Source organism: Salmo trutta, chromosome 30 (assembly GCF_901001165.1).
Source record: "Salmo trutta chromosome 30, fSalTru1.1, whole genome shotgun sequence".
Taxonomy (NCBI): domain Eukaryota; kingdom Metazoa; phylum Chordata; class Actinopteri; order Salmoniformes; family Salmonidae; genus Salmo; species Salmo trutta.
This window is the reverse complement of record NC_042986.1, coordinates 22,583,660-22,872,017: the sequence shown is the minus strand read 5'-3', so window position 1 is coordinate 22,872,017 and position 288,358 is coordinate 22,583,660. Positions and strand designations below refer to the sequence as shown.

Sequence of the window (288,358 nt, the reverse complement as noted above, 5' to 3'; positions counted from 1 at the left end):
CAGCAGCGTGTGTGTATGTGCAAGGACCAGGTGCCAGTGGCAAGGAAACCCACTGTTCAGGAAACCCACTGTTCAGGAAACCCACTGTTCAGAGACATGCTGAAGATGTGGGGTTGAGGGGGGGGGACGCAATTTTAGCCTTAGCGGTTAGGTTTAGGGTTACAATTAGGTTTAGGGTTAGGTTTAGGGTTACAATTAGGTTTAGGGGTTAGGTTTAGGGTTACAATTAGGTTTAGGGTTAGGTTTAGGGTTACAATTAGGTTTAGGGGTTAGGTTTAGGGTTACAATTAGGTTTAGGGGTTAGGTTTAGGGTTACAATTAGGTTTAGGGGTTAGGTTTAGGGTTACAATTAGGTTTAGGGGTTAGGTTTAGGGTTACAATTAGGTTTAGGGGTTAGGTTTAGGGTTACAATTAGGTTTAGGGGTTACAATTAGGTTTAGGGGTTAGATTTAGGGTTACAATTAGGCTTAGGGGTTATGTTTAGGGTTACAATTAGGTTTAGGGGTTAGGTTTAGGGTTTTGAATGGGAATAAATTGTTTGGTGACCATAAGGATAGTAAAACACAACAATACAACGTGTGTGTGTGTGTGTGTGTGTGTGTTCCAGCACCACCGTTATAAAGCTTCTCTCCTCTGTGAACCACCACAGGGACTTAGAATCAAAAGGCATGTGAAAAAGCAGGTGCTCTATGGGAAGAACAACAGGCTTGGGTTTTCTACTGGCATTATGCCTCAATGGAAAACACATTCGAGTCAAGGACATAAATGATGGTAGTATTCTAAGACTGGCTGGCTCACACAACACTGTGAGTACATAACAACAACGTTCAGTTAAGCATATACTGTAGATGCAAAAGAGATGTTACATAATTGCTGCAGTGAGGGTCACTCTTTATGTCACCGGCACCACTGCCTGGTGAATGCTGTACCTTCTCACAGTGCAGTGTGGGTAATGCCCCTGGCCCTTCCTGCTGTGAGCCCAGGAAACTTCCCACTAGACCCACTAGGTTAAGCTCCATTAGCCAGGACAATGAGGGGTGATCTTAACACCCCCAAATCCCCTCCACCCCACATCCAGCTCCCTCATCACCCCTGGGGCTTGGACATCCCTGACCCCCCATGGTCACATATCACCTGGGGTCACACACACACACACTAGTACAGTACATATGCACACAAACACACACTAGTACGCATACACACAAACACACACTAGTATGTATACACACAAACACACACAAAGCTCAGCCTGTCCTACACATGAATAACTCTAGGAGGAGGGTAGGACCTACCACTAATAGGACCTAGTGCTGGGAAAGGAGGCTGTACAGTACATACAGCTTGAGTGTGACATGATAAATTGTTACGGGAATTAAGTTATCAATGTTCTTAAACCGAACTTCAATTAAACTACTCAGTCTGCCCCCCCAGAGTATGTAAGATTCTGGTTGAATGAAGTAGACGGATAGCCAGCCTACAATGGTCAAAACGTTTATTTATGAGAGCTCTGAAATCCTTACAATGTACAAAGCCTTTTATATTAACACACACACACACACACACACACACACACATAAACTTACATCAGTAGAGAACTCCACCCCGCTTTAGGCAGCTGTATTTTTCCACAGTACACATACATTCCTTATCAAACCTTGCCACCTGTCTTCTAATCTCCTGCCAACTAAGCAGTTCCCAGGCCGTTGTTTCTCTCCCTAACTTAGGGAGGCATCTTCTCCTGTTCCTTTCCCAAGGTCGTCTTATCAACTCTGCCCTGCTCATTTTGAAGTGGTAACAGTGTCTTAGTTTTAAACAGTCTACTCACCCACAGCCATAGCCTTTATCATTTCTAATACATTTCAACAGGTTATATGGTTTCTGAGTGAAATCATTTAGTCAAACCTTTAATCATATAATTTCCATTACATAAATACATATCTCTCTCTCTCTCTCTCTCACTCGGCTACTGAGGTACAGTACTGTAAAATCCACTCCACTGGGGAGCTCCAATCACTCTGTCTCATATGCATATCTAAGTGAGGGAGATTGAACCTTGGGCAAACAGGGAATTTCTCAGACAGACAGACAGAGACAGAGAGAGAGAGACAAACAGAGACAGACAGAGAAAAAGAGAGAGAGAGAGAGAGAGACAGAGAGAGAGAGACAGAGGGAGAGAAAGAGAGAGAGAGAGCGAGAGAGAGAGAGAGAGAGAGAGAGAGATGTATTTAGCATGTCACACTCAAGCGAGTTGTTTTTATGCTCTTCAATGAACACAAACACCTCAGATTTACAGTATATAGTAGGTTTGAAAAAGGCTCTTGAACATTAAAGTGACAAAACGTTTGTCTCTCTGGAGCTCAACGTGACCTGAGACAATGACACATCAAGGTCACTGTAGATTGTATCTGGGAAACTCACTCAGGATTACACAATGACATTTGCATGACACTAATTAATGAACCAAGGTGAATTTACAATTTCTTGGACAAGGATATACAGAAAACATCTAGGCAACAATATAAGCAGTGATCCCTTTCTGTATAGAAGAATCCTAACATTGCGATCTACATTGATCATATTATTACACATACACACTCACATAATTCACTCACACACTCACATGAACATTCTACAGATTCAGAATTAGTGTATGGTCCCTTCTGGTTGAGAAACAAGAGCGAAGCTACAGTCATCCATCATGGTAATGATACAGACAGTTCCGCATGTCTCTCTCAAGACTTATGTGGGAGGGAAATTCCAGAGGACTTTACAGGGGAATTATTTGTCTATATATAGATGTGAAGATGTGAGGCTTGTGTGTACATGCCTTCCTTGTTCCCTGTCTCAGCATACTGTACATCCTAGATGCCTAGAAGAGCTGTGTGTGTGCGTGTGTGTGTGTGTGTGTGTGCAAGTGTATGTGTAATGCGGTGCGTACTGGCAGCAGAGAAGTCAGGCGCAGGAGAGCGGAAACTGATTTACAACGGTGTCGTTTAATAAACATAAACCACCGTCAACAGAACAATACATGAAATGGGTGAAACAAAACCCGCTAATAGCCAGCATACCGTCCACAAGCACTACAAGAAACAATTATGGACAAGGACATGGGGGGAACAGAGGGTTAAATACACAACATGTAATTGATGGAATTGGAACCAGGTGTGATGGAGACAAGACAAAACCAATGGAAAATGAAAAGTGGATCGGCGATGGCTAGAAGGTCGGTGACGTCGACCGCCGAACGCCGCCCGAACAAGGAGAGGGACCGACTTCGGCGGAAGTCGTGACAGTATGTGTGTGTTTGTGTTTGTGTGAGAGCTTTGTTTATGTGTAGGGTTTTAGGACAGAGCCCACAGCTTGGCAGGGTAGAGCTGCTGCTGCATCTGTGGCATGGCTTTTACATGAATCTGCAGTCTCTCCCTCTCCCTCTCCCTCTCCCTCTCTCTCTCTCCCTCTCTCTCCCTCTCTCCCTCCGTCTCTCTCTCTCTCTCTCTCTCTCAATTCAATTTAAGGGGCTTTATTGGTGTGGGAAACATGTTAACATTGCCAAAGCAAGTGAAATAAACAATAAAAAATTAAAATGTCATATTATGTATATACAGTGTTGTAACAATGTGAAAATAGTTAAAGTACAAAAGGGAAAATAAATCAACATAAATATGGGTTGTATTTACAATGGTATTTGTTCTTCACTGGCTGCTCTTGTCTTGTGGCAACAGGTCACAAATCTTCCTGCTGTGATGGCACACTGTGGTATTTTACCCAATAGATATGGGAGTTTATCAAAATTGTATTTGTTTTCGAACTCTTTGTGGGTCTGTGTAATCTGAAGGAAATATGTGTCTCTAATATGGTCATACATTTGGCAGGAGGTTAGGAAGTGAAGCTCAGTTTCTACCTAATTTTGTGGGCAGTGTACACATAGCCTGTCTTCTCTTGAGAGCCAGGTCTGCCTACGTTGGCCTTTCTCAATAGCAAGGCTATGCTCACTGAGTCTGTACATAGTAAAGCTTTCCTTAATTTTGGGTCAGTCACAGTGGTCAGGTATTCTGCCATTGTGTACTCTCAGTTTAGGGACAAATAGCATTCTAGTTTGCTCTGTTTTTTTGTTAATTCTTTCCAATGTGTCAAGTAATTATGTTTTTATTTTCTCATGATTTGGTTGGGTCTAATTGTGTTTCTGTCCTGGGGCTCTGTGCGGTATGTTTGTATTTGTGAACAGAGGTTCATCTCTCTGTAGGTGATGGCTTTGTTAAGGAAGATTTGGGAATCACTTCATTTTAGGTGGTTGTAGAATTGAACGTCTCTTTTCTGGATTTTGATAATTAGAAGGTATCAGCCTAATTCTGCTCTGCATGCATTATGTGTTGTTTTACGTTGTACACTGAGGATTGTTTTGCAAAATTCTGCATGCAGAGTCTCAATTTGGTGATTGTCCCATTTTGTGAGTTCTTGGTTGGTGAGTGGACCCCAGACCTCACAAACATAGAGGGCAATGGGTTCTATAACTGATTCAAATATTTTTAGACAGATCCTAATTGGTATGTCGAATTTGATGTTCCTTCTGATGACTTAGAAGGCCCTTCTTTCCTTGTCTCTCCGATCATTCACAGCTTTGTGGAAGTTACCTGTGGCACTGATATTTAGGCCTAGGTATGTATAGGTTTTGTGTGCTCTACGGCAACGGTGTCTAGATGGAATTTGTATTTGTGGTCCTGGCAACTGGACCTTTTTTGGAATACCATAATTTTTGGCTTACTGAGATTGACTGTCAGGGCCCAGGTCTGACATAATCTGTGCAGAAGATCTAGGTGCTGCTGTAGGCCCTCCTTGTTTTGGGGCAGAAGCACCAGATCATCAGCTAACAGTAGACGTTTGACTTCAGATTCTAGTAGGGTGAGGCCGGGTGCTGCAGACTGTTCTAGTGCCCTCGCCAATTCATTGATATATATGTGGGTGGGGCTTAAGCTGCATTCCTGTCTCACCCCACGGCCCCGTGGAAAGAAATATGTGTGTTTTTTGCTCATTTTAAACGCACACTTGTTGTTTGTGTACATGGATTTTATAATGTAGTATGTTTTTCCCCCAACACCACTTTCCATCAATTTGTATGCCAAATTGAGTCAAAAACTTTTTTGAAATCAACAAAGCAGGAGAAGACTTTGCCTTTGTTTTGTTTTGGTTGTTTGTCAATTAGGGTGTGCAGAGTGAATACGTGGTCTGTTGTACGGTAATTTGGTAAAAAGCCAATTTGACATTTGCTCAGTACATAGTTTTCATTGAGGAAATGTACAGGTAAGCTGTTAATGATAATGCAGAGGATTCTCCCATGGTAGTTATTGGGGTCAAATTTTTCTCCACTTTTGTTGTTTGGGGTGATCAGTCCTTGGTTCCAAATATTGGGGAAGATGCCAGAGCTGAGGATTATGTTAAAAAGTATAGCCAATTGGAATTTTTGGTCTGTATACTTTATCATTTAATTTAGGATACCATCAACATCACAGGCGTTTTTGGGTTAGAGGGTTTGTATTTTGTCCTGTAGTTCATTCAGTGTGATTGGAGAATCCAGTGGGTTCTGGTAGTCTTTAACAGTTGATTCTAAGATTTGTATTTAATCATGTATATGTTTTTGTTGTTTGTTCTTTGTTATAGGGCCAAAAAGATTGGAGAAGTGGTTTATCCATACATCTCCGTTTTGAGTAGATAGCTCTTCGTGTTGTTGTTTGTTCTCTCTCTCCCTCTCAACTTATCCTGCTCTCTCTCTCTCTGCATCTCTCTCCCTCTCTCTGCTTTCTCTCTCTGCATCTCTCTCCCTCTCCGCATCTCTCTCCCTCTCCGCATCTCTCTCCCTCTCTCTGCATCTCTCTCCCTCTCTCTGCATCTCTCTCCCTCTCTCTGCTTTCTCTCTCTGCATCTCTCTCCCTCTCCCTGCATCTCTCTCTCTCTCTCTGCTGTCTCATTCTTTTTTCTCTCTATACTATAATCTCTCTCACCCCTCCCTCTCGTTCTCCTTGCATATCTTGAGAACTGTCTATACCTCAGGTGCATGCAGGGAACAGGTTAACGAGGTGCTGATATGCCAAGTTGTGCACTTCTGCCACAAAGAGGTGTCATCCTCTCTCACACATAGCCTTTCTCCCTGTCAGCCTCCTGATCAAGGTTGTTAGAAATGCCACCCCCATGCCGGCAAGATCAACACAAAATCACAACGTCTTCAAAAACACACCACTGATATCGACTCAAATTATAATGCCCCCACCGATAGAGACATTGGCAGATATGAGGAAAGGGTAAGTTAAGGAAAGAAGAGGGAGGTTTTGGGGAAGCGTGTGAATGTGTGTGTGTGTGTGTGTGTGTGTGTGTGTGTGTGTGTGTGCGCGCGTTTGCGTGCGTGCGTGCATGTCTGTCTGTGTCTGTGGGCATGTGTGTATTTGTGTCTGTGTCTGTGGTAGAGCAGATGTCCTGTCTGCCGTTGTCTAGCGGGGGAGAAGGAAAACATATCGCTCGTTGACAACCCATTAGCGGGAGGCCATCTCCAAACAGAGAGTTAGGGGAAGACACACCGCTCCGCTGTATAATCTTATTCACACTGGGTTAATTAGAATGTGGGAAAATCCTAAATTAATGTGCAAATAAGGATCTAAATATAGATGGTAGAGTACATTTACACACTTGCAGTCAAATTCATTTGCACACACACACAAATGCACCCGCACTCATACACTTTCGCATGCGCACACACACACACTCACACTAATACATTGTGTTTAATGAGAGATGAGATAAAGTTCCTCATCATTGGCACTACTCCTCTGAGGAGATATTAAAGGAATAAATAGCAAAATCCTTAAGGTTAGTTTCACCTCTCCCACTTCTACAAACATCACAAAGAGCATTAAAACCAAAACCTTTCCACACCAGACTCTGTGAATCCTGTTCATGTCAGGAATCGTTTTCTCTTCCAGCCAGGACCATAAATACCTAAAATCTCATTCAAACAGGGCATCTCTCAGTTCCATCTCTTGGTGGTAACGACAAAAGCCAAATAGTCTACATATCTCTGCTGTACCGTAACCTCACATAGTATCCGTAACCATGGTAACAGCCACCAAACAGCTCCCAGAGGTAGGCCTGATCATTTGATGTTTTCCCAGCATGCAAAGCTAATGATGCCATTTGGCATCAGACAATGTGTCTAAATTCTTGGCTGTGATAGCTGGAATAATTGGGAGGACATTTCGGGTACCGTGAATACAAAATCAAAATGATGTAGGATAGGTTTGAGGAAGAAAATGTCTGATATCCCATTAGTGTCTTAGAGAGAGATAGAGTGAGTGAGCAAAAGAGAGAAAGATAGAGAGAGAGACGTGAATTATTCATGGTCCTGTAGTTCTCACACAATCCTGTCAGTCAAAGACTGATCTGAGATCAAATCAAATCAGTGAAATGCTTACTCACGAGCCCATTCCCAACAAAGCAGAGTTAAAATGTAAGACAAATATTTGCTAAATAAAAAAGGACATAGTAACACAATAAAAACAATAACGAGGCAATACACAAGGAGCACCAGTACCGACTTAATGTGCAGGGGTACGAGGTAATTGAGGTAATACAGTATGTATATGTAGGTAGAGGTAAAAGTGACTAGGCAATCAGGATATATAATAAATAGAGTAGCAGCTGTGTATGTGAAGAGCGAAAGTGTGTCGTGTGTGTGTGTGTGTGTGTGTGTGTGTGTGTGTGTGTGTGTGTGTGTGTGTGTGTGTGTGTGTGTGTGTGTGTGTGTGTGTGTGTGTGTGTGTTTGTGTGTGTGTTTGTGTTGTGTTGTGTGTTGGAGTGTCAGTGTAGTATGTGTGAGTGTGTGGGTAGAGTCTAGTTCAGGGATCATCAACTAGATTCCGTCATGGGCAGATTTTTTCTGGAGCGGATGGTCAGGGGGCCGGAACATAATTACAAATAGTTGGTAGTTTGCAAATTGACCGCAAAAATCCCAAACAGATAGAAGATTTGACTAAAAACATAATCATTTAAAATCTTGCTTACTTTTACATTTGTATTCGATCGCATAAAGTATATCTCTCTTTTATGCGTGGGAATACTTTGAAACAGATTTCCAAAATTAAAATCAGATGTTTTTACAGTCTTTATGTCCAACAATAAAAATACAAAACATTTAAATATATATATTTAAATATATATATATATATATATATATATATATATATATATATATATATATATATATACATACATATAATAAAATTACCCAATTTGGCCCGTGGGCTGCCAGTTGAGGAACCCTGGTCTAGTGAGTGTGCAGAGAGCCAGTGCAAATGAGTCAGCGCAAAACAATTAAGATAAATAAATAAATAATAAAGGGGGTCAAAGTAAGTTGTCCGGGTTGCCCTCAGTTCCCAGCATCGATCGTTATCTAAATATTGTGTAACGTTGCGTCCTCCTGACCAGCACCCCCAAATACCTGGGTGTCTGGTTAGACTGTAAACTACAAATACCTGGGTGTCTGGTTAGACTGTAAACTACAAATACCTGGGTGTCTGGTTAGACTGTAAACTACAAATACCTGGGTGTCTGTTTAGACTGTAAACTACAAATACCTGGGTGTCTGGTTAGACTGTAAACTACAAATACCTGGGTGTCTGGTTAGACTGTAAACTACAAATACCTGGGTGTCTGGTTAGACTGTAAACTACAAATACCTGGGTGTCTGGTTAGACTGTAAACTACAAATACCTGGGTGTCGGGTTAGACTGTAAACTACAAATACCTGGGTGTCTGGTTAGACTGTAAACTACAAATACCTGGGTGTCTGGTTAGACTGTAAACTACAAATACCTGGGTGTCTGGTTAGACTGTAAACTACAAATAACTGGGTGTCTGGTTAGACTGTAAACTACAAATACCTGGGTGTCTGGTTAGACTGTAAACTACAAATACCTAGGTGTCTGGTTAGACTGTAAACTACAAATACCTGGGTGTCTGGTTAGACTGTAAACTACAAATACCTGGGTGTCTGGTTAGACTGTAAACTACAAATACCTGGGTGTCTGGTTAGACTGTAAACTACAAATACCTAGGTGTCTGGTTAGACTGTAAACTACAAATACCTAGGTGTCTGGTTAGACTGTAAACTACAAATACCTAGGTGTCTGGTTAGACTGTAAACTACAAATACCTGGGTGTCTGGTTAGACTGTAAACTACAAATACCTGGGTGTCTGGTTAGACTGTAAACTCTCCTTCCAGACTCACATTAAGCATCTCCAATCCAAAATTAAATCTAGAATCGGCTTCCTATATCGCAACAAAGCATCCTTCACTCATGCTGCCAAACATACCCTCGTAAAACTGACCATTCTACCGATCCTCAACTTCGGTGATGTCATCTATAAAATAGCCTCCAACACTCTACTCAACAAACTGGATGCAGTCTATCACAGTGCCATCCGTTTTGTCACCAAAGCCCCATACACTACCCACCATTGCGACCTGTACGCTCTCGTTGGCTGGCCCTCGCTTCATACTCGTCGCCAAACCCACTGGCTCCAGGTCATCTACAAGACCCTGCTAGGTAAAGCCCCGCCTTATCTCAGCTCACTGGTCACCATAGCAGCACCCACTCGTAGCATGTGCTCCAGCAGGTATATCTCACTGGTCACCCCCAAAGCCAATTCCTCGTTTGGCAGCCTTTCCTTCCAGTTCTCTGCTGCCAATGACTGGAACGAACTGAAAAAATCTCTGAAGCTGGAGACTCATATCTCCCTCACTAGCTTTAAGCACCAGCTGTCAGAGCAGCTCACAGATCACTGCACCTGTACATAGCCCATCTGTAAACAGCCCATCTATCTACCTCATCCCCATGCTGTATTTATTTATTTATCTTGCTCCTTTGCACCCCAGTATCTCTACTTGCACATTCATCTTCTGCACATCTACCATTCCAGTGTTTAATTGCTATATTGTAATTACTTTGCCACCATGGCCTATTTATTGCCTTAACTTACCTCATTTGCGCTCACTGTATATAGACTTTTTGTTTTCTTTTGTTCTACTGTATTATTGACTGTATGTTTTGTTTATTCCATGTGTAATTCTGTGTTGTTGTATGTGTGGAATTGCTTTGCTTTATCTTGGCCAGGTCGCAGTTGCAAATGAGAACTTGTTCTCAACTAGCCTACCTGGTTAAATAAAGGTGAAATAAAATAAATAAAAAACTCTGTCATATTTGTTGTTTTGCAGCAAAAAGTGTAATGAAATGTGTGAGCAGCAAAGTGGAAAACCAATACAAAGAAAGATAGTAGAGACATATTGTGTTGAAGCCCTCACAGGGGTCATCTATAGTGGATGTGATTGACATGATGAGATGGGTATGTGTCACAATTATATTGTTGGGAAAACAGAGCATCTTCGCTCTTCAGACAACTTTAAAAGCAGCATTAATCAAGATAAAGACTGCGTAGGTAATGTTATTAAGTTTCACAAGTTACATCAGGTTGTCTAGACTGTGGACACTAAAACCACAGAGAAGACTTCTAGTACGGTGTCCATTTTAGGACATGCCTAAACCAGCCAAGCTGGAGTGATTATCAAGGACATCATACAACAGACTCTGTATTGAACTCTCTGTAATATCAAAGTCTATATCACATTTTACTTTCCACCCCTCTCTAACACGATACACTCTTCTCAGGGTTAACCAGTAGTTTTTGTTCTTTTTCACTTTTCATTCTCAAAGAGCTCCCTAGTCCCTACAGATAGCATATGCCTTTAAGAAGTGCAGGTCCTATTTTAGTGCTGTTCCTCTGTGCTGTCCTTGCCACCCCGTCCTCCCCCGTCACCCCACCCACCCCACCTCCCCCCCACGCTTACCCTTCTCACCCTCCATCAGACCCAGAATATTGCAAAGAGCACAGGACACCTCATCCCCCTTCCCTTCCACTGGATGACTGCAAAGCACACAACTCAGAGTATATCAGGCAGCCAGGTCTGTGAATCCAGCACGCACATCACCCACCCCAGATGACCCCGTCCTTGGACAGGGGCTGTCGTTGTCACCATCCCTCTCCACCGCTCCATCCTGTATCAAAATGTATCAAATCAATAGCTGTGGTCATTATGTTGCGAAAGAGAATTGAATCCAGTGGCGCACTGATTTCCCAGAGGACACAGTCTGACACAGCAGCAGCGATACAACGACAACACTTAGTTCAACTACTAACTGACTAGGTATCCCCCATTCCCCTTAATGAACAGGACCAATAATGCCATAGTGGGAAATAGGGAGGCCCATTCGGGACCAGTTTGTTTCTCTATGGAACACCAGTGATCCACTTTCCGCTGGCTAAACCTCTAGCGGGAATTGTTGTTCTGACATGACAGATGGTGTGGCGTTTCATTTTTTGGTCCACACTACTTTGTTTTGGTGTCGTCAAATAGATGACTGTAATTTGGGGAAGCACTTCTCCCTCTACCCACACCATGATTGTGTGCCTGCAAACACATTGAGAGCAAATACTTAAATTAATATCACAAATATGGGAATGAGGAATATGATCCAGGTTATTCTGAAAAACTAGTTGGGGACATCTCCTTGTTGGTCTCTGTTTGGGTCCCCCGAAAGCCTAAAATACAGTTTATATTTTGAACGTTGAGAGATTAAGGGTCCACATTGACTCAGTCAAAAAAAGAACCTGAGCATAGCTAAGCATCTTGTTCCGTTCGATGGAGAGAGACATACGTTTCAATGGAGCCTTAGTTGGCAATATATTTTACGGTATGTGTGTTCCTGTTCCCTAACGTGAGATTAACACTGTGCGGACAAAGCGATCATCAGCAGCTCTGACCAATAGCAAATGAACCTTGAGCAGTGAGGATACGCGCTGGATAGCTGGACAATTCCCCTCGCACATATATCTATTCAACCTCTCACCCATAAATCTAGCAGTAGTTGTAATTATACAGGGCGCTCGATACGGGTCGTAACTCACGGATAAAGCAGCGATAACTTGGGCCAGACAGTTACGATCAGACGAAGCTGTAGGACACCGCTGGCGTAGCCCCTACCAGACCTGGGTTCGAATACTGTTTGAAATCATTCAATCATTTCAAATACTTTATCTGGGCTTGATTGAGCTTGTTTGGTACAATGTAACCAATACAATAGTCGCAAATGTTGCAAGCCCCGCCCATCGGGTACTCAAGGCACGCTGAAGAGAAGGCTAAAAGTATTTGAAAGATTTAAAATAGTAGTTGAACCCAGGTCTGGTCTGCAATAAGGCGCCTGCTGTTAATTTAGTGGAAATCTTTCCCTCGGGGTCGGCAAGCAGACTCATAACATCGTTGTTTAACACCAGTGGAACAATGACACTGCTGTAACCAGATGCTGTAACCAGAGGGGAGACTACGAGATAATGGGAATCTAAATTACACCATCTTTTGTCATTGAGCGGTGGTGTGACAGTCACATTGGACACATTGGACTTTTATAGTGGTTTCCAAGGAAACATGCTATCTAGGGAAACACTGTTGAGGAATATTTACAGATAATGCATATGTAATGTTTGTTGGTGTTGATCTCAATCTATCTATTTATCTATCTACCTATCAATGCTCTGTTTCAATGGTTGCGTTACATCTATCTCACAGGCCGGTGGTACCTTAATTAGGGAGGACGGCTCTTATTAATGGCTGGAACGGAATCAATATAAAGGTATCAAGCACATGGTTTTCATGGTTTCCAGGTGTTTGATGCCATTCCATTCACTCCATTCCAACCATTATTATGAGCCTTCCTCCCCTCAGCAGCCTCCTGAGATCTATCTATGTAAAGAATCTACCAATCTCGTTGTTCTTTTTCTTTTTAGTCAGAGTATTAGCAAGTCTAACAACCACACTGAAAAACAACTCCCAGAGGCTATTATCAACAAGGTGATTTATATTCAGACAATATGTTCTAAATAATGGGGGTCCAGTTAAACCTCTGCTGTGTGTATTTTGCAGTGTTGAGAGTAACAAGGGACATGGTGGGACTGGGTGGGTTTTTCAAAGGCATCACTTCCATTGTGATGTAAAATAATGGAGATGTAGCAGCACAAGGCAGGTTGTACTCTCAGCCCGTTCAATATTCATGTTCTCACTGAGAAAACATATTAGGATGATTTGTTTGGGGATGTTATAAAGTAACACCTCAAGTTGTACTTCACACACACATACAGATACAAACTAACACATTACAAACTATAGCCATTAAAACAACCTATGAATAAACTTTGAGATCGACAAGCAGTGTTTCGGCTAGCTCAATTTCTCAGACCATTAAGTCTGGTGGTCCATTGAGCTGGTCTGGTACAGTATATTAAGTCTTGAACATACTGTTTTCCTACTATTGCCAAAGAGATCTGGTCAACTTTTGATGTGCACACAGAACAAACACAGCTTTGGACACTGTGTTAACTAACCTCCAGATGAGCTTCAACACCATACAACTCTCCTTCCGTGGCCTCCAACTGCTCTTAAATACAAGTAAAACTAAATGCATGCTCTTCAACCGATCGCTGCCCACACCTGCCCGCCCGTCCAACATCACTACTCTGACTTTTTCTACTCTGAATATGTGGACAACTACAAATGCCTAGGTGTCTGGTTAGACTGACAACTCTCCTTCCAGACTCACATTAAGCATCTCCAATCCAGAATTAAATCTAGAATCAGCCTATTTCGCAACAAAGCATCTTTCACTCATGCTGCCAAACATACCCTCGTAAAACTGACTATCCTACCGATCCTTGACTTCGGCAATGTAATTTACAAAATAGCCTCCAACACTCTACTCAGCAAATTGGATGCAGTCTATCACAGTGCCATCTGTTTTGTCACCTAAGCCCCTTACACTACCCACCACTGTGGGTAGTGGCTGGTCCTCGCTTCTTGGCTGGTCCTCGCTTCATATTCGTCGCCAAACCCACTGGCTACAGGTCATCTATAAGTCTTTGCTAGGTAAAGCTCCACTTTATCTCAGCTCACTGGTCACCATAGCAGCACCCACCCGTAGCACGCCCTCCAGCAGGTATATTTCACTGGTCACCCCCAAAGCCAATTCCTCGATTGGCCGCCTTTCCTTCCAGTTCTCTGCTGCCAATGACTGGAACAAACTGCAAAAATCACTGAAGCTGGAGACTCATATCTCCCTCACTAAGCACCAGCTGTCAGAGCAGCTCACAGATCACTGCACCTGTACATAGCCCATCTGTAAACAGCCCATCCAACTACCTCATCCCCATACTGTTATTTATTTATTTTGCTCCTTTGCACTCCAGTATCTCTACTTGCAGGTTCATCTTCTGCACATCTACCACTCCCGTGTTTAATTGCTATATTGTAATTATTTCGCCTCTGTGGCATATTTATTGCCTTACGTCCCTTATCCTACCTCATTTGCACACACTGTATATATACTTTTTCTATTGTATTATTGACTGTGTGTTTGTTTATTCCATGTGTAAGTCTTCTGTTTGTGTCGCACTGCTTTGCTCTGTCTTGACCAGGTCGCAGTTGTAAATGAGAACTTGTTTTCAACTAGCCTACCTGGTTAAATAAAGGTGAAATAAATACATCAAATAAAAAAACTAGAATGAGAGTCTATTTCTATGGGTTTGCAGCTGTAGTTTGATGTAGCTTATTGTGCATTACACTGTGGTGTCCAGTCTGCAAACTATGTTAATAAAGATGTGACTTGATGATGTGATAGGGCGGTGAGCACTGAGGATCAACCCTAGAGCAGCAGAGGGAGACTCTCTGACTGGTCCACTGGCAAAAGACTGTGGATGTGTCTAACGTGCCTTATTTCTGACTGTAAAACCAGTGGACCAAGCATGAATGAATGAATTAGCTTGAAAGACCATGGCATATTGACAGCACACACACGCGCTTTCGCACGCGCACACACACACATACGCATGCACACACACACACAGGTCAGACCATAATAAGTGGTGTAAAGATTACATTAAGAGAACTCAACAATCAGCCTTTCTCTGGACAGCTAACGAAGCCACAGCACATCTGTGATGGAACACAGGCTCTCTGTAATGTGTTGCACTAGGAACCGCACGATACGTTACACAGAGAGGTAGTGTCTACACACAACACAATGTTAAACTGTTATGATGCAGTGACTAGACAATGCTACCCTTTTCCTCTGAGGTCATTATGTGGGTGAATGTTGTCCAGAGACAGTCTTGTTCTGTACTAAATTACAGTGGGGAGAACAGTACAGGGGGGATGTCCTTAAAAAGAACATTTGCAGACCATCACACTTCACTTAAAAACTGCATTTAAACGTCAATAAGGTTTTTTTTTTTTTTTTTTTTATCAGGCACATAATGTGGTCAGTCCTACTGACAGAGCTCCTGGGCACCCTTGGTGAGTCTGGGGTCCTCCCTGGAAGATGGATTCCTGTGACGTTGGTCTGAGACAGCCTGGTGAACACTTCCCTCCAGCAGCAGCAGGCCAGGCTTGGGGCTGGCCTTATAAGGCAGTGGGGGGGTGATGTTCTTCTTGTTGCTGTTTCATCATTACTCAGACACACAGAACAAACTGGCAGCTAGAGCAGCTAGTGATTCAGCTACACAGGCCCACTGACTAACAGAAAAGAAGTGACCAATACAGTAAACAAGCGAAAAAGAACGCTGAACCAGCATGTGCGTAAACACACTGCTATGTGTTTGCTCGGGAAATTACATTCCTGGATACGGAGAGACATTTGCAATTGAATATAGTGGAGTAGTTCTGGGAGGTAGTGTGTTCCTTGCTTGTTTGAGTTTCAGTAAATAGCTACTCAAGTTGATACAAATACTTTGTTGACAAAAACAAAGGGGAATAGTCATCGTTACCTCAGGTAAGGTTGTGAGCCTTATCTACAGCTCTCTCCATAGAGCCCCATAGTGCAGACCCTGGCACTAAGTCACACTGTCTGCCACTCTAATACCTTTCATCTTCACAATGGCTTCACGTGGGCAGCTTGATGGGGACATGATGGTACCTACTAGACAGGTTGGAGGGAGGTCAGTGAGTTGAGGGGGAGACAAAGAACGCCACCACCACCATTACCCTGAGAATCCTGAAGGTGGGGAGTGGAGAGTGGAGAGTGGAGAGCAGACTGCGGAGGACTGATTAAAGACAGTCAAAAGAAAGGGGGAGAGGGAGGAAGGGAAGAGGGAGGGTTGGTAGTGGCGAAAGAGTGCAGCTATTTTCCCCTGCCCTTGTACTGCAGCAGGTCTCCCAGGAGAGGTGTGTTGACAACAAAGGGTAGAGCAGAAGGAAGGAGAGAGGAAAGACGGAACGCTGTGGATAGAAGGAGTACACTGTACTGTACATATTGCTAGCCCACACAGCAGGTGCTGTACTCATAAAGCATCTCAGAGTAGGAGAGGGGGGAGGGTACAGAAACCAAATCATTTGATAGTGGTATGTTTATACCACGCACCGCAGGATAGCATGGGCTTGTGAAAACCCCATAATAAACCCCTGATGAATAGGTGGCCAGTCTGATGAGCAGACACACACACGCTCAGTGTCTGTCTGTCTGCACAGATTTCACAGTTTCAGCCCTCCTCCTCTTCAGAACACCATGTCTGTCTGGAGGAAAGATGCGCTTTTGTGGCTCCTCTCTCTCTCCCTCTCTCTCACTCTCTCTCTCTTTCTCTCTCTCTCTCTATGTCAGTGAGCTGTGTTCTTTCTGTCTCTCTGTACTGCTGGGCTCAGCAGGGGTGGAGGAACTCACCTGGCAACTCGCTGCAGTAGTCCACGTTGCCATGGCAACCTCATGGCCTGGCATTCACCGAGTTGGCAGTGAAGAGGGGAGGAAGAGAGAGAGAAACATAACATCAACAAAGCACTTACATGATTTTCATTTCAGTTTCTTACCCGGGTTTACAGGATACATGGTTTATGTGGGCTCACACAATGAAATAAAATCCATTGTTGAGTCAACAGACACCTGAAAGAACAATAATTCTTCTGCCAGTTGTCCTTTTACAGTAATTGTGTTATGGACATCATCTCTTGCTGTCATTGCCAAGTGCCAACTAATCCACTATGGCAGGTAGCCTAGTGGTTAAGAGTGTTGGGCCAGTAACTGAAAGTTCGCTGGTTTAAATCCCTGAGCTGACTAGGTGAACAATCTGTTGATTTGACCTTGAGCAAGACACTCAACCCTAATTGCTCTGTTAAATTACGTAAAAGTACCTCTTTATTAGAGTATTTGTCCATTTGAGTTCCCCCTATGCATTACAAAACAAGTTGTTCTGTAGATAAAACATTGGCTTTGTATCCTTAATTTTGTTTCAATTTATTACCAAAGGATTACAGCATTATAACAATGATTAAATCTTGAGCCTTGAAAGTATTTTGTAAGTCTGGTCTACTCTTCCACATACGATAAACAATGTTTTTATCCTTTCAATTTCACTCAATCACCAGTCCTGCCCTGTCCTCTATCTCTACCAATATATTCAAGTACCAGGGTTGTTTTCATTGTATTTGGTATGTGGTATTTTATTAGGATCCCATTAGCTGTTGCAAAAGCAGCAGCTACTCTTCCTGAGGTCCACACAAAACATGAAACATGACATAATACAGAACATTAATAGACAAGAACAGCTCAAGGACAGAACTACATACATGTTTTAAAGGCCACACGTAGCCTACATATCAATACATACACTCAAACTATCTTGGTCAAATAGGGGAGAGGCGTTGTGCCGTGAGGTGTTGCTTTATCTGTTTTTTTAAACCAGGTTTGCTGTTCATTTGAGTAATATGAGATGGAACGGAGTTCCATGCAATAATGGCTCTTTATATTACTGTATGCTTTCTTCAATTTGTTCTGGATTGGTGACATGTCTGGTGGGGTAGGTGTGTGTCAGAGCTGTGTGCAAGTTGACTCTGCAAACAATTTGGGAAATTCAGCACATTGTTTCTCATAAAAAGAAGAAGTGATGCAGTCAGTCTCTCCTCTACTTTTAGCAAAGAGAGACTGGCACGCATAGTATTTATATCAGCCCTCTGATTACAATGAAGAGCAAAACGTGCCGCTCTGTTCTGGGCCAGCTGCAGCTTAACTAGGTCTTTCCTGTCAGTACTCGACCACACGACTGGACAATAATCAAGATAAGACAAAACTAGAGCCTGCAGGACTCGCTTTTTGGAGTGTGGTGTCAAAAAATCAGAGCATCTCTTTATTACGGAGAGACCTCTCCCATTTCATCTATATGTTCATGGCCGGTCGTGTAGGCTAAAACATGTCTTTCTAAAGCACTTACCAGTCTCTTTTTCAGCCGACGATTCTTCTTGTTCTTCACAAACACAAAGGCAGAGTCAGCAGAGGATAACTTCAACTACGAAAAGCTACAATGCCCCCTCTCTTCATCAAGGTACTACATCCCGACAGCAGTGCGCTGCAGTAGGCATTGTGGAGTGAAGTCAGTACAGGCAAAGATTATTTATAATTTTGACAAGATAGTCGAGTGACCGCTCTAACAATGGAAATGCACATCCTCAAAGATGGAAGGCAGGTGGAGCAAATTAGCAGTGACATTTTCTGTTGACCGAATTTGACACTGTCATTGACCTCCATACAAAAATTCCTCATTTAGTGGTCTTATTTTCATGGACGGAATTTGGGCGGCTTAAACCGTCTCGCTTCGCCTCTTCCTCTCTGCTACAGGGTCAAAGTCGTTCATCTCCTGATGGTGTACAGATGTGTTTCTGTTTCTCCCTCCCCAGGTAAAACTTTTAACCACCACAGGCCCAAATCATTTACATTTGACATTTTACTCATTTAGCAGACACTCTTATCCAGAGAAACGTACAATTAGTAAAGATCAGAAACCCATCCAGCTGTGCCATCGGAAGACAAAAGACAGCAAAATCACAAGCACTCTAAATTGCCCTAGATTATAGGGTCTGTACAGAGAACTGGATAGATGGAATGGATTCATTTGGACCATGCCAGTGAAGAGTAAAATACACACACGCATTTACGCACACACAGGCCAACACACACACACACACACACACACACACACACACACACACACACATACATACAGCTAAATTACTCCCTAAACAACTCAAAGCTAAAGGGACAATCTGCAGTTTGAACTATAATAAAGTGGACAGCCCAGCCACTGATTAACCCTTGTGTAGTCTTAACATTCTGTATACTGCCCTTGTCCTAAGGGTCAAAAATGACCTGCCTTCACTAAACCCCTAAAATAAAGCAGCTTAATTGTATTTTAAACCCCAAATCTATTTTGCATAAAGAAACAACCTGTCATTCATCACAAACTTTGTGAATATCTGGGTTTTCCCTCTTCACAATGCAGAAAGACTGCATTTAATCAGTGGACACCATCCGTTTTTATTACAACACACCTGTCATAATTGTTTTCTTTACTAAAGTAGAGGTTTATTATTATTATTATCATTGCTAAAGGTACTGTATAGCTGTAAACATACATTTTTTAGCAGGAGATAGCACTTGTATAGCCTAAGAAAGTAGCAGAAATGTGCAGAAAGTAGTTTTGAATCCATTGTATTGAAGGGAAACAATAACAGTCTTGAACTTTTTTGGCAACATAGTGATATATTCTTATATACTGTACAATGAGGAATTCCAACTACAAAATATTAGTCTTCTCCCATTTTTTTAACCATTGCCCCACCTACAAGGTGTATAAACAACAATAATGAATAAGAATAAAATAAGATAATAGATACAAAACAAAAATGTGAAGAACATAAATCAATAAACTCTAATTAGCACATGTAGGACAGTATGCAAATGTGTGTGCATGGACTTTGCAGATGCATTTCTCACATGTGCAGTACATAGTATTTGTTTTACAGTCCTTCTTTGGGGGGCAGAATTGGCATCTCCTCCTCTTGCCTGCCCCAGCTGCAGCCTCAGGTGGATCAGGACAAGATTCAGACCCCTGAACAGCTTTCACAAGCGCTGCAGAGGCAGCTGTGCGAGGGAGGCGCTCCCTTCTTTGAATGTGGGGGGTTACAAGTGCCTTTCCCAGCTGCTCCAGGAACACCCTCTTGTTCTGCTTATCAGGCATCCAGGTAGGGTTGATCTTGTTCCATATCACAAAGGCATTGTATGAGGACACATCAATGATGTTATGGAAGATGACTAGGGGCCAGTGGAAAGTCATCCTCCTGCAGCTGTAAGTTCCAATCATCTTGTCCAGGTTGTCCACGCCTCCTTTATTGTGGTTGTAGTCCAGGATGATGGCTGGCTTCATGTCCTCATGATCACTGATCTCAGAGGTTTTGTGCAGTGTGCTCAGAAAGGACCACATTTTTGTTCCTCTTTGGGAGGTAAGAAACTAGAGTGGTGCTGGGGGTTAAGGAAAACTTTGATGGGAAGGCCTCTCTCAAACACACACACACACACACACACACACACACACACACACACACACACACACACACACACACCCTGTTACTCGCCCCGGGCTAGATCAGGTGGTAATTCTGTACAATGGAAAACAAAACCCCACTGAACTGAACTGAACTGCCTCTGTATCTGTGGTGATCAAACAATATGTGCTGTTTTCTGCAAAGCATGGAGAAGATACTGTGATATTGTTGTGTCGAACAATTTATCAGAAGGTGGATGGAGAGAAAAATCAGAAGCATCTCAACACAACACAGCACAGCACAAGCAACCTGGAGCAGATAGGAGTAGAGCGGTACATCAACACTTGTATGAGTCAGAGGGGCTGGACGACAGTGAACAAATAAAACAATGGAAGAAGAGGAGACATGCTGAGAAAGAGCAGGAGCTTGAGCAGAGTACACTACACTCCTTCAGGTGGCTCATCTTCAGCCTAACTGAGGACCAGGACTGAACGTTAGCTGAAGGTCTGCTAACCTCCAACCTCCAGCTAGAGCTGCCCTGGTCAACTGTAAGCGCTGTTATTGTAAAGTGGAAACGTCTAGGGGCAACAACGGCTCAGCCGAGAAATGGTAGGCCACACAAGCTCACAGAACGGGACCACTGAGCGCTGAAGCACGTAGCGCGTAAAAATCATCTGTCCTCGGTTGCAACACTCACTGCCGAATTCCAAACTGCCTCTAGAAGCAACGTCAGCACAAGAACTGTTCGTCGGGAGCTTCATGAAATGGGTTTCCATGGCCGAGTAGCCGCACACCAGACTAAGATCACCATGTGCAATACCAAGCGTTGGCTGTAGTGGTGTAAAGCTCACCTCCATTGGACTCTGGAGCAGTGGAAACGCGTTCTTTGCAGTGATGAATCACGCTTCACCATCTGGCAGTCTGATGGATGAATCTGGGTTTGGCGAATGCCAGGAGAACACTACCTGCCCGAATCATAGTGCCAACTGTAAAGTTTGGTGGAGGAGGAATAATGGTCTGGGGCTGTTTTTCATGGTTCGGGCTAGGACCCTTAGTTCCACTGAAGGGAAATCTTAACGCTACAGCATACAATGACACTCTAGACGATTCTGTGCTTCCAACTTTGTGGCAACAGTTTGGGAAAGGTTCTTTCCTTTTTCAGCATGGCAATGCCCCTGTGCACAAAGCGAGGTTCATACAGAAATAGTTTGTTGAGATTGGTGTGGAAGAACTTGACTGGCCTGCACAAAGCCCTGACCTCAACCCCATCAAACACCTTTGCAATGAATTGGACCCCGACTGCGAGCCAGCCCTAATCGCCCAACATCAGTGCCTGATCTCACAAATGCTTTTGGGGCTGAATGGAAGCAAGTCCCCACAGCAATGTTCCAACATCTAGTGGAAAGCCTACCCAGAAGAGTGGAGGCTGTTATAGCAGCAAAGGGGCGACCAACTCCATATTAATGCCCATGATTTTGGAAGGAGATGTTCAACAAGTAGGTGTCCACATACTTTTGGAAATGTAGTTTATGTAGATAGAGGCCACTAAAAATCTAATTTTATTGGTCACGTACACATAAACTCAGCAAGAAATGAAACGTCCCTTTTTCAGGACCCTGTCTTTCAAAGATAATTCGTAAAAATCCAAATAACTTCACAGATCTTCAGTGTAAAGGGTTAAAACACTGTTTCCCATGCTTGTTCAATGAACCATAAACAATTAATAAACATGCACCTGTGGAACAGTCGTTAAGACAATAACAGCTTACAGACGGTAGGCAATTAAGGTCACAGTTGTGAAAATGTAGGACTCTAAAGAGGGCTTTCTACTGACTCTGAAAAACATCAAAAGAAAGATGCCCAGGGTCCCTGCTCATCAACGTGAACGTGCCTTAGGCATGCTGCAAGGAGGCATGAGGACTGCAGATGTGGCCACGGCAATAAATTGCAATGTCCGTACTGTGAGACACCTAAGACAGTGCTACACGGAGACAGGACAGCCAGCTGATCGTCCTCGCAGTGGCAGACCACGTGTAACATCTGCACGGGATCGGTACATCCGAACATCACACATGCGGGACAGGTACAGGATGGCAACAACAACTGAGTTACACCAGGAACGCACAATCCCTCCATCTGTGCTCAGATTGTCCGCAATAGGCTGAGAGAGGCTGGACTGAGGGCTTGTAGGCCTGTTGTAAGACAGGTCCTCACCAGGCATCACCGGCAACAACGTCGCCTACGGGCACAAACCCACCATTGCTGGGTCAGACAGGACTGGCAAAAAGTGCTCTTCACTGACGAGTCGCGGTTTTGTCTCACCAGGAGTGATGGTCGGATTTGCGTTTATCGTCGAAGGAATGAGTGTTACACCGAGGCCTGTACTCTGGAGCGGGATCGATTTGGAGGTGGATGGTCCGTCATGGTCTGGGGCAATGTGTCACAGCATCATCGGACTGAGCATGTTGTCATTGCAGGCAATCTCAATGCTGTGCGTTACAGGGAAGACATCCTCCTCTCTCATGTGGCACCCTTCCTGCAGGATCTCAATCCCATTGAGCACGTCTGGGAGCTGTTGGATCGGAGGGTGAAGGCTAGGGCCATTCCCCCCAGAAATGTCCAGGAATTTGCAGGTGCCTTGGTGGAAGAGTGGGGTGACATCTCACAGCAAGAACTGGCAAATCTGATGCAGTCCATAAGGAGGAGATGCACTGCAGTACTTAATGCAGCTGGTGGCCACACGAGATACTGACTGTTACTTTTGATTTTGACCCCCCTCTTTGTTCAGGGACACATTATTCAATTTCTGTTAGTCACACGTTTGTGGAACTTGTTCAGTTTATGTCTCAGTTGTTGAATCTTGTTATGTTTATACAAATATTTATACAAGTTAAGTTTGCTGAAAATAAACGCAGTTGACAGTGAGAGGACGTTTCTTTTTTTGCTGAGTGTTTTAGCAGATATTATTGCGGTGTAGTGAAATGGCCCAAGGTCATGACTTTAGGGAGAGTGGGCTATACAGAGTATATCCATGGATTATTTGGAAGAGGAGAGGAGGTGGACTGGGCAGGCCTCTGAGTGAAAGGCCCCTATGGTGACTCTGGCTTTGTAGATCAGAGGACTAAGACAGTATAGATATATACATATAGATCAAAACAGTCACAATCAATGAGTGTCTGTTGCAGAGACTGACTGACTAACTGACTGACCCAGAGGGCTGACAGCAGATGGTGCTACTGCTGCTTCTAATTACACAGGATAACTAGTGTGTGTGTCACCACGGACAATGAGGACAACTTCCTGGGCTTCAGGAGGAAGGCCAATGAAACCTGGAAACTCGTGCTATGGGCTTTGGACTCTGGTCTGACTGGCCAGACCTCAATGACCTGTGCAACCGGACTGGAGTGGAGCTCAGACGGACAGGGACAGATACAAATCAAATCAAACTTTATTTGCCACATGCGCCGAATACAACAAGTGTAGACTTTACCCTGAAATGCTTTCTTACAAGCCCTTAACCAACAGTGCAGTTCAAGAAGAAGAAAATATTTACCAAGTAGGCTGAAATAAAAAGTACTAATAAAAAGTAACACAGTGAGAATAACAATAACGAGGCTATATACAGGGGGCACCGGTACCGAGTCAGTGTGCAGGGGTACAGGCTAGTTGAGGTAATCTGTACATGTAGGTGGGGGCGAAGTGACTATACATAGGTAACAAACAAACAGTGAGTAGCAGCAGTGTACAAAGGGGGGGGGGGGGGGGGGGTGAATGTACATTGTCCGGTGCCGATTTTTCGGACTTGTTCAGCAGTCTGTCTTGGGGGTAGAAGCTGTTGAGGAGCCTTTTGGTGCCGCTTGCAGTGCGGTAGCAGAGAAAACAGTCTATAACTTGGGTGACTGGAGTCTCTGACAATGTTATGGGCTTTTATCTGACACCATCTATTATGTATGTCCTGGATGGCAGGAAGCTTGGCCCCAGTGATGTACTGGGCCGTTCGTACTACCCTCTGATGCGCCTTACGGTCAGATGCTGAGCAGTTGCCATACCAGGCGGTGATGCAACTGGTCAGGATGTTCTCGATGGTGCAGCTGTAGAACCCTTTGAGGATCTGGGGGCCCATGCCAAATCTTTTCAGTCTCCTGAGGGGTGAAAAGGGTTTGTCGTGCCCTCTTCACAACTGTCTTGGTGTGTTTGGACCATGATAGTTCGAACTGAACCAGTGAGTGCCTCTGATGTAGTTGTGGCAGACCCCTGTGTTGTCGTGGAGGCTACATCGAGGACCACACTCCTCGGTATCAGACAGATGCAGCCACTCTGGCTTCTGCGTTTTCCTTTCTTATATAATCTAGCACTCGTGATTGTATTTTCCTTCCTTTTTAGACCACATAGGCCTAATAAAATACTTCAAATGTTAGGCTAACCGTGTCTCTCTCTCTTTCTCTCTCTGTGTGTGGTGACTTAAAGAAGAGTAAAATGAAGGCCTCAACATCTTAATGAATTTATCTGAACTAACATCTATCTGAATTTCTGTTGGTGTCCATTTTGAAAGTGCTGAACGAAGGCCTACATCGTCGCAGCTCGTTTGCTTGCACTTAAATGTAATGTTTGTGTTAAAAACTCAAAACTCATGTCGGCATTTGTTCTTATCCAGTTACACAAATCCACAAGGAGTCAGTAGAAACCATATTTATTTAAGTAAGTCAGCCACCTCATCTATGGTTTTTAAAAAGGCAAAAATGAGGCTGTGTCACAACATCCACAGGTGGTGCCTCTCCCCGTTCGGGCGGCGCTCGGTGGTCGTCGTCGCCGGCCTACTAGCTGCCACCGATTTCCTTTTCTGTTTCGTTTGGTAATGTCTGGTTAGGGTAGCACCTGTTTTGTGTTTAGTAATTAGTGGGGTATTTAGTCTGTCTGTATTGTGTGGGATTGTTTCGTGTCTGTTGTTGTAGGTTGAGGGTTTATTATTCTTGTCCTTAGAATACGTTACGTGGTTTTTGGCATTAGGGTTGCTGGGCTGCGTCCCGCTACATTTCCTAGACTGTGTTTGTCTTGTTTGGAATTATTTTTTACCCTGCCTTGTCAGTTCGGTTCTTTGGACTTTCATTCTTAATTAAACGTGTTTCACGTACCTGAGTCTCCTGCGCCTGACTTCACCCCTCCTGCAGAACTATTTATGACAGGCTGATTGATTTTTTTCGCTGCCAGATGAGGCTCCGCTTAAAGCCAGGTGTAGTGGTGGTAAGGATTCACTCCGGGGTTCTGAAAAGAAAGCTCTGCTGTTGGGACAGCTTTATGTAGGCTCTAACTATTTGCGGGCACTGTTTATCATCGTTAAAGTGTAATTAATGTATTATTTAGTGTTGTGTTGTGTAATGACTTTGCTGGCCAGCATCTAAAAAAAAAAAAAAAAAATGGATGAGTTTGCCCCACCAAGATTTACATGCTAAAATCACCACTGGAGAAGGTACTGCTCTGTTTCAGCTGTTATGGGCAGCCTAGCTGTGTGGAGAAGGTACTGCTCTGTTTCAGCTGTTATGGGCAGCCTAGCTGTGTGGAGGAGAAGGTACTGCTCTGTTTCAGCTGTTATGGGCAGCCTAGCTGTGTGGAGGAGAAGGTACTGCTCTGTTTCAGCTGTTATGGGCAGCCTAGCTGTGTGGAGAAGGTACTGCTCTGTTTCAGCTGTTATGGGCAGCCTAGCTGTGTGGAGGAGAAGGTACTGCTCTGTTTCAGCTGTTATGGGCAGCCTAGCTGTGTGGAGGAGAAAGTACTGCTCTGTTTCAGCTGTTATGGGCAGCCTAGCTGTGTGGAGGAGAAGGTACTGCTCTGTTTCAGCTGTTATGGGCAGCCTAGCTGTGTGGAGGAGAAGATACTGCTCTGTTTCAGCTGTTATGGGCAGCCTAGCTGTGTGGAGGAGAAAGTACTGCTCTGTTTCAGCTGTTATGGGCAGCCTAGCTGTGTGGAGGAGAAGGTTTCAGCTGTTATGGGCAGCCTAGCTGTGTGGAGGAAAAGGCTTTTTTGTTTCCTTTAGTGTCCTTGCATCAACAGCCTTTGAAATGTTTGGATCCTTATGATGAAATGGGATTTCTGGATTCAAATGAAGTATTTAAAATGCGTGTGTATGCGTGTGTGAGTGTTTGTACATACGTACCTACGTGTGTGTGTGTGTGTCAAAGGGAAACTAATTAAGCGAGGTCGTTCACTCAATATTGAGCAAGTAAGATTATTGGAACAATATTTCTATGAAAAAAGGTATTGTGTACACAGTATTCTCTTACTAGGGACAATAAATAAATAGAACTTGGTGTGGCTCTTCTCTGGTGGTTATAATTCCAGCAGCATCAGCATTTGTTCCTCCACCAGCATCCATTATTCATGCAGTATATCTACAACTACTCTAACACCTGACTCCCACCGCTTATCTTCACACCACTGTTTCCCTAGAAACATATATAATAAATATAGCTGAGGGCTGCGTCCAAAATGCCACCATGTTCCCTATGTAATGCACTCATTTTGACTAGAGCCCTATGTGTCTTGGTCAAGACTACTGCACTAAATGGAATAGGGTGCCATTTGGGACGCAGCCGAGAAGTGAGTGAACCTCTTCAGATGATTAAAAGGGATGTAAGGTCCTGGGGCAGACAAAGGGGATACTGAGGTGGCCCAGTAATGACTTTTTAATTGCATTTGTCCCCTGAGGAACACCCATCCACACCACAGGGGAATAGTTTAACTTTAACCCCATACACACATATCCACCCTTCATGCATCAGGGCACAGGGGGAAGGGCGAGCTCAACTTGAGCAACGCCTGGTTTTTCCTGATTTCATTCCAGTGTAGATACAATCTGGGTTTTACTTCTGAGTAAATACTAGCATGAACTAGCGCAATTCCCAACATACGCACGCATTCACACACACACTCTCTCAAACACGCACTCTCACACTCTCTCAAACACGCACTCTCACACGCTCTCAAACACACACTCTCACACTCAAACACGCACGCACTCTCACACTCTCAAACACGCACGCACTCTCACACTCTCAAACACGCACGCACTCTCACACTCTCAAACACGCACGCACTCTCACACTCAAACACGCACGCACTCTCACACTCAAACACGCACGCACTCTCACACTCAAACACGCACGCACTCTCACACTCAAACACGCACGCACTCTCACACTCAAACACGCACGCACTCTCACACTCTCAAACACGCACGCACTCTCACACTCTCAAACACGCACGCACTCTCACACTCAAACACGCACGCACTCTCACACTCTCTCAAACACGCACGCATTCACACACACTCTCTCTAACATGCACTCTCACACACTCTCAAACACGCACGCACTCTCACACTCTCTCAAACACGCAGACACTCTCTCAAACACGCAGGCACTCACACTCTCAAACACGCAGGCACTCACACTCTCAAACACGCAGGCACTCACACTCTCAAACACGCACTCACACACTCTCAAACACGCACTCACACACTCTCAAACACGCAGGCACTCACACACTCTCAAACACGCACTCTCACGCACTCACACACTCTCACGCACACACACACACACTCTCACACACACACACACACACACACACACTCTCAAACACGTTCTCTCACACACACACACACACACTCTCAAACACGTACTCTCTCACACACACACGTACTCTCACACACTCACACTCTCTCTCAAACACTCTCTCTCAAACACTCTCTCTCAAACACTCTCACACGCAGGCACTAATTAGGTGGTTGGTTGATGTTGCTGTGTCACCAGCTTAGCGAATGAGCTCTCCTACTTTTTATCTCTAGGAGCCTTGTACTACTGAACTACACATGACCTTTATGCCTTGCTACCATTTTTTTGCAGAGGTAATGCTATGATATGAACTTATTATCCATGTGCTGTGCCTGATGCAGTACATTTGCATCTAAAAACACTCGGTCTATTCTAGAAAAACACAGTTTTTTTCCCCACTGGCAATGACACAATGACACATACAGTGAGTCCTGGCTAACATCTCAAACTTCTTAGTCTAAGCAGGTCTGGGTGCAGGTCAGCTTTAAATGGGGGTCTACACTGGCTGAAATGGCAGGTCACTCCAGCCAGCCAGTCACCTCAGTCCACTGGACAATCTGTCCACACAAAGCAAGGCCCAGACTCTGTCACAACAGGCTCCTTCCAAAGTGCTGATTTGTTCTGGTTATTTCTGAAGTAGGTTAGAAAGATGGCCAGGGACAGAGAGAGGTGGAGAGAGAGAGAAAACAACAAGAGCGCATCATTGTGATGACAGAGACAGAGGGGTTATTGTGTGGAGACGAGGCTTTAAATTCCTCCATTTGTCCCTCTATCCGATCTGTAATGACATGGATTTACTCACTTGGGCTTGCACAGGTCTCTAATAACACTGATAACACGGATTTACTCAGTATGAACTCACACTCAGACTGTAGATGGAAATATAATACCTCAGCTAGACAGAGGGAGAGACAGACTGACAGCATAGCTAGGTAGATGGAGTGAGTGGGGAAAGGTAGAAGAGGTAGAAACAGAAGTAGAAACAGAGACTCAAATCCCCCTGGACCAGAGCACACAGCCCAGGGAGGAGTGATGGAGGAGAAGAGGGACTTAGGGAGTGGGGACAGTTACTGGCTAGTTCTCCCTTTCACTTTCTCTGTCTCCCCTCCTTCCTCAAGCCTCAGGGGCTGGAATCCCCAACCTGAATGGACTGTGTCACATGGAAGGGGACTTAGAGGGGAAAATCCAATAAGGTGCTAGAGTATATTGACCAGGCCAGGATAAAGGCAGAGACAAGCATGTCTCTTTCTCCGTCTGTTATTTATTGCCTACCCTTTGTTTCTCTTTCTTCCTCTTTCTAGTCACTCCTCCCTTCCACTGCCTGTCTTCATCCCCCGTACATCCTCATATCCTCCTGTCTTACACTCCTCTGTCACCTTCTCTCCCTTCTGTCACCTTCTCTCCCTTCTGTCACCTTCTCTTTCCCCTCCTCTGTCACCTTCTCTCCCTTCTGTCACCTTCTCTTTCCCCTCCTCTGTCACCTCTCTCCCCTCTGTCACCTTCTCTCTCCCTCCTCTGTCACCTTCTCTCCCTTCCTCTGTCACCTTCTCTCCCTTCCTCTGTCACCTTCTCTCTCCCCTCCTCTGTCACCTTCTCTCCCTTCCTCTGTCACCTTCTCTCCCTTCCTCTGTCACCTTCTCTCCCCTCCTCTGTCACCTTCTCTCCCTTCCTCTGTCACCTTCTCTCCCTTCCTCTGTCACCTTCTCTCCCTTCCTCTGTCACCTTCTCTCCCTTCCTCTGTCACCTTCTCTCCCTTCCTCTGTCACCTTCTCTCCCTTCCTCTGTCCCCTTCTCTCCCTTCTGTCACCTTCTCTCTCCCCTCCTGTCACCTTCTCTCTCCCCTCCTGTCACCTTCTCTCTCCCCTCCTCTGTCACCTTCTCTCCCTTCCTCTGTCACCTTCTCTCCCTTCCTCTGTCACCTTCTCTTTCCCCTCCTCTGTCACCTTCTCTCCCCTCCTCTGTCACCTTCTCTCTCCTCCTCTGTCACCTTCTCTCTCCCCTCCTCTGTCACCTTCTCTCCCCTCTGTCACCTTCTCTCTCCCCTCCTCTGTCACCTTCTCTCTCCCCTCCTCTGTCACCTTCTCTCTCCCCTCCTCTGTCACCTTCTTTCTCCCCTCCTCTGTCACCTTCTCTCTCCCTTCTTCTGTCACCTTCTCTCTCCCTTCGTCTGTCACCTTCTTTCTCCCCTCTGTCACCTTCTCTCTCCCTTCTTCTGTCACCTTCTCTCTCCCTTCCGCTGTCACCTTCTCTCCCTTCCTCTGTCACCTTCTCTCCCTTCCTCTGTCACCTTCTCTCCCTTCCTCTGTCCCCTTCTCTCCCTTCTGTCACCTTCTCTCTCCCCTCCTGTCACCTTCTCTCTCCCCTCCTGTCACCTTCTCTCTCCCCTCCTCTGTCACCTTCTCTCCCTTCCTCTGTCACCTTCTCTCCCTTCCTCTGTCACCTTCTCTTTCCCCTCCTCTGTCACCTCTCTCCCCTCCTCTGTCACCTTCTCTCTCCTCCTCTGTCACCTTCTCTCCCCTCCTCTGTCACCTTCTCTCCCTTCCTCTGTCACCTTCTCTCCCTTCCTCTGTCACCTTCTCTCCCTTCCTCTGTCCCCTTCTCTCCCTTCTGTCACCTTCTCTCTCCCCTCCTGTCACCTTCTCTCTCCCCTCCTGTCACCTTCTCTCTCCCCTCCTGTCACCTTCTCTCTCCCCTCCTCTGTCACCTTCTCTCTCCCCTCCTCTGTCACCTTCTCTCCCTTCCTCTGTCACCTTCTCTCCCTTCCTCTGTCACCTTCTCTTTCCCCTCCTCTGTCACCTCTCTCCCCTCCTCTGTCACCTCTCTCCTCCTCTGTCACCTCTCTCCTCCTCTGTCACCTTCTCTCCCTTCCTCTGTCCCCTTCTCTCCCTTCTGTCACCTTCTCTCTCCCCTCCTGTCACCTTCTCTCTCCCCTCCTGTCACCTTCTCTCTCCCCTCCTGTCACCTTCTCTCTCCCCTCCTCTGTCACCTTCTCTCTCCCCTCCTCTGTCACCTTCTCTCCCTTCCTCTGTCACCTTCTCTCCCTTCCTCTGTCACCTTCTCTTTCCCCTCCTCTGTCACCTCTCTCCCCTCCTCTGTCACCTCTCTCCTCCTCTGTCACCTCTCTCCTCCTCTGTCACCTTCTCTCTCCCCTCCTCTGTCACCTTCTCTCCCCTCCTCTGTCACCTTCTCTCTCCCCTCCTCTGTCACCTTCTCTCTCCCCTCCTCTGTCACCTTCTCTCTCCCCTCCTCTGTCACCTTCTTTCTCCCCTCCTCTGTCACCTTCTCTCTCCCTTCTTCTGTCACCTTCTCTCTCCCTTCGTCTGTCACCTTCTTTCTCCCCTCTGTCACCTTCTCTCTCCCTTCTTCTGTCACCTTCTCTCTCCCTTCCGCTGTCACCTTCTCTCTCCCTTCCGCTGTCACCTTCTCTCCCTTCCTCTGTCACCTTCTCTCCCTTCCTCTGTCACCTTCTCTCCCTTCTGTCACCTTCTCTCTCCCCTCCTGTCACCTTCTCTCTCCCCTCCTGTCACCTTCTCTCTCCCCTCCTCTGTCACCTTCTCTCCCTTCCTCTGTCACCTTCTCTCCCTTCCTCTGTCACCTTCTCTTTCCCCTCCTCTGTCACCTCTCTCCCCTCCTCTGTCACCTTCTCTCCCCTCTTCTGTCACCTTCTCTCCCCTCCTCTGTCACCTTCTCTCCCCTCCTCTGTCACCTTCTCTCCCCTCTTCTGTCACCTTCTCTCCCCTCCTCTGTCACCTTCTCTCCCCTCCTCTGTCACCTTCTCTCCCCTCCTCTGTCACCTTCTCTCTCCCTTCGTCTGTCACCTTCTTTCTCCCCTCCTCTGTCACCTTCTCTCTCCCTTCTTCTGTCACCTTCTCTCTCCCTTCGTCTGTCACCTTCTTTCTCCCCTCTGTCACCTTCTCTCTCCCTTCTTCTGTCACCTTCTCTCTCCCTTCCGCTGTCACCTTCTCTCCCTTCCTCTGTCCCTTTCTCTCTCCCTTTCTCTCTCCCTTCCTCTGTCACCTTCTTTCTCCCCTCTGTCACCTTCTCTCTCCCTTCCTCTGTCACCTTCTCTCTCCCTTCCTCTGTCACCTTCTCTCTCCCTTCCCCCTCCCTGCCTCTAAAACCCTCTCTTCCTCCTGTCCAGTCTCCTGTTGTCACGGTCAGCCCACTGCATGCATAAACAACAACGGCCTGCCTCTCCACTGCACATTATGCTCACAAGAGTCAAGTGGCTGGACAGCTGGGCCAACACGCCCAACCAGTGCACCCAGGGGACTCCCAGGGCTGTCCCTTCATCCTGCCTGCCTGCCACCCCCAGACGGACCCCATCAACAGGCCATGGTGGGGGACTGACACACCCTGCTCCAGTCTTAAAATTACACATGTATGGGCAATACACACATGCAAGTACACAAACACGTACAGGAACGCACACACACACACACACACACACACAGACACGAATGCCCGCACACACACACGCACACATACTGTGAGACTGAGTGTCCTATGATTTAAATCCTGTCTCAGTGGAGCTGCCCTTCCTACCCAGACTACAGCACAGACAAGACCAGCCCCCTCCCATTAAAGAAACTGCAAGTAGGCCGTTTGACTGGCTGGCCAGGGTCTACCATTACTGACCTGAATAGACTGAATCTATCACCAGAGGAGGGTTGAGAAGATGAACCTACGGATGAATGGATCAATCTGAGTCTATGTCCAAAATTGCACCCTATTCCCTATATAGTGCACTACTTTTGACTAGAGCCACATCGGCCCTGGTCAAAAATAGTGCACTATATAGGGAATAGTGTGCCATTTCAGATGCAGCGTGGGGGTGCTCAGGTTTTATGTGTGGAGGAAATGCTAAAAAGAGGACAAAGCATAGAGGCACATACCGTAGGTCCCATACTGTGAACTAGCTATGTATGGATTTTGGTGACCTGGACGTACAATAACCTGACACATCATGTGGTCTCCCAGCCACTCTCTCTCACACACACACACACACACACACACACACACACCTCACCAAAACATGAGGACAAACCCCTTTGCTTTACCTGTCTCATTGATGAACGACCACAGCGTCGTTAGGGCTGTTCATGTCCCTGAGCAAAACTGAGCTGGAAGAAGGGATCCAGATATATATAATGAGCACATGCTGCTGGACATGAATACATACAGGCCAGCATCACCAGCCTCTACCCCAAAACCAATAACAACTTCAATTATTCAGTCCCAGCCATCCCCATGGGCAGAAAATGGTTCATGTTACCGATCAACATCATACAAGTGCGCATCAATTTCCTATACTAGATAAGCATGTACTTCATTATAAAGACTCAATAGAATTTGAAAAATCTATATATTCATAGCTAGAGTTCAGTGGAGGCTGCTGAGAGAAAGGCTCATAATAACAGCTGGAATGGAGCAAATGGAATGGTATCAAACACATGGAAACCACCATTCTGATTGCACTCCAGACAATACCACAAGCCTGTCCTCACTAATGATGTTGCCACCAACCTCCTGTGGAGTATACCCTCTCTCCTGTCTACACACAATGACAAAGGATACTACTATAGTTACTAAGTCTTATCTGTGCTCCATCACTGCCATCTCGAGGGTGGTGCTGGTTCCACTTAAACAGAAGCCAGGTTCCATTCTAGGAGAAACCTGAGAAGAAATCAATCAGTGGTGAGTACAACACAATGAAGAGGGAGTGGATCATTAATATATTTATTCATCTTCGACTCTACAGGATACTGGCTGGTGGCTTCCAGTTAAATAGGCAGTTGATGAAACAGAGCATGAACAAACAATACAAAATAATAATGGGTCAGCTACAACTCAATTATATAAGCAAGCCAGACAGTACACACATAATTACTTAATTTACAGCAGTAGCATATTCTTTAATACATTCACACCTTCCAATATTAGACTATTTTATGATTCAGTCAAATGACCAGAAAAATGGATGCGACACAAAAAAACAGGGATAGATTAAGGACTTGTTTACTCATCTTATAATGTATCCAAGTGACCTTGAAAAAAAATAAAAAATGGCAATTATTGCAGACAAATGTCAATTATCGACAAGATGAAGAAGCCCCTAGTTGTTTTAACAGTCAGCGTAGCATAAAGCAGTAAGGCTGATTTAGGGAAGTATGGTGTCAGGAGTATTCCCGTCTCCTACCTAGAGTATTCTGATTCAGGAACTAAATATACCATCATTACATCGACTCATGTCATGTTCAGTCAGATACTATATAGAGGACTCGTCTTTGTATCTGTGCCATTATAGCGTTTGTGACAGCACGGGCAGTGCCATAGAGGCTATCTCCATTTCGAAGTAGTCAACTTGCTTCTTCACGTTTGGCTGATCCCTCCTGATGACACGGTTGGCCATGACCCAACATGGTCACCAGGAGGGATCAGCCAATGAAGTTGGAAGTCCCACCCAATGACTATTCTAAAATGGTGGAAAGCATTCAACGGCACTGCCCATGCTAATAGGGCCTTTTGGCCACTACAGGACTCTATCATCCTTTATGTCGGATACCAAAAGATCCTGTTCTTTAAAACTAGAGTCCTTAATTGAAACAATAACAAAGCAGTCCATAGCCTTTGTTTCTGTAAAAGTTGAGGGATGGGCCTGGAGAAATGGAACCACACAAATTCATAGATAGAGCTATGGCTGCAATGTCTGACCATCCTTGATATTACAATTACAGTTTAACCGTGTTTGGAGTAAAACAAGCTTATAGGGTTCTGATGGTGTACGCCAGTTAAACTAAGCCCATGAGGCATTTAAGATACCTTTTTCAAGAAACAATGGATATATACATCATTCATTTATGAGTAAAAACAGATGTAGCAACTAAGGAGTCTAGCTAATAACTGAACACAGTATACTGTAGGTCTTGTATAATAATAGCACCATCTACTGGAAACATAGGAAAGGTCAAGAAGCACTGCAAAGGTGTGAGATGAGAGAGACGCAGTTGAATAGAACGATTACAGCGCTCCAACATGCCCAGCACAGAGTTGTACTCATTAGGACATGCAATGGAAAACATTGTTTTACAACAGAAAATGAAAAGAAATGTAAAGTCCAAGTATTCTCTCCCTGTTGGTTTGTTTTCTACCATTTGGTGCCTAGAACCCAGGTTTATATCCCAAAATAATAAAAACAGATCGCAGGAAGCAGTCAGTCCATTTACTGTTATTGCATGTCGCTTTGATACAAAGGGGCAACAAAAAGATAAAACTGCAAAACATAAAAACGTAACATAATACAGAAAAATGCTTTCCAAACAAATAGCTTGGTCTTTTTTTTTTTTTTTTTTACACAATGTTGGCACATGAACACAATGATAGCTTATGAAATATTATTTTAAAATACTAGAATAAATTTAAAACAGGTCTTGCATTGTATGTTTGGTCCCACTTTAAACAACTTGTAAAGGATTTCAAGACTTCATAAGGACTAAATAAGTTCTTCACAAATCATATACACCGAGTTACAAAACATTAGAAACACCTGCTCTTCCATGACAGACTGAACAGGTGAAAGCTGTGGAACGCTTGCGACACCTTGTAGAGTTTATGCCCAGACGAATTGAGGCTGTTCTGAGGGCAAGGGGGGTGCAACTCAATATTAAGGTGTTCTTAACGTTTAGTACACTGTGTATAAGCAAAGCCATATATAAAGGGTAATAGAACAGGTCCTTGAATCTGCCATGTGTGGTATAACCCCTCAGACCCTCTTAAATAGCATGATAGTTGCTGGTGAATGACATAGGCCATATAAAAGGCTTTATGAAGGCTTCAGTTATCCTTCATTTATTTCTTCAAAGGGGGACCTTGGATTTATTTCTAATACAATCAACCCAGTCTAAACAGAGGAAAGGGGAGTGTTCAGTGCAGTTCTGCTAGTACACACTAACAAGCCCCCTCCACCTCCAGAAGACAAAGATGGAGTGGAAAATGCATCTCAACAACTTAAAACATTTAAAGCGTGCAGACAAACATGCATAGCGATCTTTGTCAAACAGCAATGAAATAAAAAGGACAAAATGACAAGTCTACATAGTTCAAATGGAGAGAAAAAAATGAATTTTTGAATCTAATAGTACATCAAGTGTACTTCATAAGAGGGGAGAACTGAACTTCTGACAAACTAGAGGGATTTTGTTGTGTTTCTTTAACCCCAGTGTTGGCTTGAGTCCCACAGTGAAGGCTCTACAGTTACATTTATACATCTCCTTCTGCTCCTCATCCTTCCCGTTTAGCCTCGGTAAGTCAGGGCTCTCTGGCCTCCTCTGTGGTTGTGAGCTCACACTGCGCCACAGCAGCGGTTCTGGAAGAGCAGTTCGATGACCGAGGAGTCGGCTAGCGTGGACACGTCGCCCAGGTCTCGCTCGTTACGGGCAATCTTACGTAGCACACGCCGCATGATCTTACCTGTGTACACAGAGGGGGAAGTAAAGGTATGTCAGTCACTAATGATCTTACCTGTGTACAGAGAGGGGGAAGTAAAGGCATGTCAGTCACTAATGAAGTTACCAGCTCTCATTCAAAACACCTTTCAAATCAAGCCATAGTGGAAAATGTTACATGTTCACATACAAAACCATGTTCGTACAGAATAGAATCATAACCAAGGTACACTCTCACCTGATCTGGTCTTGGGAAGGCCTGGAGCATTCTGTATAAAGTCTGGAGTGGCAATGGCACCAATCTTCTCTCTCACTGTCAAAGCAGAACAACAGCATTAGTCATCAGCTCCAATACAGAAACCCATTGTCGGTGTGGGATGCATGCAGACAGTGTAGGACAATCCCCTTTATCATGTTCAGTGACAGTACTGTAGTTGGCTTTACACACACATAAAACCAAAACGAACCTTGTTTCTTTAACTGGGCCTCCAGGGTGCGGCTGAAGCTGACTCCGTCGGTAAGCGTGACGAAGCAGTAGAGACTCTCCCCTTTGACAGGGTGCGGCCTGCTAACTACCGCTGCCTCGACCACCGCCTCGTGCTCAACCAGGGCTGACTCCACCTCTGCCGTGCTCAGCAGGTGACCTGATGTACACACAAGCCACAGGATTATCATATAGTACAACAGTCCACTGATCTCTACTGTAAATCACAAGTTAGACAACGTTATCTTACATGCACCATGACTAGAAGACAACCTTTAATATTTCACAACAGCAGACAACGCCCTAGTAGTGGTAGTCCTATACCTTCCCCAGCTCAAGATAAATGAACACCTGTTAGAGCACTATACAAGCAGTAGTGCAGATGACAGGACAAGAGACCTGACAGTACAGACGACTCCAACACACTGTACATCACATTTCACAGAGCTCCAGCCAATAGAAGTGCTCACCTGAGACATTCAACATGTCATCTATCCTCCCTGTGATCCAGTAATACCCGTCCTTATCTCTACGGCAACCTGGGGGGGAAACAGCAATACATTAATGCCGTTTCCATGCCAACAGAGGGTCTTTATTTAGTATACACAAAAACAAAAACACACCGTCCATGACACAATGAGACTCAAAGAATACATATGGTAAATGTGTGAGTTATACCACAAAACGTCAGTCATTAATGGTGCTCAGGACTGTATTAGCCATGTTAGACTCATCTTACCGTCACCAGTGACGTAGTATCCTGGGAATTGCTCAAAGTAGGTGGTCTCAAACCTCTGGTGGTTCCCATACACAGTCCTCATGACTCCTGGCCAGGGCTGTTTGAACACCTGAGGAGGGGGAGAAGCAAGGATGTCCAAAGTCAAACAAGCAGTGAAGATCCAATTCATCAAATGTAGACAGCCGACAGCATACTGCAGTGAGAATATTGCGTATTGGAGTGAGAATTAATCTAATGTTTAGTACTGGGTATATCTCTACATAAACTTCTGGATAACTAATTGCTCCCGTTTTCTTACCAGGTAACCCTCGCTTGGTCCCTCAAGCTCCTCCCCAGACTCATTCAAAATGGCAGGGACAACTCCAAAGAAAGGAAACGTCTGGTGGAGAAATGGGAAAAGACCGGAAGGCAATTTAGACCAACTTATCCCACATGATGACAGGGAGGGAGCATCGATACGGTCAATAGAACAATACCTACAGCAGAGCCAGGCTTCATGGGCGTGGCAGCAGGTAGAGGAGTCAACACGTGGCCACCCTGAGACAGAATCCAATGGGAAGAGATTCAGTCAGAACAGAGATTACAGTTACAGAAAGATGTCCATTTAATAAACTCATCCATGTCTTTAACGTATTGAATCAAGACAGACTGCGTAACCGAAGGTAAACGCCCCATTCCGCCCCCACCAGAAGCATCTTACCCAGAGCTAAAGAACCAAATCACATTGAGATTTTTTTGATCGACATGATAAATGTAACCTACGTCTGTCTTATTTATGAACAGCTGAAATAAAAAGCCCACAGTGATTTGAACCAACACTCCAAAAATATATTAGGATGTAGGCTATTTGTCTGTTGTAACTAAGAACATTGCAGTAGCACACAGACTGCCTATGTTTGTAACAGCCTACTGTTACAACAGACAATGACGTTTGTTGTACAATCGATCATGTCTTCGGTACACGTCGAAGTTTGGAGGCTACGCCAGACAAAGACCGATCATCGCCACAGGGGACAAAAAAAATGTGCGTGAAGTAGAGAGTCAAGAGAATTCGGCAATGCAGCCACTCCGTTCAATAAAATCTATTCAGTAACATTACATTTTGATGTGTGTTAATCTAAAATTCCTTAAAAAGAATAAACTGCTGACGGTCTCAGTCTGCCAGAAGGTGTCGACCACGGGGCACCTCTTCTCCCCCACCACGCTGTAGTACCACTGCCACGCCTCCGGGTTGATGGGCTCCCCCACCGTCCCCAGCACCTTCAGAGAATCCCGCTTGTACCTGACACACACACAGGGAGGGAAAGGGTTAACAGACACCCCCATAGCCTCAGACAAAGGACGAAACCAAAACATGCAGACATTTGCCTACACACACACACAACAGTTTATAAACTGGGTGGTTTGAGCCTTGAAAACATGTGTTTTTACCACTCTAATTACACTGGTAACCAGTTTATAATAACAATAAGTCACCTCGGAGGTTTTCGGGTATATTGCCAATATACCACGGCTAAGGGCTGTATCCAGGTATTTCGCGTTACGTCATGCTAACATGGCTCTGTGGAAATCTATTGAGCATACTACAAAAATCCCCATCAAAATCTGTCAGTTTAAGCTAAAGATGTGTTTTAACATGGGCTGCATCTCAATCCCCTGCATCCGCCGATGTCAGCCTTGCATATCTGCCATGAAAGGTGGCAAAGCTAGAGCGGTGTTTGTCAGGCAACAAGACAGCCCGAAAATCGGAATGTCTCTGTGGAAAGATGGTGTTCTCTGTTTTGGTCTACGACCCCCACAAGAGTCATAGGACTTGTCTGAAGTCGGTATATCCGATCTGCCAACTTCTGTCTCTAGCATCTGAACAGTTTGGGCTACACACTAATATGACCCCTTTGTGGAAAGGTGAATCTCTCAGGAACACGTATGTCGGTTGTTTTGCTCTAGGACACCCACAAGCCTCGTCTGAAGGTCCCTCAGTACCAGTTGAAAAAAAATGAAGGGAAGTAAATATGGAGATCAGAAGTATTTAACCTGTTTGGGATAGGGGGCAGTATTTTCACGGCCGGATAAAAAAAATGTACCCGATTTAATCTGGTTACTACTCCTGCCCAGAAACTAGAATATGCATATAATAGTAGATTTAGATAGTAGATTTGGATAGAAAACACTCTAAAGTTTCTAAAACTGTTTGAATGGTGTCTGTGAGTATAACAGAACTCATATGGCAGGCCAAAACCTGAGAAGATTCCATACAGGAAGCGCCCTGTCTGACAATTTGTTGTCCTTCTGTTGCATTTCTATCAAAAATACAGCATCTGTGCTGTAACGTGACATTTTCTAAGGCTTCCATTGGCTCTCTAAAGCCGCCAGAAAGTGGAATGGGGTGTCTGCTGTCTCTGGGTGAAGAACAGCAGCAGAATTTGTGAGTGGTCAGCCTGGGGACAGTGAGACAGAGGCGCGTTCACGACATTCTCCATTTTTTTCTTTCAGCCTTTTAATGAATACAACGTCGCCCGGTTGGAATATTATCGCTATTTTACGAGAAAAATAGCATAAAAATTGATTTTAAACAGCGTTTGACATGCTTCGAAGTACGGTAATGGAATATTTTGAAAACGGAGCTATTTGAATATAACTATGGATTATTTGGAACCAAAACAGCATTTGTTGTTGAAGTAGAAGTCCTGGGAGTGCATTCTGATGAAGAACAGCAAAGGTAATCCAATTTTTCTAATAGTAATTCTGAGTTTGTTGTCCCAAACTTGGTGGGTGTCAAAATAGCTAGCCGTGATGGCCGGGCTATGTACTCAGAATATTGCAATAAATGCTTTCGCCGAAAAGCTATTTTAAAATCGGACACCGCGATTGCATAAAGGAGTTCTGTATCTATAATTCTTAAAATAATTGTTATGTATTTTGTGAACGTTTATCATGAGTAATTTAGTAAATTCACCGTAAGTGGGTATGCTAGTTCTGAACATCACATGCTAATGTAAAAAGCTGGTTTTTGATATAAATATGAACTTGATTGAACAAAACACATGTATTGTATAACATAATGTCCTAGGAGTGTCATCTGATGAAGATCAAAGGTTAGTGCTGCATTTAGCTGTGGTTTGGGTATTTGTGATGCATGCTAGTTGCTTGGAAATGGCTGTGTGGTTTTTGTGTCTATGTACTCTCCTAACATAATCTAATGTTTTGCTTTCGCTGTAAAGCCTTTTGGAAATCAGACAACGTGGTTCGATTCAGGAGAAGTGTATCTATAAAATGGTGTAAAATAGTCCTGTTTGAGAACTTTGAATTATGACATTTTGTGGTTTTAAATTTTGCGCTCCGATTTCTCACTGGCTGTTGAATAGTGTGGGACGATTTCGTCCCACCTCCCCTAGAGAGGTTAACTAAACTTTCTTATATCTCTCAGATATAGGACAGACACTTCAGAACAAACTTCCTTTAGATTTTGTTTGGGACTGTCTGTTTATCAATGTATGAAGCTGACAGTGCTGAGTAAAAACCTTAAACTCAAAAACAGCAGCTCTTTGCTGTATTCGTTGACAGTCTCTCTCTAGTCTGGTTTTAAACGATTAGAAATCTCACAGTATCAACTTTGCTGTAGCTTTCCGTTATGCCTGCTACGTTACTGCAGACACCATAATCTGAGCCATCTGATTGGCCAGCGGTAGGCCTATAGTGCACTTGATTGGCTCCCCCCGGGAAAGGCAGAGTTCGTAACTTCAGACATATGAAATGGTTCAAAAAGAGCAGCTGTAACGGGTGCACCTACTGCCAACAGCCCAGGACAAATTACAAAATAGGAACGCAAGGCGTATCGTTGTTTTTATAGAAATGTTTGGAGATCGACTAGGATGCCTTGGAGATGGACCAGTCAATAGGCGGTTGGTGACCACAGCCTTAAAACCTCTCTGGGCTAGGTGGGACGCTTGCGTCCCACCTACTCAACAGCCAGTTGAATCCCGTGGCGCGTTATTCAAATACCTTAGAAATACTATTACTTCAATTTCTCAAACATGACTATTTTACAGCATTTTAAAAGACAAGACTCTCGTTAATCTAACCACACTGTCCGATTTCAAAAAGGCTTTACAACGAAAGCAAAACATTAGATTATGTCAGCAGAGTACCCAGCCAGAAATAATCAGACACCCATTTTTCAAGCTAGCATATAATGTCACATAAACCCAAACCACAGCTAAATGCAGCACTAACCTTTGATGATCTTCATCAGATGACAATCTTAGGACATTATGTTATACAATACATGCATGTCTGTTCAATCAAGTTCATATTTATATCAAAAAACAGCTTTTTACATTAGCAGGTGACTAGCATTCCCACCGAACACTTCCGGTGAATTTACTAAATTACTCACGATAAACTACTCACGTTTTTCACAAAAAACAATTATTTTAAGAATTATAGATACAGAACTCCTCTATGCACTCGATATGTCCGATTTTAAAATAGCTTTTCGGTGAAAGCACATTTTGCAATATTCTAAGTAGATAGCTAGCCCTGTGATGCCGTGCTATTTAGACACCCAGCAAGTTTAGCATTCACCAAAGTCAGATTTACTATAAGAAAAATGTTATTACCTTTGCTGTCTTCGTCAGAATGCACTCCCAGGACTTCTACTTCAATAACAAATGTTGGTTTGGTCCCAAATAATCCATTGTTATATCCAAATAGCGGCGTTTTGTTCGTGCATTCAAGACACTATCCGAAAGGGTAAATAAGGGTTACGAGCATGGCACATTTCGTGACAAAACATTTCTAAATATTCCATTACCGTACTTCAAAGCATGTCAACCGCTGTTTAAAATAAATTTTTATGCCACTTTTCTCGTAAAAAAGCGATAATATTCCAACCGGCAAAGCCTGTTTACATTCAACGAGAGAGAAAGTAAAAGCATGCTATCCCCTCATGCACGAGCCTCAGTCTAAAGGCCCTCTGATAGAGCACTTGCCAAACGCGCTAGTGTGTTTCAGCCTGGGGCTGCCTCGATATCGTTCAGCTTTTTCCCGGGTTCTGAGAGCCTATGGGAGCCGTAGGAAGTGTCACGTTACAGCAAAGATCCTCAGTCTTCAATAAAAAGAGCCAAGATTAACAAGAACTTGTCAGACAGGCCACTTCCTGTTCAGAATTTTCTCAGGTTTTTGCCTGCCATATGAGTTCTGTTATACTCACAGACACCATTCAAACAGTTTTAGAAACTTTAGGGTGTTTTCTATCCAAAGCCAATAATTATATGCATATTCTAGTTACTGGGCAGGAGTAGTAACCAGATTAAATCGGGTACGTTTTTTATCCGGCCGTGTAAATACTGCCCCCTAGCCCTAACAGGTTAAGAGGTCCTTAAACTCAAATAGCTAAATGATCTTTGGTATGACCATCTTAAACCAATTCCATATAGTTTAGTAGAACCCCCACCACCCCAGTTTAGACTGTAGCAGATTAAACCAATTCCATAGTTTAGTAGAACCCCCACCACCCCAGTTTAGACTGTAGCAGATTAAATGGTAACATAAACAGATGGAGAAGTCAATCTGTAGATACAGGAATGCTTCTTCTGTACTATGAAGCCCTATCATACTCAGGCCTAGGTCATGTTCAATAGGATAGAAATTATTTTTTAAAACAGGGTCAAACAAAGAGGTACTGTCCAATTTGAATAGAGTTTTGTTAGTGTGCCCTAATGAACACAATCCTGGTGAGAAACAGGCTGAATGAGCCAAGAGTGTGGAGACTCACTTCTGGACGGGCTCGCTCCCATACTTCATGAGGAGGCGGATGGCTGTGGGCGCCGTGTAAAACTTGGTGACTTGGTACTTGTCCACTATCTCCCACATGCGGCTGACGTCCGGATAGGTGGGCAGACCCTCGAACTGAACACATATCAAATTCACATCAAAACCGAGCCAGACGGTGTAAACACAACCTCTGAACTACAGGAGGAAGTAAAGGTAGTAAATAACATCCCCTTCCATCTTCCCCTCATGTTTAAACACACATTATGAGAATACATTTTATGAGATTAGTCAATAAAACCATGACTTGGTTATAAAACAAATATCTCTAACATTTGTCAAAATGGACGTTTTAGACACATAAGGTCATACAACATTATGAAGTCCTGTTGCACAACATTGTAAAGCCTTCTTTCAATATAACAAATGACAAACTTATCACATTTAATCATAAAAATACTCTGGGTGTCTCCAAAAGACCACCATATATATTTATTTATTAGTACCCTATATACAGTTGAAGTCAGAAGTATACATACACCTTAGCCAAATACATTTAAACTCAGTTTCACAATTCCTGACATTTAATCCTAGGGACTTTTTACTATCTTAGGTCAGTTAGGATCACCACTTTATTTTAAAAATGTGAAATGTCAGAATAATAGTAGAGAGAATGATTTATTTCAGTTTTTAATTTCTTTCATCACATTCCCAGTGGGTCAGACATTTACATACACTCAATTAGTACTTGGAAGCATTGACTTTAAATTGTTTAACTTGGGTCAAACGTGTCGGGTAGCCTTCCCCAAGCTTCCCACAATAAGTTGGGTCAATTTTGGCCCATTCCTCCTGACAGAGCTGGTGTAACTGAGTCAGGTTTGTATGCCTCCTTGCTTCCACACGCTTTTTCAGATCTGCCCACAAATTTTCTATAGGATTGAGGTCAGGGCTTTGTGATGTCCACTCCCATACCTTGACTTTGTTGTCCTTAAGCCATTTTGCCACAACTATGGAAGTATGCTTGGGGTCATTTTCCATCTGGAAGACCCATTTGTGACGAAGCTTTAACTTCCTGACTGATGTCTTGAGATGTTGCTTCAATATATCCACATATTTTTCCCACCTCATGATGCCATCTATTTTGTGAAGTGCACTAGTTCCTCCTGAAGCAAAACACCCCCACAGCATGATGCTGCCACCCCCGTGCTTCACGGTTGGGATGGTGTTCTTTGGCTTGCAAGCCTCCCCCTTTTTTCTCCAAACATAACGATGGTCATTATGGCCAAACAGTTCTATTTTTGTTTCATCAGACCAGAGGACATTTCTCCAAAAAGTACGATCTTTGTCCCCATGTGCAGTTGCAAACCGTAGTCTGGCTCTTATATGGCGGTTTTGGAGCAGTGGCCTCTTCCTTGCTGAGCGGGCTTTCAGGTCATGTCGATATTGGACTCATTTTACTGTGGATATAGGTACTTTTGTACTTGTTTCTTCCAGCATCTTCACAAGGTCCTTTGCTGTTGTTCTGGGATTGATTTGCACTTTTCGCACCAAAGTACGTTCATCTCTAGGAGACAGAACGCGTCTCCTTCCTGAGCGGTATGACGGCTGTGTGGTCCCATGGTGTTTATACTTGCGTACTATTGTTTGTACAGATGAACGTGGTACCTTCAGGCGTTTGGAAATTAATCCCAAGGATTAACCAGACTTGTGAAGGTCTACAATTTATTTTCTGAGGTCTTGGCTGATTTCATTTCATTTTCCCATGATGTCAAGCAAAGAGGCACTGAGTTTGAAGGTAGGCCTTGAAATACATCCACAGGTACACTTCCAATTGACACAAATAATGTCAATTAGCCTATCAGAAGCTTCTAACGCCATGACATCATTCAAGCTGTTTAAAGGCACAGCCAACTTAGTGTATGTAAACTTCTGACCCACTGAAATTGCAATACAGTGAAATAATCTGTCTGTAAACAATTGTTGGAAAAATTACTTGTATCATGCACAAAGTAGATGTCCTAACCGATGTCCTAACCTAGCCAAAACCATAGTTTCTTAAAAAGAAATTTGTGGAGGGGTTGAAAAACAAGTTTAATGACTCCAACCTAAGTGTATGTAAACTTCCAACTTCAACTGTATATAGTGCACTACTTTAGACCAGATTCCAAACGGACTAAGGTTCCATTTCAGACGGCCCTCTTCCTCCTCTAAATTACAGTATTAAGCCTGTGGCCATCCACTCACCAGGACACTGGTGGCCCCGTTAGCCAGGGGCCCGTAAGTGATGTAGGAGTGACCCGTGATCCAGCCGATGTCGGCCGTGCACCAGTACACATCGTCAGGATGGTAGTCAAACACCAGTTTGAAGGTGGTGGCCACGTAGAGCATATAGCCACCGATCGTGTGCAGCACACCCTGATTAGAAGACACATGATCACCACAGGAGCATTTACACGTATGTGAAGACAGAGTGCAAAAATCTATATCAAACTGAGAGAAGAGAGAACGGGAGTTATAAACGGAGTGCCACTGCTGCATAGCATGTGTACCTTGGGTTTTCCGGTGGAGCCACTGGTGTAGAGGATGAAGAGGGGATCCTCAGAGTCACACCACTCTGGTTCACATTCCTCAGACACACCACTCAGCAGGCTGAGCCAGCACTGATCCACCTCGGGGTTCCACGGCACCTGGCGGAACCACACACACACACTCTAGTAAAAACCACACAATGACATGGATCCCTGAATTTTTACAGCTCGAGACCACATCAAGACATCCTGATAACGATCATAGGCACAAAAAAAAAAGAAAAGTATGAATGCTTCTAATCACTAAATCAGGAGTGAGAACGTTAGCTCAAAGCAAACATGCTCAGATAAGACAAAAACGAGAGCTATAAAAAGTGAGTCAGCGTTGTATACACTTGAACAGTCTGTGAAACAATGGTGAGAACTTAAAACATTGTTAACTCCTAGAGTTCAATCAAATTACTCTCCTAAAATGCTGCTCTCGGGGGTTAAAGGTCACTATATGGGTGGGGCTAATGAAATACACTAAACAGATGTTCTAAAAATATGGGTAGGGCCCTGCATTTCTTGCCAACATATTTTTCTGAAATATGCCAAATGTACATAACATTGATAGTGTTGCACATGTATTGATACACTCAGTGGCCAGTTTATTATGTACACCAACCCATTCACAAAAATGGTTTGCTCCTACATACAATAAGTCAAGTGGTCGTGGCTTGCTATATAAAGCAGGCAGACAGGCATCGGAGCATTTGCTTACTATTCGATTGAATGTTATAGAATGGGTCAAACGAGTGACTGATCGTCGGTGCCAGGCGCACCTGTTCCAGTATGAGAATTGACCAGTCTCCTGGGCTTTTCACGCACGACAGTGTCTAGGGTTTACCGAGAATGGTGCGACAAACAAAAAACATCCAGTCAGAGGCAGTCCTGTGGGTGAAAACAGCTCGTTGAAGAGAGGTTGAAGGAGAATGGCAAGAATTGCGCAAGCTAACAGGCGGGCCACAAACAGGCAATTAACGGCGTAGTACATTAGTGGTGTGCAGAACGGCATCTCGGGTTGCACAACTAGTCGGTCCTTGTCACTCATGGGCTATGGCAGCAGGTTTCACCCCCAGCAGCTAAAAACAAGAAGAAGCGGCTCCAGCACCAACAGTGGACAATTGAGGAGAGGAAAAACGCTGCCTGGTCCGACGAATCCTGGTTCCTGTTGTGTCATGCTGATGGCAGAAACAGGATTTGGCGTAAGCAGTATGAGTCCATGGCCCCATCCTGCCTGTTGTCACCAGTACAGGCGGGTGGTGTAATGGTGTTGGAAATGTTTTCCTGGCACACGTTAAGTCCCTTGATACCAATTGAACAACATTTCCACGCCCCGAAGAATTCGGGTTGTTCTGGAGGCAAAGGCGGATCCGACCCAGTACTAGATGGGTGTACCTAATAAACTGAGTGTATATTGACAGTGGTGCACAATCTCAGTAAGACTTTTTTTTAAAAACAGACATTATCTGAAGCATGAAATGAAAGACCCCACTTACAGTATGAGAGATGGATTACATCTACATGGAGAGTCAGGGGTCAATTACCTCTTATCTGAAACCTTAGTCATTGTTCATCCTTCAGTGAGTGTGGTTACATGCACACAATAATGCAATTATTGTGGACAGTCAGATTAATATAATAGTTTGAATAAAAGTTGACATGCTTTGCAAGAAGAATGATTTCCTTAACAATCCTTTTTGTATAGACACATCTGAAATCAGGCTACTTGATGGCACTCTGATAAATGCAGAAAATACGCAATCAAAATAAACATTCTACCACAGCAAACATGTTATTTTTGGGAAGCATATTTGACTCGGAGTTCAGACATGTGAAAACTACTTCTAAGACCCATACATTCAGTTGTTCCGAACTCACTTCACTCACACTAAAGCGGGTGGCTCGCTCGGCTGGTGCTACCACATGCAAAGATCAACTACACCGCTGGAACGCCGATTACAGGTCTTAATAATCCGTAAGATTTCTCAGAAAATCTGTTGTTTTAATCGGCGTATGTTTACTTTGATTTGACCTTACCCCGATTAAGATAGAGTAAGGCGTTTACATGACTATTGCATAATTTGCCCACTGCCATAATCAGTTTAAGGTCGAATTATTAGTGGGCATGTAAACGTATCCAGTGCTTCTTTCAGGTCAAACATAATAGTATTTATCACCATCTTAAAGATGCACTATGCAAATTGGTCAGACAATTCCTGGTTGGTAAAATTCTAATAGTTTGCCTAATTTCAGTTTGTGACAAAACAAGCAAGTATCACATAAAAAAAATTATTGCACCATCTAAATTGCAGTGAAATATAATTTCCATAACCAAAAATATGGTATTTTCAGCTGTTTGAAAGTAAAAGACGCAAAAGCGATACATAAGAACGGGAAGGATAGAAATATTTTTTTATTTAACCTTTATTTAACTAGGCAAGTCAGTTAAGGACAAGTTCTTATTTACAATGACGGCCTACCGGGGAACGGTGGGTTAACTGCCTTGTTCAGGGGCAGACCGACAGATTTTTACCATGTCAGCTCGTGGATTCGATCCAGCAACCTTTTGGTTATTGGCCCAACGCTCTAACCACTAGGCTACCTGCCACCATAAAATAGCTCACATCTACCGCTTCTTAGACTTGCTCTCAATTAGTGACAAAGCTATAACACACATTTCTATGTGGATTTGGTCAGGTAGCCCAAAAAGTTAAATATTGCAGCTTTAAGTACAGCCTAAAGCCAGGCAGAGATCAGGTAAGGGACCCCTGACCGGTGACAGGTGTGAGCTGACAGACCACAGACAGACACTCAGACAGAGAGGTGTTACTACATGTGTAACAGGATCCACCCCCAGGGTTAGCCTACCGCTGACAAGTGGATAAGACAGGTGTTAAGAAGAAAAGGACAAGAAATGGAGAGAATTCAAGCTCAGGGAAATCTGAAATACCTGAGGGACGGGACGGACTTTCTTTACTCTGTCTTTCTGTTTCTCCTGCTAGAAGGGGTTAATGGAAACGGTTAGACCTATTTGAACAAACATAAAAAGGGGTGGCTTCATGTCATTTGAACCATGACATCGAGACAAAGCCGTACAGGCTTTGCCAAAGTACTATCTACACTTTTCATTGTACACAAAACCAAGGAGAAAAAGCCAAACGTGTTGACTGTTTCTGGAGAAAAACAAACATAGTAGGGAGTTAACATTAAAGTGATAATAAGGTATTTATTAATTAAACAGTAGCCCCAGTAGCAAATGTTAAAGGTGAGAGACCTGCCCTATGAACACAGGGGTCGTATTCATTAGGCACCAACCGAAAAAAATAAACTAACAGGGGGACAGCGGTCTAAGGCACTGCATCGCAGTGCTAGAGGCGTCACTACAGACCCGGTTTCGATCCCAGGCTGTCTCGCAGTCGGCCGCGACCGGGAGACCCATGAGGCGGTGCACAATTGGCCCAGCATCATCCGTGTTAGGGGAGGGTTTGGCCGGCTGGGATGTCCTTGTCCTATCGCGCGGGCCAGGCGCATGCACGCCGACTTCGGTCGCCAGTTGTACGGTGTTTCCTCCGACGCATTGGTGAGGCTGGCTTCCGGGTTAAGAGAGCAGTACGTCAAGAAGCAGTGTGGCTTGGCAGGGTCGTGTTTCGGAGGACGCATGGTTCTCAACCGTCACCTCTCCCGAGTCCGTAGGGGAGTTGTCGCGATGGGACAAGACTAACTACCAATTGGATACCACGAAATCGGGGAGAAAAAGGGGTAAAAAAATAAATAAAAAATCCAATAACAAACACCCATTTTTAATTTCCGTTGCAAAACATTTTGCTATGGTGTGCTCTAATGAATAGAACCCTGTAGAGAGACCATGGGGCGTGAGAGAGCTTTTGCTGGTGGTCTCACCTGCAGGTCAGGACAGGGCCGCTTGGCTGGGGGAGACTGAGAGCTGAGGGGAATGGCCTCCACCTCCTTGGACAGGTGTTTAAGCATGATACACCTCTGTACTGGGAAACTCCTGACAGATGGAGAAGAGAGTGGGGCAGTGTGAAAGAGTAAAGGAAGAGACAAAGTAAAAGGACAGAGTCGTGATTCACATGAACAAAGTCTTCATGACCCTCTCCAAGTAAACATACAGATATCTATCGGCAAGGATGTGTTGTAAATACCAAGCAAACAGAGAGTAGAAGTCTGTATACGTGACTAGTTAGTCAGAAAGTGTGTCCTTACCTGTCCCTGCATTTCTGTAGCGCGTCGTCAGCGATCACCTTCAGGTTGATGAGCTTATCTCCTCTGTAGAAACCATCTGGGGGGGGTTCAGAACGGATGAGGTCAAAGGGTGCACACCGATCAATGAGAGAAAGGCAGGGCAGTGATTGCTATCGACAGGACTTCACTGGTACTGTCGGTCTGACTGCATTGGCATAAACCTGTCACAACCTGGGAACAATCTTCATATTGATATTTTACAATCCGCTGACAACAAAAATGAATGATTCCTAGATTATATTCATATGTGCAAAACATTTTAGTATTGCGTGCTCAGCTCCAAAATGTTTTAAGATGTCAAACAAATGCATGTCTGGGTTCTAGTGTAATTGAACAGCAGCCAACGGGTGTCGCTAATGTGCAACGTTTTTAATTCACTTAATTCCCCTGGTAGCAGTCTTCAGCCACAGACCAAAATTGCCCAGGACCACACCCAGTCACTCACAAAGGGTCACCATCTAAAGAGGTTATGTCGGTTATCCGATTAGCGTCACTCCAAATCCAAAGCTGTACAGTGATGCAGTAGGCCTGTACAGTGGGCTGGGCTCACTATGATGAGTACAAAGCCACGCTAATTAACACTGTGGATTAGGGGGTCAGGGGATAATCTGTGGCACTGTAATCCAATCGAATAAGAGTCTCTTTATTACTGCAGTGTAGTTTGCAGTCTCACCGGCCGTGATCAGCAACGAGCACTGGGAGTCCAGGATCCTCTCGCACAGCGACTCTGCCGAAAAGCCTGCAAACTGGATAGTGTACACACACAGAAATACACACATCAAATACACTGTGCACTGTGTGCAAATGCACTCTAAAGTATTTGCCTATTCTGTTTGCCTTGTATGAGGAAAAAGCTGGCAAAATGGGTATTACAGCCACTTTACCTACTAATTCAAGGTCGCTGAAGTGCACTTTAATGAGGGTATAAAATCAGGCTGGTATGATGTGCCTATAGGTTTTAGGGTTGTCAATGATACCAGTATGACGTCAGGAAGAAAAGGAAACTAAAACATGAAGCAGACTTAATTTGAGCAAAACAGTCCTAATGTTGGAAAACACAGCCTCATGTTGTCACCCAGAGTCACACTTGTTATTTCGCAAGCTATAGCACACAATATTTTACATAAAGTAGGACTTTAAAGGATCATAAAGTCTGCTTCGTGTTTTCTTTTTTGCCACGGAAAATCTGCTATCGTATCAAGATACTAGTATCTTGACAAAACAGGCCTAATCCAGACATAGTTTAGGTGTAGGTTACTCACCACGATTGAGTGCACAGCCCCGATGCGGACACAGGCCAGCATGGCCACCACCAGCTCCACCACCATTGGCATGTAGATGGACACGCGGTCTCCCTTCTTCACCCCCTGGGACTTGAGCACATTGGCAAACTGGCAAACCTGCTGGAGCAGCTCTCTGTATGTCACCGTCATCTCGTCACCAGGCTCGTTCCCTTCCCTGTAAGGGGACCAACAACATAGATATCATACAGAGATACAGAGCATTCTGAAAGTATTTAGACGCCTTCTCTTTTTACACTGTTACGTTGCAGCCTTATTCTAAAATTGATTAAATAAATAACAATCCTCAATCTACACACAATACCCCATAATGACAAAGCAAAAAAACAGGTTTTTAGAAATTTAAAATAGAAATACCTTATTTACATAAGTATTCAGACCCTTTGCTATGAGATTTAAAATTGAGCACAGGTGCATCCTGTTTCCATTGATCATCCTTGAGATGTTTCTACAACTTGATTGGAGTCCACCTGTGGTAAATTAAATTGATTGGACATGATTTGGAACGGCACACACCTGTCTATATAAGGTCCCACAGCTGACAGTGCATGTCAGAGCAAAAACCAAGCCATAAGGTCGAAGGAATTGTCCGTAGAGCTCCAAGACAGGATTGTGTCGAGGCACAAATCTGGGGAAAGCTACCAAAAAAATGTCTGCAGCAAATTAAGGTCCCCAACAACACAGTGGCCTCCAGCTTTCTTAAAATGGAAGAAGTTTGGAACCACCAAGACTCTTCCTAGAGCTGGCTGCCCAGCCAAACTGAGCAATCGGGGGAGAAGGGCCTTGGTCTGGGAGGTAACCAATAACTCAATGGTCACTCTGACAGAGCTCCAGAGTTCCTCTGTGGAGATCAGAGAACCTTCCAGAAGGACAACCATCTCTGCAGCACTCCACCAATCAGGCCTTTATGGTAGAGTGACCAGACAGAAGCCACCCCTCAGTAAAAGGTACATGACAGCCACTTGGAGTTTGCCAAAAGGCACTCTCTCAAACTATGGAGAAACAAGATTCTCTGGTCTGATAAAACCAAGATTGAACTCTTATGCCTGAATGCCAAGCATCACTTCTGGAGGAAACCTTGCACCATCGTTACAGTGAAGCATCGCAGTGGCAGCATCCTGCTGTGGGGTATTCCCGTGGCAGGGACAGGAAGACTAGTCAGGGTTGAAGGAAAGATTAACAGAGCAAAGTACAGAGAGATCCTTGATGAAAACCTGCTCCAGAGCACTCAGGACCTCAGACTGGGGAAAAGGTCAAATTTAAATTTATAAAAATGTGGATTTTGTGTTACTGATCTACACACAATCCTCTTAATGTCAAAGTGGAATTTTGTTAGAACATTTTAGATTATTATTGTTTTTTTAATGTAAAAGTTGTTCAGTCAATAAGTAGTCAAGCCCTTCGTTGTCAAGCCTACATAAGTTCAGGAGTAAAACTGTGCCTAACAATTCCAGAAGTTGCATGGACTCATTCTATGTTCAATAATAGAGGGTAACGTGATTTTTGAATAACTACCCCATCACTGTAACCCACACATACAATTATCTTTATGGTCTCTCAATCGAGTAGTGAATTTCAAGCAGAGATTTAACCACAAAGACCAGGAAGGTTTTTCAATGCCTCGCAAAGGGTACTGATTGGTAGATGTGTAATAATGAAAAAAAGCAGATGCTGAATATCCCTTTGAGCATGGTGAAGTTAATAATTAACAGGTGTCCTTCCTAACTCAAGCATGGTGGTGGCTGCATCATGTTATGGGTATACAGCTAAGCACAGGCAAAATCCTAGAGGAAAACCTGGTTCAGTCTGCTTTCCAACAGACACTGGGAAACGAATTGACCTTTCAGCAGGACAATAACCTTAAACACAAGGCCAAATATACACTGGAGTTGCTTACCAAGACGACATTGAATGTTCCTGAGTAGCCTAGTTACTGTTTTGAAAATCTATGTCAAGATTTGACAATGGCCGTCTAACAATGATCAACTTGACAGCGCTTGAATCATTTTAAATAAGAATAAAATGGGCAAATGTTGTATAATCCAGGGTTGGAAAGCTCTTAAGATTCACAGTTGTAATCGCTGCCAAAAGGTGCTTCTACAAAAGTATTAACTTTGGGGTGTGAATACTTACGTAATAAGATATTTAAATTTGAAATAGATTTGCAAACATTTCTAAAACAAGTTTTCACTGTCATTATGGGTTATTGTGTAGATGTGTGAAGAAAAAAAATATTCAATCCATTTTGAATTCAGGGTGTAACAACAAAAATATGGAAGTCAAGGTGTATGAATATTTTCTGAAGGCACTGTAGATGTTATCCCCCCCAAGAAATTCTGAAGATGAGTAATACTAAACCCCTGCTTTATACTCAAACTCAAAACATTCAAGCACACCAACATGCTCACAAAGCTAATATTCAAGGTGGATCAATTCTAGCCAAGTACCTCATGTGCCTACAGTTAAAGTGATAAACTGTGACATTGTGGCTCTCTGCTTTACTCAGCAATGTGCCTGAGCGGTGGAATCGTTTGTCTCTTGGAATCGCCTTTAAAAACGAGAAACGCATGACTGGCAAACTAAGGACAAGCTCTTAAAATGGCAGTGTGCGCTATAACGGTAGAATTTGGAATGGTGTGGTTACTGGGCATGATTGTTCCTCTGTTAATCCTTAAGAGTCTATCGACTCCCGTGCTTCCATCTAAGTATCAAAATACACAAATCTGCTTCAGAAACAGTCAGTTTAAGCTAGAGATGTCAGCTTGAGAGATATTGCATGGGCTACGTCTCAGTCCAACGCATCCGCCTATGGCCGCGCTACAGCGGTGTTCGTTAGACCACAAGACATCCCGAAAATCAGTCTTCTCACAAAAACGTCTAACGTCCAAACGGTTTGGCTTACAGTACTATTATGGCCACTCTATGGAAAGGGGAGACTCACAAACATGATGTTGCTCTCCGTTTTGCTCTACACCCCCACAAGAGTCACAGGACCCGTCTGAAGGGAACCCATACAAACGAATGGAAGGATGGAGGTAGATTTGTGCCAAAAATAAGTGGTTAAATGTGTACAAAAAAACAATTATTTTCTGAGCTTTCTTATATCTCCTAGGTAGGTATATGACAAACACCCAATTCCTCATTTATTTTTTGACTGTCTTTCTTGCCATTTATGAATGTGTTAAGCAATGCGTTTCTATGGGCTATAGTAGTAAAGGTCAAATTACATTTTATCAAATCTTTTTTGTTATATATCTTCTTACACAGTTGGCCCTCTTATCCCACTGGCCCATAACAAGAGCCCCTAGAGACTGCTGAGAAATTAGAGCAAAACTCACTGTAACCAAGTTCACCCAATCAGCCCACATTCCGCCCAAGGATAAGAATCACTAATTGTGTTGTTGCTCTGCCATACTTTCGCACTTAAATGAACAATGTAACTGCCAGAAATCAGTGTAGGAGAGAAGATAATGGATTTCTCATTTGAGGTAGCAAATGCATTTGAGCAAACAGCACATAGACTTATGATAAACTTAATAGCATTTGGATTAACACAAGTTCTCCTCTCCAGTCCAGGACACACATTGCTTAATATAAACAACACACAGCCGTGTCTAATAGGAAATCTAAAGGAAAGGTCGAGTTTGGTCTTTCCTATTGCGCAACACAATAAGCCTCCCAGATACTGTAGACACTGTTATCTCACAATGGTTAATGTGCAAGAGTGCGAGGAGGAAAATACCCATGCAAAGCTCTGCTTTCACACAACATGGATCTCTCACTAGACTGCCCACCGCTCCCTTTTAGATTTATGTTTGTGAGCTACATTCTGCTCATTGGCAGAAAACTACACCATTGCTGGTAGGTCAAGGTCATCCAAACAGTTTCCCTCTCTATGGTGGTGACAGAGTGTGGCGAAACACACACACACTCCTATAAATAGTCAGCAGCAAAAAAAAACAAAAAAACTTTCCACTCACGTTCAAGATGTCAAAGTACAGATGACAAAGACGCCAACTCTGTTGTGGAGGTTGGCAGAGTATAGACAAAAACATAGGCTTGCCTATTACCTACACATGCACTGAATAAACAAACTATAGTTAAGCAATAAGGCCCGAGGGGGTGTGGTATATGGCCAATATACCAAAGCTAAGGGCTGTTCTTATGCACGACAACACGGAGTGCTAGGTCACAGCCCTTAGCCATGGTATATTGGCCATATATCTCAAACCCCCGAGGTGCCTTATTTCTATTATAAACTGGTTACCAATGTAATTAGAGCAGTAAAAATACATTTCCTCATACCCATGATTATCAGCATTCAGGGCTCGAACTACCCAGTTTATAATACAAATTAGATCATTTAGGGACAAAACAGCTAAAGTAGGCTATCCCCAGACAAAAAGCTTGCCTATTACAACATTGCGAGACTAAAAAGTAACTTCAAAAGAAAAGGACATATCCATTGTATTGAATAAGCTGAGAAGTAGCAGGGCAAATCTAATGGTATGAGCAGGCTGACAGTACATTGGAACTGATAGGACAGACATTCACACTTGAGGAGTCATGAGCACTGGAAGAGACTGCAGAGCATTGCCTTTTACACTACAGCAACATGGGACAAAGAAATGTCTAAGTTATGCAAAATCTCTCCCAACTTTAATAACTGTAATGACTAGCCTGTCGGCAAGGAATACACTTCAAAATTCTACTAGTGAGATGTCAGTTTTCTAAAATCAGTTAAGTTGAGACCTCCGAGTAACCCTACGCAGTCAAAGTCAAGTGTAGACCCAACGCTGTTCATCAGACATCAACTGGTAAATGCACAACAATTTGCAAAACAAGACATACACTTAAGACTAGAGCATATCAAAACTGCAGCATACATCGATGTCAATTCCCTGTGGTCTAAATGACCTAGTCTGGTGTGGTTAATGGGGTGAGCAAAGAGCATGTGTGTATTGTGTCTCAACTTCAAAGCTCTCCTATTCACTCATACCAACAAAACACACAAAAAGTTACCACATCCCAAAATAACCCACCCAGTACTAGAAGGCCATCTGTCCTCATAGATTCACTATTCATTCATGAGGACATCTCTGACCTAGGGCTGGCTTTACAAAAGAGGTGGGCGGGGGTCTTGAGCACTAGTCATTTCAGACAAGACCAGAGACAAAGGACTGAGGATCATTGTAGAAGCATTCAGCCTCCTGTCCTAGCATTCCATCAAATTGTTCCAGAGGGGCACTCTCCACAAGCAGTGAGCCATACAATGTCCAAGGAGAGAGTGCTTTGACAGACTCCGTAACCCCTTTCAACACACATACACAGGACATCAGACTGTTAAACAGCCATCACTAACACAATGAGGCTGCTGCCTACATACAGACTTGAAGTCATTGGCCACTTCAATAAATGGATTACTAGTCACTTTAACAATGTTTACATATCTTGCATTACTCATCTCATATGTATAAACTGTATTCTATACTATCTATTGCATCTTGCCTAAGCCGCTCAGTCACTGCTCATCCATATATTTATATACTCTTATTCCATTCCTTTACTTAGATTTGTGTGTATTAGATAGATGTGGAATTGTTAGATTACTTGTTAGATATTGCTGTACTGTCGGAACTAGAGTCACGAGCATTTCGCAACACTTGCAATAACATCTGCTAATGTGTGTATGTGACCCATAAAATGTGATTTGACACACCAGTAGAATGCCACTTTGTCCCCTAGCCTCCTCTCATGAACGTTACAGTCCAGGACGTTGTAGCAGATGTTGGTGGTGGCCCCCTCCATGCACTTGATGTAGATCTCCCCCTTTGTCACATCAAAGTTGTAGTCCATGAACTGGCCCGTGTGCTTCGACTTCCAGTAGAAGTCTTTTGCAATGTCACCCCAGAACTCTGGAATAAGGAAACATAATGAAAGGCCATTATGATGACCCATGACAGGTGGCTGATAGGGACAATCATCCTCCACCACCAGAAAACACAGAAATGTCAGATTAATTTCTTGTGTCACATTTCCTCAACATGCTCACAGTTGTTGGAAAGCTTCGGAGTAAGATTTTTCCAAATGTCTAAACCATGTTACAGAAAAAATGCAAACATGAAGCAAGAGGAGTAGAGTTACATGCACACTAGCATAGACATGTGAAAGATATGCTGGCAAAATCTATACACTTGGGTCTGAAGTAAAACAAGACCTACTGCTGGTATAAGTCAAAGGTTTTTGTTCATGCAATAGTTTTATTTCCACAAGGCTTTGATAAGCCACCCCAGCCATAGACTGTTCGCTCTGCTACCACACAGCAAGCGGTACCGGAGTTCCAAGTCAGGGTCCAAGAGGCTTCTAAACAGCTTCTACCGACAAGATATAAGACTCATGAACATCTAATCAAATGGCTCCCCAGACTACTTGCATTCCCCCCCCTCCTTTTTTTTAACGTTATTATATATGCATAGTCACTTTAATAAATCTACCTACAAGTACTCATTACCTCGACTAAGCGGTACCCCCTGTATATAATCTCTTTTTTTTTATTAACTGATGCTCTTTAACTACTTGTTACCTTTCATTTGTATTTTTTAAATTGGATTTTTGTTTTGGGGCTTGTAAGTATTTCATTGTAAGGTCTACACCTCTTGTACTCGGTGCATGTGACTAATTCAATTTGATTTAAATGTATTTGTAAATAAACCTACCATCTGGATGTTCAATAGACTTCAGGTAGAGTTCTTTGTACTTCTCAAAGTTGGGTACATGAGCTTCCTTTTTCAAGTCTCCTCCTGCATGAAATACGTCCTCCTTCGGTGCTTTGTCTGGAATCATTTTGCCCTCGAGTCAGCTGGCTAACTATCCTAACTATCGAAATACGGGACAAAAGATGGCAAAGCTGCGAAGAATGGTATTGACGATAAATTCCGCTATTTGCTCGTGCCCACTGCAGCTCAAACTACTACGTGCAATTAAAAAAAAAAAAAGCCTCCAGTGAGTCACCCTCTCATTGCACGGTATTGAACAAAAACAATGGTACAACTGGCATAGTTAATTCTGACTTCCTTGTTTAAGGATGCTTCTTTAGCCTCCTAGCTACTTTAGAAGTCGACTATCTCGATTTATGCATTAGAAAGCAATACAGTACGTTAACTGAGACAATGACATTAGCTAACTGTCAAACTAGCCAACGTTAACTTAACTGGTTGCAAATCCAAGCAATATTTCCAGGCAGTAGAACCCAAAAGAAACGAGATAGCAGTTAGCTAACTTTAGCGACATCAGCTATTCAACGCGTTAGAAAATAGCTTAAAATATAAACCACTTTTTGCTATTCAAAAGGTTAATAACTGCGTTTTCAGTTAGCTAACTTAGACCTACCACTGGCTAGAGTTCAAATCCTTGTTAAAAAATATCTAGCTACTATAACTATAAGGAAGTAGCAAACGATTGACTTGAGAGCGAGACGAGGCCGTTCTGTTTGAAGTGGTAGGTTGGACACCACTTGACTTGATAGCGCCTTCTTCCATTCAAATTAAGCAACGTGAAATGTTTATCTGCAAAAGTATCCGTTTTCCCTGAAGTGGAGGTGGTCTGCCCTTCGTCCAAATGTTGTCTTTTGAAGGCAGAGACAACGCGAAGGAGGAATGACGGTAAACTGAACTCCGGTTGGCCCTAAAATGGGCGGAGCAGCAGCCAATCATATTTGAGGAGAACGATGACGATTACATTAGACGTTTGAAAGATACTTTCACACTCAAAGGGTATTTTTATTGATAAACTTTCCTCTCATCAGGTGTGTGTGGGTATATGTGCAAATCAACTTTTATTTGTCACATGCTTTGTAAACAACAGGTGAAGTTAAAGTGAAATGCTTACGTATTGGCCCCAACAGTGTGTGAAGCATGCATCACCAGGGGTCAGTGTTTTGTGCTAATGAGGTCATAAAGAGGATGCCACTGGAGATAACTGAGAGCCCTAAGTCCACTCGAAGGTTGTCACCACTGTGTGTGGTAGACAGTGAAACTGTGGTGCCAATTAAAACAATTGAATAACATCACAGTAATTACACAAATTGTGTATTGAAACAGTTCATCCAGAAACAGAGAAATAACAGGTAAAACCAATGGACAATTGCAGCTACTCAGTTCCCTAGGCGATGCTGCTGCCTCCCCTGGTCTGCTGTTTGGGAGCAATAGACTTCCTGCGCGCCCCTTTGGCCGAGCTGAAGCGTACATGAGCGCCACGCTTGTTGTTCCTCTTCTGCTTGCCCAGCATGTCAGCCCCGTCCTGGGTCTTCTGCTGCTGCTCCTTCAGTAGCTCAGGCACCGGAGGCTGGATGATGGGCAGCAGGGATGTGCAGGGCATCGACTTGTACACCCGTAGCTTCAATGGACAATGAAGAATGTTAGAGTAGGAGCTGAATACACACAGAATTTGTATGTTTGTCTCCTGTGAGGCTTTACATCTATGACAAGCATTGAGTCTTGCTGTATATAATGTGACATTATGAGGTAAATCCTCCAGGGTTGGGGTCAATTCCTGTTTAATTAGAAATTAAAATTGTTGAAGTCACTAATGAAGTGGAGAATTCACATTGAATTAAATTCAAATTAACAATCTTCAAGTTATGGAATTTACATTAGACTCCCTGAATTGGGAAAAACATTTAATCTTTGGAATTGAATATTTGTACATTTCCCAGTAATTGAAATTAATGACCTTAGTATAAAAAACAATTCACTGCAGGTGTTAAATAATTTCAACATCTTTTTATATATTTCCAGCTAGGCAGTCTGAACAGTGACATGATCAGCCTGAAAGCCTGAGGGAATTTAATTCAAATTGGGATTTGTGGAATTGTCGGGGATATTGAATTGGGAATTTAATTATTGCCGGAATTGACCCAACATTGGAATTGAGAGGAAATTAATTCTCTGAATTCAAAGACTGACCTGGAATTTTAAGTTAAAAAATGGAATTTACAGGGAGAGCCCAGCTAGCACATTTGGTTCCTTGAAAGTTGTGGGAACGCACGTTTTTGGATTCCCATTGGTTCAGGGAGCGAAGACATAGGTTTCCTAACCGGTGAAACTGAACGTTTTTTTTAAACGTTCTGAGAATGGAAATAAAACATGTTTTGCCTGTTCTGGGAACATTCATTTGTAGGTTGCAGGGAAGTCAGAACATTTTACTATGGTTCCCAGAACGTTTTCCTGGGAAGTTTTAACGTTCTGAGAACGGAAATTATAAGTTATTTGAAGGTTTTTGAATAACTTAACTTTCACTGAATGTTTCAATAAGACACTGCTAACGTTGTTTGGGTTAACTGTTTTGAACTCCAAGCACAGATAAGACACAGAAATTAATTTGCTTATGTATTAATCATGCAAACACATTTATTTTTTATTGTGGCACGTGTCAGTGAGATTCAAACCTATGATCTCTTCTATATACCTGGAATTAGTCCACTGTGCCACCAGGATGGTGTTCTTAAAAGTCATACAAAGCTGTTCATTTTAATCTACTCAAAACAGACCCCATTTCAAAGGAAATAAGCACTCTAAGATCAGGCGCGGCAAATTAGTGGGCGCAGCAAACACACCTGAACACACTTAAGATGGAGGATAGAGTGTTTTGTTGATGCTGAGAATGGAATGCATGTTTTTAAATCACATTCTTAGAATGTTCTTTTTATGGAAAGTTCTTAATGTTCTGACAACATGACTTTAAATAGAACCACGAGGAAACCTGCAGAAAACGTTATGCTGAAGTACTGAAATTCCCACAGAAAAACTTTGTTTCTTAAATGTTCTCAGAACAATGAGAACATTACTTTAAAATAGAACCACGAGGAAACGTTATGCTGAAGCAAGCGGTACTGGAGCACCAAGTCTGGGACCAAAAGGCTCCTGAATAGCTTCTACCCCCAAGCCATAAGGCTGCTCAACAGTTAATCAAATGGCTTCCCGGACTATTTGCATTGACCCGCTTTTTATTTGCACTAACTCTCTTGCACCGGCTCTATGCACACTCACTGGACTCTACCCACACATACTACATTGACACTCCAACACACACCCACCCACGCACACATATTGACGCCACATGCACGCACACACTTTTTCACATATGCTGCTGCTACTCTGTTTATTATCAAACCTGATTGCCTGCCCCTACCTACATATCACAAGAGGTTGGTGGCATCTTAATTGGTGAGGACAGGCTCGTGGTAATGGCTGTAGTGGAACGGTATCAAATACATGGTTTCTATGTGTTGATAACATTGCATTTACTGTATTACCTCTACCTCTTATCCCCGCATATTGACTCGATACCGGTACTCCTTGAATATAGTCTCGTTGTTATTTTATTGTGTTACTATTTTTTAACTCTACATTGTTGGGAAAGGGCTCGTAAGTAAGCATTTCACAGTAAAGTCTACACCTGTTGTATTCGACGTAACAAATACAATTATTTGTTTTGAAGTACCAAAATTCCCACCTAAGAAACATATGGTTCTCAGAACATTATGTGCTAGCTGGGTATCCTGCACTATTCCCAGAATGCTGTGGGAAGGTTGTATGTAAAATAACCATAGGATAACCACACGCTCACCAAGCTCTAAGAAACATATGGTTCTTAGAACGTTATGCGACAGCTGGGAGGTAATTGAATAAGAATTGAATTTGTGGAATTTACCCCAACCCTAATAGTCTCATGCGGAGGAACAAGGAAATGGTCATGGTAAAAATGGGAAGCTCCCACCTGCTCTCGGCTGCTAAAGGACACCTGGAGGTCCGGGGGACAGGAGGGAAGGTGGTGCCTCACTTTCTGCTTGTAGGCAAGCCCCAGGATGGCACTCGTCTACAGGGTAAATACAACATATAGATTAGTAAGTAATGCTCTCTCACACCTAAACCCAACCACACCTTACAGTGCTATATAACGTTCAAATCAAATTTGATTGATTTGAAAGTAAGATTGTGGAACTAACAATTCAATGTGATATCGCTGGCCTTATATATGGAGCACCTACGTATCCCCACTATCCAGTACCCCGTTGTCATCCTCCTGCCACTCACCTGTTTGCCCTTCTCTTGCCAGTGCTGCCAGGTCTCCTCGATCTGGTCGTTGCTGTACTGGGCGATGCGTGGGTCGGCTGGCACCAGCTCCTGCAGGTCAGAGGCAGTGCTGGCCATGGCTGTATGCCGGAGCTTCTGCTGGGTCAGTGTCTCCAGGATACGCTTGGCACAGCTGTTTAGTTTTTTGGGCTCAGTTCAGTATATCTTTATCGTCACAGGTGGGCAATGTGTGCAGCATTTGAAATGTAAAACCTTAGAGCCACAACACACAATACAAGAAATAGGAAAAGCATGTAGGCTTACTGTATAGTAGGACATGTTTACATCAAAAACCAATGGCTCAGCAATGCACTCACAATAGAGGAGTCACAGTGAGACCAAAAACTCCCAGGTTGCACTTTGCCCTTTGGGGTTTGAGACTCACTTCCAGTGGGGTTGTGTTCCCTGGTTGAGCACTTTGAGGGTCTGGCAGGAGCCAACCCTCCTCAGGTCCACTGGCAGTTCCCAGGGGAAGGCATGGGGGTCTCCCACACGCCACTGGGCCTGGCCAAACGTGCCTGAAGGAAACACTTCTAGTTAGCGTGACATTACCGCTACCCTAGCCTCCAACCAGCCATGTGCATCTATCCTCTATTATGACTGATAGCTCAAACATTGTATTGTGATTATATTTCACTGTACAGATGTGATTCAATAAACAAATATTTTTAAAAAGACTGATAGCAAGACCCCCACTGATAGAGACCCCCCCCCCCCCAGTGTCCTAAAAGCATTTCACTGTTACGGAGCATGTGTCGAATAAAACTTGATTTGAAATGATACAATTTCCATCTAGGTGCTTTTGAAACAAGAGCACAGGGCAGCAGGTACACTAGCGGTTAAGAGCGTTGGGCCACTAACCGAAAGATTGCAGAGTCAAATCCCAGAGCCGACTAAGTGAAAAACTTTTGATGTCCCCTTGAGCAAGGCACTTAACCCTAATTACTCCTGAAGTCGCTCTGGATAAGAGCGTCTGGTAAAATGTAAAAAAGAGAATGCAACAGGCCCATATGAGAGCACCATACCTATGTAGCTGCCAGCGATGGTCCACAGTCGCACATTACAGTCCAGGCTGGCGGTGACAATGAGGCGGAAACGTTCCACGTACTCCAGACTAACGATGCCCTTCAGGTGACCCCGCCAGGAGCTGAGGAGGGGCGGAGGGGTAAGGGAGACGCTCCAGCCATCCACCACCTGGACAAGTGGAAACCGTGAAGAATTCATTAATAAATGAGACAGGGTTATAAACTCTACAATCCTCTTTGATTGGAATTAAATGGATAATGTGGTGAAAATAATATCCATGTACACTGAGTGTATAAAATATTATGAACATATGCTCTTTCCATGACAGTGTAGATGAAGGAGAGGAGACCGGTTAAAGAAGGATTTTTAAACCTTGAGACAATTGAAATATTGGATTGTGTATGTGTGCCATTCAGAGGGTGAATGGGCAAGACAAAATATTCAAGTGCCTTTATTGTAGTAGGTGCCATGCGCAGTGGTTTGTGTCAAGAACTGCAACGTTGCTGGGTTTTTCATGCTCAACAGTTTCCCATGTGTATCAAGAATGGTCCACCACCCAAAGGACATCCAGCCAACTTGACACAACTGTGGGAAGCATTGGAGTAAACATGGGCCAGCATCCCTGTGGAACGCTTTTGACACCTTGTAGAGTCCATGCCCTGACAAATTAAGGTTGTGCTAAGGGCGAAAGAGGTTGCAACTCAATATTAGGAAGGTGTTCTTAATGTTTTGTACACTCAGTGTGTATTAATTAGTCAGTGAGAAAGCAACAATGGATTTGTTGCTATGTATTTTCAATACTTATTTCCCAGAAAGCCACTGAAATCAACATGTAATATTTGCCTGAACAGGGTTGTGTGCGGTAGGCACGAAGCAGAGAAAACGTTTTAAAATGGAGGATGTGCTACAGAAACTTGCATAACACTGGTATCAGTCTTCTGTTGCAAAACATTTCACTACAGTGTGCCATACAGAACAATACTGATTTTGTAACCATCTATCTCCTCCTACTCTCACCCACCAAATTAGAATGCTAGAAAGGTTTATAACGTGTTACTCTAGTATGTTCTCTCTCTATGCTGCACCTCGGTTCTCTTCTCCACCTTCATCCTGCGAGGCCCAGTCACCTTACAGTACCTGGGGATGAGGCTGGGCAGATGAATGGCCTTTTCCAGAGGGGCCATCCCCTCCCGCTCCCCTTGCATACAGAAGCAGTACCTCTCTATGTCCCACAGCTGGGGAGGGGGATACAAAGTGTTAACTGTAAGTTGCTTCGGATAAGCGTTTGCTAGCAGCTAAACAACCATATTGTCATATATCGTAACATTCTGATATGGGAACGTCTGCACTACTAATCCTCTATGATTCTTCCGACCAACCATGATGTAGCCGGTGCTGTCCCCAGTTAGCAGCATCTGGTCTTGCAGATCAGTGGACATGGTGCTGATGGCCGTGCCCTCGGAGTGGACCGCCCGGAACTTGCCCAGCAGCCCTCCCAGGTGGTGGATGGACCAGGCGTACACGTAGCCGTCAGCTGCACTGGTCAGCAGGATGGCTGTGTCAGGGCTCCGCTCCCTGGTTCCCAGGAAAAGAGCCTGAAGGAGGGGATTTGTGTGTGTTCAACAACTTTGTTGGTACTTGTTACATCATTGTGACCTGATCTGCTGTCGTGGGAATATTGCTCAGTGTCTGAGGGTGTACAATGCTGCATCCACAGACTCTCACTGACTGGTCCATTAGCCCATACCTTCTCCACAGCCAGTCTGGGTTTCTCTAACTCTTTTGCACTGATCGGCTGAGGTTTGCCGCTCTTGCGCCGCTGCTTTGGCGACTTCTTCTGATGAGTTTTCTCATTTTCTTTCTCAGCGCCTGACTCCTCCTCCTGGAGGGGTCAAACAAGGTCAAATATCAACTAAGAGAGAAGCCAATGGGAGGTTTAGAAGCAGGTTTGGGGTCAATTCAGTTTTTAATTCAGGCAAATAATACATCCTCATTGAAAACACACAGCGATTTATTTTTTCAATTCACTTTATGAATGGACCTTAACCCTGGTCAGCAGTTATGGGTCAGAATGTCTCACCTGGATCATCTCAGGGGTGCTGCTGCAAGAGCTGTCCTTGTCCTCTTGAGGAGAGGGGGGATGAGGTTGGGGTGCACCGGGCCCCACTGAGACCCCCTGGCTGGACGGGGAGACTGTGGGCTCCCCTCTGTCCTCTGATGAATCTGTCCATTCGCTCTCATCAAACGAGCCCTTAGACTCTGACGCCTCAAATCTGTCAAAAGCTGACCTGTCAATGACCTGGAAGGCAGGATTGGGCAACAAAAACATGATAATTTAGCCTTCTAGCATAGAGGTTTTCAAACTTTACTTGCCCAGGGACCCCCTGCCCAGGCAAACTAGCAACCCAGGGACCCCCATCATATGTTAGCAAAAAATAAATAAACTTGCGTCTTGTAGCCTGCAGCTATGGAACCCTGACCTGTTCACCGGATGTGCTACCTTGTCCCTGACCTGCTGTTTTCGACTCTCTCTACCGCACCTGCTGTCTCTCACACTAAATGCTCGGCTATAAGAAGCCAACTGACATTTACTACTGTGCTGACCTGTTGCACCCTCTACAACCACTGTGATGATGATGATTATGATTATTATAATACCCAGCTGGTCATCTATGAATGTTTGAACATCTTGGCCATGTACTGTTATAAATCTCTGGCGCAGCCAGAAGATGACTGGCCACCCCTCAGAGCCTGGTTCCTCTCTAGGTTTCTTCCTAGGTTCCTGCCTTTCTAGGGAGTTTTTCCTAGCCACCATGCTTCTACATCTGCATTGCTTGCTGTTTGGGGTTTTAGGCTGGGTTTCTGTACAGCACTTTGTGACTTCGGCTGATGTAAAAAGGGCTTCATAAATACATTTGATTGATTGATTGATTGATTATCAGGTGAATGATAATGGCAAGTAGAAGTACTCAACATTTTAAAATGAATAGACTTGGTACAACACAGTTTCATTATTTTGACCTCCACACACTTAATTGGAAGAGGAAGTGTAAACTTTAACATAACCTATTAGCTAGAAAGGTATCTTGGCAGCTGAGAAAATATTTAGCAGTTTTGAAGCTAACATCTAGCAATTCTACACAGTTTGGCATAGAGCTGAGAGACAATTTTGCAGTTTTAAAGTCAATTTCCTACAATTCTATGCATTGTTAGTTCTCAAAAATGGTATTATAAAAAAAAAAATATAGTTCAATATCTTTTCTGGATGCTTTCTATCTGTATTTGGTTGTTTAAGTTAACACTGAAAATTACCATTTAAACTGGCCGCCTAAGAATTAGTGACCAATTTCCTCCATATTAAACGGATAATTCGAGATTGTGGCATGTTAACTGTTTGTCGATTTTAATTTATTGCGCTAACGCTAGTTAGCATTGGCTCGTGAAACTACATATAACTTCCTTCAAACTGGACGCAGACATAAAAATGGCATTCTGTTGTAGCTAGAAATATTCATAAAATAATACTTTGTCCAAATAATAAAAATAATATTTAAAAAAAATTACGCTGACCCACTGCAGTACCTCTGCGTACCCTAGGGGCCATGGACCCCAGTTTGAAACCCCTTGTTCTAGGGGATTGGTCAAAAAGTAAGTATGATCACTATCCCCTCACCCGATTGGGCAGCAGTGGTCGCGAACTCTCGCAGGCGTTGAAGCGGCAGAAGGCCCGCCCCGAGTCGATGTTCCATACGATGATGTCACCACTGTAGGAGGCGGTCACAAGCATCTTGTTGCCGTGGGCATGCATGGAGTAGATATCCTCGGCATGGTACTGGTTCCAGATACTGTACTCCATCTCCATATCCTCCTTCACATCCCTGGCAACCACAGCAACAACCACACTCCATCAGAGGAGACTTAAAAAGGTACACTCAGCAATACAACATCATCCAGCATGAAGTTGTTCCGAAGTGTATGATGTCGTCACATTGCTCAGTATACATTTAACCCTGCAGACTTTACTGACACATGGTATCGATGGGAGGTGTACTCACAAGTACCACATGACCCTTTTGCTCCAGCCAGACACATATATCCTTTGGTTGATGTAAATGACCCCCGTCACCTGGAAAAAGAGCAGGGTCAGATTTTCTTATCCCCCTATTGGATACGGCTGAAGGAAGGTAGGCTAGCTACTGATCCCTGATCTGTAGTTAGGCGTAACTTCTACCTCGTTATCATTCAGTATGGGGAGTGTAGCTAGTAGCGCTCCGTTGTTGAAGTTCCACAGGCGCAGGCTACCATCCTTGGACCCCGTGATGAGGCGGCGCTTGGGCCCGTCAAAAGTCATGGCCGTCACCTCCACCGCCTTTTCCGGGGATGTCTGGAATTGCATGATCTTCTCCCCAGTCAGGATTTCCCACACGCTCACCACGCCGTTATGACAGCCACTCACTACCTGGAACAGAGAGAAGGCAGGAACATTGGGGTTCAAATGGGACAGAACGTTGTTCTTTCATTCATCTCTTAATGAATGAGTTATTTGTTCATTCATCCAGCATCCTGGTGTTTTAGAGTATACCCAACAACTCACCTGTTTGAAGTTGGTGTTATAGAGAGCTGTACACAGGGGCTGCTCATGGGATGTCTGTAGCTTGTGAACAGTATCCACATCATCCACCACTCCATGTAGAACCCCTATCTGCACAAAGATTGCCGTTATAATAGGCAAAAAAAAGCATCGCTGTTGATGCTAGAGTAGCTGTAACATATTTGTGTGAGACAATAAATCGCATTTGCATGGCTTCCGCGATGCCCATTAGCGGACCACTAATCCACCGCTAATCTTCCTAGGGCCTTGATTACCCTTTTATGTGTCCTACAGTGTGTGAATGAACAAGGTGGGGAGCCTACCAGGAAGGTGGCCAGCACCAGGGTGTTGGTGTCTCTGTTGTAGTGGACACTGGAGATAGGGAAGCGACTCATGGTCACATTCCTGGAGTGGATGTTCTGGAGACAGGCACAGTCCTGCAGGTCCCACACACGCACATTCTGAGACCAAGAGAGACACAGACAGAGAATAGGAAAGAAAACAGTGTGATCATATGCGTGAAATCAAGCAGTGCTTCTCTTACATTCATGGCAATTCTTGCTCATCACATTTCTCATAACATGACTTCAAGTAATCCTGATCACCGAGTAACCAGAGACCGTAGATCAGGTTTGTCCCCAGACAGACCTTGTCCTTGGAGATGCTGATGATCTTGTTGTCGCTGCTGTTGACCACAATGTGTGTGATGGCTGTGGAGTGGCCCTTCATCTGAGAGGTGGCACAGTTGTTCACGTACGGGTTCCATATCCTCACAATGCGGTCAAAGCCTCCAGTCACTATGACAGGGATTCACATTGAAAACACAACCCTTGACAGTAAAAAATAAAAATGTAAGAAACAAAAATGTAGGTGGTGAAAAAAGACTGCTGATATTTTTGCACAAACATAACCCAAATTACTAATTGCCTTATTATTAGACTTTAGTGAAGGAGGATTCATCCTAATCAATCTCTTACCCAGAATGTTAAACTCGGAAGAGTAGTCAAAGCAGAGGATTCCCTTCCTCAGCTGAAAGAATGAGTTGCTATGATGGAGAAAGAACACAGTCACTTTTGGAAACAAATTGTATTCCTAAACATTTAGTACTTTTGTGAAAATGAGCAAAATGCTACTGTAACAATCAGGACTCTTATTCAGTGTCTTAAAAGTAGGACTTTTAAAGGGCAGCTGATCCTAGATCAGCACTCAAAAAGCTTTGTGAATATGGGCCCTGTTCCTCTGTACGGTCGACAGAGATACAGATATGTGTGAGTGGAATAAGGTAGAAGAGAGAGTTCCTGGACCACTATGAAGGAGCATGCACTGTGTGCAGGGCAGGGGGAACATACTGGATTTTAGCCTTCTGAGAGTGGGGCACAGTGGTGAGAACCATGGAAGTTTGGTCAGATGCACAGCAGGTGGCGACAGCGTTTAACTCCGGTAGAAAGCGGATCTGATGGCACCAGTTATTGTGCAGGGCCTGGGGGGGTGGCACAGAGGCATGAAAATAAGAGATACAGTAACGGTGTGAAAAAGGTGGGATACTGATAAAATAAGAGACCAATGTAATAAATAGGCAATAGAGTAGTGTAATAAAGGCTGCTGAGAGGGAAATGAAGGCACATGTGGTCTAATGGAAGTATGTGGTCTACTGAAGTCGATCAGTCCATCTTCCGGCCCCAGGCTCCCTCCTGACAAGCAGGCTATCATCTTCGACCTGATTAGTATGTATTAGTCAGTGATAGGGTCACAGATGGGTAATGGGACAGTCCCTTTGTGACAGACTGATCCATCACAGAGGTAGAGACACTCTCTCCATAACCCCATCCCCTTCTCCATCTCTCACAATGCTGTCATCCCTTTCTTTTTCCTTCCTCTCCAACAGATGTAAAACTGTGTTGACTATTATAAAAATAGAGACCTTATCATTAACGTTATTTTCATCAAATCCTTTACATCTCTGCAAAACTCTGGAACAGGAGAGAGGGTTACCATCCACCCAAATCTTCATTCCAGTCCTAAAGATCTACTGTTGGGTAGACATTCATTCAAAAGCCTACAGTAACAGACCCTAATTCAGCATAATTGTAAGTGAAGACCTTAATTAGTTAAATATTTGAATCAAGTGTTACTGCTGGGCTATAACAAAACCATGCACAGATTCCTGCTCTTAGACTGACCAGAATAATTGCCTTTGTAAAGCAACGTACCACTTTGAAACACAGGAAATACTTGGAGGTGTTCTTCAACAGAGCTGGAACAGGGATGCGGCAATTCCCCCCTGAGACAGAGAGAGAGAGGGTAACCATCCACCCAACTAGCTGAGAACCATCATAAGGTGAAGAGAAAGGGTTTAATTATGTACAGTGAAGGGAGTGTTGGAACAGGACAGGGAGGGTTAGTACCAGACTTAAAGGCCCCGCTGTTGAACAGTCCATACTGGAGCACATCACTGGAGATGAAGACAGACACATAACCCTCAATGTCCCCTATCGAAAACACTGCTTTGGTTCCATCTGACCTGGACAGACATAGACAGACACAGACAGTGGGAAATTAGCCTTACACAACAAAAATGCATCGTTAACAGATCATCCCTTCGACTGACCTGATGTTTTATCTACATGTGTGATGCCCTGTAGCCAATGTCATACCAGTAATTGAAAGTCCTAGACAACGCCCTATCAGCAGTGGTGTAAAGTACTTATGTAAAAATACTTACAAGTACTACTTAAGTCGTTTTTTGGGGTATCTGTACTTTTTACTCCATACATTTTCCTTGACACCCAACAGTACTCGTTACATTTCGAATGCTTAGCAGGACAGGAAAATGGTCCAAATCATACACATCAAGAGAACATCCATGGTCATCCCTACCGTCTTTTATCTGGCAGACTCCCTAAACACAAATGCTTCATTTTAAATTATGTCTGAGTGTGTGCCCCTGGCTATCAGTAAATTTAAAAACAAGAACATCGTGCCATCTGATTTGCTTAATATAAGGAATCTGAAATTATTTACACTTTTACTTTTGATACTTAAGTATATTTTAGCAATTATTCACTTGATACTTAAGTATATTTAAAACCAAATACTTTTAGGACTTTTACTCAAGTAGTATTTTACTGGGTGACTTTCACTTGAGTAATTTTTTATGAAGGTATCTTTACTTTTACTCAAGTATGACAATTAGGTACATTTTCCACCACTGTCTAACAGTAATCTAAAAACATAGTCATTGCCCTATCAGTAATATAAGTTACTAGACTAGCTAGTGCCCGGAAAGCCAATGCACTTGCCAATGCCCTACCAGTAATCCATGACAACCACGTAGCCCTCCAGTCCAGTCAGAGAGAATACAATGTCACACTTGCTGGCGCTGATGTCATAAAACTCTAACACACAGACAGGCATATTACACAGAGAAACACGTTAAATAATGTCTAAAGCTATACAAAGTGAAAGCAAGGGATGTTAAATTGCTACTACCGAATCTGGTCTGATTTGGTTCAGGGTTAATTACAATTCTTACAGACACACACACACCCTCACATGCACTTGCTGCAGGCTCCACACATGCATACACACCAACGTCTCGTCCGGTGGAGGCGATGGCCAGGAGGTTAAGGTTGCTCAAGCAGATCATGTCGGTTACCCAGATCTGTTGGATGGAGGTGGAGGGGGGGGCTCGTTTCAGCTGGTCCAACTGAGAGGACAGACAGAGGAGGAAGGTTAAAAGTCAGTAGACCACTAGAACCACACATACACTACCGTTCAAAAGTTTGGGATCACTTAGATATGTCCTTGTTTTCCATGAAAACATACATGAAATGAGTTGCAAAATGAATAGGAAATATAGTCAAGACGTTGACAAGGTTATAACGGATTTTTTATTGAAATAATAATTGTCCTTCAAACTTCGCTTTTGTCAAAAAATCCTCAATTTGCAGCAATTACAGCCTTGCAGACCTTTGGCATTCTAGTTGTCAATTTGTTGAGGTAATCTTAAGAGATTTCACCCCATGCTTCTTGAAGCACCTCCCACAAGTTGGATTGGCTTGATGGGCACTTCTTACGTACCATACGGTCAAGCTGCTCCCACAACAGCTCAATAGGGTTGAGATCCTGTGACTGTGCTGGGCACTCCATTATTGACAGAATACCAGCTAACTGCTTCTTCCCTAAACAATTCGTGCATAGTTTGGAGCTATGCTTTGGGTCATTGTCCTTATGGAGGAAATTGGCTCCAATTAAGCACCGTCTACAGGGTATGGCGATGCAAAATGGAGTGATAGCCTTCCTTCTTCAAGATCCCTATTACCCTGTACAAATCTCCCACTTTACCACCACCAAAGCACCCTTAGACCATCACATTGCCTCCACCATGCCTGACAGATGGCGTCAAGCACTCCTCCAGCATCTTTTCATTTTTTTCTGTGTCTCACGAATGTTCTTCTTTATGATCCAAACACCTCAAACTTAGATTTGTCCTCTGTCCAGTGTCTCTGTTATTTTGCCCATCTTAATTTATTTTAGGGATTCACATTGAAAACACAACCCTTCTTTTAAATTTCTAATTCATTCATCTACACATAGTAAAGATTTGACAGTAAAAAAAAGTGAGAAACAAAAATGCAGGTGGTGATAAAAAGACTGCTGATATTTTTGAACAAACATAACCCAAATTACTAATTGCCTTATTATTAGACTTTAGTGGAGGATTCATCCTAATCAATCTCTTACCCAGAATGTTAAACTCAGGAGAGCAGTCAAAGCAGAGGATTCCCTTCCTCAGCTGAAAGAATGAGTTGCTATGATGGAGAAAGAACACAGTCACTTTTGGAAACAAATTGTATTCCTAAACATTTAGTACTTTTGTGAAAATGAGCCAGTCTGAGATGTGCCTTTTTCTTTGCAACTCTGCCTAGAAGGCCAGCATCCAGGAGTCTCCTCTTCATGGTTGACGTTGAGACTGGTGTTTTGCGGGAACTATTTAATGAAGCTGCCAGTTAAGGACTTGTGAGGCATCTGTTTCTCAAACTAGACACTAATGTACTTGTCCTCTTGCCCAGTTGTGCACCGGGGCCTCCCACTCTTTCTATTCTGGTTAGAGCCAGTTTGCGCTGTTCTGTGAAGGGAGTACACAGCATTGTACGAGATATTCAGTTTCTTGGCAGTTTCTCGCATGGAATAGTCTTCATTTCTCAGAACAAGAATAGACTGAAGAGTTTCAGAAGAAAGTTCTTTGTTTCTGGCCATTTTCAGCCTGTAATCAAACTAAAAAATGCAGATGTTCCAGACACTCAACTAGTCTAAAGGCCAGTTCTATTGCTTCTTTAAATCAGCACAACCATTTTCAGCTGTGCTAACATAATTGCAAAAGGGTTTTCTAATGTTTAATTAGCCTTTTAAAATGATAAACTTAGCTAACACAACATGCCATTGGAACACAGGAGTGATGGTTGCTGATAATGGGCAGTTTCCAGCTACAATAGTCATTTACAACATTAACAATGTCTATGTCTGTATTTCTGATCAATTTAATGTTATTTTATATGGAGAAAAAAAAAGTAATATATAACAAAAAAAGTGATTTTCTTTAAAAAATAAGGACATTTCTAAGTGACCCCAAAATTTTGAACGGTAGTGTACACACATATATATATATATATACACATACATACATACATACATACATACTTAGTTGAAGTCGGAAGTTTACATACACCTTAGCCAAATACATTTAAACTCCGTTTTTTCACAAATCCTGACATGTAATCCTAGTTAAAATTCTCTGTCTTAGGTCAGTTAGGATCACCACTTTATTTTAAGAATGTGAAATGTCAGAATAATAGTAGAGAGAATGATTTCAGCTTTTATTTCTTTCATCACATTCCCAGTGGGTCAGAAGTCTGCATACACACAATTAGTATTTGGTAGCATTGCCTTTAAATTGTTTAACTTCGGCCAAACATTTTGGGTAGCCTTCCCCAAGCTTCCCACAATAAGTTGGATGAATTTTGGCCCATTCCTCCTGACAGAGCTGGTGTAACGGAGTCAGGTTTGTAGGCCTCCTTGCTCGCACACACTTTTTCAGTTCTGCCCACAAATTTTCTATAGGATTGAGGTCAGGGCTTTGTGATGGCCACTCCAATACCTTGACTTTGTTGTCCTGAAGCCATTTTGCTACAACTATGGAAGTATGCTTGGGGTCATTGTCCATTTGGAATAGCCATTTGCGACCAAGCTTTAACTTCCTGACTGATGTCTTGAGATGTTTCAATATATCCACATAATTTTCCTCCCTCATGATGCCATCTATTTTGTGAAGTGCACCAGTCCCTCCTGAAGCAAAGCACCCACACAACATGATGCTGCCACCCCCATGCTTCACGGTTGGGATGGTATTCTTCGGCTTGCAAGCCTCCCTCTTTTTCCTCCAAACATAACGATGGTCATTATGGCCAAACAGATCTATTTTTGTTTCATCAGACCAGAGGACATTTCTTCAAAAAGTACGATCTTTGTCCCCATGTGTAGTTGCAAACCGTAGTCTGGCTTTTTTATGGCGTTTTGGAGAAGTGGCTTCTTCCTTGCTTAGCGGCCTTTCAGGTTATGTCGATATAGGACTCATTTTACTGTGGATATAGATACTTTTGTACCGGTTTCCTCCAGCATCTCCACAATGTCCTTTGCTGTTGTTCTGGGATTGATTTGCACACCAAAGTATGTTCATCTCTAGGAGACAGAACACGTCTCCTTCTTGAGCGGTATGACGGCTGCGTGGTCCCATGGTGTTTATACTCGCGTACTATTTTGTACAGATGAACGTGGTACCTTCAGGTGTTAGGAAAATGCTCCCAAGGATGAACCAGACTTGTGGTCTAGAATAAAAATTTTTCTACAATCTTGGCTGATTTCTTTAGATTTTCCCATGATGTCAGGCAACGAGGCACTGAGTTTGAAGGTAGGCCTTGAAATACATCCACAGGTACACCTCCAATTCAGAAGCTTCTAAAGCCATGACATAATTTTCTGGGATTTTCCAAGCTGTTTAAAGGCACAGTCAACTTAGTGTATGTAAACCTCTGACCCACTGGAATTGTGATACAGTGAATTAAGTGAAATAATCTGTCTGTAGACAATTGTTGGAAAAATGACTTGTGTCATGCACAAAGTAGATGTCCTAACTGACTTGCCAAAACTCTAGTTTATTAAAAATAAATTTGTGGAGTGGTTGAAAAACGAGTTTTAATGACGCCAACCTAAGTGTATGTAAACTTCTGACTTGTGTTTCCTACTTACAAAGCATGTAGAGGTCTGTAATTTTTATCATAGGTACACTTCAACTGTGAGAGACGGAATCTAAAACAAAAATCCAGAAAATCACATTGTATGATTTAAGTAATTAATTTGCATTTTATTGCATGACATAAGTATTTGATACATCAGAAAAGCAGAACTTAATATTTTGTACAGAAACCTTTGTTTGCAATTACAGAGATCATACGTTTCCTGTAGTTCTTGACCAGGTTTGCACACACTGCAGCAGGGATTTTGGCCCACTCCTCTATACAGACCTTCTCCAGATCCTTCAGGTTTCGGGGCTGTCGCTGGGCAATACGGACTTTCAGCTCCCTCCAAAGATTTTCTATTGGGTTCAGGTCTGGAGACTGGCTAGGCCACTCCAGGACCTTGAGATGCTTCTTACGGAGCCACTCCTTAGTTGCCCTGGCTGCGTGTTTCGGGTCGTTGTCATGCTGGAAGACCCAGCCACGACCCATCTTCAATGCTCCTACTGAGGGAAGGAGGTTGTTGGCCAAGATCTCGCGATACATGGCCCCATCCATCCTCCCCTCAATACGGTGCAGTTGTCCTGTCCCCTTTGCAGAAAAGCATCCCCAAAGAATGATGTTTCCACCTCCATGCTTCACGGTTGGGATGGTGTTCTTGGGGTTGTACTCATCCTTCGTCTTCCTCCAAACACGGCGAGTGGAGTTTAGACCAAAAAGCTCTATTCTTGTCTCATCAGACCACATGACCTTCTCCCATTCCTCCTCTGGATCATCCAGATGGTCATTGGCAAACTTCAGACGGGCCTGGACATGCGCTGGCTTGAGCAGGGGGACCTTGCGTGTGCTGCAGGATTTTAATCCATGACGGCGTAGTGTGTTACTAATGGTTTTCTTTGAGACTGTGGTCCCAGCTCTTTTCAGGTCATTGACCAGGTCCTGCCGTGCAGTTCTGGGCTTATCCCTCACCTTTCTCATGATCATTGATGCCCCACGAGGTGAGATCTTGCATGGAGCCCCAGACCGAGGGTGATTGACAGTCATCTTGAACTTCTTCCATTTTCTAATAATTGCGCCAACAGTTGTTGCCTTCTCACCAAGCTGCTTGCCTATTGTCCTGTAGCCCATCCCAGCCTTGTGCAGGTCTACAATTTTATCCCTGATGTCCTTACACAGCTCTCTGGTCTTGGCCATTGTGGAGAGGTTGGAGTCTGTTTGATTGAGTGTGTGGACAGGTGTCTTTTATACAGGTAACGAGTTCAAACAGGTGCAGTTAATACAGGTAATGAGTGGAGAACAGGAGGGCATCATAAAGAAAAACTAACTGGTCTGTGAGAGCCGGAATTCTTACTGGTTGGTAGGTGATCAAATACTTATGTCATGCAATAAAATGCAAATTAATTACTTAAAAATCATACAATGTGATTTTCTGGATTTTTGTTTTAGAATTACAATGACAGACCTCTACATGCTTTGTAAGTAGGAAAACCTGCAAAATCGGCAGTGTATCAAATACTTTTTCTCCCCACTGTATATATAAAAGTGATAATATTGAGGTTTCAACTTAAAGCATTATGTGATATACACGGAGTATACAAAACATTAGGAACACCTTCCTAATATTGAGTTGCACCCCCCCCCCTCCCTATTTTGACCTCAGAACAGCCTCAATTCGCTGGGGCATGGACTCTAAGGTGTCGAAAGCATTCCACAGGGATGATGGCCCATGTTGACTCCCACAGTTGTGTCAAGTTGGCTAGATGTCTTTTGGGTGGTGGACCAATTCTTGATACACACAGGAAACTGTGGTGCGTGAAAAAAAAATCAGCAGCGTTGCAGTTGTTGACACAAACCTGGCACCTACTACCATACCCTGTTCAAAGGCACTTAAATAGAAGTCTTGCCCATTCACCCTCTGAATGGCACACATACACAATCCATGTCTCAATTGTCTCAAGGCATAAAAATCCTTCTTTAACCCATCTACTCCCCTTCCTCTACACTGACCGAAGTGGATTTAACAGGTGACATCAATAAGGGATCATAGCTTTCACCTGGTCAGTCTGTCATGGAAAGAGCAGCTGTTCTTAATATTTTGTATACTCCGTGTATACTGTGTATAGACCACTAATCCCATGTAATAAGGTTTAAGTAAGACACCTGCTTGGTGCATTGGTCTTCTGGATCACATTACAGAGATAGCATCCCATGCAAGATTCAGAAGGTTTAGATATACTGAGATGTTGGTAATCTTGGTCAGCCTTTACAGAAGCAGTGGTTTTAACAGAGCCCATGGAGAGACGAGGCAATCCGCCTACGGTGTCCTCAGTGGCCCGCCCAATCAGACGGGTGATGTGTGGCACCACCTGTCCCCGTAGAGCTGAACTATGCCGGTCTGATTTATTTCCATGGCAGGTGTCTACTTTATATCCATGGATGAGTCATTGTGGCCAATTTCAAAATAGACAAGGTGGTGACAGGACATCCATCCTTCTCTATGGAAGAGCAGCATCAACTCAATTTCAACTCAATTTCATCCTACCATGCAATGCACTGCACTGAATACCTCTCTCCTCAGTCTAACCTCTGAAGGGAAGTACTCTGGTGTTTTAAGTGCGCACACACACACAAAGATGCACTTGTACACACACAGTGGCGTGCACACACAGACACACTCACATTGACAGTGCGTGTCAGTTTGAACCTCTCGCTCCAGTAGTTGAGGATGCCGTCTCTGCTGACAGACAGGTAGCGTCCCAGCTGGGCGCGGGTTTTGGGCACGGCCCTGCCCTGCCCCCCGTTCTTCTCTGCCTGGGGGGTCTGGAAGGGGTAGAACTGCAGCCGAACGATGGGCTCACAGTGGGCACTGCAGAGAACCAGAAAGAAACCACACAGACCTCACAAACCACCAAGACATCAGTCAAAGAACAAAATCTGTGTGTGGATTATTGGACATTTAGGATTCAGAGTATTTTGTTTGTCAAATATACATGAGAAAAAAGTGGCAAGCTGCAATATTTCTAAAGACCTGTTCTCCAACAATACCATTAAATGACATTATCTTAGCCATTCTCTGGTGATATTTATAGACTGCCTTTCTCCATGTCTCCTACAGTCAGAAAATAGACCCCAGGGAGACTGGATGCCTGTGATCTCAGACACACCGTGAGTAAGGAGAGTAGCAGTGCTGTGTCATCCACGGACATGAGTCACTGACACAGACAGGGGGGGATGCATGCATGGCCACACTAGACACACACAACCCCGTAGACAGAGAATAGGAAAGAAAGCATACACTTGAGAGAACAGAAGAATGCAAAGGGCGTGGGTGTAAAGAGTGGGGTTTAGAAAGTACTTGGGAGATTCATGGCCAAAATCCTTGGACCCTTTGAATAATTGACATTTTAAACTACAAAAAGGCGCTGTTATATGGAAATAATCTCTTTCACCCTCTCCACACACATACAACTGGGGAGTAGTTGTCCTAGCCAACAATAATGGGAACCATCCATGTCTATCGGAGAGCAACCACTCATCTCACATACAGCAGTAGCATCCCATCCTTCTCCGGTCTCCCAGGCATGGCACCGTTCCATGACAACATGGGACTGCTTGGACTTTTCCAATAAGAAACGCTTGTTTTTGTTTTCCATTGCAAAACGTTTTGCTACGTTGTGCCGTAATGAATAGGATCCAAGTGAGAGAGCACTTACACAGGGATGATCTTTAGAGGTTTGGGGAAGTAGAGGGGACGGTTCTGCTTCTGTAGGGAGTCCTTCTCCCTGTACTCCAGCAGCATGTAGTTTAGATACTCATCCTACAGGCAGACAGGCACACATCATGAGCTACTGTATGTCCAATGACGAATAAGAAATGGTACCCTACTCCCCACGTGTGCTAGAGTAGGGAATAGTGTGTCATTTTGAATGCATGAAAAAGAAAATTGCACTCTAGAAGCTCAGACGCAATCATTTTATAACCAATGTTCCGACAGCCAAGCTGTCTTCATCAGAGTATAATGATCAACACTGCAGATCACTAGTTAATATAGTTTGAAAGAACACACACATGTCCATAATCAAAGCTAGCTGTGGGTTGATTTCATTGGTTGATTTACAGATGTAAATAGACATAAGTCATGAATGGATAACATGTGATCATAAATACAATTTGGCTACATAAGCCTACAAACATTTATAATGATAGCAAAAACAATAGCTTCAGATCAAACTCTACATTGAATGTGCAGCTCTGCTTTTCTTTTTAAAGTGTTCTACTCTGCTAGCCAGCACCTTTTCTAAGCATTTCTGTGCCTTCATTGGATGCAGCCATCAAGTATGGAGAAAGGTGGAGTTTTAAAAATATTGCTCACAAGTTTGCCAAAAAGTCTAATGATCCATGGGTTTCATGAGCAAGCTGCCTGTGGATGTATTCATATAGGGAGTAAATGTAGTAAAACCATTGGTGAGGAATGAAGAATCATACACAACTCAATTTGAAACTAAAACAATGAGATAATATGTTATTCAAATAAGTCCTTTCTCCCTCTGGAGTGGTCTGCCCCCTGTGGATGTTGCATTCCAGTCTTGTCTAGTAGGAGTCTGGCCTGGATCAGTGTGTGTGTGGGTGGGGGGTATTCAGTCTTCAGGCATTTAGATAAGAGATTCCCACCACAGTCACCCCGTGTCTCAGCACACAGACTGGCCCTCTGTCTAGTAACAGAGGGATCATCATAAATAATGGTTTGGCAGCAGGGGGTTTGAGTCAGAGGGGGCTCACTGAGAGACGAGTGGCGCTCTTTGGGACACCCACTGGAGCATGTAAAAAGCCTGAGGACGTAATTTGACTCTATCCCCCTAGTCCCAATTACGCCCCACTGTGTACCCATTAACCCATACACAGAGAAATATAAAAAGCCTTTTTTTTTTTTTTACGATCCTCAAAACTACCAGCTTGGCCAGACAGACACCCACCCAGTCCACACCGCCGTCACAGTTGGTGTCCACCTTCATGAAGATAATGTCCACATCTTCATCATCAATGTCACCCATGATCTTCTTGATTGCCTCACGAAACTCTTCCATATCCAATCCTTTCAGCGAGGGAGAGAAAGAGAGAGGAGAAAGGATAATAGTGTTGAACCATGGTTGTATTTCTGATCATGCCACAACGTATCTTCAGACGGTGTTGAAAATGAGTACAGCGATGGCACTGCTATAGTCAGGAGGCTTTAATGAGGAGTGAGACATCAGAACGGTAACCTTGTCTCCAGGTTAATTTCTACCGCATATAGACAGAAGTCAAGCTAGTGGATTTCTCTATCAGAACTGGATCAACGGGAGATGAGAGGCACGAAATCTATGTACCTCCCCCCCCATCGGTGTCTGCTTCATGGAACATGGCCTCAATCCGTTGAAGGTGCTCCTCGTTGATCTGGTCCTCCACACGTCCCTGGTTCCTCTTCTCGCCCTCCTCTGGGGAGCCACTCTTGGTGCACCCGCTGCCAGCAGTCGGCTACACAACACAAGAGACGGGATAGAAGGAATAACAGTACGACATCTTTTACAACCAGACAATAAGACCAAGAAAAATACAGTAGAAGGGTCTGTAATGCACAAGCGGTCTTTACACTATACCTGTGGTCCATTTTGTTTGTGCTTGTCTCCATCAGTAGGGGAGCTGAAAGAAAAGTTACTTATGCAGACAATTGTGATAAACATTTACAAAATGATGATCCTCAGTGTAAATGACTAGACAGACATCTTATCACTCAATGCACATACCAGGCCTCTGAAGATACCTTCTCCATCATGTTGGCATTTCTGCCCTGGGCCGAAGTACTTCCCATGACTAACATTAGGCCATATGGCTGGTTTGTTGTTGTCTCAGGGTTTTCAACAATTGAGTTTCACTAAATAATTGACATTCCAGAATAATGCACACTCTTTATGATGTCACAGCAATGGAATTCCAATCTGGCAAGTTGACCTGGAAATGGTAATGTGAATTTCAAATTCTGAACTAGGACTGCTTGTTTTGTCAACTTAATAAAACAGACCTTTTCTGCCATTTATCACCTTTGTTAGAGAAGAAGAAAAAAATGAACAGCCAACAGAAGTGGGGGGAAAAAAATCTTGAAATACTGTTTATTGTTTGTAAGAAACTTAATTCGGCAAACATGATTTAAGTAAATCAGAAAACATAAGATACATTTCCCACTGAAATACAATTCTTTTTTTTAATCTAAAAAAAAATAAAAAAAAATAAAATCAACAGACAAAAAAAAGAGAGCAGAAGGTGGCACAAGGCCCACAGTGTACCAGAATGTCAGCACAGATTGAGTATGTCGTCACAGGGGAGATCTGATGAGCACCACTGATCTTTCACACCCCAAAAACACAAGTGCTGCAAGGGCTCCTTCCAATAACCACACTAATCATTCAAAATATCTAGAAAATAATACAATCAGGAACCAATAGAGATTGGCACAAGGTTAGATTGAAACAGGCCATTGCGGGGTTCTGCCTTGCATATAAAATGCACTTTACCAAAACAATTTCCACGTTCCAGACTGACTACATTGTAGATGTCTGCCAGATCTCAACTTCTGGGTAAGTGTTTAATATCTGCAAACCACATATGATATAGCAAACTGATAGACTGCGCAGTCGATGACGATGCACACAACCATTGATTGTAGACTGCTGGAACATGACCCGTGTTTAAGACCCAAATACCCACACAAAATAAATAAAAAAAATTAAACACATACAACAAAAAAAAATACAAAATACAAAAATACAACAAAAAAAATATACAAAAAATAAAATAAATCTGCCACCAGGATAGTTTAGTCATCAAACAAGCCAAAAAAATAATCAAATAAAAGGACAATTATGTTTTTAAACTATCACTCAAAACAATGTTTCTGGACTCAAGGTCAACAGTCACAATGATCATCTCTGTGTCAAACATACACATTCATATCCCAATCCATTTTGAAAAACTGTTGGATGTGGCAATCTCAAAAAGTAGACAAATTAAATTAGGGTTGTGGTCCTGAAGAACGCAACGAGGACCAAAACGTCATTGAAAAAAGAAATAATATTACAGCCAGGCATCCTAATGCATTTCGGAAGGTTTTTGCACTTCATTCAAACTTCCTTCATTGCCTAGAAAGGTCCCGTTTTAGTGCCAGAAAACTGAAGTACACTACAATGGTTAAATCTATGTGCAGCTCCCACGTGGACTTCAAGCCAATTCATTACATATTCAGCATCAGAAAATCCCCTTCATAAAAAACTACATGCAAAGCTAATGCCCAGCTATCAGCACAACCAAAGTATGCTATAGATAACATTGTGGCATTATTGTTCAATTTATTATACACATTATTTAACAGGCCCTGCAAGGCGGCAAGACTTTGGACTTGTCAGTTATGTACTTCTAATTAATCAGACAGGTCATTTCAGCAAACAGATGGGTGGCACCAGTTAGATTAAGTACACCAATAAGTTTAGAACACTTCAAATGAACCATCAATGATATACAAATGTAAATTGGCCTTTGTCAGAGCATTGTATTAACTGGAAGACTGAGAATCTATTTGCCAGATTCTCTAGACTTCCATTCAGAGCAGCAGAAAAACAACGGAAAAAAAACGATAAGATCTGAAATGACAATTCTTTAAATCGAATTACAAACATTTGCCAAAAAGAAAGTACAAAGTCACATATGTAGGTTATGAAAGGTATTTAAGAATAAGGCAATTCATAAACTTTGAAAATCTCTGATATTCCAGTGCAGAGGCTAGCAGTTCTATTTACGCATCAGCGTTTTGGGCCTAGAACCTGTCAATGGTGCAGTGGCGACATAATCAAAACAGATTGAAATGCAAGACAGGAGTAAAAAAAATAAATAAATGAAGGTAGAAAATAAAAAAGTCACATTTTTGCATTCCCTAAGAAGATGCATTAGACACTAGAGCTGCTAAATCAAGTTAAAACTTCATCCCCTGCCAAGTGAACAATTTTAGACAGAGAAATGCCAAAAAAAACAAAGTGGGTAATTTGGGATAAGCTTGGGACCAGAGAGTTAGTGGCATCCACAGTGCACATGCCTTCCAACATCCAAGAGACAAAAAAAACCAGATAAATCACAAAGTATTCCACCATAAGCTTGTAGTTTCTAACATGTTTCTTTATAAATATTGTCAGGTTGTTATGAGCTGTCCCGAGAATTGCAGCCACACTAAAAGACGTTGACCTGAATATTTGAGAAAAAAAAAAGCCACTTTCCTGGAATAAAAAGGATTGCACCGTTTAAAAAAAGGTTAATCTCCAAACAGGAGGAGACTAAATGAAAGTAGTGAACACAATTAGGTTCGAGGGATATGAACAGTTGGTTAGTAAAGAAAATAAAATGTCCCACGATCACTACATTAACCAAGTAGAAACTCAGTGATTTAGCTCAGACCCAGAAAACAATTGCTACACGTGGCAAAGAGAGTGATAATTTAGGAAACAGGTAAAAATAAGAAAAATACTATGTACAAAAGTGAGTGCAGGTTCCAATGAACTTGTAACTCCAATTCCCGGAACAGACACAGAAATTGAGGGGAAAAAAAAAAAAAGTGATATCTTACAGATGGACAGTTCACTCTTCTGGACCCAAACAGAGCCAAAATGGCTGCCTTCTACCAGCATGATGCTGATACGGGCCAATGGGATGACCCAGAGAAGGGCTTTCAGAAGAGGAACTTCACACACGCACCTCTTATTTCAACTTGATTTCACAGAAAAAAATTCTAATATACAGTCCACTCAGACCACAAACGCATAACATGATACATTTCTAGGGGGGGGGGTCCTTGTACATAGGGTGAGGATGGAGATGTAGCTGATTGAAGGGGTTTGGTGGGTTGAGGGGTTGTATTAAAAGCTGCATGATCCAGTCTTGAAAGTTAGAACTCCTCCTGGTCCTCTGACTCAGCGTCCGGTATGACAAAGCCCTCCTGAGATCACAGAGACGGATGAAGAGGAAGATATTAGAGGTCGACCGATTAATCGGAATGGCCGATTAATTAGGGCCGATTTCAAGTTTTCATAACAATCGGTATTGTTGGGCAGCGATTTGCCGATTTTTCTTTTTTTACACCTTTATTTAACTAGGCAAGTCAGATTAAGAACACATTCTTATTTACAATGACGGCCTAGAAACGGGGGTTAACTGCCTTGTTCAGGGGGGATTCGTTTTTGCAACCTTCGGTTACCAGTCCAACGCTCTAACCACCTACCTTACATTACACTCCACAAGGATTAACAGGCTGACTACCTGTTACGCGAGGGCAGCAAGAAGCCAAGGTAAGTTGCTAGCTAGCATTAGACGTATAAAAAACTATCAATCTTAACATAATCACTAGTTAACTACACATGGTTGATGATATTACTAGTTTATCTAACGTGTCCTGCGTTGCATATAATTGATGCTGTGCCTGTTAATTTTCATTGAATCACAGCCTACTTCGACAAACGGGTGTTGATTTAACAAGCGCATTTGCGAAAAAAGTACTGTCGTTGCACCAATGTACCTAACCATAAACATCAATGCCTAACAGGAATATTTAGACTTAGCCACCCGTTAGATAAAATACGGAACGGTTCCGTATGTCACTGAAAAAAAAAAAACTTGTTTTCGAGATGATAGTTTCCGGATTTTACCATATTAATGACCTAAGGCTCGTATTTCTGTGTGTTTATTATATTATAATTAAGTCTATGATTTGATAGAGCAGTCTGACTGAGCAGTGGTAGGCAGGAGCAGGCTCGTAAGCATTCAAACAGCCCTTCACTGTGCTTCAAGCATTGCGCTGTTTATGACTTCAACCTGGGTGGGTATAATTTGTGGAACGTTCCAACAGGAATCTATTCCAAAAACTTCGTAAATAACAAGGTCTCCAAAAAAAACAACGCATACAAAGTTGTATAGCGGCAGAATAACATACCGGGTAGGGAGTGGTCCATTTCATTGCGTTTTTCACTTATCACGTTTATTCCGAAAAATGTCTGTCCTCACATGTCTGTTTGCCTATGGATAAACATTAAGAATAAGCTACGTGGTGAGTTGATGCCTATTCGGCAGCTAGTTAGCTAGGTTTGTATGCGTTGCTACTTTGTATGCATTGCTACTTTGTATGCATTGTTGGTTGGCAACCTTTTACTTTACGTTTTTTGGAACAGATTCCTGTTGGAACGTTCCACAAATTATACCCACCCCTTCAAGCCTATCAACTCCCAAGATTAGGCTGGTGTAACCGATGTGAAATGGCTAGCTAGTTAGCCGGGTGCACGCTAATAGCGTTTCAAGCGTCACTCGCTCTGAGACTTGGAGTAGTTGTTTCCCTTCCTCTGCATGGGTAACGCGGCTTCGAGGGTGGCTGTTGTCGATGTGTTCCTGGTTTGAGCGAGGAGAGGGACGGAAGCTATGCTGTTACACTGGCAATACTAAAGTGCTTATAAGAACATCCAATAGTCAAAGGTATATGAAATACAAATCGTATAGAGAGAAGTAGTCCTATAATAACTACAACCTAAAACTTCTTACCTGGGAATATTGAAGACTCATGTTAAAAGGAACCACTAGCTTTCATATGTTCCCATGTTCTGAGCAAGGCACTTAAACATTAGCTTTCTTACATAGCACATATTGCACTTTTACTTTCTTCTCCAACACTTTGTTTTTGCATTATTTAAACCAAATTGAACATGTTTCATTATTTATTTGAGGCTAAATTGATTTTATTGATGTATTATATTAAGTTAAAATAAGTGTTCATTCAGTATTGTTGTAATTGTCATTATTACAAACAAAAAAAATAAAAAAAATAAAATAATCGGTATCGGCTTTTTTGGTCCTCCAATTATCGGTATCGGCGTTGAAAAATCATAATCGGTCGACCTCTAGAAGATATCCGGTTACATATTAGGTTATAGGACTCTACGTAGCGGAAAGACACTCAAAATGAGATCGAAGTCTGGGTCAAATAATACACTACACGTCCAAAAGTATGTGGACATCCCTTCAAATTAGTGGATTTGGCTATTCCAGCCACACCCGTTGCTGACACGCACACAGCCATGCAACCGTCATAGACAAACAGTAGAATGGCCCGTACTGAAGAGCTCAGTAACTTTCAACATGGCACCATCATAGGATGTCACCTTTCCAACAAGTCAGTTCATCAAATTTTTGCCCTGCTAGAGCTGCCCCAGTCAACTGTAAGTGCTGTTTTTGTGAACTGGAAACGACTAGATTCAACATCGGCTCAGCCGCGAAGTGGTAGGCCACACATGCTCAAAGAACGGGACCGCCAAGTGCTGAAGCGCGTTTTTTTTTTAAGTCACCTGTCCTCAATACAGAGTTCCAAACTGCCTCTGGAAGCAATGTCAGCACAATAACTGTTTGTCGGGAGCTTCATTAAATGGGGTTCCATGTAAAGGAAAATCCTAACGCTACACCAGTCAATGACATGCTAGATGATTCTGTGCTTCCAACTTTATGGCAACAGTTTGGGGAAGGCCCTTTCCTGTTTCAGCATGACAATGCCCCTGTGCACAAACCAAGGTCCATACAGAAATGGTTTGCCGAGATCAGTGTGGAAGAACTTGACTGGCCTGCAGAGAGACATGACCTCAACCCCATCGAACACATTTGGGATGAATTGGAACTGCGACCCATACCTAATCACCCAACATCAGTGCCCGACCTCACTAATGCTTGTGGCTGAATGGAAGCAAGTCCCCACAGCAATATTCCAACATCTAGAGGAAAACCTTCCCAGAAGAGTGGAGGCTCTTATAGAAGCAAAAGGGGGGGACAGACTCCATATTAATGTCCATGATTTTTGAATGAGATGTAGCAGGTGTCCACATACTTTTGGCAATGTAGTGTACTTTTCAAACACTTGAGTGGCGTTTGATTTGGTTTGCCTGGTATAGAAGGCACCAATGGAATAGTCCCAAAAGTGCAAAGTACGCTAAATCAAGCACACTAGTGTTGACATTTATTCGACGCAGGTCTGATCTAAGCACGCATTAATTTCGGACAGAATGAACCAATCATGCGTCGCCTGTTTGAAGGAAACTGCACAAGCTGTATGAGCATACTTTAGCATTCCATTTGAGCTACATACATGCCATTCCACAAACTGAATTTTAAGAAGGCATCAGCAGTTGTTTGAACCAAAACACATGGGCTCAAACCTAAAAAAGCTGAAGTGACCCGTCGAGGATGTGTGTAACGTTGACTAAACTCACATCTGTGGCGTAGAGTATATCCACGATCCTCTGCAGTGTGGGATCACCCTCTCCTTCCTTCTCTTGGCAGATGAGCTCAATGTTCCTCAGTTTGCCAAAATAAAAGTCCCTCTCCTTCTCCATGTCCTGGATGGTGGACTTCAGTATATTCACCTGGGAGGAGGGAGGTGGGCAACAGATGATACAACCTGTATATCACTGAACTTTGGCTAGAACTTCAGTCAAACCAATTGTTATTATTTCTAACAAGACATGGCACATGAATTCATGAATGGAAGGATGGATGACAGTACCTCCTGGATGAGTTCTGCCCGCTCCTCATCACCTCCACCAGCCCCTGGTCTCCGCGCCAAGCTGGGCGCCATTTTGGGTGCTACCTTGGCAACTGCTGCCCGCTGGGGTGCTGAGGGGAACAAGCAGCCAGTCAGAAAAGAGATGGGGAGAGGTTATTGACAAGCTCAGTAGATTTAAGTATGGAAAGACAAATCACCTCTAGACTGCTTACAGAAGCCATTTCTTGCTGCTAGTCAGTATTTCTCCTACAGTGTTTCCATTCTCCCCTCCAAACTAAAACAATTTTGATTTTGTTGCTTTCAATTGACAATTTTAGTTCAACAGGTCTCAAGATGTTGATTTTGGGGCCTTTGTGCCCCACCTAGAACTTTCTGTAGGGGAACCACTCCTAAAAAGTAATACTACAGTGAAAATATATATAAAACCATTGCACAGGCTCAGCCACTATTCTCACCAGTGTTGAGGATTTTCTTGGGCTTGTTGAGGGCCGACATGGCGGGGTTGGACATGGAGTCTTGGCCCTGGCGAGCCTCCACAGGGTCGTACTCTTTCCCATCATAGTTGGCATCAAAGAACTTCTTGAACCACTGCACAAACTCAAAGTTGTCCTGGAACTTGCTTTTTATCAACTTGTCAACAGGGATGATCTTGGGAAGAACAAAGCACCAGGTAAGTGGATTCAACATCACAAAAAAGGGTTAAATAAACACTAGTGGATGTGCACATCATACATAGTTGATTTAGACTAAACATGCGTCGCGGAGGTAGTGACTACCGTTACAAACGCTGTCGGGATGTGGATATAACACACAGAGACTAGGAGACAAGGACTGTCCATTTCTAAGGGACTTCGTCATGACACTGGATTGGAGAAAATCAAAACTCTCGCTCTGAAGTGTTTTGCTCTCTGTCTCTAAGAGACAGGACAGCTCTTCAGTGTGCAGTAGCCGAATCCAAGAAATACGCCATCTAACTACTGGATGAGAACCAATGACTAACAGAATGGAGACTGTATAGGATGCCAACAGTCCTGTCTCTGCGGGCACAGGAAAGTCAATATCAGTGAGCCACTGTAGAGAGGTCATGCTAGCTCAGCAGTAAACACTATTAGCAAGCAGTGGCAGAGAAGTATACAGCAGCTGACATCATTGGTACACACACAGACAAACCCACACTACGGGCAACTCAGATGTGTAAATCCAAATGAGAAGGCAAAGATTAGGATTAGAGAACATGCCGTTGTTGAATTGTTATCATGTTACAAGCCAACACATGGTAAAAACAGGAAGCAAAAGGATCAATAGATTACATTAATATGCTTCAAAAGCAACCAGCTCAAAAAAATATCAGCCTGGCAAATAGAGCTATGGATGTAGACTAGAACCTAGGACATGCTGAGAGGGAAAATGGAATTGCCTACTTACTTTGTCAACACCCATTCTTTTGAAGCCAGCTTGCAAGATCTTAAAGTTGTGAATGAATTCGTGCTCTAGTTTTGCAGCAAATTTGACTTTCTTCAAAGGCACACAGCCAGGGAAGAGCATGTCCATAAACTGGCAGTAGGCCGCACCTTGAGAAGGGGTCAACACAAATGGTAATGAACTATTCCTCTTTGATCACATACTGACACTAAAGGAAAGTAGGCTTAACCTACATCAATTACAGGATTTACTTTCATTTTCCCTAACCATATAAGCAATCTCCACCTTATGAAGTAATGCAAGAACAAATGCAGTTGTGCCATCCATAACCTGCCAATTACCTGAACATAACAGCTCTATCTTAGTAAGGTTGATCTGTAACGATTCGTTGATCCATGCAAGCATGTCATGACGACTCAAGTTGTCACTGCACACTGAGGTTGAGTAAACGTTCACAGCCATTTTCTGTTGAAGCACAAAGGAGAAATGTTGATTTCAACTTCATGTCACGTTAGAAAAAGCACACAGGTGATTATTTTTTTTAGGACATTTCTATGCCATATAATCATGTCAGAGATACAACAGGTTTGGGGGGGGGGGGGGGGGGGGGGGGCATTCCTGAAACGAAGGGAAATGATCATGGTCAGGGGAAGATGAGTTGAAGAAAGCTGCAGCCAGTTCTGCTAACCAGACTGAATCACTTCTGAACACTGGCTAGCTAGCTAACTATATCAGATAACTTGGTAGTTTAGTTCAGTTGGACTAGCTTTCGCAACGTTGGGTAGTTCATTTAGACGTATTGGTGAGTGGAAATTACGAGGATGGAAGTAAGCATTGTCTTGCAGATGTGTAAGCGAACGGCGGTAGCTACCCAAGTTAGGTAGCTAGAATGGCCCTGAAATTACTATCAAATAAATGTGCCAACGTTAGCTAACGTTGGCTATATCATGAAGTCTGCTTGTAATGAAAGTTATCTAGCTAACGTTTCTAAGTTACCTACTAACGTTAACTAGGTTGTCATTTTCAACCTAACAGCTAGTTTATCGAGCTAGTAAAGACAAAGTAATGTTAGATAAATACGTTGCATATTAATAGTGCGCAAACTATCTGTAGCAGGCTTATACTGGGTGGCTAACTAGCTGGTCTGGTAACATTTCTCCCCTCCCAACTCAGTCATGCTAGCTAACTAAACCCCATATACCATAGGCATAGAGCTGTACATTCAATCTAGCCCCGGCCTCTGCGTCCCATCCATGCCATTGGCTAACTAAATGCTAGCTTGTTAAATTACACGTTTTCAATTGTAAATATTGCTGTATAAATTACTTACCCTGTTTTGGCGTAGGTGTTGCCAATATATTAATTCAACAGACGTCAATGTTTACTGCTCTCAGCTCATTCGAGAAATCTGCCGGCGGGGTGAACAACGCCACGACGTAAAGCCTAGACGCAAAGCCTAGACGTAAAGCCTAGACTCAAAGTCTAGACGCATGCTGGAGCTCACTGGTGGATATGGGCAGAGATGGATAACTGGGTCCAACGAGAGTGTCGAATTTAGTTATCGAAAGATGTCATGGATTATTTGCTACGTGTGGTTTATTTGATCAAATATACGTTTCGTAATGCATAGTTAGGTTGTTACGAGTGTACTGATATAAGTAGGACACGTGACACCCCAGCAACTTTGAGAAAAATATAGGAGTTGTGCCTGATAACGCACTCGTATCTGCCCTCATTGGCAATAATGGTCCCACCTGTTATCGCCTTCTCCTAACTGTCTTCCATATTTTTTTGAATACATTTATTTTTTATTGTTAGAGCGCCCAATTGAGTATCTGGTCAATATAATGGATAATCTGTCACATGGGGAGCGGCTTGGGCAAGACCAGATGTAGTGCCAATCAACCATACCAAAGACAGTACAGTATGAAGACTAAAACTGCTTCTCCAAAATAAATCCCCGAATGGCTAGCTAAACTAGCCGTCGTCTCGCGCCGAACTGCGCACATGTGCAGAATCAACCGCACTCCTTTGATATAAAGCAGTTTTGATGAAAATTAAAACGTGTCAATTTCGCCCTTTTACGAGATTGGAGTAATAACATGTTCAACTACTTAAGACAGTGGCTCGAATCTAGGTTGTGCCTTTAGATTTCGAGAAAATTAACAACTAAGTGTTCGTAAATTCACTCTGGCTATCTACTTCGTTTTCAGACCACTCTCGTCTGAGTGTGCCAGGGTGCAGAATAACAGGAATTTACGAATGCACAACAGAAAAACGTTATTAAATTGTTGCCAGCAGCACAGTGACAGTCACCATCGCTCTAGATAACATGAAAACAGCTATGCTAAAGTGAGTAAAATGCTCAGTGAGGTGTTCTCTTGTGTCTGGAAGTAGCTTGCAAGCTAACCAACGTTAGCCAGATAGCTTGGGTGATTGACTGCAGTTGTGAGGCCAGCGCAACTCGGATCAACTCTACTCCTCTTCGTCCTATGTGCGCTCTGAACACTCGAGAGCGAAACGCTCTGAATTTATGAACACACACCCTTTAGTTAGCTTGGGTGTTTGACTGCTATTGTGAGGTCAGAAACTAGGATCAGCCCTACGCAGTAGGCTGCGGAAAATCTGCTCTGAATTTACGAACGCCCAGAGCGCATTCTGAGCACACTCTGGCATTCTAGAGTGAATTTACGAACACACCCATTGACTTTTCAAACCCCGTTGCTCCTCTGGGTTCAGAAACTCTGTGACCATCCCTCAGTGCAACTGTGACCTGTGGGTCAGAGCGCGAAAATTGCCCTCCAAGGCTGTGTGACAGTTCATTCCTACCTCTCCCTTTTATGGGAGGATATCGGGTTTACGTGTCCTCTGCGGACTTAGCCCACCAGCTAGTGTGTGTGTTGGCCACCATACTCTGGTGCTAACCATGTAAAGAGATCCTCCACTGCTGGCTCGTTATCAAGGCCACCGGGCACTAGTCTTCCTTCAACTATTTAAAACTCGAATGTGTCACTTCTTCCCTAGATAACCACGTCTAGGAAGGTTATTAGCCTAGCCAGCTATATGACTTTATATTCGGATTGCCTCCCTTAGGCATCCCTCTCCCTTGGTATTACTAGCATGCTACAACCTAGCTAGCTAGCTAGTTTACCAACTCAACCTAGCTGCCACTGTGTGTTGTCAGCTAGCTTACCAACTCCACCTAGCTGACGCTGTGTGTTGTCAGCTTGTCTTACCAAACGATGGCCATTCGTGCGTGTTTCGCATAAATAAGCCTACGATTAAACATGATATCTCTCCTGCTCCAGCCCTGTGGTCATAGCTAGGCTCTCCCGAAATTATTTTGTGGGTGCTGTACAGCTCCTGACAGATTATTGTAGCTCTCTACCCTTACTGTCTATTGTGGCAGCTGTTGTATACAGTCTCCGGTTACTATTATATTACTTAATTTGATGAATTAGTATATTGCATAAGAAATATTTATATTTTGTCATTTATTTTCTGAGCTGAGAGAACACTGCATCACCATGATGCTGGGCATACATGGCTGCTCCTCTTGTGGAGCTGAACTACAAGTAGAAGATGGTCATGACCTGTGCCCCGCCTGCCTAGGCATTGGCCACCTAGGTGAGGCCCTTTCTGACCCCTGCATTAACTGCGCCATCCTGGTTGAGGGCCTGGATTTCACAGATAATTTACAAGTGTTCGGCGTTGTTCGCCAGGACCCACCCAAGGCAACCAAAAGAGGGACACCCCCCCCCCCCCCCAGGTAAAACAGTCTAAAAATAAGAGCCTCACTCGGGAAGGTTGATTAATTATCCTCTAAGATAAAGCAGCTAAAAACACTTTTGCATTTCTTCAAGCCCCCTGAGTCGGTGCTCTCTAGCACTCCCTCCAGCATGGGGGATGAAACAGAGGACTCAGATAGCCGTGATGATGACCACTCGGGCATTCAACCGGCACTTTAGTGACCAGAAGGATGATACACCCAACATGGTGAAGGAGGTGCCAACCAGTGTTGTGGACAAATTCAGTCTCAACGCTAAAGATGGGTCAGAGGAGTCATTCCGAGGGTCTGATCACACAGAGTCAGAAAAAAGCTCTGCCTCACTACGTGCTGTCCTGCGTGTGGCCTTAGCTAGGCTAAAGCTTGATGACCCTCAAGCTGCAGCTAAGCCATTCTTTAAGAAGGCCCTGGCAGCTACACCTTTCAGTGTGCCACCTTCACCGGATTTTGTTACGGAGCTTCAGAGATGCTGGTCCGACCCATGGGCTCTCGCCCACCATAGCAAGGACAGTAGGACACTATCTGCCATGCGCGACGCAAAACCACATGGGTTGGACCATATGCCTAAGGTGGATGAATGCATAGCAGAGCTGATGCTCTCCTTAGATGAAGCGCTGAAGGATGATGCCTGCTGCCCCAGACCCCATTGCAGAGCCACAGATGAGCTACTGTCACGGGCCTACAACACAGCACCCCGCATTGGGAACTAGACAGACTGATGTCCACCCTTGTTGTGACTCGTCACCAGGTCTGGCTCGCCCAAGTCCCAATGTCCAATGACTCCAGACGGACGCTGAGAAAGCTCCCAGTAGCTCTTCTGCAACAATTCCAGTTGAATGCATTGGTGAAGGTACGAATGTTCCAACAAGTGATGGGCATGCTTGCTGGGTGACGCCATTAGGCCTGCTGTCTTTAAGGCCACTACAAGTGTGGATCAACGACCTTCGCGTGGAGGAAGAGAGCCTACCTGATTACAGGTGTCCCTCTCGGATAATTTCCGGCAAGGCGGGAAGTAGTGACGACCAACGCTTCACTAGCAGGTAGGGATCAGTGTGGCAACACAGGTCTATGGCACTTAAATTACTGATGATTGGCTGACAGAAATTGATAAAAGATTGTGGGAGCTGTTTTGTTAGACTTCAGTGCAGCTTTTGACATTATCAATCATAATCTGCTGCTGGAAAAACGTGTTATGGCTTTACATCCCCTGCTATATTGTGGATAGAGAGTTACCTGTGTAATAGAACACAGGGGGTGTTATTTAATGGAAGCCTCTCCAACATAATCCAGGTAGAGTCAGGCATTCTCCAGGGCAGCTGTCTAGGCCCCTTAATTGTTTCAATCTTTACTAATGACCTGGCTCTGAGTAAAGCCTGTATGTCTATGTATGCTGATGACTCAGTACCTTACAAGTCAGCTACCAAATCAAGTGAAATCACTGCAACACCTGACAAAAAGCTGCAGTCAGTTTCAGAATGGGTGGTAAGAAATAAGTTAGTCCTAAATATAAAATAAATAAAAAACGAAAAGCATTGTATTTGAGACCAATCATTTACTAAACTCTAAACCTCAACTAAATCTTGTAATTAATAATGTGTAAATTGAGCAAGTTGAGGAGACTAAACTGCTTGGAGTAACCATGAATTGTAAACTGTCATGGTCAAAACATATTGATGCAACAGTAGCTAAGATGGGGAGAGGTCTGTTCATAATAAAGCGTTACTCTGCCTTCTTAGCAACGTTATCAACAAGGCCAGTCCTACAGGCCCTAGTTTTGTGGCACCTGGACTACTGCCCAGTCGTGTGATCAAGTGCCATAAAGAGGAACTTAGGAAAATTACAATTGGCCCAGAACAGTGTAGCACAGCTGGCCCTTAAATGTACATGGAGAGCTAATATTAATAATATGCATGTCAATCTCTCCTGGCTCAAAGTAGAGGAAAAATTGACTTCATCACTACCTGTATTTGTGAGAACTATCGACATGTTGACTGCACCGAGCTGTCTGTTTAAACTACTAGCACACAGCTCGGACACCCACGCATACCCCACAAGACATGCCACCAGAGGTCTCTTCACAGTCCCCAAGTCCAGAACAGACTACAGGATGCGCACAGTACCAAAAAGAGTCATGACTACATGGAACTCTATTCCACATCAAGTAACTCTTGGAAGCAATAAAATCAAGTGTAAAAATCTGATAAAAATACACCTTATGGAACAGCGGGTACTGTGAAGAGACACACACACACACAGGCGTACACACACGCACATGATAACATACGCACTATATGTACACATGGATTTTGTGTTGTAGATATGTGGTAGTAGAGTATTGGACTGAGGGTGCACACTTAATGTGTTGTGAAATCTGTTGTGAAACAGACTCTCAGCAACAGCTAATGGGGATCCATAATAAATATAGCTAGTGGGGTGGCTTGGGTCCTCTTCCGTCTTTTTTATTACTACTTTCCACTAGTTACCTCAGCCACAAATGGCTATAAATAAAAACAAATCATGAAAACAATTTTGTTTTTAATCTTTACTAAGGTTAGGGTTAGGTTTAAAATCATCACATTTTAAGAAGAGAAAGTGAAGAAATTAGAGTGCTTGGCCATCGAATCCCCGAGCTGACAAGGTAAATCTGTCGTTCTGCCCCTGAACAAGGCAGTTAACCTACTGTTCCCTGGTAGGCCGTCATTGTAAATAAGAATTTATTCTTAACTGACTTGCCTAGTTTAAATAAAGGTTACATTTAAAAAATATATTTACTACAGGCAACATCAGTTATTGCAACATGGTAAGCAATATTACATTTCTTTATGTATAAACAGATTTCTTTACACTTTTGCTTTACACCATTTATTTAAACTTTACACCTGTGGCACTTATGCTGGTTATTAGTACAGGCATCAGTGTTGGGGAATAGTGAACTGCATGTAGATCAACTAGTAATTAAACTAGGTTTGTGGTTAAACTAAATTCAAATTTTGCTTTAAGTAGTTTATTACTTTTTTGCCATGTAGCGCTGTAGCTAACTACTGGAACTACATAATACATTTTTTATATATAGAGAAGAAAATATGGGGGAAATAAGCAAACATTTTCTTTCTTTTTCAGCAACAGAATTGCTTAATTCTCACTTGAAACAGTTTTGTGTTTATTATGGCAAATTACACATTCTTGTAGTCTATGACATTTCAGATTTAGATATAATTTGTCCTGAAGTAGCTTGGATGTAGTGAACTACTTTTTCAAAGTAGCCTAACTGCTAGTGTGAAGTATTTGGTAGTTTGGTGTACTAACAATTACTTGCATGATTCCCTCCAATCCAACATGGGGTACGATAAACTGCTAAAGTTGTATTTCAAACTTAATATCACAGTGACTTCATCCGTTTCAACCTTTTATTCTAGAATCTAGATGGTTGTAATGTTGTCAGCAAAGGCTCCTCTGTGCTATGAAAGGGCCATTTCATCTGAATGGGCTCTTTTCACAAATAGCTTGACCACAAACTACACACTTACAAAGCAATGTATGCACTAGAGGTCTTCTTGGGTGAAAAACACTGGTAGTGTTTATTACTAGATGTGACAATACTAGTCTCAAGAACAATCAGACCCGAACCCGATTGACAAAAAAATACATTGGAGCTCATTATGATGAAAGACCAGTGGTTGTTCCCAGTGCTGACCGGCTCGCTGCTTTGAGGTAGGCCTGGTTGAAATGTAAATATGTGACCCGATGGTCTTTTGGGCAAGTCGTGTAGTTTAAAGGTAGACTCAGTGAAATTACGTTGCCACGAGCAGCAATGCAGATATTGAGATGAGCGAGATGCAAGACTTCACTCTCACAGTCACACACAGTATCTGTGCATGGGTTCACTTCACGCTGTTCAGTGTGGTAGCCAGGGCATCAAAACAGCTGAGAAGTTGAGCCTCGCGCTTCAACGCTCTTAGTTGTTGCGGAAATCGACCCACTATGCTGTTTACTTTCTGCATCTACGTCATATCGCTGAGTCTACCTTTAATTTATACTAATTACTATAATAATCTATTTGGATTACATTTGTATTACATACTACAATCACCATTTGAAAAATCACCCAATGCTGATGAAACAATAAAATGCAACCATGACATCATATTAAACATATCATAAAAATGTTATTTGTACTATCCATTTTTAAATAAGACATCGCTATATAGCCCTTGGCTTAACACAATAGCAATACGTTTTTAATAAAGATTTGAAAAAATGAACATGATTCTGTCTGCCTCCTTTCACACAATAAAGGAATCTTATAAAAACATCCCATATCTGACCAAATTATTTACAGTATTATCATACCATAACAACTTCAATTCTATTTACAAAGTTACATATTTACAGTACATGGTGGCTTGTTAGCAGCAGATATGTTTGAGTGTTTTCATATGGCTGTCATAAAGCAACACAGAGGTAGTCTTGCTGGATCTAACCATCTTTGTTGAGAACATCCCTGCATGTCACAGCTTTGACTTGGACAGAAAGTGACAGTGCTCATAGTAGGGAGGCCATTGACATGACCTCATTAAAAAACTAACATACATGAAATCTCAAGACATCTAATAGAGGCCAAATATCAGGTAATTTTTTCATAAAAATAGAGACATAAATGAATAATAACCCAATTAGAGGATTATCCAACTCAAAACTATTAACACAATCAGATTATGAACCCAACGATGAAGCTTTGTCTTAGTAAGATGTGTCTGATCTTTTCTATCCATTTCTTCTTGCTTGGCCTTTGTGTCAGGTAAGAAAAATCAGTGTGAACATAAACAATAATAAAAGAGATGCATAAAAGGGTTTAAGTAGAATAATTAAAAGATTAAAAAAGATCAGATAAGTAGATTTTTTGATGGTTTTTTTCTAGTTTTTTTTCTGTTAATTTTGTTCTCTCTTATTGGCCACAGCCCCGTAGGGTGGGGAGTAAGCACCCTTGCTGAACCTGACTATCACTCCAGGGGACTACACCATGATGGTCCACCCATTGACCCCTCTCCCATGGCTGTTGCTGAGGAACTAGATGGCTGCGAAAGGAACGGGGGAAGTTGTTCGCAAGCAAAGTAGTCCTTCAGTGGGGCAAAGAGATGGCGGATCACAGGCACACTCCAGGACTTCCCCAGCACCTTCTGCCTCTGCTGGCGACTCATGTTCTTTACATCGGTGTAGTGCTTGGGGAAGCCGAAGATCCTTGAAGTGAAAGGCAGAAGAGAAGAGAACATCTTTAATTTCCACTGAATAAAAAAATAAAATAATTGAAAATAAGTGATAAAAAATTAAATGCCATATTTCAAAATGCCTACTTCTCTAGCTCCGTGATCCACAGGTTGTCATCCACGCCTTTCTCTGATACAGGGAGCTTGCGCACGTCCTTGCCCTGCTTGAGGGAGTTCGAGTTGGTGGTGATGGTCCTCACCTTTGTGAACTGTGCAATAGAATACAAAATAAACAAGAAAGTAAGACACCAGGAAATGCTTGGATACAAACAGTCACAGGTTCTAAAGAAAGAGGGGTAGACTAACTGAAAAAAACAACAGGACAACATTTCAAAACAAACAAAGATGATCAGATTGGGACTTACTAGTTAAATGAAGATTAAATAGAAAATACATTTGAAAAATGTTCTGACCTTGGCAATTCTTCCCCTTTCAAGGCAGTCCTGAAGAAAAACCTTGTCGTTCTGGGATGCAATGATGGGTCTAGAACAGAATCAGACACAGTGAGCTATGCTAAATTGTAATTATTTCGCCACTATGGCCTATTTATTGCTTTACCTCCCTAATCTTACTACATTTGCGTTATTGACTGTACGTTTGTTTATTCCATGTGTAACTCTGTGTTGTTTGTGTAGCACTGCTTTGCTTTATCTTGGCCAGGTCGCAGTTGTAAATGAGAACTTGTTCTCAACTGGCCTACCTGGTTAAATAAAGGTGAAATAAACATTTTAAAAAGTTATTCTTATTATCGCAGAGAGATGGGCCTAAAGATGTTGTCATACTGGTGTGGTCCTGGGTTTTTGCAAAGACCCACATATCAGTAGACTATAGAGATTAATTGCACTGAATAAATCATTTTTCATCTAAGGTTTCGATAATCAAAGGGGTTGATGAGAAAAGATCATGGATCAGCTGAGTGGCTTAGTTTGGTCCAGGGTGCAGACACGTACCTGTTCATCCCAGGGATGTTGCCCCAGAAGTATCGCGCTCTGTGGGCCGGGCTCACTTTCACCGCATCCACCAGAACCGGGTTGCACTGAGAACAGACTGTCAGTTATTTGGGTTCTAAACTACAGAACATTTAGACAGTATGATTTGTATACAAATCAAGAGATCTGGTGCTGTGTTCATGTGAACTATTATATTTTCTGACTTCAAAACCGTTCATTCTGAGACCCAGACCAAAACCAGAAATACCCAGAAATATGAGCGGCAAACTTTTGTTTTAAGCTTGAACCCTAAGTTCCCCATTAGAATTCCCAATTTTCGGAGACAAAAATGTACGCAGCACGATACAACTGTTCTAAGAAGAGAATGAATGGGGTTAGCTAACCTCCAGGAAGCGGCAGATGTCGACCTTGTGGTTGTTGTTCATGAACACCACGTTCTCGAAAAACCAGAAGAACGGCCTCTGGTCGTCTTCTTTGGGCTTCATGATGTGAAGAAGCCGGTAAAACTCAAAGAAGAGTCTCCCCGTCCCCTCTACAGACAGAATGACAGAGATGTAATAATCACCCATAACACAGGGGAATAGTCGGGGAAGTCTGGTTATGCACTGTAGCTAGGCAGTGAACAACATTGCAGAGCTGATATCCACATTAGAGCTAACACAGATGTTGCACTCTGCTTGCCTATTCCAAACTAACAATGCTGTTGTACACTTCACTCTGCTGGTAATGTCTATAAGCCACACTACAAAATGCGTAGAAAATACTTAACAAATATATTTTTACTCTGTTGATCTCACAAGGTAAACTATTCAAGTGCCAGACATACCAAACAGTCCCTTCCGTGCTGGGTTCACGATGGACAGATCGTTGCAAGGGCTCCCACCAATGAGCAGATCGAACGGACCCCACTTTAGGATCTGCATTGGACAGGAGTAGTGAGGTCTGTTTTAGTACTGACCAATGTTCAAATCGACAGTAAAAGCACTGTGCTCACATTATAAGACGTACGTGCTCTTTGGTGATGAGCCGGACATCATCCACATGTATGATCTTGCCTTCATGGTTTATCTCGGAAACGGAGATGGACTCCGAACAGATTTCCGAGGCCACATATTTGTCCACCTTGAGTCCCAGCTCTTTCAGCACCAAGTAACCTAAGGGTCAAATAAAACAAATGTCCTCCTTCATAATCTGGTTAAGTGCTACTGTGCAAAGTCTGATTATTGAAGTTCCTCTTCTCGTTAGACCTTAAAAGGAGTATAATATAATTTTCACAGTAGAATCAGAACAGTAGGAAAACAGTAGAATTAGAATCAAATGGAATAGTCAAATATTCACAGTAAGATCTTCATAGTAGAAGCAGAACAAATAATAATGGAATCAAAATTAGAGTAGAATTAAAACAACACATAATACAGTAGTATTTTTGTCAGCAGAATCAGGACAACACGGAGTAGAATTAGAATGGAGGAATTCCGCCACTGCAGCTAACCTGTGCCAATCCCATCAAACAGCGAGAGGACGTTGATTGGTCGACGCAGGTTGGCAGGGATGGACGGGTATACCCGATCGGGCTCCTAGAGAGGGAAACGGTTAAGCACACTCATTCGGTTATTGACCAATAAGAGCAGTACCGGTATGTAAATGAATGTTACTAATACATCAAAACAAAAAGCATTCCATTCTAAGGTAGCGCTACGAGAAAAGATGGATTGCGGGGCCACTCACAAACTGAAAGGCACTGTTATTTGCAAAAAACTCCTGGACACGGATGTTCCAGTCAAGACGGGGTTTCAGGGCACCGTGGGCATTGTGGGGTTCACACAGGTAGCAGATCCATGGATCCACCTCCTTCAGAGAGTCAAAGGTACCTGGGCCAACCAAGATGTTTAGGCAGTCCAAACAGTAGGAGCTGGGAGAAGACATATATGTTATACCATGACCCATGTCTGGAAGGTTTAGAGTAAACAATGGCATAGGAGGCTGGTGGAGTGAGAATGGGGAGGACGGTCCCTCTTCCACCAGCCTCCACTGGAGAGCGTTAGAAGCAAATACTGTTACTCACCGGCAGCAGCTGTCGTTCCCACAGAGGATGACCTCCAGGCCAGCACAGCACACTGTACAGTATGACTGGTAGCCATCCTCATCGTATCGATAGAGAGTCTCAGTGAAGTTATCCTGTAGGGAAGAGTAGTCAGTGTTATAACTTCCCATATAAAGATTTAGTAATTGGCACAACCAGGGAAGACATGACCATCTGAAAAAAATGGAGGCAACACACCCAATATACATTTTGTTTAACATATACAGTACCAGTCAAAAGTTTGGACACACCTACTCATTCAAGGGTTTTTCTTTAATAACACATATGGAATCATGTAGTAACCAAAACAGTGTTAAACAAATCAAAATATATTTGAGACTCTTCAAAGTAGCCATCCGTTGCCTTGATGACAGTGTTGCACACTCTTGGCATTCTCTCAACCAGCTTCATGAGGTATTCACCCTGAATGCATTTCAATCAACAGGTGGGTCTTGTTAAAAGTTAATTTGTGGAATTTCTTTCCTTCTTAATGTGTTTGAGCCAATCAGTTGTGTTTCTGGAAAGAAACCACTACTAAAGGACACCAATAAGAAGAAACTTGCTTGGGCCAAAACTCTAGCAATGGACATTAGACCGGTGGAAACCTGTCCTTTGGTCTGATGAGTACAAATTTGCGATTTTTGTCTTTGTGAGATGCAGAGTAGGTGAACGGATGATCTCCGCATGTGTGGTTCCCACCGTGAAGCATGGAGGAGGAGGTGTGATGGTGCTTTAGTGACACTGTCTGTGATTTATTTAGTATTTAAGGCACACTTAACCAGCATGGCTACCACAGCATTCTGCAGCGATATGCCATCCCATCTGGTTTGCGCTTAGTGGGACTATCATTTGTTTTTCAACAGGACAATGACCCAACACACCACCATGCTGTGTAAGTGCTATTTGACCAAGGAGAGTGATGGAGCGCTGCATCAGATGACCTGTTCTCCACAATCACCCGACTTCAACCCAATTGAGATGGTTTGGGATGAGTTGGACCGCAGAGTGAAGGAAAAGCAGCCAACAAGTGCTCAGCATATGTGGGAACTCCTTCAAGACTGTTGGAAAAGCATTCCAGGTGAAGCTGGTTGAGAGAATGCCAAGAGTGTGCAAAGCTGTCATCAAGGCAAAGGGTGGCTACTTTGAAGAATCTCAAATAGTCCAAATAAAGAAAAACCCTTGAATGAGTAGGTGTGTCCAAACTTTTGACTGGTACTGTATGTTTTTGTAACCTCTCTGACCTGTACAACATGGTGAAATGTAACAAGAACCACAAGAAGAATATATGTTTTGCTTTACCTTGCATTTAAGGCAAAGGCTTCCTTCAAACAGTGGATGGAAAATCTCTATTTCGTCATCCATACAGCACAGGCAGAAAGCTTTGGAAGATAGAAAATTACAAAGTGAGTGAACAAAACAATGAATGAACCAGACTTCCAACACAATACCACTATTTAATACAAAAGTGTGACCATGTCAGCACAAGCTCTCACCTTCAATATCCAGTCTTTTCTTCTTTACTCTTTGAACCATCTCTTCTGAGAAAATAAAGATACAAAATACAGTATATTAAATGAGTGGGCAGAGACAAGTGTCAGCGCATTGAGAGAAGTAAACAAATAGGAAATACTGCCGTTGGAAGTGATTTGAAACAATTATTAACAGAGGATATCAGCGTGAAGAAACAGTAGAGAAGGCCCACCTCTGTATTTCTGGTCCGGATGTTGATAGACGTAGCCTGAGTCTTTTTTAATGTTAGACTGCTGCTTTTGTTTTTTGAGTGGTGGCTGGCAGTCTGGATTTTGATCATTTTCCCCCTTGTTGGACGAGGCACCTGTATCCTCCTCCTTCCTGAGGTTGAAGGTGCCGTTGTCCAGGTTCAGCGAGAGCTTGGTGAGACACACAGACACCTGGCTCAGGTTGTGCAGTTCGCTGTTGGTGGATTTTGCCTTTTTTTGGTCCGGTTGCTTCCCGTTGGCAATCCCTTTAGCTGTAAAATCATTAACATCATCAAAATACATCTATTTCTTTTCATACAAGTTGTTATAACATCTTCAAAATGAAAGAGAGGGATCATGTATTTAATACCCACTGGGCACAGACGTCAGTTCAACGTCTATTCCACATTGGTTCAACGTAATTTCATTGAAATGAAGTGGAAACAACATTGGCTCAACCAGTGTGTGCCCAGCGGGTAGATCCAGAAGGATATGTTAGTCAGCCTCTTAGCTTACCCTCGGTCTGGAGTGGTGGTTGGAACCCATCTGGGCCAGTGGGTTTGAAACCGCTGAAGGCCCAGTCCACCATTTCCTTGAGGAGCTCCTCCCGCTCATCTGAACCCAGTGAAAACACCTTCCTACATCTTGAAGCAGCCACCTACACGGTTACATAACACACAATCAGATGGGATACACACATACAGCAGACATTCACACACAAGCAGAGATAGACAGACTGACCTGTAAGGATTGGAATATAGCATCCCTGTACGTGACGAGGGTGGCGAAGCTATTTGCGCTGAAACATTGTGCAAACGCTCCAAATTGCAGCAGTCCCCGGGTGTTTATCTGAAACAGCCAGAATTTCACTGAGTGATAGGTACCTCGTACTGCACAACAATTCACCTTTACAATTTAATTTAAAAAACGGTATTGTCCATCAAATATGGACACTCATAACTCACACAAACACACTGAAAACAAAAACACGATGTCTCCCCTCCCCCTCACCTCAGAAAACATGCCATCCCCACACCATTCGATTTTCCGGATGTTTTTGGCTGCCTGCCGTCCCTTCCAGGGTTGGACAATCCCTGGCCACAGGGAGTATCCATCTATCTGTCCCCATACCAGATCCCCCACATTGTAGCCCTTCTGTGAATGTTTAAATGATGTATCCAATAGACAAGAAAAATAAAATAATCTGTGTGTTATTAGTTTAAGCAGACTGTTTGTCTGTTGTTGTGACTTTATGCAGAAATCCAGATAATTCCAAAAGGGTTCACATACTTTTTCTTGCCACTGTATATACATATAACAGTATAATATAATAACAGTGACAGTCTGTTGTTGATGGAGTCAACAGTACCTACCTCGTACAGGCAGGAGGATGTCTTAGATGGTCTTTCAGGGGTGGATGTGGCCATCAGCAGGGCATTGTCATCTTTAAGCTGGGGGTCAGTGAGAGAAACACTTATTTTATGCTTCCATAATATATGCACTACACAATCATATTTTATCCCCCAAAAAGTTTAAACAAAAATATAATGTACCTTGTGCTGTGTGGTCTCAGTCCAAATAACGTCATCGTCACTGTCATCAAGATCAATAATGTCAATAGACTCAGTCGTCTTTAGCGCTGCCATTGTGGGCAAATTGCAAAGAGGAGGTCAATATTTTTTGAGGACATATAAATATACAATATTTATACAATTGTCTGACAATGATCCCTTAATGAGTGTATGTGATTCTAAGTGCTATCCTTACCTGGTCTTGTGTCTGTCTGAACAGGCCTGGGTTCAGTCTCAGCAGGCTCTGTGATGTCAATCAAATCTTGAACAATAGGAATGATTAAATATGATTAAATATACAGTATATCCGTATTCACCTACGGGGTATGCAAGGTTTTTGTTCCAGCCCAGCACTCACACATGTGTCAAATAAACAACAAATAATGGTCTTCAGTCTGGAGAGAGGCTTAGTTGAATTGAGTCTGTTACTGCTGGGCTGGAACAAAAGCCTGCACACTGAGTAGCCCTTCAGAAACAGAGTTGGAGACCTCTGCTCTGAATAAACAGTTTGTCAAGTGCCACATTCCGGTAAATATGTAGTACAATCTTACCAGATGAGTTGCTCTCATGTTTTAGAGGACTTGAGGGTGATGAGGGTATGCCTTCGTTTTCACTGTGTTCTGTCTCTTCTGTGAGCCAATCATTCTCATCCCGACTACCATCACCCAGCACAGTAGCCTGGACACATATAAAGACATCCATACCAACACATATTAACAGACAGAAAAAAATAGAAAAAAATTGTATTTTCTACATTGCAAAACAATGTGACTATAATAGTAGCGTACATTACAGCAGAGCTAACACATCAACATCATTTCCTAAACAGTGCCCTCTAGTCCAGTTAGCTACACACCTGAGCGAAGACCTTGTCCCTTTGCAGAGAGCCAGAGGGGAGAGTAAGCAGGCTGCAGATCAGCCTCCGTAGGATAGATGTCTTTCCCATGGTCCTCAGCACCTGTTTCCAGTGCTGCTCCACCGTGGGCCCAGGGGAGGGAGAGTCGGCGGTAGGCTTCTCACCCTCTGAGATCATATACTCCAGGAACTCGTCGGTCAGCAGGGCCATGTCCCCCGGGACTCCACACAGCCCCATGAGGGACCCCAGCTCGGCCACCACCCTACCCGTCACCTCCAGCCTCCCAGCAGGCCTCAGCAGGATGGGAATGTTCTTCAGGGCCACGTTGGGCAGCGGCAGGCTCTCCATCAGGCTCCAGGTGGTAGCCATGTAGAAGGAGACACTGCTCTCCAGGAAAGAGTCAACGATATCGTCTTTGAGTTCTGCCTGATGTTCCGACAGGAAGTCCTTCACGCGGGCGCCCGTGTTCACCTCAACCCTCAGGAGGTGGTCCTCGTTGCCAAGGAGCGTGAGCTCCCGCCGCCTCAGGAGGCGGTCCACGGCGGGCGAGCGGAGGAAGCTGGCTGCATAGGAGTGCACCAGGCTGGAGGCCTGCTGTAGGATGTTGGCCACGTCAGAGTCACCCCATTCAAGGAGCTCCTGGAAGGCACAGAGGGGCTCCAAGGCTTGCCCCAGGAACAGCAGGCTCAGTCTGACTTTTAGGTCCCTTAGAAGGGCACACACTTGCTCCGCATCCCCCTCATTGCCCCGGGACTCAAAGTACTGCAGCAGCTCAGGCCAGGCGTCTGCCATCCTCTGCACCGTCCTGCCCAGGAAAAGGCACTGGGACGACAGGGGAAGGAGAGGGTCCAAGGGTGCCACATCGGCAAATATCTCCTTGAGGTTGTCGTTGGTGGTGGGGCAGGTGGAGTAGTGGTGGTGGATGTCTCTAACCAGCTCCAGGACCGGCTTCGGCAACGCCTTCACGCCCATGTGACACGCCCGTCCAGCCAGGCCAGGGAGACCACAGAGAGACACCAGCCCAGGGTTCAGGGCCCTGAGCCCGGTCACCAACACCTGGCTCAGCCCCGAGTCTCCACAGTAGAACACAGCCAAGTTGGCCAAGGGGAGCTCAAACCTCCTCAGAGTCTCCACCAGACAGTTCAGCTCGGCTGTACCAGCTGACACTGTGGCATCCCTGGGCTGAAGAGTGTCTAGCAGGCGCACGTGTTTGACCCCTGACCTCTGGTCAAAGTAGCCCATCAGGAGCACACTGGCCCTCTCCCGGTCTCCATCCCCTCCCAGCTCTACGCCTCGGTACAGGTAGAGGCAGTAGGGGGTCTGGGAGCAGGCGGTGGTGATGTCCTGAGGGTATTTCTGACCCAGAACGTGTCTGGCTACCTGATCCTGGGTAAGTTCTGTCCCGCGCTTTGCTGAGCTGGGCCAGTGCTTCTGGATGAGCTGCAGCAGGCTGGGGCTGAAAGGGAAAAACGTATCCTCCTTCTCCTCTGACTCTGCTGTTTGAACATCCAGTGCTATTTCCTGGTTCTGCCAGGGCCCCTCAGACATCTCCACTTCCCTAGCTTTGGGTAACAAAAATGACAACATTGAGCAACCAAAACACAAATAAAGTGGATACAGTGGACTAAAATTTCATACCAGCATTTCACACAAAAAACTAAAGAATAGAGCAGAGAGAGCGTGAAGTTGAGTCTCACAGAAGTTGAGTTGTGTCAGGGCTTTGGGTCTTTGTGGCTGTTTAGCAGCATTAGCAGGCAGCATGCTCTGTCCAGCCCGCGACTCCAGAGCATCATACTCCTGGCCATTGTGGTTGGAGTCAAAGAACACCTTGAACCAGTGTAGGAAGTCCAGGCTCGCCTCAGAGCTGCCTCCGATCAGACCCTCCACTGGGATTGACTGGGGCAGGAGAGATTTTACACATTATTAAATCACTACATGTAACAATATGCATGTTATAAAATGTAATGAGTATTATATTACATATATAATAACACCATGTTGTTACTAGAGTAATTGCAGAGTAACTACACATGTATAAGCACAATGGAATATAGACGTGTGCAGATTACACACAGTCCTACAAGACTGCAGTATATTTTTTTATTTAACCTTTATTTAACCAGGTAGGCAAGTTGAGAACAAGTTCTCATTTACAATTGCGACCTGGCCAAGATAAAGCAAAGCAGTTCGACAACACACAACAACACAGAGTTACACACGGAGTAAAACAAACACACAGTCAATAATACAGTAGAAAAATAAGTCTATATACAATGTGAGCAAATGAGGTGAGATAAGGGAGGTAAGGCAAAAAGAAGGCCATGGTGGCAAAGTAAATACAATATAGCAAGTAAAACACTGGAATGGTAGATTTGTAGTAGGAGAAAGTGCAAAGTAGAAATAGAAATAATGGGGTGCAAAGGAGCAAATTAAATAAATAAATACAGTAGGGGAAGAGGTAGTTGTTTGGGCTAAATTATAGATGGGCTATGTACAGGTGCAGTGATCTGTGAGCAGCTCTGACAGCTGGTGCTTAAAGCTAGTGAGGGAGATAAGTGTTTCCAGTTTCAGAGATTTTTGTAGTTCGTTCTAGTCATTGGCAGCAGAGAACTGGAAGGAGAGACGGCCAAAGGAGGAATTGGCTTTGGGGGTGACCAGAGAGATATACCTGCTGGAGCGCGTGCTACTATGGTGACCAGTGAGCGGAGATAAGGGGGGACTTTACCTAGCAGGGTCTTGTAGATGACCTGGAGCCAGTGGGTTTGGAGACGAGTATGAAGCGAGGGCCAGCCAACGAGAGCGTACAGGTCGCAGTGGTGGGTAGTATATGGGGCTTTGGTGACAAAACGGATGGCACTGTGATAGACTGCATCCAATTTGTTGAGTAGAGTGTTGGAGGCTATTTTGTAAATGACATCGCCAAAGTCGAGGATCGGTAGGATGGTCAGTTTTACGAGGGTATGTTTGGCAGCATGAGTGAAGGATGCTTTGTTGCGAAATAGGAAGACAATTCTAGATTTAACTTCGGATTGGAGATGCTTAATGTGAGTCTGGAAGGAGAGTTTACAGTCTAACCAGACAACTAGGTATTTGTCCACATATTCTAAGTCAGAACCGTCCAGAGCAGTGATGCTGGACGGGCGGGCAGGTGCAGGCAGCAATCGGTTGAAGAGCATGCATTTAGTTTTACTTGTATTTAAGAGCAGTTGGAGGCCACGGAAGGAGAGTTGTATGGCATTGAAGCTCGCCTGGAGGGTTGTTAACACAGTGTCCAAAGAAGGCCCAGAAGTATACAGAATGGTGTCATCTGCGTAGAGGTGGATCAGAGACTCACCAGCAGCAAGAGCGACATCATTGATGTATACAGAGAAAAGAGTTGGCCCAAGAATTGAACCCTGTGGCACCCCCATAGAGACTGCCAGAGGTCCGGACAACAGGCCCTCCGATTTGACACACTGAACTCTATCAGAGAAGTAGTTGGTGAACCAGGCGAGGCAATCATTTGAGAAACCAAGGCCATTGAGTCTGCCGATGAGGATGTGGTGATTGACAGAGTCAAAAGCTTTGGCCAGGTCAATGAATACGGCAGCACAGTATTGTTTCTTATCGATGGCAGTTACAATATCGTTTAGGAACTTGAGCGTGGCTGAGGTGCACCCATGACCAGCTCTGAAACCAGATTGCATAGCGGAGAAGGTGCGGTGGGATTCGAAATGGTCGGTAATCTGTTTGTTGACTTGGCTTTCGAAGACCTTAGAAAGGCAGGGTAGGATAGATATAGGTCTGTAGCAGTTTGGGTCAAGAGTGTCCCCTCCTTTGAAGAGGGGGATGACAGCAGCTGCTTTCCAATCTTTGGGAATCTCAGACGACACAAAAGACAGGTTGAACAGGCTAGTAATAGGGGTTACAACAATTTTGGCAGATCATTTTAGAAAGAAAGGGTCCAGATTGTCTAGCCCGGCTGATTTGTAGGGGTCCAGATTTTGCAGCTCTTTCAGAACATCAGCTGAATGGATTTGGGAGAAGGAGAAATGGGGAAGGCTTGGGCGAGTAGCTGTGGGGGGTGCAGTGCTGTTGACTGCGGTAGGGGTAGCCAGGTGGAAAGCATGGCCAGCCGTAGAAAAATGCTTATTGAAATTCTCAATTATATTATATCATGAACGTGTGTATGGCTGTAGAGTGTAACTCACTTTGATCACCCCACTCCTCCTGAAGCCGGCCTGCAGCACACTGTAGTTGTGAAGGGCATCCACCTCATCACTGGCCTGGAACCTCACTCTCTGTACGTCCACAGAACCAGGGAACAGCCAATGCATCAGCTGGCAGAACGCTGCACCTGGAACACACACATTTAGAGTCATACCCCCATGCCTGGAACTCATACAAAATAGCTAACTATGATTGTTTTACATGAGAACTTGTTCTCAACTGGCCCACCTGGTTAAATAAATAAAAACATTGATGTAGAGGAATGTTCTCTAAGTATGAAATCAGATACAAAACAGTATTATCTAGAGGCAATACATAGGCCTATAGAAATTGTAAACAGTGTGTACAATGAGCATCTAGCCTACCTGAGCAGGTTTGCTCCACCTTAGTGAACTTGGTCTGTAGAGATTCATTGAGCCAAGCCAGCAGCTCATAGCGGTTGTGTTTCTCACCAGGCTTGACTTGGACATTCACTGCCATCTCTTGGCATCCACCTGTAACAAAACCACATATCAATAACAATGTAGCTTAATAACAAAAACAAGGATCATAGTATTTGTATACGTGATATTATGTGTTAAATGCATTAATTGATATTCAGTACGGAGTGCACACTCAGCTCCACCAAAAAGGCTACTTTCAGGCACTGGCAAACATCAACGTAAACATCCATTTGCGTATTGTAAAGTTTGGGGAATCGAACATCGCAATTACAATAAAAGTAATCTACCGCTACAGTGTATCACATATAGCTACTGCCACATTGTATCGCTCTCGAACGATTCAGGGTGTTGTAACATTGTATCATTCATCTGCACTCTTGCTTTGTGCATTCGTGCTTCACGTTAACTTTCTGAATGTTCAAATAGCCTATATTAACAGTCACTATAGTCATCAAATGTTCTGATTTTAAATGTTTACACAAATCGCCAAGGGCTAAACTTACGCACGCTCAATATTCTTTTCCCGCAAAAACACCGAAGGAAATGTATTGGTATTTGGACCAATGCTGACCCAAGCAGCCACGTGTATAGTAACCATGCCGTGTTGAGAGAAAACGTGAGGGAACAGAACATTCGCAGAACTGTTTCTTCAGGTGTCCCAAATGTTATTAGAACGTTGTTATAAACAATATTTGACTAGTGTTTTAAACAAGGCTGGTAAACTGTAGCCAAAATGGCAAAACATATATTTTTCAGCATTCCAAGTAATAATAATTTTAGACATATTGGTAAATGAAAAGTCTATATCCTTCAATTACATTGTTATGTGTAACCTATGCTATTTATAAAGCTTGGTGAACGTAAAAAGTACAAAAGTTAATCAGAGACTATGAGCTAGGCTACTTGCCTATTTGCTTACGATATATCGAAAAGGATCAATATTGTTCAGACATGTGCGCTCACCTCGCTCTCCTTTCCTTTTCATGGCGTTTTCACTGTCCCAAACTCGTTGTTAGTCTGTCGTTTGGCCAAGCTAGCTTACTCACCCCTCTGGCTCCGGAATACTGGATACTTAACTCGCTGCGACTGTACAGACGCCCCATAGCTATGTCGTCCGCGGGATTCCAACCAATGATCTCTCTATGCTAATGTCTGGCGTCGCGGGATTCCAACCAATGATCTCTCTATGCTAATGATGAGTGGGGTTGGACAACGTGAAACCGCCGATCCCGCTTCGTGAGCAATTACGCAAACTAGGCTATAGCTATTTGCGCCCGCCAACCATCGAAACGCTCACTGTTTTACAGTTTCCAAGTCAGAATCGTAGGCGAAACATCGTAATCTATTGCTGTATCATTGTAGGGTTGTGTTTACGACATTGTGAGAGCCACAAGGTGTTGCAGACTATAAAGGCATAATGCCCATCAAAACGGATCTAGGCGAAATTTACTCAGCGTCTCAGATGATCGAACCTTTCTAGTGTGGCCACTAAAAGGAAGTAACCGAATGTACCAACATATTCATCACGTTCCACGACAAAACAACATTTAGGACTATACAAACACCATGGGGGTTGGTAGGGGGACCACAGGGTTGAACTTTCTTGATGTAAACATAACGCCTTCGTTCCCGAAATATGTCTAAATCTGGACAGGCTAGTGTAGTCATTTGACCATTCCGTCCTATTTAGTTGAACCATTATGTGCACAGGCCTACAGTAGCCTAGTTTTTCGGTTGTCAAATGGCAGCTCCATCGGGTCTAAAATGGCGACGGTCGAAACTAAGCTCAGTTGGGATCGACTCAAACTCCGAGTCATTTAGTTGTTAAACGAATGGATTAACATTATCCACGTTTCTATCCACAGATTGTATGTGAGGAAAATCATATCGTATAAAAAAACACGACAGCTGTGATGGAAAGTTTTGGTGTAATTGTTATAAATGTCGACAGATAGGCCTAATTTGTTCGTTCAACATGGTGGGATCGTTTTGTGTGTAATATTATTTATGTGGGAAATGGCGGTGGAAAGTTATATAAGTTATAGTATTCAGACCACTTGACTTTTTCCACATTTTGTTAAGTTATAGCCTTATTCTGAAATTGATTAAATTGTTATTTTTCTTCTCATCAGGCCTTTATGGCAGAGCAGCCAGACAGAAGCCACTCCTCAGTAAAAGGCACATGATAGCCTGCTTGGGGTTTGCCAAAAGGCACCTAAAGACTCTCAGACCATGAGAAACAAGGAGGAAACCTGGCACCATCCCTATGGTGAAGCATGGTGGTGGCTATATCATGCTGTGGGGATGTTTTTCAGCGGCAGGGCCTGGGAGATTAATCAGGGTCGAGGGAAAGATGAACAGAGCAAAGTACAGAGAGATCCTTGATGAAAACCTGCTCCAGAGCACTCAGGACCTCAGACTGGGGCGAAGGTTCACCTTCCAACAGGACAACGACCCTAAGCACACAGCCAAGACAACACAGGAGTGGACAAGTCTCTGAATGTCCTTGAGTGGCCTAGGCAGAGCCCAGACTAGAACCCGATCGAACATCTCTGGAGAGAACTGAAAATAGCTATGCAGCGACGCTCCCCATCCAACCTGACAGAGCTTGAGAGGATCTGCAGAGAAGGATGGGAGAATCTCCCCAAATACAGGTGTGCCAAGCTTGTAGCGTCATACCCAAGAAGACTCAAGGCTGTAATCGCTGCCAAAGGTGCTTCAACAAAGTACTGAGTAAAGGGTCTGAATACTTTTATAAATGAGCTATTTAAGTTTTTTATTTATTTTGAATACATTTGCAAAAATGTAAAAAAAACTGGTTTTGCTTTGTCATTATAGGGTATTGTGTGTAGATTGATCCCATTTAGAATAAAGCTGTAATGTAACAAACTGTGGAGAAAGTCAAGGGGTCTGAATACTTTACGAATGCACTGGATATATGTATATTGATAGACTTTCCATATCAGTGCCTATCACTAATAGTATGCCATTACGTCCCCAATTTGTTTTACACTACCCAAAGGGAAATATACTTCCTTTGAGAGGAAATATGTTAAATGATGCTTATGGCGGCGCAATGCGCTGAATGATGGCATGCAATAGCTCTCTGTTGTTCATGACAACTGACCTCTGTTCTGAGACCAGTGACTTGGCAGGTGTTGTCCACGTATACTATATATACAAAAGTATGTGGATACCCCTTCAAATTAGTGAATTCAGCTATTTCAGCCACACCCATTTTTTGACAGGTGTATAAAATCGAGCACACAGCCATGCAATCTCCATAGCAAACATTGTCAGTAGAATGGCCTTACTGAAGAGCTCAGTGAGTTTCAATGTGGCTCCGTCATAGGATGACACCTTTCCAACAAGTCAGTTCGTCAAATTTCTGTCCTGCCAGAGTTGCCCTGGTCAACTGTAAGTGCTGTTATTGTGAAGTGGAAACAATAGCTCAACCGGGAAGTTGTAGGCCACACAAGCTCACAGAACGGGACCACCGAGTGCTGAAGTGCGTAAACATTGTCCTCGGTTGCAACACCCACTACTGAGTTCCAAACTGCCTCTGGAAGCAACGTCAGCACAAGAGCTGTTCGGCCGGAGCTTCATGAAAAGGTTTTCCATAGCCCAGCAGCCGCACACAAGCCTAAGATCACCATGCGCAATGCCAAGCGTTGGCTGGAGTGGTGTAAAGATCGCCGCCATTGAAGCAGTGGAAACACATTCTCTGGAGTGAGGAATCACGCTTCACCATCTGGCAGTCCGACAGATGAATCTGGGTTTGGCGGATGCCAGGAGAACGCTACCTGCCCCAATGCATTGTGCCAACTGTAAAGTTTGGTGGAGGAGGAAGAATGGTCAGGGGCTGTTTGCCATGGTTCAGGCTTAGCCCCTTAGTTCCAGTGAAGGGAACTCTTAACACTACAGCATACAATAACATTCTAGATGATTCTGTACTTTGTGGCAACAGTTTGGAGAAGGTCCTTTCCTGTTTCAGCATGACAATGCCCCCATGCACAAAGCGGTCCATACAGAAATGGTTTGTACAGATCGGTGTGGAAGAACTTGACTGGCCTGCACAGAGCCCTGACCTCAACCCCATCAAACACCTTTGCAATGAATTGGACCCGACTGCGAGCCAGCCCTAATTGCCCTACATCAGTGCCCGACTTCACTAATGCTCTTGCAGCTGAATGGAAGCATGTCCCATCAGCAATGGTCCAACATCTAGTGGAAATCCTTTCCAGAAGAGTGGAGGCTGTTATAGCAGCAAAGGGGGGACCAACTCCATATTAATGGCCACGGTTTTGAAATTAGATGTTCGACAAGCAGGTGTCCACATACTTTTGGTCATGTAGTGTATGTCTCATGTGGTCTTCCTGAAGGGCTTGACCCATGAGAGGGTTTATTTATTTATTTTTATTTCACCTTTATTTAACCAGGTAGGCTAGTTGAGAACAAGTTCTCATTTTTAACTGGGACCTGGCCAAGATAAAGCAAAGCAGTTCGACACATACAACAACACTGAGTTACACATGGAATAAACAAACATACAGTCAATGATACAGTAGAAAATGTCAATATACAGTATGTGCAAATTAGGTAGGATAAGGGAGGTAAGGCAATAAATAGGCCATGGTGGCGAAGTAATTACATATAGCAATTTAACACTGGAATGGTAGATGTGCAGAAGATGAATGTGCAAGTAGAGATACTGGGGTCCAAAGGAGCAAGATAAATAAATAAAAGATGGGCTGTTTACAGATGGGCTATGTACAGGTGCAGTGATCTGTGAGCTGCTCTGACAGCTGGTGCTTAAAGCTAGAGAGGGAGATATGAGTCTCCAGCTTCAGTGATTTTTGCAGTTTGTTCCAGTCATTGGCAGCAGAGAACTGGAAGGAAAGGCGGCCAAAGGAAGAATTGGCTTTGGGGGTGACCAGTGAGATATACCTGCTGGAGTGCGTGCTACGGGTGGGTGCTGCTATGGTGACCAGTGAGCTGAGATAAGGCGGGGCTTTACCTAGCAGAGACTTGTAGATGACCTGGAGCCAGTGGGTTTGGCGACGAGTATGAAGCGAGGGCCAGCCAACGAGAGCGTACAGGTCGCAGTGGTGGGTAGTAAATGGGGCTTTGGTGACAAAACGGATGGCACTGTGATAAACTGCATCCAATTTGTTGAGTAGTGTTGGAGTCTATTTTGTAAATGACATCGCTGAAGTTGAGGATCGGTAGGATGGTCAGTTTTACGAGGGTATGTTTGGCAGCATGAGTGAAGGATGCTTTGTTGCGAAATAGGAAGCCAATTCTAGATGTAATTTTGGATTGGAGATGCTTAATGTGAGTCTAGAAGGAGAGTTTACAGTCTAACCAGACACCTAGGTATTTGTAGTTGTCCACATATTCTAAGTGAGAACCGTCCAGAGTACCGTAAAGTCCGGACTACAAGCCGCAACTTTTTTCCCAGGCTTTGAACCTCGCGGCTTAAACAATGACGCGGCTAATATATGGATTTTTCCCGCTTTCAAAACACATTCTGTGACGTGCTCAGTTTTTTGGCGGCATGAAGCTTTCATTAGACCAATGAAATTGCCGAACGGGTTAAGGTCAAACAACTTTTTAGTTTACTGTTTAGATTAAATCGAGCGCTCTCAAACTTCCCATCATTCTGATTACGGTAGTCATTTTGTCACCCTAATCATGGCAAAGACACGGAGAAATGCATATGATGCAGCTTTCAAGTTGAAGGCGATTGATCTGGCTGTTGGAAAAGGAAATAGAGCTGCTGCACGGGAGCTTGGTCTTAATGAGTAGATAAGACATTGGAAACAGCAGCGTGAGGAATTGACTCAGTACAAAAAGACAACTAAAGCTTACTGCAAATATTTTATTTTTTGTTACAAGCCGTGTTTCGTTAAAGCCTATTTATTTTTGTTACAAGCCGTGTTTCGTTAAAGCCTGTGTAAAGTTCATTTGTTTCAATGTACCGGTAGGCACCTGCGGCTTATAGACATGTGCGGCTTATTTATGTTCAAAATAATATATATTTTTTTAATTAAGTGAGTGTGGCTTATATTCAGGTGCGCTTAATAGTCCGGAAATTACGGTAATGATGCTGGACGGGCGGGCAGGGATCAGTTGAATAGCATGCATTTAGTTTTACTTGCATTTAAGAGCAGTTGGAGGCCACGGAAGGAGAGTTGTATGGCATTGAAGCTCGTCTGGAGGTTTGTTAACACAGTGTCCAAAGATGGGCCAGAGGTATACAGAATGGTGTCGTCTCCGTAGAGGTGGATCAGAGAATCACCAGCAGCAAGAGCGACATCATTGATGTATACAGAGAAGAGTCGGCCCGAGAATTGAACCCTGTTGCACCCCCATAGAGACTGCCAAAGGTCCAGACAACAGGCCCTCCGATTTGACACACTGAACTCTATCAGAGAAGTAGTTGGTGAACCAGGCGAGGCAGTCATTTGAGAAACCAAGGCTGTTGAGTCTGCTGATAAGAATGTGGTGATTGACAGAGTCGAAAGCCTTGGCAGAGTCGAAAGCGTTGGCCAGGTCGATGAATACGGCTGCACAGTAATGTCTCTTATCGATGGCGGTTATATCGTTTAGGACCTTGAGCATGGCTGAGGTGCACCCATGACCAGCTCTGAAACCAGATTGCATAGCGGAGAAGGTTCGGTGGGATTCAAAATGGTCGGTGATCTGTTTGTTAACTTGGCTTTCGAAGACCTTAGAAAGGCAGGATAGGATAGATATATGTCTGTAGCAGTTTGGGTCTAGTGTCTTCCCCTTTGAAGAGGGGGATGACCGCGGCAGCTTTCCAATCTTTGGGAATCTCAGACGATACGAAAGAGAGGTTGAACAGGCTAGTAATAGGGGTTGCAACAATTGCGGCGGATAATTGTAGGAAGAGAGGGTCAGATTGTCTAGCCCAGCTGATTTGTAGGGATCCAGATTTTGCAGCTCTTTCAGAACATCAGCTATCTGGATTTGGGTGATGGAGAAATGGGGGAGTCTTGGACAAGTTGCTGTGGGGGGTGTAGAGCTGTTGACCGGGTTATGGGTAGCCAGGTGGAAAGTATGGCCAGCTGTAGAAAAATGCTTATTGAAATTCTCAATTATCGTAGGTTTATCGGTGGTGACAGTGTTTCCTAGCTTCAGTACAGTGGACAGCTGGGAGGATGTGCTCTTATTCTCCATGGACTTTAGTGTCCCAGAACTTTTTTGAGTTTGCAAATTTCTGCTTGAAAAAGCTAGCCTTAGCTTTCCTAACTGCCTGTGTATATTTGTTCCTAACTTCCCATAAAATTGCATATCACGGGGACTATTCGATGCTAATGAAGAACGCCACAGGATTTTTTTGTGCTGGTCAAGGGCAGTCAGGTCTGAAGAGAACCAAGGGCTATATCTGTTCCTGGTTCTAAATTGGAACCCACCATACGAGACTGTACACTGTAAAACTTTTCCCCGTAAATGTACAGCATTATACTGGCACCATAGTTGCCAGTTTAATACTGTAATTTTGCTTTAGAGCAGTGATGCTGTAATATAGTTTACAGCATGATTTATGTGACATATTACAGCATCCCTGCTGTACATTTACAGCAGGGATGCTGTAATATGTTGTACAGTAAGGAAAATCATGCTGTAAACTGTTACAGCATCACTGCTGTAAAGCAAAATTACAGTATTAAACTGGCAACTATGGTGCCAGTATAATCCTGTCAATTTACAGGGAAATACCTACGGTAACATACAATTATTACTAAGCAGCATTGCAGGTTGTCTTTAGAAGACAGCTCCCTGAAATGTAATATTTTAAGAAAAACAATGTGTACAAATATTTATATTTATTCAAATTCATAATATGAATTTCACATGAATTGCACTTTAACCACAAAGAACAACATTTGAAAAGAGCAACATTACAACTCCAGATAATAGTGGAGAGAGGGAGACAGAGAGAGATACAGTGATAAGAACATTGACAAATACTAGCCAATAATGTACTTCACCATACACAAACCAAGACATCAGAATAGGTCATTCTTGAAAATACAGGATTATGTAAGAACATTTTTTAATCTAAACAGATCAATGAAAAATAGGAAAACAGTTGAACATGGAGACATTGACAAAACTATAACAAGAACTGCTTGCCTGCCTGTCTTTGAGAGAGAAATGAGAGAGATCGAGAGAAAAAGGGGCTTAGAGAGAAGGACGGATAGAAAGGAGCGAGCAGGGCTAGACTGGAGCCAGAGAAGCACGCTACTGCAAGCCAACACAGGCTCTGGGATGGCGCAAGCAGATCATTTTCAATGCCTCAACTGATTTAATATATTCTAATGTTGGGTTGTGCAGGTTCCTGGTTCGAATAAACCCTGAAGGAATCAAAGGCACAGCGAAAGCAGGAGTGAGCCGCAAGACCGGAAAGGTCGTTCAGAGGAAGCCATTGCCAATTGACCAACATGTTACACGCTTTCTCGCAGACCTGAACGAGTTTGATTGGAAAAAGTACACAAACAATAAGGAATATCATTGCAATGTAACTAAAAAATGCTAAATGTAAGTGGTGGATTAATGAATGTTCAATGCTTACCTCTATCAGCTCCAAGGTTGCAGAGGCCAACTCCTGGTATTCCATGTTAAAAACATAGAACATGCTGAAGAGCACAGAGAGGGCAGCAGAAAAGTTGGACTCACTGTCCAAAACACAGACCATCCTCCTCTCGATCGACACCATCCATTTTGAGGAACCCAATAGAGTATTTCCCGAAATACACAAAAGGGTGTTAGTGTATACTTACTAGACATCTCTAGATAGGTACCACAATACTATATATTTCTGTTCCACCTTAAATCAAATAAATGTATTACCAAGCATGATCAGCCTTGGTGTGTCTGGCAAAGGAATTTGCGCCTCGACATCAACCCAAGTTGCAGTGACCTAAAATCACAAAACATACATATACAAAATATTCAAATAATTTGTAATAGTACAGTATAAACATAAAGTTAATATGATTAATGGTAAGTATAAAAACACTATTCCTTACATCTGCCAAGAGGAACAGAGACTCGTCCTTCTCTTTGAAGTGGGTCATCAACAAAAGAATGGCAGCAGTGGCTGTTAGATCGCCATTGCCTTTTATGTAACCATCGATTTCATTCAGCAGGCACTGGATCTCTCTCCTCAACTTGGTCTTTCGTTTTTTAATGAAGTTGAAAATTCTCTTACCCTTGTTCAGGGGAGCTTGAGTCAGGTGACTGTCAATCACGAGTATTGACGTGGTCGCAGAGCCATAACTTGGTGAAAAGAGTAGGCCACTGTTCCTGGAGGTCACTGATGCTTGGAGGAGGACAAGTGTCCTATCCATTGTTACAGATCCTATCCATTCTTCATTTTATTTGAAAAAATACAAAGAAAAAAAAAAAACTGTTAGGCTATGCGCTGCACTCCATACAAGAGGACAAGCAATTCATTTTCAGAAACGTTTGAATATTTTTGTACTTCTATGCATTTTTATAATTTCCGTCCATTTTATTGCAATGCCTCGTTCCCTCATAGCGTAAACCATTTATTTTGAGGGCAAACAAACTAACTAAACTCAGCAAAAAAAGAAACGGGCTCTGGACTGGGAACTGTCGCTGGAAGCTCCGGACTGGGAATGCGCACTAGAGGCCTGATGCGTGGGGCTGGCACAGGTGGCGCCAGACTAGTAACACGCACCTCAGGGCGAGTGCGGGGAGCAGGAACAGGACACCCCGGACTGGGCAGGCGCACTGGAGGTCTGATGCGTGGGGCTGGCACAGGTGGCGCCAGACTGGTAACACGCACCTCAGGGCAAGTGCGAGGAGCAGGCACAGGGCGTACCAGGCTGAATAGACTCACTGGAGGCCGGGTACGTGGGGCAGGCACAGGATATACTGGGCCATGGAGGCGCACTTGGAGAGCTCGAGCGTGGAGTTGGCACAACCCATCCTGGCTGGATGCTCAACCTAGCTCGACAAATGCGGGGCGCGGGCACAGATCGCACCAGCCTGCGAATGCGCACTGGCGACACAGTGCTTGCATAACACGGTGCTTGCTTCGTCACTCGCTCCCCACGGTAAGCACGGGGAGTTGGCGCAGGTCTCCAAATTGACTCTGCCAATCTCCCCGTGTGCCTCCCAAATTCTTTTGGGGGGGGGGGCTGCCTCTCGCACTTGCCTCGTGGTTGGTATAGTGCCTCGTAATATCAGCGCTCCGCTTTAGCTGCCTCAATCTCCTCTTTCGGACGGCGATACTCCCCAGCCTGAATCCAGGGTCCTTTCCCGTCCAGAATTTCCTCCCAAGTCCATTCCTGTTTCTCCTGGGCACGCTGCTTGGTCCTTTGGTGGTGGGAGATTCTGTCACGACTGTCGTAAGGAGAAGCGGACCAAAGTGCAGCGTGTGTGTCGTTCCACATTTTATTTTCACTGTGAAACTTTGCAATACATACACAAATAAACTGAACGAACAAAACAAAACAAAAAACCGTGACGCAGAGTAGAAACATACACTAACTCAGAAATAACCTCCTACAAACCCAGGTGGAAAAAAACCCTACTTAAATATGATCTCCAATTAGAGACAACGAGGACCAGCTGCCTCTAATTGGAGATCATCCCAAACAAAACCCCAACATAGAAATACAAAACTAGAACCTGACAACATAGAAATAGAAAACATAGAGAGAGAAAAAACTGTCACGCCCTGACCTACTCTACCATAGAAAATAACATATTTCTATGGTCAGGACGTGACAGTAAGTTAGAGTAATTTTTACAGGAGGCTTACAATTAGTTATTAACAGTATTTTTCAGCATTTTACCCCATATGCAGTGCAATCTACAGCATTAATGGTATTTTTAATGGTACATTTAAGGTATTTTACGGTGGATTCTACAGTGTTTTACTGTTGAAATTACAAGGAAAACCAACATAGTAAAGAACATCATTAAAGCCTTTTTTATTGAATAGAAGTAACATATATCGAGTACAAAGAAATACTTTCTTGCTGCCTTTCCAAACAGTACACAAGTACAAAAACAGGACACAGGTCTTTTTGAATAACTCCCTCTTCAAACAACACGTTTAGTTTAAAAACATTTGAATGCAAAATGGAAGTACAGTATTATTGGAGAAAATATTTTTCACAAAATAGAAATATATATATATAAAAAGATGTTGCAAATCTAACATACAAAAAAAGCCTATTGATTAATCATGTTCTAAAATGCTTGATAAAATAATACATCTCAAACCAGCCTTATACAGTGCCTTCAGTAAGTATTCACACCCCTTGACTTTTTACACATTTTGCCACTGGCCTACACACAGTACCCCATAATGTCAATGTGGTATTATGTTTTTAATTAATTAAAATTCAAAATCTGAAATCTCTTGACTCATTAAGTATTCAACCCCTTTGCTAGGGCAAGCCAAAATAAGTTCAGGAATAAAAATGTGCTTACAAAAGGGACATTAAATATCCCTTTGAGCATGGTGAAGTTATTAATTACACTTTGGATGGTGTATCAATACACCCAGTCACTACAAAGATACAGGCATTCTTCCCAACTCAGTTGCCGCAGAGGAAGGAAAACTGAGGATGGATCAACAACATCGTAGTTACTCCATAATACTTACCTAATTGACAGCGTGAAACGAAGGAAACCTGTACAGAATAAAAATATTCCAAAACATGCATCCTGTTTGCAACAAGGCACTAAAGTAAGACTGCAAATAATGTAGCAAAGCAATACATTTTTGTCCTGAATACAAATCCAATACAACACATTACTGAGTACCACTCCCTATATTTCCAAGCATAGTGGTGGCTGCATCATCTTATGGGTATGCTTGTCATCGTTAAGGACTGGGGAGTTTTTCAGGATAAAAAAGAAACGGAATGGAGATCAGCACAGGCAAAATCTGGTTCAGTCTGCTCTCCACCTATCAGCAGGACAATAACCTAAAACACAAGACCAAATCTACACTTGTTACTTGACAAGAAAACAACAAATATTCCTGAGTGGCCGAGTTACAGTTTGACATAAATTTACTTGGAAATATATGACAAGACCCTGAAAATGGTTATCTTGCAATGATCAACAACCAATTTGACAGAGCTTGAAGAATTTTGAAAATAATAATGAGCAAATGTTGCACAATCTAGATGTGGAAATCTCTTAGAGACTTACCCAGAAATATTTACTGTAATCGCTGCCAAAGGTGCTTCTACAAAGTATTGACTCAGGGGTGTGAATACTTATGTAAATGGGTATATTACATTTTCAATAAATGTGCAAAAATGTCTAAAAACATGTTTTCCCTTTTGTCATTATGGGGTATTATGTGTAGATGGGTAAGATTTTTATTGATTTAATCCGTTTGGAATTCAGGTTGTAACAACAATATGTGGAATAAATCAAGGAGTATGAATACTTTCTGAAGGCACTGTATATATTGTGCTACTACTTCAGATTTTGTTGCAAGTAAGCAGACGATCTGAGCATATAAAACCAAAAATGTTGAAGGTGTAGTCATAAAAAGCCATAAAAATAATAGAAAAACTTTTTGAATATTCAAAATCAAAAGGATACAGTGCTATTAATAAAGCATGTAAACATCTTATGTATTTTGATATCTTAGTAAAAAATTACCTTTGAAGTAAAGCAAGTGCTGGTTATGACATATAGTGAGTGTTTTGCTAAAGTAAGCTCTTTGAACAGACTGCTAAAAGGCACCACGAACGAATAAGTAGTACTGAGTAGTACTCAGTAAAAAACAAATAACTGGCAGGTCTCCACTGTGAACATATGCTGTAAAATCAGTCAAAAAAAAGTCCAGTATTTTAAAACTGCACAGCAAACTCTCCAAACAAAAAGGGCTACAAAAGTAGCCAAAATGAGTAGACAAAATAAGCGTATATTGTACTTCAATCTGAAGTCCAGAGCACTTTAACAATGGTGAAGGATATCTATGCACCATACTGGGATTTATCAACCACTGAAATTTACAGATTTAAAAATATAAATTTAAGATGACATTAGGACAATGAAACTCCCAAAGTTCTATCAAATATTTTTTAAATCTTGTAAACATTTTCATATATACACAGTATAAAAATGAAGTATATAATTTCTATAAAACATTTTTGTACAGATAGCCAAGATGGGTTTTCAGATGCCCTGGATGATGAGGTAACTCTCACTTACATTTGGTGAAAGCGAAAACTAACTTCCAGTTAAAGAATATGGATACTTTAGAACAGTAGCACATGACAAATGTCAAAATGTCCAATATTGAGATGTCGTTACGTCTTTGTATTGATTTTACAGTACATTTTTTTATATATTTTGGCATGGCTGAGAACGGAGCCTTCTTCATTCTGTCTCTCAGCTCGATTGGACATTTTTGTATTGAATTGTTTCAAGTATTACGTCACATTGGCATTTGGGAGAAGAACATGTACATTTCCCAATGTTGACATCATGAAAATGAAACAAAAATGTCTACTCATTGATAAAGAGATCTATATAAATTCTTATATAAAACTTTCTCTAGTTTTAGAAAATCAGTGTGGCATAAAAATATGTCTGACTTTGTGATCACAACAAATCCACTCAAAGACAACATGAGGGGAAGTAATTTGTTAAAAAGTAAGAGCAGTGTACAAAACCTTAAAACCCTAAAATAACACTTTGGCTTTTGCCTACCAGGGGATATAACAAGATTGTCAATCAGAAGTGCCAATGCCAAGTTAGACAATCAGTGGTACTTTCCATGTCACTCTCAGACCAGCCTTTTGTTAAAAGGAAGGCTATAAAAGTAAGACCCTCAAATGGTCCCCTTATGGCAGTGCTAGTTTCGCTCAGTGAAAGCATGTCTGGCTCCTTAGATTTTTTTGTGTAGGGTATTTTTAGAGTGTTGGAAGAAAACACCATGGCTGAACGGAGAGGGGTGAGAGCGGAGTCACCATGTGTACCCGCACGATCTTGTGTCCTACTCCTCAGCCTCATGATTGGAGGAGGCCAAAGGGTGCAGATCTACACCTGCATTGCTTGCTGTTTGGGGTTTTAGACTGGGTTTCTGTACAGCATTTTGTGACATCAGCTTTGATTTGCAGAGCCTCCTCATGGGGTAGCAGTAGAGGGAGGTGTGGAACTATAGAGAGGTTGGTTAGGGAGGGCACTATTCACATGCAAAGTAGTCCTTCAGAGGAGCAAACAGGTGTCTGATGACAGGCACGCTCCAGGACCTGCCCAGAAGCTTCTGCCTGGCACCGCGGCCCATGTTGGACACATCTGTGTAGTGTACCGGGAAGCCAAAGATCCTGGAGGGAACAGAGGAGTAGAACAGTTTTTAAACGTGTGAGCGGCACAGTCAGAATAGAATTGTGGGTCTGGGTCTCACCCAATGATGTTTATGAAAACTGGATTGCTAATGCTATGTATTAGCCAATGAGAGGCTTTGAAGCTACCGGTTGGCCATATTGGCACACCCTTTTAGGAGCAGTCCTCCATAGGAATACATGGAATTCTACAGTATTTTAATTAAACGTTCCAAGGACAAAATTATGTGTATTTAAGTTTTTTGTTTGTTGTAGAGAGGACATTGATATTAGTATTCTCTAAAAAAAATACATTAAGGAAAATGTTGTAATATATATATTTTTTTATGTTTAGCTCACATAATATAATTTAAAAGCATACATGAAGGTGTTTGTAAAAGAATAAATGTGTCAAAAACGAATGTAGACATTAATAAAAGCATTTCTATAGCTTCCAAAATCTTTTTTATAATTGAGGAGGAGTACCAAGATGGCTGCGAGGTGACTGCAATACAGCTCTTCCTGTTAGTCATCCAGGGTTTATACACATCATTGGTCTCACCTCTCCAGCTCGGTGCACCACAGGATGTCCTCTTTGCCATTCATCATGACGGGAAAGTGCTGGTCTTTGCCCTGCTTGATGGAGTTGGCGCGTGTGGTGATGGTGCGCACCTTTCCAAACTACAGGACAGAGAAAATACACACTCATATTAACACTATACAGATGTGATCAAAATATTGGCCCTCTTGCTCGATTCACTATTTCTTCTAAAATAAGTGGAAATTACCAAGGCAGCAGCTACTCTTCCTGGGGTCCAGCAAAATTAAAGGCAGTTATACAATTTTACATTTAGTGTGTGCCCTCAGGCCACTACTCTACTACCACATATCTACAATACAAAATCCATGTGTACGTGTGTGTATAGTGCGTATGTTATCAAGTGTGTGTATGCATGTGTTTGTGCCTGTGTTTGTGTCTCTTCCAGAGGTGTGGACTTGAGTCACATGACTTGGACTCGAGTCAGACTCGAGTCACGAATATGATGACTTGCAACTCGACTTTAACACCAATGACTCGTGACTTAACTTGGACTTGAGCCTTTTGACTCGAACTAACTTGATACCCTCCCCAAGCCCAAATATAAAAAATGATGCTATTAAAAAAGTGTGCAGCGCATCAACTCTTCATTTAACAGATTACAGTTTGAATCAGACAGCAGCCAATCAGATTGTGCCAGCTGAGAAAAAGTTGCGCGTGGCATTGCAGAGGAACGTCAGTGGGTGAATTCAGATGGAGCCCTTAGAAAGATGATACCCAAAATTATTATTTTCAGATATAAAGACTACGCTGTATCAACAAAAAACGGATTGCAAATTGCAAAACATCCGGGAAGAAAATTACAGCCGGAGGTGCTACAACTTCCAACTTTGTTCGACATTTGAAGCTGCACAAAGAACGGTAAGTCGTGGCTAATATAGCCGACTGCTATATAATTTATAAATTTGCTAGTGTATCATGTAGGTTAACGTAACGTTAAATCAATGAGCCTCCACACAGTCAGTCAGTGCAGGAACGTGATCATTGCACCCAAGATTGAGCTACAACTGTCTAGGCAGCTGGTAGCCTAAACCCTGCCTGATGTTACTGCTGTTCCTAAAACCATTGACATACGTTAGCCTACTGTAACCACACACAGAAAGGGTGTGTGTGTGTGTGTGTGTTAAGGTTGGGCAATTATGTACAAGCCTACATCGCACGATTGCGCCCCATGGGGGGGGGGGGGGTGTCTTTCTCATGGCTACCCATGTATTTCCATGGAAATATAACGTTTATTTGGAAAGAAAGAAATATATATATTTTTAAAAGCATTCATGATTTGTGTAAATGTAATATACTAACTATTACTCTTGTTAAAAATATGAAATGGTATTACATTTAGTGAAGAGCACATTATGACTTGTTTAGGACGCGAAACTCAAAGTTTAGGACTTGAGACTTGCCTGTCTTGACTTGGGACTTGAGTGCTAAGACTTGAGACTTACTTGTGACAGTCCCCGCTGTTCCATAAGGTGTATTTTTATCAGTTTTTTTAAATCAAATTTTACTGCTTGCATGAGTTTCTTGATGTGGAATAGAATTCCATGTAGTCATGGCTCTATGTAGTACTGTGCACCTCCCATAGTCTGTTCTGGACCTTGGGACTATGACATTTGACCTTTACATTTTAGTCACTTAGCAGACACTCTTATCCTAAGCAATTTACAGTGCATTCATATTAAGATAGCTAGGTGAGACAACCACATCCCAGTAATAGTAAGTACATTTTTCCTCAATAAAGAAGTTTTCAGCAAAGTCAGTGCTAGTTGGAACAGACAAGGGCTATTTAAAAAAATATGTGACTAAGATGTCTTATTTAAGATATTCTGGACCGGAACTGTATATATTGAAGGAGACACAGAAGGACTGAGTGTGGTTTTATTCATATCTGTAATGTACTGTAATTGGATATACAATATATGTACAAAAGTATGTGGAAACCCCTTCAAATGAGTGGATTAGGCAATTCCAGCCACAGCCGTTGCTGACAGGTGTATACAAATTAAGAAACACAGCCATGCAATCTCCATAGAGAAACATTGGCAGTAGAATGGCCTTACTGAAGAGCTCAGAGACTTTCAACGTAGCACCGTCATAGGATGCCACTTTTCCAACTAGTCAGTTCGTCAAATTTCTGCCCTGCTAGAGCTGCACCAGTCAACTGTAAGTGCTGTTATTGTGAAGTGGAACCGTCTAAGAGCAACAATGGCTCAGCCGCGAAGTCACACAAGTTCACAGAACAGAACCGGAAAGTGCTGAAGCGCGTAGCGTGTAAAAATCATCTGTCCTTGGTTGAAAAAATCACTACCGAGTCCCAAACTGCCTCTGGAAGCAACTTCAGCACCAGAACTGTTAGTCGGGAGCTTCGTGAAAAGGGTTTCTATGGCCGAGTAGCTGCACACAAGCCTAAGATCACCATGCACAATGCCAAGCATCGGCTGAAGTGGTGTAAACCTCGCTGCCATTGGACTCATCACGCTTCCCCATCTGGCAGTCCCACGGACAAATCTGGGTTTGGTGAATACCAGGAAAACGTACCTTCCTCAATGCATAGTGCTGTCATGACGTTGCACTCTTTGGACACAGCGAGCACCATCCCCCTACCTCTGCAACATCCCCCTCTCTCTCTCCTACACTCAGGCTGCTGTGGTCAGAGAGGTCATAAATTCCCGGAGAAGAATCTTCCTCATGGCCAGACAGTATAGAGAGAGAGTGAGTTTCATAGAGATAACAAATTATTTTCTTCCACCTCACAGAACTGGAGAATCGAACGACATTCATGTTCTGGAGAAGGTATAAAAGATCGGTGAAGAATCCAGCTACGAACTGGTCCGTTTCGTACAATTTTGTGAAACTCATGAGAGACAATACAGCCACATTACCATAACCATGTTTATACAAGAGTCTCAGTTATGAGGCTTACATCTAATGGTTGTATAAAATGAATGAGTAAAGATGAAACTATTTGTGAAATAATGTAATGTGATTTTAGACTGTAATGAAGGAAACTCCAATTCCCTTTGGAGTTTAACTAAATCAGAGGACCGCCCCTGAGCACAGGCAGGACCTGGTGTCATGGGACACCCCTTTTCTGTGTTCCGAAGAAAAACCCCACCTGGGTTTTCCCACTTCAGACCAGCTTACCTTGATAACGAGAGGGCTAAGGGTTGAGGCCAGACCAGTACCTCTATCACAGAGGGAAATAAGGCTTGAGTAGATTGCTGAATTGTTTAACCATCCCACGTGGTTAAACTCTTGGACTATCGATACCGACAGAATAAGAACAAGTCTTTGATATTAATTACTAGTCTGCAGCTAGGAATTCGGTAGCATTGAACGCGAAGACAGACAACCGCCGAAACACCTATTCTATAACAACATCCCTGAATGTTACTCTGAACTATCCATTCTAACCACGGCAGAAAGAGAGGGCGGACAAACTATAACAGAAACGAACTTTCCAACAGCGATCCCGACGACACACTGAGCGTAAATATATATATTGATTGCAATTATTCCTGAATGAGTGAGCGTTCATGTGCAAAGGATTGGCATTTCAAATTTGTATAATTATCAACTTTGTAGTGTCTTATCTTTTGCGCCCTTCTCAGTCCCTCTGTCTAACAAGCCGCCATGCCGGTTTAGCCCACTAGGGCACATCCCCCTATCATTTCTTTGTAACCATATCTACTTTGTTTGTTTGTGCATTTGTGATTAATTACTTAGTTAGTAAATAAATTATTTAAGACAATTGATATATGGATGACTCATAGTGAAGACTGGGTTCGTGCAGATAACCAACAATTTACGACGTTTGGAATGAGACTAACGTGAGGTAAAGAATAATTAATGAATCAGAAATCTAATTGATCAGATATTAAAATATCTGAAAGTTATATTAGGAAAATTATAACTTTGTAATCTGAATATTTTCCTTGGTGCCCTGACTTCCTAGTTAATTACAGTTACATAATTAAGTAGTTTAATCAGGTAATAATAATTACAGAGAATCTTTGATAAAGACTAATTTTCAGTTTAATGATGCCAAAGACACGACAGTGCCAACTGTAAAGTTTGGTGATGGAGGAATAATCGTCTAGGGCTGTTTTTCATGGTTTGGGCTAGGCCCTTTAGTTCCAATGAAGGGAAATCTTAACGCTACAACATACAATGACATTGTAGACGATTCTGTGCTTCCAACTTTGTGGCAACAGTTTGGGGAAGGCCCTTTCCTGTTTTAGCATGACAATGCCCCAGTGCAAAAGCGAGGTCCATAGAGGAATGGTTTGTTGAGATCGGCGTGGAAGAACTTGACTGGCCTGCACAGAGCCGTGACCTCAATCAACCCCATCAAACACCTTTGGGATGAATTGGAATGCCGACTGCGAGCCAGGCCTAATCGCCCAACATCAGTGCCCGACCTCACTAATGCTATTGTGGCTGAATGGAAGCAAGTCCTTGCAGCAATGTTCCAACATCTAGTGGAAAGCTTTTCCAGAAGGGTGGAGGCTGTTAGTGCAGCAAAGGGGGGACCAACTGCATATTATTGCCCATGATTTTGGAATGAGATGTTTGACGAGCAGGTGTCCACATACTTTTGGTCATGTAGTGTATGTTTTCTGTGGGATATTGTGAAATATACACTCAGTGGCCAGTTTATTGGCTACACCACCCCATTCACGAAAATGGTTCATGTGGCCGTGGCTTGCTATATAAAGCAGGCAGACAGGCATCGAGACATTCAGTTACTGTTCAATTGAACGTTAGAATGGGCAAAACGAGTGACCTAAGCAACTTTGAACGTGGTATGATCGTCTGTGCCAGGTGCGCCGGATCCAGTATCTCAGAAACATCCGCCCTCCTTGGCTTTTCATGTACGACAGTGTCTAGGGTTTACCGAGAATGGTGCTACAAACAATAAACATCCAGTCAGCGGGTGAAAACCGCTAATTGATGAAAGGTCGAAGGAGAATGGCAAGAATCGTGCAAGCTAACTGGCGGGCCACAAACAGGCAAATAACGAACACACTGGGTTACACTCCTATCAGCTAAAAAACCAGAAGAAGCGGCTCCAGTGGCCACGCGATCACCAACACTGGACAATTGAGGAGTGGAAAAACTTTGCCTGGTCCGACTAATCCCGGTTCCTGTTGCGTTATGCTGATGGCAGTCAGGATTTGGTGTAAGCAGTATGAGTCCATGGCCCCATCCTGCCTGGTGTCAACGGTAGAGGCTGGTAGTGGTGGTGTAATGGTGTGGGGAATGTTTTACTGGCACATGTTGGGTCCCTTAATACCAATTGAGCAACATGTCCATGCCCCGAAGAATTCAGGCTGTTCTGGAGGCCAAGGGGGGTACTAGATGGGGGTACCTTATAAACTGGCCACTGAGTGTATATTGTAATATACTGAAATAAAACCACTTGTTGATTTTTGTCCAGTTCCACTGTGTGAAGAAAAGGTAGATAGTGTTACCTTAGCCACACGGCCATGTTCCAGACAGTCCTGTAGCTCTAGCTTGTCCATCCCAGATGCACACCGAGGCCTGGCACATGAACAATGGGAATGTGATATGGAATACTCCAAGAGATATCCATAAATTGACATTTATTTTACGGTACTGTTTCCACTAGATTTCAATTGGTAACAATGTGTACTTTCTGGCATTTACTTTGTTTCAACACAATTGACAACTACCAAAGTAAAATTAATTCTCAGGATATAACTGTGTAATTACCAACCATGCAATTAGGTCATTTTTGTATTGTAAATTAAAACAGGAATATGAAAGATTGTGTTATTATAGGAAAACAAGTAGACTGTGGGCAACACACACCTGTTCATCCCTGGTAGGTTGCCCCAGAAGTACCTAGCCCTGTGAGCCGCAGACACCTCAATGGCATCGATCATCACTGGATTGCACTGTCGGACACACACACACACACACAGGTAGGTGTTTCATTTAACATACCACAGCTATCATGGGTTACACATTTTCGCTCTTCACAACGCCTTTGTGTTATGTTGTGAGTCCACAACGACATATAAAGACTACGACAACTTTTAAAACGCTCTAATGAAGTAATGCCAAAGACCTCTGAGATTGTCACTTGTATTGATATTGTGGATATAACAAACCTCGAGGAAACGGGAGATGTCCCTCTTGTCGTTGACGCCCATGGCGACCACGTTCTCGAACATCCAGAAGAATGGGCGGTCCTCGCCCTCCTTGGGCTTGGCCTCACTCAGCAGGCGGTAGAACTCAAAGAACAACCTCCCTGTGCCCTCTGGACAGACAGACAGACGGAGGATGAGGAGAACATGTTAGGAGATTTTTACTACAGTCCAATGTTGACTGAATAATAATATTCATCAATTGCAAATATCTCTTTGATTGTTGTACCTTTAATGTATATGGAAAACAAGTTATAAGTTTATACTGTGCATATAAGAGGGAATGTATAGAAATGACATTTTATAAGAACTACTTCCCTGCCATTTCAGCCTGTAACACTTGGCATGGATTTTGTGTAATTGGAGTGAAGTGAAGCATGCTTCATAACACATTTATTGAAGTTTGATTAAGATTAATTGATCATTTTTTATTAAGTTTCTTACCGTACAGTCCCTTCCTGGCGGGGTTGACAATAGATAGGTCGTTACAGGGGCTTCCTCCTATCACCAGGTCAAATGGGCCCCACTCTTCTATCTGTGTGAGACAACAGCACCACCTACTGTCAGACTGAGTGTAACAAGTCAATGCCCCAACATTTGTACCCATCTGCAGTCACCGCCTTTTCTCATTGCCAATCCCCTCTACTCTATCCCTACATAGCGTCACCCACCCCCCCGCACACCCTTGTTAACAAGCAAACAAAACAAAAACAACGTTTTCCATTGCTTTGTTGATTTCATAAAAGCTTTTGACTCAATTTGGCATGAGGGTCTGCTATACAAATTGATGGAAAGCGGTGTTGGAGGAAAGACATGCAACATTCTAAAATCCATGTAGACAAACAACATGTGCGCAGTTAAAATTGACAAAAAACTAGAGGTCGATCGATTAATCGGAATGGCCAATTAATTAGGGCCGATTTCAAGTTTTCATAACAATCGGTAATCTGCATTTTTGGACACCGATTGTGGCCGAATTGTATAATTATAATTCTTTTTTTAAAAGTTTATTTAACTAGGCAAGTCAGTTAAGAACACATTCTTATTTTCAATGTCGGCCTAGGAACCGTGGGTTAACTGCCTTGTTCAGGGGCAGAACGACAGATTTTTACTCGGGGATTCGATCTTGCAACCTTCCAGTTACTAGTCCAACGCTCTAACCACCTGCCTTACATTGCACTCCATGAGGAGCCTGCGTGTCACGTCCTGGCCAGTATAAGGGTTAATTGTTATTGTAGTTTGGTCAGGACGTGGCAGTGGGTATTTGTTTTATGTGGTTCGGGGTGGTGTGTTTTTGTTGAAGGGCGTTTGATTTATTATTTCCGGGTTTTGGTTTATGTTCTATGTTTAGGTATTTCTATGTTCAGTCGAGTGAGTGTATTTCTATGTTAGGTTAATGGGGGGGTTGGGACTCTCAATTGGAGGCAGGTGCTTCCTCGTTGCCTCTGATTGAGAGTCCTATATATGGGTAATTGTTTGGTGTAGGTTTTGTGGGAGATTGTTTCTTGTCTAGCGTGTGTGAGCATGAAAAGACTGTTTCGTTGATCGTGAGTTCGTTTTGTTATTTTGGTGTTCATTTTGAGTCAATAAAAGTTCAAGATGAGCAACCACATACCTGCTGCATTTTGGTCCTCCTTTCCCAACGACAACCGTGACACTGCGTGGCTTCAAGCCTATGACTTCAAGACTATCTACTCCCGAGATTAGGCTGCTGTAACCGATGTGAAATGGCTAGCTAGTTAGCGGGGTGCACGCTAATAGCGTTTCAATCGGTGACGGCACTCACTCTGAGACCTTGAAGTAGTTGTTCCCCTTGCTCTGCAAGGGCCGCGGCATTTGTGGAGCAATGGATAACGATGCTTCGAGGGTGGCTGTTGTCGATGTGTTCCTGGTTTGAGCGAGGAGAGGGACGGAAGCTATACTGTTACACTGGCAATACTAAAGTGCCTATAAGAACATCCAATAGTCAAAGGTATATGAAATACAAATGGTATAGAGAGAAATAGTCCTATAATTCCTATAATAACTACAACCTAAAACTTCTTACCTGGGAATATTGAAGACTCATGTTAAAAGGAACCACCAGCTTTCATATGTTCTCATGTTCTGAGCAAGGACCTTAAACGTTAGCTTTTTTACATGGCACATATTGCACTTTTACATTCTTCTCCAACACTTTGTTTTTGCGTTATTTAAACCAAATTAATTGGTATCGGCTTTTTTGGGTCCTCCAATAAATCGGTATCGGCGTTGAAAAATCATACAAAAAATACACCTTTTTTCCCACAGGGCCGTGAGGTGTGACAGGGAGACAGCTTGAGCCCCACCCTCTTCAACATATATATCAACAAATTGACGAGGGCACTAGAACAGTCTGCAGCACCCGGCCTCACCCAACTAGAATCTGAAGTCAAATGTCTTCTGATGATCTGGTACTTCTGTCCCCAACCAAGGAAGGCCTAAAGCAGCACTTAGATCTTCTCCACAGATTCTGTCAGACCTGGGCCCTGAGATTAAATGTTCCAAAAAAGTTCCACAAATACAAATTCCATCTAGACACCGTTGCCCAAGAGCACACACAAAAACAGCACCACGGGTAACTTCCGCAAAGCTGTGAATGATCTGAAAGAAAATGCAAGAAGGGCCTTCTGAGACATCAAATGGAACATAAAATTCAACATCCCAACTAGGATCTGGCTAAAAATACTTGAATCAGTTATAGAATCCATTGCCCTTTATGATTGTGTGGTCTGGGGTTCGCTCACTAACCAAGAATTCACAAAATGGGAAAAACACCAAATTGAGACCCCACATGCAGAATGATGCAAACAAATCCACCGTGTGCAACATAAAACACCAAATAATGCATGCAGAGCAGAATTAGGACGATCCTCGCGATTGTTCAAAATCCAGAAAAGAGCCGTTAAATTCTACAACCACCTAAAAGGAAATGATTCCCAAACCTCCATAACAAAGCCATCCCCTACAGAGAGATGAACCTAGAAAAGAGTCCCCTAAGCAAGCTGGTCATGGGGCTCTGTTCACAAACACAAACACACCCCACAGAGCCAAAGGACAGCAACACAACTGAGAACAAATGAGAAAACAAAAAGATAATTACTGGACACATTGGAAAGAATTAACCAAAAAACAGAGCAAACTGGAGTACACAGTGGCAGAATACCTGACTACTGTGACTGACCAAAAATTAAGGAAAGCTTTACTATGTACAGACTCAGTGAGTATAGCCTTGGTATTGAGAAAGGCCAACGTAGGCAGACCTGACTCTCAAGAGAAGACAGGCTATGTGTACACTGCCCACAAAATGAGTTGGAAACTGAGCGGCACTTCCTAACCTCCTGACAAATGTATGACCATATTAGAGACACACATGTCCCTCATATTACACAGACCCACAAAGAGTTCGAAAACAAATCCAATTTTGATAAACTCCCATATCTATTAGGTGAAATACAACAGTGTGCCATCACAGCAGCAAGATTTGTGACCTGTTGCCACAAGAGAAGGGAAACCTGTGAAGAACAAATATCATTGTAAATACAACCCATATTTATGTTGATTTATTTTCCCTTTAACTATTTTCACATTGTTACAACACTGTACATAGCCATAATATGTATGGCATTATAATGGCGCCGGAGAAGGCAGACGTTTTACGTGTACCCAGCCGATTGTGGTTTTTTGTTCGTTTATTAGCGTTTTTTGTAACTTATTTTGTACATAATTTTGCCGCTACTGTCTCTTATGACTGAAAATAACTTCTGGACATCAGGACTGCCATTCCTCACCACGGGCTGGCAGAATCCTTTTTTGCCTTTAACGAGTCTGACGAGCCCGACGCGAACGATATATTGCTTTCTCGGGAACAGGTCCAAATCCCCGTGATTTGCGTGAAGAGGAGGCGGATAAAAAGGGGCCAGAGGGCGGGCTGCCTTCTGAGAATTCTTAGGCGATCAAATAAACCCCCACCTCCTTCCATTTTGCTAGCAAACGTGCAATCTTTGGAGAATAAAATCGATGACCTACGCGCAAGATTAAACTACCAACAGGACATTCAAAACTGTAATATCTTATGCTTCACAGAGTCGTGGCTGAACGACGACACTATCAACATACAGCTGGCTGGTTATACGCTGCACCGGCAGGATAGAACAACGGTGTCTGGTAAGACAAGGGGCGGCGGACTATGTATTTTTGTAAATAACAGCTGGTGCACGATATCTAAGGAAGTCTCGAGCTATTGTATCTCATGATAAGCTGTACACCACTATCTACTTAAAGAGTTTTCATCTGTATTTTTCATAGCTGTTTACATACCACCACAGTCACAGGCTGGCACTAAGACTGCAATGAATGAGCTATATTCTGCCATAAGCAAACAAGAAAACGCTCACCCAGAGGCGACGCTCCTAGTAGCCGGGAACTTTAATGCAGGGAAACTTAAATCAGTTTTTCCAAATTTCTATCAGCTGGTTAAATGTGCAACCAGAGAAAAATAAAAAACTCTGGACCACCTTTACTCCACACACAGAGACGCATACAAAGCTCTCCCTCACCATCCATTTGGCAAATCTGACCATAATTCTATCCTCCTGATTCCTGCTTACAAGCAAAAATTAAAGCAGGAAGCACCAGTGACTAGAACAATAAAAAAGTGGTCAGATGAAGCAGATGCTAAACTACAGGACTGTTTTGCAAGCACAGACTGGAATATGTTCCGAGATTCCTCCGATGGCATTGAGGAGTACACCACATCAGTCACTGGCTTCATCAATAACTGCATCGATGATGTCGTCCCCACAGTGACCATACGTACATACCCCAACCAGAAGCCATATATTACAGACAACATCCGCACTGAGCTTAAGGCTAGAGCTGCCACTTTCAAGGAGCGGGACTCTAACCCAGAAGCTTATAAGAAATCATGCCCCCCCCCCCCCCCCCAACAGGTAAAGAGTCAATACAGGACTAAGATCTACACCGGTACTACACCGGATCTGATGCTTGTCGGATGTGGCAGGGCTTGCAAACTATTACAGACTACAAAGGGAAGCACAGCCGAGAGCTGCCCAGTGACACGAGCCTACCAGACGAGCTAAACTACTTCTATGCTCGCTTCGAGGCAAATAACACTGAAAATGCATGAGAGCACCAGATGATCCGGAAGACAGCGTGATCACGCTCTCCGCAGCAGATGTGAGTAAGGTCAACATTCACAAGGCTGCAGGGCCAGATGGATTACCAGGACGTGTACTGCGAGCATGCGCTGACCAACTGGCAAGTGTCTTCACTGACATTTTTAACCTCTCCCTGTCCGAGTCTGTAATACCAACATGTTTTAAGCAGACCACCATAGTGCCTGTGTCCAAGAACACTAAGATAACCTGCCTAAATGACTACATTTTACATTTTAGTCATTTAGCAGACGCTCTTATCCAGAGCGACTTACAGTAGTGAATGCATACATTTCATACATTTATTTATTTATTTTTTTCCTGTGCTGGCCCCCGTGGGAATCGAACCCACAACCCTGGTGTTGCAAACACCATGCTCTACTAACTGAGCTACAGGGAAGGCTACCGACCCGTAGCAATCACATCTGTAGCCATGAAATGCTTTGAAAGGCTGGTCATCATCAACACCATTATCCCAGAAACCCTAGACCCACTCCAATTTGCATACTGCCCCAGCAGACCCACAGATGATGCAATCTCTATTGCACTCCCCACTGCCCTTTCACACCTGGACAAAAGGAACACCTATGTGAGAATGCTGTTCATTGACTACAGCTCAGCGTTCAATACCATAGTACCCACAAAGCTCATCAATAAGCTAAGGACCCTGGGACTAAACACCTCCCTCTGCAACTGGGTTCTGGACTTCCTGACGGGCCGACCCCAGGTGGTAAGGGTAGGTAACAACACATCCGCAACACTGATCCTCAACACAGGGGCCCCTCAGGGGTGCTTGCTCAGTCCCTTCCTGTACTCCCTGTTCACTCATGACTGCACGGCCAGGCACAACTCCAACACCATCATTAAGTTTGCCGACGACACAACAGGGGTAGGCCTGATCACCGACAACAACAAGACAGCCTATAGGGAGGAGGTCAGAGACCTGACCATGTGGTGCCAGGACAACAACCTCTCCCTCAACGTGGTCAAGACAAAGGAGATGATTGTGGACTACAGGAAAAAGAGGACTGAGCACACCCCCATTCTCATTTACGAGGCTGCAGTGGGGCAGGTTGAGAGCTTCAAGTTCCTTGGTGTCCACATCACCAACAAACTAACATGGTCCAAGCACACCAAGACAGTTGTGAAGAGGGCAAGACAAAACCTATTCCCCCTCAGGAGACTGAAAAGATTTGGCATGGATCCTCAAAAGGTTCTACAGCTGCACCTAAAAATTGTCAAAGACTCCAGCCACCCAGTCATAGACTGTTCTCTCTGCTACTGCACGGCAATAGGTACCAGTGTGCCAAGTCTAGGTCTAAGAGGCTTCTAAACAGCTTCTACCCCCAAGCCATAAGACTCCTGAACACCTAATCAAATGGCTAGGGGCTCGTAAGTAACCATTTCACTGTAAGGTGTAAGGTGCTGTTGTATTCGGCACATGTGACTAATTTAATTTGACATTTGAAATGTCTCGATTCCTTTGAAACTTTTGTGAGTGTCTTTTTTACAGTTAATTTAATTCCACTTGCTTTGGCAATGTAAACATTTTTCCCATGTCAATAAAGCCTATTGAGTGAGTGAGTGAGTGAGTGAGTGAGTGAGTGAGTGAGTGAGAGAAGTGCTTCTGAGACTCTTACGCAACTTCGAGGGGGGTGGCTGACTACCTACTGCCTAAGGATTTTGTGGGAGGGGTTGTAGGTTCCCAAAACAGCCAGGCCGACCCACTTCGGGCCCAGACCCTCTTTGAGGAGTGCTCTGAGTCGCTGACAAAGGGATGAATGAGTTCTGGGATGATGTCAAGGACTCGCGTGCGACCCGGCAGCGCGCCCCTCTCTGCCGCTGTGGCAGAGCTATGTGTTTTGGTTTAACTTGAGAGTAGAGGGGGAAGTTGTGTTTTGTTATGAACAGGGATGAAAGCTGGGTGGATCAAGGTTTGTGTGTGGTTAATGTTGTGTGTGTGTGTGTTGTGTTGAAGCACTCAAAAGAGCCCTCAAGAGCCCATGTGTCTGTATATGTTTCATTGTGGATCCACATAAAGTAGGGCAGGGGAGCATTCACTGTAACTATAACAGCTGAGGCTCATTAAGCTACAATAAGGTATTACTGTCCTGTCTGGACAGGCAATAGCCCACAGAAAAAGCAGTAAACGGGTGTGTCATGTATGTGCAAATGTTTGCATTTCTAAATAAAATGAGTCACAAGACTACTCCATGAGACACAAAGGCACAATCCCTTGGTTCTTGGCAATTTATTCCCATATGATAAATAATATTAATAATGTATACCAGTTCAGTTGATAATCCTCATATGTTGAATAAGGAGAAGGACTAGAAAGAAATGTTTCATGAAGCACCTGCTTTACACAACAACAAAATCAGTCATTGTGGAAGGGATTGGATTTTTGCTAGAGACAAACTTAGTACTCTACTATCTCCTCCCATTCCTCCCTCTATTTGACTTGACTCAGATTAAGTTCTCTGCCCATCCATTTGTCAGTAATGCGGAGAGAAAGAGAGAGACAGGGAGAGATGTGTTCTGCTTACATTTTCTCTGGTGATGTTGCGCACGTCGTGAACATACTGGATTCTTCCTTCATGTCGGACGACCCCCACCGATATGGAATCCTCACACACCTCTGATGCAATATAATGGTCCACTTTGAATCCGAGGTCTCGTAGCACTAAGTAGCCTAGACACATGCACCCACACACATGGAAATATACGGTACCAGTTAAAGTTCAGACACACCTACTCATTCAAGGGTTTTTCTACATTGTAGAATAATAGTGAAGACATCAAAACTATGAAATAACATATATGGAATCATGTAGTAACAAAAACATGTTTGACAAATCTAAATATATTTTATATTTCAGATTCTTCAAAGTAGCCACCCTTTGCCTTGATGAAAGCTTTGCACACTCTTGGCATTGCACACAACTTGCAAGCACCCGGCCCGACACAAGGAGTCGCTAGAGCGCAACGGGACAAGGAAATCCCGGCTGGCCAAACCCTCCCTTAACCTGGACGACGCTGGGCCAATTGTGCGCCGCCTCACTGGTCTCCCGGTCACGGCCGGCTGTGACACAGCCTGGGATCGAACCCGGGTCTGTAATGACGCCTCAAGCATTGTGATGCAGTGCCTTAGACCGCTGCACCACTCGGGAGGCCCTCTGAATATTACACTTGACACCTACGCGCGCACACTTACCAGTGGCGATGCCATCAAACAATGAGAGCACGCGGATGGGGTGCCTTTGTTCTGCAGGGACAGCCCGGTAGATCTTTGGGCTTTCCTGAGAAACATATAGACCAAATCACAATGTTTATATAAACAACCACAGCTATGTAGCAATGTTGCTATGAGTGAGACCCTGAGGTTTTCCAGACCCTGTGACCTGAGCAAGGAAAATGCCAGGCCCTAGATACTGTATGAGCTAAGTTGGTTTGTCCTCAGTATTGTGACAAGGGCCAATGTGAGGAGTTAACTAAAGTATCTTGATGGGACTCACAAACTCCTGGCCGTTGTCGTTGATAAAGAACTCCTGCAGCTTCATGCTCCAATCGTGGCGTTGTTTGAGCACACCGTAGGGCTGCAGGGGCTGGCACATGTAGCATCGCCACGGGTCCAGGTTACGGGCACTGTTCGACGCCCCCGCGCCCACCAGAATGTCCAGACATTCTACACAGAAACACCTGCATGGGGAGGAAGGAGACAGACGGAGACATGTGAAATAAGGTCGAGGGGGAAGGAGGGGAGAGAAGGAGATGGATGAATAATGGAGGGGATAGGGGGGAGAGACAGATGGAAAGCAACGATAGGAGGCAGGAGGTGACACGAGAGAAAAAAAAGACTTCTAATCAACAGGTGAAAGAGAAAGTAGAAGCTGACTGAAAATACAGAAGTTAAAAATTAACTAAGATACAGTAGACTACAGTTAAGACACAGTAGAGATAAAGTCTGTGTTCCCTATATAGTGCACTACTTAGTAGTTGACAATAAAGGGAAAAGGGTGTCATTTGGAACGCACTCTCACACACAGTAGAATACAGAGTTACAGTTGAAGAAGTGAGTGTTGAGTCCCACCTGCAGCAGTTGGCGTTCCCACACAGTAGCACCTCGCGCCCCCCGCAGCACACGGTACAGTACGATTGGTAGCCATCGTCATCATACATGTAGGAGATCTCAAGATACACGTCCTGACACACACAAAGATAAACAACACTAATTAACAATATCTAGATGCCAGTGTTCTACATATTGACAAACAGAACAACATTTTTAAAAATGCACATTTCTTGGCACCAGCATGAACTAGGTGCATGTCTGGTGAGCCAGGAGATCCAACAAGAATGTGAACGCAAACAGGACCGACCCTCACATTAGGCAGGATTAAGCGGCTGCCTAGGGCAGCAGATTGATGAGGGCAGCATTTTCCGAGCTAAACTGACCAAGACGTGTGGTAGAAAAATGACATATTTACCTGATCTATTTGATATTAATGGTTAACAATTAATATTTAACTAATAGTAAGACATTTGTGGCCTACTGGTGTCTGTGTTTTTATGGTCTCCACTCTAGTTACCTGCAGCTAATTTGGGTGTATGGTCACCAGAGATGGCTTGACCTGACAAAAATTAATTAAACACTACATTACATAGACAAGAATGTGTTTTACTAGAGATGGATTGTTCAACTCCCAAGCTCTCATCGTCTCAAAATCATCCTGCAACTGGGAAACTAAGCCAGAGGTTAAGACAACAACCCCGTGCAGATGACGACAGGATGAACCCAGAGTGGTTTATAATGTCTTAATCTGCATGGGAGTGTAAGGACTGACGCTGGAGTCGAGAAGCAGGTACGAGGAGTCAACATTTAATTAGGGACAGACATGGAACAGGACAGAAACAGCTTCAGAACTGGGTAATACACAGACGTAAGACAATTAATGCAGCAGCGGGGAACAGAGCTGGGGAACTGACAAATATAGGGGAGGTAATAAACAGGTGATTGAGTCCAGGTGAGTCCAATAAATCGCTGACGCACGTGATGAGGGAAGGCAGGTGTGTGTAATGATGGTGGCAGGAGTGCGTAATGCAGGGCAGCCTGGCGACCTCGAGCGCCAGGGGGGGAAGAGCAGGAGCAGGCTTGACAGGGAGGGGTGGAACCAACCACGACTGAGCATTCTTAGTGTCAGCTATATAAAGAACTCTGCATTTGTGTAAAGGTTAGGCTACTCGGCCCAACAGTCAAGACTGTGGGGTTGACTCGTCTCATTACTGCAATAATTAATCGATAGTAAATAAAGATAATTGTTTGAAGAAATGACAGTCTTTCTCAGTATGAATTTCCACCTCCAACCACACATAACACCTCACATAATTCTGCCCAAAAACAATGAAAAAATAAATACAAGCAAGTGTCTGGAACTCCATCGGAGGGATGCAACACCATTCTTCCACGAGAAATTCCAGAATTTGGTGTTTTGTTGATGGAGGTGGAAAAAGCTGTCTCAGGTTCCGCTCCAGAATCTCACATAACTGTTCAATTGGGTTGAGATCTGGTGACTGAGACACACACACACACACAAGGAATGCACTGTTTGGAGTTATTTTATTTTTGGCCTAGATATTGCGATTATCTCTGATTAACTGTGATTATCAGTTGCAATTTTCAAACACTTGGTTGAAAACTTGGTAATTCCGTCAGACATGGTTAAGTCAGGGTAGAAAACACTTCTAAAATGAGACCATATGAATCTCTTCCTCAAACTGTGCTAACTGGACGCAAAACCAACATTATTTTATTGACCTTTTTAAATACTACCATACCACTGAAGATGCGGCCTTCTTTGGCACCAAATCGACGTTCTCGTTAGCACTAGCAACACTCATGTTTCCGATACTTACTCTGCACTCAGGTGAAGCCCTTTCTTCCCAGCGTTTAACTGTAAGGGGTCAACTGGCGGGAAGAACTCAATACACAGTACAGTGCAGTTTTCCTCATCAATCTACACACAATACCCCATAATGACATAGTGAAAACAGGTTTTTAGACAGAAATACCTTATTTACATAAGTATTCAGACCTTTTGCTATGCGACTCGAAATTAAGCTCAGGTGCATCCTGTTTCCATTAGTCATCCTTGAGATGTTTCTACAACTTGATTGGAGTCCACCTGTGGTAAATTCAATTGATTGAACATGATTTGGAAAGGCACACACCTGTCTATATAAGGTCCCACAGTTGACAGTGCATGTCAGAGCAAAAACCAAGCCATGAGGTTGAAGGACTTTTCCGTAGAGCTCCGAGACAGGATTGTGTTGAGGCACAGGTCTGCAGCATTGAAGGTCCCCAATAACACAATGGCCTTCAAACATTGGCAGTCGAATGGCCTTACTGAAGAGCTCAGTGACTTTCAATGTGGCGCCGTCATAGGATGACACCTTTCCAACAAGTCAGTGTGTCAAATTTCTGCCCTCCAAGAGTTACCCTGGTCAACTGTAAGTGCTGTTATTGTGATTATTTCCATTGCAAAAATGTCTAACAACTTGTTTTTTCTTTGTCATTGTGGGGTATTGTGTGTAGATTGATGAGGGGAAAAAACGATTTAATCCATTTTAGAATAAGGCTGTAACGTAACAAAATGCAAAAAGTCAAGGGGTGTGAATACTTTCCAAATGCACTGTATAAAGGACAAATTGGTAATACCAAAACTGTAAATTGGTGAATGTCATTCTCCTTATTTAAATTATTACTAAAGCCACAAACAATCTATTTTATGTTTTGTCTAGGCTACACAATGATTTTCAAATTGGTAGGGCTGTGTTTCTCTCATCCATAAAAATACACATATCAGTTATATTAGCCTACCTTTTAAAAACAAATATTATAGCCGTATCAAGTGTTGTTATTTCATCTTGATCATCTGAGTAAGCAAGCACATTTGCGTCATTCTTTCTTCTATTAGGCTACTTTCCAACAGTATCAGACTTTAAAAATAAAAGTGATAGGATTTACTGGGGGGGAGGGTTGTGCTGTAAAATAAATGGAATACCCTCCCCCCGGGATGGCACAATAAAGTTGGGGACTTATTTCCACTATGGTCCCTATTTTGTTTTACATAAACACACATACAATTACATAGAAACAGACATTAGAAAGAGACGAAAAATGCTCAACCTTCAGATGAGCATGAGGGGGGAGTTTAACTACCATTTTTACAAGCTTGTTTGGCTGGTAGCTTATTCTTTAAAATGTTTGGGGTTGCTGGTGAACCATGATGTGCAGGCATAAACAAAGTGACACAGGACTAGCGCACTTGCCAGAGTCTTTATAGTGTCTATATTTCCAACCAATTGACGATAGATGTATGTGAATTTTCAAAAATCTTCCTAAAAACAATATGCCATTTTGTGAGTTTCTCTTTGGAATATTTGGCGCCAGACAACTTGACAGGGAAGACTTAACTTCTTTGGGATAGGGGGCAGTATTTTCACGGCTGGATAAAAAACGTACCCGATTTAATCTGGTTACTACTCCTGCCCACAAACTAGAATATGCATATAATTTGGATAGAAAACACTCTAAAGTTTCTAAAACTGTTTGAATGGTGTCTGTGAGTATAACAGAACTCATATGGCAGGCCAAAACCTGAGAAGATTCCATACAGGAAGTGCCCTGTCTGACAATTTGTTGTCCTTCTGTTGCATCTCTATCGACATTACAGCATCTGTGCTGTAACGTGACACTTTCTAAGGCTTCCATTGACTCTCTAAAGCTGCCAGAAAGTGGAATGGGGTGTCTGCTGTCTCTGGGCAAAGTACAGCAGCTCTGTTTGTGAGTGGTCAGCCTGGGGACAGTGAGACTGGAGATGTGCGGTCACGAGACTTCTCAATTTTTTTCTTTCAGCCTTTGAATGAATACAACGTTGCCCGGTTGGAATATTATCACTATTTTACGAGAAAAATAGCATAAATTGATTTCAAACAGCGTTTGACATGCTTCTAAGTACGGTAATGGAATATTTTGAATTTTTTTGTCACAAAATGCGCTCGCGCGTCACCCTTCGGATAGTGACCTGAACGCACCAACAAAACGGAGGTATTTGGATATAACTATGGATTATTTGGAACCAAAACAACATTTGTTGTAGAAGTCCTGGGAGTGCATTCTGACGAACAACAGCAAAGGTAATCCAATTTTTCTAATAGTAATTCTGAGTTAAGTGAGCCCCAAACTTGGTGGGTGTCAAATTAGCTAGCCTGTGATGGCTGAGCTATGTACTCAGAATATTGCAAAATGTGCTTTTGCCGAAAAGCTATTTTAAAATCGGACATAGCGATTGCATAAAGGAGTTTTGTATCTATAATTCTTAAAATAATTGTTATGTATTTTGTGAACGTTTATCATGAGAAATTTAGTAAATTCACCAGAAGTTTTCGGTGGGTATGCTAGTTCTGAACATCACATGCTAATGTAAAAAGCTGTTTTTTGATATAAATATGAACTTGATTGAACAAAACATGCATGTATTGTATAACATAATGTCCTAGGAGTGTCATATGATGAAGATCAAAGGTTAGTGCTGCATTTAGCTGTGGTTTGGGTTTATGTGACATATATGCTAGCTTGGAAAATGGCTGTGTGATTATTTGTGTCTATGTACTCTCCTAACATAATCTAATGTTTTGCTTTCGCTGTAAAGCCTTTTTGAAATCGGACAATGTGGTTAGATTAACGAGAGTCTTATCTTTAAAATGGTGTAAAATAGTTGATTGTTTGAGAAAATTGAATTGTGCTATTTTAGTTGGTTTTGTATTTCGCGCCGTGCGATGCCATTGGCTGTTGGCTAGGGGTTCTGCAGGCGGAACGTCTGTCCTCAACAGGTTAAATTCACCTGACATTTGAGAAATGTTAGACATCTATATGCATTCAGATCAGACCAAGCGCCATCAAAAAATGAGGGATGTTGGCCAAATGAGCCATATTTACGTGTCCTTAAAAACAGCTATAACAAATTACAAAAACACTATTCCTTGTGTTTCGATGTGTAGGATATGTAAAACTTGAAGTGACCTGTTTCCGGTCACAACTTGCAGACTTGTTTACGCTGCTGTGCGTTTTTGTTGCCGATCTTACTTTGCTACCTAACGGTTTTTACTTTTTCATTACCGTATATTTTTACCCTCACTCAACTTTTTTCATTCAACTTTCTTACCCCGGAGGTTTTATCTGGACATGGTTCGTCAGGACTTCAGACAGCCGAAGCTAAGTAACATTAACATGATGCCTTCTAATTGCAGTCGTTGTACTTATAATATACAGGAGAACGATCGCCTTACGGCAAGGATAGCTGTGCTGCAAGCCCAGCTTCAGACGCAATCGCTAGGCAAGGGTAATTTCAGTGTAGGAAAGGATGAAACAGCGTCTGTGCCACCAGCAAGTACAGATAATAACGTTACTATAAACCCCCTCGCACGGTCCCCGCAGCCGGACAACTTTCTCATGGCTTCTGGAGGGAAACGCTGTAGGAATGCTCAACCGGTGTCGCTTATTCAGCCGACAGAAACTTTCAACCGGTTCTCCCCATTAAGTGAGTCGGAGGCCGAGACTTCTCTGGTCTCTACTCCTCCCGCTGTGGGGTCTGAGACGCCGACGGCTCCCACCATTAGCTCTGACAAATTGAAAACCCTAGTCATTGGCGACTCCATTACCCGCAGTGTTAGACTTAAAACGAATCATACACTGTTTACCAGGGGGCAGGACTACCGACGTTAAGGCTAATCTGAAGACGGTGCTGGCTAAAGCTAAAACTGGCGAGTGTAGAGAGTATAGAGATATTGTTATCCACGTCGGCACCAACGATGTTAGGATGAAACAGTCAGAGGTCACCAAGCGCAACATAGCTTCAGCGTGTAAATCAGCTAGAAAGATGTGTCGGCATCGAGTAATTGTCTCTGGCCCCCTCCCAGTTAGGGGGAGTGATGAGCTCTACAGCAGAGTCTCACAACTCAATCGCTGGATGAAAACTGTGTTCTGCCCCTCCCAACTGGCCCTCTTTCTGGGACTCACCCACAAACAGGACCAAGCCTGGCCTGTTGAGGAGTGACAGACTCCATCCTAGCTGGAGGGGTGCTCTCATTTTATCTACGAACATAGACAGGGCTCTAACTCCTCTAGCTCCAGAATGAAATAGGGTGCAGGCCAGGCAGCAGGCTGTTAGCCAGCCTGCCAGCTTAGTGGAGTCTGCCATTAGCACAGTCAGCGTAGTCAGCTCAGCTTTCCCCATTGAGACCGTGTCTGTGCCTCGATCTAGGTTGGGCAAAATTAAAAATGGCGGTGTTCGCTTTAGTAATCTCACTAGTATAAAGACCTCCTCCATTCCTGCCATTATTGAAAGAGATTGTGATACTTCACATCTCAAAATTGGGTTACTTAATGTTAGATCCCTCACTTCCAAGGCAGTTATAGTCAATGAACTAATCACTGATCATAATCTTGATGTGATTGGCCTGACTGAAACATGGCTTAAGCCTGATGAATTTACTGTGTTAAATGAGGCCTCACCCCCTGGTTACACTAGTGACCATACCCCCCGTGCATCCGGCAAAGGCGGAGGTGTTGCTAACATCTACGATAGCAAATTTCAATTTACAAAAAAAAAACAATGACGTTTTCGTCTTTTGAGCTTCTAGTCATGAAATCTATGCAGCCTACTCACTCACTTTTTATAGCTACTGTTTACAGGCCTCCTGGGCCATATGCAGTGTTCCTCACTGAGTTCCCTGAATTCCTATCGGATCTTGTAGTCATAGCAGATAATATTCTAATTTTTGGTGACTTTAACATTCACATGGAAAAGTCCACAGACCCACTCCAAAAGGCTTTTCGGAGCCATGATCGACTCAGTGGGTTTTGTCCAACATGTCTCTGGACCTACTCACTGCCACAGTCATACTCTGGACCTAGTTTTGTCCCATGGAATAAATGTTGTGGATCTTAATGTTTTTCCTCATAATCCTGGATTATCGGACCACCATTTTATTGCGTTTACAATTGCAACAAATAATCTGCTCAGACCCCAACCAAGGAGCATTAAAAGTCGTGCTATAAATTCTCAGACAACCCAAAGATTCCTTGATGCCCTTCCAGACTCCCTCTGCCTACCCAAGGACGTCAGAGGACAAAAATCAGTTAACCACCTAACCGAGGAACTCAATTTAACCTTGTGCAATACTCTAGATGCAGTTGCACCCCTAAAAATTAAAAACATCTGTCATAAGAAACTAGCTCCCTGGTATACAGAAAATACACGAGCTCTGAAGCAAGCTTCCAGAAAATTGGAACGGAAATGGCGCCACACCAAACTGGAAGTCTTCCGACTAGCTTGGAAAGACAGTACCGTGCAGTATCGAAGAGCCCTCACTGCTGCTCGATCATCCTATTTTTCCAACTTAATTGAGGAAAATAAGAACAATCCGAAATTTATTTTTGATACTGTCGCAAAGCTAACTAAAAAGCAGCATTCGCAAATGGAGGATGGCTTTCACTTCAGCAGTAATACATTTATGAACTTCTTTGAGGAAAAGATCATGATCATTAGAAAGCAAATTACGGACTCCTCTTTAAATCTGGGTATTCCTCCAAAGCTCCATTGTCCTGAGTCTGCACAACTCTGCCAGGACCTTGGCTCAAGGGAGATACTAAAGTGTTTTAGTACTATATCTCTTGACACAATGATGAAAATAATCATGGCCTCCAAACCCTCAAGCTGCATACTGGACCCTATTCCAACTAAACTACTGAAAGAGCTGCTTCCTGTGCTTGGCCCTCCTATGTTGAACATAATAAACGGCTCTCTATCCACCGGATGTGTACCAAGCTCACTAAAAGTGGCAGTAATAAAGCCTCTCTTGAAAAAGCCGAATCTTGACCCAGAAATTATAAAAAACTATCGGCCTATATCGAATCTTCCATTCCTCTCAAAAATTTTAGAAAAAGCTGTTGCACAGCAACTCACTGCCTTCCTGAAGACAAACAATGTATACGAAACGCTTCAGTCTGGTTTTAGACCCCATCATAGCACTGAGACTGCACTTGTGAAGGTGGTAAATGACCTTTTAATGACGTCAGACCGAGGCTCTGCATCTGTCCTCGTGCTCCTAGATCTTAGTGCCGCTTTTGATACCATCGATCACCACATTCTTTTGGAGAGAATGGAAACCCAAATTGGTCTACATGGACAAGTTCTGGCCTGGTTTAGATCTTATCTGTCAGAAAGATATCAGTTTGTCTCTGTGAATGGTTTGTCCTCTGACAAATCAATTGTAAATTTCGGTGTTCCTCAAGGTTCCGTTTTAGGACCACTATTGTTTTCACTATATATTTTACCTCTTGGGGATGTCATTCGAAAACATAATGTTAAATTTCACTGCTATGCGGATGACACACAGCTGTACATTTCAATGAAACATGGTGAAGCTCCAAAATTGCCCTCGCTAGAAGCCTGTGTTTCAGACATAAGGAAGTGGATGGCTGCAAACGTTCTACTTTTAAACTCGGACAAAACAGAGATGCTTGTTCTAGGTCCCAAGAAACAAAGAGATCTTCTGTTCAATCTGACAATTAATCTGGATGGTTGTACAGTCGTCTCAAATAAAACTGTGAAGGACCTCGGTGTTACTCTGGACCCTGATCTCTCTTTTGAAGAACATATCAAGACTGTTTCAAGGACAGCTTTTTTCCATCTACGTAACATTGCAAAAATCAGAAACTTTCTGTCCAAAAATGACGCAGAAAAATTAATCCATGCTTTTGTTACTTCTAGGCTGGACTACTGCAATGCTCTACTTTCCGCCTACCCGGATAAAGCACTAAACAAACTTCAGTTAGTGCTAAATACGGCTGCCAGAATCCTGACTAGAACCAAAAAATTTGATCATATTACTCCAGTGCTAGCCTCCCTACACTGGCGCCCTGTTAAGGCAAGGGCTGATTTCAAGGTTTTACTGCTAACCTACAAAGCATTACATGGGCTTGCTCCTACCTATCTTTCCGATTTGGTCCTGCCGTACATACCTATACGTACGCTACGGTCACAAGACGCAGGCCTCCTAATTGTCCCTAGAATTTCTTAGCAAACGGCTGGAGGTAGGGCTTTCTCCTATAGAGCTCCATTTTTATGGAATAGTCTGCCTACCCATGTGAGAGACGCAGACTCAGTCTCAACCTTTAAGTCTTTACTGAAGACTTATCTCTTCAGTAGGTCCTATGATTAAGTGTAGTCTGGCCCAGGAGTGTGAAGGTGAACGGAAAGGCTGGAGCAACGAACCGCCCTTGCTGTCTCTGCCTTGCCGGTTCCCCTCTTTCCACTGGGATTCTCTGCCTCTAACCCTATTACAGGGGCTGAGTCACTGACTTACTGGTGTTCTTCCATGCCGTCCATGGGAGGGGTGCGTCACTTGAGTGGGTTGAGTCACTGACGTGGTCTTCCTGTCTGGGTTGGCGCCCCCCCCTTGGGTTGTGCCATGGCGGAGATTTTGTGGGCTATACTCGGCCTTGTCTTCGGACGGTAAGTTGGTGGTTGTAGACATCCCTCTAGTGGTGTGGGGGCTGTGCTTTGGCAAAGTGGGTGGGGTTATATCCTGCCTGTTTGGCCCTGTCCGGGGGTTGCATCGGATGGGGCCACAGTGTCTTCTGATCCCTCCTGTCTCAGCCTCCAGTATTTATGCTGCAGTAGTTTATGTGCCGGGGGGCTAGGGTCAGTCTGTTTCATCTGGAGTATTCTCTTGTCTTATCCGGTGTCCTGTGTGAATTTAAATATGCTCTCTCTAATTCTCTCTTTCTTTCTTTCTCTCGGAGGACCTGAGCCCTAGGACCATGCCTCGGGACTACCTGGCATGATGACTCCTTGCTGTCCCCAGTCCACCTGGCCATGCTGCTGCTCCAGTTTCAACTGTTCTGCCTGCGGCTACGGAACCCTGACCTGTTCACCGGACGTGCTTGTTGCACCCTCGACAACTACAATGATTATTATTATTTGACCATGCTGGTCATTTATGAACATTTTAACATCTTGACCATGTTCTGTTATAATATCCACCCGGCACAGCCAGAAGAGGACTGGCCACCCCTCATAGCCTGGTTCCTCTCTAGGTTTCTTCCTAGGTTTTTGGCCTTTCTAGGGAGTTTTTCCTAGGGAGTTTTTCCTAGCCACCGTGCCTCTTTCACATGCATTGCTTGCTGTTTGGGGTTTTAGGCTGGGTTTCTGTACAGCACTTTGAGATTTCAGCTGATATACGAAGGGCTATATAAATAAATTTGATTTGATTTTTGGAATGCAATACATTTAAATTAACAGGTGTGCCAGTGTAACCGATGTGAAATGGCTAGTAGTTAGCGGTGGTGCGCGCTAATAGCGTTTCAATCAGTGACGTCACTCGCTCTGAGACTTGAAGTAGGGTTTCCCCTTGCATTGCAAGGGCCGCGGCTTTTGTGGCGCGATGGGTAACGATGCTTCGTGGGTGACTGTTGTTGATGTGTGCAAGGGTCCCTGGTTTGAGCCCAGGTTGGGGCGAAGAGAGGGACGGAACCTACACTGTTACACCTTGTTAAGTTAATTTGTGGAATTTCTTTCCTTCTTAATGCGTTGAGTAAAATCAGTTGTGTTGTGACAAGGTAGGGTTGGTAGACAGAAGATAGCCCTATTAGGTAAAAGACCAAGTCTATATTATGGCAAGAACTGCTCAAATAAACAAAGAGAAACAACAGTCCATCATCACTTTAAGACATGAAGGTCAGTCAATCCAGAAAAACAACCCTCCCCCCAAAGCAAAAAAAAAAGTTTGACAACCCTCCCCTATAATGGACCACCCCTCCAACCCCAGTAAATTTAGACCTGTCCCTTAGTAACTAAAGTATAGCCTGCCTTAGCTTAATCAGAAAAAGAACGATGGCTGACTTGGTGGGAAAGAAAAGCATGTCTTTGCCTGTATGGCAGTTCTTCGGTTTCAGGCCGAATTATAAAGTTGAGCCAGCAGACCTGACCGAATTCTTGCAGACTATGCTAACAGATTATCAGGGCAAGGGATGGCAGACTACAAACCTCCGTTAACATTTACAAGTCCATCATCCTGCTGAGTTCGCTTCTCTGGGCAGAAAAGGTAAACATGCTGGTGTTTCTTGCCAAAAATATTTAGGTAGGCCTAAGACCTGGTTAAAAAACAACTAGACCTAATAGTTCCTCATTGCACTTTTTTATCTAATTTTAAATGGAGAACATATTCAAATCCAGATGCATCTTATTCGAAAGACATAGCCTATAGGATAGGCTAAAATATTCTGTCAAACCTTGAAAGGCTTATTTGTACAAAATTAAGCTATTTTCATACTTAATTTGTTAAGTAATTAATCTATTAATTTTGCAACTTGTAGGCATACATTTAGGATTTGTACAGTTCAATAGGCGGGAGATAAATCCCAATTGCCTGTTGCACAATTCAAGGACATCAATAAACACTTTGACCATATTATAAATATTAGTTTGTAAGTTTAACTTGTCAAAGTAACGTTTAGCCTACTGCAACTTTTATTGATAGTAGCCTATGTGTAGGCCTAAAGCCTGTTATTGGCTGTTTGGTTTGCAAGGAAGGATTTTCAGGATTGTTTAAACTTAGCCTGGTCTCATACACTAGATGTAACATAGTAAAATCGGGGGCACTCAAATTAGTATGATATGTAATCATACCAAACGTAGCATAACGCAAAAACAAACCCAAAGTGTGCGAGTTCGAATCATATCACGGACAACTTTAGCATTTTAGCAACGTTTCAGCTACTTACTACTTTTTAGCTACTCTGCAACTACTTAGCATGTTAGCTGACCCTTCCCCTAACCCTTTAAGCTAACCCTTCCCCTAACCCTAACATTAACCTTTTTAACTAACCCTTCCCCAAACCTTAACCCTTTAACTTAACTCCTAAACTTAACCCTAACCGTAGTCCTAACCCTTAGCCTAGCTACAATTAGTAGCAAAAAGTTTTGCAAATTCTCAACATATTGTAAAATTGTAGCAAATTTGTAACATTTTTCAAACCAACAAACCAAGTAAAGACAAGGATGGTCAAATGCACTTGAAAGATAAGTGGAACACAAAGAATTTCTAAAAAGACCAACACCAGCAGAAACCTCATACATATCCAGAGCTGAAATACTGCTGAATGTGAATTGCGAGAGACCAATAAAAGCTGCAATTAAACTACAAAAGAGTGGAAAGGCAGCTGGAGCCGACAACATTCCAGAGGCCTTTGAGGCGATATCAACGCATCTACAGACATGCTCTATGAGGGGTCTGGGAAAAGGAGAAAACACCCAAAGAATGGGCCGAGGGGCACAGCCTCTAGCCCTACTCATTATACCTTACCCAACCTCTCAGTTCCTCCACCCACACATGCTATGACATCTTCTGGTTTCAATTATGTTTCTAGAGACAATATCTCTCTTATCATCACTAAATGCCTAGGTTTACCTCCTCTGTATTCACATCCCACCATACCTTTGTCTGTACATTATACCTTGAAGCTATTTTATCCCCCCAGAAACCTGCTCCTTTTTCTCTCTATTCTAGACGTCACAGACTACCAATTCTTATAGCTTTTAGCCGTACCCTTATACTCATTCTTCTCTGCTCCTCTGGGGATGTAGAGGTGAATCCAGGCCCTGCAGTGCCTGGCTCCACTCCTACTCCCCAGGCGCTCTCTTTTGATGACTTCTGTAACCGTAATAGCCTTGGTTTCATGCATGTTAACATTAGAAGCCTCCTCCCTAAGTTTGTTTTATTCACTGCTTTAGCACACTCTGCCAACCCGGATGTCCTAGCTGTGTCTGAATCTTGGCTTAGGAAGTCCACCAACAATTCTGAAATCTTCATCCCTAACTACAACGTTTTCAGACAAGATAGAACGACCAAAGGGGGCGGTGTTGCAATCTACTGCAGAGATAGCCTGCAGAGCTCTGTCCTGCTATCCAGGTCTGTACCCAAACAATTTGAACTTATACTTTTAAAAATCCACCTCTCCAAAAACAAGTCTCTCACCGTCGCCACCTGCTATAGACCCCCCTCGGCCCCTAGCTGTGCTCTGGACACCATATGTGAACTGATTGCCCCCCATCTATCTTCAGAACTCGTGCTACTAGGTGACCTAAACTGGGACATGCTTAACACCCCAGCCATCCTACAATCCAAGCTTGATGCCCTCAATCTCACACAAATTATTAATGACCCCACCAGGTACAACCCCAAAGCCGCAAACACTGGCACCCTCATAGATATCATCCTAACTAACGTGCCCTCTAAATACACCTCTGCTGTTTTCAACCAAGATCTCAGCGATCACTGCCTCATTGCCTGCACCCGTAATGGTTCAGAGGTCAAACGACCTCTACTCATCACTGTCAAACGCTCCCTGAAACATTTCAACGAGCAAGCCTTTCTAATCGACCTGGCCCTGGTATCCTGGAAAGATATTGACCTCATCCCGTCAGTAGAGGATGCCTGGTTATTTTTTTAAAATGCCTTCCTCACCATCTTAAATAAGCATGCCCCTTTCAAGAAATTTAGAACCAGGAACAGATATAGCCCTTGGTTCTCCCCAGACCTGACTGCCCTTAACCAACACAAAATATCCTGTGGCGTTCTGCATTAGCATCGAACTGCCCCCGCGATATGCAACTTTTCAGAGAAGTTAGAAACCAATACACACAGGCAGTTAGAAACGCCAAGGCTAGCTTTTTCAAACAGAAATTTGCTTCCTGCAACTCAAACTCTAAAAAGTTCTGGGACACTGTAAAGTCCATGGAGAATAAGAACACCTCCTCCCAACTGCCCACTGCACTGAGGATAGGAAACTCTGTCACCACCGATAAGCCCACTATAATTGAGAATTTCAATAAGCATTTTTCTACGGCTGGCCATGCTTTCCACCTAACTACCCCTACTGCATTCAACAGCACTGCACCCCCCACAGCTACTCGCCCAAGCCTCCCCCATTTCTCCTTCTCCCAAATCCATTCAGCTGATGTTCTGAAAGAGCTACAAAATCTGGACCCCTACAAATCAGCTGGGCTTGACAATCTGGACCCTTTCTTTCTAAAATTATCTGCCGAAATTATTGCAACCCCTATTACTAGCCTGTTCAACCTCTCTTTCGTGTCGTCTGAGATTCCCATAGATGGGAAAGCAGCTGCTGTCATCCCCCTCTTCAAAGAAGGTGACACTCTTGACCCAAATTGCTACAGACCTATATCCATACTACCCTGCCTTTCTAAGGTCTTCGAAAGCCAAGTCAACAAACAGATTACCGACCATTTCGAATCCCACCGCACCCTCCCCTCTATGCAATCTGGTTTCAGAGCTGGTCATGGGTGCACCTCAGCCACGCTCAAGGTCCTAAACGACATCGTAACCGTCATCAATAAGAAACAATACTGTGCTGCCGTATTCATTGACTTGGCCAAAGCTTTTGACTCTGTTAATCACCACATCCTCATCGGCAGACCCAGTAGCCTTGGTTTCTCAAACGATTGCGTTGCCTGGTTCACCAACTACTTCTCTGATAGAGTTCAGTGTGTCAAATCGGAGGGCCTGCTGTCCGGACCTCTGGCAGTCTCTATGGGCGTACCACAGGGTTCAATTCTTGGGCCAACTCTTTTCTCTGTATACATCAATGATGTCGCTCTTGCTGCTGGTGAATCTCTGATCCACCTCTACGCAGACGACACCATTCTGTATACTTCTGGCCCTTCTTTGGACACTGTTAACAACCCTCCAGATGAGCTTCAATGCCATACAACTCTCCTTCCGTGGTCTCCAACTGCTCCTAAATACAAGTAAAACTAAATGCATGCTCTTCAACCGATCGCTGCCTGCACCTGCCCGCCTGTCCAGCATCACTTCTCTGGACGGTTCTGACTTAGAATTTGTGGACAACTACAAATACCTAGGTGTCTGGTTAGACTGGAAACTCTCCTTCCAGACTCACATCAATCATCTCCAATCCAAAGTTAAATCTAGAATTGGCTTCCTATTTCGCAACAAAGCATCCTTCACTCATGCTGCCAAACATACCCTTGTAAAACTGACCATCCTACCAATCCTCGACTTCGGCGATGTCATTTACAAAATAGCCTCCAATACCCTACTCAACAAGCCGGATACAGTCTATCACAGTGCCATCCGTTTTGTCACCAAAGCCCCATATACTATCCACCACTGCGACATGTACGCTCTCATTGGCTGGCCTTCGCTTCATAATCGTCGCCAAACACATTGGCTCCAGGTCATCTACAAGACCCTGCTAGGTAAAGTCCCCCCTTATCTCCGCTCACTGGTCACCATAGCAGCACCCACCTGTAGCACGCGCTCCAGCAGGTATATCTCTCTGGTCACCCCTAAAGCCAACTCCCCCTTTGGTCGTCTCTCCTTCCAGTTCTCTGCTGCCAATGACTGGAACGAACTACAAAAATCTCTGAAACTGGAAACACTTATCTCCCTCACTAGCTTTAAGCACCAGCTATCAGAGCAGCTCCCAGATCACTGCACCTGTACATAGCCCATCTATAATTTAGCCCAAACTACTACCTCTTCCCCTACTGTAATTATTTATTTATTTTATTTATTATTTTGCTCCTTTGCACCATATTATTTATATTTTAACTTTGAACTTTCTTCAAATTATAATTCTACCATTCCAGTGTTTTACTTGCTATACTTTATTTACTTTGCCACCATGGCCTTTTTTTTGCCTTTACCTCCCTTATCTCACATCATTTGCTCACATTGTATATAGTCTTATTTTTGTCTACTGTATCATTGATTGTATGTTGTTTTACTCCTTGTGTAACTCTGTGTTTTTGTATGTTGTCGAACTGCTTTGCTTTATCTTGGCCAGGTCGCAATTGTAAATGAGAACTTGTTCTCAACTTGCCTACCTGGTTAAATAAAGGTGAAATAAAAATAAATAAATAAACATTGTCAAGCTTCCGAAGAAAGACGACCTAAGGGAATGCAGGAATTACTCTAATGTCTATACCCTGCAAAATCCTGAATAGGATCATCCTCATGCGCCTCCAAAAAACTGATCAGGGACCAGCAGGCCAGGTTTAGGAAAGACAGACAATGTACGGACCACATGGAAACACTACGCATCATCACAGAACAATCAATAGATAGACAATTATGGCCAAAATATCATATTATATTTTTCAACCAAAAGTTGATCTCATTTGAGATCATTTCCACACTGCCACGTAGGGCTGCAAGATATGGGCAAAAATCTAGGCCTTATTTTTAAAGACATACTCCGGAACTTTAGCGACTACTAAGTATTTTTAAACATCCTGCGTTAGGCTAGATGTGTCAATGTGTAGTTCATGCGTGCATAATCTATGACCAGAATTTCTGTCGTACCTCAATTAGCCACGAAATCCCTAGTTTGAAAGCAAATGTTTTTCTGGAAGTTGTGCTGCGCCATTTCCCCCCACGTTGACGAGCCCCTAGCAATTCGAGTTCAACCAATGAGTTTCAGCTTCTAGCTATGTGAGTGACAGCTAGCAAGATGCACACACAGAAGAGCGAGAGAGAGTAATGACAGTGCACATATCTGCAAATACATATCTTCAAACACATATCTGCAAATATACGTAGTACTCAATTTTTGGGGACCACTTTTAGCTCGTGAGTGCTACTTTCAGAACTACTGGCTAAAAAGTATACAAAAGTACCAGAGAATCCCTTTAATCAAATATTGCAATTGTGATTTGACTTGCAATTTAGATCAAAACACTCGGGTGAACTGTTGGAAATGGAATGATTATTCTAATTCTATAGTTAAAATGTAATAGTGGGCCCGTTGAATACAGTATTGTTTGACATGACCACAGAGGGCATCCCAGAAACACTTGGAGTGACATCCAGGCAGAAATGACTGAAAGCGGCCTCAATTAGTGTGACCTGGAAAAACAAGTAAGTCAAACCTTGGCTAGGAATCAGGACTAGCCTAAATAAAGCCAATGCAACGGCCTGTTTTACAAACAGTACAGCACGGATGGGCATTCATAAAATTGCATTGCGGGCCGACACTGTAGGGTGCACTATTCTAGATTTGCGGGGATATGAGGAGGGCAGCCAGGACCGGGCCTGAATACAAAGATGTGTGTGTGCGTGTGTGCGTATGTCTGTGCATTTTAAACACAGAGACCAAAGACGGTACTCATTGTATAACTGACACAATAACAAAGCTGTGAACTGACTGCAGCCAAAGGTCAGTCATAACTCACATTTTCAGTCCCAGAAACATGGGACACTATCGTCATCAACCATCATCACCATTGCGATTTTATACTTCAGTCACCGTGAACCTAATGGACTTAAGGGGCTGAACCATAGCATTTTTACTATGATGGAACTGAGCCTATAACTAGAAAGCTGCTAATAATTTAAAAAATGCTTGAGCCAATAGTTTCTATTAGAACTTCAACTGAGTGTTTTGTTTCATCAGTTAACTAGAGTGTGTGTTGTTGCTAGAGTGGAACCATAGGGAGGTCACAGGTCCCAACTGAGGATCCTCTGAAGTTAGTACCAGAGACCTGGGGGCATATTCATAAAGCATCTCAGAGTAGGACTGCTGATGTAGAATCAGTTTTGTCTTTTAGACAGTGCTGGAAAAAGTAATCAATTGTCATACTTCAGTAAAATTAAAGATACCTAAATAGAACATGACTCAAGTAAAAGTCACCCAGTAAAATACTAGTTGAATAAAAGTCTTGAATAAAAGTCTAAAAGTACACTACATGGCCACATGCTCGTCGAACATCTCATTCCAAAGTCATGGCCATTAATATAACAGCCTCTACTCTTCTGGGAAGGCTTTCCACTAGATGTTGGAACATTGCTGCACATGAGCAGGAAAGGGCCTTCCCCAAACTGTTGCCACAAAGTTGGAAGCACAGAATCGTCTAGAATGTTGTTGTATGCAGTAACGTTAAGATTTCTCTTCAATGGAACTAAGGGGCCTAGCCCAAACCATGAAAAACAGCCCCAGACCATTATTCCTCATCCACCAAACTTTACAGTTGGCACTATGCATTCTGGCAGATAGCATTCTACTGGCATCCGCCAAACCCAGATTCATCCGTCAGACTGCCAGATGGTGAAGCATCATTAATCATTCCAGAGAAGGCGTTTCCACTGCTCCAGAGTCCAATGGCGGCAAGCTTTACACCACTCCAGCCAACGCTTGGCATTGCACATGGTGATCTTAGGATTGTGTGCAGCTACTCGGCCACGGAAACCCATTTCATGAAGCTCCCGACGAACAGTTATTGGGCTGAAGTTGCTTCCAGACGCAGTTTCAAATAAAATGTTATTGGTCACATACACATATTTAGCAGATGTTATTGTGGGTGTAGCGAAATGCTTGTGTTCCTAGCTCCAACAGTGCAGTAGAATCTAACAATTCACAACAATACACACAAATCTAAAAGTAAAAAAATGGAATTAAGAAATACATAAATATTAGGACGAGCAATGTTGGAGTGGCATTGACTAAAATACTGTAGAATAGAATACAGTATATACATATGAAATGAGTAAAGCGGTATGTAAACATTATTGAAGTGACTAGTGTTCCATTATTAAAGTGATCAATGTTTCCGTGTATGGGGCAACAGCCAGAGGTACAGGGTTGATACGGGGGATAGTCATTTAGTTCAGTTAGCAACAAGTGTTGCTGACACAGCCGAATCCACTAATTTGAAGATGTGTCCACATACTTTCGTATACAGTTGAAGTCGGAAGTTTACATACACTTAGGTTGGAGTCATTAAACCTCGTTTTTCAACCAGTCCACAAATGTCTTGTTAGCAAACTATAGTTTTGGCAAGTCGGTTAGGACATCTACTTTGTGTATGACAAAAGTAAGTTTTCCAACAATTGTCGACAGACAGATTATTTCACTTATAATTCACTGTATCACAATTCCAGTAGGTCAGAAGTTTACATACACTAAGTTGACTGTGCCTTTAAACAGCTTGGAAAATTCCAGATAATGATGTCATGGCTTTAGAAGCTTCTGATAAGCTAATTGACATAATTTGAGTCAATTGGAGGTGTACCTGTGGATGTATTTCAAGGCCTACCTTCAAACTCAGTGCCTCTTTGCTTGACATCATGGGAAAATCAAAAGAAATAAGCCAAGACCTCAGAGAAAAAAAATTGTAGACCTCCACAAGTCTGGTTCATCCTTGGGAGCAATTTCCAAACGCCTGAAGGTACCACGTTCATCTATACAAACAATAGTACGCAAGTATAAACACCATGGGACCACGCAGCCGTCATACCGCTCAGGAAGGAGACATCAGTCAGGAAGTTAAAGCTTAGTCGCAAATGGGTCTTCCAAATTGACAATGACCCCGAGCATGCTTCCAAAGTTGTGGAAAAATGGCTTAAGGACAACAAAGTCAAGGTATTGGAGTGGTCATCACAAAGCCCTGACCTCAATCCTATAGAAAATGTGTGGGCAGAACTGAAAAAGCGTGTGCGAGCAAGGAGGCCTACAAACCTGACTCAGTTACACCAGCACTGTCAGCAGGAATGGGCCAAAATTCACCCAATTTATTGTGGGAAGCTTGTGGAAGGCTACCCGAAATGTTTGACCCAAGTTAAACAATTTAAAGGCAATGCTACCAAATAATAATTGAGTGTACGTAAACTTCTGACCCACTAGGAATGTAACGAAATAAATAAAAGCTGAAATAAATCATTCTCTCTAATATTATTCTGATATTTCACATTCTTAAAATAAAGTGGTGATCCTAACTGACCTAAGACAGGGAATTTTTACTAGGATTAAATGTCAGGAATTGTGAAAAACTGAGTTTAAATGTATTTGGCTAAGGTGTATGTAAACTTCCGACTTCAACTGTGTGTGTATATATATATATTATACACTACTGTTCAAAAGTTGGTAAACTTGGATTAGCTAACACAACGTGCCATTGGAACAAAGGAGTGATGTTTGCTGATAATGGGCCTTTGTTCGCCTATGTAGATATTCCATAAAAAAACAGCTGTTTCCAGCTACAATATTCATTTACAACATTAACAACGTCTACACTGTATTTCTGATACATTTGATGTTATTTTAATTGACAAAAAATTTGCTGTTCTTTCACAAACAAGGACCTTTCTAAGTGACCCCAAACGGTGGTGTACATATACCCCCCAAAATTACTTAAGGAACTTTACACCACTGGCTGGTCGTAACGGTATTGTTTATTGTTGTTCTTAAAATTTGAATTCTATATTGTGCCAAATTTGCGCACACCCCATGTTCCATAACATTGTCATGGAAAATATTAATGATATTTCCAACTACCAATCAGTAACTGCGTCTTAAATCCAGCTGCATATTGAACGTTGAGATTTCTGAAAGGCCAGTCTCTTTGGCAAATAACAGGAGTGTTAGCTAAAAAGACTGCTACCCAGACTGATCTACTGGACTGGAGGTATTTGATAGAAGCAGCCAGCCAAGCCTGGTATCGATGCCTCTAGTCCAGGGGGTACCAACCTTTTCTTTTTTTACTCCTTTTTCATGGTATCCAATTGGTAGTTAACAGTCTTGTCCCATCGCTGCAACTACCGCACGGACTCGGGAGAGGCGAAGGTCGAGAGCCATGCGTCCTCCGAAACACAACCCAGCCAAGCCGCACTGCTTCTTGACCCAATGCCCGCTTAACCCGGAAGCCAGCGGCACCAATGGGTCGGAGGAAACACTGTACACCTGGTGACCGTGTCAGCGTTCATTGCGCACGGCCCGCCACAGGAGTCGCTAGTGGGCGATGCCAGCCAAACCCTCCCCTAACCCGGACGATGCTGGGCCAATTGTGTGCCGCCCCATGGGTCTTCCGGTCGCAGCCGGCTGCGACAGAGCCTGAACTCGAACCAGGATCTCGACCACTGCGCCACTCGGGAGGCCTGTTACCAACCTTTTCTGAGTCAAGATCACTTTTGGAGTCAAAAGGCAAGCCGAGATCTACGGCTCAGATTTCTTTTTAAACATGACAAAAAAATGTAACCCTATGCAACATTAACCTAATAAAGATAGTTCTGTAGAAATTGGGTTTGTGCATTAGGCCTAATACATTATCACAGCATATTGGCTGTGCTTGGTCTACCAATATTGTTCTTCTCAGACCATATTATATTTCAAAACTTGAGCTTGATAACAAAATAGACCAGCTGTTGTATCACTTGCGAGTCATAGCTGAGCATACATTTAAATAATTCACTTTTTTATTTTACTGGACTGATGGTACCTGCATCTGATGGTCATTCTCAGCGGAGGGAGAGAGCAGCAGAGGGTCCACCTCTCACGTTCCCTGCTCTCTCCTTTCCTTCGGTGAGATTGACCAGAGAAAGGGGACACCGTCTCCCACCTGGTGGCGAGACTCGAGTCGCACCACATTATTTCTGACTCATGCACAAATTCATGTTGTTCCTATGACAAAAGAAAGTGAAATATTCCTCGATATTAAAATAGACACGACGATCTGCTAATAATAAAAACGCAGGCCTATCGATACACTTGGCTACTCATTGATTGCAGCTGCAGTGCTGGTTGGAGCATGAGTGGAAGTAGGGCATTTTATGTTTTTCAAAAGTGTTGAATAAAAACAGTGTTGACAGTGCTGAATAAAAACAGTGTTGACAGTGCTGAATAAAAACAGTGTTGACAGTGCTGAATAAAAACAGTGTTGACAGTGCTGAATAAAAACAGTGTTGACAGTGCTGAATAAAAACAGTGTTGACAGTGCTGAATAAAAACAGTGTTGACAGTGCTGAATAAAAACAGTGTTGACAGTGCTGAATAAAAACAGTGTTGACAGTGCTGAATAAAAACAGTGTTGACAGTGCTGAATAAAAACAGTGTTGACAGTGCTGAATAAAAACAGTGTTGACAGTGCTGAATAAAAACAGTGTTGACAGTGCTGAATAAAAACAAACATGAACTCACTCATAAAAACAGCAGCTCTGTGCTGTATTTGTTGACAGTTTCTCTCTGGTCATGGTTTTAAAAGTTATAAAATCTCACATAGGCTAGTATCAAACTTGCCGTGGGATCGTGGAAGCTGTAGGCACTGTGATTTGAGCTATCCGATTGGCCAGCGCAGTAAGCACACTTGATTTAGCAATCCTGGTCCACCGGGTAGGTGGAGTTTGTCCCTTCAGACAAATGAAATGGTTGAAAATGGGAACACTTTGCCTACCCAGTGTGCAGGGCTTCTGAATCAAGTGCACCTACCACCAACAGCACAAGACTTTATCGCTGGAATTTCTACAGAAATGTTTGGTGATCGACTAGGAATGCCTTGAAGATTGACCAGTTGGTCGACCGGTTGGTGACCACTGCTCTAGTCCCTTACACAACAAAGAGACAAGCCCAGGCATTTACAACTCTAAAATTATGAACACAGTGGCTCTATTGACAGAATAGCTGTAGATGACTATTGTGGAAATCCTGCTTCCAGAGAGAGCACAAACACATTACTACACATTTTGACACATCGTAGGGCTCAGAGTGGATTAAATATTTAGGTAGGTAGGTGAATGTCTGTGTCATTCACCTCAGGGTGTACTGCTTTTTTCAACAAGTATTTTCTACTCTACAAGTACAATGTGGGATCTACTGTATAGTCAGTGGGTGTTGTAAGGATGGTTGAGTGAAAGTGATGAGAGTTACAGATAATACTGGTGTATTTCTTGGCAGTGTGCTGTTTCTGCCTGAGAGAAGAAAACTAACCTTGCATGCTTGGCAAAGGCCTCCTTCAAAAAGTGGGTGGAAGGTTGCCGCTCGTGTTTTCCCACATGAGAGGCAAAACTCTGTCAGAAAAAAGACAGATGAAGTCTTCAGACTAAAGCACCTTTTGCAGTTTATGTTCCATAGCTGCATCAATTAGAGATGTTTTTTTTGAGAAATGTCCGAAACTAAAATGAGAACATACCTTCTATACTTCTGTTATTCTTCAAAACTTCATGCACCATTTGTTCTGAAGGGCAGAGAGGATACACAGAGACACACACACATCTAAGTCAATAATCAAGACAGGTCTTGAGACACATGAACAATAACATACTACTGTATAGTAATAAATAACAATCTTAAGGGAATTAGCTACATATGTTTGAAACAGACGACTACAGGTTCGTATTCATTCGGGCATAACATTTTGAAAAGTTTTGCAACAGAAATGGGAAATTAACGTTTCTTATAGGACAAATCTAAGTAGTCCCTCCCTGTTTCAGTCTGTTTTCTTCTGTTTGGTGCCTAATGAATACGACCCTGGTACCCCAGGTTGACCCGTTTGGTTGACCTCTGACCTCTACTGTAGACCTCCTCAGGGCTGCTCTTGGCCTTACAAAGACTGATGCGGGGCCTCTTGGCTGTGGGGAAATACTCTAGCAGACTGACGTCCAACACTTTGTGGTTTAACGGGTTGCTGTCTAGAGAGGACACATACAGAACAAAAACAACAGTCAAATTACAAGACAGATTAAGTTATCGCCTAAACAAAATGTTGTAATACTTTTTATTTTACTGACAGTAAATTATTGGCCAAGTAATATCAGGGTTAAAGTAAGCCGGTACGGAGTAGACGTTACGGCGTACCAGTATAACATGAGCCTATCACAATAATTAAAACAAAGATGCCAAGAAAACTGAAGGCAATTACAATATTATTTATCATTACTTCATGTCAGTTGCATGACAAATGAGCGACTGGAATTGAAACCGTGTAGAATACACTCCAAAATGCAGTGTGGTTTGACAATAAAAGTTACATTTTGCGAAGGCAGAGGTGAGTGTCAGAGACTGAGACTCTCGCGGACAGCAGTGGACGCATCATTTCAGGTTACAAGTGTAGGCCTAATGAATGTGTCACACCCTGATCTGTTTCACCTGTCCTTGTGATTGTCTCCACCCCCTCCAGGTGTCACTTATTTTTCCTGGTGTTTTTCCCTGTGTTTCCTGTCTCTCTGTGCCAGTTTGTCTTGTATGTTTCCAAGTCAACCAGCATGTTTTCCCGTACTCCTGCTTTTTATTCTCTTTTTGCTAATCCTCTCGGTTTTGACCCTTGCCTGTTTTCTGGACTCCGTACCCACCTGCCTGACCTGACCTCGAGCCTGCCTGTCACTCTGTACCTCCTGGACTCTGATCTGGTTTTGACCTTTTGCCTGTCCATGACCATTCTCTTGCCTACCCCTTTTGGAACTAATAAATATCAAACACTCAAACCATCTGCCTCCCGTGTCTGCATCTGGGTCTGGTCTTGTGCCCTTATAGAATGACAATTACTGAATGTCATTCATTATACTTTTTGGTGTTTTGTAAGAGATGTTTCTTTCCATTCATCAATTAATCAATCAAATGCATTTATAAAGCCCTTTTTACATCAACAGACAAGATGCCACAAAGTGCTTTCTAGAAACCCAGCCTAAAACCCCAGGGAGCAAGCAATGCAGATGTAGAAGCATGGTGGCTAGCAAAAACTCCCTGGAAAGGCAGAAACCTAGGAAGAAACCTAGAGAGGAACCAGTGTCACACCCTGATCTGTTTCACCTGTCTTTGTGCTTGTCTCTGCCCCCCTCCAGGTGTCACCCATCTTCCCCATTATCTCTTGTGTATTTATACCTGTGTTCTCTGTTTGTCTGTTGCCAGTTTGTTTAGTTTGTGAAACCTACCAGAGTTTGTTCCCCTGCCCCTTTCTTACTCCTGTTTTCTAGTCCTTCCCGGTTTTGACCCTTCATCCTGCCCTGAGCCTGCCTGCCGTTCTGGACCCTTTGCACCCTCTCTGGATTACTGACCTCTGCCTGCCTTTGACCTGTCATTTGCCTGCCCCTGTATTAGAAATAAACTTTTGTTTCTTCGACACTGTCTGCATGTAGGTTATACCTGAAACGTGATAACCAGGCTCTGAGTGTGGCCAGTCCTCTTCTGGCTGTGCCAGTTGGAGATTGTAAGAGTACATGGCCATTCATGAAATGGTAGTTGCACAGTGCACTGTATGGATGCAGGATTTATTTTAGAGTGGATGAAGGTGGCGAGGCTTACAGGAGCCTATTGAAGTGATTGTTTGAAAATTAGATTAAAACATTATGACTGGTTGTGTTTATGCCCGAAATATAATCTTGACTATTAGTCCACAGACATCTTAAGGGATTCATTCGATATACTTTCACACCTGGTTAATCCCCTGACAAACCCATGGAACCCTAACCAATGGAGTACTGTGGATGACATGAAGCATACTAGACAGGAGGCAACCCTTAACCACCCCTCCACTCTAATGAAATAGCAAAGTGTCAACATACAGTTAACAGACAATGTCCAAACAGAGACTGGGGGAGAAAGACAGAAAGACAAAGAGAAGGACGAGTGTGTGGGATGCCAAGTAGAGACATAAATAAATGATGTAAGTCTTCTAAAAACAGCTTATCAAGAAGCAAATGATTAGAATCAGGTGTGCTAGATTGCGGTTGGAGCTAAAAACTACAGGACGGTAGCTCTCCAGGAACAGGGTTGGAGCTAAAAACTACAGGACGGTAGCTCTCCAGGAACAGGGTTGGAGCTAAAAACTACAGGACGGTAGCTCTCCAGGAACAGGGTTGGAGCTAAAAACTACAGGACGGTAGCTCTCCAGGAACAGGGTTGGAGCTAAAAACTACAGGACGGTAGCTCTCCAGGAACAGGGTTGGAGCTAAAAACTACAGGACGGTAGCTCTCCAGGAACAGGGTTGGAGCTAAAAACTACAGGACGGTAGCTCTCCAGGAACAGGGTTGGAGAACCTGATCTAGAGAAAGTAATGGTGGAACTCTTAAATCTGTCAGCAACTATTGTTTCACAGCACTAACCAGGGCTATTGTTTAAGTTGGGTGCTATAACAGTGATACATTGGACTACAGATATGCTTCCTAGCTTATTCCGGAAATTCACAATTATTGTATGACGTGAAAACTGAAAAAACGGCAGCTATCCCTTTAAGGGGCCCAAAGTGGACAAGACAGGACAGAAGGGGGCCAGGAGAAAACCCCAGCCATGGCATTTAGACCTCATATTGGCTTTAGTTGGTGAGTCTCACCAGGGTTCTCTGTGGGTTTGAGGCCCTCCTGGCCCTTAGGCAGGAAGCCCCCGTTGGCCCAGTCCAGCATGGGCTTGACCTGGTCCTCTGGCCCCTCTGACTCACACGGAGGGAATGGCTTCTCAGCACGCAGACTGGCCATCTGAGAGAGAGAGGGGGAAAGAGAGGAAAGGGAGGAGGCAGGGTGTGGAAGAGGGAGAAAAGGTGGGGTGAGGGAAGGAGAGAGGGAGGGAGGGAGGGGAGGGAGAGGTAGAGAGGTTGTAAATGAGAACTTGTTCTCAACTAGCCTACCTGGTTAAATAAAGGTGAAATAAAAATAAAAAATACAATTGCTTGTGGGAGTATACATTTTAGGGGAAAATATTATAGGCCTATTTTAACAATGTTCAATTTTAACTAAGTTAAATTAAAATATCCATGTGACATTGTCACATACAAATATATAACCTGACATTTGATATTCTTAATTTAATAAAACAACAAACTTTTAAATGTAGTTTTTATCCTGTGCACCCCATTAAAAAAATATCTCACTTGTTGTATTTGTCTGCCAATCAAAGTGCCACTACAGTCACAGAGGCTTAATGCCTAGCAAGTAAAGTGAGAGATCATTGTTATTTGTTGCTATTTGTAGACAAGGACAGGGAGCACAGCAAAATGTTGCCTCAATTAGCCTAGCTAGCTAGCTGGCTCGTTTAAGTAACTTCTCTTCTCCGATTTGATGCGGTCAACACAGGCACTGTCAGATGGGACTATAAATAACATATGGCATCAACAAGTTAGCGGGAGTTGACTAGGCTTCATTGCATCTCTCTCTGTCTCTCCCTGTTTGCTCTGCACACCCCTTCCACACACACTGGCACCTCCCCCCGCCTGCTTCTGCAGCAGCAGAGCGCATTGCCTCCACCTTGCTGAGCAAGTGTTCAGGTTAAAAACATAGCGAAGTTTAGAAAACACACGCATTACGAAAATCTGAATACCCCCCAAAAAATGTATGATATTTTTAGAAAAGTAACATTATTTCAAATTCCCATGCCTACTGTCTGTCTGTTTGTCGGTTTTGTGAAGTTATTAACAGGCCCTAGTATTGAGTTCAAGGAAATGCAGGGAAATTCCCGGACCCTGTGTTGACATAAAAATGTATATACAGTACCAGTCAACAGTTTGGACACACCTACTCATTCAAGGGTTTTTCTTTATTTTTACTATTTTCTACATTGAAGAATAATAGTGAAGACATGAAAACTATGAAATAACATATATGGAATCATGTAGTAACCAAAAAAGTGTTAAACAAATCTAAATATATTTTATATTTGAGATTCTTCAAAGTAGCCACACTTTGCCTTGATGACAGCTTTGCACACTCTTGCTCACTCTGTGGTAAATTCAATTGATTGGGCATAGGGCTGTGGCGGTCATAGTCAGCTGGTGATTGTCAAGCAAATAACTGTCGATCTCACGGTAATTGACCATTAATTAACATAAACACATTTAGCATCTTCTGGCATCCAAAGATATTTAAGTTTTTTATTTTTAATGCATTTCTAAAAATGTCTAAAAACCTGTTTTTGCTTTGTCATTATGGGGTATTGTGTATAGATTGATGAGGGGAAAAAATGACTTAATCCATTTTAGAATAAGGCTGTAACGTAACAAAATGTGGAAAAAGTGAAGGGGCCTGAATACTTTCCGAATGCACTGTAGAGTAACCAAACCCTCCCCCCACACACACACACATATACACACACACACACACAAAATAATCTCTACATTCTTCTTTCCACCCTCCTCCTCCCCCTCCTCACCTCCAGTGCCTGGAAGATGGCCCTGCGGTAGGATGCCAGCTTGGCGTAGGAGGCCTGGTTGAAGAACTTGGGGAAAGCAGTGATGGAGTCCAGCTTGTCAGCTGAAACCTGGTGAGGATGATGAGTGGAAGCCAAGGACAAGATATTAGCAGGTGGAGATATGGAAGGTTAAATGCTCATTCATTGCTTTACTGTAAAACAAGGTCCGTATTCACAAAGCGTCTCAGAGTAGGAGTGCTTAACTAGGATAAGGTGCCCCCTGTCCATGTCATGTTATTCTTTATGCTCTACAAGAGGACTGATCATCGACCAGCACTCCTACTTCGTGTCGCATGAGCCTCGTTTACACCTTGCACTAATATGTGGGGTTCATGATCTTATCAATATGATCCAATCACTATCTAATCAAGGTTTATCTTTCATCTATCCACTATGTCCACATTTTGACCAGATTTCCAAGTCCCTCCCTGTATGCAATTTCTTTGCATTCAGATAATATGAATGTATTTATTTATTTTAAGAGACAAGTATTGATGCTGTAAGTCATTGGTACTGCCTGTCAATGATTTTAGAGATCAGTATAATGATGATTTAATTAAATGGTTTGACCATCCAGATCTGTCTACACTTAATTGATTTCCAGACACAATGCTTGTCTGACTACCTCCAGAGGTGGTCAGGAAGATCTGATCACAACCAGATCACAATTGTCTACACCTGTCTAAAAATGTGGACACAATCAGAATGTGGACAAGATAAGGACAAAAGGATGAATGTTAGCCCCGGGTATAAACAGGGCTTTTGCCAATGCTGACCCTGAAATATAGCAGACTTTATGACAGACATGATAACATCCAAAATGTTTCTCTCTGCCAAAACAATGAAGGAATGTTGTGATTGTTGTGAGTACACAGGGTGAGAACCCTCCTCCTCAATTCTCACCTCAGAGAACTTGCCATCACCGAACCACTGCAGCCACCTCATGCCATGAGTGGCTTGTCGTTTGCCTGTGGCACGCCAGGTGACCACGATGCCTGGCCACCAGGAGAACCCCTTGATCTTCCCCCACACCAGCTCTCCAATGCCAAAACCCTTGTTGTCCTGCGAGGGGAGAGGACGGGGGACAGTTGGAGGGGTAAAGAGGTGTGTGTGTGTGTGTGCGAACTAGATTTGGAATTTGAAACAGGTGGGTCTTTGACTCTAGGACATGTCAGCGCATAGACAATCCGCCAGGTGCACATCATCATAATGGATATACCACTGCTAGGGGACTGTGGGTTCCATTAGTCTTGTTGTGGATACAGGTTGGCCTCCAAACACACATTACAAAGACTCAGTCTTACTATGAGACTGTTATACTTCATTTACTTCATCTGCCACTGACTAACCGCACACCACACAGCTTTGTAGACCTGTGAGGTTACAGACATCAAAGACAATGGAGGCAGAGATGTACAAACACACACAGTCAGCCATGCTCCAAACACACATTGTCTCTGCAGGTGGACAAAAAGAAGAAGGGATGGGAGACTTCTATGATATTATCCACTTTCTCCTCTCTTGTTTTCTGTTAAAACTTAACTCCCTCTTCTATTGGCCCTATATTCCTCCCTTTGTCCTCTCCCTTCTCTCTCCCCCTTCCTCACTTCTTCCCCTCCCCTCTCCCTGTCTCTCTCCTCCCTCTCTCTCCCTCTCTCTCTCTCCTCTATCCCCTTCCGGTACCTTGTACTCTGGCTGGCAGGCAGGCTCTGTGGTGTGGGAGGTCAGGGAGGTGGAAGAGGTGGAGGTGCTCTGGGCCGAATCCTTAGAGTCCTGCTCCAGGAGCTCCAGGGAGGGGCTCTCAGGGACCACGGACACCAGGGGCCCAGGGCCAACACTGCAGGCCAGGCTCTGTGGAGAGAGAGAGAAAGGTGGGAGGGGGAGAGATGGGAAGGTGAGAGGGACACAAAGCATTAAACATTAGTTGGGATTAGGGTTGCAAAGTTCCAGGAACTTTCAATAAATTCCCTGGTTTTCCCTAAATCCCGGTTGGAGGAATCCTGCTTATTCCCTCCAATTCTGAGAATCCTCCAACCGTGATTTCGGGAACACCAGAGAATTTATTGAATGTTTCCGGAATTTTCAACTAGCTTTATGAGAAGGTTATATGTTTTGAAGTGTCTTAAAACCTATGTGTAATTACACAATGTTACCAAGTACGAACAACTGCTAAATCTGTATGTGTTTTTTTGTTTAATTTGGTCCCTATCCACCTGATGTTCTCTGCTCCACCCAATCCTAGTTCTTAGCTCCATCAGTGTGTGTTTTAGCATAGTGCTCTTGACCCAAATGGACTCACACATCTACCCAGATAATCCAGACCATCACCTAGGAACCTACTCAGTGTTCTTTAATCCAGATCATCGCCTTGGAACCTACTCAGTGTTCTTTAATCCAGACCAACACCTTGGAACCTACTCAGTGTTGTTTAATCCAGATCATCACCTTGGAACCTACTCAGTGTTGTTTAATCCAGACCAACACCTTGGAACCTACTCAGTGTTCTTTAATCCAGACCAACACCTTGGAACCTACTCATTGTTGTTTAATCCAGATCATCACCTTGGAACCTACTCAGTATCCTTTTCTCTTTTTGATATAATTAGCAATCTCACTGGTAACTGAAATAAAACAACCTTTTTGCAGGTACTGTAGACTGACAGAGAGACACACAGGGTATGAGAGAGAGGGGAGAGAGAGAGAGAAGAAGTGAGAGGTGGAGAGAGTGAGAGAGAGTGAGACAGAGGGGGAGAGACATAGAAAGAGGGACAGAAAGCGAAAGAGAGAGTGAAAGAGAGAGCGCAAGAGGGAGAGCGAAAGAGACAGGGAAAGAGAGCGATAGAGCTGTTGAACATTGTCAGTCAGGAAGGGCAGACGCCGAGCACTTAAGAAGGCACTTTTGAAATCTCTTCACATGATGGACTGTAGACAAGCATGTTTTAACTGGCTCACGCTGCAAACAAGAGACTTCAGAAAATAAACCATGAGGATCCAATTGTACACTGACTGTCACTCCTTCCAGGCAGCAGGGTTTCACACAAAGGCAGCCGTTATGGTTGCTGTGTGTGTGTGTGTGTGTGTGTGTGTGTGTGTGTGTGTTTGACTGTTTCAGAGTGACAAGCCACTCTTGTTGGATGGTGTGTGTTTCTGCAGGTGCTGTCTCATAATTTCTCAGAGAACTGACAGAAGACACACAGAGCTACATTCCTCCAGCCACATGTCATGTCTTGTCCTGTCCTACTCTGTTAGTTGTGCTAATCGTAAGGATGTTGCCATGGTTCAGAGTGATTTTTTCTATTTCACCTTTATTTAACCAGGTAGGCCAGTTGAGAACAAGTTCTCATTTACAACTGCGACCTGGCCAAGATAAAGCAAAGCAGTGCGACAAAAAACAACACAGTTACAAATAGAATAAACAAAAGTACACTCAATACAACAATAGAAAAATCTATATACAGTGTGTGCAAATGGAGTAAGGAGGTAAGGCAATAAATAGGCCATAGTAGCGAAGTAATTACAATTTAGCAAATTAACACTGGAGTGACAGATGTGCAGATGATGATGTGCAAGTAGAGATACTGGGGTGCAAAAAGAGCAAAAAAGTAAATAGAAACAATATGGGGATGAGGTAGTTGGGTGGGCTATTTACAGATGGGCTATGTACAGGTGCAACGATCGGTAAACTGCTAAGATAGCTGATGCTTATGTGAGGGAGTGAGGGAGATATAAGTCTCCAACTTCAGCCATCTTTGCAATTCGTTCCAGTCATTGGCAGCAGAGAACTGGAAGGAAAGGCAGCCAAAGTGGGTGTTGGCTTTGGGGATAACCAGTGAGATATACCTGCTGGAGCGCGTGCTATGGGTGGGCGTTGCTATGGTGACCAGTGAGCTGAGATAAGGCGGAGCTTTACCTAGCAAAGACTTATAGATGACCTGGCCAGCCGATGAGAGCATACAGGCCGCAGTGGTGGGTGGTATATGGGGCTTTGGTGACAAAACGGATGGCACTGTGATAGACTGCATTCAGTTTGCTGAGTAGAGTGTTTGAGGCTATTTTGTAAATGACATCGCCGAAGTCAAGGATCGGTAGGATAGTCAGTTTTACGAGGGTATGTTTGGCAGCGTGAGTGAAGGAGGCTTTGTTGCGAAATAGGAAGCTGATTCTAGATTTAAATTTGGATTGGAGATGCTTAATATGAGTCTGGAAGGAGAGTTTACAGTCACGCCAGAAACCTAGGTATTTGTAGTTGTCCACATGTTCTAAGTCAGAACCGGCCCGAGGATTGAACCCTGTGGCACCCCCATAGAGACTGCCAGAGGTCCGGACAACAGGCCCGCCGATTTGACACACTGAACTCTATCTGAGAGTATAGTATGACTACCTAGTCATGTAATCACGGACGGGATTGACAGAATATCTTTTTTAATATCAAATAATGTCTAAGGTACTGTTAGAACAGAGTAATTCATTTCTGTGGGGGTGTCAAATTTGAATGAAAAAATATGTACAATTAAATATGAGGTGGATTTGTTTTTCTTTGTGAGAACATAAAACAACAGAGCAGAATATTTTGACAGACTAGATGGGAGCCCCGGGGTATATAGTGTCTGTTCATTACGTTGTTGCATATTCAGTCTACTCTGAATGGCGTGTGTCCACATGTAGTGTGTGTTCTCACCAGAGGACTGCTGTGGTGCTCCAGCTTGTTCTGGCGTCCTCCCCTTCTCTGCTCGCGGCTGCGTGGTTTGCTGTGAGGGGCCAGCAGACCGGCCTGGAAGATGGTCCTGGGAGAGGGTCTCTGTCTCAGACCCGAGCCAGACTCCGAGCCCCCCACTCCTGCTACCTTGGCCTTCTGCTGTAGAAAAGACACAGCACTGCTAAACCATGGTTGACCAACTCACTGCCCAATCTGGCTGACCTTTGGACCATCATAAGAAGGTTTATGTCCATTCCAGTATTCTAATTCCTAATTCTACAGCGCACAGTGTCTGGCTACGAGACAACATCATCACCGTTCAGGTTTTGTTGATGAGATGGGGTTCAACACAGACTAACAGTAGGGCTAACTGGTTTCTACTGTTAGGATCATCACTTTGAGCACTATGCATTTGTGCAGGTAGCGTTCTCCTGGCATCCGGCAAACCCAGATTCGTCTGTCGGACTGCCAGATGGTGAAGAGTGATTCATCACTCCAGTGTTTCCACTGCTCCAGAGTCCAATGGCGGCAAGCTTTACACCACTCCAGCCGACACTTGGCATTGCGCATGGTGATCTTAGTCTTGTGTGCGGCTGCTCGGCCATGGAAACCCATTTCATGAAACTCCTGACGAACAGCTCTTGTACTGACGTTGTTTCCAGAGGCAGTTTGGAACTCAGTAGTAAGTGTTGCAACCGAGGAGAGATTATTTTTACGCGCTACGCACTTCAGCACTCGGCGGTCCCTTTCTGTCAGCTTTTGTGGCCTACCACTTCGCGGCTGAGCCGTTGTTGCTCCTAGACATTTCCACATCACAATAACAGCAATTACCAGGGCAGCTCTAGAAGTGCAGAAATTTCACAAACTGACTTGTTGGAAAGGTGCCACGTTAAAAGTCACTGAGCTCTTCAGTAAGGCCATTCTACTGCCAATGTTTTCCTATGGCGATTGTGTGCTCGATTTTATACACCTGTCAGCAACGGGTGTGGTTGAAATAGCCAAATCCACTAATTTGAAGGGGTGTCCACCACAGGAGGTTGCTGAGGGTAAGACGGCTCATAATAATGGAGCGAATGGAATGGCATCAAACACATGGAAACCATGTGTTAGATATATTTTATACCAATCTACTGATTCCGCTCCAGTCATTACCATGAGCCCATCCTCCCCAATTAAGGTGCCACCAACCTCATGGTGTCCACAAACGTCTGTACATATAGTGTACCTTGAGAAGCAACTGCTCTCTATGTATCCCCTCTTGATCCCGCATTCTTTTGTCTCTTACATAGCAGGCGTAAAAGAAACACAGACCAGACAAGTAGCCGCGCAATGGATTATGGTCATTGTAGTTCAGCATCACGTATTCTGCGCTAAACTATGTAGAACATTGGCCTGTTGGAAACTACAACCCCCTACAGTTTGGGCATGATCAGATTTATTTCTAGAGAAATTGCAGCACAATGTGCAGAGTCTGGTGGAGTAGAGAGTTGGGCAGTGTGTGTGTGTGTATATGTGTGTGTATATGTGTGTCTGTGTATCTAAGTATGAGTATGTATCTACATGTGTGTATCTATGTATGAGTAAACTGTCTGCGCTCATATGTGTGTATGTGGATCTATGTAGTGTGAATACTCACCTCACTATAGGAGTCCCAGCTGCACTCCTCCTCCTCAGAGGACCTCTTCCTGGTTCTCTTCCTGCTCCCAGACAACTGGTTCGCATCTGAGTCTGGAGAGAGAGAGGGTAGGAGAGAGAGCAAGAGAGAGAGAGAGAGATGGGGAGAGACATGGGGGACTGAGTAAGAATGGTGACTGTTGTAACTTTCATGTGTTACAGAGTTAATGTTTAAGTTAATTCATGAAGCTGTATCTAAAGATATTTTCTTTACAGTTATTTGAGAACTACATACATATTTTGTTGTATTGGTTAGTATTGAATTACGCTTTGACTGCAAGTTCCAGAATGCCTTGCGACAGGAGAGAGAGTTCGCGCCAGTTATGTTATGACAAGTGATTATCCTGACCTTTCGCTAGCAACCAACTTTTATTGTTTTTGAGAATCTAAAGTTGTTAAATGTAACGTGAACAGTACTATTACTAAAATAAGCTTTTATTTCAAACCCGACATCCCGAGTAATTCCTTTGAAGATAGTTATTCTACAGTGACTTATGAAAACATAGGGTTCAGAGAGTGTGTGAGAAGTTTCGGCTTGAGAGTTGAGAGGAAGCTGCTACTTAATGCGGTAGTCAAGTGTAAGGTGAGAATTTGGTCAAATGAATCAAATGTATTTATAAAGCCCTTTTTAAATCAGCAGAGGTCACAAAGTGCTTACAATTGAAGTCGGAAGTTTACATACACCTTAGCCGAAAATATTTAAACTCAGTTTTTCACAATTCCTGACATTTAATCCTCGTAAAAATGTTCTCTGTTAGGTCAGTTAGGATCACCACTTTATTTTAAGAATGTGAAATGTCAGAATAATACTAGAGAATGATTTATTTCAGCTTTTATTTCTTTCATCACATTCCCAGTGGGTCAGAAGTTTACATACACTCAATGAGTATTTGGTAGCATTGCCTTTAAATTGTTTAACTTGGGTCAAACATTTTGGGTAGCCTTCCACAAGCTTCCCCTAAAAGTTGGGTGAATTTTGGCCCATTTCTCCGGACAAAGCTGGTGTAACTGAGGCAGGTTGGTAGGCCTCCTTGCTCGCACACGCTTTTTCATTTCTGCCCACAAATTTTCTATAAGATTGAGGTCAGGGCTTTGTGAGGTCCACTCCAATACCTTGACTTTGTTGTCCTTAAGCCATTTTGCCACAACTCTGGAAGAATGCTTATGGTCATTGTCCATTTGGAAGAGATATTTGTGACCAAGCTTTAACTTCCTGACTGATGGCTTGAGATGTTGCTTCAATATATCCACATAATTTCCCCTCCTCATGATGCCATCTGTTTTGTGAAGTGCACCAGTCCCTCCTGAAGCAAAGCACCCCCACAACATGATGCTGCCACCCCCGTCCTTCACAGTTGGGATGGTGTTCTTCGGCTTGCAAGCTCATCCCTTTTTCCTCCAAACATAACGATTTTGGAGCAGAGGCGGTTTTGGAGCAGTGGCTTCTTCCTTGCTGAGCGCCCTTTCAGGTTATGTCAATATAGGACCCGTTTTACTGTGGATATAGATACTTTTGTACCTGTTTCCTCCAGCATCTTCACAAGGTCCTTTGCTGTTGTTCTGGGATTGATTTGCACTTTTTACACCAAAGTACGTTCATCTCTGCGTGGTCTCATAATGTTTATACTTGCCTTGAAATACATCCACAGGTACACCTCCAATTGACTCAAATTATGTCAATTAGCCTATCAGAAGCTTCTAAAGTCATGACATCATTTTCTAGAATTTTCCAAGCTGTTTAAAGGCACAGTCAACTTAGTGTATGTAAACTTCTGACCTACTGGAATTGTGATACAGTGAATTATAAGTGAAATAATCTGTCTGTAAACAATTGTTGGAAAAATGACTTGTCATGAAAAGTAGATGTCCTAACCGACTTGCCAAAACTATGGTTTCTTAAAAATACATTTCTGGAGGGGTTGAAAAATGAGTTTTAATGACTCCAACCTAAGTGTATGTAAACTTCCGACTTCACATCCTGTATGCGCCTACAGTAGAAACGACAACACGATATACAGAAAATAAGTAACTTACTTTGACAGGAACGCACACATGTCCAAAGTTATTATGTGTAAGGAAAACAACAAGGAAGGCAAAGCGAGCGCCAGCAAGAAAACATTCAAATTCTTGCAGGACTGCGCAAATATACTCATTCTTGATCTGTGCAAAGTGCGGTGGGTTCTCCTGGAAGAGAGAAGTTTATCCGGCTCAGTAAAGCCTCAAACATAAATTGCATGCAATGCTGAAATGGACTACTTCTGTGAATTAATGAGGAGGCAGAACACACCTCAATTCAAATTGTTGTTAGAAAATACAACTTGTTAGAAAATAATTTGAAATTGACAAGTTGAAACATAGTCTATAGATAATTAGCAAGAAGCGCGTGTTAACTGTCCTTGTCACGTCCTGACCATAGAGAGCTCGTATTTTTCTATGGTAGAGTAGGTCAGGGCGTGACTGGGGGGGTTTTGTCTAGTTTATTTATTTCTATGTTTGGTTCTAGTTTCTTTTTTCTATGTTAGTTGTTTTTGTTTATCGTCTGTCTTGCATAGTTTTACATAGAAATAAAGATGTGGAACGATATGCACGCTGCGCCTTGGTCTCTTTCATACGACATCATGACAGAATCTCCCACCACCAAATGACCAAGCAGCGTGCCCAGGAGGAGCAGGCACCCTGGACCCGGGAGAGAAGAGAGTGGAGGACATCCTGGACCTGGGAGGAGGTAATGGCAGGGGACAAGACCCTGCCATGGAAGCAGGCGGAGACAGCGAGAGAGGAACGGCGAGGATACGAGGAACTAGCACCGCAACGACGGAAGCCCGAGAGGCAGCTCCAAAACATTTTTTTAGGGGGGGCACACGGGGAGATTGGCGGAGTCAGGGTTGAGACCTGAGCCAACTCCCCATGCTTACCGTGGGGAGCATGTGACCAGTCAGGCACCGTGTTATGTGGTGGAGACCTGAGCCAACTCCCCGTGCTTACCGTGGGGAGCGAGTGACTGAGCAAGCACCGTGTTATGCGGTGATGCACACGGTGTCGCCAGTGCGCATTCACAGCCCAGTGCGTCCTGTGCCAGCGCCCCGCACTTGCCGGGCTAAAGTGAGCATTCAGCCAGGACGGGTTGTGCCAGCTCTACTCTCCAGACCTCCAGTGCGCCTTCACGGTCCAGGATATCCTGCACCGGTTCTACGCACCAGGTCTCCAGTGCGCCTCCACAGCCCAGGACGTCCTGTGCCTGCTCCCCGCACTCTCTCTGAAGTGCGTGTCCTCAGTCAGATACGTCCTGTGCCTGCTCCCCGCACTCTCCCTGAAGTGCGTGTCCTCAGTCAGATACGTTCTGTGCCTGTTCCTCGCACTCGCCCTGAGGTGCGTGTCACTAGTCCGGTGCCACCTGTACCGGTCCCACGCATGAGGCCTCCAGTGCGCCTCCCCAGTCTAGTACGTCCTGTGCCTGCTTCTCGCACTGAAGTGCGTGTCACCAGTCTGGTGCCACCTATCCCGGCTCCACGCACTAGGCCTCCAGTGCGCCTGACCAGTCCGGAGACAGTTCCCAGTCCAGAGCTTCCGGCGACAGTTCCCAGTCCAGAGCTTCCGGCGACAGTTCCCAGTCCGGAACCTCCGGCGACGGCCCGCAGCCCGGAGCCTCCTGAGACGGCCCGCAGCCCGGAGCCGCCTGAGACGGCCCGCAGCCCGGAGCCGCCTGAGACGGCCCGCAGCCCGGAGCCGCCTGAGACGGCCCGCAGCCCGGAGCCTCCTGAGACGGCCCGCAGCCCGGAGCCTCCTGAGACGGCCCGCAGCCCGGAGCCTCCTGAGACGGCCCGGAGCCTCCTGAGACGGCCCGCAGTCCGGAACCTCTAGCGACGGCCCGCAGTCCGGAACCTCTAGCGACGGTCCGCAGTCCGGAACCTCTAGCGACGGTCTGCAGTCCAGAGTCTCCACCGATGCTGGCGGGTTCGCAGGATGAGAGGGTTCTTCGTCCCGCACCAGAACCGCCTCCGATGCGGGAGGATCCGCGGAATGAGAAGGTTCTTCATCCTGCACCAAAGCCGCCACCAACACTAGACACCCCCCAACCCTCCCTTTTGGTTTCAGGTTTTGCGGCCGGAGTCCGCACCTTTGGGGGGGGGGGTACTGTCACGTCCTTACCATAGAGAGCTCGTATTTTTCTATGGTAGAGTAGGTCAGGGCGTGTCTGGGGGGTTTTGTCTAGTTTATTTATTTCTATGTTTGGTTCTAGTTTATTTTTTCTATGTTGGGGTTTTTGTCTAGTTTACATTTTCTATGTTGTGTTCTCGGTTGTTTTTTCTAGGTTGGGGTTTTCTTATGATTCCCAATTAGAGGCAGCTGGTCATCGATGTCTCTAATTGGGTATCATATTTAAGTTGTGGTTTTTCCCACTAGTGTTTGTGGGAGATTATTTTGAGTTTATGCATGTAGCACCTCTTCATCACGGTTTGTTGTTTTTGTTCATAGTTTGTCTGTCTTGCATAGTTTCACATAGAAATAAAGATGTGGAACGATACGCACGCTGCGCCTTGGTCTCTTTCATATGACATCCGTGACAGTCCTGTTGCGTAATAATCCCATTTTGGAACAGTGAGTGAATTCTGACATCACGTGCATAAAACAACTCATGCTGGGGCGACTGTTAGAGATATTTGGAAAAGCTTAATGCGTTTGAGCCAACCATTTGCACACATATAGACTTTCTTTTTTTCTATTGTGTTATTGACTGTACGCTTGTTTATTCCATGTGTAACTCTGTGTTGTTGTTTGTGTCGCACTGCTTTGCTTTATCTTGGCCAGGTCACAGTTGTAAATGAGAACTTGTTCTCAACTAGCTTATCTGGTTAAATAAATCTGAAATTAAAAAAAATGTTTAAAAAAATCAGTTGTGTGGTGACAAGGTAGGGGTGGTATACAGAAGATAGACCTATTTGGTAAAAGACCAAGTACATATTATGGCAAGAACAGCTCAAATAAGCAAAGAGAAGCCACAGTCCATCATTACTTTAAGACATGAAGGTCAGTCAATGCAGAAAATGTCAAGAAATCTGAAAGTTTCTTCAAGTGCAGTCGCAAAAACCATCAAGCACTATGATGAAACTGGCTCTCATGAGGACCGCCACAGGAAAGGAAGACCCAGAGTTACCTCTGCTGCAGAGGATAAGTTCATTAGAGTTACCAGCCTCAGAAATTGCAGCCCAAATAAATGCTTCACAGAGTTCAAGTAACAGACACATCTCAACGTCAACTGTTCAGAGGAGACTGCGTGAATCAGGCCTTCATGGTCGAATTACTGCAAAGAAACCACTACTAAAGGACACCAGAGAGAAGAGACTTGCTTGGGCCAAGAACACGAGCAATGGATATTAGACCGGTGGAAATTTGTCCTTTGAGATTTTTGGTTCCAACCACCGTGTCTTTGTGAGACGCAGAGTAGGTGAATGGATTATCTCCGCATGTGTGGTTCCCATTGTGAAGCATGGAGGAGGAGGTGTGATGGTGTGCAGATCTTTGCTGGTGACACTGTCAGTGATTTATTTAGAATTCAAGGCACACTTAACCAGCATGGCTACCACAGCATTCTGCAGCGATACACCATACCATCTGGTTTGCACTTTTGTGGGACTATCATTTGTTTTTCAACAGGACAATGACCCAACACACCTCCAGGCTGTGTGAGGGCTATTTGACCAAGAAGGAATGTGATGGAGTGCTGCATCAGATGACCTGGCCTCTACAATCACCTGACCTCAACCCAATTGAAATGGTTGGGATGAGTTTGACCGCAGAGTGAAGGAAAAGCAGCCAACAAGTGCTCAGTATATGTGGGAACTCCTTCAAGACTGTTGGAAAAGAATTCCAGGTGAAGCTGGTTGAGAGAATGCCAAGAGTGTGCAAAGCTGTCATCAAGGCAAAGGGTGGCTACTTTGAAAAATCTCAAATCTCAAATATATTTGTATTTGTTTAACGCTTTTTTGGTTACTACATGATTCCATATGTGTTATTTCATAGTTTGATATCTTTACTAGTCAAAATAAAGAAAAACCCTTGAATGAGTAGATGTGTCCAAACTTTTGACTGGTACTGTATATTTTTTTATACTTCAAGTGGTCTTAAAATTCTAAATAAAATAAAATGATCCTTGGTATGACTTTCTTAAAACAATTCCATATAGCTTAGTAGAACACCCCCCCCCCCCCAGTTTAGACAGGGTTTAGACTGTAATGGGTTAATTAACCCATTTTCTACGCTAAACTATGTAGAATATTGGCCTGTCGGAAACTACAACTCCCTACTACATTGCACAGTTCGGGCTTAATCTGATTTATCTCTAGAGAAACTGCAGCACTCTGTGCAGAGTCTGGGGGAGTAGAAAGTTGGGCAGTGTGTGTGTGTGTGTGTGTATGTATATGAGTGTGTATATGTATGTGTGTCTGTGTGTGTGTGTATCTAAGTATGAGTATGTATCTGATGTCAGGTCAATTACAGTAGTCGTTTAAAAACAGAAAAATAACCTACATTTCTGTTCATTGCTTAGCACTACTGTAAACCAACTAGAGAGCTTAAAATATTTTAAATGTCCCTTTCTTGTCTTGCTGCCATGCATATTTGCTACTATCAGTGTTGTATGTGTTCCTGACCTGCAGGTGAGGCAGCGTCTCCGTTCTGCTTGGGGCTGAAGGGGGAGGGCGGCTCAGCAGCGGTAAGCGGGCTGTTCTCATTGGTCATCTCTGCACCACTGTCGTTCTCTGATGGTCCCTCGGCTGCAGGAATGTCCCCGTTCACCTCAGCCTGGGGACAATAGAAGATGTCCAAACAAACCACTCCAAACACACAGCAGCAGCCAACTACCTATAGACCATTCCGCTTCCATCACAAACCAACCCACCTGACAAATAGAGCCTATTCACTTAACATCACACAACAAAATTTTTCATCAAAAAAGCTCAGAGCATTCATCATTATAATGCGTTTTTCTGGATATTTTTGTTGTTATTCTGTCTCTCACTGTTCAAATAAACCTACCATTAAAATTATAGACTGATCCTTTCTTTGTCAGTGGGCAAACGTACAAAATCAGCAGGGGATCAAATACTTTTTTCCCCCACTGTATGTTGTCAATTTTCAAAACAATCCACTCTGTGTTCTTTTGCAAAACAGTAAATGTGTTTTCAAAATTAAGTTGTACTGTCAAAATTGCAAATACATTCATCAAAACAACACGCCTGCCAGCAAAAAGATTAACGCAACCATATTTATCTCGAGTCCAAGCAGACAAAACAGAAAGTTAGTCTGTGTTTAAAAAATCCCAGGAGATCAATACATTTTATTTGCAGTCACTAATGATGATACAAATGTCTAACCCTGTTTGGACCCCAGGAAGAGTAGGTGCTGCCTTGGCAACAGCTACTGGTGATCCTAATAAATACTACTAAAAGTACAACTATCCAAAGGTGAAGAATTATGGGCAATTTCTCTCCCTTTATGCATATTTCACCCAACAATTTCATACACATCAAATCAAATATTATTCCTGTAAAAAATAAAATAAAAAACAAACACATTGTGTTCAGGATTCATTCATCTGTATCATCACAATCCATCAATGAAAATGTTTTGCTCAGAAAACTTAAGGGGCCAAATAAAATCCCCTGCGGGCCAAATTTGGCAAGCGGCAGCCAGTTGGGGAACCATGTACATGGTATGACATGTTATGACACTGATGGAATGATTTAGAATTTCGTGCAGTAGAATTTACTGATTGCCCGAAACAATGAACACACTTGCACACCTTTATCTTCTGATTAAAACAATGTGTTAAGATAATAAGGCAAGAAAATAATGACATGGTGCCATCTTTAATGTTAATGTTATTATTTCAATTTTTATGCACACAAAAAGTACATAGTGCTGCTAATTTTAATTGTTGTTTGTTTATTTAATTTGCTTACTTAAGGTTGTGTTCATTTAAACCTGCACTAGGGAAACTTTTACCTCTCATGGCCACATGGTGCCAGCTTTAATGTTAACGTTATTATCTGAATGTTTGTGCACACAAAGTGCATAGTGCTGCTAATTTTATTTGTTGGTTGTTGGTTTTCAACATAAAACTTGGTGAAATGATTTCAGTGTGTGTATCAGTAATTTTTGAACATTTCCAGCACATTTTAACAATACCGCGATAATACTGATAACCGTAATAATTTTGGTCACTATAATCGTGATATGAAATGTTCATACCGTTTCATCTCTATCAAGGGGTATGCATACGGTATGCATACTTTCTGAAGGAACTGTATATCCCCCTCTGTAAATGGCATGTTCCCACTGTAATGAGCCTATACTCCAGAGTTTGTTTATTGTTCCGATATTGTATATTCTGAATGATGTCTATGTTGGCTTGTGTCTGTATTCCGTTATTCCGTTTGTATATTTTCTATTGCTGGTAGTACCTTCTCACTAAGTCAAATTACGGGTGTATGTAAATATACTTGGCAAATAAAGGTCATTCTGATTAGTAGCTTTGTAGTCTTCTGTGGAAGGCATTTCTACTAGAGGTCGACCGATTTATCGGAATGGCCGATTATTTAGGGCAGCACTTTCCTGCATTTGCCAGCAGCTCTTCGCTGTGCTTCAAGCATTGCGCTGTTTATGACTTCAAGCCTATCAACTCCCGAGAATAGGCTGGCAATACTATATTGCCTATAAGAACATCCAATAGTCAAAAGTATATGAAATACAAATGGTATAGAGAGAAAGAGTCCTATAATTCCTATAGTAACTACAACCTAAATCTTCTTACCTGGGAATATTGAAGACTCAAGTTAAAAGGAACCACCAGCTTTCATATGTTCTCATGTTCTGAGCAAGGAACTTAAACGTTAGCTTTTTTACATGGCAAATATTGCACTTTTACTTTCTTTTCCAACACTTTGTTTTTGCATTATTTAAACCAAATCGAACATGTTTCATTATTTATTTGAGACTAAATAGATTTTATTGATGTATTAATTTAAAATAAAAGTGTTCATTCAGTATTGTTGTAATTGTCATTATTACACACATATATATATATATATATATATATATAAAAAATAAATCAGCCAATTAATCGGTATCGGCTTTTTTTGGTCCTCCAATAATTGGTATCGGTATCGGCGGTGAAAAATCATAATCGGCCGACCTCTAATTTCTACGTAAAAAGACCCATGAGGATTAACATGTGAAATTGATAGGAGCATATCAAATTGGATGTAAAAACAAAGCTCAGAGTTCTAAAATGTCCTCATGATGGAGGATAATGAAGGTTCACATACAGTGGCTTGCGAAAATATTCACCCCCCTTGGCATTTTTCCTATTTTATTGCCTTACAACCTGGAATTAAAATTGTTTTTTTGGAAGTGTGTACCATTTGATTTACACAACATGCCTACCACTTTGAAGATGCATAATATTTTTATTGTGAAACAAACAAGAAATAAGAAAAAAAAACTGAAAACTTGAGCACACAACTATTCACCCCCCTAAACCAATACTTTCTAGAGCCATATTTTGCAGTAATTAGAGCTGCAAGTCTCTTGGGGTATGTCTTTATAAGCTTGGCACATCTAGCCACTGGGATTTTTGCCCATTCTTCAAAGCAAAACTGCTCCAGCTCCTTCAAGTTGGATGGGTTCCGCTGGTGTATAGCAATCTTTAAGTCATACCACAGATTCGCAATTGGATTGAGGTCTGGGCCTTGACTAGGCCATTTCAAGGAATTTAAATGTTTCCCCTTAAACCACTCAAGTGTTGCTTTAACAGTATGCTTAAGGTCATTGTCCTGCTGGAAGATGAACCTCCGTCCCAGTCTCAAATCTCTGGAAGACTGAAACAGGTTTCCCTCAAGAATTTCCCTGTATTTAGCGCCATCCATCATTCCTTCAATTCTGACCAGTTTCCAAGTCGCTGCCAATGAAAAACATTCCCACAGCATGATGCTGCCACCACCATGCTTCACTGTGGGGATTGTATTCTCGGGGTGATGAGAGGTGTTGGGTTTGCGCCAGACATAACGTTTTCCTTGATGGCCAAAAAGCTCAATTTTAGTCTCATCTGACCAGAACACCTTCTTCCATATGTTTGGGGAGTCTCCCACATGCCTTTTGGCGAACGCCAAACGTGTTTGCTTATTGTTTTCTTTAAGCAATGGCTTTTTTCTGGCCACTCTTCCGTAAAGCCCAGCTCTGTGGAGTGCACGGCTTAAAGTGGTCCTATGGACAGATACTCCAATCTCCGCTGATGAGCTTTGCAGCTCCTTCAGGGTTATCTTTGGTCTCTTTGTTGCCTCTCTGATTAATGCCTTCCTTGCCTGGTCCGTGAGTTTTGGTGGGTGGCCCTTTCTTGGCAGGTTTGTTGTGGTGCCATATTCTTTCCATTTTTAATAATGGATTTAATGGTGCTCCATGGGATGTTCAAAGTTTCAGACATTTTTTTATAACCCAACCCTGATCTGTACTTCTCCACAAGTTTGTCCCTGACCTGTTTGGAGAGCTCCTTGGTCTTCATGTTGCTGCTTGCTTGGTGGTGTCCTTGCTTAGTGGTGTTTTCAGAATCTGGGGCCTTTCAGAACAGGTGTAAATATACTGAGATCATGTGACAGATCATGTGACACTTAGATTGCACACAGGTGGACTTTATTTAACTAATTATGTGACTTCTGAAGGTAATTGGTTGCACCAGATCTTATTTAGGGGCTTCATAGCAAACAGGGTGAATACATATGCACGCACCACTTTTCTGTTTTTTTTAACAAGTTAGTTTTTTCATTTCACTTCACCAATTTGGACTATTTTGTGTATGTCCATTACATGAAATCCAAATAAAAATCTATGTAAATTACAGGTTGTAATGCAACAATATAGGAAAAACACCAAGGAGGATGAATACTTTTGTAAGGCACTGTAAGTAATAAGGTAGTCCTACCAATTATGTATAGTGATTTTCCTGATATTAATTTTGTTTATGAATTATTAAGTGATTAAAACTCTTTCTGTTACTAAATCGGTAAAATAATTACTGAAATGAATTAATGGAATTCCTGCAATTAAATTGACTACAATGGGAAATCATAGTAGTCACAAACAACATTTGGGTCGCATGCTACTGTCCTCCCTTCCACTGGCAAGCTGTTATGTTCAGTTCATCTCTTAACAACCTCTCTCTCATTTTATCTCTTCTCTCTCTCACTCCATTTAAAGGGATATTGTGAAATTCTGGCAATTAAGTTGTTCTACTTACCCAGAACTAGTGGATACCATTTTTAGAGGTAGTATAGCGAGCTAATTCTAACTACTGTAGCATTAGCGCAATGACTGGAAGTTTACAGGTACGCTAGCATATGAATAAAAAGGTTAGCTAGCTGCAAGACTCAGTGACTCTATATGCCAGAAGGAGTGACTGTGGTCGGTGGTGGAGGAGTGTATGGATACATGTTTGTTATTTTTTCCTTTCCCTGTCTTTTTCTAAGTCTCGCTATATCTCTATTCAAGCGAAAGCATTATAACCTGGTATGGCAACTGCTCGGCATTTGACCGTAAGGCGCCACAGAGGGTAGTGCAAACAGCCCAGTACATCACTGGGGCCAAGCTTCCTGCCATCCAGGACATACATAATAGGCGGTGTCAGAGGAAAGCCCATAAAATTGTCAGAGACTCCAGTCACCCAAGTTATAGACTGTTTTCTCTGCTACCGCACTGCAAGCGGCACCAAAAGGCTCCTCAACAGCTTCTACCCCCAAGACAGACTGCTGAACAATTCATAAAAATCGGCACCGGACAATTTACATTGAACCCCCCTCTTGTACACTGCTGCTACTCGCTGTTTGTTTGTTGCCTATGCAGTCACTTCGCCCCCACCTACATGTACAGATTACCTCAACTAGCCTGTACCCCTGCACACTGACTCGGTACCGGTGCCCCCTGTATATAGCCTCGTTATTCTTATTCTCACTGTGTTACCTTTTATTAGTACTTTTTATTTTAGCCTACTTGGTAAATATTTTCTTCTTCTTGAACTGCACTGTTGGTTAAGAGCTTGTAAGTAAGCATTTCACAGTAAAGTCTACACTTGTTGTATTCGGCGCATGTGGCAAATAAAGTTTGATTTGATTTAAATGGGACCGCAAGACTCCAGTGCTTTGCCAAATGCCAGCTAAAGATGTGGGGCTTCTGCAGCATCAAACTGCAGCATTGTTTTTTACCCTAACACGGAACCCAAACCGGCTGCGCGCGTGCGCCATCGTGCATAAATATATTTTGTCCCCCTACACCAAACGCGATCACGACACGCAGGTTAAAATATCAAAACAAACTCTGAACCAATTACATTCATTTGGGGACAGATCAAAAAGCATTAAACATTTATGGCAATTTAGCTAGTTAGCTTGCACTTGCTAGCTAATTTGTCCTATTTAGCTAGCTTGCTGTTGCTAGCTAATTTGTTCTGGGATATAAACATTGAGTTGTTATTTTACCTGAAATGCACAAGGTCCTCTACTCCGACAATTAATCCACACATAAAACGGTCAACAAAATCGTTTCTAGTCATCTCTCCTCCTTCCAGGATTTCCATCGTTGAACTTGGTGATTGGCATCTAAACTTTCATAGTATTACCATGACGACCGGCAAAACATTTCGTCTTTCAATCACCCACGTGGGTATAACCAATGAGGAGATGGCACGTGGGTACCTGCTTCTATAAACCAATGAGGAGATGGGAGAGGCAGGACTTGCAGCGCGATCTGCGTCAGAAATAGGAATGACTTCTATTTTAGCCCTTGGCAACGCAGACGCTCGTTGGCGCACGCGAGCTGTGTGGGTGCAATAATTGAATAACATGGATTTCTATATTTATTTTGCAACCCATGCAGCGCATGCGACGCTAGCGGTGTGGTCAGCCTATAAGCCACCTTGACTTTTCTGAGCTCAAGGGACTAAACTGAGGAGAATTCAGCTCCTGAGGAGATACTCATTTTTATGTATTTATTTCACCTTTATTTAGCCAGGTAGGCCAGTTGAGAACAAGTTCTCATTTACAACTGCGACCTGGCCAAGATAGAGCAAAGCAGTGCGACAAAAACAACAACACAGAGTTACACATGGGATAAACAAACATACAGTCAATAACACAATAGAAAAGTCTATATACAGTGTGTGTAAATGTAGTAGGATTAGGGAGGTACGGCAGTAAATAGGCCATTGTGGCGAAATAATTACAATTAGCAATTAAACACTGGAGTGATAGATGTGCAGAAGATGAATGTGCAAGTATGCAAGTAGAGATACTGGGATGCAAAGGAGCAAAAAAATAAGTAACAATATGGAGATGAGGTAGTTGGGTGGGTTATTTACAGATGGGCTATGTACAGGTGCAATGATCGGTAAGCTGCTCTGACAGCTGATGCTTAAAGTTAGTGAGGGAGATATAAGTCTCCAGCTTTAGTGATTTTTGCAATTCATTCCAGTCATTGGCAGCAGAGAACTGGAAGGAAAGGCGACTAAAGGAGGAGTTGGCTTTGGGGATGACCAGTGAGCTGGTCACCATAGCAACACCCACCCGCTGGAGCGCGTGCTACGGGTGGGTGTTGCTATGGTGACCAGTGAGCTGAGATAAGGCGGAGCTTTACCTAGCAAAGACTTATAGATGACCTGGAGCCAGTGGATTTGGCGACGAATATGAAGCGAGGGTCAGCCAACGAGAGCGTACAGGTCGCAGTGGTGGGTGGTTTAATGGGGCTTTGGTGACAAACGGATGGCACTGTGGTAGACTGCATCCAATTTGCTGAGTAGAGTGTTGGAGGCAATTTTGTAAATGACATCGCCGAAGTCAAGGATCGGTAGGATAGTCAGTTTTCCGAGGGTATGTTTGGCAGCATGAGTGAAGGATGCTTTGTTGTGAAATAGGAAGCCGATTCTAGATTTAATTTTGGATTGGATATGCTTAATGTGAGTCTGGAAGGAGAGTTTACAGTCTAACCAGACACCTAGGCATTTGTAGTTGTCCACATATTCTAAGTCAGAAATTTACTTCAGGAAACCAAACTCAAGCCCTGGATGACTGTAGAATCTAAGAGTAAAAACAAACTGTTATCTTAAATATATTTAATAGTTTAAAACAACACTCCTTTGGGGAGCGGTAGCTAATAAGTATATAGGGGAAATAGAAAGTGTTGTAAACTGAGGTACTGTAAAACTTAAATTAATAGCCCAGGCGTTTATTTGCTTAAATCACTGAACACAACAGGCACTTAGAGACAGGCTTCTATTTGAGCCAGGCGTCTAACTTATTTCCTTAGTGCGCATAAATTTTGCTCATTTTCATATTCCATGTTTAATTCCAGCATTCACTTTCAGCAATTTAATACATTTCTTCATTTCCTGCACTAATGTGTTATCATTTACACAGTGTCACGTTTGTTTTGTCTTAGTATGCCTATATTTAAAAAATATACATAAAAATGAATTGAGAATAATTATTCTCCTCTTTGACAGTGCTTACTTCTGCCGATTTCTAGGGCTCTGTACTCCCGAAGTTGTTGACTGTTTTTGTGCATACCAGTTAGCTAGCAGTTCTCAGCTGTTAGGAGCCAATGGCTAGCAGTTCATTACAGGCCCAAAAAATAAGCGGATTGCAATAATTTTTCCAGTCATTACTGAATTATTGAATGTTACAAATAAAACATTAAACCTCCTAAACAATTAACCCAGCGTTTATTTGAAACAGGAATTTATTTGCTTTAATGTGTGCCGTCGCCCAGCTATTAAAAGGGGCAGGTGGCTATTTGAGACTTGCTGTTTCATTGAAGTTTTACAGTATGCATGTGCGTGTGGGGGGGGGGGGGGGGGGGGGGGTAACAGTGAGAGTGATGGGAAGAATGTTAGTTCCAGCTGTGAAATAGATGCAGAGTTAGCTATAGGAACACACACCAAAATAAAACAAGACCACAACAAAACGATAACAACATAGAGAGATACAGAGTTAAAGCATCTATCCAACATCTTTAGGCTGAACACCGGGTTAAGACCGGAAGAGGGTGAGAGAGGTGGAACTCTCTGACGGGGAGACAGCCAGGGAGTTGTGGGTGAGAGAGTTAAGGGCCTTCACCCCATTGGCAGGTTTCCTCCTCAGGAAGCGTAAGCCCTTGGCCTTGGGAACAATGCATGTGGTTATGGGATATCAGGAATCTTCCTCTGGAATGCCAGTCTGAGTCACGGTTCCCTTACCGCCACAGCTGTCCTCCAGTGGCACAGTCACTTGCCAAAGCTAACACAGCCAACCAGCAGGCACAGGGGAAGACACATGCCAACCCAGGCCAGGCTAGCACAGAACACAGCAGCACAGTAGAGCTAAGCACAGTTCAATGCCATACCACACACTGTGCACTCTCTCACTCTGGGAAACCAGCACTACACCTCACCTAAGCCAACCTGGGCCACACAGCACAGCACAGTATAACATAGTAGAGCACAACACAGTACAGCTATAGACCCCAAAGCACTCAATGCACCGTGGATAGAGGGATTATTAAGGCCACAGGGGCAGAGGTAGAGAGAGAGAATTAGAGAGGGGGAAAGAGAGATAGACAGAGTGAGGGTGAGAATGAAAGAGACAGAGAGAGAGAGACAGCTAGGTCAGCAGGTCAGTGCCAGAGTTTCTCTCATTAGTGAGATTAGACCTGAGAGAGACGCCTTTTTCCAGACCAGGAAACCCCTCTACACCTGTCAACAGTTCGTCTGCTACCCCCCCTTGCCCCTCCCTACCCTCCTGTCTGCACCCTTTCACCCCTCCTTCCCTCTCAGCTCCACATCTGGCTAGGAGAGGCTCAGGCAACATCTCAGTGCAGACGGCTATGGAAACGGTGTCTGACATAAGACAATGCACGTGTGGATTGATTAAAATTGTATTGACAGATTAAAAGAGCAAGACCTTTGGTTGATCTGTCTGTCCGTCCATCCGCCTGTTTCTGCCCACTCAAACGTCCTCAAAAAATTATTCCCTGACAAAGTACATCTTCACCCCCACAGTCCAAGCTGAAGGGGCCCAGACAAGGCACTGCCACAGCCTCTGCTTTTGTAAAAGGACAACAAAGTATGAGTGAAAACTAAAGGCTGGGGCTCAGACCAGGTGGCTAGGAGCCCTTTCAGTATCTCTGCTTCCCTGACACCTCAGCCCTTGATCTGCTTTCTGGGTTGGACACAAAGACAGGAAACAAAGGAGAGGTTAGGAAGGAATGGACTCAGTTGGAGAGAGAGATACTCCCTTTCAATGGACCCATACCTGACATACAGTATAGCACACACACATGGCAAGGAATAACACACAAGCACACACACCTTCCAGACACATTTACAACATGAGGCACTGGCTTGCCATGTAAATGTGCTTAGCTGACATCAGTTACTCTCATTTTCAAAGTCTAGACTGGCTCCCCTGGCTTGGCACAAAGACACCAAGATAACAGCGTTACAGAAAAGCCTAAAGGGGAACTACATAAACTATACAGCTGTGAATACCATGTCTGTGCTTTAACTGCTTTCCATAGAACAATATTATTCTTATCTGGGATCACAGATTCACATAGTTGAGAACCAGTTTGCCAGGCAGACCCAGGAATGATTAAAAAACTCCTATTGTAAAAGCATGTAGAAACCCATAAGGCATTTCCCAGGGTGTCACTCTACACTAGTGTTCCAAGGTATACTGAAACTACTGTACTTTTTTACTTCAAAAAAATAAATACATTTGATAGTAGAATTTTTGTTACGTTCAGAACTTCTGTCAAATGTGTTTCTCGCCATTGAGAGGATCAAGTCTGTCTATCAGCGCAGTGGAGTACCTACCCCACTTCCTCATTCATTGTTAGAGCTGTCTGGGCTGCATTTTTACTCATGCTGCACAGAAATTAACACACTTGAATAACGCAACACCATATGTAGAAATGTTGAAACTGTTCATTACTGTTCGCAAAACAATGTCCATACAGGCTAGAACACTTTTACAATGCAAGACAATGCCGGTTGCATTCAGCTTTAATTGTAGGCTAGCTTTCCTTCCTAGCTTACAGCTGAATTCACTACTCTAGTACTTTGTTTGTGATAATATGCAAATAATAATGCAAAATATGCTGATTTCAAAGCTGATTGTCACCAAAAACGTTATTAATTGACTTTGTCTCCCTCGCCAACAAAAAGTAATTCACTTTTTCGTCTCCCTCGCCTCCCGTCTGGTTTCCACTAGATTCCATGGCCACAAAGTCAGATTCCACAGCCATGTGAATGATGTATTACTTTCTGAAAGAGACAGCATACACTTTTATAAAAGAAGAAATCGCTTCTTCTATGCAAATGTTATACAATAAAATAATATGTTCTCCTAGTAGTTGCCAATAAAATAAGTCTTAAATCGGAGGTATTGTTTGTCATCTGTAGCCTCATGAAATCAGCTAAAACAAACTGAATTATTTTTTTAATTGAACATTTATTTAACTAGGCAAGTCAGTTAAGAACACATTCTTATTTACAATGACAGCCTAGGAACACTGGGTTAACTGCCTTGTTCAGGGGCAGAACGGCAGATTTTTACCTTGTCAGCTCGTGGATTCAATCTAGCAACCTTTCGGTTCCTGACCCAACGCTCTAACCACTAGGCTACCTGCCGCCCCTCAATAACTGAATGCATGCACACTCTCCTATGGAATAATATGAATTCACCTGTATTGTGAATAGACCTAGGCTACATCTTCATTTACCCAGTTTATCAATAGAGATTTACCATTCAAATACATTATTATCACTATGTTGTTTTGTAAAAACTAAGTCAAATTGATTGTATGATTGTAGAATTGATTAAATAATGCATACATGGCTGTAGGGCTGGGAAATATGGCCTAAAAGTAATATCTCAATTTCTTTATGAGGTTCAGATGATTCACGATATATATCTCCATTTCTTGTTTTTCTCTAAACAAATTATAAAAGGCCAAGACATAATTCTTAACTGAAGTTAAAATAAAACAAGGCCTATTTGGGCAAAACAAATTAACAACCCCCACCCCCCCACATCTATTCTATTGTTTAGGAATGTTTGACCACTAGCTGTTTGAATAAGTCATTTTGAGGCAGCTGGTAATCGTTGTCTCTAATTGGGGATCATATTTAAGTAGCTATTTTTCCCACCTGTGTTTGTGGGATATTGTTTTGTGTCTGTGCACCACGTAGTCACGTTTAGTTGTTCATTTATTTTATTTATTTATTTTAGCTTGAAGTTTCACTTTGGATTAAAGATGTGGAACTCTACACACGCTGCGCCTTGGTCCCGTTCTTACGACAACCGTGACAGCAGGGCTTCTTCCATGAAATACTTGCGGCTTGGCAGCTGATATTTGTGGTCAACTGCAGCTTTTTAAAGCCTGGCTTTTCTACTGTAAAGATTGGAACCATATCTTTCGCTATGTAATAGGTCACTGCATCCGTTATCGTGACAACACTACTGTACACTTTCTGAAACAATATGGTGACCACCGGGCCAGCTCTTGTCTGTCACATTTCTGAGCCCCTCGGGCAAGAACCAACAGGCCTAAGAAAGGAAGCACCTAGGAGTCCTACAGTGTCTAATGCTATGGAAGGTGGGAACACAACACACATACTGCATCAGCAGACAAAGTTGAAATACAACTATGCCCCCCAAATGGTGATCTATCCATCATGAATATAGTGGCCTATTACAAGGTATTTAGACCATCATGACAGAGCCAAGCAGGCCTCCCACAGGCCTCCAGAAGCTTCTGAAAGCCTGGTCCCTGAGGTAGAGGGTGAGGTGATTGAGGTGGGGGGTGAGGTGATTGAGGTAGGGGTTGAGGTGATTGAGGTAGGGCTGAGGTGATTGAGGTAGGGAATAGGTGATTGAGGTAGGGGCTGAGGTGATTGAGGTAGGGGTGTGAGGTGATTGAGGTAGGGGGTGAGGTGATTGAGGTAGGGAGTTAGGTGATTGAGGTAGGGATTTAGGTGATTGAGGTAGGGGGTGAGGTGATTGAGGTAGGGGATGAGGTGATTGAGGTAGGGGGTGAGGTGATTGAGGTAGGGGGGTTAGGTGACTGAGGTTGGGAATGAGGTGATTGAGGTAGGGAGTTAGGTGATTGAGGTAGGGGGTGTGAGGTGATTGAGGTAGGGGATGAGGTGATTGAGGTAGGGAGTTAGGTGATTGAGGTAGGGTGTGAGGTGATTGAGGTAGGGGATGAGGTGATTGAGGTAGGGAGTTAGGTGATTGAGGTAGGGGGGTTAGGTGACTGAGGTAGGGGATGAGGTGATTGAGGTAGGGAGTTAGGTGATTGAGGTAGGGAGTTAGGGAGTTCCAGTGGCTGTGTTGTTTACTGTACTGTAGCAATAGAGCAGGACCTGAAGCAACAGGATGAGAAATGGGGAGAGAGAAAGAGTTACCTGATGCCCTAAAGACTAGTGTCGGCTCTAAGCCATAAATCACACTGAATAGTAGTTAAGAACTATCTCACTCTGGGATAGAGCAACAGCCAACACTACACTACCACAGACACCACAGAAGATAATTTATTACATTTATTACAATGATATGCAGATTTATCTAGATAGTCCTTATAACAACATAGGCATGGTACTAATGGTATAATCCAGGAGTGAAGGCCAAAACCCAACTGGCAAAGGATGCTACTGGGGCTGCCTGGAAGTAACTTTTTTCTAATGTAACTAACGGGGCAGAAATATTGTCCTACTGAATGGAAAAGGGGGATCTGAGGGCAAAACTGATCCAACCAAAACTTTCAGTCACAGTGTATCATGATCCAGTTTTGTGTGAGAGTGTTAGTGGTCGAACCAGTAGGCGTGCTATCTGGCACTGAGCGATAAGAATCTCAACTCTTGGAGCAGTAGGCATATCTCATCTGATATGATGTGTAAAACTGTGGAGTTGCCTGACAAAAACATTTTGTCAGGCAACCTGTCCTGACATGTTCTGAGCAGTGCGACCTGTCCTGACATGTTCTGAGCAGTGCGACCTGTTCTGACATGTTCTGAGCAGTGCGACCTGTCCTGACATGTTCTGAGCAGTGCGACCTGTCCTGACATGTTCTGAGCAGTGCGACCTGTCCTGACATGTTCTGAGCAGTGCGACCTGTCCTGACATGTTCTGAGCAGCGCGACCTGTCCTGACATGTTCTGAGCAGTGTGACCTGTCCTGACATGTTCTGAGCAGTGTGACCTGTCCTGACATGTTCTGAGCAGTGCGACCTGTTCTGACATGTCCCCCCCCCATTCTTTCAAATGATGTACAGTGAGCAAATTTTAGAGCCAGATGGTGTTATGTTTCAATCAAAGCAAAAATTGGACCTAGTGGCATGCTGTTGAGTTGTGGCCGCACGAGAGAACAATCATCCTAAAATCTCATTAGAAATTAGGTGTTTCTTTGTCTTACAGTATCATTATACTTTGCTATTATATTCGGTTCTGTTATGTACAATGCTATCATTATGTGATTTTGAAGACATTGATTCAGCTTTGATCTAACTACTAAACAAGCACCATTCACCAGAGTAGCCTGTTCTCTACGAGTAGCACATGCTTCAGGACCTTTAGCAGTTGGGAAGAAAGGCCCAGAAAAGTCAGCTCCGCAGCCTCTCTGTAAAATAAAAATGGAGACACACACTACTTACTGTTGCCGTCATCTTGTCACTCTCAACCATGATGGCTGAAGAATACTTGTTGGATGGCATTACTGTTGCAGTTAACTTCGTCAATTATTGTTATTTTGATTATCTTCTAACCTGGAGGCAAAACAAACAAGACAATGCAGTAGTTAGGAGGGTGCACAAAACAATACATTTAAATGTGCAATATTTCATGCATAAAAAATATATTTAAATGTACATACATTTCCCACACTTCCCCCTCTTTAAAAGCTTTGCAAAGTAAACAGATACAGAATCTTGAGTCAAAGATGTTTCTATTTTTGGGAGTCCTGAATCTTCTCAAGTACAACCTGCTCTTATAAAAATTATGCTTTTCCACATTGGAAAAAAGAGTGAATCTGAACACACTCCTGAAAACACACAAAAAAAACATTTTCCCCAGAGGTATTCATCGTCTCATCAGAGTAGTCACACAAAATCACACTGAATCACTAGCTAAGTGATTTCTTGAACATGTATTACTATTAGGACTGTCCCCGACAAAAAAAAATCTTGGTTGACCGAATACAGACACACCCATATACAGACACACCCTATCTGTTTGAATAAAATCAACTATATAAGCATTGAGTTTGTCTGCTTTAAGCGCACTGTTTGATGAAATAAGACACAAATGACTCAAGAGGGATCCAGAGATCAAGATAACCAGAAGAAAAAAACGTAACCTGACCCAGCAGATCCTGCTGTTACTATCCTGAAGTTGCTGGTAAAAGGCTACATGAGGAGTCGGCAACCTTTCTCACGTGGAATGCCAATTTATCTTACCATTTCTATATACACTACCGTTCAAAAGTTAGGGGTCACTTAGAAATGTCCTTGTTTTTGAAAGAAAAACTATAATCTTGTCCATTAAAATAACATCAAATTGATCAGAAATACAGTGTAGACATTGTTAATGTTGTAAATGACTATTGTAGCTTCCAGCTTCCAGCTACAATAGTCATTTACAACATTAATAATGTCTACACTGTATTTCTGATCAATTTGATGTTATTTTAATGGACAAAAAATTGGCTTTTCTTTCAAAAACAAGGACATTTGTAAGTGACCCCAAACTTTTGAATGGTAGTGTATCTGCGTGCCAGTTATGGTTTTCTTTATGTACATTTTGTCACGTCCTGACCAGTATAAGGGGTTATTTGTTATTGTAGTTTGGTCAGGACGTGGCAGGGGTGTGTTTGTTTTGTGTTGTCGGGGTTTTTGGGTAGTGTTCTATGTTCTATTTTCTAGTTTTTTTATTTCTATGTCTAGTTTATTGTTTTGACCTTCAATTGGAGGCAACTGTTCCTCGTTGCCTCTAATTGAAGGTCCTATTTAGTAGGGGTGTTTTTCTTGGGGGTTTTGTGGGTAGTTGTTTCTTGTTTAGCTGTGTGCCTGACAAGACTGTTTTCGTCGTTCTTTTTGTTCAGTGTTCATTTATTTTAATAAAGAAGATAATGAGCATTCACATCCCCGCTGCATTTTGGTCTACTCATTACGACGGCCGTGACACATTTTCGTGGAACAGTTTAATTGAATTTATAATAACGTCAAAGTATCTTAAAATCCTTGTCATGTGGTTAATCAAAATTCTATTCAAATCTAAATGAGAATGATACAAACCTAAAATGTAACTTCTATTGCCATTGTCAACTACAGTGGGGGAAAAAAGTATTTCATCCCCTGCTGATTTTGTACGTTTGCCCACTGACAAAGAAAGGATCAGTCTATAATTTTAATGGTAGGTTTATTTGAACAGTGAGAGACAGAATAACAACTAAAATATCCAGAAAAACGCATGTCAACAATGTTATAAATTGATTTGCATTTTAATGAGGGAAATGAGTATTTGACCCCCTCTCAATCAGAAAGATTTCTGGCTCCCAGGTGTCTTTTATACAGGTAACGAGCTGAGATTAGGAGCACACTCTTAAAAGGAGTGCTCCTAACCACAGATTGTTACCTGTAAAAAAAGACACCTGTCCACAGAAGCAATCAATCAATCAGATTCCTAATTCTCCACCATGGCCAAGACCAAAGAGCTCTCCAAGGATGTCAGGGACAAGATTGCAGACCTACACAAGGCTGGAATGGGCTACAAGACCATCGCCAAGCAGCTTGGTGAGAAGGTGACAACATTTGGTGCGATTATTCGCAAATGGAAGAAACACAAAAGAACTGTCAATATCTCTCAGCCTGGGGCTCCATGCAAGATCTCAACTCGTGGAGTTGCAATGATCATGAGAACGGTGAGGAATCAGCCCAGAACTACACGGGAGGATCTTGTCAATGATCTCAAGGCAGCTGGGACCATAGTCCACTAACATCAAGGCGGTGACCCGATCCTGTAGGTTCATGCTCTACAACATTCGCAGAGTACGACCCTGCCTCACACAGGAAGCAGCGCAGGTCCTAGTCCAGGCACTTGTCATCTCCCGCCTGGATTACTGCAACTCGCTGTTGGCTGGCCTCCCTGCCTGTGCCATTAAACCCCTACAACTCATCCAGAACGCCGCAGCCCGTCTGGTGTTCAACCTTCCCAAGTTCTCTCATGTCACCCCGCTCCTCCGCTCTCTCCACTGGCTTCCAGTTGAAGCTCGCATCCGCTACAAGTCCATGGTGCTTGCCTACGGAGCTGTGAGGGGAACGGCACCTCCGTACCTTCAGGCTCTGATCAGGCCCTACACCCAAACAAGGGCACTGCGTTCATCCACCTCTGGCCTGCTCGCCTCCCTACCTCTGAGGAAGCACAGCTCCCGCTCAGCCCAGTCAAAACTGTTCGCTGCTCTGGCACCCCAATGGTGGAACAAGCTCCCTCACGACGCCAGGACAGCGGAGTCAATCACCCCCTTCCGGAGACACCTGAAACCCCACCTCTTTAAGGAATACCTGGGATAGGATAAAGTAATCCTTCTACCCCCCCCCCAAAAAAAGATTTAGATGCACTATTGTAAAGTGGTTTTTCCACTGGATATCTTAAGGTGAATGCACCAATTTGTAAGTCGCTCTGGATAAGAGCGTCTGCTAAATGACTTAAATGTAAATGTAATAGTCACCAAGAAAACAATTGGTAACACACTACGCCGTGAAGGACTGAAATCCTGCAGCGCCCGCAAGGTCCCCCTGCTCAAGAATACATATACATGCCCGTCTGAAGTTTGCCAATGAACATCTGAATAACTCAGAGGACAACTGGTGAAAGTGTTGTGGTCAGATGAGACCAAAATGGAGCTCTTTGACATCAACTCAACTCGCTGTGTTTGGAGGAGGAGGAATGCTGCCTATGACCCCAAGAACACCATCTCCACCGTCAAAACATGGAGGTGGAAACATTATGCTTAGGGGGTGTGTTTCTGCTAAGGGGACAGGACAACTTCACCGCATCAAAGGGACGATGGACGGGGCCATGTACCATCAAATCTTGAGTGAGAACCTCCTTCCCTCAGCCAGGGCATTGAAAATGGGTCGTGGATGGGTATTCCAGCATGACAATGACCCAAAACACACGGCCAAGGCAACAAAGGAGTGGCTCAAGAAGAAGCACATTAAGGTCCTGGAGTGGCCTAGCCAGTCTCCAGACCTTAATCCCATAGAAAATCTGTGGAGGGAGCTGAAGGTTCGAGTTGCCAAACGTCAGCCTCGAAACCTTAATAACTTGGAGAAGATCTGCAAAGAGGAGTGGGACAAGATCCCTCCTGAGATGTGTGCAAACCTGGTGGCCAACTACAAGAAACGTCTGACCTCTGTGATTGCCAACAAGGGTACTTTTTCCCCTCACTGTAGGTGAAAAATCTGTCGACAGCACTTAACCTTAATTACTCCTGTAAGTCACTCTGGATAAGAGCGTCTGCTAAATGACTTAAATGTAAATGTTCTCTCCAAATGTTCATTAAAAACATTTGCACAATGACCACTTCTTGTCATTCAAATGCATTGTTAAAGTTGTTGGTTAGCTAGTTACACAAAATCAGTCAAAACATGATTGGTATCAAGAACAAGATAAAAGTAGCAGAAACGAGCCTCCTATAACTCTCCACATGGCAGCTTGTCATTGTTGCAAGCTATCTGACCGTTCAGAATCATAACAATGCACGTGCATAATTTCCGTGACCTTGTCAGCCGACCCTTCTTTAAAAAAAACAACACCAACAAAACAACCAGACATGCCCATACACTGCCCTGGGGTAAACTTACACTCACTAATGCTGGTGGGATTTGTATGGCAGGAGAGGAATTTGACCCCGGTGTAGGGAAATTATCATTCTTTTTGGTGCGTAGTGACCAGGTGAAGGGTTAAAATGTCACTGTTGTTGTGTTTGAGAGATCATTTCAGAGAGATAACTTCAGCCACTGACAATGTTATTATCAATGGGAGGGGTGCAACAGTCAGCCCTGCAGCACCCCATAACAAAACAGAGGAGACAGATCAAATACAGTTTATTATGCAATACATACTGTACATCGCACAATTGCATAAAACATTTATGCCTACCATTCAGGTAGGGCTGGGTAATATATCAAATTTATTCAGTTAATTCAAATGTATGCTTTTGCGCAATATTACAAATGCCTGTATCACAAGAAAGATGCTTTACATTTTTTATGAACATTTTTGTCTGCTTGTTCTCATGTTGTATATTTGGTCTCGTCTAGTTCGCTCCTTCTGTGCTGTGTGCACCAGAGACCCCTATATAATAACAAGATGCTCATGTCTCCGTCCTTGTCCCAAAGGCGGGAAGGCAGGCGACAAGCTTAGGTCCAAAATAAGCCCATAGAAACGGCAGTCTCAACGTCAACAGTGAAGAGGCGACTCCAGGATGCAGGCCTTCTAGGCAGAGTTGCAAAGTTGTCATCTGTTTCTCAAACTAGACACTCTAATGTACTTGTCTTCTTGCTCAGTTGTGCACCGGGGCCTCCCACTCCTCTTCTATTCTAGTTAGAGACAGTTTGCGCTGTTCTGTGAAGGGAGTAGTACACAGCGTTGTACAAGATATTCAGTTTCTTGGCAATTTCTCGCATGGAATAGCCTTCATTTCTCAGAACAAGAATAGACTGATGAGTTTCAGAATAAAGTTATTTGTTTCTGGCCATTTTGAGCCTGTAATCGAACCCACAAACGCTGATGCTCCAGATACTCAACTAGTTCTAAATAAGGCCAGTTAAATTGCTTCTTTAATCAAGACCACAGTTTTCAGCTGTGCTAACATAATTGCAAAAGGGTTTTCTAATGATCAATTAGCCTTTTAAAATGATAAACTTGGATTAGCTAACACAACGTGCCATTGGAACACAGGAGTGAGTGATGGTTGCTGATAATGGGCCTCTGTACGCCTATGTAGATATTCCATAAAAAATCTGCCGTTTCCAGCTATAATAGTCATTTACAACATTAACAACTGTATTTCTGATCAATTTGATGTTATTTTAATGGACAGATTTCTTAAATTAATATCACTTGGAGCTGATTTCCTGGTGTTTTTACAGTCTTTTATGTACAACAATAAAAAAATATATATAAAAATGAAAAATATATATCTTTTTTTTTTTTTGCTCAGAAAACTTGTGGGGGTCAAATAAACCTGTAGGATGCCAGTTGGGGAACCCTGGCAAAGCCTATATTATAGCGTTTCCAAAACTCGCTCCTCGGGACCCCCAATGGGTGCACGTTTTTTGCCGTAACACTACACAAATTATCAAAACGATCAAAGCTTGATGATTAGTTGATCATTTGAATCAGCTGTGTAGTGCTAGAGCAAAAACCAAAACGTGCACTCCTTGGGGTCACGAGGACCGAAACCCTGGATTAGCAATTGCGGTGTGGTGCAGATGAACAAACAGCTGAAATGAGCACCACTAACGTGGGCACTCTCCGAGAATAAAGACCCAACTTCAAAGACTGCAAATTTGATTGAAAAAAAATCCACGCAGGTGCACAACAGTCCACAAAATTGTCATACTTAATTAAGCGACTAGCCTATGGTTATAGGCCTATTGTATTATGTTTCAGCATTCGAATTGAAATTCCACTACAGGGAATGATTATCAAGGCATACAGAAGACAATTCATTCAAATAAGCCATACAAAAATACTAAACTATCTGTCTCTCTTTAACGGAGTGGAGTAGGAAACATGCACTTGTTTGTATGAAAAACAACGTAATCGAACTGATAGTGATTTTGAGGAAATTGTGCCAAAACCACAAGAAAAATCTAACCCTTCATTAGTGAAGTTGAAGTTCAACAAACTTTGAAATAAACGTCAAAGTCACGCTAAAAATAAATAAATCACAAACTACTGACGCATAAAAATCCATTAGATCCCACTCGCAACATCTGTAGCCTACTACTGAGTGTGCGTGACGCAGATCAACTCTGAATTGAAACTATGCAATATTAAACATTCCCATACAAAAAGGATCATATTATTTTATTGTAGGATAAATATCCTTATATTTGCCATGTTTGAGAATATGTAGGGTATTTTCCCTTCCTTGTCTCCAATTTACATAATCATCGACGCAACATTGTTTCATCAATTGAATCGAAATGTAATGTTACCCTACGTCTTTCCGCAAAAAAAGTTTAAATGAAGTTGAGTCTCTATTGAACAAATTACTGTAACAGTAAGAAAGTTATCAAACCTCATGCAGGAATTCTTCCAGTTTCTAGCAGCATGCTGTTAAGTGATCTCCTAAATAATGTTCTGCAGACTAGCGTGCATTAACGCTTATCATAAGAATGGCAACTGCACAAAAATGTACCTGTTGCAGGGGTTGTCGTTCGGTGAGCGGGGAAGAGTTGAGATTGATTGGTCCTCTCTCACTGCTTGCCAAGGTGCCTCGAAGTGTCACACTACTTACCTCAACCTATGCATGCCTTTATACCCTGGGGGGCAAATATATAAGCGGAGTTCTCTTCTTTTCAAACTTGCCTGTTGTAATCTTTTTTTCTTCGTTTTTTTTTTGCCACAATGTGCCACAATGTTCAGGCGTAACTTTTCCCGGGTCTCGAATCACACTGTAGCTGAATGAAAACTAGATTTACCTTTTCCAGTGTTAACCCTTAATACACCTGTATTGCATTTATACACCATTTATATGCAGTTCTGCCAATGGTCTACTACCCTGCTGGCGATGGTGTAAAGTAGTTAAGTACTTTAAAGTACTACTTCAGTCGTTTTGGGGGGGGGGGTATATTTACTTTACTATTTATATTATTGACCACTTTTACTTTTACTTCACTACATTCCTAAAGAAAATTCCGTACATTTTACTCCATACATTTTCCCTGACACAAAAGTACTCGTTACATTTTGAATGCTTAGCAGGACATGAAAATGGTTCAATTCACACACTTATATAGAGAACATCCCTGGTCATCCCTACTTCCTTTGATCTGGTGGACTCACTAAACACACATGCTTAGTTTGTAAATGACATCTGAGTGTTGGAGTATGCCCCTGTCTGTACGTAAATAAAGAATTGTGCCTTCTGGTTTGCCTAATATAAGGTATTTGCAATTATTTATACTTTTACTTTTGATGCTTAAGTACATTTCAGCAATTACATTTACTTTTGATACTCAAGTAGTATTTTACTGGGTGACTTTCACTTTTACTTGAGTAATTTTTTATCACGCTATCTTTACTTTTACTCAAGTATGACAATTGGGTACTTTTTCCAGCACTACCTACTGGTCCTTATTAGGAGAGTGCGTGAAGCCTAATGTCCACAATAAACCAACCCATCCAAACATTTGATGTTGTCACTGGAAAAGGATTGCTCATTGTATTAATTTACTGAAATAGTATAAAAGGTAGAGTCAGCGATATGAAGTGTAGATGCTCAAAGTAAACAGCATAGTGGGTCAATTTCCGCAACAACTAAGAGCGTTGGAGCGCAAGGCTAAACTTCTCCACTGTTTTAATCCCGTGGCTACCACATTCCAAAAGCGTGAAGCGAACCCGTGCACATGTGCAGATACTCTGTGTGATTGTGTGAGAGCGAAGTCTTGTATCATGCTCATCGCAATATCTGGCTGACATGTGGCTGACTCTACCTTTAAATCCATTGGTATAATAACAGATACATAATCATATAACTGTGCCCATGTAAATTATATCACACTATTGTCTTAAATGTCTCTATGTTTTCCATTGTATTGTAGCCTGTGTAATGTTTTGTGTTCATCCTACAATATTATAGGGGGATATGACAGACTGTGTATAACCTCTGCTGAGTGTGCATACACCCACTTATTATATGGTTGCCACTCAAATCAAAAGCAGACCACAAGGCCCACAGCCTAGCCTACTGAACAGTCACAACTCGCCACAGTCTGAGTATTGTTGTCATTCATAAGTAGGCCCTATTGTCACGAATGCAATGCATGAGTATTAGAGTATTGCTATGACTCATGACTGAAATAAAACTTTTGAATTGGCTTTCCTTATTGAAACCAATAATGTGGGTATGAAATAGTGATTCAGGTGTGAATCTCAAGACCTTCTCAAGCACACCATGGCCTAAGGTTATGCAATATCACTGGAAGTGCACTATGCAGAATTGATGGGTACAGGTTGCATTTTCAGAAGATAGCAACTAACCATACATTTGACCTATTGGTACAAGCAAAATAAATGTAAATGTAATGTAAATGTAAGTCATTTAGCAGACGCTCTTATCCAGAGCGACTTACAAATTGGTGCATTCACCTTATGATATCCAGTGGAACAACCACTTTACAATAGTGCATCTAAATCTTTTAAGGGGGGGGGTTAGAAGGATTACTTTATCCTATCCTAGGTATTCCTTAAAGAGGTGGGGTTTCAGGTGTCTCCGGAAGGTGGTGATTTACTCCACTGTCCTGGCGTCGTGAGGGAGTTTGTTCCACCATTGGGGTGCAAGAGCAGCGAACAGTTTTGACTGGGCTGAGCGGGAACTGTACTTCCTCAGAGGTAGGGAGGCGAGCAGGCCAGAGGTGGATGAACGCAGTGCCCTTGTTTGGGTGTAGGGCCTGATCAGAGCCTGAAGGTACGCAGGTGCCGTTCCCCTCACAGCTCCGTAGGCAAGCACCATGGTCTTGTAGCGGATGCGAGCTTCAACTGGAAGCCAGTGGAGAGAGCGGAGGAGCGGGGTGACGTGAGAGAACTTGGGAAGGTTGAACACCAGACGGGCTGCGGCGTTCTGGATGAGTTGTAGGGGTTTAATGGCACAGGCAGGGAGCCCAGCCAACAGCGAGTTGCAGTAATCCAGACGGGAGATGACAAGTGCCTGGATTAGGACCTGCGCCGCTTCCTGTGTGAGGCAGGGTTGTACTCTGCGAATGTTGTAGAGCATGAACCTACAGGAACGGGTCACCGCCTTGATGTTAGTTGAGAACGACAGGGTGTTGTCCAGGATCACGCCAAGGTTCTTAGCACTCTGGGAGGAGGACACAATGGAGTTGTCAACCGTGATGGCGAGATCATGGAACGGGCAGTCCTTCCCCGGGAGAAAGAGCAGCTCCGTCTTGCCGAGGTTCAGCTTGAGGTGGTGACACTGATATGTCTGCCAGACATGCAGAGATGCGATTCGCCACCTGGTTATCAGAATGGGGAAAGGAGAAGATTAATTGTGTGTCGTCTGCATAGCAATGATAGGAGAGATCATGTGAGGATATGACAGAGCCAAGTGACTTGGTGTATAGCGAGAATAGGAGAGGGCCTAGAACAGAGCCCTGGGGGACACCAGTGGTGAGAGCACGTGGTGCGGAGACAGATTCTCGCCACGCCATCTGGTAGGAGCGACCAGTCAGGTAGGACGCAATCCAAGCGTGGGCCGCGCCGGAGATGCCCAACTCGGAGAGGGTGGAGAGGAAGATCTGATGGTTCACAGTATCAAAGGCAGCCGATAGGTCTAGAAGGATGAGAGCAGAGGAGAGAGAGTTAGCTTTAGCAGTGCGGAGCGCCTCCGTGACACAGAGAAGAGCAGTCTCAGTTGAATGACTAGTCTTGAAACCTGACTAATTTGGATCAAGAAGGTCATTCTGAGAGAGATAGCAGGAGAGCTGGCCAAGGACGGCACGTTCAAGAGTTTTGGAGAGAAAAGAAAGAAGGGATACTGGTCTGTAGTTGTTGACATCGTCGGGATCGAGTGTAGGTTTTTTCAGAAGGGGTGCAACTCTCGCTCTCTTGAAGACGGAAGGGACGTAGCCAGCGGTCAAGGATGAGTTGATGAGCGAGGTGAGGTAAGGGAGAAGGTCTGGAGAAGAGAGGAGGGGATAGGGTCAAGCGGGCAGGTTGTTGGGCGGCCGGCCGTCACAAGACGCGAGATTTCATCTGGAGAGAGAGGGGAGAAAGAGGTCAAAGCACAGGGTAGGGCAGTGTGAGCAGGACCAGCGGTGTCGTTTGACTCAGCAAACGAGGATCGGATGTCGTCGACCTTCTTTTCAAAATGGTTGACGAAGTCATCCGCAGATAGGGAGGGGGGGGGGAGGATTCAGGAGGGAGGAGAAGGTGGCAAAGAGCTTCCTAGGGTTAGAGGCAGATGCTTGGAATTTAAAGTGGTAGAAAGTGGCTTTAGCAGCAGAGACAGAAGAGGAAAATGTAGAGAGGAGGGAGTGAAAGGATGCCAGGTCCGCAGGGAGGCGAGTTTTCCTCCATTTCCGCTCGGCTGCCCGGAGCCCTGTTCTGTGAGCTCGCAATGAGTCGTCGAGCCACGGAGCAGGAGGGGAGGACCGAGCCGGCCTGGAGGATAGGGGACATAGAGAGTCAAAGGATGCAGAAAGGGAGGAGAGGAGGGTTGAGGAGGCAGAATCAGGAGATAGGTTGGAGAAGGTTTGAGCAGAGGGAAGAGATGATAGGATGGAAGAGGAGAGAGTAGCGGGGGAGAGAGAGCGAAGGTTGGGACGGCGCAATACCATCCGAGTAGGGGCAGAGTGAGAAGTGTTGGATGAGAGCGAGAGGGAAAAGGATACAAGGTAGTGGTCGGAGACTTGGAGGGGAGTTGCAATGAGATTAGTGGAAGAACAGCATCTAGTAAAGATGAGGTCAAGCGTATTGCCTGCCTTGTGAGTAGGGGGGAAGGTGAGAGGGTGAGGTCAAAAGAGGAGAGGAGTGGAAAGAAGGAGGCAGAGAGGAATGAGTCAAAGGTAGACGTGGGGAGGTTAAAGTCACCCAGAACTGTGAGAGGTGAGCCATCCTCAGGAAAGGAACTTATCAAGGCGTCAAGCTCATTGATGAACTCTCCAAGGGAACCTGGAGGGCGATAAATGATAAGGATGTTAAGCTTGAAAGGGCTGGTAACTGTGACAGCATGGAATTCAAAGGAGGCGATAGACAGATGGGTCAGGGGAGAAAGAGAGAATGTCCACTTGGGAGAGATGAGGATCCCAGTGCCACCACCCCGCTGACCAGAAGCTCTCGGGGTGTGCGAGAACACGTGGGCAGACGAGGTGAGAGCAGTAGGAGTAGCAGTGTTATCTGTGGTAATCCATGTTTCCGTCAGTGCCAAGAAGTCGAGGGACTGGAGGGAAGCATAGGCTGAGATGAACTCTGCCTTGTTGGCCGCAGATCAGCAGTTCCAGAGGCTGCCGGAGACCTGGAACTCCGCGTGGGTCGTGCGCGCTGGGACCACCAGGTTAGAGTGGCAGCGGCCACGCGGTGTGAAGCGTTTGTGTGGCCTGTGCAGAGAGGAGAGAACAGGGATAGACAGACACATAGTTGACAGGCTACAGAAGAGGCTACGCTAATGCAAAGGAGATTGGAATGACAAGTGGACTACACATCTCGAATGTTCAGAAAGTTAAGCTTACGTTGCAAAAATCTTATTGACTAAAATGATTAAAATAATACAGTACTGCTGGCTGGTGAAGTAGGCTAGCTAGCAGTGGCTGCGTTGTTGACTTTGTTTGAAAGTGTAGCTGGCTAGGTAACCTCGATAATTACTCTAAACTACACAATTATCTTAGATACAAAGACAGCAAAGACAACTATGTAGCTAGCTAACACTACACTAATCAAATCGTTCCGTTGTAATGTATTATTCGTTTCTACAGTGCTGCTAGTCGGTAGAAGTTGACTAGCTAGCTAGCAGTTGTTGACTAAGTAGGAGAACGGTGGCGCGGCGCAGCGGACGAAAATAGCTGGCTAGCTAACCTCGATAATTACTCTAAACTACACAATTATCTTTGATACAAAGACAGCTAAGTAGCTAGCTAAAGAATTGCTCAGATCAAACAAATCAAACCGTTGTAATGTAAAGAGATGTAATATTACCTGCGGAGCGGGGTGCAGCACGACTAAATACAATATGTGGATGCTATAATATAAATCATAAACACTTAATTTAACTGATGACTGTCGCCCTGTAGCACTCACTTCTGTCATCATGAAGTGCCTTGAGAGACTAGTCAAGGTGTCACGTCCTGACCCTAGTAAGATGTCATTTTCTATAGTAGAGTAGGTCAGTGCGTGACAAGGGGTGTTTTGGGTGGTTTGTCTATGTTTTCTATTTCTATGGTTTGTTCTAGTATTCTATTTCTATGTTGGAGGTTTTTGGGATGATCTCCAATTAGAGGCAGCTGGTTCGCGTTGTCTCTAATTGGAGATCATATTTATGTTGGTTTTTTTTCTAGTGTGTTTGTGGGCAGTTATGTTCTGTTTAGTCTCTGTACCTGACAGAACTGTGCGCTGTCGTTTTTTTGTCTTTGTTATTTTGCTTCAGTATTTGGAGTTATAATAAAGTATCATCATGAGCACTCAACACGCTGCGCTTTGGTCCGCTCTCTACGACAGCCGTTACAGAACTGCCCACCACGACTGGATCAAGCAGCGTGCCCGGGAGGAGATAGATTCCTGGTCTCTGGAGGAGAGGCTAGAGAGGGTAAACTGGACTTGGGGCCAAGTACTGGACAGATATAGAAGCCTGCCGGGGAGGCACGAGAGGCTACAGAAACCCAAATAAAAAATTTTTGGGGGGGCACATGGAGCAGTCGGCGGAGCCGAGGAGCAAACCAGAGCCAATCCGGGAGAAGAGGGAGAAGGGAGAGTTATTGAGTTGGTGGAGGAGGCACGAGTTTTTCCCAAAGGAACGTGTCATCAGTTTAGTGCCACCTGAGTCAGCTCCCCGTACTCGTCCTGAGAAGTGTGTGGAAGTTCCGGAACAAGTGATACCGGCTATACACACACCAGGTCTCCAGTATGTCTCAACAGCCCGGTACGTCCTGTGCCTGCTCCTCGCATTCGCCCTGAAATGCGTGTCACCAGTCTGGTGCCACCTGCGCCAGCTCTATGCACGGTACCCCCAGTTCGCCAACGCAAACCTGTGCGACCTGTCACAACGCCTCGCGCTTGTCAGGCTACAGTGGTTATCCAGCCAGGACAGGTTGTGCCAGCCATAAGCTCCAGATCTCCAGGGCGCCTCCACGGCCCAGTATACCCTGTGCCTTCTCTGCGCACTTGGCCTCCAGCGGCGCTCTCCAGTCTGGAGCCTCCAGCGACGTTCCCTAGTCCGGTGAGACCTATTCCAGCTCCACGAAAGAAGCCTCCAATGATCTATGGTCCGAAGCCTGTAGAGATGATCCATGGCAAGAAGCCTATAGGGATGATCCATGGCAAGGAGCCTGTAGGGATAATCCATGGCAAGAAGCCTGTAGGGATGATCCATGGCTCGGAGCCTGTAGAGATGATCCATGGCACGAAGCCTCCAGTGATGATCCACGGCACGGAACCTGTAGTAACGATCCACGGCACGGAGCCTGCAGTGACGGTCCACAGTTCGGAACCTCCTGAGACGGCCTACAGTCCAGAACCTCCTGGCACGGCCTACAGTCTGGAACCTCCTGAGACGGCCTAAAGTCCGGAACCTTCTGAGACGGCCTACAGTCCGGAACCTCTTGAGAAGTTCCCCAGTCCAGAGTCTTCAGCGACGGCCTGCAGCCCAGAGTCTCCGGCGACAGCCTGCAGCCCAGAGCCTCCGGCGGCGGCCTGCAGCCCAGAGCCTCCGGCGGCGGCCTGCAGCCCAGAGCCTCCGGCGACGGCCTGCAGCCCAGAGCCTCCGGCGGCGGCCTGCAGCCCAGAGCCTCCGGCCTGCAGCCCAGAGCCTCCGGCGGCGGCCTGCAGCCCAGAGCCTCCGGCCTGCAGCCCAGAGCCTCCGGCGGCGGCCTGCAGCCCAGAGCCTCCGGCGGCGGTCTGCAGCACAGAGCCTCCGGCGACGATCTACAGTCCGGTTCATCCGACGACGATCCACAGCCCGGTGGTACAGAAGCAGAGGGATCTGCGGGCAGAGCGGGGGTTACACCCCAAACCGGAGCCACCTCCGCTGCTGGAGGATCTGCTGGATGGTAAGGTTCTGGGTACTGCACTAGAGCCGCCATAGACAATTGTCACCCTCCCTAATCTCCCTTTTTGTTTTGTGGCTTCTTTTGTTGTTTTTTTAGTTGCATTACTTACCACCCCAATTGGTCCACAGACGATGCAATCGCCACCACAGTGTACACTGCCCTATCCCATCTGGACAAGAGGAATACCTATGTAAGAATGCTGTTCATTGACTATAGCTCAGCATTCAACACCATAGTACCCTCCAAGCTCATCATTAAGCTCGAGGCCCTGGGTCTGAACAGCGCCCTGTGCAATTGGGTACTGGACTTCCTGATGGGCCGCCCCCAGGTGGTGAATGTAGGAAACAACACCTCCACTTCGCTGATCCTCAACACTGGGGCCCCACAAGGGTGCGTGCTCAGCCCCCTCCTGCACTCCCTGTTCACCCATGACTGTGTGGCCAAGTACACCTCCAACTCAATCATCAAGTTTTCAGATGACACAACAGTAATAGGCTTGATTATCAATAACAACGAGACAGCCTACAGCAAGAAGGTGAGGGCTCTGGGAGTGTGGTACCAGGAAAATAACCTCTCACTCAACGTCAACAAAACAATGCAGATGATCGTGGACTTCAGGAAACAGCAGAGGGAGCACCCCCTCATCCACATCGACTGGACAGCAGTAGAGAAGGTGGAAAGTTTTAAGTTCCTGGGCATACACATCAATGACAAACTGAAATGGTCCACTCACACAGACAGTGTGGTGAAGAAGTCGCAACAACGCCTCTTCAGAAATTTGCTTGTCACCTAAAACCCTAACTCACTTTTACAGATGCACAATTGAGAGCATCCTGTCGGCTGTATCACCTCCTGCTACGGCAACTGCACCACCCACATCCGCAGGGCTCTCCAGGGTGTGGTGCGGTCTGCCCAACGCATCACCAGGGGCAAACTACCTGCCAAAAAGATCATCAAGGACAACAACCAACCGAGCCACTGCCTGTTCACCCCGCTATCACCCAGAAGGCATCATACCACTGCTGGCTTGCTTCTGAAGCTAAACAGGGTTGACCCTGGTCAGTCCCTGGATGGGAGACCAGATGCTGCTGGAAGTGGTGTTGGAGGGCCAGTAAGAGGCTTCCTTTCCTCTGGTCTAAAAAAAAATGCCCCAGGGCAGTGATTGGGGACATTGCCCTGTGTAGGGTGCCATCTTTCAGATGGGATGTTAAATGGGTGTCCTGACTCTCTGTGGTCACTAAAGATCCCATAGCACTTATCGTAAGAGTAGGGGTGTTAACCCTGGTGTCGTGGCTAAATTCCCAATCTGGCCCTCATACCGTCACGATCACCTAATCATCCCCAGTTTACAATTGGCTAATTCATCCCCCTCCTCTCCCCTGAAACTATTCCCCAGGTCGCTTCTGTAAATTATAATGTGTTCTCAGCCAACTTACCTGGACAAATAAGGGTTAGATAAAAAAGTGAGGTCAGTACAGGTGCATCAAAGCTGGGACTGAGAGAACGAAAAGCTTCTCTCTCAAGGCCATCAGACTGTTAAATAGCCATCACTAGCAAAGAGAAGCTGCTGCCTATATACACAGACTTTAAATAATTTGCCACTTTAATAAATGGAACACGAGTCACTTTAATAATGTTTACATATCTTGCATTACTCATCTCATATTATATATACTGTATTCTACACTTTTTTTCCCCCTAGCCACCGGGAGTTTAACTATTGCCACACTTGTAACAATGCATGAACAAATAAAGCATAAAATACTTTACAACAGATTGTGTATTTTTGTAATAAATATATTTTCAATTCGATTATTTTTTATTTTTTATTGATTTAATCAAATGGATCGTTTTCCAGCCTTGAATGCGCTGTATAGGCAAGATAAAAATATGGAATGTGCTGAGTTGAATAGCAAGATAGCTTCATTTGAGTTTACCATCACGGAAGTAGCCACTAAAGTAAACATTTCCAGGCCGACAGCTATAATGTTGCAACCTCAATTTACCAAAGATACTTTACCAGATTCTGTGAGCAATGACTTTCAGAACTTGAACAAATTCAACGAACAGGTGAGCATTCAATAACGCGGAATTGTCGTTTTGAGCGTTAGATAAGAACAGTGAATTGCATGCAAATCTTAGCTGTATGCTTGTAGTCAATATAATAGACAAGCTTTGCTCAGGAACAAATGAATTGACATACCGGTAGTAGTCAAACTGTTATAGAATCATGCTGTTTTTAGTATGATACAATGTTGCAAAATGAAGATGTAACACGTGTCGACAAAGATAGACATTTGTTCCTGAGCAAAGATTGTCTATTACATTGACAAGATAGTCAAGTGACTGTTCTAACAATGGAAATACATGTCCTCAAAGATGGAAGGCAGGCTAGAGGAGGCGAGATCAGGCTGGGCAGATACACGTGCAAGGAACAGGTCTAAGAGAGAGGACTCATCTTTGTTTGGTGTCATTATAGTGTCTGTGACAGCATGGCCAGCGCCATTGAGGCCATTTCCATTTTATTTAAAGTAATCCATTTTCTTCTTCATTGACTGATTGCTCCCAACTCATAGGAATCCCCACCCAGTTGACTACTTTAAAATGGTGGAATCCCTAAATGGCAATGTCTATGCTAAAACGGATTATATCCATGATGAGTCCTCTATTTATCTCTATGAAAACGGGCACAACAAGTTGCAGAAATTCTCACTTATCAGTGCATTCGTAACAACCTAACCATTATGAAATTTCTATTAGCTCAAATAAGCCTCACGTAGCAAATTAGCAATTACATTTTGTTGTTGACCAAATTCAATTCTCTCATTGAACTCTATACAAAAATTCCTCACTTTGTGGGCATATTTTCATAGACAGATTTTAGGCAGAGTAAAACCTCTCACTTTGCCTCTTCCTTTCTGACCTGAGTCAACATCCCAGGTCACATGACTAGCAAGTGTCACATGATTCATAATTCCAATTAGGTCTAACCTGCCTTAACTGTCAACAAAGTAGATCTTGGGCAAAATAGCAATTACTGAATTGAAGAAGCCAATAAACACTATTTTTAAACTGTTTCCCTGTAGCAATTCACAAGTCTGACTGAGATTCTTTTCAATTTCCTGTTGGAGCCAAAAGAGGTAAACACACACACGCATTAACTTGTTTTTTACATTTTTGTCTAGATGAGACAACCACATATCACAGTTGTAGTAATGCATGTTTTCCTCAATAAAGCAGTTATCAGCAAAGTCAGTGCTAGTAGGAAAAGTCAAGTGTTAGTTTTTATTTTTGGGGGGAGGGAGGGATAAGACTGAGATGTCTTATTTAATATATTATTTGGAGAGCTTTTTCATTCATGGTGTGCTGTGTGGACAGACAGCCACTTGACTGGTGTTTCATTCATTGTGTTGTGTATGCAGGCGGACAGGTTCCTGCATCAGCTGAGTGAGTTTGCAGGAGAGAATGGGATGAGTGCAGGCCCACTGAGGAACCTCATGAAGAGCGTCCTGCTGCTTCCCCATGGTGAGATTGACCGAGCACTCACAAATAAGCAGATTTATAAAAACCGTTTGTTTAGCTGCAAATGTGTACAACATGAAATACACATACACCAAAATATTGTAAAGATTCCATCACACATCTTAGATATATGGTATATCAAGGAAAATTTCATTTTTTTCTGGTCCATACTGTTACCACCATAGAGAGCAAAAATATAAATGCAAAATGCAACAATTTAAGATTTTACTGAGTTACAGTTCATATAAGGAAATCAGTCAATTTAAATAAATAAATTAGGCCCCAATCTATGGATTTCACATGACTGAGAATACAGATATGCATCTGTTGGTCACAGATATCTTAAAAAAAGGTAGGGGCGTGGATCAGAAAACCAGTCGGTATCTGGTGTGACCACCATTTGCCCCATGCAGCGCGACATATCTCCTTCGCATAGCGTTGATCAGGCTGTTGAATTTGGCCTGTGGAATGTTGTCCCACTCTTCTTCAATGGATATGCGAAGTTGCTGAATATTGGCAGAAAATAAAAAATGCTGTTGTACATGTCGATCCAGAGCATCCCAAACATGCTCAATTGGTGACATGTCTGGTGAGTATGCAGGCCATGGAATAACTGGGACATTTTCAGCTTCCAGGAATTGTGTAAAGATCTTTGCGACATGGGGCCATGCTTTATCATGCTGAAACATGAGGTGATGGCATGGCAATGGGCCTCGGGATCTCTCACAGTATCTCTGTGCATTCAAATTGCCATTGATAAAATGCAATTGTGTTTGTTGTCCGTAGCTTATGCCTGTCCATACCATAACCCCACCACCACCATGTGGCACTCTGTTCACAACGTTGATATCAGCAAACCGCTCGCCCACACAACGCCATACACATGCTCTGCGGTTGTATGTCCAACCGGCCTCACTGCCAAATTCTGTAAAATGACATTATGGTAGAATAATGAACATTACATTATCTAGCAACAGCTCTGCTGGACATTCCTGCAGTCAGCATGCCTATTGCATGCTCCCTCAACTTGAGACCTCTGTGGCATTGTTTGACAAAACTGCACATTTTAGAGTGGCCTTTTATTGTCCTCAGCACAATTTGCACCTGTGGAACGATCAGCTTCTTGATATGCCACACCTGTCAGGTGGATGGATTATTTTGGCAAAGGGGAAATACTCCCTAATAGGGATGTAAAGAAATGTGTGCACAACATTTGAGAAATTAGCATTTTGTGGGTATGGAACATTTCTTGGATCTTTTATTTCAGCTCATGAAACATGGGACTAACACATTACATGTTGCATTTATATTTTTTGTTCAGTGTATATTTAAGTATGTGGTTACAACAACCTACAATTGTAAATCCATATGAATTCAATAACTTTTTGACAGCATCCCTTTTGATTTAAACAAAACTTTCCACACATGTTTGCCCATGGAAGAGGTGCTCAGAAAGTGACTTTTTGGACCTGAATGCTAAAACATTCAGGAGCTAGAGGTTCTCAAAGTTGAGCCATTTAGCATACCCCACCATACCATGAGACATCCATGTCTTCATCACTGGAAAATATAAATGGTTTAGTTTGATATCATTTAAAAGCTTACAAATAGGGTTGTCAAACTATTTTACAATTTCATGAAAAAAATGTTTCAGTAAAAAATTCTTCCATTTTTTTTCACCTTTAATGTAAATTATAATCAAATACATAAGCTCAAATTTTTTTCATATTCGCATATTTTGTAGCTTAGACCCTGGTTGCGGTCCAAACACTTAAAAGACACACCCTATCCCCTCAGCCCTTAAATTAAGTGGACACTTCTGATGACGTATCAGGACGTCTGGCGAGTATGCACTTGCAGGGCAAGGGGCGAGGGAGGAAGGAATGATTTTTAAATGGACCACCTTTGGCTGGAAATTCGTCATCACTCGTTCCTCCCGCGATGATTGTGTTTTCAGCCATCAGTAGTTTGTGGATGCTTTATATGCGCTACAGTCAATTATGAGTGCATGTCTACTTATATTAAATATACAGTTGAAGTCAGAAGTTTACATACACCTTAGGATCACCACTTTATTTAAAAAATGTGAAATGTCAGAATAATAGTAGAGCGAACGATTTATTTCAGCTTTTATTTCTTTCGTCACCAATAAAGGACACCAATAATAAGAGACTTGCTTGGGTAAAGAAACACGAGCCTTGGACATTAGACTGTTGGAATCTGTACTTTGGTTTGATGAGTGTCAATTTGAGATTTTTGGTTCCAGCCGTTGTGTCTTTGTGAGACGCAGAGAAGGTGAACAGATGATCTCTGCATGTGTGGATCCCACCGTGAAGCATGGACGAGGAGGTGTGATGGTGCTTTGCTGGTGACACTGTGATTTATTTAGAATTCAAGGCACACTTAACCAGCATGGCTACCACAGCATTCTGCAGCGATACGCCAACCCATGTGGTTTGCGCTTCGTGGGACTATCATTTGTTTTTCAACAGGACAATGATCCAAAACACACCTCCAGGCCGTGTAAGGGCTATTTGACCAAGAAGGAGAGAGATGGAGGGCTGCATCAGATGACCTGTTCTCCACAATCACCTGACTTCAACTCAATTGAGATGGTTTGGGATGAGTTGGACCGCAGAGTGAAGGAAAAGCTGCCAACAAGTGCTCAGCATATGTGGGAACTCCTTCAAGAAAAGCATTCTAGGTGAAGCTGGTTGAGAGAATGCCAAGAGTGTGCTAAGCTGTCATCAAGGCAAAGGGTGGCTACTTGGAAGAATCTCAAATATTAAATATATTTTGATTTATTAAACACTTTTTTTGGTTACTACATGATTCCATATGTTATTTCATAGTTTATGTCTTCGCTATTATTCTACAATGTAGAAAAGAGTAAAAAAAAAAAACTTGAGTAGGTGCATCTACACTTTTGACTGGTACTGTATATTTTTTTATTGAGCCGGATAAACACTCCAAACAGCCTACCCAACCTCTTGGAGATATCTACATGGTACTAACGCACACCGTTGCCTCGTTTTGTATCACATTCCAATGATAAAACTGTGGGGGGCATGTAATTGAAATGTAATTTCAGAATGTGGGGGGGACATGTCCCCAGTGAAAGTTGTGCCCCTGCCCTTTTGTGTTACAGTCTGAATTCAAAATGGATTCAATATTTAAAAAAAATCTCACCCATCTACACACAATACCCAATAATGACAAAGTGAAAATGTTTTTATATATACATTTTTATTGAATATGTATTGAAAATTGTAGAAGCAGCGATTACAGCTGTGAGTCTTTCTGAGTAAGTCTCTAAGAGTTTTCAACACCTGGATTGTGCAACATTTCTGTATTTTGCACATTATTCTTTTCAAAATTCTTCAAACTCTGTCAAATTGGTTGGTGATCATAGCGAGACAACCATTTCAGGTCTTGCCACAGATTTTCAAGTAGATTTACTTGAGGCAATAATCCAGAGGCGGCATTGGGCACAGCAAATGAGGGGAAGAGTCAACAATAAGACCGCGATCGGAGATGGGAGCATTCACAACAGCACAGTCAATCAGCTACTGTAGCGTGCTAGTACTATACCAAGGTTGAAAAACTCTTGTAGCCTACTTCGCAGTGAACAGGTAGAAAAGTTGACCAAACAAATTCGAGAAGGATCATGCACCACCCACGTGTGGGGAATCTGATTGGTTGTTTACATCACACCTCCTCGTGATTGATGGATTGTAGCTCACCACTGCCAACATTTGGTCTGCGTGGCTAAAGTTAGCCAGCTCGAGTTACAGTAGCTAACGCAGAGTAGATTCTCCATATGACGTTGAGAAATAATGCATTGCGGGGTAGTTTAGAAGAAATCCAGAAATAAGTAAATAAATATGTAAAAGCCTTAAAACATAATGATGTTTGTAGTTATAGGTAACCAGATCGTGGCTACAGCTAAGTTACTACCAACTGGGCACACACTGTTTTGAATCAAATTTCAATTAAATTACGTTGAACCAACGGGGAATACAAGTTGAATTGACAACTCTTCAACCACACTATGCTGATACTTTGGGTAAAAACTCATGCTTCCTATCCTTTTAAGGTTAAAAATGACATAAAAATATATTTTTTTGGGGGGGGGGGGGATTAGAAGACAGTTTGACAACCCTGTTTGTAAGCTTTTTAAATTATATCAATCTCAACCATTTATATTTTCCAGACATGGATGTCTCATGGTATGGTGGGGTATGCAAAATACGTCTACTTTGAGCACTTTTATATCCTTGAATATTTTGGCATTCAAGTCCAAAAAGTCACTTTCTGAGCACTTCTATAATGGGAAAATATGTACAGTTGAAGTCGGAAGTTTACATACACTTAGGTTGGAGTCATTTAAACCACTCCACAAATTTCTTGTTAACAAACTATAGTTTTGGCAAGTCGGTTAGGACATATACTTTGTGCATATGACACAAATCATTTTTCCAACAATTGTTTACACACTGATTAATTCACTGTATCACAATTTCAGTGGGTCAGAAGTTTACATACACTAAGTTGACTGTGCCTTTTAAACAGCTTGGAAAATTCCAGAAAATGTTATGGCTTTAGAATCTTCTGATAGGCTAATTGACATAATTTGAGTCAATTGGAGGTGTACCTGTGGATGTATTTCAAGGCCTACCTTCAAACTCAGTGCCTCTTTGCTTGACATCATGGGAAAATGAAAATAAATCAGCCAAGACCTGGTTCATCCTTGGAAGCAATTTCCAAACGCCTGAAGGTACCACATTCATCTGTACAAACAATAGTACGCAAGTATAAACACCATGGGACCACGCAGTCGTCCTACCGCTCAGGAAGGAGACGCATTCTGTCTCCTAGAGATGAAAGTACTTTGTTGAGAAAAGTGCAAATCAATCCCAGAACAATGGCAAAAGTATCTATATCCACAGTAAAACGAGTCCTATATTGACATAACCTGAAAGGCCGCTCAGAAAGGAAGAAGCCACTGCTTCAATACCGCCATTAAAAAAGCTAGATTACGGTTTCCAACTGCACATGGGGACAAATATTGTAGTTTTTGGAGAAATGTCCTCTGCTCTGATGAAACAAAAATAGAATTGTTTAGCCATAATGACCATCGTTATGTTAGGAGGAAAAAGGGGGACGCTTGTTAGCCGAAGAACACCATCCCAACCGTGAAGCACGGGGGTGGCAGCATCATGTTGTGGTGGTGCTTTGCTGCAGGAGGGACTGGTGCACTTCACAAAATAGATGGCATCATGAGGTAGGAAAATTGTGGATATATTGAAGCAACATCTCAAGACATCAGTCAGGAAGTTAAAGCTTGGTCGCAAATGGGTCTTCCAAATGGACAATGACCCCAAGCATACTTCCAAGTTGTGGCAAAATGGCTTAAGGACAACAAAGTCAAGGTATTGGAGTGGCCATCACAAAGCCTAACTGATTTAAGACAGGGAATTTTTACTGGAATTAAATGTCAGGAATTGTGAAAATCAGAGTTGAAATGTATTTGGCTAAGTTGTATGTAAACTTCCGACTTCAACTGTATGTAGGGTTTCATTCAAATCAAAAGTGGTGGTGTCAAAAAGTGATTGAATTCAAATGGATTTACCAACAGGGATAAAGTGTTGTTTAATTTAACTCAAAATCAAGATTTAAAAAAACAAAACAATTCTAGGTGCCCTGAAGAAAAATCTAACAGAAGACCAAGTCAAAGAGGACCTTCTCACTTTAGGTATGTTGTAATATGAAATCCCATATGCTAATTCATACTCCTGTCTTCACCGTCCTCATTACTAATGAGTTTTACAGTGTCACTGCGCGACATATATAATGTTGTATAACGTTTTCATTTTTAGGAGTCAATGAAGATAAGGCAGACCATTTTTCACAACAGGTATATTTGATATCATATCCTCCATGCTGTGTCAGTACTCTATTTAAGTACTGTGCTGAATTGAGGAAAAAAGGTAATTTATTGACTTTTATTTTTATATATATCTTGATTTTTCAGTGGAGCCTCCACTACCCTGTGTTGTCCAGGCTGGCTGTAGGACAGACTCTGATGGTCAACCAGCTGGTGGACATGGAGTGGAAGTTTGGTGGTAAGACTTAATCAGGGACTGACATCTTATGAACAAGACCAAGGCCTGTAGAGCAGTAGTGCTGATCTAGGATCAGTTTAGCCTTTTAGATAATAATGAATACTTATTATATGGCCAGGATGGACCTGATCCTAGATCCGTACTCCTACTCTGAGATACTTTACGAATAGGGGGTAAGGATAGAATTGCCCTTGTAAATAACCCTCATCGTATTATAGATAGATGGATGTTTTATGTTGTGTATAGTGTGCATTTGGGATGGATGAATTACCCTATTCCTGGTCCTCTCCATGAAGGATGAGGGTGAAGGGGGGGAGAGAGAGAGGGGGCAAGACGGAGCTTATCTTTGGGGAGGCACAGCTTTCTCTTTTCTTGTTGAGATGTACAAAGGCCACTAAATCGCTCTATACACTTGATTAGGCACGAACAGAGCCATGTGTTTAGAGAGTTGGGCCAATGCGGTTTCTGCAGTATGATGCATTTACCGTAATTTCTGGACTATTAAGCGCACCTGAATATAAGCCGCACCCACTGAATTTAAAAAAAAGTATTATATTGAACATAAATAAGCCGCATATGTCTATAAGCCGCAGGTGCCTACCGGTACATTGAAACAAATGAACTTTACACAGGCTTTAACGAAACACGGCTTGGAACAAAAATAAATAGGCTTTAACGAAACACGGCTTGTAACAAAAAATAAAAAATTTGCAGTAAACAGTAGCCTACCGAGAAAGTCATTGCTCCAGACCAAGCTCCTGTGCAGCAGCTCTATTTCCTTTTCCAACAGCCAGATCAATCGCCTTCAACTTGAAAGCTGCATCATATGCATTTCTCCGTGTCTTTGCCATGATGAGGGTGACAAAATGACTACCGTAATCAGAATGATGGGAAGTTTGAGCGTGCTCGATTTAATCTAAACAGTAAACAAAAAAGTTGTTTGACCTTAACCCGTTCGGCAATTTCATTGGTCTAATGAAAGCTTCATGCCGGCAAAAAACTGAGCACGTCACAGAATGTTTTATTTTAATTTTTTTCTAATTTGAAAGCGGGAAAAATCCATATATTAGCCGCGTCATTGTTTAAGCCGCGAGGTTGAAAGCGTGGGAAAAAAGTAGCGGCTTATAGTCCGGAAATTACGGTACATGACACTTCATCATTCTGTGGCAGCCATGTTTTGCCCGGGCCAAACGCTTCTTGCTCCGGGCCAAAAGCTACGCCACACCCACGGACTTTAGTTTCTTCTCCGCAATGAGTCTGGATCTGAGTACCTCCCCTGGATTTTTAGAACGCAAATGCATTCTAACCATTCTGATTGGTCCCAGAAACCAATGGGTTGAGCCAGAGGCAGAACACACGTGGGTAAAGCAACGTTTTGAAAATGTTACTGCATAGAGCAGTGGTTCCCAAACCTTTTATAGTCCCGTACCCCTTCAAACATTCATCCTCCAGCTGCGTACCTCCTCTAGGGTCAGCGCACTCTCAAATGTTTTTTTGCCTTCATTGTATGCAGCTGGAGGTTGAATGTTTTGAAGGGGTACGGGACTATAAAAAGTTTGGGTACCACTGCCTTCATTGTTAAACATAAGAATGAGTGAGTTTTTGTCACTACCCGGCTCGTGGGAAGTGACAAAGAGCTCTTATAGGACCAGGGCACAAATAATAATCAACAATTTGGCTCTTTATTTAGCCATTTTACATATAACACCTTATTTGTTCATCAAAAATGGTGAATAACTCAACACAGGTTAATGAGAAGGGTGTGCTTGAAAGGATGCACATAACACTGCAATGTTGGGTTGTTTTGGAGAGAGTCTGTCTTAAATCATTTTCCACACACATTCTGTGCCTGTATTTAGTTTTCCTGCTAGTGAGGGCCGAGAATACACTCTCACATCGGTACGTGGTTGCAAAGAGCATCAGTGTCTTAACAGCGAGTTTTGCCAAGGCAGGATACTCTGAGCACAGCCCAATCCAGAAATCTGGCAGTGGCTTCTGATTTTAAATAAAATTTTCACAGAACCGCTTGTTGCAATTTCGATGAGGTTCTCTTGTTCAGATATCGGTAAGTGGACTCTGGAGGCAGGGCATGAAAGGGATAACGAATCCAGTTGTTTGTGTCGTCCGTTTTGGGAAAGTAATTGCGCACCCAGCTCACTCAGGTGCTTCGCTATATCACATTTGACATTGTCCGTAAGCTTGAGTTCATTTGCACACAAGAAATCATATAATGATGGAAAGACCTGTGTGTTGTCCTTGTTAATGCAGACAGAAATGAGCTCCAACTTCTTAATCACAGCCTCAATTTTGTCCTGCGCATTGAATATAGTTGCAGAAAGTCCCTGTAATCCTAGATTCAGATCATTCAGTTGAGAAAAAACATCACCCAGATAGGCCAGTCGTGTGAGAAACTCGTCATCATGCAAGTGGTCAGACACGTGAAAATGATGGTCAGTTAAAACTTTAAGCTCGTCTCTCAATTTAAAAAAAAAACGTGTCAATACTTTGTCCATTGATAACAGTTCACTTCTGTACGTTGTAAAAGCGTTACATGGTCGCTGCCCATATCATTGCATAGTGCAGAAAATACAGAGAGTTCAGGGGCCTTGCTGTAACAAAGTTAACCATTTTCACTGTAGTGTCCAAAACATCTTTCAAGCTGTCAGGCATTCCCTTGGCAGCAAGAGCCTCTCGGTGGATGCTGCAGTGTACCCAAGTGGCATTGGGAGCAACTGCTTGCACGCGCATTACCACTCCACTATGTCTCCCTCTCATGGCTTTTGCACCATCAGTACAGATACCAACACATCTTGACCACCAAAGTCCATTTGATGTCACAAAGCTGTCCATTACTTAAAAAATATCCTCTACTGTTGTCCTGGTTTCCAGTGGTTTGCAGAAGAGGATGTCTTCCTTAATTGACCCCTCATAAACGTAACGGACGTATACCAGGAGCTGTGCCAGGCCCGCCACGTCTGTTGACTCGTCCAGCTGTAACGCATATAATTCACTGGCTTGTATGATAAGCAGTAATTGTTTCAAAACATCTCCTGCCATGTCACTGATGCGTCGTGAAACAGTGTTGTTTGATCAATACAGACAATGTCTTCTTTTTAAAAACTTTTCCCCTGCATTGTCCCAGCCATATTCGCGGCAGCAGGAAGAATTAAGTCCTCCACAATAGTATGGGGCTTGCCTGTCTTAGCCACTTGGTAGCTCACCGTATAAGATGCTTCTAGCCCCTTCTTATTAATGGTATCTGTTGCTTTTATACATGTCTTACTACTCGAAAGTTGTCTTTATTCTCCCTCAAAAAACTCCCGTGGCTTATTTTTCAAATTGTCATGTTTCGTTTCTAAATGTCTGCGCAAGAGGGAAGGTTTCCCGCGAGAGTAATGGTTAATGTGATTGGATGTTAATTATTTGACTAGGCTACCTGTATTTGATATTGTTGTTATTTCGCTGAACACTAGATGGTTTAATTTTATTTTTGGCAGTGAAACGAGGCTACTCAGGCGAGAGAAAAAGTTCACCCAAATGTATAGCCCTGTTGGAAAATATAAATATACTTTTTGAAAATGTTAAGAAAAATATTTTTGTTGAAAGAAAAACAAAATGTTTTAAAAATGTGACTCACATTTTTATTTGGTGTACCCCAGACGGAATTGCGCGTATCCTTGGGGAATACCTGGCTTAGAGGATCCAATCGCTGATGACTTTTTGTACAACAACCCTCATCACAAACGACTTCAACGATGGCAGTCTAACTGAAGTATGTAGCAAACACAGAGCAGTGGAACCATTCCGTTTGAGTCGTCAGGCAAAGCCATGTTAGCTCTCCATTAACATAACATGGGGAATATTTAAACAGTGCTATGTAACTGAAAGTCTAAAATTAGAACAATATTCAAAATTCTAAAAGTTGACCTAACTCTCTAAATATATGGCTCTGGGCACGACAACATGAGCAGAGCATGCTATTGTGGTATGTTGGCTTTAGACTCATTAAGATATCTGTTGTGATTAGGTGTACAACAATACATAAAATGTTCTTGATCAGTGAGTGGTCTCAAATCTTTCAGTTAACAGTGGCCTAATGACCCAACCAATCAGTATTCACTATGCTAAGTAACAATTATGCTAAGCACTATACATGGTATGCTAAATACAATCTTCAGTTAACAAATTATTGCTCAGGCATGCCTATCATTGCTCAGGCATGTGCGCATGTCTATAATCCAAGCGTCTAGAGCACTTGACTGAAGCCAAGCTAAATGCCTCTCTTGATAGTTAAAAGTGCAGTTCAATTACAATATGGACAATAAGGCATTGTGATTGAATGTTGTCTGTCTCCATAGTGACCGTGGGGACGAGTGAACTTCAGAAAGTTGGAAACACCTTTCTACAGGTATTATTTAGGTTGCCATCATGATTACATATTGAATAAATGTATAGTGCCTTCAGAAAATATCGATACCCTTTGACTTATTCCACATTTTATTGTGTTACAGCCTGAATTCAAAATGTATAAAAAAAAAATATTCTCACCAAACTACACACAATACCCCATAATGATAGTGAAACCATGTTTTTAGAAATGTTTGCTAATTTATTGAAAATGAAATACAGAAATATCTCATTTACATATGTATTCACACCCCTGGGTCAATACATGTTACAAACACCTTTGGCAGCGATTACAGCTGTGAGTCGTTCTGGGTAAGTCTCTTAGAGCTTTGCACACCTGGATTGTACAATATTTGCACATTATTCTTTAAAATAAATCTTCAAGGTCTGTCAAGTTGGTTGTTGATCATTGCTAGACAGACATTTTCAAGTCTTGCCATAGATTTTCAAGCTGATTTAAGTCAAAACTGTAACTAGGCCACTCAAGAACATTTTATGTCGTCTTGATAAGCTACTCCTTGTGTATATTTGGCCTTGTGTTTTAGGTTATTGTCCTGCTGAAAGGTGAATTTGTCTCCCAGTGTCTGTTAGAAAGCAGACTGAACCAGGTTTTCCTATAGGATTTTGCCTTCGCTGTATTCCGTTTCTTTTTATCCTAAAAAAAACTCCCTAGTCCTTGCCGATGACAAGCATACCACAACGTGATGCAGCCACCACTGTCCTTGAAAATTTGAAGTGTGGTACTCAGTGATGTGTTGTTGGATTTGCCCCAAGCATAACGCTTTATATTCAGGACAGAAAGTACATTTCTTAGCCACATTTTTGGCAGTTTTACTTTAGTGCCCTATTGCAAACAGGATGCATGTTTTGGAATATTTTTATTCTGTGCAGGCTTTCTTCTTTTCACTCTGTAATTTAGGTTGGTATTGTGGAGTAACTACAGTCGTGGCCAAAAGTTTTGAGAATGACACAAATATTAATTTTCAGTCTGCTGCCTCAGTTTGAATGATGCCAATTTACATATACTCCAGAATGTTAGGAAGAGAGATCACATGATTTGCAATTAATTGCAAAGTCCCTCTTTGCCATGCAAATGAACTGAATCCCCAAAAAGCATTTCCACTGCATTTCAGCCCTGCCACAAATGGACCAGCTAACATCATGTCAGTGACTCTCTCGTTAACACAGGTGTGAGTGTTGACGAGGACAAGGCTGGATATCACTCTGTCATGCTGATTGAGTTTGAATCACAGACTGGAAGCTTCAAAAGGAGGGTGGTGCTTGGAATCATTGTTCTTCCTCTGTCAACCATGGTTATCTGCAAGGAAACACGTGCCGTCATCATTGCATTGCACAAAAATGGCTTCACAGGCAAGGATATTGCTGCCAGTAAGATTGCACCTAAATCAACCATTTATCGGATCATGAAGAACTTCAAGAAGAGCGGTTCAATTGTTGTGAAGAAGGCTTCAGGGCGTCCAAGAAAGTCCAGCAAGCGCCAGGACCATCTCCTGAAGTTGATTCAGCTGCGGGATCTGGGCACCACCAGTACAGAGCTTGCTCAGGAATGGCAGCAGGCAGGTGTGAGTGCATCTGCACGCACAGTGAGGCGAAGACTTTTGGAGGATGGCCTGGTGTCAAGAAGGGCAGCATAGAAGCCACTTCTCGCCAGGAAAAACATCAGGGACAGACTGATATTCTGCAAAAGGTACAGGGATTAGACTGCTGAGGACTGGGGTAAAGTCATTTTCTCTGATGAATCCTCTTTCCGATTGTTTGGGGCATCCGGAAAAAATCTTGTCCGGAGAAGACGAGGTGAGCGCTACCATCAGTCCTGTGTCATGCCAACAGTAAAGCATCCTGAGACCATTCATGTGTGGGGTTGCTTCTCAGCCAAGGGAGTGGGCTCACTCACAATTTTGCCTAAGAACACAGCCATGAATAAAGAATGGTACCAACACATCCTCCGAGAGCAACTTCTCCCAACCATCAAGGAACACTTTGGTGACGAACAATGCCTTTTTCAGCATGATGGAGCACCTTGCCATAAGGCAAAAGTGATAACTAAGTGGCTCGGAACAAAACATCCATATTTTGGGTCCATGGCCAGGAAACTCCCCAGACCTTAATCCCATTGAGAACTTGTAGTCAATCCTCAAGAGGAGGGTGGACAAACAAAAACCCACAAATTCTGACAAACTCCAAGCATTGATTATGCAAGAATGGGCTGCCATCAGTCAGGATGTGGCCCAGAAGTTAATTGACAGCATGCCAGGGCGGATTGCAGAGGTCTTTAAAAAGAAGGGTCAACGTTGCAAATATTGACTCTTTGCATCAGCTTCATGTAATTGTCAATAAAAGCCTTTGACACTTGATATGCTTGTAATTATACTTCAGTATTCCATAGTAACATCTGACAAAAATATCTAAAGACACTGAGGCGGCAAACTTTGTGGAAATTAATATTTGTGTCATTCTCAAAACTTTTGGCCACGAATGTACAATGTCAGTTATCTCCAATCACAGCCATTCAACTCTAACTGTTTTAAAGTCACCCTTGGCCTCATGGTAAAATCCCTGAGCGGTTTCCTTCCTCTCCGACAACTGAGTTAGGAAGGACGCCTGTATCTTTGTAGTGACTCAATGTATTGACCCACTATCAAAAGGGTAAATAATAACCACCATGCTCAATATTCAATGTCTGGTTAAAAAAATATATATATACATATACATACATACATACATACATACATACATACATACATACATACATACATACATACATACATACATACATACATACATACATACATACATACATACATACATACATACATACATACATACATACATACATACATATACAATCTACCAATAGGTGCCCTTCTTTGCGAGGCATTGGGGAAACCTCCCTGGTCTTTGTGGTTGAATCAGTGTTTGAAATACACTGCTTGACTGAGGGACCTTACAGATACTTGTATGTGTGGGGTAGAGAGATTTGGTAGTCATTCAAAAATCATGGTTAATACTATTATTGCAGTCCATGCAACTTATTAGGCGACTTGTTAAACACATTTTTACTCCTGAAGTTATTTAGGCTTGCCATAACAAAGAGGTTGAATACTTATTGACTCAAGACATTTCAGCTTTTCATATTTTATTAATTTGTAAATTATTCTAATAAACATAATTCCACTTTGATATTATGCGGTATTGTGTGTAGGCCAGTGACACAATTTTTATTCAATCTATTTTAAATTCCGGCTGTAATGAAACAAAATGTGGAAAAAGTCAAGGTGTGTGAATACTTTCTGAATAGATTGACCAGGTTATCAAATATGGCAAATAAAATATGGATTCAGTGTGTATCAACTGTCTAGACCATAAACCCATGGCGTAGAGGTTAAAATAATGATTGATGGACAGTCACATTTTTTGGTATGAAGTGTCAATTTATAAATGTTACAGCTTTATGGGCTAACTGACTGACCGATGAAGGTGTGATAGATCGCTATGACAACAGACTTAGACGTTAGTTTTCGTGGTCTGCCTTCCTACTTGTCAGAATTCCTGCGGACTGCTAATACTGTATTTCTCCCTTTCGGCCGCTTTAATTTGTTGACAAAAGTATGTCCACACACAGTGACAGTAGCACTCTGAATGACCATAGCATGAGTATATGTTTAGTACTAGCACAATATACACAATCTGTCCTCACCAATGTCTAATATTTCGAAGACATTGGCACATTGCTGATTTCTACTACACTATTTGAAAATATATCTACGTCTCTTCCAGCTTAAATTGGTCATCAGAAAGGGGAACTCAACTGAAAATGTCTACATGGGTGAGTCTCTAACTCGTACTGTACCCCAGTCAGTATGTCATTGGTTCACTTTGCTTATTGTTCTTGGTATCATTCACAGATTTGGTCTGTTTTTTTTGTTCTTTAGAGTTGACCCTCCCCCAGTTTTACAACTTTCTCCATGAAATGGAGAGGGCCAAAGCCAGTATGGACTGTTTCAGCAGAACCTGATCGCCAGTAGCATGAGCATGTACTAAATATGTGTCCTAGAGGGGCAGCAGAAAACAAAAGTGGAGATGACAGTGATTGACACTGGATGTGTCCCAATTGGCACTCTATTCCCTTTGTGAACAGGGGCAATTTGGGACATGCATGCAGTTCAAAATAGAACATACAGAATCTGAATGAACCTTCCAGATTCTCACATACCAAGATTTCAATATTTTTTGTTATTTTGACATTTGTCTTTTGAAATGTGCACAATTGTTTTGCAGTAGTGATTTTGTGTGCATGAGTAACTGCCCGTGAGTTTGTTTTGAGAAAAAGTATTATATTGTAACCCAATGACTTTAATTCCATTGGCTGTCACTACAAGTGATGTGAGGCATACGTGTAACAATTTTTTGCAATCTCTCATTTATATTACTGATTTGCTTAACTTTATTTTTAACAAAATCAAATGGAACATGATTCACACTTGCACTTACTTTTTTCTCTCCAAATAAAGTATTCAGATATTGTCAAATTGGTCTGCTGTTGGTATTCACATAATAATGAATGAATGAATGATAGAAATTCTGAATAATATCCTCAGACAATTATACAACAAGATAGTCAGTTATTACGCTGACATAGAACATACTGTCAAATTGGTTCTAATAACAGTTTTCAGTAGATATTCCACTGACACCAATATGAGACAACGATGGGGAGCCAAATACACTGTAGAGAGGGCATGGGGCATGTGAATACTAGTTGTCATTCCATCCTACTTTTATACCTTAATTAGCCAAGAAGTCACATTAAATGTACACCCATCCATTTCCCCAAAAGGAAATAGTTCATTATGCATTTGGGCCTGCAACAATGATCTGTCATTTGTGGACATTCTGTATTCATTAAATGTTGTGAATAAGAGCTTGAAGCAGAAAACAACTTTAATATTGTAGGTTCTATCAATTAAATTATTTGCATTTCTAATCCCTACCGTTCTTACCCTAACTGGAGTAAACTAACAGACAGCAATACTTCTACTGCTACTTCGCTCACATCTATGGTACCTGTAGTTAGATGTATTTCTCATTTCCTCAAGTACTTGATTTTTACCCACAGCGTCCACTCCGACTCTTTATTTTACCTTTATTTAACTAGGCAAGTCAGTTAAGAACACATTTTCAATGATGGCCTAGGAACAGTGGGTTAACTGCCTGTTCAGGGGCAGAACAACAGATTTTTACCTTGTCAGCTCAGTGATTCGATCTTGCAACCTTTTGGTTACTAGTCCAACGCTCTAACCACTAGGCTACCTGCTGCCCCGGATTGATCTGTCAATTATTGTTTTATATGTCAGTTCATAGACCCTATGCCACGGTATTGGGACATCAAAAACCAGTTTCCAACTGTCTTGAATTTTATATGGTATTGCTGTCAAACTTTTTGACTTTAAGTGAAACTGATACATTTGTCAATTTATAATTTTAAGTAATTTATGATTTTTAATGGGTGGTAGACAGACAAATGAAATAATTAAAGTAATTGTCTCTTCCAATTTTGTGGCAGAGCCGCAATGAGTTGGTTTTAATTTTGTATTGAGCATACACCTCCATACACTATTGTTAGTTGCTTGGGTGACAATTTACCGTTTTTGTTTTACAATGTCCTTCATAAATATTATACCCTTATACATATTTTTTTTTCTTTTTTTTTTTCTTTTTTTTTTTTGTCTTTTCTCTGTCAGTATATTGGAGTTTAGCCATATTATTTACTGTACTATTAGAACTGCCTTTTCTGGAGGATGAAATTGTAGCCAACTCTGTGTGACTTAATTTAAAAATGAGAATACTTTAAACAGGGATCCATTGTCAATACTACCAATGGGTGAAAAAGGCAAAGAGCCCACTCTCCTGGTAGCTGGCTAGAAAATCCATTTGGAGGCTTTAGGAGAGAGGTTTGGGTTTAAACAAAAACAACGTAACACTGCCTGCATTGCTGCTTACACTGTCATAATCAATAGGATGTTGAGCAGAATATGTGATGTGTTTTTGGAGAAGTAAAACTTGGAGGAATGTCTGTCTCCACTTTGTCTCAGTGAATGTACAGTATATGATCTTGCACTTGTTTGTATTAAGTAACTTATCAACCATGGCTTTGCACGTTTTAATGACGATGTCATCAATTCATTCGATTACTCATTCAGTCGTCTTGGGTTTAAAGTCTTCTTTATGAACACATCTTCTGCCTGGTCCTACTCACTCACACTCTTTCAGTTTCTCGAGTTGCTGGCCTCCTCCCAAAATCACCCCTCTTCTCCTCTTTCACTTTTTATCCACTCTTCCTTCCCTGACAATCCCTGCAAGTCAGTACTTGTCCCAGCCAATACTAAGTCTATTCAGAAGAAGAAAGGAGGGAAATATTGGTCTCAACTTAAGTGAGCTCCAAAGGTTTTGGGATAGTGACAATTATGTTGTAGTTTTGGCTCTGTACTCCAGCACTTTAGATTTGAAATGGTACAATCACTGAGGTTATAGTGCAGACTGTCAGCTTTAATTTGAGGGTATTTTCATCCAAATCGGGTGAACCGTTTAGAAATAACAGCACTTTTTGTACATAGTCCCCACATTTTAGGGGACCAAAAGTATTGTGACAAATTTACTTGTGTAGTAAAAAGTTCCATATTCCTAGCACACAATGACGACATCATGCTTGTGATTACAAATTTGTTGGAATCATTTGCTGTTTGTTTTGGTTGTGTTTCAAAATATTTTGTGCCCTATAGAAATTAATGATAAATAATGTATTGTGTCATTTTGGAGTCGCTTCTATATCAAATCAAATTGTATTGGTCACATACACATGGTTAGCAGATGTTATTGCGAGTGTTGCGAAATGCTCGTGCTTCTAGTTCCGACAGTGCAGCAATATCTAACAAGTAATCTAACAATTCCACAATGACTACCTAATACACACAAATCTAAGTAAAGGAATGGAATAAGAATATATGGATGAGGAATGACAGCGGCTTAGGCAAGATGCAGTAGATGGTATAAAATACAGTATATACATATGAGATGAGTAATGCAAGATATGTAAACATTATTAAAGTGACTAGTGACCACATTTGATTTCAAGTCTGTATGTAGGCAGCAGCCTCTAGTGATGGGTGTTTTAACAGTCTGATGGCTTTGAGATTAGAAGTTGTTTTTCAGTCTCTCGGTCCCGGCTTTGATGCACCTGTACTGACCTCGCCTTCTGGATGGTAGCGGAGTGAACAGGCAGTGGCTCGGGTGGTTGTTGTCCTTGATGATCTTTTTGGCCTTCCTGTGACAGCGGGTGCTGTAGGTGTCCTAGTGGGCAGGTAGTTTGCCCCCGGTGATGCGTTGTGCAAACCGCACCACCCTCTGGAGAGCCCTGCGGTTGTGGGTGGTGCAGTTGCCGTACCAGGCGGCGATACAGCCCGACAGGATGCTCTCAATTGTGCATCTGTAAAAGTTTGATGGTTTTAGGTGACAAGCCAAATTTCTTCAGCCTCCTGAGGTTGGACCATTTCAGTTTGTACGCCGAGGAATTTAACTTTCCACCTGCTCCACTGCTGTCTTGTCGATGTGGATAAGGGGGTGCTCCCTCTGCTGTTTCCTGAAGTCCACGATCATCTCCTTTTGTTTTGTTGTTGAGTGAGGGGTTGTTTTCCGGACACCACACTCCGAGAGCCCTCACCTCCTCCCTGTAGGCTGTCTCGTCATTGTTGGTTATCAAGCCCACTACTGGTGTGTCGTCTGCAAACTTGATTATTGAGTTGGAGGCGTGCATGGCCACGCCGTCATGGGTGAACAGGGAGTACAGGAGAGGGCTGAGCACGCACCCTTGTGGGGTCCCAGTGTTGAGGATCAGCGAAGTGGATATGTTGTTTCCTACATTCACCACTTGGGGTGAGGAAGTCCAGTACCCAATTGCACATGGCGGGGTTGAGACCCAGGGCCTCAAGCTTAATGATGAGTTTGGAGGGTACTATGGTGTTGAATGCTGAGCTATAGTCCATGAACAGTATTCTTACATAGGTATTCCTCTTGTCCAGATGGGATAGGGCAGTGTGGAGTGTGACGGCGATTGCATCGTCTGTGGACCTATTGCAGCGTCTGTGGACCAAATGTGGATTTTACCATGATTACGGATAGTCTTGAATGAATCGTGAATAATGATGAGTGAGGAAGTTACAGACGCACAAATATCATACCCCCAAGACATGCTAACCTCTCACCATTACAATAACAGGGGAGGTTAGCATTTTATATCATACCCCCAAGACATGCTAACCTCTCACCATTACAATAACAGGGGAGGATAGCATTTTATATCATACCCCCAAGACATGCTAACCTCTTCATATTACAATAACAGGGGAGATTAGCATTTTATATCATACCCCCAAGACATGCTAACCTCTCACCATTACAATAACAGGGGAGGATAGCATTTTATATCATACCCCCAAGACATGCTAACCTCTCACCATTACAATAACAGGGGAGGTTAGCATTTTGGGAGGGTTATGATATTTTTGCATCAAACTTTCTCACTGATCATTATTCACGATTCATTCAGGGTTATCCGTAATCATGGTAGCATCCACATTAATGCAGAAGTGTTTAGAAACAAATTATATTCTTATTTACGATAAAGGTATATGAGATATTGATGCACATGATGCCGTTTTGAAAGGTGAAAGAGGGAGGATAGTTCTATTAATACCTGCATGTTGTCAGAAATCTGCCTTTCTAAGAAATACAGCTCTGTCCTATTTCCAGTGTATTCTAGTGAGGAAAACCCCTTGGCAAGTAATATCCATAGTAATTCAAATGAAAGCAAACACTTTTTTGCATGTGTGTGTGTGTGTGTGTGTGTGCTTATGTGGGTGTGTGACAGGGAGAATACCGTTGGTGAGTACAGCACAGAAGAGGAAGTAGAAGCTTGATTCAGGTTAGTTATTTCTCAGAACCTACTGCCATTACTTATGCCTTTCATACTTTGTTGACTTTGGTACTTTGAGCAGTTTCACAGTTGGGTGTATCCTCTGGTAAGTCCCCTGAGAGAGACAGTGTCAATACAAGAGTTCAAGAACTTGCAGCTACTGTACAGCTTTCCTTTTTTCCAAGGATTATTTTTGTCAAAACATTTCTTGACTTAGTGTATGTTCAAAACTACTCCTAGCTCTCATCCTGCCCCTAAATCAAATAAAATCTTATTGGTCACATACACGTGTATAGCAGATGTTACTGCGGGTGTAGTGAAATGCTTATGCTTCTCGTTCCGACAGTGCAGTAATATCTAACAAGTAATATCTAACAATTTCACAACATATGCCCAATACACACATCTAAAGGAATGGAATTAAGAATATATACATATATGGACGAGCGATGTCAGAGCGGCATAGACTAAGACAGAGTAGAATAGAATCAAATACAGTAGACAGCAAGAGTGGTAGAGATACTCTCAAAGATCGGCTATGAAAAAGCCAACTGACACTTACTCTTGTGTTACTGACTTGTTGCACCCTCAACAACTACTATGATTATTATTATTTGACAATGCTGGTCATTTATGAACATTTGAACATCTAGGCCATGTGCTTTTATAATCTCCACCCGGCACAGCCAGAAGAGGACTGGCCACCCCTCATAGCCTGGTTCCTCTCTAGGTTTCTTCCTAGGTTTTGGCCTTTCTAGGGAGTTTTTCCTAGCCACCGTGCTTCTACACCTGCATTGCTTGCTGTTTGGGGTTTTAGGCTGGGTTTCTGTACAGCACTTTGTGATATCAGCTGATGTAAGAAGGGCTATATAAATAAATTTGATATATACATATGAGATGAGTAATGCAAAATATGTAAACATTATTAAAGTGACTAGTGTTCCATTTATTAAAGTGGCCAGTGATTTCAAGTCTTTGTATATAGGCAGCAACCTCTAATGTGCTAGTGATGGCTATTTAACAGTCTGATGGCCTTGAGATAGAAGCTGTTTTTCAGTCTCTCGGTCCCAGCGTGATGTGGTAATGGCCCACATTAACACCATTATCAATACCATTATCCCAGAAACCCTAGACCCACTCCGATTTGCATACCACCCCAACAGATCCACAGATGATGCAATCTCTATTGCACTCCACACAGCCCTTTCCCACCTGGACAAAAGGAACACCTACGTGAGAATGCTATTCATTGACTACAGCTCAGCGTTCAACACCATAGTGCCCTCAAAGCTCATCACTAAGCTAAGGATCCTGGGACTAAACACCTCCCTCTGCAACTGGATCCTGGACTTCCTGACAGGCCGCCCCCAGGTGGTAAGGGTAGGTAACAACACATCTGCCATGCTTATCCTCAACATGGGGGCCCCTCAGGGGTGCGTGCTCAGCCCCCTCCTGCATTTCCTGTTCACCCATGACTACCTAACCAGGCACAACTCCTACACCATCATTAAGTTTGCCGACGACACAACAGTGGTAGGCCTGATCACCAACAACGATGACACAGCCTATCGAGAGGAGGTCAGAGACCTGGTCGTGTGGTGCCAGGATAACAACCTCTCACTCAATGTGATCAAGATAAAGGAGATGATTGTGGACTACAGGACGAGGAGGATCGAGCACGCCCCCATTCTCTTCGACACGGCTGTAGTGGAGCAGGTTGAGAGCTTCAAGTTCCTTGGTGTCCACATCACCAACAAACTATCATGGTCCAAACACACCAAGGTTTTGTCGTGCCCTCTTCACGACTGTCTATTTCCCCATCAGGAGACTGAAAAGATTTAGCATGGGTCCTCAGATCCTTAAAAAGTTCTACAGCTGCACCATCAAGAGCATCTTGACTGGTTGCATCACTGCCTGGTATGGCAACTACTCGGCCTCTGACCGCAAGGCACTACAGAGGGTAGTGCGTAAGGCCCAGTACATCACTGGGGCCAAGCTTCCTGCCATCCAGGACCTCTATCCCAGGCAGTGTCAGAGGAAGGCCCTAAAACTTGTCAAAGACACCAGCCACACTAGTCATAGACTGTTCTCTTTGCTACCGCACGGCAAGTGGTATCGGAGAGCCAAGTCTAGGTCCAAAAGGCTTCTTAACAGCTTCTACCCCAAGGCATAAGGCTCCTGAACAGCTAATCAAATGGCTACCCGGACTATTTGCATTGTGCCCCCCCCCCCCCCCCCCCCCCACACCATCTTTTACGCTGCTGCTACTCTCTGGTTATTATCTATTGTTGGGTTCGACATTTTGAACATTGAGATATTAAATAAATGATAGAATCAAAGAAGAAGTTAAAACCTCTTGAGGACCCCTTTGAGATAAAATCCCGTTAGCGGGATTGGTTGGACAACAACCAGTGAGATAGCACGGCGTGAAATTCAAAACAAAATTATCTCAAAATTAAAATTCAAGTATTATACGGAAAGTTAAAGATACTCTACTCGTTAATCCAATCACAGTTTCTGCTTATAGGAAGGGAGGAGCAAAATGGAGCCATGGTCAGATTTGCCGAAAGGAGGGCAGGGGAGGGCCTTGTAGGCATCCCAGAAGTTGGAGTAACAGTGGTCGAATGTTTTAGCAGCGCGAGTACTACACTAGATATGTTGATAGAACTTCGGTAGTGTTTCCCTAAAATTTGCTTTGTTAAAATCCCCAGCTAAAATAAATGCAACCTCAAGATATGTGGTTTCCAGTTTGCATAAAGTTCAGTGAAGTTCTTTCAGGGCCGTCATGGTATCGGTTTGAGGGTGATATACACGGCCGTGGCTATAACCAAAGAAATTTGGGAGATAATACGGTCGGAATTTGATTGTGTGGTATTCTAAATCAGGTGAACAAAAGGACTTGAGTTCCTGTATGTTAACACAATTACACCATGAGTCATTAATCATGAAACATTCACCCCTGCCGTTCTTCCCGGGGTGATATTTTTTTCCTGTCTACTCGATGAACTGAGAACCCAACTGGCTGGACCGACTCAGACAGTATATCCCGAGAGAGCCATGAAACAGAGTATGTTACAATCCCTGATCTCTGGAAAGAAACCCTCGCCCTGAGCTCGTCAACTTGATTATACAGAGACTAAACATTAGCGATTAATATACTTGGAAGTGATGGGTGGTGTGCGCGCCTCCTAAGTTGGACTAGAAGACCACTCTGAGTACCTCTCCTCCGCCGGCGTTGTTTTGGGTCGGCCTCTGGAATCAGTTCAATTGCCCTGGGGGGTGCGAACAAAGGATCCGCTTCAGGAAAGTCGTATTCCTGGTCGTAATGCTGGCAGTCCTGGTGAGCTACCGCCGCTCTGATATCCAATAGTTCTTCCCGGCTAACAATGTAAGAAATAATACATCAAAAAATGAAATACTGCAAAGTTTCCTAAGAGCTAGAAGCGAGGCAGCCCTCTGTTGGCACCATTTTTGTGTATGAGAGTGTGTTATCTAGTTAAGCATTTCCAGAAGGTTTAAAACCAACTTCCCCTGACTTGTGTGTCATTACCTGAGTGTGTGTGTGTGTGTGTGTGTGTGTGTGTGTGTGTGTAATCCTATAACATTTCCCAAATGTTCAAAACCTTTCCACTTTTCATTGCACCCTAAAATAAGGGTGTGCACGTGTATGCAAATCCATGTTTTGCTCTATGTTTGTGTCTTTTGAGTCTCACATGACGAGACAGTGGAAGCAGCCATGAATCCATGAAACTGCAGTCTGGGAGCACAATGTCACTGCTAGACCACTGTCCTTTTGGAAGAATAGAGGAAAACACTAGTCTTCCAAGAGTCCTTTGAGAGCAATGTGTCTATCGTCTTCCTTTACCAGTACACCAGCATCACTATACTCATACCTGATTTACACTATACTGCCAACTCAAACTGTACTGGGCTGGCTTAGATATCTTATTTACCATGTTGTTCTTTCCAGCACGGTTCCAGAAACGATGGTGGTAACTATGGTTAGTCTCAGTAGTATTAGAAGGGTGTTAGATAAGCATCCCATTCCTACAGAAACCTGTGGTGGCATACCTGTATAACGTCCTTGTTTACTTACTCCTCTGCACCCCATATAGCCCAGAGGAGCCCAGCTGTGAGGGGGGTGGGGTCATTGGACAGGCTTCTCCCAGCCCACTCAGCCCAGAGAGCCTCAGCAGGTTGGTGCTTGTCGGGGCGTATCGTCTGGCTGCAGAGGCAAGAGTCAGAGAATTTAAAACATCTTAGAACATGTGTAATAGAAACCTCCATCCTTATCTTTGGAATTTATACTTGTGTGAGACCAAAAATGAATCTTCTCCGAACTGGAAATCCTCAAGGGACTGCATCATAACCCACTGGACACTGACGTCAATTCAACGTCTATTCCATGTTGGTTCAACTTAATTTCATTGTAACGACGTGGAAACAATCTTGATTCAACCAGTGTGTGCCCAGTGGAAAGTCCTTGTTATTGGTGCAAAAACTCTTTTGCAATGTCAAGAATTTGGCTCAGTGAAAAGGAAAATCAGAAGGGACAGGGAGTCATCTACATGAAAGTACTACAGAAGCCAGGCTTTTGCAATAGAGTTGGAAGATTCCCATATCATTCACAGAGTTGGAAGATTCCCTTATCATTCCCATACCATTGCATCTGTTTGTCAGCCCTCTGCTCCTACAGAGGGAGACAAAAGGAAGACAAAAGTAAAATTGGACATTCCTGAACAGACCCCAGGATACTGTAGGCAGGTTGACATCCTGGAGGCAGAACTAAGCGATTTAACCTTAGATAGGCCAGCTGCAGTCCAAATTTATAAAAACTAAAATTCTCTTTTTGATCTTAACCTGTGCTATTGTAGCCTGATCCTTGGCATGGTGGCCTACAGTACACCGGAGTCACCAGGGTCTGTGTATAGTGGCCCCAGGCCCCAGGATGTGTGTGTTTTGAATGGGAATGTATGTGGGGAGGGGAGGGGGTAGTAGGTGTGTGTGTGTGTGTGTGTGTGTGTATATGAGTGTTTACGAGTGTGTGTGAATGGGGGGGTAAGTGTAGTAGGCCTCTCACCGCAGGGCGAGACTGACCCGGGTGATAAGAAGTGTTCCTTCTCCCTCCATCATGTGGTTTCAAAGGGGAAACAGACGTCGACTCAACATGTCTAACTAATCCCCCTTCCTCTATGCCTGTTACTATTACCCTCTCTCTCCGCCTTGTCTCTCTCCTTTTCTGTCTTTGTGCTCCTGTCTTTCTTTCTTTTACGCTCTCTCTCCATCAGCCTCACACACGTAGGGATGCACGTATGTGCAGATAATCAAACACACACACACACATATATAATGACCCTCTGGAGCAAGGGTCTGTTGAGGGTAATTGATGGTTTCCTGCACAGCACTGTGAATAAAATGCCAGTGAGCCTGTCTCTCCCTGACCACAGGACTAACAGTACTGCCAGGCCCAGACCTGTGTGTGTATTTGACAGCCCAGGCCGATGTGGTGGATAGGGGGCTTCCTGTCGTATTTCACCCCACACTGAGGCCCTCTAATCTGGGTAGGACAGAGGCACAGGACTAGGTCCCATAGGAAAGAGGGACTCCAGCACTCAGACTCTGGCTGTGGAGAGATTATACTCTATTTCTCTCTCTCACACACACACAGTGGCAGGGTTTTCTTGATGACACACTATAGAATATGTGACAGCCAGGCACTCTCAGCTGTGAGTTGTCCTTTATCTGTTGTCATGAGCCTCTTGCACAAACATGACATGAGCACACACACTCCCCCTGCACTGTGGAGCTCCTAGAGCGAGCTCCTAGTTCAAACAAAGTCCTGTTCCAGCACGGCTGTGGACCACACAGCATGTCCCATAATCACCCAACTCTGGAAGTACCATTATAATCTTTCTCTGTTGTGTGCTCCTGTTCCTTAGTTACCCGTTGCTGCGGTTTCCTGCGGTAATCATGTTTCCCTGGCAACCATGCCCATCCCAATGTCTGCGATCCTGCTGGGGTTTTTCTGGGCCTGTCCCAAGGTTGCCCCCTCCCCCACCCAGCCATCCACTCAGCCGCACTCCACTCCACTCTGCTCTGCTCCTCAGGGGAAAGGCAGGGCACTGAGAGGGTGGTGCCCACACACACAAATGTACGCATACACACGCACGCACGCACGCACTTGCACGGACAACACACACACAAACAAACAGGGCTTCCGAGTGCACTACCCCTGTGACCTGGTAAATACACACACACACACACACACACACAAACACCAGGTGCGTTTCTGTAGGATTATCTAAATTATTGTGGAACCTGCAGCCTGTTTCTGCTGGCTGCAGGACGACAGGAGAATTGTCATGCACAGCATTTATTTAGGCTAATCATTAACAATGCAGCCTGTTTGTGCCGCGGAACAAGTAAGGCGCTCTCTTGTCTGTTTTGTTTGTTCAATTCTCACGCTTTGAAAGGAGGACCAGTTAATTGAGCCTCACAGCTACAGTATCAAAGAAAAAACGAATACTCCCGTGTGTAACTGTGTTAAGTCTGGTGCTGTGTTGCAATTCTCCAAGGAGATGCCAACACCACAAAAAGCAGTTTCTGGGCTTCGAATATTACTACCATATACTTTCTATCACTACCATTCAATATATATCACTACCATTCACTCTCAATCACTGCCATTCAATATCTATCACAACTGTTCACTCTCAATCAATACCATTCACTCTATCACTACCATTCAACATCTATCACTACCATACACTCTTTATCATTACCATTCAATATCTATCATTACCATTCAATATCTATCCCTACCATTCACAATCTATCACTACTACCATTCACAATCTACCACTGCCGTTCACTTCTATCACTACTATTCACTCTGTCACTATGATTCAGTATCTACTACTACCATTCAGTATCTACTACTACCATTCACTATCTACTACTACCATTCACTATCTACTACTACCATTCACTATCTACTACTACCATTCACTATCTACTACTACCATTCACTATCTACTACTACCATTCACTATCTACTACTACCATTCACTATCTACTACTACCATTCACTATCTACTACTACCATTCACTATCTACTACTACCATTCACTATCTTCTACTACCATTCACTATCTACTACTACTACTACTACCATTCACTATCTACTACTACCATTCACTATCTTCTACTACCATTCACTATCTACTACTACCATTCACTATCTTCTACTACTACTACCATTCACTATCTACTACTACTACTACCATTCACTATCTTCTACTACTACTACTACCATTCACTATCTACTACTACCATTCACTCTCTATCACTACTACCATTCATTATCTATCACTACTACCATTCAGTCTCCCTGTGGCTCCGTTGGTAGAGCATGGTGTTTGCAACGCCAGCATGGTGTGTGCAACGCCAGGGTTGTGGGTTCGATTCCCACGGGGGGCCAGTACAAGCCAAAAAAAATGCATTGTATGAAATGTATGTATTCACTACTGTAAGTCGCTCTGGATAAGAGCGTCTGCTAAATGACGTAAATGTAAAATGTACTACTACCATTCAGTATCTACTACTACCATTCAGTATCTACTACTACTACCATTCAGTATCTACTACTACTACCATTCAGTATCTACTACTACCATTCAGTATCTACTACTACCATTCACTATCTATCACTACTACCATTCACTATCTACTACTACCATTCACTATCTATCACTACTACCATTCACTATCTACTACTACCATTCACTATCTATCACTACTACCATTCACTATCTACTACTACCATTCAGTATCTATCACTACTACCATTCACTCTCCCTGTGGCTCAGTTGGTAGAGCATGGTGTTTGCAACGCCAGCATGGAAATGAAATGTATGCATTCACTACTGTAAGTCGCTCTGGATAAGAGCGTCTGCTAAATGACTAAAATGTACTACTACCATTCACTATCTATCACTACTACCATTCACTATCTACTACTACCATTCACTATCTATCACTACTACCATTCACTATCTACTACTACTACCATTCACTATCTACTACTACCATTCACTATCTACTACTACTACTACCATTCACTCTCTATCACTACTACCATTCACTCTCTATCACTACTACCATTCACTAATTACCACTACAATTCACTATATACCATTCACTCTCTATGAGATTACTTGTTTAAGGTCAAATTCAAACAATGAAATACTAAAACAATATTGTACTTATCACATGCTGACTTTTTGAGCTGCATTTGCACTCATGTAACACCAGTGGGCAGTGTTGCACAAACATTCTCCATACATATTGGCTGCAGAGACAATGGTTTTGGATCAGGAGATGCTTTTATGTAGTTTTGTGGTAGGGTTGGGGGATGAGTAGACCAATACATGATTTATCTTGTACAAAATGCCCGTATGGAAAATATTCCTTCAATCTTTTATAAAATATGTTATAAGGCTACTGTTAACAAGAATCCCACCATCGTCTACTCAATCTACTGTATCAGCCATGGGTAGGACAGAGAGCTAGCTTCTGCATCACTTCGGATTAAAGGGAGCAGCAGGATAGGTGCCTTGGGCCATACTTCACTGGTCAATAGCAGGCCTATAGGCTATATATGTAGTATCCACTGAGCATACAAAATATTAGAAACACCTGCTCTTTCCATGACAGACTGACCAGGTGAATCCAGGTGAAAGCTATGATCCCTTATTGATGTCACCTGTTAAATCCACTTCAATCAGTGTAGATGAAGTGGAGGAGACAGGTTAAATAAGGATTTTTAAGCTTTGAGACAATTGAGACATGGATTGTGTATGTGTGCCATTCAGAGGTTGAATGGGCAAGACAAATTATTTAAGTGCCTTTGAATGGGATGTGGTAGTAGATTCCAGGCGCACCTGTTTGAGTGTGTCAAGATCTGCAACACTGCTGTGTTTTTCACGCTCAACAGTTTCCCGTGTGTATCAAGAATGTTCCAAACCCAAAGGACATTCAGCCAACTTGACACAACTGTGGGATGCAGCAGAGTCAACATGGGCCAGCATCGCTGTTGAATGCTTTCGACAGCTTGTAGAGTCCATGCCCTGACGAATTGAGGCAGTTCTGAGGGCAAAAGGGGGTGCAACTCAATATTGGAAAGGTATACCTAATGTTTTGTACACTCAGTGTATATGTACTGTATACAGGTTCAATGATCACTGCAGTGTGTAGACATGCTTTACATACATGATCTGTGTGCCATGATACGTGTGTTTGTTTTTGTGTGTATGTTGTGATTGGAAGATCCTTACATCGCCTGTGGCTGCCGGGGTACGTGCTCTACTAACAGTCCATAGAGGATGAGCACTAAAATCAAACATGGCCTTCACTGTCTGTCTTTTCTGTGGGAGTGGGAGGGCAGGGTTCAGGGTTCAGGGTCAAGGCGCCACCTGCGACTTAGGAAATGGAAGAGTACCTGACTCTATTGGAACAGATGAAAAGGTGTGGGATGGTAAACTCCACGAGAGTGATATTATATAAATATTTACATTTTCACAACAGATGGCTCATCCAATCCTCTAAGGACAACCATGTTTGCACGGTATGTCCACATGCAGATCAGGAGGGATGAGACCAGAGATAAAGAGACTGAGATATGCAATGAAAAGTAAAAGAGAGAGTATAAAGAAGGGTTGAGTTGAATAAAGTGGATTGCAAAGAGAGATGAGTTTCGTCTGAGAGTAGAGGGAAGGACGGAGAGTTGACAGGGTGAGCCCCCAGGGTACAGCTGTTGATGAATGGGGGTCAGAGAGGGCTGAGAGAGACAGGCTGGGGGCAGAGAACAGGTATACAGGGAAATACTACCCAAGCACCCCCACTTCTCTGTCTCATTCTCTCTCCCACACACACCAGACCAGACCACTGACTGAGTCAGAGAAAAATAGGGACAAATAACATTTGGTGTAGTTCAAAAGGATAGATATCCATCAGTAGGTACAGTCTAAGGGGTGTGACCAGTCTGTTTTTATAACATGGTGTGCTGTATTTTAACATCAGTATAGTTGTGGATAAGCATGTAAATTACAGATAATGATATTATTTTGCATACTTTGTCATTATTGGGTATGTAAACAATTGTTTTATTTTTTAAAGCTCCTTTTTGTGTAACCCTGTAAGCACTGAATGCACACACACATTGACAAACCACTGGAATTTTACTGTGAAGAAACGGAAACATCAAGCCATGGTTTACGAAGAAAAACTAAAATCAATGAGGCAAATCTCCAAGTCTGGGCTATGATGTAATCACTGTTAACAGCTCTCTCATCTCCCTGGATCTGGCAGGTGCAATCACAACAGGTTACACAGAGAAAGGGAAGGGCTTAGAGCCAGAGTAGGATGAAAAGAGGAAGGAGGGGGGCTTGTTCAGAAAACCTTGTCCTTTTTAATTACAGCTAAATGAACTTGCCGACTGTAATAATAATTTGGTGGGTGCTTATATTTGTCCTACTTCACACATGTACAAGTGTGTATTAATACTGTGTTTTTTGCATATCGTAACGCCCTCTGAGACACCCTCGGAGAGTCTGGTCACGGCCAGGGTCACCATTGTTCAGCGCTCCTGGAACAATTAGGGTCAAGTGCCTTGCTCAAGGGCACATCAACAGATTTTTCACCTTGTCTTCTTGGGGATTCGAACTATTGGTTACTGGCCCAACGCTCTAACTACTTAGCTACCTGCCGTGTGAAAGCTTGTGTAAAATGACTCACCTCCACACCCTGCTTGGGTCCCCTAATCACCCCACCCCATCCCTACAGCCAAGCCCCATCAAGGCAGCTGCACGGGAGGCACACGTCGGCCCTGACCTGGGGCCATGGCTTGATAGGCTGGCTGAGGTCAGAGGTCATGTGAGTCAATAGGTTCTGTGACATCTTCCTTAGACAGATGGACTCAATGTGTTGCTCAGCAAGCTGATAAAGGCTTCCTTTTATTTGTGTGTGTGTGTGTGGAGGGGTGTATAGGCCTATGTGTGTTTCTCATAGTGTGGAAGAATCTGTGTTGGTCATTCTCATGACTATTTATCCTGTCCTTGAATCTCAGGCAATCCCCGGACTACTGTGCCTGGCCTGCACACCTGGGGACATGGTGGAACAGAGACAATCTCCTAATTCTCACAGACACACAGATGTTTTATTATCACATACACCGGATAGGTGCAGTGAAATGTGTTGTTTTACAGGTTCAGCCATAATATTATGGCACCACACACACCAGACCAGGGTTCAAATACATCTCTACTTGAGTATTTGGTATTTTCAAATACACAGCCCAAAGCAAGTACTTTTATCTGAGTATTTAAATGGTTACAAATAGTGTACCAAATTGTTTGAGTATACTATTTCCCAATACCTGGGTTAAATGCATGGGAGTGTATTTGAGTCAGTGTATTTAGCATTTTCAAATACTTTCCAAGTGATTTTCCAAATACATTAAAATATTAAACTACTTGTCTTTCAAATAAAATATACCTGAATACCTACTTCGAATCTATGTGAAAGTAATTGAGATATTGGAAATATTATTTGAACCCAGGTCTGACACTCACATACGCACATGCCCACCCCACCTACACACACTGCACACTGATACTCAGTTGTGAAGCTCTAGAGTGTGTCTGTTTGACCGGCAGGGACAAGCTTACCCAGCACTCGTAGATTTGCATATTTTCATCGGGGTGGGGGGTTTAGGGGAGGCAATGCCCTGCTCCGAGTGGGGGGATGGGACGATGCTGAGCTGAGCCTGTACGCTCCCTCCCTTCCAGCCTGCAGCAAGGAAACAGGGAAAAGTGATGTGAGAGGGAAAGAGCGAGAAGCAGGGAGGGAGAGGGTGAGTGGAGAGGTGAACTCCCAGCTCAGAAGGCTGTCCCCTGTAGCTCTGTGTGAGGACCATACTCTGACCTGCTCCGCCAAATCCAATGGAGACGAGAATCCCACTGGATATCTCTGTTCTACACACAAGACTGCATCACACACAGATGCATTTGGCCCACACGCATACGCACTTAAAAACACACACACACACACACACACACACAGATTCATCCTCCATGAACATAGAACAATAGGGTCTAATGATATGTTTGGTATTTATTGCCAAGTCTGGGGTTGGCTAGGTTACTTTCAAAATGTAATCTGTTACTAGTTACCTGTCCAACATTTTAATCAGAAACATAGCTTTTGGATTACCCAAACTCACTAATGTAATCTGATTACTGAAGACAAACCCTGAGAAGATCTAGACCAAAATTATAAATGTTTTTAATGCTGAATTAAATGTCATTGAGAAAACAGAAAGGTGTCATATTGCATTTTTTTCTCACAAACATCCTTTCTGAATTTGAAAGTAATCCAATAAGTAATCATCTAGTTTTTTCAAAGTATCTTTTTTGTTGTTGCTGGTAATGTAACTGATTACACTGATGTAATCAGTTACTGATTACAGTTATGTAATTACAGAAATCAGTTACTCCCCAACCCTGACCATATCTTGTCCGTAATTACCCTGTGCACAACAGCATTGTTAGTAATGAATATTACAGAGGTTTACTTATGGAGTAGACATTCCATAATGTCTCCTTGGAGCTACAGTTTTAGATTGATACTGTATGAAAAAATTATGGATTAATGAAGAGCTGTATGGGGCCCTGGAGCATGAGGTGCCGTCTTGTTTAGTTTTCTACGTAAGATGGATGGAAGATTGTTAAATGGCCATTATGGCCTGCTGTACAGGCCCCATACACCACACTTATTACATCCATGGTTATGGATCAGTGGGTGGACTGTACACTAGCCTAACATCTTGTAACCAACTGGACCTTTGGTGTCGAGCTTACCTGTGGGATGCAGTCTTGGATGGGTGGCAGAGAGATGGCAGGAAGGTGCTAGACAAAAGTCTTTACAGTAAAGTCACATGATTTATTTACAGCAAGGTGATAATGTTCAGCAGTTGACTTGGATACATACAAATGGATCCACAAAAACACAAGAAAAAGTTAGAATATATAGCTCTCTTGAAAACACTCTTCCCAGTTTAGGGCCTACAGCTTACATCAAGTATCTCGCAAGCACATTACAGGCGGGTAACTTTTTCCCTGAAGGTTTGCAACAGACTGGCATAAATAGCCTAGCAGTTGGTAAACCTCATACCTGGATTGGGTCGTACCAACTCAGTTCACAGAGTGGGGGACATTGTCTCTCTAAAATCACAGTATTATTCACATAATAAATTGAATGACATTCTTAATTAGTTAGCATAGAACAAAATACCCATATAATTAATCAACAAAAAAGAATACAGAGCCCGTACATGTATATTATCAAAATAACAAACAGTGAGAAACTAAACCCTTGCCCCACAATTGCTGCTTCCGAACCGAAATGAATATGCACCCAATATGGCGCATTGCCTCCCCTATTGTCACGTCTGTCGTAGGAATTAGACCAAGGCACAGCGGGTTGTGTGCTCATCATATTTATTTATTAAAGTGAACACGAAAAAAACAATAAACAAAGAAACAACAGTCCAACAGTTTCGCAGGCTATACACGAAAGCAATGCAAAAACAACTACCCACAAACAGACAGGTGAAAACAAGCTCCCAAAGTATGACTCTCAATCAGAAACAACGATGTACAGCTGTTCCTGATTGAGAGCCACACCCGGCCAACAAAGAAATACACAACATAGAAAACCTAGAATACCAAAACAAGAACATACACCAAAAATCCCAGAACACATAAATACAACACCCCTCTACATACACACAACCCCCGAACCACATAAAACAAATACCCCTTGCCACGTCCTGACCAAACTATAATAACAAATAACCCCTATTACTGGTCAGGACGTGACACCTATAGAACTATGTTGAAGACGTACAGTTGAAGTCGGAAGTTTACATACACTTAGGTTGGAGTCATTAAAACCCGTTTTTACCACTTCACAAATGTCTTGTTAACAAACTATAGTTTTGGCAAGTCGGTTAGGACATCTACTTTGTGCATAACACAAGTCATTTTTCCAACAATTGTTTACATTATTTCACTTATAACTCACTGTATCACAATTCCAGTGGGTCAGTGGGTCAGAAGTTTACATACACTAAGTTGACTGTGCCTTTAAACAGCTTGGAAAATTCCAGAAAATGATTTCATGGCTTTAGAAGCTTCTGATATGCTAATTGACATCATTTGAGTCAATTGGAGGTGTACCTGTGGATGTATATAAAGGCCTACCTTCAAACTCCGTGCCTCTTTGCTTGACATCATGGGAAAATCAAAAGAAATCAGTCAAGACCTCAGAAAAATAATTGTAGACCTCCACAAGTCTGGTTCATCCTTGGGAGCAATTTCCAAACGCTTGAAGGTACCACGTTCATCTGTACAAACAATAGTATGCGAGTATAAACACCATGGGACCACGCAGCCGTCATACCGCTCAGGAAGGAGACGCGATGAACGTGCTTTGGTGCGAAAAGTGCAAATCAATCCCAGAACAACAGCAAAGGACCTTGTGAAGATGCTGGAGGAAACAGGTACAAAAGTATCTATATCCACAGTAAAACAAGTCCTATATCAACAAACTGAAAGGCCTCTCAGCAAGGAAGAAGCCACTGCTCCAAAACCGCCATAAAAAAGTCAGACAACGGTTTGCAACTGCACATAGGGACAAAGATCATACTTTTTGGAGAAATGTTCTCTGGTCTGATGAAACAAAAATAGAACTGTTTGGCCATAATGGCCATCATTATGTTTGGAGAGAAAAGGGGGAGGCTTGCAAGCCGAAGAACACCATCCCAACCGTGAAGCATGGGGGTGGCAGCATCATGTTGTGGGGGCACTTTGCTGCAGGAGGGACTGGTGCACTTCACAAAATAGATGGCATTATGAGAAAGGAAAATGATGTGGATATATTGAAGCAACATCTCAAGACATCAGTCAGGAAGTTAAAGCTTGGTCGCAAATGGGTCTTCCAAATGGACAATGACCACAAGCATACTTCCAAAGTTGTGGCAAAATGGTTTAAGGACAACAAAGTCAAGGTATTGGAGTGGCCATCACAAAGCTCTGACCTCAATCCCATAGAACATTTGTGGCAGAACTGAAAAAGTGTGTGCGAGCAAGGAGGCCTACAAACCTGACTCAGTATACTATGTACGTGGTTTGAGGAATTAGCAAGATAACTTTGGTCTACTCTGAGTTCAACTCGGGATAACCAGTACCATTAAAGTGTCTCACCTTTTTTAGCCAGGTACATTTCTATAGTAATAAATCCTTCCGAACTAACCTGCTCCCAGGCAGGCTAACTCAGGACTAACTCAGGTCAAACTCATTTTTCCCCGGGGCCGACCCACTCGGGAACAAATAAAATAAAATATATACTCTACCGTTCAAAAGTTTGAGGTCACTTAAAATTGTCCTTGTTTTTGAAAGAAAAACACCTTTTTGTCCATTAAAATAACATCAAATTGATCAGAAATACAGTGTAGACATTGTTAATGTTGTTAATGACTATTGTAGCTGGAAAGGGCTGATTTTTTTATGGAATATCTATATAGGCGTACAGAGGCCCATTATCAGCAACCATCACTCCATCACTCCTTTTGCAATTATGTTAGCACAGCTGAAAACTGTGTTAGCACAGCTGAAAACAGTCGTGCTGATTAAAGAACCAATAAAACTGGCCTTCTTTAGACTAGTTGAGTATTTGGAGCATCAGCATTTGTGGCTGGCCTTCTAGGCAGATTTGCAAAGAAAAAGCCATATCTCAGACTGGCCAATAAAAAGAAAAGATTAAGATGGGCAAAAGAACACAGACACTGGACAGAGGAACTCTACCTAGAAGGCCAACATCCTGGAGTCGCCTCTTCACTGTTGACGTTGAGACTGGTGTTTTGTGGGTACTATTTATTGAATCTGCCAGTTAAGGACTTGTGAGGCGTCTGTTTGATGCTCCAGATACTCAACTAGTCTAAAGAAGGCCAGTTTTATTGCTTCTTTAATCAGAACAACAGTTTTCAGCTGTGCTAACATAATTGCAAAAGGGTTTTCTAATGATCAATTAGTCTTTTAAAATGATAAACTTGGATTAGCTAATTGGAACACAGGAGTTATGGTTGCTGATAATGGGCCTCTGTACGCCTAAATCAAATTGTATTGGTCACACTTATTTAGCAGATGTTATTGCAGGTGTAGCAAAATGCTTGTGTTTCTAGCTCCAACAGTGCAGTAGTATCTAACAATTCACAACCATACACACAAATAAATCTAAAAGTAAAAGAATGGAATTAAGAAATATATAAATATTAGGATGAGCAATGTCGGAGTGGCATTGACTAAAATACAATAAAATTGAATACAGTATATACATCTGAAATGAGTAAAGCGGTATGTAAACATTATTAAAGTGACTAGTGTTCCATTATTAACGTCACCAGTGATTCCATGTCTATGTACATAGGGCAGCAGCCTCTAAGGTGTAGAGTTGAGTAATTAGGTAGTAGCTGGCTAGTGATGGCTATTTTACAGTCTGGTGGCCTTGAGATGGAAGCTGTTTTTCAGTCTCTCGGTCCCAGCTTTGATGCACCTGTACTGAACTCGCCTTCTGGATGGTAACAGGGTGAGCAGGCCGTTGCTTGCTTGGTTGATGTCCTTGATGATCTTTTTGTCCATCCTGTGACATCTGGTGCTGTAGGTGTCCTGGAGGGCAGGCAGTGTGCCCCCGGTGATGTGTGGGCAGACCACACCACCCTCTGGAGAGCCCTGTGGTTGTGGGCGGTGTAGTTGCCGTACCAAGCGGTGATACAGCCCGACAGGATACTCTCAATTTTGCATCTGTAAAGGTTTGTGAGCATCTTATGGGCCAAGCCAAATTTCTTCAGCCTCTTGAGGTTGAAGAGGCGCTTCACCACAGTGTATGTGTGGGTGGACCATTTCAGATTGTCAGTGATGTGTACACCGAGGACCTTGAAGCTTTTCCCCTTCTACACTGCGGTCCTGTCGATGTGGATAGGGACGTGCTCCCTCTGCTGTTTCCTGAAGTCCACGATCAGCTCCGCTGTTTTGTTGACGTTGAGGGAGGGGTTGTTTTCCTGGCAGGACCCTCACCTCCTCCCTGTAGACTGTCTCGTCATTGTTGGTAATCAGGCCTACTACTGTTGTGTTGTCTGCAAACTTGATGATAGAGTTGGAGGCGTGCGTGGCCACGCAGTTGTGGGTGAACAGGGAGTACAGGAGAGGACTGAGCACGTACCCTTGTGGGGCCCCTGTGTTGAGGATAAGCAAAGTGGAGGTGTTATTTCCTACTTTCACCACCTTGGGGCAGCCCATCAGGAAGTCCAGGGCCCAGTTGCACAGGGTGATGTTCAGACCCAGGGCTCCGAGCTTAATGATAAGCTTGGAGGGTACAATGGTGTTGAAGGCTGAGCTATAGTCAATGAACAGCATTCTTACATAGGTTTTCCTCTTGTCCAGATGGGATGGGGCAGTGTGCAGTGCGATGGCGATGGCGATTGCATTGTCTGTGGACCTATTGGGGCGGTATGCAAATTGAAGTGGGTCTAGGGTGTCAGGTAACGTAGAGGTGATATGATCCTTAACTAGCCTCTCAAAGCACTTCCTGATGACAGAAGTGAGTGCTACGGTGCGATAGTCATTTAGTTCAGTTACCTTTGCTCACTTGGGTACAGGAACAATGATGGACATCTTAAAGCAAGTGGGTCAGCAGACTTCAAAATGTCCGTAAACACTCCAGCTAGCTGGTCTGCGCATGCTCTAAGGACACGGTTAGTGATGCCGTCTGGGTCGGCAACCTTGCAAGGGTTAACACTCTTAAATGTCTTACTCATGTCAGCCAAGGGGAATGAGAGCTCACAGTCCTTGGAAGTGGGCTGCATCGGTGGCACTGTGTTATCCTCAAAGCGGGCGAAGAGCAAGACGTCGGTGTCCGCGACATGGTTGGTTTTCCCTTTGTAATCCAGGATTGTCTGTAGACCCTGCCACATACAGTGAGGGAAAAAAGTATTTGATCCCCTGCTGATTTTGTACGTTTGCCCACTGACAAAGAAATGATCTGTCTATCATTTTAATGGTAGGTTTATTTGAACAGTGAGAGACAGAATAACAAAAAAATCCAGAAAAACGCATGTCAAAATTTTATAAATTGATTTGCATTTTAATGAGGAAAATAAGTATTTGACCCCCTCTCAATCAGAAAGAATTCTGGCTCCCAGGTGTCTTTTATACAGGTAACGAGCTGAGATTAGGAGCACACTCTTAAAGGGAGTGCTCCTAATCTCAGTTTGTTACCTGTATAAAAGACACCTGTTCACAGAAGCAATCAATCAATCAGATTCCAAACTCTCCACCATGGCCAAGACCAAAGAGCTCTCCAAGGATGTCAGGGACAAGATTGTAGATCTACACAAGGCTGGAATGGGCTACAAGACCATCGCCAAGCAGCTTGGTGAGAAGGTGACAACAGTTGGTGCGATTATTCGCAAATGGAAGAAACACAAAAGAACTGTCAATCTCCCTCAGCCTGGGGCTCCATGCAAGATCTCACCTCGTGGAGTTGCAATGATCATGAGAACGGTGAGGAATCAGCCCAGAACTACACGGGAGGATCTTGTCAATGATCTCAAGGCAGCTGGGCCATAGTCACCAAGAAACCAATTGGTAACACACTACACCGTGAAGGACTGAAATCCTGCAGCGCCCGCAAGGTCCCCCTGCTCAAGAAAGCACATACATGCCCGTCTGAAGTTTGCCAATGAACATCTGAATGATTCAGAGGACAACTGGGTGACAGTGTTGTGGTCAGATGAGACCAAAATGGAGCTCTTTGGCATCAACTCAACTCGCCGTGTTTGGAGGAGGAGGAATGCTGCCTATGACCCCAAAAACACCATCCCCACCGTCAAACATGGAGGTGGAAACATTATGCTTTAGGGGTGTTTTTCTGCTAAGGGGACAGGACAACTTCACCGCATCAAAGGGACGATGGACGGGGCCATGTACCGTCAAATCTTGGGTGAGAACCTCCTTCCCTCAGCCAGGGCATTGAAAATGGGTTGTGGATGGGTATTCCATCATGACAATGACCCAAAACACACGGCCAAGGCAACAAAGGAGTGGCTCAAGAAGAAGCACGTTAAGGTCCTGGAGTGGCCTAGCCAGTCTCCAGACCTTAATCCCAAAGAAAATCTGTGGAGGGAGCTGAAGGTTCGAGTTGCCAAACGTCAGCCTCGAAACCTTAATGACTTGGAGAAGATCTGCAAAGACGAGTGGGACAAAATCCCTCCTGAGATGTGTGCAAACCTGGTGGCCAACTACAAGAAACGTCTGACCTCTGTGATTGCCAACAAGGGTTTTGCCACCAAGTACTAAATCATGTTTTGCAGAGGGGTCAAATACTTATTTCCCTCATTAAAATGCAAATCATTTTATAACATTTTTGACATGCGTTTTTCTGGATTTTTTTGTTGTTATTCTGTCTCTCACTGTTCAAATAAACCTATCATTAAAATTATAGACTGATCATTTCTTTGTCAGTGGGCAAACGTCCAAAATCAGCAGGGGATCAAATACTTTTTTCCCTCAGTGTACGTCTCGTGTCTGAGCCGTTGAATTCCGACTCCACTTCATTTGTCATTGTTCCAAAGGGGACATTATTTTCTCTTTTTACCTAAACTTGCAAACATCATCAAATAGCACTGGAATGACATTCACTTGAACTGGAGTGATATTCACTCTCATGGGATGGGTGGCCAAAAATAACTAACTGAAGGCTACACCCCAATTTAGCCACGAATATGATCGCATTGAGGCATACAGTATGTCTCTGTGCTTCTATGGCTATATGCACCATGCCACTGCCTACTTCATTTGTTCATTTAGCAAAGAAGCTCATAATCTAGTGCCTTTATCACAGTCGTGTTGACTGTATTTTAGCTTTAATTAACTTTAAAAATACAACATTTTCTCTCAGCCTCATTGCAAAATGTGTAGAATTGCAGGAGGGTAGCTGTTCTATATTTTCTATATTTTCTTTTTGATTTCAGCACATTTGAAAATGTGGCACTGAATCCCCCATGGATTGATGTTTCAGCATTGTCTCAATGAAGAGTTAAGCGTTCAACTAGCCACGTGCGACATGTAGGTATAGTTACAACCACTGTCAAGGGTACAGATGAAGCCTGAGCTGGAATGTGAAGCTAACTGAAGCTGGCTAGATAGAAAACCCTAAGTAGATCTAGCTTCAATCGTACTATACCCCTCTGGGTGCATTGGATGCGTGGGATACATATCAAATTAGCTGCCGATTAACATTTCTAAAGTGTGAGGTTATCCTCATACAGCGTAATAACTGTCACGTCCTGACCAGAAAAGGGGTTATTTGTTATTGTAGTTTGGTCAGGACGTGGCAGGGGGGTGTTTGTTTAGAGTGTTTCGGGGTTTGTTGGGCTATGTGTTATGTAGAGGGGTGTTTGTTTAGAGTGTTCCGGGGTTTTTGGGTTATGTTCTAGGTTAGTGTATTTCTATGTTAGATCTAGGTTGTTTAGTTCTATGTTTAGTTAATTGGGATTGGCCTTCAATTGGAGGCAGCTGTTCCTCGTTGCCTCTGATTGAAGGTCCTATGTATAGGGGTGTGTTTGTAATGGGAATTGTGGGTAGTTGTCTCCTGTTTAGTGTCTGAGCACCTGATAGGACTGTTAGTGTCGGTCGTTTGGTTTGTATACGTGATTTGTTTGTTTTTCCTTCTTCACATTAAAAAGAAGATGAGTATACACGTTCCCGCTGCGTTTTGGTCTGATCCTTACGACACCCGTGACAATAACAAATGTTTAGGAATGAATTCGACAAGAGGTAGTCAATCAAACTAATCCATTTGCTGGAGAATAAGGGGGAACATTAATGAATGAAAATTGTGTTCTCTTCTCACTGTGCGAGGCTGGTGCTAGACATCGTCACAACAACTATTTGAGGAAGAAAGAATAAATCTGCCTGCATTTAATATTTAACCACGGAAGGCACAGATATATTTTTGACAAGTGAACCCTGGGCAAGAAAAGCAGCATATTTTTCATTACACAACAGTAACTGGTCTACATTTATTTAGTAAAATATCTAGGGATTTTACTCAGAATGTGGTCATTATTTTCTACTGCATACACAGCATTCCATCTGCACTGCGTAGAACATAGGCCTATAGATATTTATCATAAAACCTAGATCTATTTATCATAGAACCAACCTACCGATATATCTTACCAGCAATCATATACAGCTTCCTCGTAATGTAGGCCTACTATGAACCAACACCTTGGAGCAACATGCCAAAACAGATATTGATTTGTTGGGGCTTTTGAAGCCAAACATGTATTTTCCTTTGTTCTATATGTGTTCTAGATGGTGATGTATGGCTGAAAGCATCAGAATATTGTATCAGACTGACTGACTGACTGATTGATTGACTGGGGTTGGGCCAGTAACTGAAATGGCACTGGTTCGAATACCCAAGCAGACAAGGTGAAAAATGGATCGATGTGCCCTTGAGCAAGGCACTTAACCATAATTGGATCCAGGGGTGCTGTACTACTATGGCTAACCCTGTAAAAAACACATTTCACTGCATCTATCCGGTGTATGTGACAATAAAACATGTTTTTTTTTTGGTACAGTATACATACAGTAGGTCTGCTATTGAGAGACATAGATCTGGTACACAGCACAGAGACCTCCTCAGTGACACAGTTCAACCTGTGGGTTATTTCTATGTGTTACGAAGCTCTAACTGTCTCCACCGTTTGTGACTGTCTTTCTGAGCGTGTGTGTGTATATGTCTGTGCGTGTGCGTGTGCGTGTGCATGCGCACACAGCATAACCCCCTATTGTGTGCATGCCAGTATACCATCATAATAAATAACATCCTCAGATTTATTTGCAGAGCTGTGTAAATCAATGCGTGCCGGTGTGTGTGTGTGTGTATGTCTGCGTGCATGTATGCAAGTGTGTGTGCTGGTATGTTGTTGGTGTGTGACAGTCGTTCCTAGGACCTTGCCTGCACACACACACAGACAGGCAGAGGCAGGATGGCAGGGATCAGGCATCCTGACCGCCCACTTGCAGTCCCTCCAGCTGACTGCCGTCATGGCAACGCAGAGCTCCAGCTAGCCGAGTAAGTGAGGGAAGGAAAGGGAGCAGAGCAGCGAGGTCCTGTGTGTGTGTGTGAAGCCAGGAGCAGGACAGCCTCAGCAGGCAAGCAGGGGGATGCATCAGCCATCGGCCCAGGGGCAGACACCAGCCACTGTCTCTGTGTGTCTGTCTCTGTATGCCTGTCTTTTAATGTGTGTGTGTGTGTGTGTGTGTGTGTGTGTGTGTGTGTGTGTGTGTGTGTGCGAGTGTGTGTGTGTGTGTCTATATTTCTCTATTCTACATGGACATGTTTCCGTCTTTGATTCTTGTAGTCTTTTGACATTCTCTGAGTGTAGGATTTCAGCTTTGAAAGTCTGTGTGTGTGTGTAGGGGTAAGGGGATTAGCTTGATTTGACTTACTACTGCGTTAGGTCAGGGGGAGGAAGATATGCTCTCTCCATTTATACAGGAGGAACAAGCTAGTGTGTGTCGGGGAACATAAAAGGGCTGTGTATATTGGGGGGGGATGCGTGAGCGTGCAGTTTGGGGATGCTGAACAGGTCTGTATGGGGTTGATTTTTAATCTCAACGAAATCCGGTTAGGAGAAGATAATATCTCCATTATTTCTGAGGAAGGGCTTTGTGTTTGTGTGTGTGTGTATGTGCAAGGCAGCGCAATGTTTGTTCTGCATACCACTAATTCAGAGATAGGATCATCCTCTGTTCAATTTAGACTCAATAACTCCCTGCTGTGCAAATCATCCTATTAATGACCATAAACAAACACACCTCAATCATATTGTCAGTTTCTATATAAATGCTTCATTTTCATAGCACGTGTGGCCTACCGAGGTCGCCTATCATTGATTTATTTTCTGGATAGTTTCAGGCATTTGCCATTTTTACATTTTCATTGGACATGTGAGGATAAATAAAGATTTTGTGAAGATTAATTGGAGATATCGACTAGAGTTTGGGTTCATATGTGGTATAAGTATATTGCTCTGTGTAGTGTGAAGGCCGATCCCACTGGGCACACCACGTAATTTCAACGTGGAAATTTGGGTAATATTACAGTGTTTCTTTCATCATATTCACCCCCAAAGCCAATTCCTCCTTTGGCCGCCTTTCCTTCCAGTTCTCTGCTGCCAATGACTGGAACGAATTGCAAAAATCACTGAAGCTAGAGACTCAAATCTCCCTCACTGACTTTAAGCACCAGCTGTCAGAGCAGCTCACAGATCACTGTACATAGCCCATTTGTAAATAGCCCATCCATCTACCTTATCCCCATACTGTTATTTATTTTATTTATTTTTTGCTCCTTTGCACCCCAGTATCCCTACTTGCACATTCATCTTCTGCACATCTATCACTCCAGTATTTAATTGCTAAATTGCAATTATTTCGCCACTATGGCCTATTTATTGCCTTACCTCCCTTATTTTACCTCATTTGCACACACTGTACATATTCTATTTTCTATTGTGTTATTGACTGTATGTTTGTTTATTCCATGTGTAACTCTGTGTTGTTGTTTGTGTCGCACTGCTTTGCTTTATCTTGGCCATGTCGCAGTTGTAAATGAGAAATTGTTGTCAACTAGCTTACCTGGTTAAATAAAGGTGAAATAAAAAAATGAAATAAAAATATTTTAAATAACTTGTAGAAAATACACTTTATGACACTGTCATGAAGCATTATGACCATCCCGTGTCACTTTACTTGGACTAAGAATATTCACTGTATGAAACTGTCAAGAAGCATTATGACTAGCATAATCATATAAGCCAGATAGGCCCATCACATACAGTTGAAGTTGGAAGTTTACATACACTTAGGTTGGAGTCATTAAAACTCGTTTTTCAAGAACTCCACAAATTTCTTGTTAGCAAACAATAGTTTTGGCAAGTCGGTTAGGACATCTACTTCGTGCATGACACAAGTAAGTTTACAGACAGATTATTTCACTTATAACTCACTGTATCACAATTCCAGTGGGTCAGAAGTTTACATACACTACGTTGACTGTGCCTTTAAACAGCTTGTTCCAGAAAATGATGTCATGGCTTTAGAAGCTTCTGACAGGCTAATTGACATCATTTGAGTCAATTGGAGGTGTACCTGTGGATGTATTTAAAGGCCTACCTTCAAACTCAGTGCCTCTTTGCTTGACATCATGGGAAAATCAAAGGAAATCAGCCATGACCCCAGAAAAATAATTGTAGACCTCCACAAGTCTGGTTCATCCTTGGGAGTAAGTTCCAAATGCCTGAAGGTAACACGTTCATCTGTACAAACAATAGTACACAAGTATAAACACCATGGGACCACACAGCCATCATACCGCTCAGGAAGGAGATGTGTTCTGTCTCCTACAGATGAACGTACTTTGGTGCGAAAAGTGCAAATCAATCCCAGAACAACAGCAAAGGACCTTGTGAAGATGCTGGAGGAAGCAGGTACAAAAGTATCTATATCCACAGTAAAACGAGTCCTATATTGACATAACCTGAAAGACCGCTCAGCAAGGAAGAAGCACTGCTCCAAAACCGCCATATAAAAGCCAGACTACGGTTTGCAACTGCACTTGGGGACAAAGATCGTACTTTTTGGACAAATGTCCTCTAGTGAAACAAAAATAGAACTGTTTGGCCATAATGACCATCGTTATGTTAGGAGGAAAAAGGAGGAGGCTTGCAAGCCGAAGAACACCATCCCAACCGTGATGCACGGGGGTGGCAGCATCATGTTGTGGGGGTGCTTTGCTTCAGGAGGAACTGGTGCACTTCACAAAATAGATGGCATAATGAGGGAGGGAAATTATGTGGATACATTGAAACAACATCTCAAGACATCAGTCAGGAAGTTAAAGCTTGGTCGCAAATGGCTATTCCAAATGGACATTGCATACTTCCAAAGTTGTGGCAAAATGGCTTAAGGACAACAAAGTCAAGGTATTGGATTGGCCATCACAAAGCCCTGACAAATATTGTACTTTTTGGAGAAATGTCCTCTGATCTGATGAAACAAAAATAGAACTGTTTGGCCATAATGACCATCGTTATGTTAGGAGGAAAAAGGGGGATGCTTGTTAGCCGAAGAACACCATCCCAACCGTGGAGCTTGGGGGTGGCAGCATCATGTTGTGGAGGTGTTTTGCTGCAGGAGGGACTGGTGCACTTCACAAAATAGATGGCATGATGAAGACGGAAAATGATGTGGATATATTGAAGCAACATCTCAAGACATCAGTCAGGAAGTTATAGCTTGGTCGCAAATGGGTCTTCCAAATGGTGGCCATCACAAAGCCCTGACCAAATGGGTCTTCTAAATGGACAATGACCCCAAGCATACTTCCAAAGTCTTGGCAAAATGGCTTAAGGACAACAAAGTCAAAGTATTGGAGTGGCCATCACAAAGCCCTGACCTCAATCCTATAAAAAATTTGTGGGCAGAACTGACAAAGTGTGTGCGAGCAAGTAGGCTTACAAACCTGATTCAGTTACACTAGCTCTGTCAGGAGGAATGGGCCAAAATTCACCCAACTTATTGTGGGAAGCTTGTGGAAGGCTACCCGAAACGTTTGACCCAAGTTAAACAATTTAAAGGCAATGCTACCAAATACTAATTGAGTGTATGTAAACTTCTGACCCTGTCACGCCCTGACCTTAGAGAGGCGTTTATTTTCCTCTAGTTTGCTTAGGTCAGGGTGTGATGTGGGGTGGACAATCTAGTTTGTCTATTTCTTTGTGTTGAGCCGAGTATGGTTCCTACTCAGAGGCAGCTGTCTATCGTTGTCTCTGATTAGGAATCATACTTAGGCAGCCCTTTTTTCCACCTTTAGTTGTGGGATCTTGTTTTTGTGTAGCTGCCTTTGCGCAGTCCCAGAACATCACGTTTTCTTTGTTCTCCTGTTTTGTTGTTTTGGTGAGTTTCATTTTCATTTAAAAAGATGTGGAATTCCATGCACGCTGCGCCTTGGTTTATTTATGATCGGGAGTTCGAAGATAGCGATTGTGACAGAAGATCCCACCACAAGAAAGCCAAGCAGCGGGCACTTACTGGGAAGACGAGCTGGACCGGGGAGAACCAACATCGACGGAAGCACGAGAGGCAGCCCCAAAAAGTTTTTTTTTGGGGGGGGGACACGGGGGAGATTGGCAGAGTCAGGGTGGAGACCTGAGCCAACTCCCCGTGCTTACCGTGGGGAGCGAGTGACCGAGCAAGCACCGTGTTATGCAGGGATGCGCACTGTGTCGCCAGAGCGCAGCTTCAGCCCGGTGCGCTCGGTGCAAGCTTCCTGCTGTTGCCATGCTAGAGTTGGCATTCAGCCAGGAAGAATTGTGCCGGCTCAGCGTTCCTGGTCTCCAGTGCATCTCTTCGGCCCAGGTTATCCTGCGCCAGCTCTACGCACGGTAACCCCCCCCGTTCACCAGCACAAACCAGTGCGGCCTGTTCCAACTCCCTGCGCTTTCCGGGCTAAGGGGGGGGGGTCCAGCCAGGACGAGTTGTGCCAGCCATACGCTCCAGACCTCCAGTGCGCCTCCACGGCCCTGTATATCCTGCGCCAGTTCTACGCACTGTGTCGCCAGTGCGCCTGCACAGCCCAGTTCGTCCTGTGCAAGCGCTCCGCCCTTGCCGGGCTATTGTAAACATCCAGTCAGGACCGGTTGTGCCAACCCTAAGCTCCAGACCTCCAGTGCGCCTCCACGGCCCAGTATACCCTGTGCCAGCTCTGCGCACCCGGTCTCCAGTGCGCCTCCCCAGTCCGGTGAGACCATTTCCAGCTCCACGTAACAAGCCTCCAGTGATGATCCATGGTCCGACGCCTTCAGTGATGATCCATGGCACGAAGCCTCCAGTGATGATGCATGGCCCGGAGCCTGTAGTGATGATCCATGGCACGAAGCCTCCAGTGATAATCCGTGGCCTGGAGACTCCAATGATAATCCATGGCAAGAAGCCTATAGGGATGATCCATGGCCCGGAACCTGTAGAGATGATCCATGGCACGAAGCCTCCAGTGATAATCCATGGCCGGAGACTCCAGTGATGATCCAGGGCACAAAGCCTCCAGTGATGATCCATGGCACGGAGCCTGCAGTGATGATCCATGGCACGGAGCCTGCAGCGACGGTCCCCAGTCCGGAACCTCCTGAGACGGCCTACGGTCCGGAACCTCCTGAGATGGCCTACGGTCCGGAACCTCCTGAGATGGTCCACGGTCCGGAGCCTCCAGCAACGGTCTGCAGTCCGGAGTCTTCAGCGGCGGCCTGCAATCCGGAGTCTTCAGTGGCGGACTGCCGCTGAGTCTTTAGCGGCGGCCTGCAGTCCAGAGTCTTCAGTGGCGGTCGGCAGTTCAGAGCCTCCGGCGATGATCCACGGTCTGGTTCCTCCGGTGACACAGAAGCAGGGGGATCAGTGGGCAGTGTGGGGGCTACGCCCCGAACCAGAGCCGCCGCCAAGAATAGATGCCCACCCGGACCCTCCCCTATAGGTTCAGGTTTGCGGCTGGGAGTCCGCACCTTTGGGGGGGGGGGGGTACTGTCACTCCCTGACCTTAGAGAGACGTTTATTTTCCTCTAGTTTGGTTAGGTCAGGGTGTGATGTGGGGTGGGCAATCTAGTTTTTCTATTTCTTTGTGTTGAGCCGAGTATGGTTCCTAATCAGAGGAAGCTGTCTATCGTTGTCTCTGATTAGGAATCATACTTAGGCAGACCTTTTTTCCACCTTTAGTTGTGGGATCTTGTTTTTGTGTAGCTGCCTTTGCGCAGCCCCAGAATGTCACGTTTTCATTGTTCTCCTGTTTTGTTGTTTTGCTGAGTTTCATTTTCATTAAAAAAGATGTGGAATTCCATGCACGCTGCGCCTTGGTTTATTTATGATCGGGAGTTCGAAGATAGCGATCGTGACAGACCCACTGGGAATGTGATGAAAGAAATAAAAGCTGAAATAAATCATTCTCCTACTATTATTCTGACATTTCACATTCTTAAAATAAAGTGCTGTTCCTAACTGACCTAAGACAGGGAAATTTTACGAGGATTAAATTTCAGGAATTGTGAAAAACTGAGTTTAAATGTATTTAAATGTATATTAAACTTCCAACTTCAACTGTATATATATCAGTCAAAAAGAGGGTGCCTTGTCCTTCTCCTGACATTTGCTCCTGCATTCATCCCAGTCATCAGCAACAGACCATAAGGGTATGTATGTCTGACATCAATGTGTACGCAATTACAAGGATAATTTAACGTGGTCAATTAAAAAATATATATATACTGCTCAAAAAAATAAAGGGAACACTTAAACAACACAATGTAACTCCAAGTCAATCACACTTCTGTGAAATCAAACTGTCCACTTACGAAGCAACACTGATTGACAATAAATTTCACATGCTGTTGTGCAAATGGAATAGACAACAGGTGGAAATTATAGGCAATTAGCAAGACACCCCCAATAAAGGAGTGGTTCTGCAGGTGGTGACCACAGACCACTTCTCAGTTCCTATGCTTCCTGACTGATGTTTTGGTCACTTTTGAATGCTGGCGGTGCTTTCACTCTAGTGGTAGCATGAGACGGAGTCTACAACCCACACAAGTGGCTCAGGTAGTGCAGCTCATCCAGGATGGTACATCAAAGCGAGCTGTGGAAAGAAGGTTTGCTGTGTCTGTCAGTGTAGTGTCCAGAGCATGGAGGCGCTACCAGGAGACAGGCCAGTACATCAGGAGACGTGGAGGAGGCCATAGGAGGGCAACAACCCAGCAGCAGGACCGCTACCTCCGCCTTTGTGCAAGGAGGAGCAGGAGAAGCACTGCCAGAGCCCTGCAAAATGACCTCCAGCAGGCCACAAATGTGCATGTGTCTGCTCAAACGGTCAGAAACAGACTCCATGAGGGTGGTATGAGGGCCCGACGTCCACAGGTGGGGGTTGTGCTTACAGCCCAACACCGTGCAGGACGTTTGGCATTTGCCAGAGAACACCAAGATTGGCAAATTCGCCACTGGCGCCCTGTGCTCTTCACAGATGAAAGCAGGTTCACACTGAGCACATGTGACAGACGTGACAGAGTCTGGAGACGCCGTGGAGAACGTTCTGCTGCCTGCAACATCCTCCAGCATGACCGGTTTGGCGGTGGGTCAGTCATGGTGTGGGGTGGCATTTCTTTGGGGGGTCGCACAGCCCTCCATGTGCTCGCCAAAGGTAGCCTGACTGCCATTAGGTACCGAGATGAGATCCTCAGACCCCTTGTGAGACCATATGCTGGTGCGGTTGGCCCTGGGTTCCTCCTAATGCAAGACAATGCTAGACCTCATGTGGCTGGAGTGTGTCAGCAGTTCCTGCAAGAGGAAGGCATTGATGCTATGGACTGGCCCGCCCGTTCCCCAGACCTGAATCCAATTGAGCACATCTGCACCACAGACTGTCCAGGAGTTGGTGGATGCTTTAGTCCAGGTCTGGGAGGAGATCCATCAGGAGACCATCCGCCACCTCATTAGGAGCATGCCCAGGCGTTGTAGGGAGGTCTTACAGGCACGTGGAGGCCACCCACACTACTGAGCCTCATTTTGACTTGTTTTAAGGACATTACATCAAAGTTGGATCAGCCTGTAGTGTGGTTTTCCACTTTAATTTTGAGTGTGACTCCAAATCCAGACCTCCATGGGTTGATAAATTGGATTTCCATTGATTATTTTTGTGTGATTTTGTTGTCAGCACATTCAACTATGTAAAGAAAAAAGTATTTAATAAGATTATTTCTTTCATTCAGATCTAGGATGTGTTGTTGAAGTGTTCCCTTTATTATTTTGAGCAGTATATATAACGTAAACATACTGTTGACAGATAGGCTATGGGGTAATTGTCACGACTTCCACCGAAGTCGGCTCCTCCCCTTGTTCGGGCGGAGTTCGGCGATCGTTGTCACCGGCTTTCTAGCCATTGCCGCTCCATTTCTCATATGTCCATTGGTTTTGTCTTGTTCCATTACACACCTGGTTGTCATTCCATAATCACTGCATGTATTTAGTCCTCTGTTCCCCTACATGTCTTTGTGTGTAATTGTTTATTGTTATGTGGATATTGTCAGGCGCTATACTTTTGCTATGTTCCGTGTTTTTGGCACGTTATTGTTTTTATGTGCTGTCATTTTTGGACCGGAATTAAAGTGCGCCTGTTTACTACACTCTGTTCTCCTGCACCTGACTTTGCCTCCCGTACACACCCCTAACAGAATTACACACCCAACCATGGAGTCAGCAGGAGCAGGGACCCCGGTTAGAGGAGTCGAGGAGCGCGTCCAGGAACATTCTGCTATGTTGCATCATCTTGGTGCCATGATGGATCGCGTTGTCCAGACTATGGACCGCTTGGAGAGACAGGAAGTCTCCCCAGTGCCTCGACCAGCGCAACCGGGGTTACCTCTACCATTTCTGTCCGGAACCAGTCCCAGTGGGATGCGTCTCTCCCTTCCCAGGGTGTATGATTTTACAACTGGACCTCTACCTGGCCACTGTGCACCCAGCTCCCCCGGAAAGGGAGAGAAGATGCGGCGTTGGACCCCTTCGGGGAGTTCACCCGTCGCTTCCGGGCCGTCTTTGACCATCCACCCGAAGGTAGAGCGGGGGGGAATGGCTCTTTCATTTGAGGCAGGGGACGAGGAGCGCCATGGAATTTGTCCTGGAATTCCGGACCTTGGCCGCCGGAGCAGGCTGGAATGACAGGGCCCTCATCGACCACTATCGGTGCAGCCTGCGCAAGGACGTCCAATTACCACCTCATCGATGGGGGGATTGTGCGATAAATCTCCTGGTAGACGTTGCGCTTCCCAGGAGTCACGTGTATCCCCTGTTGCAAGAGGAAACGTTGGCTATGGAGACATATGTCTCTGAATCCCTGCGTCAGGGGTACATTCGGTCATCCACTTCACCCGCCTCCTCGAGTTTCTTTTTTGTGAAGACGAAGGATGGAGGTCTACGCCCGTGCATTGACTATAGAGGTCTAAATCAAATCACAGTGAGGTACAGTTACCCGCTACCTCTTATCGCCACGGTGATTGAGTCAATGCATGAGGCGTGCTTCTTCACGAAACTGGATCTCAGGAGTGCGTATAACCTGGTGCGTATCCGGGAGGGGGAGAAGTGGAAGACAGCTTTTAGTACCACCTCAGGGCACTATGAGTACTTAGTCATGCCGTATGGGTTGATGAATGCTCCATCAGTTTTCCAATCCTTTGTAGACGAGATTTTCAGGGACCTGCACGGGCAGGGTGTAGTGGTGTATATTGATGACATTCTGATATACTCCGCTACACGCGCCGAGCATGTGTCCTTGGTACGCAAGGTACTTGGACGACTGTTGGAGCATGACCTGTACGTCAAGGCCGCGAAATGCCTGTTCTTTCAGCAGGTCGTCTCCTTCCTAGGGTATCGCATTTCCACATCAGGGGTGGAGATGGAGAGTGACCGCATTGCAGCCGTGCGTAATTGGCCGACTCCCACCACGGTAAAGGAGGTGCAGCGATTTTTAGGATTTGCCAATTACTACCGGAGATTTATCCGAGGTTTTGGCCAGGTGACTGCTCCCATTACTTCACTGCTGAAGGGGGGTCCCGTTTGGTTGCAGTGGTCGGCTGAGGCGGACAGGGCTTTTGGGCAGCTAAGAGCTCTGTTTATTTTGGCTCCCGTGCTGGCCCATCCGGATCCCTCTTTAGCGTTCATAGTGGAGGTGGACGCGTCCGAGGCTGGGATAGGAGCCGTGCTCTCACAGCGCTCGGGTACACCACCAAAACTCCGCCCTGTGCTTTCTTCTCGAAGAAGCTCAGCCCAGCGGAGCGTAACTATGATGTGGGGGACCGGGAGCTGTTGGCTGTGGTTAAAGTGTTGAAGGCGTGGAGACATTGGCTTGAGGGGGCTAAACACCCTTTTCTCATCTGGACTGACCACCGCAACCTGGAGTACATCCGGGCAGCGAGGAGACTGAATCCTCGTCAGGCAAGGTGGGCCATGTTCTTTACCCGTTTTGTGTTTACCCTGTCTTACAGACCAGGTTCCCAGAACGCGAAGGCAGACGCACTGTCCCGGCTGTATGACACAGAGGAGCGGCCCATGGATCAGACTCCCATACTCCCGGACTCTTGCCTGGTAGCGCCGGTCGTGTTGGAGCTGGACGCGGACATTGAGCAGGCGTTGCATACAGAGCCTGCTCCCCTCCAGTGTCCTGTCGGGCGTATGGACGTTTCATCTGCTGTCCGTGAGCAGTTGATCTATTGGGCCCACACGTCACCCTCCTCTGGTCATCCGGGGATCGGTCGGACGGTGCGCTGTCTTACTGGGAAGTACTGGTGGCCCACCTTGGCTAAGGACGTGAGGGTTTATTTTTCCTCCTGCTCGGTGGGTGCCCAGTGTAAGGCTCCGAGACACCTGCCCAGAGGTAAGCTACACCCCTTACCCGTTCCACAACGACCTTGGTCACACCTGTCTGTGGATTTTTTAACCGATATACCTCTTTCACAGGGAAACACTACTATCCTGGTCGTTGTGGATCGTTTCTCTAAGTCCTGTCGTCTCCTCCCTCTGCCCGGTCTTCCTACGGCCCTACAGACTGCAGAAGCCCTGTTTACTCACGTCTTCCGGCACTACGGGGTGCCTGAGGATTTAGTGTCTGATCGGGGTCCCCAATTCACATCGAGAGTCTGGAAGGCGTTCATGGAACGTCTGGGGGTCTCGATCAGCCTTACCTCGGGTTTTCACCCCGAGAGTAATGGGCAGGTAGAGAGAGTCAACCAGGATGTGGGCAGGTTTCTGCGGTCCTATTGCCAGGACCGGCCGGGGGATTGGGCAGCGTTCGTGCCCTGGGCCGAGATGGCACAGAACTCGCTTCGCCACTCCTCCACTAACCTCTCCCCCTTCCAGTGCGTATTGGGGTACCAGCCGGTTCTGGCGCCGTGGCATCAGGGTCAGACCGAGGCTCCTGCAGTGGACGAATGGTTCAGGCGTGCGGAGGAGACATGGGAGGCCGCCCATGTTCACCTCCAGCGAGCCGTGCTTCGCCAAAAGAACAGCGCGGACCGTCACCGCAGTGAGACCCCGGTGTCTGGCCGGGTCTGGCTCTCGACCCGAAACCTGCCCCTCCGCCTGCCCTGCCGGAAGCTGGGTCCACGGTTTGTGGGGCCATTCAAAGTCCTGAGGAGGGTGAACGAGGTGTGTTACAGATGTCGTGGAATATTGCCTCAGAAATATAACACTCTTACGAGAACTTGTGAATTCAATATAGACTTTAATACAGCGTAGCAAAGCCGAGCCATTCCATGGAAGGACCCTATTACACACGCCCTTCCATGAAAAAGACTACATTCTCATATTACAGAGTCCTACCTTTTTAGGATTCTGTCTTTGCATAACGTATAGAGTCCCCTCCCTCTATATGAAAATAGCTTTCCTTGACCTTTCTCCATTATTATCTTTCCATCTCAGTTCTTGCTTGTTAACGCCCACATCTGACAGCTGTATAGGTTATAATGGTAGCAGGCCCTGGTCATATATGTTCCATTCCTTATATGGCTATTCTGTCTCAGCTCTTCAAAGTGGACAGCCTAAATGCTGCTAATAATGGAAATGTAATCATAGTCATGAGTTTTGCTCCCACACAGATTACAGCTTCCCTCTGATTACCGTATTAACCCCTCATTCCATGTGTCTCTCCTCAGGCCGGTGGTGACTGGTCCTCTCCAGGAATCTGAGGTGCGGGAGGTCCCTCCGCCCCCTCTGGACATCGAGGGGGCCCCGGCGTACTCCGTTTGTTCCATCCTGGATTTGAGGCGTCAGGCGGGGGGCCTCGTGGAGTGGGAGGGGTACGGTCCGGAGGAGAGGTGCTGGGTTCCGGTTGCGGATGTTTTGGACCCTCGAACTGCTGCGGGAGTTTCACCGTCGCCGGCCGGATCGCCCTGCGCCTCGCCCTCGGGGTCGTCCCCGAGGCCGGTGTTGGCACGCCGCTGGAGCCGTGCGTCAAGGGAGGGGTCACTGTCACGACTTCCACCGAAGTCGGCTCCTCTCTTTGTTCGGGCGGCGTTCGGCGATCGTTGTCACCGGCTTTCTAGCCATTGCCGCTCCATTTCTCATATGTCCATTGGTTTTGTCTTGTTCCATTACACACCTGGTTGTCATACCATAATTACTGCATGTATTTAGTCCTCTGTTCCCCTACATGTCTTTGTGTGTAATTGTTTATTGTTATGTGGATATTGTCAGGCGCTATACTTTTGCTATGTTCTGTGTTTTTGGCACGTTATTGTTTTTATGTGTTGTCAGCTGTTATGACATATTATGGCATGTTTATGTCTGTACTGAGTGTCATAACACGTTATGAAACTGTAACGTGTTATGCAAAGTGTTACCTTTGTAGAGAAAGTGATTCCACTTTGCATAAAGCCAGAGTAAGTCAGTGGCACAGATGAAACTATCCAAGACAAGATACATCTCCTTCAAATGTTGATATTTGGTTGTGTTAACAACCAAACACAATTGAATATCCAGTTTCTCTACAAATGAATAATTAAAATGTTGGATTCACGTCTCCATCTCAACCAAAAATCTAGGTTAAAGAATAGGACTAAATCTAATCTAATCAAACTTGAAATGCAATTTAAATAAAGTTAGATTTGATTTAGTGGAGATGTCAATCCAACATATCAATTATACATTTTCTGACAAATTTGAAATCAACCAAAGCTTAAAACCCTAGTCCTATATGTATTGTCTATTTTTAGTGGAACCGTGGGTTGAATTGAAACAGTAGCTGTTGATGACTTTGTAAATGCTGTATAGATCTAAATAGCATCATTGATGATATATGAGTGATGAAGTGTGGTTACATTTCATTTGCTCTGTTAAACCTACTCTTTGGAATGACTTCAATAGCAGCAGTGAATATATTCAGTTATTAATCTCTCAATAATCAATCTCACAATAGCACATTGGTAGTAGTCAGTGACAAATATCAACGCTAAGAAGAGCTTGGTTAAAACCCTGGACCAAATGAAGCTGTAGTAGGAGGTGCTATCCAGCCTATAGTTTTTTTCTTCGGATAGTGGATATAACATTGAAGATCTGACATTGTTTCAAAGGTACAAATTCAACATATTTTATACAAGGTTTTTCTGTTGAAAATGATGATGACTTAATCCTGTGGTTGAAATTTCCCCCTCAAAACAACAGTAGATACCACGTCACAATATGTTGACAAATTAAGTTGAAACAATGTTGATTCAACCAGTTTGTACCCAGTGGGATGTTTCTGTACATGTCAGTGTAAATACATTTACTCACTACAACACTCCAGTGTTTCCCAATCCTGGTCCTGGGGACCCAAAGGCTGCATTTATACAGGCAATCCAATTCAGATTTTTTTTTTTTCACAAATTGGTCTTTTGACCAATCAGATAAGCTCTGAGAAAGCTGATGTGAAAAGATCCGATGTGATTGGTCAAAAGACCACTCAGCGGAAAATATATCAGAATTGGGCTGCCTGTGTAAATGCAGCCAAAGAGGTGCACATTTTATTTTTGCCCTAGTACTGACACACCTGACTCTAATCAAAGGCTTTAAACGCTTTAAAGGCTTTTTCAATTAAAGGCCCAATGCAGCCATTTTTATATCAATATCAAATAATTTCTGGTTAACAATTAAATAACTTACTGTTATAATATATCTTTTAAAATGGACAAAAGTAGCTTTTTAGCAAAAAACATATTTCTCAAGCGAGAATTTAGCTAGTACTGTCTGGGAGTGGTCTAAGTAGGGAGGCGAAAACTGAAAACTGCCTGTTATTGGCAGAGAGGTTTGGAACTCTCTTTGTTAATGGTCTATTAACCAATTTACAGCATGGTGATGTGACCATGGAAAGCCGGCCATGAAACTCCCACCCATGCAAACCTGCTGATTAGAAGGTCCTGTGTAGATTGTATTTTCTACCAGCAACTATCAGGAAATAACACCCCAAAAAATGTCACACCTTTACAGTGTTAGTTTCATCTGCTGTTGCACATATGATATATAACACAGGGAAAAATTTTGACTAACCTGTTGGTCCTTTTTATTTGACAGATTAATAGATTATCTGACAGAGAATAGACAGATATTGTAAGTTTGAATGACAGTGTCAGATAATCACTAATCACTGGCTCACTGTAACAGAACCAAACAAGCCAACTCAGTCAGGACAGACCCATGAAGTTGAGAGCTGCCCCGGGCGCCAGCCAGCGGTTATGATTTCAACAGACTTTTCACAGAAACAGGAATGAAGGGTTAACCGCACATGACTAACAATTTTTCTCAAAAACCGTCCGGTCGCTTAGTTCCAGGAGCCCCAAGACGAAAAAGGGGAAAGGAGGCAGATGAGGGAGGAGGAAGACGGGTACGTTTTGTAATACACTTTCACTTCCCATGGTGGAGGTCTATTCTATTTTGATCCCCTCTGTTGTGTTTTTTTTGCTTTATTCCTCTGGGGCAGGGGCTCTCCCTCATGCAGAGATGAGCCCAAAAACACACCAAAAACATGGTTGAATGTCAATGTAACGTACATGCAACGTTAGCTTTGAGTGTAGCCTGTCTTGATAGTTGTTGTTGGGAGCCCCTGCCCTGCTGTATTCCGTTTGCTCCATGGTGCTGTGGTGGGGCTCAGGAGGCCTGGTTGGGCCTTGTTTTTCACAGGAACAGGTGTCACCCCAACTGCCCACAACTAGCGGTGAGAGAGGGTTGAAACTACGCAGAGACAATGAGACCACTGTGGCAACATCAGGCACATGTGTATGCACTGACTGTACAGGTACACATAGACACAGGTATCCAAGCACAGTGCTGCAATGCCTTGACAGAGAACTGCCAGATGTAGGCTACGTTGTTGTGTGCCCTATGCCCTATGCCCCCCTACATAGCATCATATTGAATATAGAAACTCATAGTTCATTTTAGATGCTATATTTTATTAATCCCATTCCCCTTACGTATTCTTAATTTGTTAAAACTGGTAGAGGTGAGAGACTAGGGAGGAGAGGCAGTAATTGAAATGGTATTTCAAAGCAACCTGTTGTAGCATCCCAGCCATCCGTTCTACAGGCTACATGGGCGGGACTCTAGTCGTCTCTGACCTACTGGCTGCTAGGGTCAGGGATTGAGCAATAAGCATGACTTTTACTTCAACACAAGCTGTGATGTTCTGTAGATAAGCCCTTAATAACGGAACTTCAACTTAGTTGACTGGCCAAAGGACAATGTAACTGACAGGCATTCTTTTGAGATAAACTGTAATAAAGTTGGGATGTATTTTGGTGTACACAAGAAATGAGGACATGTGTGACACATATCTGGTATCTTTCATTGATGGTGAGCTCCAATGGTGACAGTAGTCTTTATTGTCAAATTTAAGGGCAATCTCATTCTCTGAACAATCTCAATATGCAGCCCATCACTAACAATACACAAAAAACGGTATTTCTCATAGGGGTCACACAGTTTGGTCACACAGTGTCCATTCTCCTGTCTGTACCAAGTCAAAGATATGCCCAACCCAAAAACACTGCATCCACCGGTGTGGTTCTAAAGCCTACAGCCTTTGACACAACATTAGAGGCTTTTGGATCAAGTCGTGAATGAACCATGCAGTGCTGGTATAAGTAGTGTAGGGAGTTCCCCAGATTGTTCTCTTTCTCCTCATACAGCTAGGATACACACACTGATATATGAAATACAATGTTTCTTTTAATATCTGGGGAATGACATGTACTGTACATACACATGTAGTATGATATGGGCATCCAGCGAGATCAATACACTCTTAGAAAAAAGGGTTCCAGATGGGTTCTTTGGCTGTCCCCATAGGAGAACCGTTTTTGGTTGCAGGAATAACTCTTTATGGTTCCAGGTAGAATCCTTTTGGGTTCCATGTAAAACTCTCTGTAAAGGGTTTTACATGGAACACAAAGGGGTTCTACTTGGAACCAAAAAGGATTATTCAAAGGGTTCTCCTATGGGGACAGCTGAAGAACCCTTTTAGGTTCTAGATAGCACCTTTGTTTTTAAGAGTATAGGGTTCTCATTTTGTAAAATGCACCTTGTATGTTCTTTGATGTATTTCACCTGGGGGAGCAGAAATAGTGGGTCAATATTAGAGGTCGACCGATTAATCGGAATGGCCGATTAATTAGGGCCGATTTCAAGTTTTCATAACAATCGGTAATCGGTATTTTTGGAGACCGATTTGCCGATTTAATTTTTTTATTTTTTATTATTATTAATTTTTTTTTTTAACTAGGCAAGTCAGTTAAGAACACATTCTTATTTTCAATGACAGCCTAGGAACGGTGGGTTAACTGCCTTGTTCAGGGGCAGAACGACAGATTTTTACCTTGTCAGCTCGGGGATTAGTTTTTGCAACCTTCCGGTTACTAGTCCAACGCTCTAACCACCTGCCTTACATTGCACTCCACGAGGAGCCTGCGTGGCAGGCTGACTACCTGTTACGCGAGGGCAGCAAGAAGCCAAGGTAAGTTGCTAGCTAGCATTAAACTTATCTTATAAAAAACAATCAATCTTAACATAATCACTAGTTAACTACACATGGTTGATGATATTACTAGTTTATCTAGCGTGTCCTGCGTTGCATATAATTGATGCGGTGCCTGTTAATTTCTCATTGAATCACAGCCTACTTCGACAAACGGGTGATGATTTAACAAGCGCATTTGTGAAAAAAGCACTGTCGTTGCATTCATGTTAGCAGGCAATATTAACTAAATATGCAGGTTTAAAAATATATACTTGTGTATTGATTTTAAAGAATGGCATTGATGTTTATGGTTAGGTAACCATAAACATCAATGCCTTTCTTTAAAATCAATACACAAGTATATATTTTTTAACCTGCATATTTAGTTAATATTGCCTGCTAACATGAATTTCTTATAACTAGGGAAATTGTGTCTCTTCTCTTGCATTCCGTGCAAGCAGTCAGGGTATATGCAGCAGTTTGGGCCGCCTGGCTCGTTGTGAACTGTGTGAAGTCCATTTATTCCTAACAAAGGCCGTAAATAATTTTCCAGAATTGTACATAATTATGATATAACATTGAAGGTTGTACAATGTAACAGCAATATTTACACTTAGGGATGTCATCTGTTAGGTAAAATATGGAACGGTTCCGTATTTCACTGAAAGAATAAATGTTATGTTTTCATAATGATAGTTTCCGGATTCTACCATTTTAATGACCAAAGGCTCGTATTTCTGTGTGTTATTATGTTATAATTAAGTCAATGATTTGATAGAGCAGTCTGACTGAGTGATGGTATGCACCAGCAGGCTCGTAAGCATTCATTCAAACAGCACTTAGAAATAGTCTTATAATTCCTATAATAACTACAACCTAAAACTTCTTACCTGGGAATATTGAAGACTCGTGTTAAAAGGAACCACCAGCTTTCATATGTTCTCATGTTCTGAGCAAGGAACTTAAACCTTAGCTTTTTTACATGGCACATATTGCACTTTTACTTTCTTCTCCAACACTTTGTTTTGCATTATTTAAACCAAATTGAACATGTTTCATTATTTATTTGAGGCTAAATTGATTTTATTGATGTATTATATTAAGTTAAAATAAGTGTTCATTCAGTATTGTTGTAATTGTCATTATTACAAAAAATAAATAAATCGGTATCGGCTTTTTTTGACCCCCCCCCCCCAATAATCGGTATCGGTGCTGAAAAATCATAATCGGTCAACCTCTAGTCAATATACTAGGTCATAAAATTCCATTGAGCCAACATTATGTTGGGTGGTTTGTGATTGGGCTGTAATGGGATCTTATGTTTTACAAATTGTGTTGCCAAAGTAGGCCGTTCATCTAATCTATTGGATGTTATGAGCGATTATCAAAATTATAACAGTCTCGAAGTATTTTTGGGTAAGGTATCCATCCTATTTAGGTAAACTGAGCATCTAGACTGTTGTGTTATCCATTACTATATGATATACTATACAGCTGACATGTTCAGTATGTAGCCTTCAAAATGATATGCATGGCCTGGTGAATGAAGAATAGCAATAGGTACAATCTTGCATTTATGGACTCTTGAGTAAAATCGGGCATATTGGATGTGTGTGGTCCCTCTTATTTTGATGTGTGAAAGTGTTTTTAGCAGAATTGTTTTTGTGTTTTGCTTCATTGACTACAAGATTGGATGGAGCCACAAAAGGCCACTGACTGTTGAGAGAGAACTAAAACAGTTTAACTGACAATCTTTCTAAAACAAACAAAGATCAGGTGGAGTCAAGCCACTCTAAGCAGAATATTGTCTTATAATGGAAACAATAGTGGGCTAGGATGGTTTGGCTGTGTAAAAGACTCTGTCTCCAGAACACTTATAGCTGCAGCATGGGTTTGAATCCGGCACTGCTATTTCAATAAACTCTCTCCTCTCTATCTCTTTCATATCAAATAAACATAAAATATGTGAGGACTATGCCTACAATAATAACAATAATAATAATTATTATTATTAATAAATTAATTCATAGGTTTACTTAATTCCGTTATACATAGTATTTTTAATTCTTATTATACCAATACAATAGGTTATCCAGTTATGACAATCTGGGTAGTAGAATATAAAATATAAATTCAAATTTGATTGAAATTATAGCTCATATTTTACAATGTAGCCTACCAATCATGTGCTGGCTCAAAACCCTGCATTTCATACGAAAATAGGTTTCGTTACAATGGGTCAAAGAAAACGTGGGGGAAAAAGCACACATTCATTCTTCATGTCTATATCCATCAAACGAAAGAAACAGTGCCAATAGCTCTATTTAGTCCCGCATGGGACGGTCGGGCAGCCCCGCTTTCTGTGCGTTTCGGCTTCTGGGGCTGCACTTCCTGGATTTTAGCGAGCCATTCCGCGCATCCATGTCCCATCGACGCTGCATGGTTTGTGGGTGTGTGGTATCTAGTGGAGAAGATCAAGAGCCTGTACATAATACCTACTATTCGCACACATGTATCCTTTATCAATGTAAAGCTTTATCTAGGAGAGACATCGATGCGCTTTGATTTGCCTTACAGGAGATGGTTCGGGACGGCGGCATTCAAGTTCGATTCAAACAGGTGGAATACAGTAGGTGTCAGGTGGAGTTGGAAGGAGGAAGGTATCACGACAGCACGGGCTTCTATCTATCCTTCTGACTAGTAGCGGACTTGTGCCATATATGGACTCTGTCTTATTATATAGCCTTATTTATGTAAAATAGGCTACCACGTTTTATTGTCTACTCCGGGACAGTAAAATTGTGATATTCAAACGGCGAATCTTTATTAGCTTGGAGACCATTGACACACAGGTGGGAGATACCCGTTTCGTAGGACGGCCCCTCTTTCAGTTCCTCAGCAGGATATGAGCTACTGACATTTGTTATTACCCTTTGGGACAGGAGGCGAACGGTTTCTGCTAACAGGTGTGAGAGAGAGCACACCAATCTTCATAGCCTGATACGGAATCCTTCCTCATTGTTCGCAGGAATATCAATCTCATATGTTGATCCCTTTCTAGCCAGGAGAGATACATTTAACGGTTCATTGAAACATACATCGAATAAAATAGTGTATTATTAGTGTTTGGAAATATTTTGAAGACCCCGTCCTCCTATTTAAAAGGACACGGGACATCAGAGAGAAACCATGTCAATGAAAAAACCCAGCTTGAATTTACCCAAAATGAGCAGAAACCCGGTAGTGTTGGAAGGAGAGATGTTCGGCGAATTTCAGGACTGGTGTCTCCGTACTTACGGGGACTCGGGTAAAACAAAGACAGTCACCCGGCGAAAATACAATAAGATTCTCCAGACCCTTTTACACACGGACGACTCGGACGCCGTCTACATCGAGAGCAACCACATCAACGCCAAATTCAAATTCTGGGTGAAGTCCAAAGGGTTCCAGGTCGGGACCATTCAAGGGGACCTGAACAAGAATGGAGCCACTGACATACCTGTCCTGTACGTCCCCATCAAGGTGACGGTTAGTAAATGTTCCTCTTTCATTACTGTGCGCGTAAATGTGTGTGTGGTCTATGATGCCCATATTTGCCCATATACATGTATGTATTGAGTCCTCGCACGCTGCCGTTGCTCTACCATAACTTTCCCTGGACCTTTGATCCACCCCAATAGTCCGTTCTTATCTTAAGATGGCACTCATTCATTCCTGTCCCTACTGTCATGGGCCAGGCAGTGCCACTATGCGTACAGCGCATCTATATTAAGCTACTACCCGGTTTACGCAAATAGCATCGCCCTGACAATAATGATAGACAATGATTTTTGCAGCAAAGACAAATTAGGCTAAAAGCTAATACCCAGAGACACCTGATGGCATGATAGTCAAGTGTGTGTGTGTGTGTGTGTGTGTTTGCTTGCTTGCAGGCGTCCAAGCCATATTGGTTTGACCGATTGCGTTTTGATGGTTGTCGTGCTGCTGAAGAGACTGGGTAGAGAGAGAAGGTATATAGAGATGCCCATCCCACCGCTAGCCCGTGTGCGCGCGTTTGTAGCTCACATTGGCAGCGGAGGGGGGCAAATGAAAAATAAATGATAAAATATTGGTAAAAAAAAAAATTCGTATGAGATATTTCATTTGCCAGTTCCCAATATTTACATTATTTTGTCCATTTATGTCTCAAATCAATTCAATTCCGTTAATGCTTAATTTCATATAGCCATTCTATGATAAATGTTAAAATATGTGATGCAGACATGGATACAGCTGACAAAAATGGAAGAACTTATTCCATTTCACCTTTGTGCCTGGTGTTAGAAAGTCATTCTAAAATTGCATTTGTGCAGCCTATTCTTTCAATGTTCTTCTAATAATGTTTATATTGAAAGTTGAGGGGGGTGAAGTGGCCTGAAAAGATAGACACCTGTGACTATAAATGACAATGTAAGCTCCATGCCAGTTTATCTAGATCCTGGTTCAGACAGGGACAGGACAACTAAAGATCATGCATCAACATCAAGGATTTACAGAGATGATTACACATTTCAAAGTCACCCGTTCACCTGCTGAGCTTGTCTAATGCACCTGTTTGCTGCTGCTTATTTACATGCCTCAGCATCTGAGTCACATGAAAAGGTTGTGCTCCTGTCTGCTCCCCTCTTGATAATGTGTCTGTCCTAGATTTGAGCAGGCTATTCTGAAACTGTCCATCTCTCTTTCCTCTTTCTCTCTCTCTCTCTCTCTATTTCTTTCCATCCTCTCCATTTCTTTCTTTCTTTCTTTCTTTCTTTCTTTCTTTCTACCTTTCTTTCTTTCTCTCTCTCCACATCTCCTTCTCTTCCTCTGAGCTGACTTCATTGAGGTTGGCTAAAAGGATTCAATGGAGAGTCTGGTCATCTATAGGGGACATGCTGCTAGACAAGTGCAGAGTCTGGTCATCTATAGGGGACATGCTGCTAAACAAGTGCAGAGTCTGGTCATCTATAGGGGACATGCTGCTAAACAAGTGCAGAGTCTGGTCATCTATAGGGGACATGCTGCTAGACAAGTGCAGAGTCTGGTCATCTATAGGGGACATGCTGCTAGACAAGTGCAGAGTCTGGTCATCTATAGGGGACATGCTGCTAGACAAGTGCAGAGTCTGGTCATCTATAGGGGACATGCTGCTAGACAAGTGCAGAGTCTGGTCATCTATAGGGGACATGCTGCTAGACAAGTGCAGAGTCTGGTCATCTATAGGGGACATGCTGCTAGACAAGTGCAGAGTCTGGTCATCTATAGGGGACATGCTGCTAGACAAGTGCAGAGTCTGGTCATCTATAGGGGACATGCTGCTAAACAAGTGCAGAGTCTGGTCATCTATAGGGGACATGCTGCTAAACAAGTGCAGAGTCTGGTCATCTATAGGGGACATGCTGCTAAACAAGTGCAGAGTCTGGTCATCTATAGGGGACATGCTGCTAAACAAGTGCAGAGTCTGGTCATCTATAGGGGACATGCTGCTAGACAAGTGCAGAGTCTGGTCATCTATAGGGGACATGCTGCTAGACAAGTGCAGAGTCTGGTCATCTATAGGGGACATGCTGCTAGACAAGTGCAGAGTCTGGTCATCTATAGGGGACATGCTGCTAGACAAGTGCGGAGTCTGTTATTTCCGTTCCAAACAGGGTCAAGGCTCTCTCTGATTGCTTTTGGACCTTTTGTAAATGGCCACTGTTGAAAGTTTCTCTGTAGAAAGATAGTATACAATACATGCCTTAAATATACTCAAAATACAATCACAAAAAGACATTAGTTACCCAGCTTTTGGCTACAGGCAGACAGACAGTCATATGACTTGTTGACTTGCTGAACTCCGATAGTAGGCTAATTTGTGCTTGCCGGATACAGAACATTTTTGAAGGAGCTGTTATTCTGCTCTCAGCTAAACACAGAGTCAACCCCACTCATTGCAGCGTCTTGGCAGAAGCTAAGGCAGAAGCGGTAAGTCTGCTTTTTGTCTTGAGGCAGCAGGGTCATATTTTGACTGACTGTGAGACACAGTTTGCTCTCACCCAGACCTGCTGCTATTTCATTTATTTCAGTGGGTCACGACAAGTGGAGCGTACTGTGGGTTTAATGCTGGAGAGATAGATCAATAGTGATGATGGAAACACAGTCTTGCCCCCTTCGGGGTTCTGTTAAGATGCGTGAGCTTTCACCCTCACTGCTTGTTTTCTATTGGAGGTTTTGACCACTTGTAAATTGGACTGTTAGTGTGTGTGTGGGTGTCTGTTTGTTTGTTTGTGGAAGGGAGGGTGAATGTGTGTTTTTGCTGGGTAAGTTGTTGTGTGAGATTCCCCAGTGAGCAGGTTGTAAATAGGTTGTAAATGTGTTCTAAGTGCCAGTAGTGCCATGGCATGGTAGGCAGTGTGTGGATGAATGAGGCCAGAGCACTGGAAAGCTGCCGGAGGCCTGGAGAAACCTGGAGGAGGACACCACACACACTGACCCCGCTCCCAACCTGTGTGCAAATGTGTGTGTGTGTGTGTGTGTGTACATGTGTGCATGCATGTTCGCACAACAGATTAGAGTGTGTGTTTTATGACGGACGAAAGTGTGTGTAAGTGTGTGTAATTCATTGTTTGTGCAACAGGCAGCCATGTAGTACTGCTCCTTCACTTCCTGTGTTGGCACATAATTATATGTCTGGACAGTGTGGATTATCTTCGGTAGGTTTTTATTAAACTGCTCTGAAGGATGGCATCACTCTAGTGTAGAAAATAGACTTCAGACTAATGTTTTTAGGAGAAGCAACCAGCCGTCAGATGGCAAATCAAAGACAGAAAAGGTTCCTCTAGCAGGAACTCTGTAAGAAATGTGACCTTTAGCAACCTTTAGCATGATAACAACAGAGGATAAGATCATCTGAATCAACACTTAGTGAAGGAAAAACAGGTGGCCTTTTCACATTCCTGACCCGAACCAAAGAATTACGAGCCAGCACAGTAGGATTCAGGTCGGCACGATAGTATGAAAAGGGTCCAGGTGTGATGTTATTAAGAGAGAGGGGGTTGAGACAGCAGGCCAGAGGTGTAGCACAGTAGCAGCACATTAAAAAACCAACAGACAAAGAGAGAGAGGAACAATGGGACATGCACGGCATTAGGAGGAGCGAGAACGAGGCAGCGAAAAAGAGAGAGAAAAATAGAGGGACAGAGAGAGAAAGAGGGGAAGAGAAAATAGTGTGTGTTGCTGAGAGGAAGCAGCACCACAGCTTAGCCATCACATGGAGTTGACACCAGCGTCTCGGCGGCTCCTATTAATAGGTCTTAACGCTTTTCTCTTTCCTCCACTGGCAGAGGGCCCTCTCTCTCTCGTTCTCTCTTCCTCCCTCTCTCGCTCTCTCTATCCCTCTATCTCTCTCGCTCTTCCTTCCCCCCCTCTCTCTCTTCCTCCCTCTCTCTCTCACCTGCTACTCCTGCTCTTAGAGAGGCCTGACTTGGCTAAGTGCAGTTTGATCAACTGTTGCTGCTCTGTGCCCATGCTCTTCTCAACACGCTGTCTGTCAGCTGCTCTGTCCCCATGCTCTTCTCAACACGCTGTCTGTCAGCTGCTCTGTGCCCATGCTCTTCTCAACACGCTGTCTGTCAGCTGCTCTGTGCCCATGCTCTTCTCAACACGCTGTCTGTCAGCTGCTCTGTGCCCATGCTCTTCTCAACACGCTGTCTGTTGCTGCTCTGTCCCCATGCTCTTCTCAACACGCTGTCTGTCAGCTGCTCTGTGCCCATGCTCTTCTCAACACGCTGTCTGTTGCTGCTCTGTGCCCATGCTCTTCTCAACACGCTGTCTGTTGCTGCTCTGTCCCCATGCTCTTCTCAACACGCTGTCTGTTGCTGCTCTGTGCCCATGCTCTTCTCAACACGCTGTCTGTTGCTGCTCTGTGCCCATGCTCTTCTCAACACGCTGTCTGTTGCTGCTCTGTGCCCATGCTCTTCTCAACACGCTGTCTGTTGCTGCTCTGTGCCCATGCTCTTCTCAACACGCTATCTGTTGCTGCTCTGTGCCCATGCTCTTCTCAACACGCTGTCTGTCAGCTGCTCTGTGCCCATGCTCTTCTCAACACGCTGTCTGTCAGCTGCTCTGTGCCCATGCTCTTCTCAACCCGCTGTCTGTTGCTGCTCTGTGCCCATGCTCTTCTCAACACGCTGTCTGTCAGCTGCTCTGTGCCCATGCTCTTCTCAACACGCTGTCTGTTGCTGCTCTGTGCCCATGCTCTTCTCAACACGCTGTCTGTCAGCTGCTCTGTGCCCATGCTCTTCTCAACACGCTGTCTGTCAGCTGCTCTGTGCCCATGCTCTTCTCAACACGCTGTCTGTCAGCTGCTCTGTGCCCATGCTCTTCTCAACACGCTGTCTGTCAGCTGCTCTGTGCCCATGCTCTTCTCAACACGCTGTCTGTCAGTTGCTCTGTCCCCATGCTCTTCTCAACACGCTGTCTGTTGCTGCTCTGTGCCCATGCTCTTCTCAACACGCTGTCTGTTGCTGCTCTGTGCCCATGCTCTTCTCAACACGCTGTCTGTTGCTGCTCTGTGCCCATGCTCTTCTCAACACGCTGTCTGTCAGTTGCTCTGTCCCCATGCTCTTCTCAACACGCTGTCTGTTGCTGCTCTGTGCCCATGCTCTTCTCAACACGCTGTCTGTTGCTGCTCTGTGCCCATGCTCTTCTCAACACGCTGTCTGTTGCTGCTCTGTGCCCATGCTCTTCTCAACACACTCTCTGTCAGCTGCTCTGTGCCCATGCTCTTCTCAACACGCTGTCTGTCAGCTGCTCTGTGCCCATGCTCTTCTCAACACACTGTCTGTCAGCTGCTCTGTCCCCATGCTCTTCTCAACACGCTGTCTGTTGCTGCTCTGTCCCCATGCTCTTCTCAACACGCTGTCGGTCAGCTGCTCTGTGCCCATGCCCTTCTCAACACGCTGTCTGTCAGCTGCTCTGTGCCCATGCTCTTCTCAACACGCTGTCTGTCAGCTGCTCTGTGCCCATGCTCTGCTCAACACGCTGTCTGTCAGCTGCTCTGTGCCCATGCTCTTCTCAACACGCTGTCTGTCAGCTGCTCTGTGCCCATGCTCTTCTCAACACGCTGTCGGTCAGCTGCTCTGTGCCCATGCTCTTCTCAACACGCTGTCTGTCAGCTGCTCTGTGCCCATGCTCTTCTCAACACACTGTCTGTTGCTGCTCTGTGCCCATGCTCTTCTCAACACGCTGTCTGTTGCTGCTCTGTGCCCATGCTCTTCTCAACACGCTGTCTGTTGCTGCTCTGTGCCCATGCTCTTCTCAACACGCTGTCTGTTGCTGCTCTGTCCCCATGCTCTTCTCAACACGCTGTCGGTCAGCTGCTCTGTGCCCATGCTCTTCTCAGCACACTGTCTGTCAGCTGCTCTGTGCCCATGCTCTTCTCAACACGCTGTCGGTCAGCTGCTCTGTGCCCATGCTCTTCTCAACACGCTGTCTGTCAGCTGCTCTGTGCCCATGCTCTTCTCAACACACTGTCTGTTGCTGCTCTGTGCCCATGCTCTTCTCAACACGCTGTCTGTTGCTGCTCTGTGCCCATGCTCTTCTCAACACGCTGTCTGTTGCTGCTCTGTCCCCATGCTCTTCTCAACACGCTGTCTGTCAGCTGCTCTGTGCCCATGCTCTTCTCAACACGCTGTCTGTCAGCTGCTCTGTGCCCATGCTCTTCTCAACACGCTGTCTGTCAGCTGCTCTGTGCCCATGCTCTTCTCAACACGCTGTCTGTCAGCTGAATTCTTTAACCTAAACCAGAGAGGGACGAGAGGATAGAGAGAAAGAGGGGACAGAAAAAAAGTGCAGTGTTCTGTTTATACAAAGACTTGAGTTATTGTATTTGGTCAAAGAAATTAGCAAGCTTTTTCATTCTCCTGGGGCCATATGTATCAAGTGTCTCAGAGTGCTGATCTAGGATCAGGTCCCCCATGTCCATTTTAATTGTATCCACTGTGATTTAAAAGGCAAAACTGATCCTAAATCATCACTCCTACTCTGAGACGCTTGATTCGGCCACAGTTTAGCTGTTCTCAGGTCAGGTATTAAGAGTAGGAGGGGAGCTCTACTGCAGTAGGAGTCAGTCAGAACGTTATTTAAGACGGTCAAACAAGATATTGTATGTCCGTGGAAATAGGAGACAGATGGACATCAATGAGGTTTCTGTGTTTGGCATCATGTGCAATTACCAGCAATAGAACAAATCTTTCCCCATAGGGTCACATGAGCGTCTGTCCCGGTCAGAGCCGTGTCCAGCAGCAGCCCCACACTACAGGGTCATGTTCATTAAGCACCAAACATAAGAAAATGGACTGACACAAGGACGGACAACCTGGAGTTGTCCAATAAGAAACATTCATTTTTTGTTTTCTGTTGCAAAAACGCTTCTTAACGTTTTCCGCTGGATGCCCTAATGAACAAAACCCATGGCTCAGTCACAACCCATCCTCTGCTCCCCTTCTGGGCTGAGGAGGAAAAACAGGATAATAGAAATAGACATACTGGAGTGTACAGCACAGGAAACTGAGATAGCTCTTACAGTATCAAATGTTTAAAGGGTTAGTTTGTGTGTCCTGTCTATTTTGCCCTGTCTGTGTAAAACTATCTGCCTGTTTTGTGTGTCTGTGTGTTTGAGGAGCTATTTGTGTGTTCATGTGTGATGTATGCTCATGTTGGGGGTGCGTGATGGGAGGATTCGCTGTGTGTTCTCTGTGTGTGTATCTACTTTCCACCCCTTCCTCTCCCTACTCCTATTTCCTCCTCCTCCTCCTCTCGCTGCCCTCCGTGGCGGCGACGTGTCGATGGCCTGGGGTTTAATGGTGGCCTGCCGGGGTAACTTAATTGGGACGGCCCCCTTATCAGACCTGGGATCTCTAATCTCAAAGGGCCCCTTATCCCGCAGAAATAAATAAGACTAAATTGACGTGAATGGGGAGGCCTTTGGTTGTGTGGCTCCTCCCCCCGCCCCTGCCCTCTGAGGCCCGGTGCGTCTGTTGGGGGGCAGTAGGAGGGCGGGGCCGGGGTGAAGCAGGGGGCATGCTCCCCTCTCCAAACCGAGGGGCTGTAGTCACAGCAGTCACCCAGTGAAAGTCACTCACAGCGGGGAAGAGCATGGCAGGGGGGTAGGGTTAGGGTTGGGTTGTGGAGCTGGAGGGGTTGAGGTGAAATGAAAGATTCCCTCATTGTGTCAGCTGTTGGTTTGTAGAGAAAACAAAAAGTCTACTATTTAACACTGTACTATTAATTGGTTAGAGGGCCTCAAATATCACATTCATTTGTCCACTGTATACATGAATCGTGCAATGTTGGTTCCTGTTTCAGTCAAGTCTTTGGTCACGTGTGTCAAATAAAAACACCCTAATGATTGGTTGACAATAGAGCATCCCACAATGCAGGTGTTGTCTGCAGGAGGAAGTTGGTGAAGAGAAACTGCAGAAACTTGCAGTCGACTGCAGTCAAAACTTCATGAGCTTTGATCACATGGTTTTTGTAAAGTTCATGCAGTTGTCATGTAGGCGCAAGTCGGAAAATGTTTATCCCCATAATGCAACAGACTTTGGAAGGCGGCGACCAATAATGCCCACTGACTTGACAAAAGTGATCCTCTCGAACGCGCGTTTTGATTTTTCAGGCTTGGCCCGCCTACCCAAACTTGTGATTATTTTGGGAGAGTTGTCTGTCTGATTAAGTATTATTTCATTTTTTAATGTCCAAGAGAATCCCGGTGTGGGATTTCCGAGACTACTACTGCCTATCACTAACTAACAGGGAAGAAATACAGCCTAAACATCCTTTTAATGACATTTTTTACTTTCTGTCCCTAAAAGAAATGATGTAAAAACTAAATAGAAATGTTTTATCAAACTAAAACTGAATAAAAACTAGTAAATCAAGTTGTAAAAGTAACTGAAACTAAACTGAATTTCAAATAAAGAATAGAAAACGAATAGAATTAAAAACACAAAACTAGAATAACCATGGTGTGAGTGTGTGGACAGCGATCTGCTGGCTGTGCAGCTGTAAATCGTTGACTGGCAGTAATTGTGTTACAGAGTGAGTGATGTAGGAGAGGAGAAAGGAGTGGGAGAACTAAATAACGAGAGAGAGATGGGATGGGATGAGGCAGGGGATAAGTTCGTTTTTTGTTGTGGATCCGCCTGTCTTCACACACACACGGACACACACATACAGTATTACGAAATCCACTTCATTTAGAGTGGGTTCAATGGAGGGCCCATCCAAAGTGTCCAGGCTGTTCAGTTCTCTGTCTGAGGTCCAGTCTGGAGCGTTCTACTTCTCTGGTCACATCTGTGTTCTTTCTATATTTTACTATGAATGTGTTTTTGTTAGCTTGGGTTTTGTGAATTCTGGTGTGTGAGACTGTGTGTGTATTTCTGTGTAGGATCCTGCTTTTGTATGATTTCGTTCAATCAGTTTAAAATTTAAAAAAAATACCTCTGGTAAAGGAAATGCATACTACACCTTAGCAGACTACATACAGTAATAGTAGTCCCTCTGTAGAATTAAAGAGAAAGTTCACCCAAAGACAATTGGGTGAATTTTTTTATTATTATTTTTTCACATTTTGTTGCATTACAACGTGTCATTGAAATAGATTTAATTGTGATTTATTTTTTGTCATTGTAAAATTTGGCTTACCAAATCACATAATAAGTTACGTGGACTCACAGTGTGTGAAATAATAGGGGTTGACATGATTTGTGAACGACTACCCCTTCCTCTGACCCCCATACACTATATATACAAAAGTATGTGGAGGACGCCACTCTATGTCACGTCCTGACCAGTAATAGGGGTTATTTGTTATTATAGTTTGGTCAGGACGTGGCAGGGGGTGTTTGTTTCATGTGGTTTGGGCTATGTATTTAGGTAGAGGGGTATTTGTTTTATATAGTTCGGGGTGTGTGTGTACGTAGAGGGGTGTTGGATTTATGTGTTCCGGGGTTTTTGGTTTATGTTCTTGTTTTGTTTCTAGGGTTTCTATGTTGTGTATTTCTTTGTTGGCCTGGTGTGGCTCTCAATCAGGAACAGCTGTACATCGTTGTTTCTGATTGAGAATCATACTTAGGGAGCCTGTTTTCCACCTGTCCCTTTGTGGGAGATTGTTTTTGCACTGCTGTGTATAGCCTGCGATACTGTCGTACTGTCGTTCTTTGTTTCTTGTTTATTTTTCGTGTTCACATATAAATAAAATAATGATGAGCACGCAACCTGCTGCGCCTTGGTCTAATCCCTTCGACTACCGTGACACTCTAACCCTACTCAACTTCCTCTGCAAGCACCTGGAGGACCCAAAAATCTATGCAAGGTTCATCGACTTCTCGTCTGCCTTTAATTCTATCCAGCCTCACATACTAGCAGAGAAGCTCCTCTCCCACTTCAAGCTGGACGTGAGCATTGTTGGCTGGATAGTGGACTTCCTTACCGACCGGTCCCAACAAGTGGCGTCATGTCAAAGCAGCTCTGCTCCTCCATTGACTTCCCACAAGGTTGCGTGCTCTCTCCTCTCCTGTACATACTCCACACTAATGACTGTCGTTGCGAATATGAAAACAGGCACATCATCAAGTTTGCTGATGACTCGGTCTGAGCATGGGCCTTCCTCCAACTGAATGTCTCCTAAACTAAAGATATGGCCATTGACTTCAGAAGGCAGCCACTGAACCCCACACCCAACATGGTCATGGAAAATGACATTGAGCTGGTCAGTACCTACAAGTACCTGGGAACAGTGCTGGACAAGAAGTTGACGTTTGAGGAGAACACAGATGCCGTCTGTAAAAAGGGACAGCAAGAAGGTTTTTGTTGTTGAGAAAGATTAACTCTTAATGTCAGCAAGACAATGATGACACTGTTATATTGAGTTTTATTGGTGGCCAGCTAGGTCATCGGGGTGCAACAGGCACATCTCTCAGTGACATTCAGAAGCATGTGGTGAGGAGAGGTAGCAGTATCCTAGACTGTCCTCCTCTACCATTTTGTGCTTCTCCCCTCAGGTTGTCGTTTTAGACTTCCCAAACGCAATAGCAACAGATAAAAGAACTCCTGTAATCCCACAGGCCATAAACCTTCTGAATATGCTCATGAAACTAATTGTCTATTTATTGCTGCACTTTTGCACAACAATTACTCCTTTTTATCTATCTCATTGTTTCATGTTATGTGTGTATTGGTTGTATGTTGTCACTGTTTTTAATGTTTTTTTATTTTTATTGTTGAACCCTGACTGCACAACAAATTTCCCAATTGGGACAGTAAAGATAACTTGAACTTGAAAGTCTCTGAATGTCCTTGAATGGCCCAACCAGAGCCCGGACTTGAACCCGATCGAACATCTCGGGAGAGACTTGAAAATAGCTGTGCAGCGAGGCTCCCCATCCAACCTGACAGAGCTTGAGAGGATCTGCAGGGAAGAATGGGAGAAACTCCCTAAATACAGATGTGCTAAGCTTGTAGCTTCATACCCAAGAAAACTTGGGGCTGTAATCGCTGCCAAAAGTGCTTCAATCCAGGTGTGCATGATTCTTAGGCTGTGTTTTACACAGGCAGCCCTATTTTTATATTTTTTCCACTTGTTGGTCTTTTGACCAATCACATCACATCTTTTCACATATCTTTTTCAGAGCTGATCTGATTGGTCAAAAGACCAATTAGTGGAAAAAAATATCAGAATTGGGCTGCCTGTGTAAACACAGCCTTGAACTTACTTATATAGATTTTTCTATTGTGTTATTGACTGTACGTTTGTTTATCCCATGTGTAACTCTGTATTGTTTGTGTCGCACTGCTTTGCTTTATCTTGGCCAGGTCGCAGTTGTAAATGAGAACTTGTTCTCAACTGGCCTACCTGGTTAAATAAAGGTGAAATAAATAAAACTGAAGACGCCTCAGCTGTAATCGCTGTCAAAGATGTTTCTAACATGTATTGCCTCGGGGATGAATACTTATCTAATCAAGGTACAGCTAACTGACAAAATAATGGAAACACTTGAGTAAATTAGGGACACAAAGTATATTGAAAGCCGGTGCTTCCACAAAGGTGTGATTCCTGAGTTAATTAAGCAATTAACATCCCATCATGTGTAGAACAATGCTGGGTAGGCCATTATTTTAGCTACCATGGCTATGCCCACATCCACAGGGCACGAGTGGTCACTGAAAGGTTTGATGAGCATAAAAACAGTGTAAACCATATGCCATGGCCGTCTCAATCACCAGATCTCAACCCAATCGAACACTTATGGGAGATTCTGGAGCAGTGCCTCAGTCAGCAATATCCACCACCATCACTAAAACACCAAATTATGGAATTTCTCATGGAAGAGTGGTGTCACATCCCTCCAATAGAGTCCCAGACCCCAAAAAATACACTATCAATTTCTAGATAGTTTAGGATGATTTTGACTTGCATTGGATGTATGCTACAAATGCTAAAACATGAGCATTTGAAACCATGGCCAGGTAAACAAAACCAAAGCATGGATTGTCAAAGACTCCAGCCACCCTAGTCACAGACTGTTCTCTCTGCTACCGCACGGCAAGCGGTACCGGAGCGCCAAGTCTAGGTCCAAAAGGCTTCTTAACAGCTTCTACCCCCAAGCCATAAGACTGCTGAACAGCTAATCAAATGGCTACCCGGACTATTTGCATTGTCCCCACCCCCTATTGTTACGCTGCTGCTACTCTCTTTTTATTATCCATGCATAGTCACTTTACCTCTACCTACATGTACAGTTGAAGTCTGAAGTTTACATACATCTTAGCAAATACATTTAAACTCAGTTTTTCACAATTCCTGACATTTAATCCTAGTAAAAATGCCCTGTTTTAGGTCAGTTAGGATCACCACTTTATTTTAAGAATGTGAAATGTCAGAATAATAGTAGAGAGAATTATTTATTTCAGCTTTTATTTCTTTCATCACATTCCCAGTGGGTCAGAAGTTTGCATAAACTCAATTAGTATTTGGTAGCATTGCCTTTAAATTGTTTAACTTGGGTCAAACGCGCTTTTTCAGTTCTGCCCACAAGTTTTCTATAGGATTGAGGTCAGGGAGTTGTGATGGCCAATCCAATACCTTGACT

At 43.4% G+C, this 288,358-nt stretch overlaps 7 protein-coding genes and 1 long non-coding RNA gene across 16 annotated transcripts in view; 2 read left to right on the top strand and 6 right to left on the bottom strand.

The window, feature by feature from the left end:
• Positions 1-16,720: 16,720 nt before the first annotated feature.
• LOC115168829 (uncharacterized) lies at positions 16,721-18,385 on the bottom strand. Its single transcript, XR_003870758.1, has 2 exons — positions 18,341-18,385; positions 16,721-16,847 (listed from the first exon to the last, which is right to left on the bottom strand). It is a non-coding gene; the product is annotated as an uncharacterized LOC115168829 (long non-coding RNA).
• Positions 18,386-33,777: 15,392 nt separating this feature from the next.
• On the bottom strand, positions 33,778-59,318 carry LOC115168289 (acetyl-coenzyme A synthetase, cytoplasmic). 2 transcript variants are annotated; one of them, XM_029723427.1, is made up of 18 exons: positions 58,347-59,318; positions 57,350-57,545; positions 51,592-51,787; positions 51,003-51,075; positions 50,291-50,366; positions 49,967-50,078; positions 49,017-49,064; positions 46,043-46,180; positions 45,738-45,908; positions 43,498-43,631; positions 38,871-39,003; positions 38,202-38,258; positions 38,020-38,100; positions 37,722-37,830; positions 37,453-37,521; positions 36,966-37,142; positions 36,737-36,811; positions 33,778-36,523 (listed from the first exon to the last, which is right to left on the bottom strand). In XM_029723427.1, exons 1-18 carry the CDS (start codon positions 58,471-58,473, stop codon positions 36,396-36,398), a joined length of 2,100 nt encoding a protein of 699 aa, XP_029579287.1. In that variant the 5' UTR covers positions 58,474-59,318; the 3' UTR covers positions 33,778-36,395. The 2 variants fall into 2 exon arrangements, with proteins under 2 accessions (XP_029579287.1, XP_029579288.1); XM_029723428.1 differs by lacking the exon at positions 49,017-49,064.
• Positions 59,319-59,437: 119 nt separating this feature from the next.
• On the bottom strand, positions 59,438-69,906 carry LOC115168881 (WD repeat-containing protein on Y chromosome-like). The gene is made up of 17 exons (XM_029724406.1): positions 69,729-69,906; positions 69,357-69,424; positions 69,028-69,176; positions 68,703-68,840; positions 68,383-68,490; positions 68,020-68,247; positions 67,844-67,914; positions 67,462-67,666; positions 65,869-66,087; positions 65,536-65,670; positions 65,168-65,383; positions 64,874-65,023; positions 63,788-63,956; positions 63,148-63,280; positions 62,724-62,895; positions 62,407-62,505; positions 59,438-60,024 (listed from the first exon to the last, which is right to left on the bottom strand). The coding sequence occupies exons 1-17, from the start codon at positions 69,770-69,772 to the stop codon at positions 59,791-59,793; spliced, it is 2,538 nt and encodes an 845-aa protein (XP_029580266.1). The 5' UTR covers positions 69,773-69,906; the 3' UTR covers positions 59,438-59,790.
• Positions 69,907-81,789: 11,883 nt separating this feature from the next.
• Positions 81,790-91,343, bottom strand: LOC115168288 (microtubule-associated protein RP/EB family member 1). Of its 2 annotated transcripts, XR_003870647.1 has the most exons (8): positions 91,031-91,343; positions 90,042-90,165; positions 89,704-89,849; positions 88,734-88,926; positions 88,279-88,388; positions 87,986-88,138; positions 83,555-84,684; positions 81,790-83,521 (listed from the first exon to the last, which is right to left on the bottom strand). XR_003870647.1 is itself a non-coding variant. In XM_029723426.1 (7 exons), exons 2-7 carry the CDS (start codon positions 90,160-90,162, stop codon positions 84,634-84,636), a joined length of 774 nt encoding a protein of 257 aa, XP_029579286.1. In that variant the 5' UTR covers positions 90,163-90,165; positions 91,031-91,343; the 3' UTR covers positions 81,790-84,633. The 2 variants fall into 2 exon arrangements, 1 of the variants encoding a protein (XP_029579286.1); XM_029723426.1 differs by having other exon boundaries at positions 81,790-84,684.
• A 5,693-nt stretch (positions 91,344-97,036) lies between these two features.
• LOC115168287 (uncharacterized) lies at positions 97,037-119,350 on the bottom strand. Of its 3 annotated transcripts, none has more exons than XM_029723423.1 (25): positions 119,184-119,350; positions 110,504-110,632; positions 110,120-110,265; positions 107,627-107,825; positions 105,930-107,491; positions 105,625-105,751; positions 105,270-105,335; positions 105,056-105,141; positions 104,876-104,953; positions 104,514-104,657; positions 104,244-104,351; positions 104,019-104,160; positions 103,487-103,774; positions 103,278-103,322; positions 103,084-103,163; positions 101,767-101,879; positions 101,430-101,613; positions 101,194-101,278; positions 100,710-100,855; positions 100,528-100,618; positions 100,085-100,233; positions 99,702-99,787; positions 99,165-99,234; positions 98,839-98,960; positions 97,037-98,725 (listed from the first exon to the last, which is right to left on the bottom strand). In XM_029723423.1, exons 2-25 carry the CDS (start codon positions 110,616-110,618, stop codon positions 98,488-98,490), a joined length of 4,470 nt encoding a protein of 1,489 aa, XP_029579283.1. In that variant the 5' UTR covers positions 110,619-110,632; positions 119,184-119,350; the 3' UTR covers positions 97,037-98,487. The 3 variants fall into 3 exon arrangements, with proteins under 3 accessions (XP_029579283.1, XP_029579282.1, XP_029579285.1); XM_029723422.1 differs by lacking the exon at positions 119,184-119,350 and adding an exon at positions 111,545-111,886; XM_029723425.1 differs by lacking the exons at positions 97,037-98,725; positions 98,839-98,960; positions 99,165-99,234; ... (1 more) ...; positions 100,085-100,233; positions 119,184-119,350 and adding an exon at positions 111,545-111,897 and having other exon boundaries at positions 100,536-100,618; positions 100,696-100,855.
• Positions 119,351-123,680: 4,330 nt separating this feature from the next.
• Positions 123,681-203,219, bottom strand: dnmt3bb.1 (DNA (cytosine-5-)-methyltransferase 3 beta, duplicate b.1). Of its 3 annotated transcripts, none has more exons than XM_029723419.1 (22): positions 202,832-203,219; positions 196,056-196,166; positions 181,976-182,126; positions 175,288-175,379; positions 173,634-173,810; positions 170,639-170,806; positions 169,859-170,017; positions 168,917-169,024; positions 167,109-167,250; positions 164,349-164,471; positions 163,973-164,017; positions 163,771-163,850; positions 140,998-141,110; positions 140,423-140,606; positions 140,122-140,206; positions 139,454-139,599; positions 132,157-132,247; positions 131,677-131,825; positions 131,375-131,460; positions 131,014-131,083; positions 125,504-125,622; positions 123,681-124,944 (listed from the first exon to the last, which is right to left on the bottom strand). In XM_029723419.1, the coding sequence occupies exons 2-22, from the start codon at positions 196,113-196,115 to the stop codon at positions 124,803-124,805; spliced, it is 2,490 nt and encodes an 829-aa protein (XP_029579279.1). In that variant the 5' UTR covers positions 196,116-196,166; positions 202,832-203,219; the 3' UTR covers positions 123,681-124,802. The 3 variants fall into 3 exon arrangements, with proteins under 3 accessions (XP_029579279.1, XP_029579281.1, XP_029579280.1); XM_029723421.1 differs by having other exon boundaries at positions 173,634-173,807; XM_029723420.1 differs by lacking the exon at positions 202,832-203,219 and adding an exon at positions 202,712-202,819.
• A 9,090-nt stretch (positions 203,220-212,309) lies between these two features.
• Positions 212,310-228,998, top strand: commd7 (COMM domain containing 7). The gene is made up of 9 exons (XM_029723418.1): positions 212,310-212,462; positions 213,479-213,532; positions 213,815-213,917; positions 219,613-219,669; positions 219,794-219,831; positions 219,949-220,039; positions 224,398-224,447; positions 228,245-228,293; positions 228,400-228,998. Exons 1-9 carry the CDS (start codon positions 212,379-212,381, stop codon positions 228,480-228,482), a joined length of 609 nt encoding a protein of 202 aa, XP_029579278.1. The 5' UTR covers positions 212,310-212,378; the 3' UTR covers positions 228,483-228,998.
• A 45,478-nt stretch (positions 228,999-274,476) lies between these two features.
• The window catches only part of LOC115168283 (nucleolar protein 4-like), a 161,361-nt gene continuing 147,479 nt past the window's right edge, over positions 274,477-288,358 (top strand). Inside the window, exon 1 of one of the 3 annotated variants that reach the window (XM_029723415.1) lies at positions 274,477-275,732. In XM_029723415.1, coding sequence (XP_029579275.1) covers positions 275,394-275,732 — 339 coding nt within the window. In that variant the 5' untranslated portion in view covers positions 274,477-275,393. The remainder of the gene's footprint in view (positions 275,733-288,358) is intronic. The other 2 variants (XM_029723414.1, XM_029723413.1) reach the window with 2 other exon arrangements.

Excerpts from the sequence above, each read along its gene's own strand:
- LOC115168289 (XM_029723427.1), bottom strand. The coding sequence starts at position 58,473 with ATGATTCCAGACAAAGCACCGAAGGAGGACGTATTTCATGCAGGAGGA. Across the intron at positions 43,632-45,737 it reads ACGGGGCCACCAGTGTCCTG|TTCGAGGGTCTGCCCACCTA; the intron begins GTGAGTGGATGG and ends ATATGTGTTCAG. Across the intron at positions 38,101-38,201 it reads CCATGAAGCCTGGCTCTGCT|ACGTTTCCTTTCTTTGGAGT; the intron begins GTAGGTATTGTT and ends TTTCTCCACCAG.
- LOC115168881 (XM_029724406.1), bottom strand. The coding sequence starts at position 69,772 with ATGGTTCTCACCACTGTGCCCCACTCTCAGAAGGCTAAAATCCA. Across the intron at positions 67,915-68,019 it reads CCATACTGAATGATAACGAG|GTGACGGGGGTCATTTACAT; the intron begins GTAGAAGTTACG and ends CTCTTTTTCCAG. Across the intron at positions 60,025-62,406 it reads CCTTTAGCAGCCGAGAGCAG|CTACGGGTGTACAAGTCGAT; the intron begins GTGGGAGCTTCC and ends TGTCCATTGAAG.
- LOC115168288 (XM_029723426.1), bottom strand. The coding sequence starts at position 90,162 with ATGGCTGTGAACGTTTACTCAACCTCAGTGTGCAGTGACAACTTGAGT. Across the intron at positions 88,927-89,703 it reads AAAGAATGGGTGTTGACAAA|ATCATCCCTGTTGACAAGTT; the intron begins GTAAGTAGGCAA and ends GTTCTTCCCAAG. Across the intron at positions 84,685-87,985 it reads ATATACTCTACGCCACAGAT|GAGGGCTTTGTCATACCGGA; the intron begins GTGAGTTTAGTC and ends CTGTGATCTCAG.
- LOC115168287 (XM_029723422.1), bottom strand. The coding sequence starts at position 111,566 with ATGAAAAGGAAAGGAGAGCGAG. Across the intron at positions 99,235-99,701 it reads AACATCCCTGGGATGAACAG|ACCCATCATTGCATCCCAGA; the intron begins GTACGTGTCTGC and ends ATTCTGTTCTAG. Across the intron at positions 98,961-99,164 it reads AAAGGGGAAGAATTGCCAAG|TTCACAAAGGTGAGGACCAT; the intron begins GTCAGAACATTT and ends TCTATTGCACAG.
- dnmt3bb.1 (XM_029723419.1), bottom strand. The coding sequence starts at position 196,115 with ATGCCATCCAACAAGTATTCTTCAGCCATCATGGTTGAGAGTGACAAG. Across the intron at positions 140,607-140,997 it reads GGGAACGCCAACTGCTGCAG|GTGTTTCTGTGTAGAATGTC; the intron begins GTGGGACTCAAC and ends CTCCCCATGCAG. Across the intron at positions 131,084-131,374 it reads AACCTACCAGGGATGAACAG|GCCTCGGTGTGCATCTGGGA; the intron begins GTGTGTGTTGCC and ends TTCATGTGCCAG.
- commd7 (XM_029723418.1), top strand. The coding sequence starts at position 212,379 with ATGTTGCAACCTCAATTTACCAAAGATACTTTACCAGATTCTGTGAGC. Across the intron at positions 219,670-219,793 it reads AGAGGACCTTCTCACTTTAG|GAGTCAATGAAGATAAGGCA; the intron begins GTATGTTGTAAT and ends TTTCATTTTTAG. Across the intron at positions 219,832-219,948 it reads CAGACCATTTTTCACAACAG|TGGAGCCTCCACTACCCTGT; the intron begins GTATATTTGATA and ends TTGATTTTTCAG.